The 223,934-nt window shown below is 34.3% G+C and overlaps 22 protein-coding genes and 2 long non-coding RNA genes across 44 annotated transcripts; 11 read left to right on the forward strand and 13 right to left on the reverse strand.

Moving 5' to 3' along the window:
- Positions 1-16,434: 16,434 nt before the first annotated feature.
- On the forward strand, positions 16,435-23,709 carry LOC133696098 (vacuolar protein-sorting-associated protein 33 homolog). The gene is made up of 22 exons (XM_062118141.1): positions 16,435-16,601; positions 16,710-16,749; positions 16,957-17,037; positions 17,151-17,345; positions 17,451-17,561; positions 17,658-17,723; positions 17,831-17,938; positions 18,057-18,101; positions 18,706-18,762; positions 19,106-19,200; positions 19,501-19,552; positions 19,685-19,741; positions 20,118-20,180; positions 20,276-20,382; positions 20,774-20,896; positions 21,034-21,115; positions 21,234-21,304; positions 21,821-21,901; positions 22,177-22,234; positions 22,391-22,452; positions 22,823-22,916; positions 23,304-23,709. Exons 1-22 carry the CDS (start codon positions 16,549-16,551, stop codon positions 23,391-23,393), a joined length of 1,791 nt encoding a protein of 596 aa, XP_061974125.1. The 5' UTR covers positions 16,435-16,548; the 3' UTR covers positions 23,394-23,709.
- Positions 23,710-24,420: 711 nt separating this feature from the next.
- On the reverse strand, positions 24,421-28,141 carry LOC133696097 (U-box domain-containing protein 14-like). Its single transcript, XM_062118140.1, has 4 exons — positions 27,398-28,141; positions 26,456-26,572; positions 25,854-26,267; positions 24,421-25,768 (listed from the first exon to the last, which is right to left on the reverse strand). The coding sequence occupies exons 1-4, from the start codon at positions 27,674-27,676 to the stop codon at positions 24,692-24,694; spliced, it is 1,887 nt and encodes a 628-aa protein (XP_061974124.1). The 5' UTR covers positions 27,677-28,141; the 3' UTR covers positions 24,421-24,691.
- A 7,802-nt stretch (positions 28,142-35,943) lies between these two features.
- LOC133696265 (ras-related protein RABF1) lies at positions 35,944-39,759 on the forward strand. Of its 4 annotated transcripts, none has more exons than XR_009842646.1 (8): positions 35,944-36,121; positions 36,546-36,625; positions 37,829-37,912; positions 38,134-38,228; positions 38,424-38,529; positions 39,058-39,151; positions 39,230-39,316; positions 39,458-39,759. XR_009842646.1 is itself a non-coding variant. In XM_062118405.1 (8 exons), the coding sequence occupies exons 1-8, from the start codon at positions 36,097-36,099 to the stop codon at positions 39,494-39,496; spliced, it is 606 nt and encodes a 201-aa protein (XP_061974389.1). In that variant the 5' UTR covers positions 35,945-36,096; the 3' UTR covers positions 39,497-39,759. The 4 variants fall into 4 exon arrangements, 3 of the variants coding, with proteins under 3 accessions (XP_061974389.1, XP_061974390.1, XP_061974391.1); XM_062118405.1 differs by having other exon boundaries at positions 35,945-36,121; positions 39,058-39,147; XM_062118406.1 differs by having other exon boundaries at positions 35,945-36,121; positions 39,058-39,135.
- A 26,445-nt stretch (positions 39,760-66,204) lies between these two features.
- Positions 66,205-68,980, forward strand: LOC133696942 (uncharacterized). Its single transcript, XR_009842771.1, has 2 exons — positions 66,205-66,698; positions 66,914-68,980. It is a non-coding gene; the product is annotated as an uncharacterized LOC133696942 (long non-coding RNA).
- Positions 68,981-71,585: 2,605 nt separating this feature from the next.
- LOC133696303 (probable protein S-acyltransferase 15) lies at positions 71,586-75,022 on the forward strand. 4 transcript variants are annotated; one of them, XM_062118457.1, is made up of 8 exons: positions 71,586-71,951; positions 72,770-72,862; positions 72,978-73,079; positions 73,165-73,236; positions 74,122-74,220; positions 74,303-74,398; positions 74,527-74,632; positions 74,733-75,022. In XM_062118457.1, exons 1-7 carry the CDS (start codon positions 71,676-71,678, stop codon positions 74,617-74,619), a joined length of 831 nt encoding a protein of 276 aa, XP_061974441.1. In that variant the 5' UTR covers positions 71,586-71,675; the 3' UTR covers positions 74,620-74,632; positions 74,733-75,022. The 4 variants fall into 4 exon arrangements, with proteins under 4 accessions (XP_061974441.1, XP_061974442.1, XP_061974440.1 ...); XM_062118458.1 differs by having other exon boundaries at positions 74,737-75,022; XM_062118456.1 differs by having other exon boundaries at positions 74,527-75,022.
- A 5,743-nt stretch (positions 75,023-80,765) lies between these two features.
- Positions 80,766-86,639, forward strand: LOC133697599 (amino acid transporter AVT1C-like). 3 transcript variants are annotated; one of them, XM_062120259.1, is made up of 13 exons: positions 80,766-81,082; positions 81,520-81,629; positions 81,724-81,957; positions 82,384-82,709; positions 83,495-83,709; positions 83,869-83,892; positions 84,589-84,769; positions 85,019-85,238; positions 85,386-85,521; positions 85,661-85,826; positions 85,967-86,010; positions 86,142-86,204; positions 86,365-86,639. In XM_062120259.1, exons 3-13 carry the CDS (start codon positions 81,764-81,766, stop codon positions 86,461-86,463), a joined length of 1,668 nt encoding a protein of 555 aa, XP_061976243.1. In that variant the 5' UTR covers positions 80,766-81,082; positions 81,520-81,629; positions 81,724-81,763; the 3' UTR covers positions 86,464-86,639. The 3 variants fall into 3 exon arrangements, with proteins under 3 accessions (XP_061976243.1, XP_061976242.1, XP_061976244.1); XM_062120258.1 differs by having other exon boundaries at positions 80,766-81,078; XM_062120260.1 differs by having other exon boundaries at positions 80,766-81,078; positions 81,529-81,629.
- Positions 86,640-91,731: 5,092 nt separating this feature from the next.
- Positions 91,732-95,445, forward strand: LOC133696950 (thioredoxin-like 3-2, chloroplastic). 6 transcript variants are annotated; one of them, XR_009842778.1, is made up of 3 exons: positions 91,737-92,221; positions 92,581-92,655; positions 95,147-95,445. XR_009842778.1 is itself a non-coding variant. In XM_062119248.1 (3 exons), exons 1-3 carry the CDS (start codon positions 91,852-91,854, stop codon positions 95,274-95,276), a joined length of 534 nt encoding a protein of 177 aa, XP_061975232.1. In that variant the 5' UTR covers positions 91,737-91,851; the 3' UTR covers positions 95,277-95,418. The 6 variants fall into 6 exon arrangements, 3 of the variants coding, with proteins under 3 accessions (XP_061975232.1, XP_061975234.1, XP_061975233.1); XR_009842779.1 differs by lacking the exon at positions 95,147-95,445 and adding an exon at positions 93,334-93,676; XM_062119248.1 differs by having other exon boundaries at positions 91,737-92,180; positions 95,147-95,418.
- A 1,194-nt stretch (positions 95,446-96,639) lies between these two features.
- Positions 96,640-99,152, forward strand: LOC133696917 (thioredoxin-like 3-2, chloroplastic). The gene is made up of 5 exons (XM_062119214.1): positions 96,640-97,036; positions 97,437-97,511; positions 98,190-98,256; positions 98,757-98,774; positions 98,861-99,152. The coding sequence occupies exons 1-5, from the start codon at positions 96,708-96,710 to the stop codon at positions 98,963-98,965; spliced, it is 594 nt and encodes a 197-aa protein (XP_061975198.1). The 5' UTR covers positions 96,640-96,707; the 3' UTR covers positions 98,966-99,152.
- A 1,977-nt stretch (positions 99,153-101,129) lies between these two features.
- LOC133696684 (pumilio homolog 4-like) lies at positions 101,130-108,086 on the forward strand. 3 transcript variants are annotated; one of them, XM_062118935.1, is made up of 12 exons: positions 101,130-101,282; positions 101,395-101,434; positions 102,048-102,722; positions 103,420-104,278; positions 104,383-104,935; positions 105,020-105,161; positions 105,267-105,374; positions 105,770-105,982; positions 106,067-106,177; positions 106,810-107,004; positions 107,397-107,571; positions 107,673-108,086. In XM_062118935.1, the coding sequence occupies exons 3-12, from the start codon at positions 102,060-102,062 to the stop codon at positions 107,708-107,710; spliced, it is 3,057 nt and encodes a 1,018-aa protein (XP_061974919.1). In that variant the 5' UTR covers positions 101,130-101,282; positions 101,395-101,434; positions 102,048-102,059; the 3' UTR covers positions 107,711-108,086. The 3 variants fall into 3 exon arrangements, with proteins under 3 accessions (XP_061974919.1, XP_061974922.1, XP_061974921.1); XM_062118938.1 differs by lacking the exon at positions 106,067-106,177; XM_062118937.1 differs by lacking the exon at positions 101,130-101,282 and having other exon boundaries at positions 101,293-101,434.
- A 1,329-nt stretch (positions 108,087-109,415) lies between these two features.
- LOC133696685 (OVARIAN TUMOR DOMAIN-containing deubiquitinating enzyme 9-like) lies at positions 109,416-113,513 on the reverse strand. Of its 2 annotated transcripts, none has more exons than XM_062118940.1 (11): positions 113,296-113,513; positions 112,424-112,828; positions 112,086-112,330; positions 111,878-111,951; positions 111,725-111,779; positions 111,487-111,561; positions 111,295-111,368; positions 111,155-111,203; positions 110,473-110,557; positions 110,086-110,142; positions 109,416-109,824 (listed from the first exon to the last, which is right to left on the reverse strand). In XM_062118940.1, exons 2-11 carry the CDS (start codon positions 112,743-112,745, stop codon positions 109,778-109,780), a joined length of 1,083 nt encoding a protein of 360 aa, XP_061974924.1. In that variant the 5' UTR covers positions 112,746-112,828; positions 113,296-113,513; the 3' UTR covers positions 109,416-109,777. The 2 variants fall into 2 exon arrangements, with proteins under 2 accessions (XP_061974924.1, XP_061974923.1); XM_062118939.1 differs by having other exon boundaries at positions 113,250-113,513.
- Positions 113,514-115,141: 1,628 nt separating this feature from the next.
- On the reverse strand, positions 115,142-118,392 carry LOC133696224 (serine/threonine-protein kinase PCRK1-like). Of its 4 annotated transcripts, none has more exons than XM_062118344.1 (5): positions 117,633-118,392; positions 116,971-117,402; positions 116,459-116,719; positions 116,094-116,216; positions 115,142-115,820 (listed from the first exon to the last, which is right to left on the reverse strand). In XM_062118344.1, exons 2-5 carry the CDS (start codon positions 117,376-117,378, stop codon positions 115,296-115,298), a joined length of 1,317 nt encoding a protein of 438 aa, XP_061974328.1. In that variant the 5' UTR covers positions 117,379-117,402; positions 117,633-118,392; the 3' UTR covers positions 115,142-115,295. The 4 variants fall into 4 exon arrangements, with proteins under 4 accessions (XP_061974328.1, XP_061974325.1, XP_061974327.1 ...); XM_062118341.1 differs by having other exon boundaries at positions 117,892-118,391; XM_062118343.1 differs by having other exon boundaries at positions 117,615-117,863.
- Positions 118,393-121,879: 3,487 nt separating this feature from the next.
- On the forward strand, positions 121,880-129,789 carry LOC133695964 (ABC transporter G family member 24-like). The gene is made up of 14 exons (XM_062117952.1): positions 121,880-122,462; positions 122,895-122,971; positions 123,212-123,484; positions 123,885-123,948; positions 124,044-124,190; positions 124,377-124,411; positions 124,612-124,685; positions 124,889-125,814; positions 126,755-127,051; positions 127,496-127,990; positions 128,527-128,675; positions 128,913-129,202; positions 129,276-129,409; positions 129,521-129,789. Exons 1-14 carry the CDS (start codon positions 122,221-122,223, stop codon positions 129,675-129,677), a joined length of 3,360 nt encoding a protein of 1,119 aa, XP_061973936.1. The 5' UTR covers positions 121,880-122,220; the 3' UTR covers positions 129,678-129,789.
- Positions 129,790-130,008: 219 nt separating this feature from the next.
- Positions 130,009-133,981, reverse strand: LOC133695965 (ATPase GET3B-like). Of its 2 annotated transcripts, XM_062117954.1 has the most exons (11): positions 133,737-133,981; positions 133,010-133,221; positions 132,846-132,908; positions 132,560-132,670; positions 132,162-132,236; positions 131,998-132,066; positions 131,861-131,926; positions 131,443-131,520; positions 131,229-131,327; positions 130,708-130,842; positions 130,009-130,538 (listed from the first exon to the last, which is right to left on the reverse strand). In XM_062117954.1, exons 1-11 carry the CDS (start codon positions 133,912-133,914, stop codon positions 130,401-130,403), a joined length of 1,224 nt encoding a protein of 407 aa, XP_061973938.1. In that variant the 5' UTR covers positions 133,915-133,981; the 3' UTR covers positions 130,009-130,400. The 2 variants fall into 2 exon arrangements, with proteins under 2 accessions (XP_061973938.1, XP_061973939.1); XM_062117955.1 differs by lacking the exon at positions 131,998-132,066.
- An 880-nt stretch (positions 133,982-134,861) lies between these two features.
- Positions 134,862-136,505, reverse strand: LOC133696480 (probable serine/threonine-protein kinase WNK11). Its single transcript, XM_062118670.1, has one exon. It carries the CDS (start codon positions 136,503-136,505, stop codon positions 134,862-134,864), a length of 1,644 nt encoding a protein of 547 aa, XP_061974654.1.
- Positions 136,506-140,098: 3,593 nt separating this feature from the next.
- LOC133697812 (lysM domain receptor-like kinase 3) lies at positions 140,099-141,697 on the reverse strand. The gene has a single exon (XM_062120606.1). It carries the CDS (start codon positions 141,527-141,529, stop codon positions 140,294-140,296), a length of 1,236 nt encoding a protein of 411 aa, XP_061976590.1. The 5' UTR covers positions 141,530-141,697; the 3' UTR covers positions 140,099-140,293.
- Positions 141,698-148,088: 6,391 nt separating this feature from the next.
- LOC133697730 (GCN5-related N-acetyltransferase 8-like) lies at positions 148,089-149,196 on the reverse strand. Its single transcript, XM_062120477.1, has one exon. The coding sequence runs from the start codon at positions 149,044-149,046 to the stop codon at positions 148,336-148,338; it is 711 nt and encodes a 236-aa protein (XP_061976461.1). The 5' UTR covers positions 149,047-149,196; the 3' UTR covers positions 148,089-148,335.
- Positions 149,197-149,671: 475 nt separating this feature from the next.
- LOC133697729 (lysine-specific demethylase ELF6-like) lies at positions 149,672-157,121 on the reverse strand. The gene is made up of 7 exons (XM_062120476.1): positions 155,579-157,121; positions 154,652-154,730; positions 154,485-154,552; positions 154,249-154,399; positions 153,137-153,717; positions 152,699-152,878; positions 149,672-152,544 (listed from the first exon to the last, which is right to left on the reverse strand). The coding sequence occupies exons 1-7, from the start codon at positions 156,717-156,719 to the stop codon at positions 149,858-149,860; spliced, it is 4,887 nt and encodes a 1,628-aa protein (XP_061976460.1). The 5' UTR covers positions 156,720-157,121; the 3' UTR covers positions 149,672-149,857.
- Positions 157,122-160,496: 3,375 nt separating this feature from the next.
- On the reverse strand, positions 160,497-164,399 carry LOC133695617 (transketolase, chloroplastic-like). The gene is made up of 7 exons (XM_062117523.1): positions 163,581-164,399; positions 163,021-163,111; positions 162,776-162,881; positions 162,406-162,688; positions 162,048-162,196; positions 161,797-161,950; positions 160,497-161,623 (listed from the first exon to the last, which is right to left on the reverse strand). The coding sequence occupies exons 1-7, from the start codon at positions 164,118-164,120 to the stop codon at positions 160,652-160,654; spliced, it is 2,295 nt and encodes a 764-aa protein (XP_061973507.1). The 5' UTR covers positions 164,121-164,399; the 3' UTR covers positions 160,497-160,651.
- Positions 164,400-166,877: 2,478 nt separating this feature from the next.
- Positions 166,878-168,171, reverse strand: LOC133696133 (F-box protein At5g49610-like). The gene has a single exon (XM_062118193.1). The coding sequence runs from the start codon at positions 168,144-168,146 to the stop codon at positions 166,890-166,892; it is 1,257 nt and encodes a 418-aa protein (XP_061974177.1). The 5' UTR covers positions 168,147-168,171; the 3' UTR covers positions 166,878-166,889.
- A 6,537-nt stretch (positions 168,172-174,708) lies between these two features.
- On the reverse strand, positions 174,709-179,099 carry LOC133697583 (adenosine kinase 2). Its single transcript, XM_062120231.1, has 12 exons — positions 178,907-179,099; positions 178,340-178,393; positions 178,192-178,238; positions 178,037-178,068; positions 177,836-177,937; positions 177,688-177,755; positions 176,367-176,443; positions 176,154-176,251; positions 176,003-176,073; positions 175,863-175,929; positions 175,588-175,771; positions 174,709-175,191 (listed from the first exon to the last, which is right to left on the reverse strand). The coding sequence occupies exons 1-12, from the start codon at positions 178,987-178,989 to the stop codon at positions 175,049-175,051; spliced, it is 1,026 nt and encodes a 341-aa protein (XP_061976215.1). The 5' UTR covers positions 178,990-179,099; the 3' UTR covers positions 174,709-175,048.
- Positions 179,100-180,689: 1,590 nt separating this feature from the next.
- Positions 180,690-189,441, reverse strand: LOC133695951 (phenylalanine ammonia-lyase G1-like). The gene is made up of 2 exons (XM_062117936.1): positions 188,886-189,441; positions 180,690-182,585 (listed from the first exon to the last, which is right to left on the reverse strand). Exons 1-2 carry the CDS (start codon positions 189,182-189,184, stop codon positions 180,836-180,838), a joined length of 2,049 nt encoding a protein of 682 aa, XP_061973920.1. The 5' UTR covers positions 189,185-189,441; the 3' UTR covers positions 180,690-180,835.
- A 7,169-nt stretch (positions 189,442-196,610) lies between these two features.
- Positions 196,611-200,383, reverse strand: LOC133695775 (phenylalanine ammonia-lyase G2B). The gene is made up of 2 exons (XM_062117719.1): positions 199,760-200,383; positions 196,611-198,549 (listed from the first exon to the last, which is right to left on the reverse strand). Exons 1-2 carry the CDS (start codon positions 200,143-200,145, stop codon positions 196,800-196,802), a joined length of 2,136 nt encoding a protein of 711 aa, XP_061973703.1. The 5' UTR covers positions 200,146-200,383; the 3' UTR covers positions 196,611-196,799.
- Positions 200,384-204,856: 4,473 nt separating this feature from the next.
- On the forward strand, positions 204,857-205,849 carry LOC133695646 (uncharacterized). Its single transcript, XR_009842508.1, has 2 exons — positions 204,857-204,956; positions 205,196-205,849. It is a non-coding gene; the product is annotated as an uncharacterized LOC133695646 (long non-coding RNA).
- A 6,375-nt stretch (positions 205,850-212,224) lies between these two features.
- LOC133696299 (synaptotagmin-3-like) lies at positions 212,225-217,137 on the forward strand. Its single transcript, XM_062118451.1, has 12 exons — positions 212,225-212,707; positions 213,708-213,806; positions 213,938-213,988; positions 214,062-214,185; positions 214,518-214,636; positions 214,750-214,851; positions 214,947-215,021; positions 215,162-215,238; positions 215,601-215,850; positions 216,061-216,435; positions 216,537-216,665; positions 216,755-217,137. Exons 1-12 carry the CDS (start codon positions 212,597-212,599, stop codon positions 216,881-216,883), a joined length of 1,641 nt encoding a protein of 546 aa, XP_061974435.1. The 5' UTR covers positions 212,225-212,596; the 3' UTR covers positions 216,884-217,137.
- Positions 217,138-223,934: the final 6,797 nt, after the last annotated feature.

Genomic DNA, 223,934 nt, shown 5'->3' on the forward strand with positions numbered 1-223,934 from the left:
CTTAGTTTAGAAACACATCTAAAAAAGATTTTTGAACCAAGATGGATGCACTTGATAACCCCTAAAGCAAATGAATATAAGCTTTAGATATTAAAATGGATACATAAGATTAAAAAATAAGGAAAAAACACTACAAACTGAGGTGAGAAATAAAATGTAAAATGGACAAAAATATTTTTTTGAACTCTTCTTCCACCTCCTTTTTATGCTTTATCTCTGTCATCACCCAATTTTGGGTGATTCCCCAAAATTCTCTTTTTTCCAAAAAAATCAAAAAATCAAAATAAAAAAATAAAATAAAGGCTGCAAAAATAGGCGAAAATCAAGCTGCAATTTTCGGAAGAATTTCAAGGCCCAATTGTACGCTGTTATGCCCAAAAATAGAAAAATGCAAATTCAAAGGTCAAATTAAATGAGTATTGGACGAATTTGCATAAAAATTAAGTCCAATGACATAATTAAATTTTTAATGGGCCAATTTGATTTAATCATGGGCCAAATTGAATTTTAATTATGTTTAAGAATTAATTTAGGTCCAATTGAAGGATTTAATTAAGTGCAAGGACTTAATTATACTTTAAGCGGGTCAAAATTAATTGGAGGGCTTAATTGGTGAAAATTAAGTTTGGGAGCTTAATTTGGACTTAATTGAAAAGATCGGAATTTTAAGAGACCCAATTTAATTTTTACCAAGTGAATCAATTGAAATCAAGGGCCAAACACAAAACTTGAGGGACCAATTTTGAAGCCCGAAAAACTATTTTGCCTATAAATAGCCTTCATTTTCAGCTAAACTGGGGGGGCATTTTTGACAAAAAAAAAAAGAAAAAGGGAAGAACAAACCCTAAAAAACCTAACCCTACAAAACTTATTCTTCTCCTTCTTCATCTGAGCCGCCGCCCCCCACCCGGTGAAAATTTTCTTCCTCTTTCGGCCGGTTCTCCTAAGCGACCAACACACCACTTTCCCTCTTCTGGCCGGGCCTCCCCCCTTTTGTTTGATGTTCGGTTGCTGCCTCCTCTCCTTGCTCAGCCGTCCCCCTCACACCTGCTCCATTTTCCTTCACACAGCCGCTGTCCCATTCCAGCCGGCGCTCCTTTCCCTTCTCCCACAGCCTTCTCTCCTTCAACCGAACGGTCTCCAGCAGCTTCTCCTTCCCTCATCTTCCCTTCCCCAGCGTCTTCAACCTTCAACACCGAAGCCTTCCCCTCAGCGGCGAGCCGACGCTCCATCTCCTACACCAAGAGCAGCGGCAGCAGCACTCAGCAACAAGGCCAACCACCGCTGCCAACAACAGGAGCAAACACCACCGACGCGCCACCAGCCTCGACAGCTTCTCCTCCAACAGCTGCAACCCACAGGGCAGCCGACCCAGCTCACTGCCTCCAGCAGCCTTCATCTTCTCCTTCGGCGCCGTCTCCGACATTTTCTTCAGGCCAGCGGCGACGCCCCTCCTCGACCGTTCCTCCTAGAAGGCGGCAGCCACCTGAAACAGAGGAGGTTAGGAAAGGAAAAGAAACGAACAGATCTGCTCAAAACAGAGAGAAAGAACAGCACAAAAAAATAAAAAAAACCGTTTGCTTTGTGTGCATTTTTCTTGTTGTTGCAGGTGACGGCGACTCTCACCGCCGGTGGAGGAAGACAGGAAAGAAGAAGAGGCTCCAGATCCACTGATTTCTGGTCTTCATCGGCGGCTGCGCGTGGACGCACGCGCCGCCAGTGACGGCGGCGCGTTGGAACACGCGCCGCCAGATTTCTTGCGGATGAAATCCTGCAGTTCCAGTGGTTTCTTTGTAATTTCGGACTGTTTGGGGACTATTTTTGTAAAATTGTAAATTATGTGATGTAATTTTTATTAATTTTTGAATTTTATAATTTGTATTGTGGATGAAAAAAAAGAAGAGAAAAAGAGAAAAAAAAAAGAAAAAGAAAAAAGAAAAAAAGAAAAGAAGAAAAAATATAATAAAAAAATGTGTGTTGTGTTTGTATTTTTTATTATGTCATTGAATTATAAAAACAAAAAAAAATAAAAAATGCATGTTTGTATTTATTTCAGGAATCTTTTTACAATGAGACGGCAAAAGAATAAAGAAGGATTTAATATTTTGATTGGATCACGGTGTAGAAGTACAAACTTGTACGGAAGTTGTATTTCTAAAATCCGATGAAAAGACAAAATTTTTAAAACTTCTTAACACATCAAAGCCACGAAGCAGCTTACCTCAGGTAGGGTGCGTTAGGGGTGCTAATACCTTCCCTAACCACAATCAGTCCCTTACCCGCGAATCTCTGACAAGACCAGTCAACCCGGGTTTCCTAGTAACCCTCAATTAAATACTAGGTGGCGACTCCAAACAAAATCAATTCCAAATAACAGAGAGAGCGAGAAGACCGCCATCGCCAGGACGGGACGGCGTCGCGCGCGCGGGGTGTTTTCCGACGTGCGACAGAATGGCGACTCCACTGGGGAGGTACTGTTTCTAACAACATCGGACTAAGCTTTGTGTATTTGATGTGTTTAAATTTTGCCATTTATGTCCTTTTTATTTTATCCATGCATTTTTAGAATCTTTCATGCATCACCTGTATTTATTTTGAAAGCACACACCAACCTCTAAGTTAGGTGGGGAGTAGCAGTCTGCCTCATGACTTTCAGTCGGGGTTCAGATTTGTGAAATATCCAACTATGAGCCGAGTGTTTACTCGGTAATGGCGGTCACAGGGTGCCCTGACCATTCCTTGTAAACCCCTATACTGCCTTCACATGAGGTGGTCACTGGGCGGTTCATAGACCCTTTTGAGACCAGGTAGAAAACCTACCCATGTTCACATAATCAATAGAACCTGTCCTTAGGTTGTATGTGCTATCATTTATCTGCATTGGGGCGAACCCTTCTTGAAACATCTTGAATTCAAGACTCGTGGGTGACAGAATGATCGTCACTCTGAAAATTTTCATTGTAGAGTTTGGGCAAGAATCAATATTCTTGTTTCATCATACAAAAGTGACGATCGTATGTCACCCCTCGAAGGGCAAGTTCATCATATAGATTGCATGTTCATACATTTTCTCATGCATGCACCAGAATAAAAAGTGGGTCCCCTACAAGTCTACAACACCTAATTTTGAGCGAAAAAAAAACATTGGAGATACAGAGTGTGCTCGCCGCAGCACTCATTTTCAAAAAGAGTTGAAGTCTCTGAACAAAAGCTTGACTCGCCTCTGGCTTACTCGAGCAAATACTGAGAAATGATCATAGGGAAGTTCCTTCCAACTGACCTATCATCTTTGTTCAAACCCCAACAACAACTCAGCCCAAAGAAACTGGGGGGCAAACATGATCAAGAGCCTAAACACAATTCGAAGGGGAATTGCACCTCCGTGGCAGAATGGAGTCTGTTCTTGTTCTGCCCAAAAAAATTTGATCAAAAGCCTTGACACAATCTGAAGGGGAATTGCACCACTATTGCAGAATGGAGCATGTTCTTGTTCTGCCAAAAACTACCCCTGCTTGATCATGCCTGCAAAAAAAAAAAAAAAAAAAAAAAATTCTTGATTTTTTTTTCCCTCTTTTTCAACCTATCCCAGTTTTTGTCGGTAATTTGGCTCAAAATTCCACAAGATTTTCCTTGTCCAATGAGCCTTTCCGGTGAATAAAATCATGTGTTCTCTCTTTGTGTGTTCATGCAAACAACATACTGAGCACACCTTTGTACTTACAAAACCACTGCACCAAGAATTCTTTGGTGTTTTTCCCTTTTTCCCAAAACACCATGCATGACCCCATGTTTTCACAAGGATTTTTGGGAAATCAAAGTTTAGTACAAAAACAAAAATCATGTTGGTGTTTGTTCAAACAAACAAGTTTTGAAAATTCGGGTGATTCCTTAGAGAGGTAACTATACACCTAGAAAACCCAAAAAAAAAAAAACACCATGAAGTGACTCCAAAAGCTGGGTTTTGGTTGCATGAATAATGAGAAATCACTTTGCATACTCGCATGAAAGCAAGGCTTACCGATCCTAAGTGCATGCATTTGAGATGAAGAAAGGCCATCTTTGATAATCCTTTCACAAGGCTGAAAAATATCCTTTGCAGTCCCCTTTTGAGCCTAATAAATTTTTCTTGAAATAACCTTGGCTAGGATCACACCCTACACTAGGGGGCAAGTGCCATGAAAAACCTCAATGATTGAAAGTGCCTAAACAATACTGGGGGGCATAAAAGAAAATTCTCAATCATCGAAGGTGCCCATACAAAGCTTGGGGGGCATAAAGAAAAATCCAAAGGATCCAAAATTCTGAGCATAAAAAAGTCAAGCCAATGCAATGATGCTCAAAATCAAATGAAAAGAGAAAGAGCTCAAGTGCAACACTGGGGGGCACCGTGGACCATTTTACAAATCAAATTCCAAGGTCCAGAAATGTATGAAAAAAAGAGTTTGGGATATAAGCACAAGTGATCCTTAGTCTTAAAGTCCCTTAAACACCTTTTGAGCCTACAAATATCCTTTTCTTCATAGCCAATAGCCCAAGCCTACGTTACGTGCCTAATCAAGCCCTTTCTAATCAAAGGCAAGCAATTTGGATCGGTAGGCAGTGCTTTCTCATGCGAAGCAAAATCATTATTCATGCAAATAAAATGAATGCTTTAAAGACGGTTCTCAATAACCCTTAAATTGAAATTTCAACCTTTTGTGACCAACGAGATGTCACCTTGTGTTTTTCACATTTTCGTCGAAACACGGTTCTCAATAATCCTCAAATTGAAAATTAAACCTTTTGTGACCCACCAGATGTCACTTTGTGTTTTTCACATTTTCGTCGAAAAACGGTTCTCAATAACCCCCAAATTGAAATTTAAACCTTTTGTGACCAACTAGATGTCACTTCATGTTTTCACCAAAAGCAAAACAAAAAGTTTTCATCACATCTGAAAACCTCTCAATAGGAATCACTTGATTTTCTTCAGAATGAGTTTGCTTTGAACAAACATCAAAATGATTTCTGTGTCTGGAATAGCTTTGAAATTCCAAAAATTCTACATGAAAACAACTCCTTGTAAATAACCAAACTTTCCCTCACATAGCCTCATCCCCAAACCTGATTTGAATACTTGGGGGCATGATCACGCTGGAGGGCAATCAAAAACATCTAGTAGAGCTAGCTCCATGATTCCCTTTCTAGGAAAAATATCGGGCAAAATTAGCAACCCTTGAGATAAAGGGGCGGAGGACAAAGAAGTATGATGATATCAAATCTTTCCCAGGGGTCAATATCACAAGAGATGACTCGAGTAAGCAAGAGCGAAAAGAGCCATTGAAGCTTACTATCAGAGACTCAAACTTTTGAGAAAATGAGAACTCCATGAAGGAAAACTCCATGAAGAAAAGGGGACCTACATTTCTCAAGTAAGTATACATGCATATTGATCATGATGCATAACCTTCATCTTGACAGATCAGTGTCTTACAATCATCCTTTTTAGTGGGCTTTCGAGCCCTCACACCTTAGGTAGTGTGTTTTCCAACCATACCTCCTTTTTAGTGCGCCTTAGAGCCATTAACCACCTTAGGTAGTGTGTTTTCCAACCATGCCTCCTTTTAGCGCTCCTTCGAGCCATTAACCATCTTAGGTAGTGTGTTTTCTAACCATACCTCCTTTTAGTGTGCCTTCGAGCCACCAACCACCTTAGGTAGCGTGTTTTCCAACCCTGCCTCCTTTTGGAGTGCGCCTTAGAGCCATCAACCACCTTAGGTAGCGTGTTTTCCAACCATACCTCCTTTTTAATGTGCCTTCGAGCCATCACACCTCTGAGGTAGTGAGTTTTCTAACCCTGCCTTTCTTTTTAGTGTGCCTTAGAGCCCTTACCTCTTAGGTAGTGTGTTTTCCAACCATACCTCCTTTTTAATGTGCCTTCGAGCTATCACACCTTAGGTAATGTGTTTTCCAACCATACCTCCTTTTAGTGCGCCTTAAAGCCATTAACCACCTTAGGTAGTGTGTTTCCCAACCATACCTCCTTTTTAGTGCGCCTTAGAGCCATTAACCAGCTTAGGTAGTGTGTTTCCCAACCATACCTCCTTTTAGTGTGCCTTAGAGCCCTTACCTCTTAGGTAGCGTGTTTCCTAACCATACCTCCTTTAGTGTGCCTCCGAGCCATCACACCTTAGGTAGTGTGTTTTCCAACCCTGCCTCTTTTTAGTGTGCCTCCGAGCCACCAACCATCTTAGGTAGTGAGTTTTCTAACCATACCTCCTCTTTTAAGTGCGCCTTAGAGCCAACAATCACCTTAGGTAGTGTGTTTTCCGACCATACCTCCTTTTTAGTGTGCCTTCAAGCCATTAACCATCTTAGGTAGCGTGTTTTCCAACCATACCTCCTTTTAGTGTGCCTTCGAGCCACCAACCACCTTAGGTAGTGTGTTTTCCAACCATACCTCCTTTTTAATGTGCCTTCGAGCCATCACACCTTAGGTAGCGTGTTTTCCAACCCTGCCTCCTTTCTTAGTGTGCCTTCGAGCCATCACACCTTAGGTAGCGTGTTTTCCAACCATACCTCCTTTTAGTGTGCCTTCGAGCCACCAACCATCTTAGGTAGTGTGTTTTCTAACCATACCTCCTTTTAGTGTGCCTTCAAGCCATTAACCATCTTAGGTAGCGTGTTTTCCAACCATACCTCCTCTTAGTGTGCCTTCGAGCCACCAACCACCTTAGGTAGCATGTTTTCCAACCATACCTCTTTTAAGTGCGCCTTAGAGCCAACAATCACCTTAGGTAGTGTGTTTTCCGACCATACCTCCTTTTTAATGTGCCTTCGAGCCATCACATCTTAGGTAGTGAGTTTTCTAACCATACCTCCTCTTTTTAAGTGCGCCTTAGAGCCAACAATCATCTTAGGTAGTGTGTTTTCCAACCCTGCCTCTTTTTAGTGTGCCTCCGAGCCACCAACCATCTTAGGTAGTGAGTTTTCTAACCATACCTCCTCTTTTAAGTGCGCCTTAGAGCCAACAATCACCTTAGGTAGTGTGTTTTCCGACCATACCTCCTTTTTAGTGTGCCTTCAAGCCATTAACCATCTTAGGTAGAGTGTTTTCCAACCATACCTCCTTTTAGTGTGCCTTCGAGCCACCAACCATCTTAGGTAGTGTGTTTTCCAACCATACCTCCTTTTTAATGTGCCTTCGAGCCATCACACCTTAGGTAGCGTGTTTTCCAACCCTGCCTCCTTTCTTAGTGTGCCTTCGAGCCATCACACCTTAGGTAGCGTGTTTTCCAACCATACCTCCTTTTAGTGTGCCTTCGAGCCACCAACCATCTTAGGTAGTGTGTTTTCTAACCATACCTCTTTTTAGTGTGCCTTCAAGCCATTAACCATCTTAGGTAGCGTGTTTTCCAACCATACCTCCTCTTAGAGTGCCTTCGAGCCACCAACCACCTTAGGTAGCGTGTTTTCCAACCATACCTCTTTTAAGTGCGCCTTAGAGCCAACAATCACCTTAGGTAGTGTGTTTTCCAACCATACCTCCTTTTTAGTGCGCCTTAGAGCCATTAACCACCTTAGGTAGTGTGTTTTCCAACCATGCCTCCTTTTAGCGCTCCTTCGAGCCATTAACCATCTTAGGTAGTGTGTTTTCTAACCATACCTCCTTTTAGTGTGCCTTCGAGCCACCAACCACCTTAGGTAGCGTGTTTTCCAACCCTGCCTCCTTTTGGAGTGCGCCTTAGAGCCATCAACCACCTTAGGTAGCGTGTTTTCCAACCATACCTCCTTTTTAATGTGCCTTCGAGCCATCACACCTTAGGTAGTGAGTTTTCTAACTCTGCCTTCCTTTTTAATGTGCCTTTGAGCCCTCAACCACCTTAGGTAGTGTGTTTTCCAACCCTGCCTCTTTTTAAGAGCTCCTTCGAGTCCTAACCTTTTAGGTAGTGTGTTTTTCTAACCCTACTTCCTTTCGAGTGCGCTTTCTAACCCTCAAGAGGATTCTTCATTCCTCAACGAGATGAGTCAATCATATCTCATCCTTTTTTCTTCTTTACAACGCTTACTATCTAAAGTCTCTTACAAGACTTTCTACCGTAAGCATTGTAAAGAGGGGGGCAACTGTCATCACCCAATTTTGGGTGATTCCCCAAAATTCTCTTTTTTCCAAAAAAATCAAAAAAAAATCAAAAAATCAAAATAAAAAAATAAAATAAAGGCTGCAAAAATAGGCGAAAATCAAGCTGCAATTTTCGGAAGAATTTCAAGGCCCAATTGTACGCTGTTATGCCCAAAAATAGAAAAATGCAAATTCAAAGGTCAAATTAAATGAGTATTGGACGAATTTGCATAAAAATTAAGTCCAATGACATAATTAAATTTTTAATGGGCCAATTTGATTTAATCATGGGCCAAATTGAATTTTAATTATGTTTAAGAATTAATTTAGGTCCAATTGAAGGATTTAATTAAGTGCAAGGACTTAATTATACTTTAAGCGGGTCAAAATTAATTGGAGGGCTTAATTGGTGAAAATTAAGTTTGGGAGCTTAATTTGGACTTAATTGAAAAGATCGGAATTTTAAGAGACCCAATTTAATTTTTACCAAGTGAATCAATTGAAATCAAGGGCCAAACACAAAACTTGAGGGACCAATTTTGAAGCCCGAAAAACTATTTTGCCTATAAATAGCCTTCATTTTCAGCTAAACTGGGGGGGCATTTTTGACAAAAAAAAAAAAGAAAAAGGGAAGAACAAACCCTAAAAAACCTAACCCTACAAAACTTATTCTTCTCCTTCTTCATCTGAGCCGCCGCCCCCCACCCGGTGAAAATTTTCTTCCTCTTTCGGCCGGTTCTCCTAAGCGACCAACACACCACTTTCCCTCTTCTGGCCGGGCCTCCCCCCTTTTGTTTGATGTTCGGTTGCTGCCTCCTCTCCTTGCTCAGCCGTCCCCCTCACACCTGCTCCATTTTCCTTCACACAGCCGCTGTCCCATTCCAGCCGGCGCTCCTTTCCCTTCTCCCACAGCCTTCTCTCCTTCAACCGAACGGTCTCCAGCAGCTTCTCCTTCCCTCATCTTCCCTTCCCCAGCGTCTTCAACCTTCAACACCGAAGCCTTCCCCTCAGCGGCGAGCCGACGCTCCATCTCCTACACCAAGAGCAGCGGCAGCAGCACTCAGCAACAAGGCCAACCACCGCTGCCAACAACAGGAGCAAACACCACCGACGCGCCACCAGCCTCGACAGCTTCTCCTCCAACAGCTGCAACCCACAGGGCAGCCGACCCAGCTCACTGCCTCCAGCAGCCTTCATCTTCTCCTTCGGCGCCGTCTCCGACATTTTCTTCAGGCCAGCGGCGACGCCCCTCCTCGACCGTTCCTCCTAGAAGGCGGCAGCCACCTGAAACAGAGGAGGTTAGGAAAGGAAAAGAAACGAACAGATCTGCTCAAAACAGAGAGAAAGAACAGCACAAAAAAATAAAAAAAACCGTTTGCTTTGTGTGCATTTTTCTTGTTGTTGCAGGTGACGGCGACTCTCACCGCCGGTGGAGGAAGACAGGAAAGAAGAAGAGGCTCCAGATCCACTGATTTCTGGTCTTCATCGGCGGCTGCGCGTGGACGCACGTGCCGCCAGTGACGGCGGCGCGTTGGAACACGCGCCGCCAGATTTCTTGCGGATGAAATCCTGCAGTTCCAGTGGTTTCTTTGTAATTTCGGACTGTTTGGGGACTATTTTTGTAAAATTGTAAATTATGTGATGTAATTTTTATTAATTTTTGAATTTTATAATTTGTATTGTGGATGAAAAAAAAGAAGAGAAAAAGAGAAAAAAAAAAGAAAAAGAAAAAAGAAAAAAAGAAAAGAAGAAAAAATATAATAAAAAAATGTGTGTTGTGTTTGTATTTTTTATTATGTCATTGAATTATAAAAACAAAAAAAAATAAAAAATGCATGTTTGTATTTATTTCAGGAATCTTTTTACAATGAGACGGCAAAAGAATAAAGAAGGATTTAATATTTTGATTGGATCACGGTGTAGAAGTACAAACTTGTACGGAAGTTGTATTTCTAAAATCCGATGAAAAGACAAAATTTTTAAAACTTCTTAACACATCAAAGCCACGAAGCAGCTTACCTCAGGTAGGGTGCGTTAGGGGTGCTAATACCTTCCCTAACCACAATCAGTCCCTTACCCGCGAATCTCTGACAAGACCAGTCAACCCGGGTTTCCTAGTAACCCTCAATTAAATACTAGGTGGCGACTCCAAACAAAATCAATTCCAAATAACAGAGAGAGCGAGAAGACCGCCATCGCCAGGACGGGACGGCGTCGCGCGCGCGGGGTGTTTTCCGACGTGCGACAATCTCAAAAGTTAAAAAATTCAAGAATTAATCGTGGTATTAACTAGAATTAGTTTCACATTATCAACTTTTGGTTGACCACCATAAATCCATGGTAAAACTCAAACATTATGATCACAAAACAAATATCTTTTGAGTTGAAAAAACCTATCAAAGTTACGTTGAAAACATACTAGAAAAACTAATCAAATTCTTCATTTCATTGGTTGGATGAAATAGTGGTGTGGATTAGAAAAAAATAATTCTTCATGAATCAAATCCAAACCCAAATCTAAGTTGACAAAAAATTCCTTTAAGGATCAAAAAATTATTTTACAATGAACTCATACCCAAAACCATGCTCATGCTTGAGATAGGCTGGCGCGCACGTGAGTTTAAGCTTAAAACTCATTTTACATGGGTCATCTCCCGTTTAAAAACTTGGGTTTTTTTGGGTCCAATCTCAACTCTTAAACTATTTATTATATGAATAACATGTAATTTTTTTTTTATTTCAATGTGTGATAGAGTTCTTTAAAGGGTTTTGGTTTTCACCAAAAGCTATTAGTCCAAGGTTATTTGAAATCATTTATTTAAAGTATGTTAATGTTTTATGTTAAATAGCACATGTTGAAGATTAGGTCCCATCTCCCAACAAAGTTTTGAACCTAGAAATGAGTGGATCTCACTTTTAACGTGGCTTTAAGTGTGTTTATTAACCATGTTCTTTGAACAAATTTTCAATACCCCAATCAACAATAGTTACACCACAATAGCAAACCATGACAATACCACTTAAGTTCCATTTAAAAACGAGGTTGCGTTATCCGGTGTAACCTATGTTTCCTAGTAAAAATCATTATTTTAATGCTTTTCATTAGAAAAACAAGATTGCATTGCATGTGCAACTTCAATACCAAACAAATATTTTATATGTGTTTTGTATTGTAATAGTTTTTATGATTATAATTTAAAAATATTATTTTTTTTAACAAACTATTAATTATATTTTTTTCATCAAGAATTTTAAAAGAGAGTTTTAAGTACTAAAATGCAAAACTCTCATGTATATTAATTAACTAAATACTTTTAAATTTGTGCCAAAAACTAAACACAAAACGCACCGTAAAACCAAATGAAGCCTTATCTTTCCACTAGAAAAACCAGTGTATATATAGACCCATAAAAAAAAAAGTTTGAATTCTCTCGATGAGCTTATCCAGCGAGTTGCATGACACGGTGATAAGACGGATAATAATTGTGGCGGTGCAATGGCAGTAATGTCTTGAAGATCGAGGTTGAGGTGATGAGTGGAGGTTTGAGGCACGTGGCATGGTTATCAAACTAGGCCCCAATGCCGAGGATGGAGGTTTATCAATTAATCTCAAAACAAATAATGATATTTTTTCTGAAAAATAACTAAAAAAGAGTTTTTAAAATTAATCAATGTGAAGTCTCACGTGGGTTTAATGGTATCAAATGAATTGAATTTTTTAGGTTGGATGGGTGTTTAATTGGAACTCTAATAAATTACTTGTAAAAATAATGGCACCGTAGTCATTTAAGCAAGGAAATAATAGTAAGAGTGTGCAAATAACCATTTCCTAATGCAGGTGAATTACGAGTTTAGCCTTGTTTTTCATTTTTTTTTAATCTATTTCTATTCTTTTTATTTAATTTCCCAATTAATGCATGTGTTTTCGGTTACTCCTTGCATTGTCATTTTGAATGTTATCAGCAGTCTGGAATTCTTGAAATTGCCAATTCACGTCTGTGAGTGTGGATGGCTCGGTTATAATTAAAGAAAAAACAATTTTTTTTTAGTTTAACGTGGATATCTGGGTCAGCTCACGCACACTTTAATTAATTCTACGGGCCCTGAAGTTAACGACCATATAAGTTTCCAGTGACCATCATATGAGTAACCACAGGTTCGAACCTGAGATCATAGAAAAAACAAATTTTCTCGTCCCAAGCTCTTATTATTAGACCACTACTTAGATAGTTAAAAAAAAAAACATCTCTTGATACATCTTAAAATTGATTTAGAGTAGCCGTAATTGTAAAACCTTAATGGAAGGCAACGATACTATGATATGTTTGTTGGTTGTCTAGCAACTACAAATCTCAATACCTGTCATCTACATGTCTACATTGCTCGTTAAATAGTGGAATGATCAATTATATTTTCTCTTGCTTTTTTAAATCATGGTATTTTGACACTGATTGTAAAACCAGGTTCCTACTAACCAAGATATAAACTGTTACGGGTCTAGTTTGATAAAAAAAAAATAAAAAAAAACTTGATTAATCTTGTTAAAAGCTTGAGTTGACTTGTTAAGTTGTTTGACTCGAGATTACCGGATTAAAACTTAACTTTTAAATTTATATTTTTTTTAAAAAAATATTAATATTAAAATTCAATTAAAAACATAAATTAATCTTTTAAACTGATCGTTTATGAACTGGCTGTCAAAACTATTATCACAATACCATGATATCCAAATCAGGTTTTGTAATCATGTACTAGAATTACAAAGCTTTCGTTTGGGTGACATAGAAATAAAAAAACACTATAGATGTAAATGTATTAGGACTACACAGGAGTTAAAAACTTGTCACTCGAGAAGATCAACTCCGCGAAAGGAGAGTCTAACAGAAACTTGTTGCAGTATTATCTTAATAAAATAATGACATGAAGGTCCTAGTTTTGAGTCTAACAGGAACTTGTTGCAGGAAGGAGCGGATCAAAAGAGCGAAGAGAGCTATCATAAGCTCGTGACTCGCCACTCACAGTTGAATGAGAGAACGCACCTGTTCACGCCTCGTGGCAGCGTTATCCCGTGATGCTGGCAACCTTTTTCCTACGTGCTGTGCCTGTGCTGGTCCCTGGTTTCTTGGAAAAAAGTGATCGGGTCAAAAGGGAACTTTTCGCGGCAACCGTGGTCATGAAGGAGATAAGGAACTGTTTGGCAGAAGGATCGTGCAACAATCCCAGTCAACTAATCAAACCTCAAGTAAAACAATAAACAAAGATGGCTTATCTGATTGACATTGATGATGAGCACATCCAGTGATATTTTAATCACGGTGCACGTGTTTAATGGATTATATAATCATGTTTTAAACATTTTGTGTGCATCCTTGACGTGTCACTAGAAAATGTATCCATGTAAAAACTTTTAGATTAAATCGTATAAATTAAACGCCCTTTGAATTTTTTTTCCTTTTTCGAATTCTTGTTTTAATCGACAACCCCTTCTATTATATTTGATCTAATTTAATTGTTAAATGTCTCATGCGAATTACATGTTTTCTTTAAAAAAATATAAAAAAGTCATAAAAAACATAAAGAGTTAATTTCGTGATAGTAATAATTCTATCATGTTGTGAATAGCATTTTTTTTAATCGCGGTATCAATGGAGTTATTTTTTAAAAATTTTTTAATTTTTTTTATGGTAGTTTGATATTATAATAAAACATGTAATACTCGTATATTATTTAACAGGACAAGAGATGAAATGTGATAGGAAATATGTCAATAAAAAATCATATAATTTAGGGATTGAAATAAATAAATAAAAATTAAAATAACCCATGTTTCAAGGATTGTTTGTAACAGATTGACCTTCCATGCACATAAACAGTTTTAATCAAGAATACACTCTCAGCGAAGTTTAGGGCAATCAGATCCAGAAATTTATTCTCCATGATATTTATAAAAGAAAAAAAAATATTAAGTTTATGCTACCAATCAATGATAGGAATATATTTTTTCCTGATATCCATTTCTGCAAAGTGTAAACCACTTGATTGATGCTTCCTTTTTGCCACCATCAAACCACGTACCATTAAATGACTTCCTCGGAGACAATTAACCACGTACCGTTTACACCACTAGCTGGGGATTACGTTTAAAATTGTATTTTTATATATTTTAAAAATATATTTTATTTAAAAAATATTAAATTAATATATATTTTTAATGATTTTTAGTGATTTTAATATTTTGATGTCATAAAAAAATAATATAAAAAAATATTTTAATATATTTTTCAAAAAAAAAAAACTCTTAAAAAGAATTATTCAGCACAACACTAAATAAGTGTGTATTAGATGTTATAGTAGCTTTTACTGTTACGGTTTTTAAAAAATCATGTTTTTTAAAAATATTTTTAGTTTAGGTTTTAAAAGAATATATTTATAAAAATATATGTTTGGTTAAAAATATTATTAGATGGAGTTTGACAATTAAAATAAATGAAAAGTATATTATACAAAAGTTTATTTAGGAGTGTGTTTCATTTTATTTTTAAATTGATTTTTGCTAATAAATATATCAAAATACTATATTTTTTTTCATTTTTAAAATTTATTTTTAATATTAATACACTAAAATAATAAAAAATACTAAAAAAAAATAGATTCAACCTGAATTTCAAGCAAAGAATAAACTCAAGACATGAACTGTAACTATATACAAAATAGTTAACCAAATAAATTTTTCTGCATTTTTAGACAGAAAAAGAAAAAGAAAAACCTTCTCTAAGTACATGTGATGTTAATGCAGTGCATGACGTTAACAAGCGGAGCATGAGGTATCTTACCTCCTCTCGAATCTCTCTTTACAAACGAAAACTAGCACAGACATTGTATCTAAAACATAAAAATGGATGTTTTCTTGTCTGGACAGCGGACACTGATAAGTGACGAGTGAGAATAATTTGTTTGCTGAAAATAGTTTTGTTTTAAATGTAAATTTAAAAAAAAATAAATTATTTTTTTGATATTTGATGGTGTAATAGAAAATAAGTTGGAAAATATTTTATAGTATTTGGTTATGTCGTGGAAAATAAACTGAAAAATAACTTATTAATATTTTATTTTTCTCAAATTTATTAAAATAACGAGGAACAAATCTTAAAAATTAAAAAGTTGAATGAGAATGAAATTGAAAAAAAAATATAATTTCATAAATTATCTCAAATAAAATAAATAATAATTAAAATAATAGAGATCGAATTTAAAAATAAAAAAATAAAAGATGAAGAAATTAAAATAATAATAATTAACATTTCATAAATTATTTCAAATAAAATAAGTAACAATCAAAAGAATGAGGTTTAAATTTGATAGATAAAAAAATAATAAGAAAAAAACAAATAAAAATTGTAAAAAAAATGATAAGGAAAAAATAAATAACAATTGTAAAATTAATGACCAAAGTTAATAAAAAAATTAAATTTTAAGAGATGAAATTGAAAAATAAATATTCAAAATAAAATACATATAGCAATCAAAAGTTTGAAGACCAAATTTAATATAATCAGCAAATCATATGACATTTCTAAATTTTTTATAATTTTCAAAAAGTGTTTTCCGTCTAAATTTTTCAGGAAAATACTTTTCTGGAAACCAAGTTATATTTTTCTTTGACTAAAAAGTATTTTTCGTTAACCAACTTTTCTAACTATAAACAAACATATAAAAATTTAAAAAGTAATTTCTTGAAAACAAACATAGCCTCAGTTATAATATTTTAAAGATTTTATTGTCTAATAGGTTCGATGTTTTTACAAAGACTTTATTGTTTTGGTGTGATTAAAATAGAATGCAACCTCTAATCAAGATACAAACTCCTAGTACAACTACAGCTACAGCACATGCATATTATACCCTTATAAATAAAAAAGAATTAAATAGATCGGTTTAATTTGATTTTATTTTTGTTAAAATTGAATAAGCTTGATTTAAATTATTTTTTTATTACAGACTTTGACTTAATGAGCCTTTTTTGTTTTATAATCAGCAAGTGGTTTTTAAATTTATTTTAACTAAAATTTTCCAATAAATTTGAAAACCCGCTCGATTCAATTATTTTTAAATTAATTTTTATAAATAATTTAATTATTTTACTAACATAAGGAATATTACGCTAAAAAATCACCATAAGGCTTCAGTGTTACCCAAGTCCATGGATGTCTAATCTCTCTGAATCGAAACAGGCCACAGTACAGTTACCCAAGTCCATTTCACTAGTAGAGCCCAGAAATAGAGTCCAAGATCTTTTAGCTTTAGAGTCAAGAAACCGATCCAGTCCAAGAATAAAAACGTTACGCCCACAATCACATCCTCTCCTCTTCTCACCCCCGTTTTCCAGTCGGAGATACAGAAGCCGAAGAGATATTTTATTCTCGGCGTACTCAATTATATATAAAAAAATGTCTCAAATTCCTAACTTAGACAACTCTCCTCTCAATTTAAAATTCCTCAGGTTAGCAGTGATCATCGTTTAGCTAATTAATCTTAATTATTATAATTGATCCTTTATTCTGTTTTTTTTTAATCTAGAAATCATGATTTCCAATTCATTTTTTTTCAGGGAACAATCTCAGAGAGAGCTCGTTAACATCCTCAATAACGTAAGTTCTCTGTTTTTTTCCCGAGAAAACAAGAGAAAATGCAAATTCTCAAGCTCCTTGTAGATCAGTTGCTTCAGTTTAACGGAGTTTTGGAATTCTTTGTACAATGTGGATCAGTGCTATTCAGATTCGAGCTAGGGTTTTGAATTTTGAGAAATTTGATGTTTAATTGAATTCTAATTGTGATTTTGATTGTGAGTTTAATAGATTCGAGGAAAGAAGTGTTTGGTGATTGATCCAAAGCTTAGCGGATCACTGTCGTTGATCATCAAATCAACAATTCTCAAGGTAAAAAAATTAATCCTTAGTGAGTTTTGTTAGCTCGATGGATTTTAATTGTGTATCTTAATTGCTGATTTTAGAAATTCTGTTGTTGTTGATTGGTAATGGGGAACACACAGGAAAATGGGGCTGATTTGCGGCATCTTTCAGCGGAACCAGTTGACATTGATTGTACTAAAGTGGTTTACCTTGTTCGTTCAGAGTTTAGTTTGATGAGATTCATATGTTCACATATTCATAATGATACGTCTAAAGGACTTCAGAGGGAGTACTACGTTTATTTTGTACCTAGGCGTGAGGTTGTTTGTGAGAAGGTATGGTTTCAGTGGTAGTTCATATGCTGGCACCATTTGCATTATGAATTGTTATCTCATGTACGTTCCTGTTCAGGGTTGTAAAGAGTGTATTTGGTTACCCAGGTACTCGAGGAGGAGAAGGTTCATAACCTGGTGACCATTGGGGAGTACCCATTATACATGGTTCCATTGGACGAGGATGTACTATCATTTGAACTTGACTTAGCTAACAAAGTACAGTCATTGTTTTTTGTTCTCTCCAAAAATTTTTTTGGATATTCTTTTTGTTTATCCTTATCCTTATTATCTTTATTTTATCAAGCATGGCAGGAATGCCTAGTTGACGGCAATACAAGTTCACTTTGGCATATTGCAAAGGCCATTCACAAGCTCGAGGTTTAGATGGTTTGATGGATCCAAAACGTCATTTTTTAATTATAGCATTAAGAATGTTTGCAGATAACTTCCTATGATTTGATATTTATGGAAAGTTGTGCCTGCAGTCTTCTTTTGGAGTGATACCATATGTAAGGGCAAAAGGTAAAGCATCAGTACGTGTTGCTGACATTCTCAATCGCATGCAAGCAGAAGAACCAGTTAACACATCCGATGTAACTGAGGCTACTCTGAGCACGCTTCTAAGTTTTAACCAATGTGCAAGTTAGACACTTCTCCGTCTATTTACAACTGATTTGTAGCTTGCGACATTTTACTTGCTTGTTATTTCAGATGGTTATGCCAGGGATAAATACACTCATCCTTATAGACAGGGAGGTAAATTATCTCTCTTCTGTTGCTTCTTGGCTTAAATAATTGAATCTTACTTTTGCAAGATGATGACAAGTTACTCGTTTTTGTGCGCACTGGCATGAATAAATCTTCATCACTATCCTCAGAACATCATTGCACATTTGAATAACATGAGCATTTGAAAATTTTCAGAAAGCTGAAAATTGAAAAACAATTGCACATCTCAAAAAGTGACTCTGGATATTAAGTGTAAGGATTGCTCATAATCCTAGATAATGAGATGGAAGTTTCTTTATGTCTACTGCTTTATTGCAAACTTTATAAAAGTTATATTCATGGACAATCTCAGTTTGTGTTGTGAGATGGTTATCTCTTGGACTTTGCATATTATGATCTCAATGTTTTGATAAATATTCTTGCTATATAAAAATTTATGCATTCCTCGCTCGTAATCCTAGGTAATGAGATGGAAGTTTCTTTATGTTTATTGCTAACTTTGTAAAATTCGCATTTATGGGCAATCTTGGTTTTTGTTTTGAGATAGTTCTCTCTTGGACTTCGCATATTATGATCTCGATGTTTAAATAAATATTTTTGCTATATAAAAGTTTACCATTCCTTGCTGCAGGTGGACATGGTTACTCCTATGTGCTCGCAGTTAACATATGAAGGACTTCTGGATGAGGTAATTTGACCCTCAAGTGAAACCAAGATACTCTAGCCATTTTACCTGCTTTATGGAAGATATATATGCTAATTTTGTTACCAAATTTGATTAGCCTTAGAAAAATGTGTTTCTGCATGTGTGTAATGTTACCATTTCTGCTCGTATAATTAAGTATAACCACAACTTGCAAAAGTATTTGACCTCTTCTAGCATGAGCATCTTAAAATTTTAGTTTCTATTAATTGGAAGCTGAAATTTTAAGGCACATGTATCCCCATATGTTTCTGAATGGACAAAATGATGATACTTATTTACTGTCAATAGGATATGCTATTAGCCATCTCTAATAGATTTAGTGCAGTTTTTGCATATCAACAATGGTGCCGTGGAGCTTGATCCATCTATCATGGGTGCTCAACAAGAAGGAAAAAAGATCAAGGTTCCTCTTAATTCAAGGTATGCAATGTTATATAAGAGTATTTTTCCCTCACTTATCTGTTCTATAACAAGAGGGTAAAAGAGATGAAACTTGATCTCTACATGCTGTCAAAGTTGGGTTTAGATGGATACGACTGCCAGGCTGTTATCCTTCAATGAATCCTTACTCGTATAAATGCATGTTGCATAGCTGCAATTGAGTTAAGATTTATAATTTATGATTACTTGAACTGTCAGGACCTTCTCTCTTGCTCTAGACCCCTGCCTTTTCTTATGTATTGGCAATTAACTCACTGCACATTGTTGAAACTTTTTTAGTGACAAGCTGTTCAAGGAAATTCGAGATCTCAACTTTGAAGTTGTTGCCCAGGTTGCTTCATTTTTCTGGAAGTTTATTCTATTTCCCATATTAATTTTACATTCTCTTTTGCAAACTGTTATCAGTTCTTTGTATGCCTTTCAATTTCCATTTCCTTAGTTGCTATCTGCAGTGTAATTACAGGTCCTACGTCAAAAGGCAACATCTATGAAGCAGGACTACACAGAAATGACAACTACTGTACGTGAATTGTCATCACCTGAACTCTCATGTTTTTTTCTTTCATAATTAATGAACAATTATTGCTAACTCACAATCTACTAGTGTAGTTGACCTGGTATTTCTTTGTTCCTCTTTCTGCTATATGAGAGAGCTTCCTAAGTCAAGATTTGCAGCTTTAGTTTATACCAATAATTCAGACTCCTGTTGTATGCTAAAGCTTAATAGAGAATTAGAGAATCGTGTGCCATTACTGTTGATTCCCTATCAAATTTTAAGGCTAATAGTGCACATTCATTCATGTGAAATTGCAGAGTTAATTTCTTGAATGCCTAGCTTTTGGATTACTTGAATGGTTATGTGCAATTTCTAATCAGGTGTCATTTGATTCATACAGAATCAGACAGTTTCTGAGTTAAAGGATTTTGTTAAAAAGCTGAATTCATTGCCAGAGATGACTGTAAGTCATTCTCTCTCTCTTTTTACTTGTCATGCCCTCTGTCAATGTTGTTCCAATGATGCTAGATTTTGACTTGCTGCTTCTGATGGCTTCAGAGGCACATAAATCTCGCTCAGCATCTATCAACATTCACATCAAAGCAGTCATTTCTTTCACGACTTGACATGGAGCAAACACTCATCGAGGCTCAGAGTTATGACATGTAAGTTGATTTGAAGACATACACCCTTGCTTTGAGAGCTTTACGTACTCTGTTTTTCCTCCATATTTTTTTATTGTGTGCATACAAATAGGGTGTTTTTGGTGAGCCGATGGGATTGGTTTAGAGAGACTACACAGGGACAACCTTGTCCCATAGGGGAAATAGGACAGAAATTGGGTATGGGGCAAGATAAAAACCAACTTTTGTCCAGTCTCACTTGTGCGACAAACAACAATATAAGAGAAGTTGTCCTGTCCAGTCCTATGCATCGAACACTTCCTTATTAATTGTTCATATGCTTTGATAGCAATTTCCTGCACATCGAATGTTTCCTTGATGTTGGAAATGCTTTCTCAAGTCAAAATGTAATTGATGAAGATTGTATTTGCAGATGCTTTGATTACATTGAAGAATCGATCCATAAGCAGGAGCCTCTTGTTAGTGTCTTGCGTCTTCTGATCTTATTTTCTATCACAAATTCAGGGCTTCCAAAAAGGAATTTTGACCATTTGAGGTGAGTATAGCATGATTCTCATTTTTGTACTTTATTCCCTTGGTTCTTGACTTCTACAGCTGTTTTATCTATTGTACGAAGTAATTATTCTAATTATGCACTTGTGCTGCATTATGGTTGTTGCACTTCTTGTTTAGGAGGGAGCTGCTCCATAGCTATGGATTTGAGCACATAGCAATGTTGAATAATTTAGAAAAGGCTGGATTGCTTAAAAAGCAGGTTTAGTATGATTTTCCTTGAGGAGTCATTTTATTTTCTTCACATCATAATCTGATAGTTCAGGTAAATGGATTCTATCGAATTACTAAATTCAGTGTACAACATTCTAATCTTGCAGGAAAATAAAAGCAACTGGCTGACTATCAAACGTACTCTCCAACTTGTAGTTGAGGATACTGACACTGCCAAGTAATCAACCTCTTGATCATGGAATCTGTTTCTGATATAGAATTGTTTATAGAATGTTTAAGATGGTCATTTGGTTCTGCTATACCTACGAGCAGTGGCCGTAGTCTTATGCTGCAAACCTGAGGATGCTATGTGACACAATGATCTGGACTGCATGATGGGGCCTTTTTACTGTGCTTCAGTAGTTTTTTATGTTTCTGGAGTTGAAAATTCCAGGGAGTGCTAAAACATGTTTTGGATTGTTTTCTTGAACCATGTCCTTAAATTCTTACAATCGGTTACATCTACTTCATCACTCAAAAGTTGGCATCATCTTAATTGGAAATCTTCCAAATCTATTGCTGTTTCCTGAAAAATTTTCTTCTGAAAATGAAATGGAATGCCATGGAAAAAAAAAGAATCAGAGTCTTCAGCATTTATAAATTGATGCTGTTTTGATTTATTTCGTAAGTTTACCTTTTCTAATAATCCTGTTATTTACTTTCCTAACTTGTAAAACTATTTCTTATGCAACAGCCCCAATGACATTGCCTATGTCTTTTCTGGATATGCACCACTTAGCATTCGCCTTGTTCAGCAAGCTGTTAGATCCGGATGGTGAGGTCAATTTTGAATTCTGTTTTTAGCTTTTGTATTTCAGCAGTGGATCATGCATGTTTACTGGTTATCTACATGCATGTTTATGATTAACTTGTGAACTTTCTAAAAAGATTAAAAGTATCTGTGCTTATTCTGGTCTTAATTTCTTAAAGATAAAACCCTTAAACATTAGAGGTTGAATTAAAGCAAGTTTAATGCCTTTGAGTCCCACAAAAAATGTGAACTTTACCAGTGACCTTGTCTTAGTCAAATGTGATGGCTTGACCTTTCAGGCGTCCCATGGAAGAAATTTTGAAGCTGTTGCCAGGACCTCATTCAGAAACAAAGAGAGTCAGTACACTTCTCTCTCTCTCTCTGCCTTTTAGTTTTGCTGTTGCATCTATTTTTTTTTGTTTTACTGATAGAATGTTTTAGTCTTAAATGTATATGCATATCATAAAAAATTTTGATATCTTTGCCACAATATCTTTTATACTACTTGTGCAGGGTGGATTCTCAAGCAGTCCCTCGTTCGACACACTGCATGGGGCTTCAGCAGCTTTAGACAGGTAGATGCAAACTCATTCTACTTTCTTGTCTGCTGCTTAAGCTGTTGTTTCTGGTCATTTGATATTTTCAATGCTTTGATGGGTGTCATGTGATCATTGATGTCTGTGAGGTTATCGAGATTTTTCTAATTTAACCTAAATTTTCTGATTGGTAAAAAGCATTGCCTGTGATCAAGGATCATGAATTTTTTTATGAGCATCTCTTTGTATCACTTTTGCAAATACTCGGTATAAAAACATTTTTTGTGACTGAATTATTAATAAACTAGTTGGATTAATTCTGTATTCCAAGTGTATAGAGTAATTTTCAAGTTGTATCATGCAATGTTTTGATCTTCAGTCAATTGTAACGCTAATTAACATATTTCAGAGTTGCTGATGGAAGACGCTCCTTGGTACTTGTTGTGTTCATTGGAGGGGTAACATTTGCAGAAATTTCTGCACTCCGATTTCTTAGTGCTCAGGTTTGTGAGATACTTCTGCGTATATGAATCTTTAGCAGGCAATTCTAATATGCGAATCTGTATCAGGCAGTCAATTATCATAGTTGTGGGTGAGACCTTGGTTTTTCTCCCACATTAATGGAAGCATTTAGACTAATATTTCAAAATGAATGAAGGATAGCTCATCCCTTTGGATGATTTTACTCGATTTTTTTTCAGTTTGGTTTCTCTCTCTTTGATACTTGAAAGATTCTATAATATAACTTGAAAAAAATAAAATCTATCTGCATTGTTGACTCTAATAAGATCATTAATTTAAATGGTTATACTGCGGTTAATTTTCTCATTTTTTGTTAGTTTATTTCCCTCTTGTTTTTTTTTTTCATATCATAATCTTCTACTCTTCAGGAAACGATGGCATATGATTTGATTATTGGGACAACAAAAATCGTCAGTGGCAATACCTTGACTGAGACATACATGGAAAAGTTGGGTTAACTTTTTTTGCCTGCAAAAAGGAGACTTTTCAAAGCATAAGCGAGACTTGAGAAAATGCCAAAGTGATACTATTCTGTGCGGAGTTACAATGGTCTCTTTCGTGTCTTCTCCCGATGGAATTACTAGTGCAAGCATGGTGAGTTGATGTTTGGTTGGAATTCTTTGTAATTTTTTTATTCGGGGTTGAATGGAAGAATTTTTTATTTTTTTTCCGGTAAACAAATGTGACCGTCAATCTACGCATTCATGTCTTTAGTCATCAGATGAAAATGGCAAACGATTTTGAGTTATTTGATGATTTCTTAGCTTGGTAACATCTTGCTTAGTCTTCAGAGATCTTTTGGTTCAAATTTACAGCCCATTGCAATGAAAATTTTGCATCACGTCATCTTAGGCTAACTACAGTTTCACCTTCGAATTAACAATCATGGCAGAAAAAAGACCAGTCGACACCTGAAAATGATTTTAAAATATAGCCTTCATAGCTCAACTTCTAACCTCAATAACATGGCATTGCAGAACTTTTGGTGAGGGAATGTGGTTGCTCAAAGCACTTCTAAAAGTTCAATGAAGGATGGTTTCCCTAAAAAATAGTTTACATCACCTTAACAAGAGTGTTTTTGTGATTGAATCTATTTTTTGAAGTATTTTTAAAATTAACAAAAAACATTAAATTAATTTTTTAAAAATGTTTTTTGATATTTTTAATGAATTGATGTAAAAAAAGTCAAAAAATATTATTTAAATATATCTTTAATTAAAAAATACTATTAAAAAAAATATCATACATAGTATTTCCAAAACACACGTTTCCACGGTAATTAAAGGCTGATGAACTCCATATTGAGATCACATCATGAGATCTTCTCTAATATGATCGGAGACCTTGGAGCATGTTTGTCATTGAAATAATTGTTCTTCAAAGTATATTTTTTATTTAAAAATATATTAAAATTGTATATTTTTATTTTTTAAAATTTATTTTTTATAGTATGATATCAAAATATCTAAAAACACAAAAAAAAAATTAAAGATAAAAAAAGTCCCTCCAGAGCTGGAACAGTATTAAATTCAGAACCACTGACCTTTCCTCCGTGTTCGGTGGTGAGGCACACCATTAGTTTATACCTATATCTTAATCGGTGGGTACGCACTAGTCTTGTATGCCTAAGCCGCCAATATGCACACTTCCATGTATAACCTTTTGTACAAAAACGCCTATTCAAAATCGAAGGACCATTCAAACAGGCATGATTTTGGTTTTGCGATTTTCTGAAACGTTTCTGCATGATTCAGAGTCAGCTTTGAGTAACAATCGCATCAACTCCCTGAAGGAGCTCTAATATGCTTCCAGCTTTTCTCTTTGCCCTGTCAGTACCGCTTTCCGATAGTTCTTTCAGTGCCTCTTCAGCACCGAACTGCCTAGCTAACTTCAACTGCTGTGAATCGACAGTGCAAAGTGAACACAAGATGGCTGCAGCATTCTCTCGGTTGCGTGGATATCCAGTGCTGATGACCTCCATCAGAACAGGAATTGGGTCAGCCTGACCAATTGCCACCTTCCCTTCTTGATGACTTGCAAGAATGGCAAGAATTGCCAATGCTTCATCCACCATTCCTCCCCCGGCATCCTTCAGCAACCTCATCAGGGGTGGGACAATACCAGCCTTCACAGCCCTTGCCTTGTTCCCTTGATAGATTGAAAGATTAAAGATAGCAGTGGCAGCATCCTTCTTTCCTCTTGGAGTCCCATCACAAAGCAACTTTATAAGAGCTGGGATAGCCCCAGCTGCTCCTATTGCCACCTTATTCTCATCTACAACAGATAAACTGAAAAGGGTTGCAGCGGCATTTTCTCTTGCCTCCATGCTTCCATTTTTCAAAACATCTACTATATCAGGAATGGCCCCTGCATTAACAATGGTTCCCTTGTTAATATCATTTATGGAAAGGTTGAGAAGCGCTGTAACAGCATGCTCTTGGGTCCGAGGATCTGTTGAGGATAATAGCTCCACGAGGAGTGGAATTGCTCCTGCTTCAGCAATACAGACTCTGTTATCTACATTCCTCTTAGCTAATAAACGAAGCTCTCCAGCAGCTGATCTTTGTTGTTCCAGATTACCATTTGCCAATTTGTCTAATAAGGTAGCTATCGCAGCTCGGTCACAATATGAAATGCTACTTCTTACATTTTTGCTTCTACAAGCCCCTGGCTGTTTAGGAAGCTCTACACCATTGCTCTCACACCACAAAGCAATCAAACTCTTCAAAACATAGTTAGGTGTAAGTGCAGTATGCAAGAGCGTCTGCTGTGTTTTTGGACAGGTCTTGTGACCTGCATCTAGCCATTTTTGGATGCAAGATCTTTCATAAGTCTGGAGAAGGAGAGGAAACAATTAATGAATAATGGCTACCAACGAAGATGCAAAGTTATAAACTATGAGACAACTTTTACTTTACCTGTCCGGTAGAGATAATAACAGGATCTTTCATTAGTTCAAGAGATATTGGGCACCGGAAATCATCTGGAATAACTGGAGATCTGTGTTTCATCATGACCTTTTCAGCCTCAGAACAATCAGCTTCAGGGTTTGCCATCTGAACGTGGTCTTTTAACTTCTTAAAGAGGGATGCCATCTTCTTGAACCAATCTCCTGGATCTCCACCACTTGCTATAACCAGTTCATGGAACGCAAGGGATTCTTTCTTTAGATCATCAATAGTCTGGAGATGCAGCCTTTCTGAAAGTCTTTTTAGTATTGCAGGGTCAGGCTCCTTCTCTCTCTGTGCTATGGCTAAATCAACTTCCAGTTGATGATCTGGGAGTTCTGGACTTCCCTTTGCTCTTCTGAATTGAGCGTGCACAAGTTCAATCTAGGAAAAAGTGATAGATATCACATCAGTTGTCAGCACTAAAATTAATCAATCCATTTATTAATCAGAGTCATTATTTTGTGCCAAAACCATACTTGATCAGAATATCTTACGGTGTGCAGAACTAAAATGGTGAAGTGGGTTCTTGTAAATGTGCTAAAAATAAATCAATTCGGTCATAAGAGTACCTGTTCTTGAACCTCCTCTGATAAATTGAGTTTTTCATAAGGAATCTCACTCAATGCTGCTTCAATTTTTTCTGTAATCTGGTTGAACTTATCTGCTATGTGGTCTCTTTGCAAGGTCTGTGCATTCCAAGCATGGCTTGATTCAGATTTGGAGACTTAAATCTAAACAGTTATGTTTGCAAATGAAAAAAAAAAAACCTGCTAACTTTAATACCAACACCTCAATATACAGACTTACTAATCTCAAATCATTCGACCTAAAAAGCTGAATCAATGTTTTCTAAAACTATCAAGGGAAGAAACTAAAGGTATTTGTTGCGGAACGCTAGAAGTATAGATGGCAAGATGATGGCTATAAACAGAGTTCCAAGATATCATGCAATCCCGCCATGAATTGAAGAAGCTGATAAAAATATCCTAATCTAAGGACAGAAAACACAAAATAATATACGAACTTCAGTCAAAAGATTCACCAACAGACATTTCAGTAATTACATGACTCGACCTTTATTAAGACAACTTTGTAATTTCAGGTCTGTCCCTTCAATTCACGGAAAAATTAAAGATTGTTTTTTAATTTTTTCAGGTATAAACAGTAATCTATTTAGTTTCTGATAAAACTAATAATCCAGAAGTTCAGAATCAAAGTCCTTAGCTTTCGTTCTATTCTAAATCAATAATATATTCATTCTTCAAATACAGAGAGAAAAAAAAACCCACAACTTCCATTTTCTCAGGAACCAGACAGAATTGAGACAAGTAAACGAAATCCTCCTCGTAAAAATACCCAATAGACGATAGCATAACTCAACCAATCCAACCAGAGAAGAAACACAAATAAATTCCGACTCGTTGATAACAAAGAAGCACAAAACACAAAGCTTGAAGCTTTCATTTTTCTTTACTTCCTTGCAACCAAACAGAGAGGACAAAAATCAGTACCTGATACACCTTGCTTCCTTCAACAACCAATTTGAGAAGCTCCTTAGCAGAATCTAAAGCGGTTCTCAATAATTCAAAACCCTTAGTCTCTTCTTCACTTAGCTCTTCATTGTTGTCCTTCAATTCCTCAAACAAAGGGCTCAACAGCTTGATTCTACGTACCAAATTGCCATGCATCTTCTTGCAAACATTTCTACATTCCGGTGACATAGAAATCTCTTTCACTGAGTCAACGAGTCCACTCATCAACTCAGAATTCGGATCCTCCGTTAATACCATGTTTATTAAAAACCCAAAAACGATTGAATTATGCAAATATACCCTCAAAGTGAGGATTTTGAGAGAAATAAGAGAGACCCAGATGAGAAAATTGGGTGAATTGAGCTGGGTTTTAATGAGTTGATGAGAAGGGCAGGTGAATGGACAACGGTTTACACTTAAAAAGGAACCTTTATCATCAAAGAGGAGCGTTAAACACCGAGGAAGTGGAGAGGTTTTTGTGTGAAAGCAAGAGACACTTGATTTTTGGACAAGAAAGATACAGATGCAGAGTTTGGAGCTTAAAGTAATTTTTTTTGCTTCGATTAAGAAAAGTGGGATCCAATTTTTGGTCCTCTGAAAAAATAATTAAGCAAAGAAAAAACAGAAGTGGGGTACTAGCATTTGAGGTTTAATTCTTCGGTTGAGACTTGGAAAAGGTTTGATGAAAATAAGAATAACGAGTCCATAAAAAGAAAAGGAAAAAAAACAGAGAGAGGATAATGAGATCATTACCGACCAAATTTATGGTTGTCTTTGTGACGAAATTGTCCTTGAGGATGTAACGAATGAGATTACACTGTTATTTTGTTTTCATGTTATATTTATGTGGAATGGCCTGTTACTGGTCAAAATTATTTGCCTGTCTTTTCACCATAATTTTTAGATTCGATCCAACTTAAAATTTAGATTACATATTTTAACCAGATCACTAAATTTTTATTGGATCACTAAGCTACTGATCAATTTTTAAAAAAAAAAATTAAAAGGATATTATTTTAATAAAAAAACAAAAATCACTATATATATATTTAAATTCTTTGTGTATTATAATAATGGATTGATAATTTTGTCATTAACAAAAAAAAATAGCATCAGGGGGTGTAAATTAGTCTTTTTATAGGATTTATTTTATTATTTTATATTTGTTAAGGGATGACTTAGATTCTTATCATATTTGTTGCATAATAAAATTACATGAATACCTTTAAAAGTTAAAAAAAATACTTGCACGTGACCTGGGGGCCTTATTTTATCTTTTACTTTTTTAAAACATAATTTAACGACTCAATTGTTTTTAAAATTAAAATTCTCAAGGCATGCTTCAAGGGGTTTTGCATCATTCCATGAAGGTTTTTCTATGGTAATTATTTGGTGCTAGGGATAACGTGGTAACTTGATAGATAATTTTTTTAAAAAAAAAACTGACTTTGAAGGTTAAAAACTGTTGTTCCTTGTGTCATTGCAATCCCCGCGGTGTCCTTTACCTCGGGCGACGACGCGTGTATGTTGTTTTTTGGCAGGTTGTCACAAGCAACCTTTCTCTTTCTGGCAGGAAACCAGTTGAGCGGCCCAACAGCCTGTCAATGGGTGCATCGTCATCGCTGCTGTTTTCTCTTCCTGCGCACAAATTGTCAATGGACGGTCAGACCTGACCCCTAACCTTCCCCATGGGCTCGGCTTCGCCAGGCTTGACTTTTGAGCCTCAAACCCAGAAATTCAAGGAGAAAACAGCAATTTCTGGCCTGGACAATGCATAAATTACAAATATCAAACGCAGCCATAAACGTGGTCTCCTGAGCCTTTCTGAAATAACGGTCTGGGGCCAGAGTTAATTTTCAATGCAGGCAGTTTCAATAAATCGGCCACATTGAGAATTTAAGATAGGTTTTAAGAAAATGATACACACAATAATCATGAATTTAGAAAAGTCATTTCTAGGGTTTGAAAAAGGAATGCTATAGACGATAGCGTAGTGTTTGAAAATCCATTCTCACAGCTAAAATTCAAATCCAAATTATTACTAAAAATAGCTACTTAATGCTGAATTGTTGATTATGTTAGGCAACATGATAGCACGTAAATGGTTAGAAAATGATAGACGTCACATTCAAAATCCATGTTAGAAATGGTTTGTAAATAAATAAGAGAAAAACCTCATAATTGGCCAAAAAAAATGACAAATTCAAAGGAAGCATGGAAAGGGTTACTATCATTGTCTCTATAACGACGCCATTTTTTGAATATTTTATAAATAAAGAAAGTTTCAGAGTAATTTTCTTAAAAAAATCCGTAAAAACCATAATTATTTTAAAATGTGTGGGAAAGTACTATAACTTTTTTATATATTTTTTTTGTTTTTGTTTTTTTATTTTTTTCCATTCCTTGCATTTTTTTTTCTTTTTTTTCCATTCGCCGCATGTTTTTTCCTTTTCTTTTTTGTTTTTTCATTTTTCTTTTTCAAAAATTATCTTCTTTTTTTTTCATTTTTTTTCAAAATTATCTTATAAAGTTTTTTTTTTTCATAACAACTTTATTTTAAATAATTTATTTCTAAATTCAAATTGGTTTTTTACCGCTCAAACCAGATCAACTCTAAATTATTGTTTTTTGTTTCAATACTCAATCTAAACCAAGGGCTAAATCAACTAGATATCAGGTCATTCAAGTCTCAAGTCAGCTTATAAAGTTGAATTTAATACTTGTCATTGTTAGTTGATATTCAATTTATAAACATTTATATACCTTCCTTGAACCAAATTTTTTTATATCTAAATATACTGGTTGCCTTCTTAATTTGAGAAATTTGATGATGTTTAATAAGTAATTAATTACATTCCTTTATTTATTGAAGTTCATTTCAAAGAATTAGATGAATACAAGTAGGAGAGGGTTTCTAAATAAATATATTTTTATTATTTTTTTATGTGTCATTAATTTTGTTTTTTTCTATTTATTTATTTTTTTAAAATAAATACCAAATAATAATTACTAAGATACCACTCATTATTGCACGTCAACCATAAAACCTACCCCTTTTAACGCAAGAGTTCTTATTATTTCTTCCACGGCATATTGCAAGATCTTGTAATTATTTTGTATTAGGGCAATTGGGGGCCCACATGGGCTAGCTTGCAATGATGCCACCAAGCAGACGACGTGTCAAGATAAGTCGATCAATACCAGCAAGAGACAGCCGCGTGGATTCAATTGCCGGCAGCTCCAGGCAAGGCAAGACAACGTCTCGTTATCATGCTCACGTGGACTGATAGAAACCAATCACATAGCTTGACGTGGAGTGCACGTGAGCTCAGGGGGCCCATCTTAAAATCTATAATCAAAGTACCTATCAATTAGATGGCCCATATTTTAATCATGTGTTCATACTTTATAAAATTATGAAAGTCGGCAGAGGATCATCATCATTAAAACAGTGAATAATCACTGGGTCCACACTGCTAATCCTTCGATTAAGACCTTAAACAACTTTCTTTTTTCTTCTTAATTTATTAGAATGTAAACAAATTTACTTGCCCCTTCTCTACCCAAACCACACCAAATCTTGTTCTTTAATGATGTTTCTTCTGGGCACATTTGGTAATGGTCAAGGCCAAATTATTAGTAAGAGATTATATCTCTTGCTTGCTATTATCGCTAATCGAAGCTTCTTCTCTCTCTCTCTCTCTCTCTCTCTCTCTCATGTTCATGTTTTACTGACTTTTTTTTTTTCTAATTATTACTTCACTTTCTAAAAACTAAACAAATAAATGGTTAAAAAATCATTATAAAATCTCAAAATATAATTTATATTATTTTTTAATATACTTTCTCAAGTGAAAACCTTTTAAATTTAAAACTTGTACAGACTAATATTACCTTATACTTAATTTTTATCAAATAAATAGAATGGTGAAATTCTAACTCGTGACCGCTTGGTCATTAAGACTCTAATATCATGTTAAATAACAATTCAACCCAATGTCTTAAGTTATTAGATGAGATTTTAGGATATGATTTATATTATTCTTTGACATGAACAAAACATTACAATGTAAAAAATGATTATTTCATTCATGAGATTTTCTTCTTCTTCTCATGACATGTTATTGTTGTTAAATTTGAATTAGAAAGAACACGTTTTAGTTTCAAAGGTAGGACAACACATTTGCCATTTGTTTATAAGGTTAGATTTGACCTTGAAAGATTAATCAATGTATTGTAATTCATTTGGGTAGGGAAGTTAGGTGTAGACTGTAGATGAAGTGGGTTTTTTTTTTTTTTCCGAGTCAACAAGCGAAAAGATGGAACAGAGGTTGGTAGGAATTGGAAATCGGCAGTTGAAACTTTCATGACTGGGTACTATATTATTTTATTGGATGGCAGCAAATAAATTACTATGATTAAGAGGACTTAACTGCATTTCTGGTAAAACTTCAATGCCTGACATGTTAATTGCCCACATATACGGTGAATTTTCAAGCCCTTTCAGCAAGGAATACATGAATCATATCTTTAATGACTCAAAACTAACGAATCACTCCATATTTCTCGACGGAGAAGGAGACTAATATTAACTTAGTTATTAACCCTACAATGTCATCACTCATCACCTTCTTTTATTAATTAATAATTAATAACCACGTTTTATTACGTTCTCCCTTCGTTAGTTTTTTCACTTATCAAGGTTAATCATCCTGGCAGTCTATCTAGTTGAATAGGTGTCACCATAAACACATTCACAATTTTTTTTTTTAGTTTAATGTGGGTATTCGGATAAGCTTGCACGTATCTCGATTAATTTTACGGGTCCTAAAATTAACGACCATATAAGTTTCTAGTGGCCATCATATAAGTAATTACAATACTCGAACCTGAGACCACAAAGAGAGCAAACCTCCTGATTCCAATCTTTTACCACTGAGCCATCAACTAAATGGTTCGTTCGCAATTATTATTGAGTGAAGTATGTCGTGGATATATATAATTGATAATTTCATGTTTTTTTGTATAATTATTTCATCGTAGACATATTTGTACTATATATATTAAATACAATACAATATATACATACTCCAATATTAGCATAATATACACATATATTACTATTTTATTTATATTAAATAATAAATAGTACCACAATAACACATATTCATCAATGTATTGAAACCTAGTAAAAATATAAAATAAATATTTAAAGCCATTAAACAATAGATAGGATATCAACATATTTAAAACCCAACTTAGGAATATTTATTGTCATCAAACCAATGGAGAGCATGGCTTGCTTTAGGCCATCAGGAGTTAGGTCTGCCAAGCATGACCTGGGCCTGCTTGGAACTAGTTATTGGTGGGAAACCATAGGCTATATTATATGCCATGGATCCGGTCTAGGATTTGACAAGTTTCGCGTCCCTTTCATGACAACTGACAAGGCAAATTAACTAGGTGGTCACAGCTGTGGGAGGCTTAAACATCTCGAAGAGTGAACTATTGTTTCATTATTATTAATTACTAACAACAACTACGGGGTGTGGAATTTTTTTTTCTTCCACACTAATTGTATTAAGAATTGTTTTATTTTTTTTTCTTTCTATATGTATATCATTTTCTCAAATAAGTATTTATTTTAAGATTAATGTTTAATTTTACGAGCATATATTTTTATCATATAATTAAATAAAAATAGTTTATAAAAAAATTATCATACCAATAAAGTCCATGACTTGAGTTGTGGAGAGGTCGGAATCAATTTAATATATCACTGTCTAAATATTTTTTTTTATAAACAAATTGTCATCTTGAAGATCTTTTAAAAGTCAAGTCATGATTTTATTAGTCATTAAAGTTGCATTTGAAGCTATGAAATCAATCAATTTAAGTTGGGCTAGCTCTGTAGCAATGTAATTGAAAACTCGAGTTAAGTAAAGAGTTGATCCAAGAGATTTCAACATTAACTCATTTAGTCAAATTTAATAATGTTGTCAAAAAATTTTTTTATGCTTTTGATATATTTTTATATTCTAAAAAAATTTATTTTATCCCACCCGAGTGAAAGATAAGATACTAGTTAATTACTACAACCATACACACTTCAATTTAAAATACTAAATTAGCATGGGATTCAGAATTGTTTTTTTGGACAATTTCATGATCAAGTCACATCTTTTCCTATACATAGACCAAAGTCTAACGTTGCTCAATTTAAGCGTTTTGCACTAATAATTAAATTATATTACATGTCTTCATGCAAGAAATATTTGAGTTCAATATCTAAACTTAGAGATTCTGTACGTATATTGTGTTCTTGTGGGATGTTGATACTGAAAAATAGGAAGGGGAAAAAAAATCAATACCATGTCAACACTAGTTAATTCAACCATAAAGCAGAAACAGCATCAATTTCCGATCAAGGCATCATTAAACATCATGATTTTTACGTACAGATAATAAAATCAAGAGCATAGAGAAAAGAACAGGGAAAAATTATCATCATCTTTAGAAAGATACACATATATGGCCTTCATCAATTGTCGCTGGCTAATAACTTTTCAACTTCTCTCCACTTGCAAGGAATGCTAAGTGCACCTTCATGACCAAAACCAAACTCTTCTGCTGCTTCCTCGATCCAACAGCACCAAGAACCTTGGATGGTTTAAGTAGCTCAAAGGCACAACAAATCGCTTAGGATTACCATTTTCGATTGCAATCACAGCAAAGTGCCCTACCTTCACATCCTTTGGTAATGGAGAGCATTTCCCATGATATTCATGAATTTTTCTGTACTTGGAGGCTTCTTAATTTCCAGCCCAGTGAAAGACTCTTCTGTAGTTTCTCTGCCACAACCCTCAACTTTAGAATGCCAATATTTTTCTTACCAGTAGCTCTAAGTATGCCCATGGCTCCTAATGGCTAGCTAGTTAGCTTGGTGACTTTGAAGGCATATGATCTTTGTTTATTTTATACATGAAGTGCATGGCAGCTAAGTGCATGATCAATAAAACAAATTAATTAGGTTTCAAGACCTTTAAGCGTACTAGCTAGTCGAAACACATGCATGTGAAAGAAACACGAAAGACCTTATATACTGATTTGTTCTCATGTGATCATTCTGTCACGTCTTTTTTGTCTAGTCAAAATCTGTCCCAATTAATTTTGTTTGCAAGGAAACTCACGTTTTTGGTCCTTTTTTATGCCCAGTACCTCTTGCATGTATTGGTCTAGCTAAGTTTATTTCAAATTTTATATATTTAGGGAATTAAACTCACAAATCATGACTAATTAAACTTGCATGTCACTTAAAAGGGTGTAGGTTCATATGCACTAACATGATTTTGGTAAAGTTTAGGCAAATGATTTTGGAATGCCAAAATCATTGATTTGGTAATTAGAGTTTAGGCTAAAAGTTTTTGACAAGCACTCCTCACTTCCTTGGCAACATTAACTCCGACTTTTCTCTGCCGGCCAGCAAAATTTATCTCAACATAAATTTTAGATAAACAATTTCCTCTTGGAAATTTCTACGGGAGGAGAATCAAGAAAATGCATCCCAATGAAACCCTAATTAGTTGAAGCTAGCCAAATTTCCCAGTCATGAATGAGGAGTTCTCAAAACAAATCATCTTTATTCAAAGAATTTGAAGCACCCCGAGTAGCTTCGCCGATGATTTCCGAGTTCATCTCAGGTTCCACCTGTTTATAGCCATAATCCCAGGTGAAATGTAAACCCAAAACAGCAGCTCGTAGCTCAGCTTTAATTTGATATAAAATTTGATATTTTAGTTAGATATGAACCATATGGTTGCAATTTGTGGTGCTTAAATTAGCAATTTGTGTCCAAGATCTTATTAATTATTCTTTCAAATAAATTTGACAATAATATTAAGAATAAAATAAATTTTATTATTTCTTGTACATCGTTGACCAAATAAAATATAAAAATAATATTTCACTCTTTTCTTCATTAATGTCTCATATGATATAGTCTATTATTATAAGAACTAAAAACCTGTGAAGAATATGGTTAACCGTGTAATTCTCGTATTCATAAACAAAATATAAACGTGTTTAATATTATAGTAACTTTAATTTTTATAACTTCTTACAAAATATTCTTAGTTGTGATTTAACAAAAAATAGATTTAGTTAAAATTGTTGTAAAATAAATTCTAAAATGTAAAATAAATAAAAATTAAAATCTTTATAAATAAAAATGATTTAATTTTTTATAAAATAAAAATTTAAAATATATTATAAATAGATTCCAATATAAAGAATAAAAACTATTTAACTAATTAAATAATTATTTCTCAAATAACGATAACTGTCACAATATCAAACAATGAAACCATGTCCGTATCTGAGGCACCGCATTTACATTTTACACCCGAATTATTATTTACATGTCCGTAAAATTTCCTTTCCTTTCCGGGTAAAGCGTTCAATACCTGTACTGGATAGAAACGTTAAACACGTGGCTCAATACGCCAACAATACAAGTCAAATAAGACAACAAAATTAAATGGAAGAGCAACAGCCATTAACGACCTAGCAATTAGCTAAAACAGAGGACAAAAAGAAAAAGAAAACCGATCTTGATAAACCCCATACACTTTCTATACGTACAGTGTTAATTACATTAAAAGTATTTCAACAAGAAGGTCATGGGTTGCTCCTCTTCTCTTCCAGGTAATCCCTAGTTTGTCTTTTAATTTCTATGAAAGCCTTAATTTTTAACTTTCTTGGATTATGGTTTTATTTGGCACTATTGTGAATTAAGTGGATCAAAATGCGATTATGATGCTAATGTTGTTGGTTGACTGATTTAGTTTAGTTAGTTTAATGAGGTGTAAGTGAATTGTGAGATTAGTGTGATCGGGGAAATGAGTTTTTGGTAATTAGGGTTTGAGAAGTGTTGCTTGTTGATAAAATGATTTGATTTAGTGACCTTTTGAGGATTTTTGCTAAATCTGCTTTAAAGGTTGAAATTTTGGTTTTCTAGCTGTGGTGGCTGGTTATTTGTGTTTTGGTTGCTTATGGAGTGGTTCTATTAATTGATTTAATTCGATAATTTTGCCTATTTGGGGTTTTCTTTTGGGGAAAATGTTTGCAGATAGGAGTACTGGGAGATTGGGTGGACTTAACAATTCAGAGAGTGGTGGAGTGGCTGATGCCAAAAACCTACGCGTAAAGGTAAGTATATGGACCTTGCACTATAGACTGTCTTTTTTTTTTTGTGAGATTTGATTGGACATTGAGAAAACTTATGTGGGTAAGGGAGCAAGTGTTGAAACGGGATCAGGTTAGCAGTTGATATTGTTTGGATTTTCCATATTCTATGGGGCTTAGTTGATCTGCATTTCTCTAATGCCATGCTGTTTTGAGATTTTTTGGCAGCAATGCTGTTGATGAAAATGTCCATTTTTTTTTTCAAAGTGAGGCATTGTGTTTGAGTGTTTCAAGCTGTGATTAATTGGCCTTCTGATGCAAAAAGGGAAATAGTGTTGCTGCTGTTTTAGCATGTTGGGCGTTCTTTTTTTGTTTGGTCAGGGTTGGAGAAGTTGGTGGTGGTGGGCTGGTGGTTTCTAGGACCACTTTGTTTTATATTTTGGTGTGGTGTAGTGCTATGTGCTCTGTTTGAATTCTTGAAACAAGTTTGTACTTTTGGGAGAGTTTTTCCTTGCCTTCATGTAGACAATCACAAGCAAGCGATTACAGGTGGAATACTCTTTCAATTTAAACAATGATTTTTAAGCTGTTTTATGTGCAAATTTGGTTCCTGGACTGTTTCACACTCTGTTGTCTGATTTTATGTCAAAGTTTGCATGTTATCTTCTTTTTCCAGAAGCTATCCAGGTTATTCTAGCGGTTATTTTTGCTATTATCTGCTGGTGCCAACATGCATCTTATTAGACAATGGCACCACTTTGCTTGTTTTGAGGTTGGTTGAAGGATGACATAGGATATTTTAACTTTCAGATTCCTCAAAGTTCTCAATTTGAATCCTTGAATTCATTCTGTTAGCTTCTGTGTTCATATATTGACTAGCATTGGTACAGTTTGCTGATGAAATTATAGACTGCAGTTTGCTTTAAATTTAAGTCTGTCTTTAATCAAATCTGATTCAGAAAGATTTTTAAAAGGTCAAATAATGTCTGCATGTCATGCATCTATAAATTTTATATGAACTTATCGTGTACCATCAAAATACTCCACATGATTCAATACACAATGGATGAGCATTTGAGTCAACTCTTTGTTTGAATTTGTGTATAAAATCAAATACAAATTTCTTCCGCATGTTTTGAAACAACAACAATAAAGCATATTGGTGCTTTCTTGCTCGCATTTTTCAGAGTGAATGCAGCTGACCTTTCATTCCAATGTTGCGAACAGCTGGTTTTATTAGGTGATTCTGGTGTTGGTAAAAGCTGTATTGTTCTTCGCTTTGTTCGTGGCCAGTTTGATCCAACATCCAAGGTAAGGAATCTATCATTCCTTGCCATTCACATGCATTCACCTTGTTTGTTATTTAAGCCTCCACCTCCACCTCCACCTCCACCTCCACCTCCACCTCCACCTCCACCTCCCTCCATCTCTCTTTCTCTCCCACACCCGCACCCACACCTGCACCCACTGGCCCTAGAAGGCTGGAACTACTCTTGATACATCTACTTAGATTTGTTACTTTGGATTTTCAGGTAACTATTGGAGCTTCATTTTTGTCACAAACAATAGCTTTACAGGATTCTACAACAATTAAGTTTGAGATATGGGATACTGCTGGACAAGAAAGGTACTCTTGGCAAAGTGTATATTGTGTTGGTCACACACACATGCAGATACAAGCAAACAAGTCCATATTGAAAATTTACTGGAAAAGTTAATCTGATAGTATATTTTTCTTCTGGCATGTTCTTCCTTCCCCATCGCGTTTTCCTTCATAAACACCAAAGCTCTTATTGGTTATTGATTTTTGTTTCTTATTCAGGTATGCCGCACTAGCACCGCTATATTACAGAGGTGCTGCAGTTGCAGTTATTGTGTATGATATAACAAGCCCAGAGACATTCAACAAAGCACAGTATTGGGTTAAGGTAGTCTGCTGGAATCACAATTGCATCTTCTCTCGCCCTGTCACACATGCAGACACATGTTTATGTGGGTGATGAATTTGCCCTCACATTTTGATGTGAAAAGAATTTGGCTTATTGCTATATTGTTCTTAAACACTTTAATAAAGAAGGTTTATGCTCTACGTTTTCACAGAAAATTGAGAAAGAATTAACAGTTTTGATTCAGCATAGCACTAAGTTTCTGTTTTGAAAATATAAACTTAAGGCCGCTAAAATCTGTTACAAGATTATGAGTGTTTTAATATCGTAGCTGATGCAACCTAAGCTGTTTTCACTATTCATTTAGCATTGTGACGGCTCTGTATTTAAAAATCTCTTTTCTATCTTCGATCAGAATATAAATACCTCTCTTCTCTCTTTCTCTGAATTTAGCCAGAGATGTTTCATAGACTTGTTAAGTACATTTAAGCTTTACCATTTGCTCAATGATTTATCCTCTCTGCTTATGTGAAAGTTTATATTCTTGGCTTATATCCTATTGTGTAACAGGAGCTACAAAAACATGGGAGCCCTGATATAGTCATGGCTTTAGTAGGTAACAAGGCTGATCTTCATGAGAAGCGAGAAGTACCCACTCAAGCAAGTATAGTTATTTATTGGGAATAGATCATTCCTAATTGCTGAATATATTTTAATGTGTTTTGCTTTTTAATAATTGAAGGATGGCATTGAATATGCGGAGAAGAATGGGATGTTCTTTATTGAGACATCTGCAAAAACTGCAGATAATATAAATCAGCTGTTTGAGGTACCACTGACACTTATGTGCTTTATTTCTATACCATGGTTCTACTAGAAGAGAAATTACTTTGATGCAATTGAGTCTCTGGTTAATTATACTTAAAGGTTCCACTTTTAATTGTAATCTGACAACCTCTTGAATTTGCAGGAAATTGCTAAGCGACTCCCGCACCCTTCCTCAACATGACTGCGGACCCTTGAAACTGAATTAACTAGATTGCCTCAAATGTTACAAGAAAACCACTTGCCTGTATCAACTTTGTGTATATCTTGGTAGTTGCTCCTGTGATTTGACTGTCACTTAAGTTGAAAATCTACATTCCCTGTTATTATCATGAATAACACATGCAGCGTGTTGACTTGCAGTCCACAAGTTTATGGTGGACAACCATGTGAAAGGACTGCATAAAATTGTTGCTAAGTGTTTCAAATGTTATAGTTTTCGGGTAACCCTACCTGCCTCAGAGTATAAAAAATCATTTGAAAATACTACTAGTATATCAGGACAGCACCGGAGATTAAAGTAGCGTCCTGTGGATGCATTGCTTCTAGGAATATGAGTTCGCACAATTCTGAATGCTAAAATTTGAGTTTTGTGACAAACTGAGACTTTCAAATTGATTCTCAAACTGATGGCCAGTAGCTCAGTAGAAACGCTTGTACTTTTCAGCCTCAGTAACCATAAACCATGTTGGATGGATCATCAGGGTTGGGGATGAGTCCGCATCAAAACTGTGAGGGAACGGAACAATAATAGAGATGAAGCAACTTACCTGCTGGCTGTCATCTAGCTTGGTATTGCCAGGTAAAAGGTATGGATCGTGGAAGATCATTTTGTTGCCCCCCTTTCAATCATACAGGTAAAATAGATTATAGCTGCATACACTTTAAGGAGTACTGAAGGTAAAATAATTTGATCTTTGATCTAAGGTAATGGAATAGACCCCTGGAAACAATTGAAGCTATTACAGGCTTGGAAGATAAGCTGAGAAGTTGTAACTCTGTTGAAAGGGTTAAACATGTAGTTTGCATTCGTTTATACAATTCAACAGTATGTAGTTCCTAGATCACCGTTCATAGTACATGAACAGCAGAATCTATTTTGCTGTATGTCTGGACCTCCACACAAGATAAGATAATGTCAAGCCCTTTTCATGCCCCGTTTGTCACACCACCCAGTTGTGAAAGTCTACGTATTGTCATTTTCTTGCTGCACCCTGAGCGCCCATTTCCTTTTAATATCTGTGGGTCTTTGTGGCCAAAACTAGTAGTTTTTCATAACTCGGGACTGGCCACATCAAGTCACCGTCCCTTGGATCGATCTTCTTAGGAGTAGGATTGGAATTAAGCAGCACGTAACATGAAGTTTCTCTTTCAAGCTAGTGAAACCACTAGCAGAAAATGAAGTTTGTTCTGGGACCTTAAATGCTGACAAAACCCGACAATGAACTACAGTTTCTTAATCCCTACAATATCCCCCATGTTTCCATGATAAGCGCAATCAGGAATAAAAACCAGCAGTGAAGAGGGAAAACAAGATACAATGGGTGACTTATAGACTGATTATTGGATATGACACTGTTTTAGCTAAGGTAAACACAGTACCACAAGAAGATAACTTTTGAAGGACATGTTGGAGATTTTGCGAGTGCAACGAAACTGTCATGGATTGGTGGAAACTAAGATGTAGGCATGGTTTAGATACGTCCAACGGTATTGCTCTTAGCTGCTGGACAACATATGTGCGTGTGAGGGCCGCTGTAGAGTTCTGAAGTGGCTTTGGATTGTGATTTATGATAATTCACGAAGCTCACTATATATCTATCAGGGACAGGGGAAGGGGACAGGGACCAAATGACTGTTTCAGTCGGTGTTCGTCCTCTCTACTGTGCTCAATCCATCAAATGCGTGATCCCAGAAATAAAACAAAACACTTAATGCTACCATTCAGTGTATTTTGTGATCTATCAAATGCATGTGAGAAACTAAGTTCCTTTAGAGAGAAGAAAAGGAAAAAAAAGACTGTCCTACAAAGGCAAACGAATCTTTTGTCACTGATGCCAGACGGCGTATACCATTCATATCTATCGTGTAATAGGGTGTGATACCCAAATGCTGTGAAGACTTACTCAAGAAGTGAAAGGTATACAAAATGTTATTGTGATTTTATGTTACTTTATATTATACTTTCTAGACTTGCTTTATAAATAATCATACGAGTATATTTTATGGTAAAAGTGGTGTCTTTTAGTCGGATACCAAATATAATCGAATCGGAGAGGACGCTTAATTATTATTTTAGAATAAAAAAAAATAGAGACAATAAATACAGAAATATATTTAATTGAAAAGATAAATATAAACATAAAATAAATCTATCTATAGTTTTAGGATGTATTTTTGTACTTTTAAAATAAAAAGCACATGAAAATATGTATGATCTATTCTTGGTATTTTTGCTTTAATTTTCTGTTACAAGATAGTAGTTATATTATTACATAAATATCATGTACAATATTAAAGATAGTCAGTAAAAAATACCTATAAATTAGTCCATACCCAGTAAATCTAATCAAGTTTTATTGATTAGACTAGTGTGTGGGATTTTTGAAATTGACTAATATGATTGGCGAGAGTTTAACTTGAGAAAATTATTAATATGGTATTTTAAATCGTATAAATATAATTTTTTTATATGTATTCCAATTAAAAATACTATTTAAAAAATCCAAATTTTAACTCATCTCTTTATCATACTCAAGTTCCAATCTTTATCCTTTCTTTATAATAAATCAATGGCTAGATTTCCTCCCTTTAATTATAGCTTTTTTGAAAGATACTTGGGAATAATAGAAGGGATTTTGCTTACTGTTTTGGCTATCCCATTAGGGCAGGGATGATGAGCCAAATTAAACTCTTTTTTTTTTTTTTTTTAACTTTTGGCTTCAGCGTTGAAGATGCCCTTACTCTGCAATTGACAAACTAAAGCTAAATCTAGATGAATATCAATGCTCTATTTTTCAATGAACATCAATCTTGTCCTTGCTTAAAGCATTCAATCAGATAAAGATTAGGCTATGCCTGAATCTCAATTTCTCACAGTCACATATTTAAGATTGCATGTGATCATGTGGGCTCCGGTTCAGGAATATATTCTGATTATGAATTATTCTAACCATTAAAATAAAACACAAACGGCTAAGTGGTTTATATGATCTTGAAAGGCTCCTTATTGCTGATAATATTGCACATGGCATCCTTAACTTGATCCGATGAAAGTAGGATATAGCAGGGTAGTAGTACTCCTTATTTTGAATTCAAAAATATTTTTATAAATTACCAAATACTCAGTATACTAGTGTGGAATTCTCTCACCTCGCTATCGAAAGAAGAGAGAAGGAGAAAGGAAGGACATGGGGTCTTGCATTTTTAACATGTTTGGGCAATATTTGGAGCTCTTGAATGGACTACCCAACCTCTCAGCAGACAAACCCACATGAAGTTTAGAGATAAAATGGGGTCCCTTACTGGGAATAGCACTTGATCCTAAAAAACAATTTGGACTTGTTGCTTTAATTATAAGTCCCTCCTTCAAGCTTTGATGGAACCTCAATCTTGTCAAAACCCGATCTTCAGACTGTAGCTGGTGTGATCCCCACCAAGGCACCAACTTTTAGACGGGACAAATTATGCTCTGCGAATCTCGAGTTAGACTCGTAATTGACATTGACTCACAGTTTGGGATGGTGCAGTAAGAGATAAATAAAATCATGGAAATAAAAGTCTTCACATTTGAAAGTAAAGTCTTTATAGTTAATTTGGGAGAAATGGAATCATTCAGTTTCAAATTTTAATAACAATTATGTGAAATGGGAACAGAATACATGGTGGATATATGGATTCACAGAAATCAAGATGCAGAAAATCATTGAACCATCAAAGAAATTTGGAAATCATCAAGTTAATCAGAGCTTTATGAGTGATTCACATGGTGAAAGTATACATTATGAGATTCCCTCGAACACAAAAAATATCCTGCTTGTGTTCCTTCGGCATCACCACACACAAGATCTGCCTTTGCTTTTGAACCAATTGGCAATTTTTGTCCAGGGTTGATGATTCCTTGCAAGATCTTTGAAACAAAGGCATGACTAGATCATGACAAACTTCAATTTGCATCAATATATAGCTCGTGTTTGATTTTTGAATTCCCATTTAACCTAACTTTTGTGGGGCAGACTTCTTCGAGCAATAACACACGATTGAGCTACCATAATGGTGGGAAGTGGGAACCCCTACTTATCCTGTATAAGGGTAGATATCCATCTTGTCTGTAGGCAAATCCATGGCATCTTTCATGTATTTTGACCATTTATTATTTCTCACAGTTTATGCTTGCTGAAAACTGGTGGACCACTTCCCAATTTTGTTAAGCAACGTACCATATTATTGAATTGAATTTATAACAAGCGACAATTCATTCCAGCATTCTGATTATTGTACCATCTAAACTTTTTATAAATTGTATTTGTAATTGGGTGCCAGCTATTTATGTGTGTGTTACATGTGATCATGCAGTAAATTTCATTCTCGTTCATTCAAGAATGGATGAAGATTGATATAAATAAAACGGATAAAAAAAACTCTCCTAACATAAATCTAAAAATTCTCTTTAAAAGAGGTAAAAAAAAAACACATATTAGGCTTGGACTTCATAACATGAGTTTAACATACAATAAAGAGCCTAAAAAAAATGGGCTCGGATATGACAGTCTAAGCCCAGCATCCAAGGAACTTGGACTCAAGCAGTACTCTTTAAAGGGTATGAGCTTAAGCTTTCATGTCCAAACCTATGCAGGGCATACACCTAATTGGGGGTGTACACCCCAACTTTCTCGTGGGCTCAGGCTTCTATACCCGAGCCCCACGTGCTCGGGCTTAAGAGCGCACCCTGAGCCTAGCATGCTCGGGTTCAGACAGCGTATTTAGACCTATTTTTTTTTATCATCTATTACTACTAGAATTATCAGTCACCTAACTTACCAGACACTACATGCTAGCTACCGGTCACCTAATTTACCAGGAACCACATGCTACTAACACAATTATTGGTTACCTTGACTTACAAGGAACCACCTGTTACCACCACAACTATCAGTCACTTTAACTTAATAAGCATGCATTGCATGCTACTACTATAATTACCAGTCACCTAACTTATCAGATATCACCTACTACCACCTATCATTCCTCTAAACTTTTCATATCAAGTCACTGAATACCTTAACTATACAAAATGAACAAATTGCTTTAACTAAAAAATTAATTAATTATTCAATATATCAATTTTATTTTTATATATCTTAAATTTTGGGACTCGATATAATCTATTAAAGAAAAAAGAATGATAAAGATGTGTTCCAAGGTATAGGAAAAAATGAGTTTCACTAACATAAGAAATTGAAAAAATAAATAAAAAGAGAACAATGTCCCTAAACTCTCATTCTGTGATCAAGTCATTTAACCCTTACCGTTGAATAAAAAATGATATTTATTAAAAGGTAAATAAAATCATCTATTCTTATATGTTACAACAATTTACTTACATGTCTTTGAACTTTAAGATCGATCAAATGAACCCTTGTGTATTCACATATATTCCAACTGGTTCTATGCATCTTTTATGATGAAAATGCCACTCAAATCACCAAAAGAAATTTTATTTTAAAAAAAACTAATTTAGATTTTTTTAAAAAAATAGAAAACTTGGAAAACCAAAAAAAAAAAAGTACAAAACTTGTAAAACTCAAAAATATTTGGAAAAAGAACTTGCTCATGGTGCATACAGTGGCCACCGACCAAAACATGTTTCCATGTCAGCGATACATATGTTATACATAAAAGCAGTTTTTTTTTATATAATTTCCTGGGTATGTTTTTTTTTTCAAATTTTTATTATCTTAAATATTTTCTTGGGATTTTTTCAAAATTTTCCAGGTTTTTAAAAATTTATTTGTTATCTTGTTTTTTCCTGTCAAATATGATATGCTTGCTTTCCTTATTTATACATAATAATTGAATTGGTTTTTTAATTTATTCCATTTTTTTAGATTCAATTGCTTTTTACTCTGGAAACAAATTATAAACAAGTTAATTTAGTTTTAAAAGTTAAATGAGCAATATATTTTATAATATTTGTTTTAGGTCAATAGGTTCACTTTTCAAATAAGTTCACAGTTTGTTATATTTCTTATAATATCCAAACAATATATGTGATAGTTTGATATTTATGCTTTTTAAATTAAAATTCTCATTAATTTTTTTCTTTTAAAAAATAAGATTTAAAAATATTAAGAATCATATTTTTATCACTTTCATAACTATAATTATATTTTAAAATTTTACAACAATGGTGATATAAGAAAAAATAATTTTAACAATAAAATATTTTACAAGCGAGAAAAAATAAATAATTAAAAATTGATATAATTTTTTTAAACAAGCTAAAAAATAAAGAGAAAATCAAAACCTATTTAATATGTGGGTGTATAGAGGGCAATATTGATATTATAATAAAATATGAGTTTTTTTATATATAAATAAATTATAAAAACGAATTCATTGATCTTGATAAAGTATCATAATTAAACTATAATAATAATTTATTTTTAAAAATAAATTTATTGGTACTTATTATGTTGATACGTATAATTAAAAACGATTGATAATTAACAAAGTTACATAGTTTAACTTGAAGCCAATGCGTGGTGTTCCAACTTCTACGGCAAGTAATACAATTCAAGTTCATTGTTTTAAAAAAATTATATGTGTGTCATCCAAAATTCTTTCGCCACTGGCCTCCTTTTCCCTCTTGGTGTTCTTAAATGAATCCATAAGCTTAGGAAAAAAAAAGAAAATATAATTGAAGCTAGTAATATGATTATTATTTTTTTCAAATCAACCAAGTCTTGTAATTTTGGCTGAATGTTTAAAATAATTGCAATAAAGATATTCTAACATCACTACTGAAAATAGCAAAATTTTATTTAAATAATTTTGAAGGGTGTAACTTAATTGATTAGATTCTGAATTTGCTTTTTAAAAATTACTAGTTTGAGTTTCATAAATTTCAGAGCAATTAAAAATTTATATGATCATTAATTTCAGGACCCGTGTGATTAGTTGAGGTATCTAAACACCCTTGTTAAAAAGAGAAAAAACCTCCATTGAAGCTTCAGAAGAAAATTAAAAACCTGACCCTTTTTTTTCTCCCTTGCAGAAGAAACACAATTTCCCTCCATAAAGATTGCTCGACACCATCCCCACGGCCCCCCAATAATATAACCTATAGTTTAAGAAAATTAAAAGGTTTATTTTCTAAGATTAGAGTTCTCCCCGACTGTCTGTTAAGTTTGAAAAGACAACTCAAAATTAATGACAAATCAAAAGGTGTTTCTTCTCCATTAACTGTCACTGATTGAACTTATGTCCTTGAGCGGAAAGGATTCAATCTCCCACAAGAACTTCACGTGTACAAGCAGGTTCGAAAGGCTGAAGCCACAGTCTGTTGGTCCCAGTTTTAGAAAGACACCATTTGAATTTTCTGCAATGAGGATTGGATTTGTCATCCTTCAGATTTTGGGTATCCAAATTTAGACTAAAGATTCAATAATTTGATATGCCACGTGGGTGGTCGGTGGATGTTATTAACCAGCACAATCAGAGATTAATCTCTCAATCTTCACTCAAGTCTCTTTTCATGTCACCTCCAAACTGTCTCGTCAGAAGAAAAAAAAGCATGAAAATAAAATGAAAATCCACCCCCACCGGTAAAAGCCATCCCGGCCAGAGGTAAAACTTGAAAACCCTGAATGTAAGGGTACATATACTCTTAAAAATATTAATTTTTCCTTACGAGCTACCCCTCCGCGGCCAATGAAAATTTAAAAACTTTTTATTGAAGCCTGTAATCTATAAGGAATGGAAAATGATTATTTTGATTTCCTATAATTAATTTGCATGCATTGTTTGTTATGGTAAGCAAAATAGCATATATATATATATATATATATATATATAAAAGAAGCAGCAGTCACTAGATTAATACAATTTTGAATTAAATGAAAAAATCAAAAAGGAAAATATAGTTAATGCCACCATAATTTTAAAAGCTTTTCTGCAAAATAATTGTAATATTAATTAATAAACCATGCATAGTCAACAAAATACCCATCAATTCGTTAAGACTAGTTTTGAAAATCACAAACACAAACCACGACAGAAAAATAAAAGGTTACTAGAGTAGCTTTGATATTTGATGCGACATCACGTCCAGATAACTCTCTCTCATTGCACGTGTCAAGCATTAAAACTGGTCCCACATTCACGGAATTTCCTGTCATTTCCTTTTTAATGTTGCTGTTGAGACTATACTACAGTGCTGATTGAAAGGATCATACATAAGATGGCAATATTACAATGTGTATCCCAATTCCCATCCCATGAACAAGAAAGCAGAAATATAGAGCAATGATTTCCACTTTTTAATTCACTTTCCTCACTCGTACGTTCAAATCAATCATTCATATATATATATATATATATATATATATATATATATATATATATATATATATATATATATATTAAAGGGTAAAATCCTCCAAATAAAAATTTATTTGGATGAGTGCAGAGAATTTCATAGAAGCTAGAAATTTCTTGATGAAAGTTCGAAAATTATCCCTACAAAAGTTATGACGGAACAAATTTCCATGGATAGATCTTAAATTGCATCTTGATTTATAACCCTTTAGTAATTGTTCGGACTTTCTTTGAAAAGTTTCCACCTTTGTGCACTCGTGTTGTTCATCGTTGGCAAAACACCACTCGAGCTACCAAACCCACCTCGTGGTGGCTGAAGGGTGAAGATTCCGGCCTTGAGGGTCGTTGAACATTTTCAAAAAAATCATTTCGATTCTATATATATTTCTTAAAAGCGCGTTTGTGTTATTTATTGATCAGCTAATTCTGGTATTAGTCAACCAAATTGGAAACACATAAAATAAGTCCACCATCTGTCAACAAATTACATACATAGTGGGGGAAAGGCCATAAATTTCGTCAAGAGTTTGTAAAGGAAATTAAGAAATTAGACCCACTTAAGTCCGGAAAATTTGGGTGGAACCCAGTTTAGAAAATTTGAAAGGTGACAAGAGAGAGGGTCACACGAGGGGGGAGGATCAGAGGAGGATTTGAAGTTACACAAGAAGCTAAGCTTTTAAGGTACATATATGTCTGTTGCTCTAAGGATTCTTGCTGTCGCCTTGAATCAGTCCCTCCCTCCTCCCACTCTCTTTCCAGTAAATTAATTATAGGGTGAACCATTGAAATTAATTTGTTGAGGTTACATCTAACTCTTTAATTTTTTTGTTTCTAAAATCTTAATTATTGGTCACTCTTAAATCTGAGCAGTAATTAACTAATCAGTTTGATAGCAACAATTTTTAAGAATTTAGGAATTGGGTATCTTTTATTAATCCTTTTGGTAAATGCTTTTTAATTAAAAATATATTAAAATGATATTTTTTTTCAGTTTTTTTTTTAAAATTTTTTGATATAAGTATATCAAAACTATTTAAAGATTAATTTAATGATTTTTTTAATATGAAAAAACTTTTTTAAAAAATCATTAAACTTGTAAAAAATAAAAAAAGAGTTAATTAACTAAATTTAATTAACTAAATGACCCACCTCCCCGGCCACTAACCACCCCCTGCAGAACAAATTTTCAATGTGGTTTACCCCACTATTAATGAACCATTTCCTTTGCAAGCAAACCATTCAACAGACCCATTATTCCCACACTTTCAAGTACGAATATTCCCATAATTGTGTTTAATTAAGCATCCATTAAAATTAACTCTATAAGTACTAAGCTTAACCCACCTTAAGTCCAAGAGCACAAGCCACCATCATCGACAGTACTGTTGATCCACTTCAAATTCTAAATCATGTTCTTCGTCGACAATATAGACATGAATAAATCAAATGAAAAGGAAACCTAACTTCTCTGTTTTTTCTTTAGGGAAAACTCAAGTTTATTTACTTTTCATTAGAAAATGTCATATCATGCCACAAGGAAAAACCCGTAACCAACCATATCCTATCTCTAATGGAGATCAGATTGATTAAAGTGTATTATATATTCTAAACATCCGAAGATTATCACAAACAAGACGAGTTAACTAAAAATATTCAAGGATAACAAAGATTAACAAAACCTCCCTTTAAATTCTTAAGTAAATCTTTGTCATGGGAAATTGTACCCCAAAAAAAACTTATATAGGCCTTTAAATCAATCAATTTAGTGTACATTGAATATCAAGTGCTTTTGGTGAAGATCTACATTAATATTATTTTTTCATTGTACCCTAATCAACAGCTCTCTTTTAATTTTTCTTTTTCTTTCTCTCACTTGGCTTAAAAAGAAAGATAAAGAAAGTTCACAAAGAAGAACTTGAGATGCATGTAATCAAACAAAATTATCAGTTAATTAATATTAATATAGAGATGTAGGCAAGATGAAGCACTGTAAAAAATGAACTCTGATTTCAGCTTAAGGTAAGATACAAATTCTATCAACAACAACGAAGAAAAAGCTTCGATATTCTTCTCTTGTAAAAGAAAAATCAGAATCCAGAACTTCCCTTTTGTATACTAGTATATAGTATATACATACACTACATGACCTCCATGAAATAGATTTCGATGAACAAAAATTATTAGGATCGGTGGCTGATCCTAATTAATATATTAGGGTTCACCATACTCATGCCAGCAAACTAACATAGTAACACATCGCCGGAGAATGTAGAACCTTGCCCTTTGCTCCTTCACTAAGCTACTGCATCTCCGGCCAAAAGATCTGCAGGGCTCTCGAACATGCTTGCTACAGAAGCCTGTGTTCTCTTGCTTCATGATGATGATGCTTAATTTTCTTGCTAGAAAGCAATACTATGCTTCTTCTTGTTCTTGTAGAGGAGATTAATAGATTATGTACTTGAAATATTATTGTGATACTTAGAGCGGTAAGAGAGACTGAAGAGGAGAGATTCTTGTAATTAATCTGCTGGTATAGAAAGAAGGGGTTTGGCCTTTATATGAGTTTGATTTTGATCAAGTGATTTGTATAATGGAATGCATTTTCAAGCGTAAAAGACAATAATACCCATGTTAAGCCATTGTCTTGGGACTGCATAATTCAAGTGGCATATGGTAATTTTAATGTACATGATGGCCTGGCATCAACTAAACCAGGGTATAATTTTTGTGTTATTTATGTAGTACTAGTAGTATTTAGTATTTTCCTTTTTGGTGTCCTTTTTTATTTTAAAAAATAAATTTGTGGTGGCAGTTTAGACAATAACGAGGTTGGAATTAAATATTAAATTATTGATGATTATTGACAATTTTTTAGATTTTGCCAAGGTTTTTGTAGATCTTCTGGCTGGGTACATTTGTTGACCGGAGACCTACATGGGTCATTGCCCAATGAGCTGAAGCGTGTGCACGAGCGAAGCACGTGTCCAAAGCAGGCTGGCTTTAATTTCCAAGGAGCATCAAGTAAGAGAAAGAAAGAAAAATTATTAATGGCAGAGAAGGGTCTGAAGGAAAAGGACCTAAATAAAAGAATAATATAAAACTAACAAGCTTAATCTTAAGATTATGCTCACAAGTTCCCAGAATGTGTTTGACCAATGACCACCAACCTCACATATCAGCGTGCTAGACCCATTTTTTGAACCCTAGTTTAAGGGTTATTAGTAAAAATTAAGTTATTTTCCCTCTCTATTTGTTTAAAGTAAAAATTGCATGATATTAGCATCTAACGAAGTCGTTGAAAGGTTGAAAATTCAAACAAAAACATCAGCTAATTTTGGGAGCCCGATTGTTAGCCAGGCTTGTCTCTGTCACTAAATTCACAGGTCTTCCAGAGAGCTACAGCTTTGTCCCACTTCTAACCCATAATATTTTTTTTTTTTTTTTTTTTTGATTCACGTGGGGTGTCCGGGCCAGCTTGCGCGCACCACGACTATTCCCCACGGCCCACTGGACATCCTGCAAGCCCAGGGGCAGGTTAGGCACCGCGGGGGTGACAGGCGTGCACATAGAGGGTCGAACCCGGGACGGGGGCGGAACAAGTCACACGGTTGACCACAGCAGCTAGACCCTCAAGTGCTCTAACCCATAATATTAATTGGGCTCGTCGAGGTTTGAACACCAACTACTTGAAATGCTGATAAAAGATGCAAGGCATTAAGCAAGCCGTGAAAAAAGCTTAGGTTTTGTCCCACATCGGAGCCACACACTTTTTGTTCATTTTTTTTTTAATAAAAAAAAAAGCATGGAACCGGCCACTCTCGTGTTGATTAAGAGAATACTTTTATTTTAATAAAAAAAACTTAGTTACGTGAACTTGAGAAGCCAAACTATGTATATTTATATTTTAAATCGACAAATAATTAACAATTAATATACTCGGTTGAAGCTATCCAATTAAGTGGATCTTCTAACCCCATTTCTTAGTTTTCTTTTCCCATTTTACAGCATAAATTAAGTAGATAATTATATGACAGAGGATTTTGAGAATTCTTATAACATGTAAGTGACATAAGGGGAGATAAAAAAGAGAGGGTTACAAGTTTTTTTATTATAGTAAATATTGAGTATATGAAGTTCATATTAATTTATCTACGTACGGCATGGTAGACTTGCATCACACCATTCCTCCCTTCCCTTATCCCTATTATAACCATATACAAGCCATAACAATCCTATGCAATTACGTACATACATTGCATAATTCGATTTTTCATGGTGCATCAGCATGTCTGCGTGTGGCACACATTGTTGAACCAAGAGGATGATAATTTATATATCGGCTAGGGGCAGAATTATGGTGGAATCCTTTTGGCAAGCAATTCTCCACCTCTCCACCATGGAACTGATCTTGCTGCCCGTGTTTTGTTTTCGGCTTCAAGGTCTCGTAATTTGGAGACTTCGTTTCCAATGGCCGTGTAGCTGCCACAACTCCAGCCATGGAATTCGTGCCCATCAACATTTCTGGTGAAGATAGGAGGAGGACAAGGTAGAAGAAAGCCATGAAGAAAAGAGTAGTGCCAGACATCTTGGGCTAGCTTTATGTGTTGTTTCGAGTCCAGAGGAGTTTATATAGGGTTTTATCTGTAAGGTTCAAGATCAGGAACGGTGAGGATGCTTTAAATTTGCTAGCTCGTGAAGGAGATGAAGATATAGATATGACCAACTCATAGCTAGCTAGCAAAGCAAATAATGCTGGTCCTAATAGGACTCCTACTGATCGGTGTAGTGAGTTGGGTAATTGAAGCACTTTCTGACCATGCAACGGAGGATGCCCGTGCTCTTCATTACTCTGCCTTCCTTTCTCTTCAAAGTCAAATTCTTTTGCATTTCTACTCCTTAAATTATCAACAATTCAAGATTAATTATACAACCCCCTATACATATACACAAGATCAAATTAATGTATCCGTACGTAAATTCAACTGGATTCTGTAAATTTGTACTTGCATTACTTAAATATAATTAATTAAAATGCTGCCAAGGAAATTAATTTTATTTGTAGAAAGAAATTTATCGTGGATACACTAATTTAAATATAATAATCGATTAAAAAATCACTTAATTGATCTTGGTGTTCGAAAGTTAATCTAAGAATATCTCAACTAGTAAATGATTGAATCATTGATTTCTCTTTAGAATATCTAATTAAACATCTCAAGGGATTAATATATTAATAAATCATCACTATTTTAGGAAATTTGTCATATTTTGAATAATTTAACATTTTTAAATATATTTTTTTGCCCTCTGTCTCAAAATCCAACAGAAAGATTGAAGTTTATAATGAGAGAATGATTTAAGATTATTTTGTTTCAGAAATAGAAACTTGGTACGCACCACCCGCTCAAGATTACAGCACTATGAGGATTGTGAATCTGTGATGCTGTGAGAAATCTTGCAGCAACCGACAACTAACCACACAACTATATATTAACAGCAGTATTGGGGTCTTCAAGTCAATGCCAAGTGTCTTCTAATATCACACATGGAAGCATTCCATTGGGACACGTGGGTGTAGTTGCTAACCTGCTTCGACACCTTCTCTTTACACGTTGTCTCTTGACCTGTCTAACTTGAGTAGTCGCCAGGTACACCATTTCAACAAGCAAATCTATCAATAAAAACACTTTTAAGATTTACATATCTCAATGACACCCTCAAGTGTTTGCTAATGGGCGTGTACAATATTTTTTTAATTAAAAAATATTAAAATGAACGCATTAAAATCATAAAACAAATTAAAAAAACATCACTTAAAATTTTTTTTTTGTCTTAAAAAATAATTTAAAAAGCAAGTTGAAATCTTAAATTTGTCTAGCAAGATCAATAAACCACACATGTCAATATCTCATAAATCCAAACAAATAAAGCCAGTTGAAATTGATTTGTTGAAGTTATATAATTAATTAGTTTATAGAATAAACGATCCCAATGGATTGATTTATGTTAAAAAAAGATTTAATTTTTTCCTTGATTATTTAAGGCCTGGAGTTAACCTATTCATAGATTAGCCTTGATACATAAATTGACTCAAAAACATTCTTTATTATCGAAAAAAAGAGTCTTGAGGATAAAACATTAACATATGATATGTAGTGCAAACTCCTTGTCTCTCGTAACAGCAACACAAGAAGTATTGAGGAAGCATTTGGTAATTAAATTAAATCTGCTAGAATTATTAATAAATTACATTGCAATTCCGAGGAAAGTAACCTTAAATTCTATTGCCAATTCGTTTTTTGTTTTTTCCCCCTGTAAGAAAAGAAATTTATATATCTTAGAATTCGGGAGACAGATTACACTAGTGACCCAATTCAGCCAATGTTATAGGCCCAAAGACCAGTTAGATTGCTGTTGCTAGCCCATGAAAATCTAATGAGATGATGAAGGCCCAATTAAGAAAAATGGACTTATTTTAAAAAAGATGTTCAATACGGAGCCCAAATGGGGCCCACTACACACAAACCTAAGAGCCTGAGTGAGGTCATATGAGAGAAGTCTGGTCCAGCCCAAAAAGAAATTACAGAAAACAGAGGAGGAACAATAAGAGCAAGAAAATGAAGGGAGATGTCGTCCTCTTGTGTGTGTGTGTGTGTTTTATATTCCAGTTTTCTCGAGGTAATAATATAATAAAAATGGGTTTCTGAAACCATTAATCTTTCTATACTCCCAAATCATTATTGTATACTGTGATTATTTTTTCTTTCAATTTTTTTCTGTGTTTATTTTTCGTCAAATTTGGGCGATTTTAAGTGGAAAAAATTTCCTCAATTTTCTCCTTAAATCAGACAAAGAAGGTGAAATAGAAAAATTGAAATCTTTCTTTTTCAATTTTAAAAAAATTGAGAATTTCGAACTTGAGATCTCTTGTAAAAAAAGGATATGCCTGGTCCAAAAAAATGAGAATTTCAGTATTTTTTACTGTGAAAAGTCAAATACATATGTGGTGGTGAAGAAGCAACACGGTGGAGAAAATGTGACCTTATCCTAAGGAAAGGGGAAAAGTAATGGTCTTCCAAGGATCCGATTAACAAACAAATGGTACTTTGACAGTGTTTGGTATTACAATTGGAAATTATTTTTTAAAAAAATTATTAAAAAACAAGTTGAAATCTTATAATCATTATTACATTCCCAAATACACACTAAACCAAATTATTCACAAAGAAAATTGAGGAAAAAAAAAAAGTTCACCCATTTCAAGAATATATATCACTCGTTAGTCTTTACAGCAACAAGGCAATTTTTCACAAAACTTGACTGAATTCTCCAGCGCTGTGCCTCGTGTTTATAAGTATTAATTAATCATCAAACTTTCCTCTAGCTACCAATAAAAAATGCTGTTCTCTCTCTTTCCAAGGTGCCTGGGTGGGACAGGCAGATTTAGGGAATGCATCCAAAGATTCAGATGATGACAAATTTAGCGAGTAATAATTAAGTGTTAAATTTGCCCACTGTATTGAGGTTATAAACCACTAGTAGCCACCTTAACAAGGCATTCCTCAGTTTAGACAAGGGCTCAGGTTAATTAACCAAGTGATTAACTAAGGTGATTACTTTACAATTAAGATGTCTCGATCAACTTTTCCTTTCTTAATGCCGAGTTAATCAATACCTAATATAATTAATTACATCTAATTATCAATTACCTGTACCTATTCATTCAGGCAATAACCGACAAAATAAAGAATCATCATCGTCAAGTCATGTTATAATAAACAAAAAATTGATCATGTGAATTAATCAAAATTATTCACATGAGCCATGTGCGTTGATGATTAAACTTAATATATAATTGATTTAGTTGTCGGTATACGATCAATTAAATATGTACGTATATTTTTTAAAAAAATCTATGGGAAAATAAATAGAATAAACAAAGATTTATATACAAAAAATCAAATTTCTTGACAATTTGTGATTAGTAAGTTTCATTGGAAACTCCTAGATTTTCAAATTCTCGAGAGAGATTTGGGAAGATGGAAAATTCTAGTAATCCTCCTATGCTTCTACCTATGGCAATTAATGGAGTTTAGTTTCCATCAATCATTTGCTCGTGTTCCCATTGAACAATATCTTAATACAAAATTTGTTAAAACATTCTTGATAATTTGCTTAAAAATTACAGTGTCTTAATAAATAAAAATAATAATTACCCCGAGGCTGGAAGAGATTAAGCGATAAGCAATGCACCTTCCCTCTTGTCAAATTCAGAAATTCTAGTAAAGCATTGGTTCTACAGTACTGGGTTCTAGCTGCTAATGATCAAGCCACCTTCCTCTTGGATTTGTGCATTAGCAAAAATCTTCTTTCCTCGGAAGAAACCAAATAACTATAATCCAAAAGAACTTTAAATGACACGTAACTGATTGAAATGTCAGCCACCTATAAAACCGTTAATCAAAAGAAAAGGTGCGGGTATCTAAAGAAAGTGAAAAAAAAGAAAGAAAGAAAATAAAATAAAATAAAAAAGAAAAAGAAAAAGGAAGAGTAAAGGAAAGGAAGTGATTGGTCATGGAGGCTAAAGGAGTACTAGGTTGTTGGCCATGAATAAGGCATACATAGCCGAGTTAAAGACATCATAGGTAACTACTAACTAGTTGGTCACGCGGTATTCATAATCATAGCCATTGAACGAGGCATTGTAAGTGAACATGTGGCACCCATTTATCGGTTTGGTTCGAACAACGAGGTTGCTCAATTCAAAAAAAAAAAAAAAAACAATGTTGTCGCTAAGTGATACTGTATCATAATATGTCCAAATTAGCTATGACATGTGTCTTGATTATCACATGGATTTGTTCTCTAATACATGGGTAATCCAAGACTAATCGAGAAGAGACTTGACTCTTTGTAAAGAACCAATAAAAAAATCCATGTTTTCATTGAGTGATACTATATCATAGCATATCCAAATTAGCTATGTCATTTGTGTTTTAATTATAGAATACTACATGGTTAAACCAAGACTAATCAATAATAGACTTAGTATATGTTTAATAATATAGCGCATGATATTTTTCAGTTGAAAACACTTTAAAATGATAATTTTTATTTGAAATATCAATATAATAAAAATATTAAAAAACACTTCAAAAGCTTGATTTTGATGATATTTTAGACAAAAAAACACTTTTAAAAACATGTTGAACAGCAAAAATAGACATATTTTTTAAAATTATTTTTGATATTAATACATTAAAACGATCCAAAACACATACAAAAATAATTAAAAGTAACAAAATTCAAATTTTTTTTGAAAACCCGGTAAAAAAAAAGAGTACAACCACAGTTTGTCTAGGGATGAAAACGAGTACTGGTGGTTGGTTTAATGAAATTGTTTGTCAATTGGCAGGGGAGAGTGACTACTCATTGATGGTTAATCATCATTATTTTGTCATGGGATGAAAGCGAGTCAGTTGAGAAAGTGTAAGTTTGCCAAACCTATCTGTTTGTCTACAAGGTAAAGTAGTTGTATAAGGGTTAATATAACCCTTTTGCAGTAGTTACCTTACCCAACAATATTTGTCTTGGACAAGATGATTCAAATGTATACAAGCTCCACTTCACTTCATAGTTCATCCCGCAGAACATCGAAAGGTCAAAGCTTTTTTTTTTTTCTTGACTTCAAAAATAATTTTCTTTTTTTCATTAATGTTGTTCAAGGAAAACAAAAGGTTCTCAACATCTCATCGCAGAAATTATCAATTTAATTAGTTGTTGAAAGACAAGAAAAGATTTAGAGAAAACAACAATCTTTTGTTGCTTCTGGCTTTGGTGCATATAAACCCATATAGAACTAGAAGTTAAAAGGGTTTTCTTATACTTGTCCTCCATCATTATAAAACCAGATTCGGTACATCAAATCCTGTATTTTCAATTGATCTAGAGAGAGAATTCACGGTGTTCTAATTGAGTTCAGAAGGGCGATCCAGCAGAATATTAATTTGTCGAGAGTGGAACTACGTACCGACAATCTTACTTGTATTCCTCCCTAGTCTCCCACAAATCAAGACTATTTTTAATTAGATGCTAATGGGACGGAGAAGTTTGGAACAACTTCTGCTGGAATATTAATCTGATTATTGAAATCCAAATAATTAACAAAAATAATAATGTCATCACACATATAATTAACACGCAAGACAATGACAGGTTGACGACGTAATCAAAATAATTAAGCATTCAATGATCAACCACGTTTTGATCAGTTATATAAATATATATTTTGATGCTACATTACATAATAAAAACCAAGAACCACATTTTTCTTGCAAGTTTCACATGGCTTTGTATTTTTGGTTGGTGGGAATATTGTAATTGGTGCTTGAAATAAGGAATCTGCACCTCACATTTGCATGTTTCTCTCAAAATTTCGGTGGTAATTGATTGCGGAGCTTGTCCTGCATATTGCAATCTGTGCATGGTAAGAGGAGACAAGAGAGAGAAAACAAAAGATGATGCCTGATCTCCCAAACGTTAGTGACAAACTAGTTCATAATTTGTACACGCTGTTCCGCGGGTGAGAGCAGATTTTTTTTTTAAGCAGAAAAACAAAAAATATTCTGGTATTGATGAATTGTCTTCCAGAAAAAAAAAAATTTAATCATAAATTTTTTACCTAATATTGAGATGAGAAAACATTTGATCTATCTCGTTTAATCGGTTGACAAACCAAATTTATGGGGATAATCTTGAAATTTTTTTTTGAAAAGCTCAATACTGAATTTAATCAATGTTGAAGGACAAAATCAATAAAAAAATAACATTTAATTTAAGAAAAAACCTAAATGAACTCAAGTCAACCAAATAAACTCGTGACGCAATTCATGCACGTCATTGGATTCAATCATTTTTTTATCCCAAATATTATTTTCATTTAACTATAAAAAAATAAAGTGCATGGTTTTTTTTTGTATGAAATAACATTTTTTTTAAAAAGTAAAAAAATTATGATAGTCACATGAAGTTGAGATAACAAAGATAGATCATTGGCAACAAATGATGAAATTGCATTCTTTAAGGTTTGAGTTAAATAAAAAAAATAAATCATCGATAATAAAAGATGAAATTGTATTTTTTTTTTAATTAAGGGACATAAAAGCATTAAACAAAAAAGAAAGAAAATAAAATAATAACCCAAATATTATGGATTAATTTGTTAAACATGTTTCTCGGATAATAAACTCAATTTGATTTGTTTTATCAATTTTTTAAAACCAAACATAAAATAGCTAAAAAAAAAGCCTAGGTGTGTGAGCCTAGGTAGCAAAATAAAATAGCCGAAGCACTTGGGGATTTCAGCACAGCCCGCGCATCTAGGACTATCTTATTTTTTTAAAAAAAGCAAGAATGACATGTTGTTCACCCCATTTCTTTTATTTTTTTATGCGGATTCTAGTGATCAGGGTCACTATAAAATCAAGGTTTTGTTTTTTCTCAATTAAAAAACCATTTTGCTACCCAATATATTGACGAAAACACCTTGACAAACCTACCCGGCCATAAAAGAAACCATAAACAACTCAAAAAATTAACCAAAATCAACTGAAATTCAAAATTATTCTCACGGTCAAATCTACCTTATCAAGTAAGGTGAAGGAAAAAAACACTTAGGTTAAACTCCTCTTGTGAAATAAAATCCATTAACACAAAAATCCATCATTTTTGTGGATAGAATCGTTGGCAACGATAAATTTTTTTTTTCTACATTGGAATTTGGTGAGCCTCTTTCTTCTCTAATAAAAAAAAAATTGAAAAATAAGAAAAACAAAGTCTAGTACTAAAATTGAAATTTGAAAAACTAAAGATTTCGGTTATATAATAGCTAAAAAGAGACTAAAATGATTTTTTCAAATGAATTTCAAAATTGCTAACTTTTTTATTTATTTTTTGTACTATGATGCTTTATCTTTCAACCCAACTTTTTCTTCCAAAAAAATAAAATAATATATAATTGAGTGCTAATTTGAATTCAAAATCACTCAATTAATTAATTATATATATATATATATATATATATATATATAATCTTGTGCTAATTTGGACTAAAAAGACAAAATCATTATGAAATATTGAAGACAGCCTAGCTATTAATTAATGTGTCTGGAATATAATGAGATTAACGAGGCATATGGGATGCAGACGTGGTAACGGCACCTAATCAATGCTGTAACATTTGTTTTTTACATGGTTATTATACAGGTGGTAATCTCATATTAGTTAGGTTCTCATATTAGTTAGGTTTTGCTCAATAGAATTAAACCTACTTTGATGATTCTATTAGAAGCAACTCATTAAATCTTGCCCATATGGAATCTGTACATGAAAATCTAATGCTGGAAAGTATAGTTATTAAATCTGATTTGGTTTATGAATTGATATGATAATTCATTGATTCAGAGTTTAAATTCAGTTTGGTTTGATAAATTAATATGATAATTCATTGATTAGGAGTTTAAATTAAGTCGGGTTACTTTTAAGAATTATTTTGAAAGTTGATGGGATCAAACTCAGTAACTCGACAAGTTAAATCGTAGCTCATATAAACTCAAGTGAGACTTAATGAAATCAATTTCAGTAATATTTTTTTAAAAGTTTTTTCTAAAACAATGTCATTTATTTTTAAATTATTCAAAACAACATTATTTAATTAATTTATTTTAAATTTTAAAAAATATCATTTTAGAATAAATACAAGTTAATTTAACTATACATGGATTAATTAGGATTGATAACTATGATGAAAAGTATATTTCGCTACAAGGTCCGCAGGCATATCAAATTAATTTTAGGGATCACAAGATTTGTCTTTTTAGTATGGTCCTAGTTAAAGGAATTAAAGTCCATATCATAATTATGAGTTGCATGGTAAGCATTACGAAGATTAGATGTCATAACGTGATCAATACTGGATCGTTTTCAACAGTATGATAGCAAGTACAATGATGGTAATCATGACAAGAGGGATGATGAGAAAATCATATATTATAAATTTTAGTTATGAGAATAATCATAATGGTTATAATTAAAAACATTATTAGTGTTGTCATTGCGGCGGAGTGAGGGGCCGGACAATGATAATTAAGGAGGGTAATGTGTGGTTGATCTATTGCTTAAATGCTAATCTTATCGCTAATTGCTAGTCTCTACATGGTATTGTCAAAGCCATTCAAATGAGAAAACAGTACAGAATCGTCGACAGATATTTTTCTTACAATGAAAAGATGTTTTTGTTTGATTTCACCGTACTATATATTGAATTCACTTATTATTAGTGAAATAATTACCTCATTAATTAAATCGATCTTAGATGGCAAGTTAAATTCCTCGATCGTATTAATTATCGTTTTGTTGTTGTAATCTCAAAGAATTAGTCTAATAATTAAGGGAGTTTACCCACTAATCTGATTTTAAAAAAAACTTTAAATGTATTAGTGAGAGGTGTTTTTTTTTTTTAAATCATATGATTGACTAAAAAAGGAATTATTTACAGTAAAGTTTAGTGTTAATATCTGCTCCTTAATTAGAAATGGCTTTTCAAAAAGTTAAAGCCGTCGATGTATTTTAATTAGCACTTGTAGCTATAGCATAAAGACAGGATAAACTATCATTTAAGTGCTAAATTATTTGATGCTTTGCTTTATTAACTCTGAGTGCTACTGATGAAGCTTGCCGTAAATGAAAATCCAACCACCGTGATTTGTTCTTGCTTTGTGCTGATTTGACTACAAATCATTTCTATTGTTCACGAAAAGAAAAATCAAGAACAATATCGGAAATTGATGAGCGGATAATATTATAAATCGTAGCTTTATACTATTGATTAAGATCAAACTTTAAATAACAAGTTTAATTGCTAATTAATGTGCCAAGCTTACTAATTAATTAAATATATATGTTCCTGGGGACAAATTTGTCTGGTTGCTCAGCTAAAAGATGAATGCTTCAAGTATTAACCAGTAAGTAGAGACTATATCCTTTTTAAAGAAGCTATCTCCATTATCATAGTTTAAATCAATGTTATTAAGACAAATTTGTCTGGTTGCTCAGCTAAAAGATGAATGCTTCAAGTATTAACCAGTAAGTAGAGACTATATCCTTTTTAAAGAAGCTATCTCCATTATCATAGTTTAAATCAATGTTATTAAAATCCAACCTGCACGAGACTTGATCATGGTTGGTTTCAAAACAGCCGAGGAGGAGTTGACTAGTAAAATCTCGATCAAAATTTGATTTGATTGTTTAATTTATTAAAAAAAATAATATTATTTTGATTGATCACGCCACCACATGTGATCATAACTAATTTCCATACCAGTTCACGATAAAGTAAAACTTGTTTTGTGGTTCCATGATTCCATCCCTTTCATTACAAAAAGTGTATTTTTTAGGGTATATATTATAGCAATTCTATTTATCATGTGTATAGGTTAATTGTATGTTATAATGTCTACACTAACTATTTTACACTGCCATACATTTATAAATAGAAAATAATGACTAATTAATTGGTGAAGTTTCTATTTTACACTTCTTTTCTCTACTATAAACAATGCATCTTCTTCTCCTAGTATTGATACTGATACTGTTTTAGACTCTTCATTTACAACAATTCTTCCTCTCTCTAACAATCAGCATGTTATCTCCATGAAGCTCATTAACACCAATTATCTTTATTGACAAATATAGATGAAGTCGTATATGATTGGATAAGGTGTTTTTCAATTTGTTAATGTTTTTTTGTCGTGTCCCTCTTTCCACCTAATTGTTACCGTTGACTCTTTTCTTTAGGCTAATCCTGTTTTTCTTCACTGAAAACAATAGGATCTACTTATTCTGAATGCACTCTTTTTTCTTCTTTCCATGAATATGCTGCATCTTATTATCGATTGCCAAACCTCACACTGTGTTTGGCATACTCTTGAGCAAACACTTGCTTCTCCGTCCAACTCTCATATTATACAACTTCATGGTTCCTTTCAAAATCTTCATCAGGGTGATGATTCCATCACCATATATTTACAAAAAACAAAGGCTTTATTTGATGAATTATTAGCAGTTCACCGACCTTTTTCACTGCTAGATTTCAAATTGTATGTGTTATATGGATTTCGAGGTGAGTTCAAAGACTTGATGGCTAGTCTCTTCACAAAGGCTGAACCATTTTCATTTGTAGATCTTCATAATCATCTTCTTACTCATGAGTTTCTTCATAAGAGTTCCCTCCAATCCATGATTGCTATTGTTACTGCTCTTCTACTGTCGATGCTAGCCCAACCTCCATCAGCCTTTGTTACACAATGCCAATACTCTGATTCATCTCACAACAAGTTCAACTCTCACTTTAGCAGGGGGAGATTTCATGGTGGTTGGCAGAATAACAATAACAACCAAAACATCAACAACACAAGTTCTGGTTATTGTGGTTTTAATAGGTATAATAATGGCAATTGGAAGCAAGGTAATTGGCATCAGGGCAGTCATTTTAACAACCTTTAGGTTCAGATCTCCATGCTACTCCTTCAGTTATTCGTCATCATCCTATGGTTCTTCATTCAAGGCTGCCTAAAACAGCATATGTAAAAACTTTTTTGGCATCCTCTAACAGCTCTTCTTCTCGGGCAATCACTCCTCATGCACATGAATCTATTTTTTTTCCTGATATTGATAAGTATAAGACTTGGCATAATGTTATGAAGCCTGAACTTCAGGCTTTAAGTTCTAATGACACTTGGTCTTTGGTTCCCTTTCATCATTCGATGAATGTTATTGGTAATCGTTGAGTGTACAAGATAAGGCATTGTGTAAATGGTAGCTTTGAGCGCTATAAGACTCGGTTGATTACTAGAGGTTTTACTCAGCATGAAGGTATTTATTATTCTGAAACTTTTAGTTTTATGGTAAAACATGTTATTGTTTGGTTAGTTCTCACCATTGTGGTTTCCAATGGTTGGAACATTAATCAACTTAATATACATAATGTCTTTCTTAATGAGACACTTCACAAAGAGGTACGCATGCAACAACCTCTAGGTTTTGTTGATCTTACTCTTTATTCTCATGTGTGTTCACTACATAAATCTTTGTATGGGTTGAAACAAGCTCCTCGGGCATGGTGCACTTGGCTAAATGATTATCTTTTATCTATTGGATTTCATGCTTCAAAGGTTAATACCTCTTTATTCATCTTGTCTATAGATTCTGATATATTTTATCTCTTTGTTTACGTTGATGATATTTTGCTTACTAGAAGCAATTCAATCTTGCTTCACCATTTAATCCAGTTGCTGAACTTAAAATTCAAGCTTTGGTATTTAGGAGCTGCCTATTATTATTATTATTATTATTTTGGATTTAGCTTCACCCTACTAGTATGGGTATTATAGTATGGCATTATAAGTATATTCATGACATACTCCATCGAGCAAGTATGTCTTCCTGCAAACCAATCGATACTCATATTTCTGCTTTCAAACTTGCTATGGTGTCTAATTGCATGTTTTGTGATCCTATATGGTTTCGTTAAATTATTGATGCTCTTAAATATCTCATATTTACAAGACCAAATATTTGTTTTGATGTGAACAAAATATGTCAGTTTATGCATACACTCCTACAGATGTGCTTCGGGCTACTGTTGAACACATTTTGCGTTATTTGAAAGGTATTTTTTTTCTTGCTTATATATATATCATCTGCAATTCTTCATTTACTTTACATGGTTTTACAAATGTTAATTGGGCTAATAATGTTGACTATCGTAAGTCAACAAGTGGTTATCTTGTCTATTTTAATTGTACAACGATTTCTTGAAAATCAAGCAAACAACATATAGTTGCTCGATCTTCGACTAAGTCTAAGTATAAGGCTTTAGTTGACTGGACTTCTAAGATCCTATAGCTTTAATATTTATTGACAAATCTATAGATTGCTCCTACTTCTTTACCTATGCTTTGGTGTGATAACTTGGGTTCCACTTATTTGTCTGTCAATTTTATTTTTCATGTTTGTACTAAACATATGGAGGTTGATTATTATTTTGTACGCGATAGGGTTGCCAAGAAAGATATTTAGATTTGCTTCATTTCTTTTAAGGATCAACTTATATAAAAAAAAAATCTTAAATCATCTCCTTACAACGTACAGATCTCTTCTTTGAAGAAAAAAATATTTGTAGATAATTTATTTAAAATAGCCAATCAACTATTAAATATATATATATTATGTGTTTGCTTACATATAATCGATTTTCATTATTAATGACATGAAATAAAGATAGATTACTTAATTACATAATGGATTTTATGTATATTATTATGATCTTTTAACTTTCAAGCTAGGCTCATATGTGATCGAACTCAAGCTTGCTTGCTACATCGTCGTGCTTAGAATAATCGAGCTCATCCCATTTGCTACGTGAGTGCTCAGATTGAGGGGAAAATAATTGACATTTGATTAAAATATGAAGAAAGAATTAATAGATATATGATTTTCTGGGTTTTAATCGTGATCTCTCATGTGTTGAAAGCCATTTAAGAACGAGAATTCAAAGAGATTCTCCCTGCTTAAACTTCTGTTGAAGATCATCCCTTGCTCCTCATCTCCTGGTACTTGACTTGTCTATAGGCACAACTCCCAACCTTGGCTGCGCTGGCTACACCATGAAATGTAGGGTTTAAATTCCATAATGACACACTCACACACACACACACCCCTCATCTCTTGGATATATTATATCGTTTCGATAAAAAATTAAAATCCATATAAAACTCGTTTCAATTTGTTTAGGAGTAATTAACTCATCTCAAAATTAAATGCCAGTTCCAGAAATTGTAAAATTCCAAGTTTTAATTACTCCATATCTCTCTATTTGTCCTCGGTTACATTTAATCTTTTTTAACAATAATATCAGAAAATGATCATAAGTTCATATCGTATATGATCAATGAATTATATATATATAGGAAGTATTTATTTTACTAGAAAAATAAATTTTATTTGCTACTATAGAAAGAATATCAATTTATTTCAACTTTTATTATTTTCTTTTTTATTTTTATTTATTATTGTTTAACAAACAAACCCAAGAAAATAAAGGGCAAAAAATTACACAAGTTCCATACACCCACGAGTCACGGTAGAACTCATTGAATAAGAATCCAATCGTGGAGTGTATAAGAACCCAAACCCCTTCTTCTCAGTCCTTAACTACTCCTCTCCCTCCCTCTCCCTCCCTCCCTCCGTCCCTTCTTCTTCCCTTCGTTTTCTCCGTTTGATTTAAATCAGGGCTAGATCTTGACCTCTCTATCTGTTTCTCTCCCTACTTCTGTTACTTTGTTTTATGATCACTTCTTCAACTTCATTTTGAGTCATATTTTTTCCTTTTCCTTTTCACCTTTTTTTTGCTCCAGTGTTCTTGTTGATTTCCAAGTTTTTTGTTGTTTATTTTTTATTTTATTTCCAATTTTTTTCTGGTTCTTTATTCGTTATTTTCCACTTCTTTTTTTTAAAAAGAAATTACTCTAGAAAACCTCCTTTTTTTTTCCTGTTTCTCAATTTGTTGTTCTTTAATTTTTTTCCCCACTTGTAACTACATCTATATAACCAAAAAAAAATCAAGAAACCTCAAAACCATGAATTACCAACAAAAAAAGAGTAGCAGAGGTGTTGGTTTCGTGTGATTTTTTTTCGCTCATAAATTTCTGGGTCTTACTGGTTTCTTAGAGGTATATATACTCTCTGAGGGCTCTTTTGTGTTGGGAACCTTGTAAACCATTTGTTAATTGCCACGTATACTTACAAGACAGCTAGATCTCTCTGAGCTCTGTTGGTCTCTTCGTCTCTCTTTGTTTTCAATTTTTCTCTAGCTTTTACTTTAGTTCTCTTACACAATCCAATATGCATGGAACATGGATCGACATTCAAAAGTCATTGTTTGCAGGTGCAGCATCATCAAGATTCACATTCAAACAGATGTACGGCAGCTAGCTAGCTAGATAGATAGACAGCAATGTATTTCTTTGAAGGTGAGAATCTTGATGATGCTGCATCAGCCATAAATGACTGCATATACAAACCTGAAATAGTTGGATCTAAGATTTTCTGCTTCTAAACAAGGTAAAGCTGCTCAAATCCTTAATTACCATATTTGTTTGGCTTTTATTACTTGTACCTAGCTAATAACTTGGGGGGTTCATATTAGTACGATGGCCTTAAAGGAGTAGCACTACCGTATGCATAAAATAATTGATCCATCTTGGCTTGTACAGGAGTCTATTTGGAATTCCCATTTGTTGTTAACACGCTGTGAGACGTACAGGAACTATCATCTATATAGATGTAAGAACGCTGAAATTAGTCCTTCATGTCATATATATTGGTTATGATCATAGTACTGCTCTCAAAAACACCCTTTTGTGCTTGTGTTTATGTATTAGCTAGGTTATTTCTGAAGACGAACTTGGTTCTTGTAGTTTAGGGTTTTGTTAATTAATTTGGTTAGGCATAAAGGAAGTTAGAGCTTGATGGAGAGTATATGAAATAGTGGTGTGTATGCTTGTTTGATTAATGAATTCTTAGTAGTTGTGTTCTTGTGTCCCTCAACTAATTAATTCATGATTACCCTAATTAAGAGCTTAGAATTTCCAATTTCAGTTTCCATACATACATACATATCCAAGCTTGATGAAGCAACTTGGCTACAAGTCATGGTGGAGCTTCTTTAGCATCTCCATATCACTGTTACAATCAACAAACTATTCATTGCTCCATGTGTGTGTGCTTCCTTGATACATATGAATATTAATTGCTCTTTGATTTCCTCCATGATTCTAGAGTACTTTCCTTTACCACTATTCCTTGTGGATCAGTCAAAGGGAAAAACAAATACAATGCATTTATATGACCTTAAATTTTGCTTTTGAAATATTCTCTTAATTATAATATACTTGCTTTATTCACCATGAACATGCATGTCCAAGCAGCCTGCAGTACGTACAGAAATCTCTTTTGGATATCGCATAAATATCCTCTTGTTGTTTCCTCTATTTTTGTCCGAATCTGAACTATTTCATAAATACTTTTTGATTTGGGTATCTTGCAGTCATTTCCTATAGAATTCAACCTTCTCATCTATGGAGTCCTTCCAAAGGGAATCTGTAAGGAAATATATATTGAGTTTCAATGTGCATGAAGAATTTGGAAGAGCACATTATTATTCAATTCACACACTAGCCGTTAAGGACATGTTTACAGTCAGACTTAAGCTGGATGAATGTCCCACAAGCAAAACAGACAATAAAACAAGAGAGAGCCTTAGCTAGCTGTAACTCAGCAAGATAAAAGATCATTATTATGCTTCTGCTATGTGACTTGCATTATTTTTTCAACCTATACACGTGAGTAAACATGGGCTCATGGCAATACGAATTGATTACAACTTGGCTCAATTAGTCTGTTAATTAGGTAGGAGATATTCAGATTTTTCCTTAAACATTTTATGATCATCTGTATTATGATATGCATACAAGTATTTCATTATATTGCAGAAGGACTGCTACAAAGAGAATCGCCTTAATTCTTGGAGTTGCATAATGTTTTGAACTTGCGCTTGACATTTTTTCCTCAATGGGACCAGCTATAAATTAAGGCAAGCAAACTACTTAGCTACTGTAATTTTGTTTTCTGGTACCAGCAGGTGTAATTCCAGTTGGATATGACTTAGAGAGACCTAAAAGGGCATTAAGGTGTCTGTGATCATCTACACACAGGTACCAGTCCCTGGATCTGAAGAAGAATCTTAAGCCAAGTCATGTGGGGGCAATTAGAGACAAAAGCTGTTGTGTCAATTGACAAGTGAAGGAAAGAGTAGGAAATCATTCTTTCTTGTTAAGGTCCACAAGTACACAGAGTAGGGAAAGAAACAACAGTATGGTGACCTATGCGATCATAGCAAATCAACTTGGTAAAAATGCACTTGAACATAATGCAATTTTGGATGTGCATGTCAGTCTTTCAGTGCTTACACTTTTCCATATATAGCTATGGGAGGGCTTAATATATATATATATATATATATATATATATATATATATATATATATCAATGTTTCTCGTGAAAATTTAAGTCACATTTTTGCCTTTAATTTGCCATATATGGCATTGATTCACCTTTTCTTTGAATATACATATAAATTCATTTGAAATATCCTCGGCAGCAGTTAATACATTGATTCTTAAAGTACGCATTGGTAATTAAAGTGATCTTTGATATGGAATTATACGAGGATTGAAGGAGCCTAATTATTGAAAATTGGTATATAATCATAGACAGCCATGTTTATGCCTATACACATGCATGCATGCGAAATAGATGAAAAGAGAGATCATGGATTTTTTGGAAATAAAATCTTGTTTAATGCTACACACACCCCGAAATCATTCTCCAAAACAATATTTCAGCCATGCATTGGCAGAATTATAAAGGATCCGCTGCTGGGATCCAATTATTCAATGCAAGAGATTGATCGACGAATGATTTTAGAAAGAATATTCGATAAGAAAAACTTTCATGGGAAGTCTAAATTATTAAGTACTGAAACCTTTAAGTACAATTATAGTTTCTCATTTTCTCTTCAACGAGGGGAGTGATCAGAAAAAGGGAAAATCATTCTACTTCCATCCAAATTAATTAATACATTTGAGAAGACTTATTAGGTCATGCTTGCTGCTTGAAATCCCCCCTTTAAAATATGGGGGCCGGGAACAGAAGAAAGAAAATTGGAAAACAGCGAAAGGCTGATAATTTCTTAGGTCATGTTTGGGATTTGCCTCTAAAATATGTTAGGAAAAGAGAGGAGAAGAGAAAATGGGGAAACTAGCGATCGAAAGGCAGGTTATACACGAGAGATTTGCAGAAGGACCACAAAAGAACTAGCCAAGCCAGCAATTAATTCAAGACTCAAATCAATATAACCTTATAATAATATTAATTCCATGTTTAATTATAACAAATTAAATTGTAGTAAAGAAAATTTGAAAATCAATGTTGGCCTGCCACGTAGCTGTCTAATATCCTCCCATAGCTCCCTCCATTGTGAGTTCAGGGCATGGCAAAATTAATATGGTTGGCATATTTGTACGACGCATGTAGTTATTGACGGTACCATGACTAGTCCAATTCGACGGGGACCGATCTTGTAAATGCTCGCTAAACCCTGCTTTCTTCGATCCCTTTTTCATGCCTTTTATACCAACATTAAGAAATGCCACAGTTCGCTGCCCTTTGTACCTTTTAGCCCTCCCTTGCTGTTATTACCACGAATTAATTCCTAACATATTCATTAATTCACATCATTTTCACATAAAGAAACAATTAAATCTTATAGCTAGCTAGGAGGGAAGGAGCGATATTGGACTTTATATATATACTGGGTCCATATATAAGCATCAAGAAAATCAACGGTCCCCACGGCGGCAGAGCATGATGATGATATCTCTGTTTCGACGTGGGGTTTGATCATGGAGGAGTCCCTACCCAAGATATATAATGGCAAATGCAAAATGATACCGAAATTGAATGATCGTAACAATCAGCTTTGTACGTGTGATTTGAGGCCACAAGAAGGATGGCAGTATAAGAGGTTGAACTTTGATAATTGTGTTGATTTGTTACGTAGCCTCAAGCCCCAGCAGAATGGTCTCCACGTCCTGTTCCTTTTAGGTGTCAATTTTTTGAGAAAATAATAATAATAATAATAATAATAATAATTTCCCTTTTAACTGATGTTACACTAGATGTTGCCTGGCCAGTACTGGAAGACAAACCTCCGATGCCGGCCATTTAAAGAGCCGTGTTGCATGGAATGGATCGCAAATAAAACCCTAGCTAGTAAAGCTGCTGTATATGCAAAAGTCGTTGTGATCTTCGAGAGTGATAAATTATTGAATTCTCTTTACTGCACTAATGTACTATTTACCCTCAAGGTAACAGTACTATTAACCTTTGGTGAACCAAGGTCAATAGCGCGCACACACATATATATATACACTCAAAATCCTAATGCACTAATTAATTAATATAATTTTTTAAAAAAATATTTATATATATACAAAAATTTATAGTTTTAATTAATTATAAGTTTTTTAAATCACAATTATAAAAATTATTATAATACCAAACATATACTAACTTATTGATATTTATCTTAATTTTGATTTTCACCTTAGCTACCGAGATACTGGCCCGGACAGGTTTTTCACTCCCACCTCAACTCATTCTATATCCAACTTCAAATGATTAATAATAATAATATTTTTTTATTTTTTTTATTAGGATGTAAATTTTTTCGTTAGAAAATTAAAAAATCCTAACGCAACCAAGCCTAATTTCAAGAGGTGGCGAAAATCCGACCAGATCCGACCTTGTTCCACTCCCTAATTTCAAGAGGCCCAACCCCATAAAACTGTAGTGAGAATAAGCCTAGACCACTTTCCTGAGTCAGAATAGAACTAGAGCCCACTATATTTATTGGGCTTAGTGGCCATGTGAAGCCCAGAATTAGTATTCCTTTAAAGCCCACTTTAAATAACCAACTTGACTTCCTCTCTAGCAACAAACGTACAGAAAAAACCGAATTGACTTCAAAAATCAGACAAGAAAACCTCTGCTTCTGAACCAAAAAAAAAAGATCCCAGAAATTCTCAATGGAGTGGAAGAGATTCTTGTCGATCCCAGTTTGTAGTGTGTTTCTGTTGATGGGTTTTGTTTATTACATAACAGTTTTCATATTCATTGAAGATTGGGTTGGGTTACAGAGCTCAGCTGGGACTTTGAATGCTATGATCTTCACTTTTATGGCTTCTTTATGTCTTTTCTCTTTTCTCGTATGTGTTTTAAAAGAACCTGGTTATGTCCCTTCCCCTTATGTTCCTGATGTTGAAGGAGCTGCTGCCCCTCCACATCAAGAACCACTCAATAATGTAAGTAATATACAGGCAAGCATTTAAGTTTCTTCTCTTTTTTATTGTAAATGTCTGAATAGTGATGTGTTATGTGTCTTTTTATTGGATTTTGGATTGATTGATGAGAAAATTGAGGAAAAAAGAAGAAAGGTGAAATCTTGAGTGTCATTGTTCGTGGTTGTGATTTAGTTTATAAAGTTATATTATTTGGTTTTGAATTGGCCGTTGAGAAATCAAGGGAGGATATGCTTATATATTTAGGTGTGAAGTTCTGTTATTTGTGTCCTTTTGTTGCTAGAATTCGGAGGAAGTAAACCCATGCCTACAGTGCAAAGATTGAACTTTGGGCTTTCTGGGCTGTGCTAGTGTTTAATGATTTAATTGTAATCGGTTATTGTGAATTATTTAGGAACATGGTGGTTTTAGTGAATGATTTATCTTTTGTTGGCTCAACTTTATCTTCCTGTTGGTTTCCTTGATAATGGATGAAAAGAAGAATGAGGATTTGGTTCTTATTTAATTTTCTATGGAAGGATGATTCAACTTTAGGAACTAGTTATTTTGGGTTCAATTCAGTGAAATTGTTTGATTTTTGCATCGTCAGATGCTAACAACATCTTGCCTCAATTTGTTTTGTTTTCTGCAGTTTCTTTAAACTCTAATAGATAATGTCTCATATTGATTGTGCTCTTAGATCTGTTCCTTGTTTTGAAATCTAAGTATAGCGTATACATGTGATAATAAGGTCCATAACCTTTTTTTTAATGCAATTTTCTATAAATGAATTTCTTACTTTGTGGTTAACTTTGGACTGATTGATAATTAATCCTTGATAGAGTTCACAACTGAGGCGATGTGACAAGTGTGTTACATACAAGCCTCCCAGGGCTCATCATTGTAGGGTCTGCAGAAGGTGTGTTTTGAGGATGGTATGTTCAGCAAAAATCTTTTTTTTTTTTTTTTGCAATAACTGTTTGGTTCATGAGTTTTTAACTTGATTATCGATAGAGTTATGGATTATGTTTACTTTAAAATTGATGGCAGGATCATCATTGTCTATGGATAAATAACTGTGTTGGTTATTGGAACTACAAGGCCTTTTTTATATTAGTTTTATATGCAACCATAGCAAGCATCTATTCTTCGGTAGGTTTATTCTGGTTTTTATTCGCACTTGATCTTATATAACTTGATTGACTGAGATTACAATAGATGATTTTGGCATGCTCAGGTCATGATAATCAGCTGTGCTTCTCAAAAGAACTGGAATTTCAGTGGAAGAATTCCTATGAAGATTTTTTTTGTGAGTGGTTATTTAATCTTTGATGCAAGTCTTTTGAATGTTTAGTTCGGTTAACTATTTAAGACTAACTTCTAAGTGGGAATAACCAAAGTACACAAGCTGTATGCAAGAGAAGCTGGAAAAAAAAAAAGAATAAGAGAATAAAACCCCCAAAAAACAAGATCTAAAAGTTCATATAATTTGTTATCCATGCTCTTTTGTCCTTTTCCACTTGAATTCTATGAACATGTTTGGGAACGCGGTGCAAACCGTGTTCCCAAAAAATTTTAATTTTTTTTTTTGCTAAAATTTAATATGATTTGTACGTTTTGGATCGTTTTGATGTGCTGATGTAAAAAATGATTTTTAAAAAATAAAAAAACATCATTGGCGTGCATTTCAGCACAAAAGGTTATTTAAAAAGCAATCGCTACCACACTGCCAAGCACCCCCTATATATGCAAGACTGTATCATATGAAGGATAGCAACTTACAAGGTCGAACATGGCAATTACCCACCATAGAATGAGGTTGTAAAGGCAGTTTTGGGCGATAGTCAGGGCTACAATGGTTCTGAATAGCATTTAAAAATGTATAAACTTTTCCAAGGTCATTCTGTCGCTTAAGATTCTTTTCTTAAAAATGTTTCCCAAGATTGCTTGAAAAATAAAGTGAAGCCATGACCCTTTTGGTCTCTTATTCAGCCAATAAATCAGTTTAAAACAGAAGTAGAGGATCTTGAATAAGCCCTGTCTAAATGGTTCTTACGGACTAGTAAAAGTACTTGCATTCAGTAGTTGCTGGCTTATCCTTTCTCTTAATTCCTGTTCATTCCTGAGTATTCATGCAAATAGATTGTTTTGAGTTTTCAGGGCTTATTAAGAAATCTGACATGGTGCATTTTAGGTTGTTTCTGGAGCAATGATGTTTGGCTTGAGCATAACATTTGGAACTCTTTTGGGTTGGCATATTTACCTCATGTCTTGCAATATGACAACCATTGAAGTGAGTATTCAATTCCAAAGTAGATATGCAACATGCTTAATTTTTGTGGTTATTGATAATAACTGGAATGGGTCTTTTCCAGAATTATGAAGGAATACGTGCAGCATGGTTGGCCAGGAAATCTGGACACAGTTATCGACATCCATTCAACCTTAGTGTTTACAAAAATATCACCTCGGTCTCTCTCTCTCTCTCTCTCTCTCTCTCTCTCTCTCTCTCTCTCTCTCTCTCTCTCTCTCTCTGTATCCATTTGTTCTCTTTGCCCTTTTAATCCCATAAGTTGCTAAGTAATCTGCTTTTGATCAGGTATTGGGTCCAAACATACTGAAATGGTTATGCCCCATAGCAGTAAGCCATCTAAAAGATGGAATGAGCTACCCGACTGCACATGATAGTTGATATATATTTCTGGGTTCGTGATCACCTGTTAAGACATTAGTGGATTTTATGCAATTTTTATCATCATGAAGGATCTACTGTTTGTTCATCATTGATGCGATTATCTGATGTAGGTAGAGGCTAGACAGCTGACTGGAAGCAACAAGAGTGCTCTCTGGATAAGCTTATCACGTGTTTAACTTAAAGAAGATGATCGATCATACTTTTTGACATACAACAAAAGTAGGAATTTTTAGTGAGATAAGCCACTGTTTATTTATAACCGCTAGAGTCCAAGCCATGGTGTTGCCATACGAAAGATTTATAAGTTGTACGTTAAATTTTGTCATGTAATGTACATACCAGATTGTTTTCAGTTCATGAAACCAAATAACCTAGAACATCCCTCCAAAGTTTCTTGTCATGTGGGCTATTCTGCTATTTGTTGATAGAGTTTTCAATCTTACTATATCAGTCGGTCAATAGATAAAATATTTACAATCTACAACATAAAAACCGTTTTGAGTTACTGTTGGAGCTGGAGACTTGATCGCATATATTCACAGCTATTGTAGCAGGAAAGAATTTATGAGTCTTGGATTTGGTACGATACATGGCATGGTAACGGAAATTTGCAGGTGACCCTCGATCACAGACCGAAGAATGGTTAGCTTTGTTCTCATGATGAAAGTTGTCTGTCAAAAACGTGGACGGACAGAACCATTCACTCGTTGAGAACGTCGTGATGGAGATAAAACATCAATTGACGAGGACGGAAGACAGCGTTATGAGATCTTGGAGATTGAGTACATTTATGCTTTGGCATACAGACGTGTACGTATGTCTTTAAGATCCAAGTATAAATACGCCACTCATGCTGCCTATTTACGTCTTCTAGTTCAGTATACAGTTCGTTCTCTTTCTTCAATGATTTTTCGATTCGCACTTGAATGCAACAACAAAACTTTTTCATTCATCTAAATTGAACTTCCTCAATAATTGAGAGAAGCTTGGAAGCTGAGTAGAGAAAAGCATGCCAATCTTCTTTCCATGCATGATCTCATTGCCTACACTATAGTTAGTGCTTTGACTGTTACCTTTGATGTCTATCGTTGCTTTTATGGTTGTAATTATGGATTTAGGGCAACTATGCAAACTGTGTAGTTTGGACAGGTGAAACAAAGTTTTCTTAGAAAACTTTTCTCGTGATTGACACGCGGAATGCATTATGTACAAATGGCATGATTTGGACAAGAATTAAAGACGTAGTTTATCAACGAAGATTCATCTCGAATAGACTGGAAACGTCACAAGATTCTAAACAGGAGAATTCGCGAGGCATATCCACTTTGCATGATTCCCTCGCACTTGCCTTTTTACCTTTCTGCTATTTTATTTCTGGAATGGTTTAAGAGAATTGTATAATATGTGATTCAGTCACTTGGAATATTGCTTAGTGTTTGGTGCACTTTTGTAGATTAATCTGGTGGGCCTTTTTAATAATCAAAAGTATAGTGACAAATGGCATGAGTCTCCCTCTAGTCTCCCACAAGTGTTCATCCTTTTGGTTTATGGATGCTTTTCTCATGTAGTTGTTGGTGTACAGAGCTAATGTTCAATACGGTTCTTCCTCGAGTCCTGGATAATGCAGATGACATCAGGCAGCATAAAGAACTTGACGTTAGACACCCTAAGCATGATTTGAATCCAATGGTTCAGATTTAACATATATGACAGGGTCGTGAAACATGACAGGAATCACAGGATCAAAATCTTAGAAATTAGACTGTTTACAGCCAAGGATGAGTCTTTGTGCACTTCAATTCAATAATTTTAGACTTAACGAACATGATGAAAGAGAACATGAAGGCATCTCAATCCTATTCATAGATCTCATCATGCGTGAGGTGATCACATACTTGGGCAAAAGCATAGGTCTATCTTACCAGTTATCAACAGTTTCCTTGAGCCAAAACTTGTGGATAGCTTCACTGATCCAAGAACACCTTGTAAATGAAGGCACAAGTTGATGCTTTGATTCCTCATAAAACGTGTTTCTTACATCCACTCCCGTTCTTGTCTCTCTGTGCCTTCATCAACCAACTTGCAATTATTTTAGAAGACTTCAAAAGACTTGTAGTCTGTAGTCTACCTTAAGCAAAGTGAAATTAAAATGATGTAGCCTCTAATCAAGGATCTCATCAAATCTCAAGATACATTTTTTGCTATATATATATATATATCACGTTTCGATCATGGTCAAAGCAATAGCTGAAACAGACTCAACCCTCCAACAATAATTGCAAATAAAAAATGACAAGGTGGATAAACCACCAGCTCAAGGCTCAAGCAACAACAAGCATAAACCCATCCCTCAAAGATGAAAAAAACAAAAAACACCAGCGAGATGTAACCGAACCGCATGATCCCTTCATTGGATCTTTCTGATATAGCTTCCATGTATGTGGACCGAACATCGTGCGTTGTCTGAGCTAGCGAGGTGAGGCTATAAATGTTAACATCACGCAATGTGTCGTGGTCCTCGTGGAGATAAGCACGAGATGTTTATATAAGCTTGAATGCTGTGAGTCTCTTGGTAGATAATGTGACAACATCAATAATATCATACTGGTTTTCATCAAATCAAATGATGATGCTTCTGACTCATGCAGAAAACGAAGTGTGAGGAAAGGCAATTTGAAGGGCACGTTATTGATTATTGCTGATTGCCAGCCAAACTTGTAGTATTCAAATGGGAAAGGTGAGATATGGACATCACCTTGATGCCGATTTGATTCCAAATGCCATAGTGCTGTAAAATGCTATGCTCAATATTCCCAAGAAAGTAATCACTCGATAGAATTTAGGGCATACCCATTTCTGTTCTCCATCTACATGGATTCATGCTCTCTGAGTTGGTATGTTGAACCCTGTTTTTCTTACAATCTCTTGGCACACACCAAAATCAATGACATTAACCAAGTTTTTTTGGATCCGCCCGTAGAATTGTGAAGATGAATACAAAACCCTTTTCTTTTTCAAATAAAATAACAGCTTGGGCTCGTTTAAATTTATTTTTTAACTTAACTTCAACAAATCTTTTTGAGCTTTTTCTTCGAATTGAACCCTCGATTCAAGATGAGTTTTACCACGCTTTAAATCACAAAAGAAATTGAAATGCATTATCAAAGACAGACGAATCATCCCATCATGGGCCCTTTGCTAATTACTTCAGTCAACTTCCATTCGTCTATATAATTGAAGTAATCATGCACTATGAGAAACGAAGAAATTATTGATCTATCCGAAATGAAATCACATGGACAGGCATCTTATCCACAATGCTGAGAATCCCCTGCGAGTAAAAGGCACAGCATGTGCATAAAATCAATCTGTGATGCTGCATAATGAAGCCGTTTGATGTGATCGGTCTTTGTCCTCTGTCGGAAAATTGATTGGTTGCTCGTTTTTGTAGTCTGTACTTGTACTCCTCCTGGAGAAATTGAAAGGTCAAATAAATGACGGTCCTCACATATGTTTACTGAATTCGGGAGAACCTCTTCCTCTCAAAATAACTTGATGAAAACTGTTTGTACCAAAGACAGGAAGGTCATTAATTGAAAAGGGATGATCTGGGTTTTATTAATTACAAATTTACAATGGAATACCATGAATAACTTTTTGTTGCTTGGAATTGACTGCTGGATTATACTAGTTGTTACCCTATCAAAGATCAAGTTTCAAGTCTCGAAAATTTAATTCCAGCTTGTTTTTATATTTTTTAAAAATTAATTTTTTAGTATTTTTTTTATGTTTTTATATGGTTTTAACTTGTTGATATCAAAAATAAATTTTTTAAAAATAAAAAAATTATTATTATGATGTACTTCCAAACGAAAAACACCTTAAAAAATAACCGCTATCACAATTTTAAATAAACGCTAAATCTAGTTGTCATGCCAGGTTTTAGTGTCTGATCCAAAAAAAAACTCGAATTAGAGTCAATTCACATATTATTAGATTAATTCAGGTTAGTTATCTTTTATTGGACAATGTTATTTTATACTTTAAAAAAATATATATTTTTATTGATCAAGTCATGTTCAAATTGATCTGACTAAATCAATCAAGTTTAATCAAATTAATATTTTTTTAACACAAATTAAAATTTGATTAAATTCATATTCTGAACCACAAGTTTCTTGATTGCCTAATAAATTAATTCAGGTTTAATAATAACATGATAGATTTAAAAAATCCTTTGGTATGCATGAACGATGAGGTTGGAATTCAAACCTAAATGGATCCTCATCATTCAACTTATTATTAATATATACAGTTCTCTTTATAGTATAAAATAAAATAGGTAAATATAGATCAGAAATAAGACATTTTATCACACATGTACAATGGGATTCTTATTTTATATTGATGTAATTGTTTTCATATGCTCATATGGGTATTGTTAATTCAGAAAAATACACGAATTTTAATCAATCTTGAACAGCATTTTCTATATATTAATAGCCTATTGACGCTTTACAGCATTGCAATTGTTCTGCTGCAAACTCCACGCAATTTATTTTGCTGGAATTGTCTTATGGCGGCTGCATGATTGTCCACTAGTAGTCTAAGCACACATTTAATAGAGATCAAGTTGTAATAATATGTTCCAATGAGCTGTAATATAATGCTGCCTGTTCCTTCTTCCTTGGAAACTAAGAAAAAACTTTTCTACAATTTTTCAATTTACCTATTCATCGATACTATTTCTTAATTTTCTATCCCCTATCCCTAGCGTGAGCAAGATTTGAATTCGGTTTCAAGTTACTTGGTAAGATGTCAAGCGATTTTGTCAATTAAATTAACACTCCTCGCATCAAGAAATTTTCTCAAGAAATTTGCTTGAGATTAAAAGATTTATTTTTTTTATAATTTTAAGTTTGAGTTTTATAATTGCTAATATGATGGTCATTGAAAACTTATATTATTATTAATTTCTAAGCCCGTGGTATTAGTCGAGGTGCGCATAAGCTAATCCGGACATCCATATTAATAATAAAAAAAACACTCCTGATATCAATTATAATATTTAAAAAATATTAATTTTGAGTATTAAAGTATAAATTAGCTGGAGAATATTTTTTATGAAAAAAATTTATATAAAGTAAAAAAGCAATGTAAAACTAAAATACAAGACACTCCTCTGGGATCCGAGAGTTCTCTATCAATTTCCCTTTTAAGATACAACTTTGTTAAATATTCTATAAGATTTCAATTGTATCCTTTCTTGATTTGTGCCCGTGTCATAATATAATTTGATGAGAATTTTAGAATAATCAATTGATTTTTGCATAATTAATTAATTTGTTAAGTATTAATTTGATTTCTATTCTATTTATTAAAATAATATTTTTAAAAAAATAAAACCGGTCCAGGTTTTATAAGAGGATGAATTCTTAATAATATGCTAGACAGCCTAGACATGATGATAATCCCGCAAATTAATAAAGTGTATAAAGGGGCTGCTAGTTTTATTTATTTATGGAAGATACTCGACAGTTCTGTTGCCACGTAGAGCTGCCTTTCCTGGCAAAGTGACAAACATCATAGCAAAAACATTAATAACACCTTCGGTTATTTTTGTATTTTAAAAATATTTTTTAAAAAAATAAATATTTTATTTTAAATTAATAATTTTTAAATAAAAAATATTTTAAAAAATAATCACTATTATATTTTCAAATTGTTAATTTTTTGGTTTTAAAAACAAGGTTTTCGGAGGAGTTTTCACGTTTGGATAATAGAAGATAGGAAGTAGACTCTTCGGTCTTAACTCTTAACCATTAGGTGATCTTGAGAGTCGGGGTTGGCTTTTGTACATACTGATTAAGTTTTTCACACAATTAGTTAATTACTAGATAGTGATCAAGTTTTTCACATAATTAATATATTTTAAAATGATTTAATTGAAACGGTTTAGATAATATCAAGGATTTTTAAAAAAATAATAAAAACAATATTATTTTAACAGAAATAATTCACTTAAACTGATCCAATAAACCATAAATTAATCCAATAACTTTTAGTTACCTGACCTCTCTTTTTTTTCAGGCAAGTCCCGAGACCAGATCTGTTAACTATATTTACAACCCGAGCGAAGCATAGACAACAGCTATAATTTTATAAGCAAGCGATACAGGGTGAAAACCATTACAGTACCAAAAGACGAACAGAAGAAAACATCGGTTCGGTCTGTGTTTTCCGTTGATGTTTCTCTCTCTCGAGGCTCAAAAAACCAGGCCTTTCTCTAGTCTTTCACGAGTTTATTCAGATCCTAGATTCGAGAAAACTCTCTCTTTCTCTCGACTCTTTAACTATATTAACGACTCACCTTTTTCTCCCCTTATAAGCTCTTTGTGGGATCTCGAAACAACGAGGAGAAAAAATAAAGAAGCAGCAAAAACTTTCTTTCTCTACGTACGTAAGACTTTTTACTCTAAGAACCCTCCTTGTTTGGTTCCTTAGAAAGTCGAGGAATCTTGATAGCGTCTTTTTCTTCGCAGTTTGCGAATCATCCTTCGTGTTCGTTCTCTTTTTTTCACTGTAAAGTATGTTAAACGTTTTGTTGCCTAGACAGGAAAATAGAACCTCTTACATAGAAAGGAAACTCCATTACTTTTGCCTTTCGTTTTCTGTATTTCCTTTACAACGAAAGATGACTAGAAGGCGGAGTAGACTCCCTTTTGAATATTTCAAACGCATATTGCCTTGAAAATTATATTAATTTCCGAACTTGCTTACATTCCCAAATTTAGATTTTCTTTCGGATGATCATTCTGCGTTTGCTTTTTCATGCGTTTATTTCTGATTTATGTTTCCAAGATTTTGTTAACCTTAACAGTTTTTATTTCCTTTTAGGTTCTTCAGGTAAAAAAAAAAACTTGTCAGAAAAAGCTGCGAAGTGCAGATGCTAGAAAACTAAAGCTGCCAAATCCTATAGGATAAGAAGTGATCAATTTCAATTTGAGGTTCGTAGCATCTCTCTTTTTAACTTTATTTTTTTAGCATTTAAATTTTTTTTTTCGTAGCCAATAATTATTTGTTTTGTTGTGTGAATTTTAGCTGGGATTTTTGAAGCTGAGAGAAATAGGAGGGGGCAAAAATGAAGAATTCAGTATCAGAACAGAATTTTTACATAGAAAGTGAAGAAGAAGAAGATGAAGAGAAGGAACTTAACAGAGATGGAGAAGGTGAAGCAGATGTTAATGGAACAGATTCTGATGAATCTTTGGCCGATGATAATCGGCAGCAGAGTAAAACCGGTTCTTACAACACCTCTTGGCCTCAAAGTTACAGGTTTCTCTCATTCACTCTGCTCTGTTTTGCTCTGTTAATTTCATGTCATGTTCAGTCTTGGACTTTCTTGATGCTTCAATTCATCAAAGAAAACATGTTTTCAGGGAAATCAGATCATGGGATAACTTTAATTCATAAAGGGAAAGTGATCATTTTAGGGCCATTGGCTCACTGATTTCATAATGATTAGGAACCAAAAGGCTTAGTGGTTCAGTGAATGATTTTCCTCGTCACCTAAATAAATATCCTATCCTCTACAGTACCTTTTCTTGTCTATTGAGTAGTGATCTGATGTTAATGAAATCAATCTGTGAACTATAAGTCTATAACTAGCAAATCCATTAGTCCTAATGTATTTCATTAATATGCACTTGCTGCTATTTCTAGTTCCAGATACTTATCTACGGCTGTTAACTGATGTTTCAGGCAATCCATCGATTTATACAGTAGTGTACCATCTCCAAATCTTACTTTTTTGGGGACTCCTACACTATCAAGATTAAGCAGCTCGTATCTTTCCTCTTCACTTACAAGAAGACACACACCAGAATCGTTACCTACTGTTGTAAAGCCTCTTCTAGACAAACCAGAAGACGAGCAACTTCCACCACAAAGGCGTAGTTCTCGTTCTCTACTGCCTCCAACTCTATTAAGAAGGTCATCATCCATTAGAAAGGATGAGAAACTATCCCGGGTTTCGCATGAGCTTCCCATGTCTCGTCAAAGCTCATTTGGACAAGCTATGCTTAATGGTAAGTTGAAACTAAAACAATGGACAATGGCCGGCACGCTCTTGGCCAAATCCAGACCATCCATTGTAGCATGGCCCTCACACAATCGACGGCTTGGATTTGGCCACGACTATCTAAACCATCCTCTTACACAGTATTGTTATTTGTTAGCAATCATCCTACCTGTCCCCATGGAGCCACTTGCCATATTAGGATTAGTATGGCCATCAAACGTGACACTAACTAGACCCTACAATTGCCGGGACCTCATCAACCAATGATGTTACAGATTATGTTTTATTACTTTGTTGTCATCACTTGCTTACATGGCCCTAGGTTTAGCTTCGTGACATCTTGTTTTTTAGTGTCTCCATGGGTCAGCTAATATGGCTAGCGTGTCTGAGACTATATTTAGGAATAGAATATTGCCTGTAGCAATAAATATCTTCAAACAACCAAAACTACCTTTGAAATATGATGGAATGATTTGTTGTTTATGACCTTTAATATAGGATTTGTAGGCGTGGACCCTTTGTTCGCTTCTCATTATTATCTCCCTTTACGAGCATCAAAACAACCATGTTTCTGTTTCATGTTTTCGTGGCTTAGTTTGCACATGTTGCACATGCATCTGCCTCGTTGTTCTTGAGCCTTTTGGCCTCTTGCTGTATGTTAATGTAAATTATTTACTCACAATTGACTGTAAATCTGCAAGCCTTGGCGTCAAGTTGAATACCTGTAAGCTGAATTGAAAAGGATTGTTTAATTTAGTGGTTACTGTGTACTTGTCGTGGTTCATAATGCAGGCTTGAATGTTCTGTGTGGAGTAGGTATTTTATCTACTCCTTATGCTGCTAAAGAAGGAGGATGGCTAGGGCTATCCATATTGCTCATATTTGCAGTTCTTTCTTTTTACACTGGGATGCTCTTGCGTTACTGTTTGGATAGTGAACCAGGACTTGGAACTTACCCAGACATTGGCCAAGCAGCCTTCGGTACCGCCGGTCGCGTTGTTATCTCAGTAAGTCTAGTTATTATCTTCCATTTCCTGCAGAAATTGCAGTTAAAATATTGGATTGATATGCAAAACTTCTCCTCTTGAACTTATATCAAGCACTGGTTTACAAATTTGACTATAGACTGATACTGTCGTTTTTGCCTTTGTTTTTTCTTGTTGCAGATAATATTGTATGTGGAATTATATGTAAGTACAGCTGGCTTTTCCTGGATTATTAACTCTCTGTGTTTTAATCAATTCAGCATGATTGCCTCTAGGAGAGAATAAGATGGTAACCTATATTCCTGCTGGGGCCAATTAAATTCTTTGGTCCCAAGTTTTGGATCTTATTTGACAGCATTATTTTCTCTACCACTTGCTTGCACCGTAGGCGGCTGCATCGAATGTTGCATCCGATTTACGGAAAATTGATAGCCTATAAAATTGAAAAAGTTTTGGCTTTCTTGAATGGGAGGGCCTAAATTATAATGTGAACACAGATTCATATGATTTTGCTTTCAGCCTCTACAACAACCAAGATCCAATCATACGGACCCCATAATGATATTTGTCTTTCAAAATCGTCTTTTTTTGGCTATTAGTCACTCAATGGTGAATAGATCGTCTGTTTAATTTGTCATAAACAACCATGGAAATTATGAACTACAAATAATAACTCAAGGCAACAACTTTTTTGCTGCTATAAATATGCAATTCTGTCACCATTGGCCTAGGTGATAATTTTGGTTCTTTGATATAGGCTAAAGTGGATTAATGTCCTTAGCATCTTCATGCATTTCTCTTTTGTTTCATTCCTGTAAATGTCATTCATAGTGAAGTATGCAGACGCTTTATAATTTGATAGACTAATGTTACCTGTCCAAATTTTTTGATATGCCGCAGGCTTGTTGCGTTGAATATATAATTTTGGAGAGTGATAATTTATCCTCGTTATTTCCAAATGCAAATATAAGTTTGGGTGGATTTGAGTTGGATTCCCACCATTTTTTTGCATTGATGACCACCCTTGCCGTTCTTCCTACTGTTTGGCTTAGAGACCTCAGTGTCCTTAGTTACATTTCCGGTAGGTGTTCTGAAATTAAGTTATTTTGAATTTTAAACATTTTTCAATGGACGTCAAAATGATTTGATTCGCATTTTTCTTCTTGATTAACCCATATTATCTATCCATGAAACAATTTTCTTAAAAATGGAATAAGTTGAAAACAAAAAAATCTTGGTATGCAATAGGCTGCAACGCTCAAAATCTGCTCATCAGATTAAGCAGCAAACTTGTTTTGAGAAATTCTAAATTTCAGCCCGTTTCTTCCAGCTGGTGGAGTTATTGCATCAGTTTTGGTGGTCCTGTGCTTGTTTTGGATTGGTTTGATTGATAATGTGGGCATTCACAGCGAAGGGACGGTACTCAATCTTGGAACTCTTCCTGTTGCCATTGGTCTCTACGGTTATTGTTACTCGGGACATGCTGTTTTTCCGAATATCTACACTTCCATGGCACAGCCTAACAGATTTCCTGCAGTTCTCTTAGCATGGTAACTTAAGTTTCTCTACCTCCTTACTTCATCGTAGGAAACTTGTTTTAGTTTTACTCAAGGACCCTGCTTATTATTTTCAAAATAGCTGCCTGTGATTTCAAGTATTCCTTACTTCATGTTCCCTTGGTTCTGTTATCCATGCAGCTTCGGTATTTGTACTTTGATGTATGCTGGAGTTGCTTACATGGGGTACACGATGTTCGGAGAAAAAACAGAATCTCAATTCACTCTTAACTTGCCTCAAGATCTAGTTGCCTCGAAGGTTGCTGTGTGGACTACGGTATGCTCATCGGTTCTTACAGTTCTTTGGAAAATATATTTTAACCTGTTCTGTTTGTTCTTTTCCTTTGTTTTCCTATAAGAATTAGGATTCAATTTTTTTCTTACAGGTTATTAATTTATTGTCTGTTCTCTTGCAGGTGGTTAACCCCTTTACCAAATATGCATTAACCATGTCTCCAGTGGCACTGAGTCTGGAGGAGTTAATACCATCAAACCACATGAAGTCTCACATGTATGCGATTTGCATTAGGACAGCACTGGTGATCTCTACCTTATTGGTCGCTCTCTCCATCCCTTTTTTCGGTTAGTCTCCCTTACACCTTATGTATTATTTTACACCATGTCTCTTGCAAAACCAGTTGATTTTCATTAAACTTGCAGTTTTATATTCCATACCTTGTTTGGTTACAACTTTATATCATCGACATTTCCTTTCATTGCAGGTTTGGTCATGTCACTGATTGGATCTTTACTCACAATGCTTGTGGTAAGTTTTCTACAGCCATTAATTTAGCTTCCTCATCTGAGTCATGTTATGCCATTTGACCTCTCCTATACTCTTCAAAAGTTTGAAAACGCGGTTTGGTTGAATTAAACTAACAAGTGAATCTATAACAGACCTTGATACTTCCTTGTGCTTGCTTTCTGAGCATCTTGAGGGGTAAAGCAACAAGATTTCAGGTATGCCACTGTTATCAATGCCTCCATTCACAAATTTAGAACAGCTTTTAACATCTTCCTTCTACTTCCCTTTCTGGTATTAAATATTGTCAGCACTTTCTGAAGCATAATTGATAGGCTTGACAGTGCTTTCGTTCCCTTTTTACTGTTGTTTCTGTAGATTGCAGTTTGTATCATAATCATTGCAGTGGGAGTTGTATCATCAGTCTTTGGAACCCGCTCATCCCTATCCCGAATCGTTGAGAATTTGAGCACGTGAGATTTTGGGTTACTTCTCCAACAACAATAGAAACAAGATTTCCCTTTCAAGTAGTTTACCTCCTTATTCTCCTTTCCAATTTTGAGACAGTTTTGATGTTTGAATCCCCTGTTCCCTTCAGTGCCCTCGTAACTTGAAATTTTGCATTCATGAAGACAAGATTTTATTAGAAACAATGATGAAGGTCTGTCGTTTTTTCCTCTCATTAAAACAAGCTCGACTGATTGAGGATTTTTGGAAATTTCAGAAAACCCAGCAATTGTTGTCATTCATGAAGTCTCACATCAAGTTTGCATGACAAAATTTGAGAAAATAAATTAAATTCAAGAAGACCAGAAGGACTTTAAGCTACTATGCATCAATTTTTCAACAAAGCACAGTATGCGGATCCACGTATCTAAAATTATAACAAAACAGCTAAAAAACATGGGGTGGGTTTCACGGTTAATATGAACAATAAACGAATTGACTTATTTTTTTTACTTTTTTTTTCTTTAAATTTAATCCTTTTATATCCTAATTAAATGAAATTAAATTTTAAATTATCATAAAAATATAAAATTAAAAGAAAAATAATCAAAAAGTAAAACACGAAAAAAAAAAAACATCACACACATTTAAGACAATCATTTTAATTTAAAAGTTTATTTTTAATTTAAAAATTTATTTTTCAGTCTCTAACTTCGAGAAAAGATAGAAAAAATTGTTTGGAAAAAAAATAAAAAAAGATAAAATAGCTGGTTATGCCACTTTTTAACAATGAAGTTTGTTATTTTGTATGTTAATAAGTTTTGTTTGATAAAAAAAGTTTAATGATAGTAGTTATTTTTTAAAAATATTTATATAAAAAAAAAGATCAAGTTTGGTTTAAATATTTTTTATTTAGTTAATTTTTGTTTTTTCAATAATTTTGAGTTGGTTTCGAGATGTGTTTATGGTGTTGTGTAGATATTTTTAATTGAAAGCAGTTTAAAAAATATAATTTTCAACCCTCAAAACCCCTCCCTTGTATTTTCGACCTTCATATTGGTGATTGTAATATAAAATGCAATCTAGCAGACAATGTGTCGTTATTGCTTTAAAAAAAACAAACAGGAGATAGACGACATTCACCACCTAAAAATAAAAAAAAATTACTTGTACAAATGTGGGGCCTGCCTCTAGCCCACATGCCTCGACATTTTTTAAAGTCCTAGGTGAATTGAGCCACTCAAGCCTATGCATCTAGAATTTTTTTTTATTGGTTTTTTTAAAAAAAAATAAAAAATAAAAATTAATATTTTTATATTTTAATTTTTTATTTATTCTTTAACGTTTAATTCATTATGATTATATAATATAAAAAATAATTGAGCTCATTAAAACTCATGATCTAAATTATAGGTTTGATAGGTTAATTAGAATTAATCTGAATTGGTTTTTTTTCCTTTTAATTTATTTTATTTTTAAAAATATTAAGTTGATAAAGTAAGATAATTTTTATATAATTTAATTTAAAACTTGTGTTAAAAAAAATAACAAGGTTAATAATAATAAAAAAAATTTCTATAACCTAAATATTATTTTTTACGTTAAAAATCTCCTTGATCCAAGCTGCGGTGGTGCGAGAGGTAAATTAGTTACCTCCTATCTCTTATATTTTAGTCACATCGTACATTCATTGTTAGATTAAAGTTAGATTAGTTGAATCTCTTTATTTCTTAGTTTGGGAACATATTGAATTTATAATTAAATTTCAATGTCTAAAATAATGTTAACAATAATTTATTAACTCACTAGATATTCAACACTTGTCTATGTACTCAATTTAACATTGTTTTGATTTTTTAAAGCAAGAAATGGCTTGAAAAAAATAAATTTTTATTTTTAAAAATTTCAAAAATTAAGAAAAAGGATCGAATAGAGAATACTTTACTTCTTTGGGTATCGAATTAACATTTTTCTTGGATGACAACCTCGCTTGATCCTGAAGTTAAATACACTTATAAATATATTCCTCATTTCCAAATTCATTAATTAACCTTCAAAAGAAGTTCTTCACATGGAAATTAAATTCACTAATTACTCTGCGTGCATATATGTAGCATGGGTTTTAGTTGGAATTATGTACGTTAACATTTTAACACAGCATCGTAAAAATGCAATGCGCATAAACTAATTTATCACTAATTCGTTGTATTATTATAAATAAAAAGAGATACAAGATCACCCCTCTATTATTGCATCAGGAATTTATTCTGATGATCAGCTCAATATATATGAATATCATAGCGATGTATGTATTATATATGATGATCACCCAAGACAGGGATTTAGGCCGCAATAGCACTCGTAATCACCTTCTGCTACGTACTGACAATGAGCATCTGTGCAGCCTGATGGGCAGCGGGAGGGACAATCAGAGTCACTTGAACAATATCCAAGGGCTTCAGCTCCTTCTGGAAAACCTGCAGCAAAATATTATTATTATTATTTTCATGTTTATATATGTGTTGATTTGTTAATAATTAAAAAGAAAATGTATTTAAGAATAATGAAGACTTAGAATGAAATCTTTCAAGACTGTGATCCTTAAGAATTGAGCAGAGGACGAAGTAGCTAGTAAATTTGGAGAGGGAAAAAATATGAGAGAGACTTACAGGTCGTGGAAAATACCAAAACAAACACGAACAGCAACTTCAAAGAAGCTTTCTCCATTTTTATTTGTTTTTTTTTCTCTTGTAGTGTTGTGTTTGTTGAGAAAAATTGTTGTGTAAAGAAATTCTAGGTAAAGGGTATTTATAGAGAAGAAATCTTGAAATTCATGTAGCACGATAAGGATATTTCCATATATATATATATATATATATATATATATATATATATATATATATATATATATAAAAGTTTTGAAATTATTTCAAATATATATGTTCTTTTAGGGCACCATTAATTAGATTTATATAATTTAAATATTTCATTTATATGATTAAATGATTTACTTCTATAATTGAATAAATCATAATCCATAGCCCTTGTGTTGATTTAATATTTTTCTGTGCATGTTCAAATGATAGATGCAGAGAACTTCTAGGTACGTTGTATGTATAGAGAAGAAATAGTAATATTCTTGTGGGATAACAAGTTTATTTCTATATATATATTCCGACGTTTATTTTTTAACCTGACAACTCTAAAAAATAAATTTCTTTGTTTGGCAGATATTGTCATATTTAGATTTTCATATAACTCAATTAAGAACATTATCAATTGATATATCAACAAAAGATTATTATTATTATATAGCTGCATGTAAAAATCAATTACTTAACATATCTTTACTCTCTTTTTTATAATTAGATATTTTACAAGTTTATCCAAACTCGATAATAACATTATTAATATCATTAAAATAATTTTAACAAAACAAATCAAACGATATTAAAAAAAAATTAGTTGTGTGACCAGTGGCGGAGCCATGGTAGTGCAAAAGAGGGCAACTGCCCCTTTTTTTAAAAAAAGATATTTTTTACATTAGAATATTAATATAATAATTTGTGGAGGATTTGATACACGGAAAGTGGAAAGTTGCCGTTTGCTTATATTTTAATATAATATATAATATACTGTGACAAGTGGCAGAGCCACGTGAGTGCAAAAGGGGGCAACTGCCCCCTTCATTTTTTTTTAAGTATTTTTATATTAGGATATTAATATAATAATTTGGGGAGGATTTGATACACGGAAAGTGGAAAGTTTCTGTTTGCTTATATTTTAATATAATATATAATATATATTTTTAGTTTATTTACTTAAACTTTTTCCTTTTTTTTCGTTTTTTTCACTAATTAATAGAGAGTCATTTTTCCTTTTGAGTTGTTGTCTTCCTCTCTCTTATGCAAATTTCTTTTCAAGTTCAGATAACTAAATAATTTCTTTTGCTTTATACTTTAGATATATTTTTTTTATCTTTTCTATTTATTTTATTATCTAATTTTAGTTTTATTTTTTTATAATTAGTTATTAAAAATATTAAGGTTTATGATAATTTAGGGGTTTTAATATGAATGTGTTCAAAATAAATGTTTGAATTTACTAATTTAATCAATTAAATACTTTTTTTTCTTATTATAAATGAATAAATTAATGTTCATACAAAACCACTATTATTGACATATCTTGTATTGACATAGTAGATTATTGAAATTATTTAAATAAGGTCTCTTAGTTTTATAATTATGGATTAATTATTTAATTGAGGTCTTTTAATTTACAATGTACATATATTGATTGTCATTTTATATCACAAATTTATTTGTAATTAATTGTTAACGAAATGCTTGGAGTTAGGAGAGGGCATGGGTTTAAATCATATAAGTTACACTTTTTCTCTCTCGGTATTTTCTCTTATTTAAAAGTATAGTATAGTATTAAAACTTGTTTCACATATTAGACTTAGTGAGTTCACACAAATTTTTTGTGTGTGTCTATAAATAATTTAAATGTCTAAAAATGATTAAGTATAATTTAATCAACATACTTATTATATACATATAGATATGAATTGAAATGAGTTTTGATGAATTGGTGTATATTTTGCTATGAATATCATATGGAAGATTTAGAATTATTGTGTAATTCAACTGACTTTATTATTATGTAATTGTGTTAATTATTATGTAGACACTAATGATAATAAAAAAAATCAGCAGGTTCATTGATTAAATTAACACGTCACTATACAAGTATTTCAAACGTAAATCCCTTGAGAATAAATTGTTATTCAAAACTTCAAATCATGTAACTCAATCAAGTTAAAAAAAAATCATATTGAAAAGTCACAGTATTTATTAATAATTTGCCCCTTCATCAAAAAAATTATGGCTCCATCACTGGCTGTGATCGAAAAGTGCCATATAAGCCGTTCGAAGACAAATGAGTCTCGACACATTTAGATAGCTCTTTTAACTCATCCAAATCATTATTTTTTATCTTATTTGATATCGTTTGATTCATTTCTTTGATTTTTTTTAATGGTATCGTTATTAAAATTTTGATGTATCTATAATGTTTTTTTTTAATTGTAATGTATATCAGTTTACTTTTAATTTTAGAAAGAACAATAAATGACACTTTGTGACTTTCGACTTTCTAGGCTATATTATTTTTTAAAATATTTTCTGTTTTTTTTCCAATTTTTAAGTGCTAAAAACAAAAACTCTTGAAATTTTCTTATGGACAAAACTAATATCCTGTGGAGCCCACATCACAGCGAGAAAAAAATAATCTAGCTTTTCTTGGGCTTCTTGCAGGGCATGAATGGCAGGACAGCATACATATCGCTTGTCTCTTTATATTGATTTCTAGAGTATCCTCTGTAAACTTTTACTTGTGTTTCCCTCTTCAAACATGTCTAACATCTTACAGAACCCACCATCTCTCAGACTGTTGTCCTCAAATTCGATCCCACGTGACTTGTCAATATTAAGCATTCCTTGTCAAAACCCCTCAATTTTGATCTCTAAGAAACTTTCTCGTGGAAAATTCATTCTTCCCGGGAAAATTCATGGGTTTGAAGGGGGAAATGGAATCTTTCATGCTTGGAGCCAAGAGGGGTCTCTGCAAGAGGTGGATGATTCTCCTGTATCGTTTGAGTTGGAGCCCATTTACAGTGAGAGCCAGTTTGATCGTGTGATAGCAGAGGCACAGCAGCTTGTGGAATTTGTTATCATTGTTTGGTGTGTGGTGGTAGTTTGTTTTTTGGGTTTTGTTTGAAGTGGTGAGATTTTTCTTTAGTCAGTCCCGTTTCTGCATCTGGGTCAATCTTATATTAGTGAAGAAGTTTGAGAAAAGGACCAAGTTTAGATTTTTTTTAGTCTTCTAGATTGTCATTAAGGTGTCTTAATTCTTAATGCTTTTGTTCCAACTGGTAAGATTTTGGTTTCATTTGGTAGATTTCAGAATCAAGTTGATTTGGTTAAAGAGAAACTTTGGCGAATGGGAATGCATGCTTTAGATCTTTGAGGGTTTTGTGGTGTTTTTAGTTGAAATTTAAGAAACAATCCTTGCTCATCTAGGATAATTTACTGCATGACAATGGGTTTATATGGTCTTATTAAAGGTTATTTGTACTTGTAGGATGGCAAGCTGGTGCAGAAAATGTATATATTTGAAACCAAAATTGGAAAAGTTGGCAGCTGATTACAATAGAAGGTTTGCTCTATTTTACTTTATGATCGTCCATGGCTTAATTACAAGGGAATCGCCCATTGGAAACATTGAAAATTTGTTCTAGAGGCTTATTTACCATGCATTTACTGTTCGATTTCTCATTTGACATGCATGCCAAATTAATGGAAAATAGTTTAAAAGATTTGAAATCCGCAGTTGATTTTAGTTTCTACCGATTATAAATGCAGCTCTTCCTTAACTAAAATCAGATGCCTAGTTTTAATCCCTCTATTTCCAACAACCAATTCCGTTTTAATAGTCTGGAGGCATCAAATGAATTAATGTAATAGCATTATTTAGGGGTACTCACTGAAGTTGCTCAACAAAAGAGGAAATGCATTCTTTAAGAAAATTATACCCACCCTTCATTTCCCAGGGCATTTTTTGAAGCGGAATTGGGGGGTGAGAAAAGCATTTAGCACTGGTAATTTGGAAGGTTGCATCCTTACATGTAATGTTTCGCAGCTTTCCTGGATGCCTCTTGATTTGTGTTTGTTGGGATCTTTGAGGATTGAACTCCATTTCATTCCCGAATCCAGAATCCATTCAATGCCTAAATGAATGTCCACTGTGTTTTTTTAATAAATCCAAGCATGATTTGACAATTGATCCTTTTGGCTTGCCAATATAATTATTGAGAACTGTCCTTCACCAATGCAGATTGCGGTTTTACTGTGTCAATGTTAATAATATCCCACGCAAACTTGTTGCTCGTTCAGGAGTTACTGAAAGCCTCATAGTTACATATGGTCTATATTTTCTGTAATTTTCCTTGTTTCTAATTTTATATTGAACAGTCAGGACAATTAAAATTATGTTGCAGCTAAACAGTTACATGTTTTTCTTTCCTAGATAGAATGAGATAGAAAATCAATTAGGGAAAGGGGGTAGATGTTGAGTTGGAGGAAGTATGAAAATTTAGTTTAAGTTTACTTTGAGGGGTTGGAATTGTTCCTTCTCTAGATTTAAATTTTTTTTATTTAGTTGATTTTTGTTTTTTTAATGATTTTGAGTTGGTTTCTAGATGTGTTTATGGTATTACGTAGATATTTTTTTTTTATTGAAAGCAGTTTAAAAAATATAATTTTCAACCCTCAAAACCCTTCCCTTGTATTTTCAAACTTCATATTGGTGATTGTAATATAAAATGCAATCTAGCAGACAATATGGACATTCACCACCTAGAAAGAAAAAAAATTACTTTTCCAAATGTGGGCCTGCCTCTAGCCCACATGCCTCGACATTTTTTAAAGACCTTGGTGAATTGAGCCACTCAAGCCTATGCATCTAGAATTATATTTTTTATTAGCCTTTCTTTTTTTAAAAAATGAAAATTGATATTTTTATTTTTTTATTTTTTATTTATTCTTTAACGTTTAATTCATTATGCTTGTATAATATAAAAAATAATTGAGTCCACTAAAGCTCATAATCTAGATTAGAGGTTTGATAGGTTGATTAGGATTAACCTGGATTGATTATTTTTTCCTTTTAATTTATTTTATTTTTAAAAATGTTAAGTCGATAAATAGAGATAATTTTTATATAATTTAATTTAAAACTTGTGTTAAAAAAAATAACAAGGTTAATAATTATAAAAAAAAATTTTGTAACCTAGATACTATTTTTTACGTTAAAAATCTTCTTGATCCAAGCCGCGGTGGTGCGAGAGGTAAATTAGTTACCTGCTATCTCTTATACTTTTGCCGAGTTAAGCTAGTCACATCGTACATTCATTGTTAGATTAAAGTTAGATTAGTTGTTAGATTAAAGTTAGATTAGTTGAATCTCTTTATTTCTTAGTTTTGGAACATATTTAATTTATAATTAAATTTCAATGTCTAAAATAATGTTAACAATAATTTATTAACTCACTAGATATTCAACACTTGTCTATGTACTCAATTTAACATTGTTTTGATTTTTTAAAGCAAGAAATGGCTTGAAAAAAATAAATTTTTATTTTTAAAAATTTCAAAAATTGAGAAAAAGGATCGAATAGAGAATACTTTACTTCTTTGGGTATCGAATTAACATTTTTCTTGGATGACAACCTCGCTTGATCCTGAAGTTAAATACACTTATAAATATATTCCTCATTTCCAAATTCATTAATTAACCTTCAAAAGAAGTTCTTCACATGGAAATTAAATTCACTAATTACTCTGCGTGCATATATGTAGCATGGGTTTTAGTTGGAATTATGTACGTTAACATTTTAACACAGCATCGTAAAAATGCAATGCGCATAAACTAATTTATCACTAATTCGTTGTATTATTATAAATAAAAAGAGATACAAGATCACCCCTCTGTTATTGCATCAGGAATTTATTCTGATGATCAGCTCAATATATATGAATATCATAGCGATGCATGTATTATATATGATGATCACCCAAGACAGGGATTTAGGCCGCAATAGCACTCGTAATCACCTTCTGCTACGTACTGACAATGAGCATCTGTGCAGCCTGATGGGCAGCGGGAGGGACAATCAGAGTCACTTGAACAATATCCAAGGGCTTCAGCTCCTTCTGGAAAACCTGCAGCAAAATATTATTATTATTTTTTTCATGTTTATATATGTGTTGATTTGTTAATAATTAAAAAGAAAATGTATTTAAGAATAATGAAGACTTAGAATGAAATCTTTCAAGACTGTGATCCTTAAGAATTGAGCAGAGGACGAAGTAGCTAGTAAATTTGGAGAGGGAAAAAATATGAGAGAGACTTACAGGTCGTGGAAAATACCAAAACAAACACGAACAGCAACTTCAAAGAAGCTTTCTCCATTTTTATTTGTTTTTTTTTCTCTTGTAGTGTTGTGTTTGTTGAGAAAAATTGTTGTGTAAAGAAATTCTAGGTAAAGGGTATTTATAGAGAAGAAATCTTGAAATTCATGTAGCACGATAAGGATATTTCCATATATATATATATATATATATATATATATATATAAAAGTTTTGAAATTATTTCAAATATATATGTTCTTTTAGGGCACCATTAATTAGATTTATATAATTTAAATATTTCATTTATATGATTAAATGATTTACTTCTATAATTGAATAAATCATAATCCATAGCCCTTGTGTTGATTTAATATTTTTCTGTGCATGTTCAAATGATAGATGCAGAGAACTTCTAGGTACGTTGTATGTATAGAGAAGAAATAGTAATATTCTTGTGGGATAACAAGTTTATTTCTATATATATATTCCGACGTTTATTTTTTAACCTGACAACTCTAAAAAATAAATTTCTTTGTTTGGCAGATATTGTCATATTTAGATTTTCATATAACTCAATTAAGAACATTATCAATTGATATATCAACAAAAGATTATTATTATTATCTAGCTGTATGTAAAAATCAATTACTTAATATATCTTCACTCTCTTTCTTATAATTAAAGATTTTACAAGTTTATGCAAACTCCGATAATAATATTATCAATATCATAAAAAAAATCTTGACAAAACAAATCAAACGATATTAAAAAAAATAACCAATTGTTATTGTAATGTGCCATACAAGTCGTCTGAAGATAAATGAGTCTCGACACATCTAGATAGTTCTTTTGACTCATACGAGTCATTATTTTTTATCTTATTTGATATGGTTTGATTTATTTTTTTGATATCTTTTTAATAGTATTGTTATTAATGTTTTGATGTATCTATAATGTTTTTTTTAATTATAATCTATATCAGTTTATTTTTAATTTTAGAAAGAATAATAAATGACACTTTGTGACTTTCTACTTTCTAGGCTATATTATTTTTTAAAATATTTTCTGTTTTTTTTTCAATTTTTAAGTGCTAAAAACAAAAACTCTTGAAATTTTCTCACGGACAAAACTAATATCCTGTGGAGCCACATCACAGCGAGAAAAAAATAATCTAGCTTTTCTTGGGCTTCTTGCACTTGCAGGGCATGAATGACAGGACAGCATCATATCGCTTGTCTCTTTATATTGATTTCTAGAGTATCTTCTGTAAACTTTTACTTGTGTTTCCCTCTTCAAACATGTCTAACATCTTACAGAACCCACCATCTCTCAGACTGTTGTCCTCAAATTCGATCCCACGTGACTTGTCAATATTAAGCATTCCTTGTCAAAACCCCTCAATTTTGATCTCTAAGAAACTTTCTCGTGGAAAATTCATTCTTCCCGGGAAAATTCATGGGTTTGAAGGGGGAAATGGAATCTTTCATGCTTGGAGCCAAGAGGGGTCTCTGCAAGAGGTGGATGATTCTCCTGTATCATTTGAGTTGGAGCCCATTTACAGTGAGAGCCAGTTTGATCGTGTGATAGCAGAGGCACAGCAGCTTGTGGAATCTTTTATCATTGTTTGGTGTGTGGTGCTAGTTTGTTTTTTGGGTTTTGTTTGAATTGGTGAGATTTTTCTTTAGTCAGTCCCGTTTCTGCATCTGGGTCAATCTTATATTAGTGAAGAAGTTTGAGAAAAGGACCAAGTTTAGATTTTTTTTAGTCTTCTAGATTGTCATTAAGGTGTCTTAATTCTTAATGCTTTTGTTCCAACTGGTAAGATTTTGTTTCATTTGGTAGATTTCAGAATCAAGTTGATTTGGTTAAAGAGAAACTTTGGCGAATGGGAATGCATGCTTTAGATCTTTGAGGGTTTTGTGGTGTTTTTAGTTGAAATTTAAGAAACAATCCTTGCCTCATCTAGGATAATTTACTGCATGACAATGGGTTTATATGGTCTTATTAAAGGTTATTTGTACTTGTAGGATGGCAAGCTGGTGCAGAAAATGTATATATTTGAAACCAAAATTGGAAAAGTTGGCAGCTGATTACAATAGAAGGTTTGCTCTATTTTACTTTATGATCGTCCATGGCTTAATTACAAGGGAATGGCCCATTTGAAACATTGAAAATTTGTTCTAGAGGCTTATTTACCATGCATTTACTGTTCGATTTCTCATTTGACATGCATGCCAAATTAATGGAAAATAGTTTAAAAGATTTGAAATCCGCAGTTGATTTTAGTTTCTACCGATTATAAATGCAGCTCTTCCTTAACTAAAATCAGATGCCTAGTTTTAATCCCTCTATTTCCAACAACCAATTCCGTTTTAATAGTCTGGAGGCATCAAATGAATTAATGTAATAGCATTATTTAGGGGTACTCACTGAAGTTGCTCAACAAAAGAGGAAATGCATTCTTTAAGAAAATTATACCCACCCTTCATTTCCCAGGGCATTTTTTGAAGCGGAATTGGGGGATGAGAAAAGCATTTAGCACTGGTAATTTGGAAGGTTGCATCCTTACATGTAATGTTTCGCAGCTTTCCTGGATGCCTCTTGATTTGTGTTTGTTGGGATCTTTGAAGATTGAACTCCATGTCATTCCCGAATCCAGAATCCATTCAATGCCTAAATGAATGTCCACTGTGTTTTTTTAATAAATCCAAGCATGATTTGACAATTGATCCTTTTGGCTTGCCAATATAATTATTGAGAACTTTCCTTCACCAATGCAGAGTGCGGTTTTACTGTGTCAATGTTAATAATATCCCACGCAAACTTGTTGCTCGTGCAGGAGTTACTGTAAGTCTCATAGTTACATATGGTCTATATTTTCTGTAATTTTCCTTGTTTCTAATTTTATATTGAACAGTCAGGACAATTAAAATTATGTTGCAGCTAAACAGTTAGATGTTTTTCTTTCCTAGATAGAATGAGGTACAAAATCAATTAGGGAAAGGGGGTAGATGTTGAGTTGGAGGAAGTATGAAAATTTAGTTTAAGTTTACTTTGAGGGGTTGGAATTGTTCCTTCTCTAGGTTCTGCCAAACCACATTAAACATTAACTAGTTGGTGAATAATTGAATGGTTGGGATCACGCTCTTCTGGTTATTTGTAGTCATAAATTCCACTCCTAGGCTTATTCCATTCACAGACTCTTAACATGCACAGGCATATAGAAGCTTCTTAATCCCACACTTTCTGCTTGCTTCAGCAAAACATATATCCGTGCACTTGTGATTAACACTTAATTGTTCTATTTTTCATGTATTTGTGTGTTGTGGACTGCAAAATCTGTGCAGAAAATGCCAACTATTCAGGTAAATTATTTTGATTGTATGTTTTCTAGATTCAATGTTTTCCATCTTCACTTCCCTTCCTAAAGCTGTTTCTCTTTGTTATACAGTTATGGAAGGATAGCAAGAAACAGGCAGAAGTGATTGGTGGTCACAAAGCATATTTGGTCATAAATGAAGTTCGTGAAATGATTGAAAATGAGGGTACCTTGTGAATTATGGTATCATTATCTTTTTGGTCATCATTTTTTTATTTTAAAAAAACATTGCATGGAGAAAAGAAGATTGGCCCAAATTTTTGCTGATTTCAGCTATGTATAAATAACCTCATATACGGCAAAAAGAAAGATAAATTCTGAGGAATATACGATAATAAAAACAAAAAACAAAATTTTTGATGAACTCGTTACACTGCCGACTCCAGGTATTGCTGTTCTCCTCTATCTGGTGATGAATTGCTCAGAGGGGCGTTTTGTTTCAAAGCCACTACAGTTAATTTTGTGATGCTTTTGTGAGTTTGAAGGAAATACAAGGTTAATTTTGTGTTGGAGTTCCTAGCATCGGTAGTTTTGACGCATCTTCACTGCAAACCAACCATTGTTAAGATTTCACCTTGTTGGCATGCACGAGCTGTTTGCAACAATGGGATAATGCACAAGTTTGAGTTTAGTCAGAGCGCATGGCTTTGATTCATATTACAGAAAGCCCGGGTTAAGGGCCAAGGAGCATTGACAAAAATTATAAATGAGATTTTATAAAAAAAAATTATAATTTTTTTTTAATGTATGTTTAAAACAGTTTTAAATAATTTATATTTTGTATTTGAGGTTTTTTTTTAAGTGAAGTTAATTTTTAATTTATGAAGTATAATTAGTAAATATATTTTATTTATTCTTGATTTTTTTTTTTAAGTGGAGGTCTTGGATCATAGTTAAAGTTACCTATATATTTTGGTTTTTGGTTTTTTATTAAGTGATGCTGCATAGGTTAAAGTAAGTATTTAACGGTGGAGATAGAGATGAATTTATTTTTATCTTATATTTACTATAAAAATTAAAAATTTACTAAAAAATTATCAAACAAACATATTTATTTTAAATTTAAAACTAAATATATGTTTTACTTGTATGCTTTATTTTTTCCTTATTATCCAGATTTGAATGCAACCTAAGTATTGTCAGGGACAAGTACTCCGAGGTCTCGTAAAAAAAACAAAAAATAAGGTGGGTCCTTATCAATTCAATCAATGATGTGACCTAACACAAAATATTCATAAAAAGGACTAGTTGGCGTGAGACTTTGTAGTTTTCTCACGGGTGATTTAAAAACTAATTAAATTGAAAAAATTAAAAAAAATAATAAAAAAATTGAATTGTAAAAAAGAATAATTAGAATTTTTAAAAATTTGATTAATTTGGTTTGGTTTTGATTTTATAAGTCTGAAATCAAAAAAATTAAACCGAACTCAAACAAAAAAAAATCAGAAAAAAAAATAAAGTTATATTGAAAAAAACCTAAAACAAATCAGAAAAAATCGAGTCAAATCAGTTTTTTTTTCAAAATAACCAAATAAAATCGATCAATTTAAATCAATTTTGATTTTTTTAAAAAAACTAATTTAATTATTTTTTTAATAAAATTAAACTGCAAATAACCACCTTTATGACTTTGTGCTAATAAATTATAATGAATTTAATAATATTTTTTATTAAAAATTATTTTTCACTTACAATGAAGAATAAATTTAAAAAAACAAAAAATTCAAAATATTTTAAAAAATACTACTGAATCGATAAATTAGAAATCAAAATAAAACATATCAATTGAAAAAAAATATTGAATAAGATTCTTGTTTTTTTTATGGTAATACTGTGGTTTTTTAATTTTTTCTATTCTTATCAAAAGTTTGTCAAATTCTTCGGAGCATAAAAAAATAGAAATCGAGGATAGCAAAAAAGACTTGGCCGGCGAAGCTAAAGCGGTGGACTGACGTTTGAGTATATTTAATTGAATGAAGTTTTTTTAAATATTTTTTATTTGAAAATATATTAAAATAATATTTTTTTATTTTTAAAAAATTAATTTTAATATTAGTATATTAAAATATTAAAAAATATTAAAAAAATATTAATTTAAAGAAAAAAAATAAAAAAAATTTCAAAACTTTTCAATTGCAAAAATAAACAGGGCTTAACAGATGTCGAGACTCGATGTATGTGGTATATTTATGCTGGCAAGTTTGTCGACATGGTAGCATGTCCATTATCACAGCTCAACACGTCCATTATCGATCAACGGTCCTCACAATCCCCTCTCTTTTTCGCTCTCTATAATAATAATAAAAAAAATAGAAATAAAAATAAAAAATAAAAAATTGAAACAAAAAAAGTGGCCGTTTCGAAAGAATCTCCTCTCTCCATGCTCTCGCTCCCTCTGTAAACCCCCTCCTATTTTCTTTCGTGTCACATTTTTTAATTACCTCTCGTTGATCACGAAGCTTTTATCAATTCTTGATACGACATCGTTTGGCGCGTAACCTCTTTTCCCTCCCAAGTTTCGTTTTTTTATTCATGTCTGTTATAGATTCTTTTTAAAAAAGTTACACGCGTGTATTTTATCGTTGATTTTTATTTATTTTTTCTAGGTTCCAGTTTTTTCCATTGATGTGGAGATTCATTGTGAAGGTATTTAATCATGATGCAATTTATGATTTTGTTGTTTGATTTTAATTTTTCAAAGCTCTTTTTGGTTGCTGAGAAAGAACGCTAAAGAAAAGGAATAAATTTTATGAGCTTCTTCTGTCTTGATTTTAAATACGTAAATGCTTTGATTAAAGTTCTGTTTTTTTTTAATTAATGCTTTGATTTTTTTTCTTATGTGATAAAGGTAATGGGCCTTGATTTTAGTTTTTTCTTTTTACGTGGGTATTATTTTCTTACATGTCTGGTCATGTTCCTGCAATAAAGTACTATTTTATTGTTAATTTTACTTTGTTTGAAAAATACTACACATACTCTGTTTATTTTTTTCGTAAAATCTTAAGTTTCAGAAATTCTGATTTTGCTAAATGTGACATTTTATTGACCCCTTTTTGCTTAAAATGAATTTCGTTAATTTTCTCAGCGACCAAACTGAGAATTAGTGTTAAAGTTTGGATTTTTAATTTCACCAGGCTTGACCCCTCTTTGTTTAAATGAATTTTGTAAAAAAATAAGGCAATTAAACATAGAATTTGTGTGGAAGTTTGGATTTATTTATTATTTATTTGGTTATTTATTGTATTCTGCTGATTTTCAGTTTCTTTGAGAGATGGTCACTGGGGGCGGCAATATAAACAAGCCACATACAGTAGATGATTATCCACAAGGGGGGCTCGCTTCTAACTCAGAGGGTAATTTTCAAAGCGAACTGGGATTGATTCTACAATCAAAGCGATGTAATCAACGCATAGAAAGGGATCTTGATATATATAGGAGTGGTAGTGCTCCACCCACTGTTGAAGGATCATTAAGTGCCGTGGGAAGCCTTTTTAGGAACTCTAACTTGAGTGACGTCAACAGTGTTAGTAACAATGTGGTTTTGGCTGAAGATGAGATTCGCTCGCACCCATCTTATCTTTTGTATTACAATTCTCATGACAACATTAATCCAAAATTGCCCCCACCCTTGTTGTCAAAGGAGGATTGGCGTGTTGCACAAAGGTTTCAGTCTTCTGGATCTTCATTTGGAGGTATTGGGGACTTGAGGAATAACAAGGTGGTTGATGATAGTGATCGTTCTTCGCTGTTTTCAATGCAGCCGGGACTTTCAGTGCATAAGGTTGACAATGATTTGACAGAATTGAGGAATTCAAATAGAACTTGTCTCACTAGGAATGCTTCGGCCGAGTGGCTTGATAGAATTTCAGATAGTCATAAATTGCAGGGCTCCAGGCTTGGTCCGAGGAGGAAAAGTTTTGCTGACATTCTTCAGGTAGTGGATTTGGTAATTTGAAAATTTGAGCTTATACAAGAATTAGCTTGCCAACTGTTTAATAATACTATAAGAATTGGTAGCTGAACATTTGCGATTTCATATTTGGTTCAGCCATTTGTCCAAGAAATCATGCTGAAGGGGTTTTTTCTTTTTATTATGGAAACTATTGAAGTCTGTTTTGGCTATCAAGGACAACATCTTTGTGCTAGTTGCAACTTTTAAAGTTGAAGACTATGAATGAAGCAAATTTAATCTAGTAACAACTTTTATTATCATTAATTAAGCAACCATTGGTACTTCAGAGAAGTGTCAAATCTGACTGTTGATCGATTTTAAAGTTTAGCATTGATTAAGCAACAATTTTTTTGATTAAGAGGAGGGACTTGATGGACAATGACTTTTCATGCCATATTTTGTTTTTCTCTATTTTTAAAGACACAATGCCGAGATGACATTCTAAAACAAAAGATTTGAAGTTCTTTTCATAGAAACCATCTTCATTTTTATGTTCCCTATACTTGAAAAGCAGTTTTAGTGTTGCCCATTGTTATTCAACCAATTTAGTTGGATTCAACTGACATGTACACCAGCAAACGCTAGGTGATACATTCTGTTATCTCTTTTCTATGATAGGTGTTGCATTTCATTTCGCTCGTTTTCTACAGTTGACAAATGGCATTCTTACATTTTTCAGGAAGGACTTGATCAGTCCACTTCCATACCAGGTCACCTACCATCCCCAGCAAGTCATAATGCTTTTGGTGATCTTCTGGATGCAACTGGTGTGTGTGATCCTCATCAAGCTGGGTTACTCTATGGAATGGAATCCCTTGAAGGCCTGCATTCAGGAGCAGCTACCACTAGCTTTACAGGAAATCAAAGCCGCATTGATACCTTGTCTCACTCTTTGGTATCTGCTGTGGGTTCATCATTGTCTAGGAGTACAACACCTGAACAGCAGCTGGGTGGGATGTCTGCTATTTCAAATCTACGTCATGTTGGCAGCAGAGTTGGTCCTATTGAGAAGAAGAATGTTGTTGGCATGAGTTTCCAAAATGATCATTCCTCTGGCGTTACTGAGCTTGGTGAAATTGCCAACTCGTTGTCTGGGTTAAGCCTTTTGCACACTAGACTCACAGATCAAGAGAGTCATGTACGACATCAAGTGCAAATGGATCTGGAAAATGAGCCAGATTTTCCTTTTAATGTGCCCAGTAGTGGTGACCAGACTCTGCAGCAGCAAGTCAGAGAAAAATCCAATGTAGTAAATCTCTCATTTTCGACCAGCTATACCGATATGCCAACAAACAATGGGATCATACCAAACCGTAATACTTCTAAGATAACTTCTAATGGGGAAGTTAGTATTTCCAGAAGAAATTCTTCTACCAATCTTCACTCAAAAATGAATTCCTCGGGCCTTGGATGTTTGGAAAGATCACATGTTCATATTCAAAATGCAAATGTTCCAATTGTGGATTTCACTGGCCGTGTACCTGATGATTATTCAACTCAAAAATTGAATTCGGTGATCAAGAATCATCTCGATACAGGTTATCTTTGTTTCTTTCGAAGCTTTCATGGAATTTATATGTACAATATACACATGGATAGTAGATACATTTCTTGCTGGTTTGAAATTTTATTTTTGGTTTAGGTGGTCATGGAATTGGGCATGGTTTTAATAGACTGGGAAATCAAGCGGGGTCTCTGGACCCATGCTATCCTCAGTACTTGCAAAGAATTTCTGATTATGCAACGTGTCCTGTAGCTACTTCTAGTGATCTTTCAGTTAGAAACTATTTTGGCGCTTCAGATGGAGACTTGGACAGGATTCAGAAAGCTTACCTTGAGACATTGCTTGTTCAACAGAAGCAACAATATGAGTTGCCACTTCTAACCGAATCTGGTGGTTTGAATCAGGGATACCATAGGAATTCATCATATGGTCTTAACATGCCATATCCAGAGAACTCAGTGGCGAAATCTACGCTTCCTTCTGTTGGATCTGGAAGTTTTCAGAGCGAGCGAGCTGCACACTTAGCTTCTATGATGAGGAATTCGATAGGAGGATCCATTGGGTCATGGCAGTCTGATATTGGCTGCATTGCGGAAAGAAGACCCTCATCATCCTCAATAGAAGGATTTAAGAACAACAAGACTGGTTCTTTTGAACTTTCAGACATTGCTGGTCAGGTTGTTGAATTCAGGTATATATTGAATTATTGTTTTGGTGTTTGTTTCATTCATGTAGTGTTGGGAGTACCGAGTTTAACATCTCTTATGCAATGCAGCACGGATCAATATGGAAGTCGGTTTATTCAGCAGAAACTAGAAACTGCTTCAGTTGAAGAGAAGAACAAGATATTCCCTGAGATTATTCCTCATGCTCGTACCTTGATGACTGATGTGTTTGGAAATTATGTCATACAAAAGGTACATATTGTTTTTATTTGAAATTCTAACTGCTGATATCTCCTTTATAATTCTATGTTCTATGCATGATTTGTTAATATTGCATTGTTATTCTTGAATGCACAGTTTCTTGATCATGGTACAGAAAGTCAAAGATTGGAGTTAGTCAGTCGACTTACTGGTCATGTTTTACCTCTCAGTCTTCAAATGTATGGATGCAGAGTAATCCAGAAGGTGCTTTTCTATGCCTTTGCTGCCATACATACATCATGTGCACACACTCTTGCATGTTTGTTCTCAGCACGTGCCTTTGAGATTTTTACTTGACATCCCATATCTGCTTGAAGCATCCATACTTTCTATGTGAATATTGTTGTTGGTGATGCTTACTTTGCTGAGCACTATCCAGTTCCTCGACCTTTTGATTTATCACTGTGATGTGGCTTGGTGTAATGCCAGGGAACTCTTTAAATGCATGAATCAAAAATTATGATTTAGTACTCTTGAATGCATCCACCACAAGGAAAGAAGAAGAATTGAATTGTAGCTATTACCTTATGAGCAAGATCATTGCCCTTTTTGTTTATTCTGGCTATTCAAATTACTTAGTGTGCTAAATCTGACCACAGGCTTTGGAGATGATTGATGTGGATCGACAGACTCAAATGGTGGTAGAGCTTGATGGCTCTGTCATTAAATGCATTCGTGATCAGAATGGCAATCATGTTATTCAGAAGTGTATAGAGTGTGTCCCGGAAGATCGAATTCAATTCATCATCTCAGCTTTCTATGGGCAAGTTTTGGCCCTATCCACCCATCCTTATGGTTGCCGTGTCATTCAGGTTAGGAATTACTCTTTATGCACTTTCTTGATGTAAATATATGATCATTATTGACTTGTCAATTTTTTGATCTGGCACCAATAGAGGGTCCTGGAGCATTGTAAGGACATGAATACACAACAAATTATTATGGATGAAATTATGCAGTCTGTGTACACTTTGGCACAAGATCAATATGGAAATTATGTCATTCAGGTATCGAAAATTTTCCAGTTGATCCAACATGCATGTATTGACTGGCAAGTGAAGTTCTTTGCACCTAAGATATGAGTTTGTCCAGTTAAGGTTACACTACATGCTAATCCTAAAATTTTTATTTATATTTGTCAAAGTCCATTGAATATGATAGATAAGCAAGGCAGAAGTAATCTATAATTTACAGGAATTTATTTTTCTTTGTGGTTAAGATATTATCATATCACCTTAGTTTCCTGCTATAACAATATCTAAAAATATAAAGACGTGTAGGAGACCATATATTGCAAGAATATTAATGAGCATCAAGGACTTGGTCCCGCATCCTGGACTGGGTAGTGAAGTCCTTGATATGTAAGTGGGAGTATTGAGTGCCTTGTTTTGAACGTTATAATTATTAATATCCCTGACACTTCCACTTTCAAGGATTTCAAAGTTTTTGTCAGCCTGTTAGATCTAGTGCTCTGCATCCATATTGACTTCTCTATGTGGACTAAAGATGTGGGTTTGATCTTGCTTTTGGATTATGTTGCATCATTGGCATGAAATGGGTTGCTTTGTTCTGTATTTAACTGATCTGCTTCTCTACTGCTTCATTAATTTCCTGATGTTCATACTTCTGTTTTGTATAGCATGTTCTTGAGCATGGTAAGCCACAAGAACGATCTGCTATTATTAGCAAGCTTGCAGGACATATTGTTTTGATGAGTCAGCAGAAATTTGCTTCAAATGTTGTGGAGAAGTGCTTGACATTTGGTGGCCCTGAGGAGCGCCAACTTTTGGTGAATGAGATACTTGGTTCCACTGTTGAAAATGAGCCCTTGCAGGTCAGTGCACAAGTGCCTTAATTAGCATTATCTGGTCCTGATGAAAATACCCTCGCATCAGAAATCTGAGCCCAACCTGATTTATTATAAAAAAATATTGAAAGAAAAAGAAGAACTGTCATGTGGTATTAAAATTCGATTTTTTTCTGTCATTTAATCTCTATACTTCTATTCTGTGTATTTTTTTTATATTTTGTATTCTAAATATCCAGTACTCTGCGGTATCAACTTTTTTATTGATGAATGATCATCCAATCTCAACATGCTCTTCATGTAAATGATCATTGAGATTACTGCAGCCTATGTTTGTTTCGAGGCTTCCAATTTCGATTCGTTATTTACTTTCACTGATTAGTGCCTGGATGATCTGTGTTTGGAATGTAAAACTGCAGGCTATGATGAAAGATCCATTTGGAAATTACGTTGTACAGAAGGTTCTTGAGACCTGCAATGATCGAAGTTTGGAGTTAATTCTTTCTCGTATTAGGGTTCATTTGAGTGCCCTGAAGAGGTACACTTACGGTAAACATATTGTTTCGCGTGTTGAGAAGCTCATCACAACTGGAGGTGAGGAATCTTTGTAGTAACTTACTGGAAAATGTGTTGCTCTCGTTTGCCTGGTTTACGTATTACCAGTGGACATACATGATTCTTTCTCTCATTTACAGAAAGGCGCTTAGGATTGTCATCCTCAGTCTTCTCCTAACGTGATTTAATCTGGAAACATGGAGGGTGCTTTTTCTTTGCCGCCGTAAAACAGCAAAAAAAGCATGCATTTTGTACAGCTAACTTGGAAGGTGATTTTTGCAAGTTTCTCTTAGCTGCGGTCTCTAAAGAGAAGAAGAATAGAAGTAAATAAACAGGTCTTCGGAATAAGATGTTTTCGTTTTTTGTTAATAACTAATTGTAAATTCAGCTCACAGAATAAAAGTTAAGTTCTCAGTCAAGAGAAGATCAGAGAGGGTAATTTATAGTTGATTAGTCTCTCTTGGAGTACAGGCACAAATGTAGTCTGTAAAAAAGGAATGAAATGTAAATGTTACTAGCAGAGGTAAAATATGATATTTGATCTTTTCGATTCAGAGGGCAAGTGTTTTGGATTGTTGCACTTTGACTTACGACCTCCCTTCTCTTGAGAGGGCAATTACCTTCTTACCTGTTTGGAATTGGATTTTGTCTTACCAATATTCTATTCGAACAATTAGTAATAACCCTCTGGATTACAAAAAGAATGCTACGCAATGATAGAAAGTTTGCACGTCAATCCGTGGCTGGCGTTCACTTGACACATGGCAGTGACAACAGAAGTTAAATGGACCCAAGTAGGAGCCACTTGGAGACGGTAACCAGAACCAGTGAATGACATGAACACAACTTTCAGATCTAATTTACTTCATCTTTACACCCTACCTATTTCTACACTGTTTTCATCAGCATTATCCAAATCGAAATCCAATTTTGGACGTTCGACTTGGGGATTGGTCACTCTTCTCCTCTTCAAAATCACCTCTGATTCTTTAACCAAGCTAATGTACTTGTTCTTGATTCTCATCAAGGGATGCCTCTCAAAGGCCATTTTATCACAATAAGCCTCCTTGAGAATAGCAGTGCAAGTTTTATTCCTCAAAGATAAATAAAACATGAAGGGATGCCTTTAAAATGCTTTGTGAACCTTCTGTGGCAACCCAAAATACTTCTTAACACACAAAATTCTCCTCCTCTCTGAAGAATGCTCAACAAACAAGCAAAGCAACTCATGAAGAAACCCAACATCCCTTTTCTCAGCAATATCAGTATTGGGATTCAAATGTAAATAAATAATCCTCATATGGGGATACACACGGAACCTTTTAAAACTCTTTTTGCCAATCCTCGATCTTCCTCCTTAACCTAACACCCTTTGATGGAAATAGTGGAAACTTAATTCCCTCCATAGGTTCATCAGAATACACTCTCTTTTTCATCTATTTTCTTTGCAAAACAGGCAAAACCCTTTCATTACTCTCAACAGCTAATCCCTTTTTTATCAATTTTTTTAAAACTTTTTTTTTATCGATCACTCCTTGATGTTTTATCTGTTTACCAATAAGGTCCTTCAATCTATCTCATTAAAAAAATTAACAAAAAATAACTTTATATTTTCTAAATTTCAATTTCTCTATGGATAGCTTTTCAATTAACTAAAGGTAAATTAAAATCTTGCCGTAATGGTAATTTATTTTCTGTTGTCATGTTTATTCCATGGCCTCTACAAAGGAAGGGGAAGGAGATATTTTCTTTTCTTGTTTTCTTCAGTCACTACACGTTTTGTTCCATTCTGGGTTTGGACAAAATGTCAGGATACAGGCACAAGCTGAAGAAGAGCACAAACCTTCCTAGTTTTCGGCAAAAAGGAAACAGGATGCAAGAAATACAGCAACTACGATTTATTTTAATAATATACGTTCTAGGAGTAGAATAGTGTCTCCGGGTTCTGCTATGAAGGGGAAAAAACCCTTAGTTGCCCTGCCTAATATGTACAGTCAGAACAGCCGGAAACAAGAACGAAAAATAATGAAGAGATCAGGACACAATACAAAGGATGGAACTATGGCGGTCAAATCTAAATGGAAGTAATATGCACAACGGTAGCTAAAAGTGACGAAGTGGTAGCAGTATGGCATTTGCATTCTGCACTTCCTTTGTCGAGGCCATTGTATGAAAATGAAATGAAAAGGCTTTCATGTAGAGCAGAAGCATCTTCTTATGAGGTTTGCCGTTGAAGTTCCCAGCTTCAAATCTTCCACCAGTCCTTTTTCTTCGATTCCAACTGCGGTAGCTCTATATTAGAGGTAGAGAGAATTAGAGCAGGTGACCAGAAAGAGAATAACAACAGTTAAAACTGTGGAACAACTATATCAAGCATTCTTTTACTCCCCCGAACAGGACTTCACACATGAAGTTTTCATAACTTGTGCATAATTGCTTTTATAAAAGCCAAAGACCACATCAGATGTAACTTGGAAGCCAGGGAAAGATAGACCTTCAGATAAGTATCATAGAACAATTTTCATTGCTATGGAAACGGGATTAAATGTTTACCTCCTTCTGAGTATATTGAATTGTAGTGCACCTCCGCCCAAAAGCTCAAGAAAATAACTGCACAAAACACAAGTTGCAAGGGCAGTGGATTTCAGATCTGTTCGCCCTATATTTTCACAGTTCTTTCTCCTCTTTCTTCTTTTTTTTTCTTTAAAAAAATAATTGGTTTGAACAGGATAAGAATTTTCTTGGCGCTGATTATATGAGTATGTTCAATGTAATGCATTTCAGGGCATATTACATTTCCTAATTGCATAATCAATAAATTTTATTCTACAGCAAAAACCAATCTTACAATAAAATTTCCAAATATTAGAAAGATGGTGAAGCATTCTCCAGCTTAGATTTCTATTAATCAGCACACAAGTTCGAAAAGTCTAATCTTACCCCGATCGGACTTTTGAGCCTGTGGAAGGATCTCGAGGTAACATGTATCCTTGAATGAAGTAATCACAAATATCTTGACACCATACTGCAATTACATGGCAACATGCAAATACATCAGTTAAATAAGCTTTAAACCTCTAAAATAAAATTACAGACAGAAAACAAGTAGCATACATGAGCTCTTAAAAAAGTAAAAAGTATTAAGGTAATATAGCAAAGCCGGCTTACAAGAATATTTCCTGTTAGTAGATACACTACTTGGAACGTAGTGTTGTTATATTATGCATCAAGAAAAAGTTATCGTGAGACAAGAAAAGCAATTTCACAATTTTTATTCTTGCAAGAATCACTCAAAAACACAAAAGCAATTCATTTAATTAAAGTTAAGAGAATTGATAAATTATATCTCGTCATCTCATGAAGAATTTGGTCTCACAAAAGCAGAGTGAAGGAAAAAGAATTATGTACTCAATTCAACTAGTTGGAGAATACGGGTATAGGTGAATTTAGTGCATAAATAACTAGCTGATATTTTCAATAATCCATCATTCTCAGCGATTCTCTTCAAATTCACAACTTATAGATATATTCCACAAAGGGTTAATGAATAACATCAAGATCGACAGAAAGACAAGCGGACAAAACATGAGGGAATGTACAAAAGTAAGATAGCTGCCCATACCGAATCTGCAGCAGCCTGCAATGTGATGTGATCACCCCATTCACCACCCCTAATTTTAGGCGCATAAATATACATATGAGCATGAATATATTTCAAGAAAGTTTTAGGAGATTAAAAGAAAACGAAGAGAAGTAACAAACTTGCTCATTTTCTTCAGATAGTCATCATAAGCCATAGGAACATAGCCCTCGTACATTTGCGGCTGAGACTTGAGCTGATGAAATCATCATTGTTAGGAATAAGATTACAGTTTACGCTTGTATGTATAAGAATGGATCAATAAGACTCGAATACATGTACACAGAAGTACACTTAGTTAAACGTCAACCAACCTGATCAATAACTTGTTCTCTCACCAATTTGTGGTGCTCAGGAGAACGGTAGAGTTGATCTGACAGAGAACGAAACTGCAAAAAAGACAAAACATTATTCTAATTAAATCTATCAGAGTTGATCTGACAGAGAACGGTAGAGTTGAGACATAACTTGAGCTAATAACACTAGGTAACAGAGCTTCAGAAGTAAGCTTTTTGCACAACCGTTTATCTTTAAAACAAAGAAGGTACCAACCTGACAGTTACCATCTCCTAGAACCTTATTCTCAACAAGATCATATACCTTTAACCTAAAACAGACAAAACATTAAATTAAAAATATTGTCTGAGTCAAGATATTACAGACTTGAACTAAAAGGCACGATCCCCAACAGAATATATACAAGACCTGTCTAGCAGCCTTTGATGATCTGATGTCTCTGCATCTTCTGATGGTATTTCTCCATTAGTTTTAGGAACAAGCTACAGAAAACAGATGAGAAATTTAGGATGCTCAATTCTTTATTTTTGAAAGGATATCATTTACTCAAGGCTGGAAGGAATTTTATCTTAATCTTCAGTGCAATGTGGTATAGCTTGGCAGAAGTTATACTTACTGGAATAGGAACCATATCGCTTATCCTCTTGCCCACTTCACCATCAAGAGCGTATTCATTTGCTAAGTTTGAATTAATTGCCAACTCTTCCATATTAAGGGAATCTTCTTCACTTTTAGAAGATGAAGTAGGGATCGCTGTTTCATCCTTCTTGCTAGAGTCATCTGCTACATTTTTGCTGTGATTGTCAGCACCCGTATTGTTTTCACAGTGATCATTTGTGACTTCCTGACTGTTCTTGTGCTCTACACGTGGCACATAAAATCAAATGAATTATGTGAAATAAAGGATCACAAATAACCAAGGAATTAAATAGCAGCAGCAGAATTTCCTAGTACCAGAACCATGGTATCTTTCATGAGAACAAGGCCATTGCTGCATAATAATTGATTCTTGTTCAGCGTTATTTAACCCAGATGATTCCGCATCAGCAATCCGTGAAAGTTCTTCTTGAAGAGCACATGCAATAACAGCATCGTTCTCCACATTATTTGCATATTCTGGATCATTATAATATTCTCTAATATACCCAGCATTAAATGTATCCCTGTCATGACGAGTAACAGCATAACACGAACCAGAATTCGGAAGTGTAAAATCATGTATTAGATTATGGAGACCCCATCGAACAACATCAGGATCCTGCTCAAATACAATCATCTTGGCTATCAAAATTAATGAAATCTCTTAAGAAGCACAACCACCTTGCGCTATGTACTTGCACAAATCTTTCTGAAGGCAAGCTGCAAAATTAGCCATAGTCAAATGCAATATCTAATCAAATTCACTATACAAATAACTTCCAAATTTCACTAATCAAAAATCAAAACTTTCTATGTACTTTACAAAAGGCTACAAGTTTGTTGCCAACCCACTTTCGTGCTCTCAGTAATCAAAATCAAAACCTACTATTTTCAACACTTAAGGCTACAAATTTGCTGCTGGCCCTTTAAAGACAACATCATTAAACAACAATATCATCAAATCCAATTTAAAAACATTCAAATTAACACACCAACAAAATAGCTAAAAGAACATAACTTTACTAAAAAGAAAACCAAATCCATTTCCCTCAAACCCTTAATAACATTCAATCCAATAAAAAACACCAAATGAAAAAGAAACTCATCACCAACTAAAACAAACACAACATAAAGTTCAAACCTTTTTTCAAATCCCATGAAAAATCTGAATACGGCAACCTAAGTACCTGTTCAGGTTTTTAACTCCTGATAGGTAAAAAAAACAACCTTTCCTTTCTGGAACTAAATAGATAAAGGATTTTGCTAAAAATATCTTAATTGGAAAATCTTAACGAATAGAAATTCTGGGTTTGGTGAAAGTTGCTGTTTGTTTAGGCATCCTTTGTTGAAATTTATATATTACTGATGATGCCAAAGTGCTATCTGAGAATCCTGAAACCGCCACCATTTCTTTTCAATTACCAGAAAGTCCCGGTTTCTTGAGCCACGTGTAATTTATAAGGATTTATTTTTTTTTTATTAGTGTTTTCGTGCTTGTTAAGAATTTTAAGAGTTAGGTTTTTTTTTGGATTTGTTGACATTTTGACATGTATCGGCATTAGTTTGGGGTCCACCATAGATGTTTTAACTTAGTATCTCATTCGGGGAGTGCAGTAATTGTTTTTTATTTTTTACAATTATTTTTATTTTAAAAAATATAAATTAATATTTTTTAGAATTTTGTAATAATTTAATATGCTAATATTAAAAATAAAAATTATTTTAATATATATATAAATAAATAAATACATTTAAAAATCACCTTGCCCCACAATAATAATCACATTTTATAATCTTTTAATTATTTTTTTTAATTTCTGATTTGCAGTATGAATGGGATCAAATCCCAAATTGTTTGGCACACTAGCAATTGATTTTTCTAATTAAATTGGAAGCACTAGCAAATCTTTGGAGATTATGTTTCTTTTACTCGCTAGTGATTTTGCCTTTTAAATCGATAATATTGAGTTATGTATTAATTTGTTTTGCACGTTAAAACATGTATATTCATGATAAAGGATGTTGTATCTGATCTTTTGGTGGAAATATTTTTATTATTAAAAATAAAAAAAAAATGATATGCAAATGTTTTAATAAATAATCTCCACGTGCTATTAATTATTAATAATCAACAGTAAACAATTTTCTCCTGTGCAAAATTCCCTTGTTGTTTATAAAAAATGAAAATTATTGTGTTAATTAAAGCACAACGGATTGGGAAAGGACCTAGCTGCTAGCACGTTTAACTTGTAAATTCCTGCATGGTTGGATATATTACAATCATGACTTTTAATGTAGGATTCTATTACATTTTTGCTTTCTTATTCAAGGATGAACCCTAACACTTGTAAAACATACAAACGTTTCATTAACAGTTTATTTCTATTGAAAAAAAATTGAACTCGAAATATATTGAATGAAGAAAAGATATTGGTACCAGTCGCTAGTTATCCAATATATATATATATATATATATATATATATATATATATATATAAAAGAAATGTGTTTAAATATGAAGAGGTTAAAATTAATAGGTTGCATATCACTTTTCTTAAAGTGTTGATCTAACGATTAAGATATTGTTATATTTCTATAAAAATAAAATTATAAGCCCTGAATGAATTAAACTCATTTTTTAAAAGGACGTGAAAATACCCAGATATATATATATATATATCACCTTTCCTGTATAAATTTGCATCATCTCTGTTCGTGTGCTTGTATTGTATTCATTTTCATAGAGGCCATAAGGCATCAATCAATGAATTTAAGAACCAGATTCAATGTTTGTGGATTAAGCAAGTTTACCCTGCAAGTTAGTGAAATAATCTAAGTTATGATTTTTAAAATAAATAAATAAATAAAATAATAATATTTTTTTAAAAAAATCGATTCACGTGAAACTTGACCTGGGTTAAACTTAACCTGAGTTAAAATCTAGACCGGTGAGACACCAAGTTTATTGACTAGTTTTATAACTGTCTTATTTATCTAGTGCATTCCATTCTAAAATTTGTAACAGCAACGAAATCCTGTGGCAAACTCATTTACTTTATTCAACATTTACAATTGTATGTCGGGGTACACAGGTAGAACAAAGTAATTTACTTACACGTAACAAAAATGGACTTCATCGAAGCAAGACTGATTTGCCTAGTTCTCCATTTTTTTATTTTTTTTGCTTTCAGCGTGTCCTCACCAGCTTAGTTCTCCATGTTCTCCAAGCTGACCAGCATCCCTTCTGATCTCCAATTATTGAATCCAAAAATCTCCTTTTCATACGTTCTCTTCCAGGTCCTTCAGGAGCATCTTTCGGGGCCAAACTCTTCGTGCAGAGCAAGGGGCTTCCATTGTCTGTTGTATCAACAATCTTGTTGATCATATCCAGGATATCGCTCATTTTCGGGCGTGATTTAGCCTGTCTTACCAAGCACCGGTTAGCTACAGAAGCAAGCTTTTGGGCAGCCTTGATGTTATATTTTCCCTCGAGCCTTGGGTCCATGATCAACCTGAACTTTCTTACATCAGAGAGGTGTGACCTGACCCATTCCAAGAGGTTTTGCTCATTCTTTGGCCGGTTCCGATCCAAAGGACGTCTGCCTGTTATCAGTTCATAAAGAAAAACCCCAAAGCTCCACACATCACTTTTAGACGTGAGACGCCCGGTTTGAATATACTCAGGAGCTGCATATCCTATAGTTCCAACCACCTGTTTCCAAATCAGATAAATTGGTTTCTCAGTTTCTTTAGGTCTGCAAACTGATCATACTAGCAAGTTATCAAGATGCATTGATAGAGTCTCCAAGACCATGATGACTGTGATAAATAGCCTTATCAATTCAGTATAAAAAAGTTTACAAAAATGTAGTTTATGTGCAAATGGAAGTTAGTTATAGTATGGCTTCTCGTGCTACTGATTGGTGACAGAACAGTTTGTTTGACATGGTTTGAGGATCATTTCAAGTAACCATGAACAACATACCGCAGTTGAAACATGGCTCAACCCATCTGAAGGCCCCAATCTAGCCAACCCAAAGTCTGATAGCTTTGCATTCCATTGGTCATCCAGTAGTATGTTTGAAGACTTAAAATCTCTGAAAATAATCTGCAGCAACAATGAAAGAAAAATGGTAAATGCAGTGGAGTGAAGTGAGGCAGCTACATACTAAATTAGACGGTGCCAAACAAACTCGAAATGAAGAGCAGAAAAAAAAGGTAAATATGATGATCAAAACCCCCAGTCTCCATCCCTGAGGAGGGAGGGGAGGGAGGGGCAGAGGGTTCACAAAAGATGAGTAGTAGCAGGTCCTATTACAACAATATCCTAGAGAGTTAAGTTAAAAATACCTGAAAATCCATTCCTTCATGGAGGTATGCTAAGCCTCGGGCAGCATCCTGGGCAATTTTTACTCTTGTGGCCCAAGGAAGAGCTTTCTGAAATTTACTGGACAAGTGATCCTGCACACTTCTGTTGGGCATAAATTCATATACCAGAAGGCGCTGGATTCCCCGTTCATCGTCCTCAGCACAGTAGCCCACTAATTTGACAAGATTTGGATGTTCAACAATTCCTAGAACATTTACTTCAGTCACCCATTCCTTGTGCCCCTGCGAACAAGATGAATTTAACCTCAGCAAAATGAAGTAAGAGTCTGACGGCAATAACTTTCTCTCTTCTTAATTACAATCTTCTTAGTTCAATTCTCAGAATGTATTAGATTTTTTTAAGTGCTAAGATTTTTCCAAGGCAAAATTTAAAGCGACAATAATCTAAAGGAAATAATCCCAAGACAAGATGAAATTTTGATTTAAGAATGATATGTAGTAAACAAGGCATGGAGAAAAGTGGGGAAGCTTGCCTGGAGCCCTCTTCTGCTCAGTTGTTTGACAGCGATATCGATTTTCTTACTTGAATCTTCCATGCTCCGTATTACTCCCCTATACACACCGCCAAATCCACCCTCCCCAATCATTACAGAGCGGCTGAAATTCTTGGTGGCCGTCTTCAGTTCTGAGAATGTGAAGGCTTTAAGATTGCTCTGTCTTTGACACAAAGAAGCGAATGAGTTCGCAAATGAGTTCTTTGTGGACGATTCTGTGCTAAAATCTGATACATTCTGAGAATTGAGCTCAGACCCGGATTTCCTCAGGTCACGATCAGTTGACATCGACATTGATGTAGATGAAGTGGATTGGACAGAAACAGATTTTGTTACAGTCTTTGGTTCTTCATTTTTCTCCCTGCTGGAGAAGTGAAAACACTTCATAGCTCCTGAAAGACAATTGCCTAGCTGCATATCCACAATTGTATCAGCATTACAACAATGCCACCAGAATTAAGGTCACAGTTAAAACAAAAGTGCAAAAACCAGACATGTTTATAACTTGAAACACATCCAAATTCTCATAAAATTAGCAATGGTATTCATAGATGCAGAACCTTAACCTGTGAAGTAAGGTAATCTATTCACTTGCAAAACTGACTAATGTATTCAAGACGTACATATAAATCAAATCATACATGCCGAAACGAAGCCAGTTTTCTTCACGACACACAAAGCACCAGAGCCAATAAGATAATTAACCTAAACATCAACCCTAAAGTTATTTTCTAAAGGCAATAAGCTCCTTATTCTTCTTTAAAGAAACCCTTTTTCTAGATAAATAAGCCCATCAGCGAAACAAAGCAAACAAAGACGATAAACAGAGTCTACTAAAGAACCAAAATTTAATACCCATTTTGCTACATAAAGAAGAAAAGGAGGCAACAAACAACTCACTTTTCTTGTAAAATAGAAGGAGACAAACAGAACACAGCTCTTGTTATCCTTCACAGGTATGAGGGAGATATCTTAAAGAAGGACCCAGAATCCAAAAAAGGGTGGAAAGAGGGCAATCATAGACAAAACAACGAGCACTCCATGATCCAAGGCGAGTCAATACAAGGCAGCTGGATTGTAGCTCACCAACCAAAGCCATCATTTTAAATGAAAGAGACAAATTATGGTAGCGTTTGAGCCAGTAAACACCCAAAAAAAAAAAGAAATATTTTTTTATTCATCAAAGAAAGAAATCCGAAAACAAGTGAAGATGTGAAAAGGGTTTTCTTCGCTTTACGTGAAAGGAAAGACCGAATGAAAGGTATTGGAAGGTGTGCTGTGGCCCTTGTGGGTGCGGTTGTTTCTTTAAAACATGGGATTCTTTCATCTGGTGAAACCCACAGGGACTCGGTCCTCTCTACAGTTTTCGTGGGCATCTTCTATTCTATCGCATTTCTAATAATACGTGTCCCTTGCTGTTTTTGAATGTTGGTTGGAAGTTGGAAACCATTAAAGCCCCAGATGTCCTCTCTCCTTTCTTTTTTTTTTTTTTTAATAAAAGTTTGCTTTTTATTTTTTTAAATTAATTTTAGTATTTTTCATGCATCATGCACTTGAGAGAGGTGTGTTTTTAATATACCTTAAGATAAGATTTGGTTTCTATTTATATTGAAACTGATTTGAAAATATTATTTTTCTTGCAAGTTAAAAAAAAGGCTCCTAAATTTTTTTTATATATTTAAATTTGAAACAATAAGATAAAAGGCAAGCATGGATAGAACTTTTGAAGATTACGGGGATTTGTTTTTGAGAATGTTTTTAAAAAATATTTTATTTTATTTTTAATTAATATTTTTTGATTTTTTAGATGATTTTAATACATTGATATCAAAAATAATTTTTAAAAAATAAAAAATGTATTGTACAGCTGTTAAAAAAAGAATTATTAAATTAAAAAAATTATATAAAGTCAAAGATTGATAGAGGGAAATCAGATATTACATTGATTATGAAAGAGAATGTTGATCATTTGTTATTTTATTTGATGATGAGACATATGAGAATTTGATTACCAAATTTGTAATGGTTGCTTTGTCATGTGTTACTGTCTTATTACTCGGAAGAAGCCGTGTGGACGGTTTCAGCTCCTACATCTTTTTTATTCATATTACCGGTTCCGAGGTCCCTTGGTGCCGTTCAATCTTGTTTTTTTAATTTTTCTAGTTTTAAATTATTATTTTTTTATTTTTAGATTGTTTTAATATTTTTATATAAAAATAAAAATAAAAAAATATTTTAATATATTTTCAAGTAAGTTTTTTTTTAAAAATAATATTTACCAGACTCTCAAATAAACTCTAAAATAACAAATAATGTAGACTTTACATCTCAAGCATGAAATAGGATCGACTCTCACCTTGTTAGAGATGTTGGTTGGGTTTCTTTGTATATTACACATATGCAAGTGTATTATGCTAATATTAGCCAGATTTTCTAGTTGGTTTTTACAATATCTATATCTTATTTATTGCCAATCAGATAACATAACTATATAAAAAAAAACAATATCTATTTAAGTATAGTCGAATCAATATTCATCGAGATTGGATTAAATAATTCTCATATGTGCACCTCATGCAATGTGCAAGGTTAGCCCTCTCTTGACTTTGTTAGCCTTTGCATTTTAAAAGTATTTTTGAAAAAATTTAAGTTTTTTTTTATTTTTTCTTTGTTTCAAATTGATATTTTTTTTATGTTTTTAAATCATTTTGACGCACTGATATCAAAAATAATTTTTAAAAATTAATAATAAAATATTATTTTGATATATTTATAAGTGGAAAAACAATCATAATCACACTTCTAAAGACACAATCTTCAAGGCAGGGATAAGATTAGATGTTTTATCTGTTTTTAGCAACATGGGAAGTCACTACATTACATGATACTATAAATATGTTATTGCAACAAATCATTTCCCCCCTTTTTTCCAAATCAAATAATGTAGATGGGATTTTGGATTTAAAGATGAAAGGTCTCTCCTTTCTTGCTTGTTTATTAATGTTATATTTCAACAACTCTCTTGATGAGGTGGAGATATTGATGCCAGCACATTAAAGATTAATGTTATTTCAACAACTCCTGGAACCACTTGCAGCGAATAAATGCTCTGATGTGATCGGACGGTCAATATAACATTTACGTCCCATCCTCGTCAAATCACTTTTAATTTGACCTTGAGCTAACTAGAGAAGAACTGGTTAATAATGCTACATTCTACATTCCAAAAGTCAGTGAATCTTTCAGTCTCTAACCACACTAACTGAAAATCAGTCATTTTCATGTACTTTCTTTTATTTTCAATATCACTAATAAGTGTCTGTTTAGCATCTGGACAACTTTTTGTTGTGATTTGAATATATATATATATATATATATATATATATATATATATATATATATATAAATGAAAGTTTCTTTTTTAATTAAGATTTCAAAAAAAAAAAAAACTTATAGTGAGGTCCATTTAAAATCATATCGTTTTTGAATTAATTAATTAATTTTAAAATTGTGATGGACATAATAACATAATTTTAATTATACTTTATTGCGATACCACATCAGCCCTAAGCTTGGAATATTAAAGAGGTGTATTAGATTGTGTTAATAATTTAAAATATTTTTTGTTTAAAAATATATTAAAATATTTTTTTTATTTTTAAAAAAATTATTCTTAATATCAGTACATTAAAATAATATAAAAATATTTAAAATAATTTTAAATAAAAATAAATTTAAATTTTTACGAAACGTGGTTTCAGCTGTGTTCCCAAACACTATCTAAAGTGTTGTTTGGAACGCAGTTTCAAGTGGAGTTTCATAAAAATTTAATTTTTTTTAATTTTTAGATTATTTTAATGTGTTGATGTTAAAAATAATTTTAATATATTTATAAATAAAAAAATATTTGAAGGATAACAAAACTAACTGTTGAATTGAATTGTTAACCAGATGACTATATTATGATATAAATGGGCTTGAACTAGAGTACTGTAGGCTTGTTTGAGCCCACATGAATATTGGGCCATGTACTCGAGTTCCAGTGAATTAATCAGGCCTTCTTTCTTTCTTTCTTTCTTACTTTAAAACTGCGGGCTAGTTTAGACTTTAGAGATAGATAGTTCACAGTTTAGCTGTGACAAATTAGCTAGAGGAATTGCATGAGATTTTCCTGAAAGCTTATGAATTTATTGTCATTGGTACGGCGTTGCCTTGCCGGAGTCCAGCAAAAGACATAAGGGGGGCGTTGTTTGTAATTTGGCTAGGGCATTCCCGTTTGTTATTGTGTTCTAAATGGCAGTAAGGTAAAATTTAAGTTTTCTTTACTTAAAATTATTATTATTTAGATTACTTTAACATGCTAATATTAAAAAAAGACTTTTAAAAACAGTTGTTATTACTGTATAAAACATTTAAAGATTATAGCTATTTGGGTTATTTCAGAATCAATTTCTTTTGGATCCATGCCTAGGTGGCAAGGTCGCCAGCGGCTTCTAACTTTCTGTTGGTTATAGCTGGTCGTTTTCCTTCCTGCCATGTAAAAAAAGAAGGAAAACCGTGTCCTGCAGATCAGCAAGTCCTCATCCAAGGCAAAATCTATTCATTTGGGAGGCTTTGGCCCCTTTAATGTATACGGGAAGCGCAAATTTATATTGAAAACAACATTAAAAAAACATTTTCATGAGCCAATGTTTTTATGTCCTTCTGCCAAATGTTCTGGCTTCGAGGGAATGTCCAACGAAGGAAACCTCTTTTGATCTTCTTCAACATAACAAAAGAGACAGCTATCCATGATTTTTCTGATTTTTTTTTTCATGGGAACCAAATTAACATTAATGAACGTAAAAATGTCTACGGAGCCGTCCAAATAGGCAAAGTTGCCAAGACATGTTCTGCATCTCTTACATATTGGTCCCACCTTCCCCGACTCTGTTCTCTTTCATCAAAAACACAGTTGACCTTGAACCCCCACATGCTTCCTTCATTCCTCTCAAGGCTACAAACACAGCCGCCTTTCCAAGAACAAATTTTCCCATGGAAACCACTCATTTCTTGACAACTTGTAATATAAAACAAAGACCACCCTCTTTTTATCAGCTCAATCTTTGCCGTTCTCCACTCTAATTGTCAGAAGATGAACTTGAACATAGCCAAACATCTTGCACTACCATAAATTTTCAAGCTTTATCAACCTTTTCATGTCTTTTCAATTCACATAGCTTCACTTCAATGCCAAAAATGGGCTTAAAGAAGCTCAAAATCTGCACTTCTTGGTCAATGCTAATCTGGGTCGTTGTAGTTTTGAGTTTACAGAATTTAGTCAGGTGTCAAGATGTGGGGGACTACAATGAAATTGACAATCCTGCAGTTCTTCCACTCATTACACAGCTTGTTTATAGCAGGATGTCAAATCTGACAGCAGTTATTAGCAGGGATATCAGCAACCGATCTACTTTCTGTATCAAAGACCCGTAAGTTACTACCTTTACTGATATATTTTTGTTCAAGAGAAAAATTTACAGCGACCCTTCTTTTCTTGTGTTGTTTTGGATTCTGGGTTGTCAGTGAATCATGTTAGCAATGTTAAATGCTTTGAATTGTACTTGATCTAGCGTTTCCTTTTGTTTTCTTGGGTTACTAATGTTGGAAATTTGAGAACTTGTAGCCTTTTCTTTTTAATTTATTTTCTGAGATTTCTCAGTCTTGAATGATAATGCTGGTATGACTTCTGGAGGCATCACAAAAGTGAAACGGGGAACTAGCTATTGCTAAATCGTGTGCTGCTTTCTGTTTTCTCGGGTTATTGGTCTCAAGCTAGATTTGTTTTATGCCTGATCTCCTCCATTTGATGTGTCTGTCCATTTTGTACCGTGGAGTTATGTTGAAAGCTTAATTTGTTTCAGGGAAGATGATTGGAACCAGGCATTCAATTTTTCTTCCAATTTGGATTTCTTGACGAAATGCATTCAAAAGACTGGAGGTATACAAGTACTTGGATTAGAAATAGAAGGCCTAAAGTACTTTGCTTACCAATTAGTCCTTTATTTTCATGAGCTGCAATTCTTTCTTGCTGAAAAAATGGAGAAAAAAATAAAGAGAAGAATTTCTTGTCTGTGTATTGTTTTCCTTTTTCGTTATACCATGTTACTCCTAGTTTAAAGCATTTTAATTGGTAATGTACATGTTCTGGACCTTATGGTGTATTTAATTTGTTCAACAGGAGATATCACACGGCGGATATGCACAGCAGCAGAAATGAAATTCTACTTCAACAATTTCTTTCAGCCTTCAAGCATTGACAATTATTTGAAACCTAACAAGAACTGCAATTTAACCTCGTGGGTTTCTGGTTGTGAGCCAGGATGGGCTTGCAGTATTGGTCCAAATCAGCCAGTCGACCTTGAAAATTCAAAGGAAATCCCTGCAAGAACTCGCAGCTGTCAGGCTTGCTGTGAAGGTTTCTTCTGTCCCCATGGTCTTACCTGCATGATACGTAAGTATTAGAGAATCGTGTTAATTATTTCTTGCGAGCAACTTTCAGATGAGAACCCTCAAAGTTCTAATTCTAATTGACTCTATTAGGAAACTCCATGAGTTATCAATTGCTTTTCTTATTTCATACTTACTATCCGTTCCCCTGGAAACAAAAACTTGAAGTGTGATGTTTTTTCACTTTTTTTTACTTTCTTGTATCACTTGAAGAAATGGAAGAAGAACTGTTATAGTATTCAGTTCTCTCCTTCAAAATGTACCACGTTGGTTTAATTTCTTGGTGTAACTTTACTTCTCTTGAGAATCAAGTGTTACTTCATTAATCTTTATCTAAAATTATACTCTCTGGTTTATCCCTGACATTTTTCGTTTGTTCCGAATTGGGATCTTGTGCTTTGAAGCTTGCCCGCTAGGTTCTCACTGTCCACTTTCAAGACTCAATAGGGCAACTGGAGTATGTGAACCGTAAGTTTGGATTCCAGCTCGATATTGTTACTCTACTCTTTGGATCTGAATTGCTTATAGGGTATAATGCATATACACTATGTATGGTTTTGCAGGTACAGTTATCAACTACCTCCAGGACAGCCAAACCATACCTGTGGAGGAGCAAACATATGGGCTGATGTTGGCAGTAGTAGTGAAATATTCTGTTCAGCTGGGTCATACTGTCCAACTACGGTCCAGAAAAATTCTTGCAGTAGTGGGTATTACTTTTTGACCAAAACTTGCTTAACAACCTATTGTTTCTTGCTGCAAACTATCTCATAATGTGTTAACAATCAAGTTGTAATATTTCAATTGACATATAGTTTTTATGATAATTTAAACTCTTGGAGGTCACCTTTCTGTTCTTTTTTTCTGATGGGATGCATGTTTTCATCATTTTTCAGACATTACTGCAGGATGGGATCTACATCTGAGACACGTAAGGATTTTCTTTATTATTGTCAGTCTTTAATCATTCTTGTTGTTGTGAATTTGTTTACTGTGACATCTATGTTAACTGAATTTATATATTCAGGATTTGTATTCTTGCTATTATAGACTATTCTGTTTCTATGACTCCAATATTGCTTTTCACCTCTCCTTTATTGATGGTCTTGACCTTTGCCAACTGACTTGCAGCCTGCTTCAAGTTGACTTCATGTAATGCAAACTCCCCAAGTCAAAATATTCATGCCTATGGGATTATGTTAATAGTAAGTTATCTCACTTTACATTAAAATCTATCTCATACTTGTTCCTTATGTTCCAAATGTTAATCTAATTAATAACTCATGACCTGTTTATGCTTCCTGAACATCTTACAATATTCTTCGTTTTGTTCATGAATTCTAACGATGCATTCCTCTCAGGAAAAGTAGCTAGCTAATAGAGATGAAACCTTTATTTGCTTATGCAGGCTGCTTTGACTACTCTGCTACTTATTATTTACAACTGTTCTGATCAAGTTCTCACCACTCGAGAGAGAAGATTAGCCAAATCCAGGGAAGCAGCGGCAAGAAGTGCAAGAGAAACAGCACGAGCACATCAAAGGTGGAAAGCTGCTAAAGATGCTGCTAAGAAGCATGCAAGTGGATTGCAAGCTCATTTCTCACGAACATTTTCTCGTAAGAAATATGTCACGCATCCTGAGCGACTTAAGATTTTGGATCAAGCTAAATCTGAAATAGATGAAGATTTGTATCCTACAAACTCAAATGCTTCGATTACATCTCTGGCTTCACCTGCACCATCAAAAGGAAAGAAAAAGGAACCCAATGACCTTATGCAGATTATGCATGAAATTGAAGATGACCCTGGTAGCTATGAGGGGATCAGTCTTGAATTTGAAGATCCAAATACTAAGAGACATTTGCCAAAGGGGAAAGAAATGAATACGCATAGCCAAATTTTCAAGTATGCATATGCTCAGATTGAGAAAGAGAAAGCTATGCAGCAACAAAACAAGGATCTCACATTCTCGGGAGTAGTTTCATTGGCCACCAATACCGAAATCAAGAAAAGGCCTCTAATTGAGATTTCATTCAAAGACCTAACCCTTACTTTGAAAGCCAAAAACAAGCATCTATTAAGGTGTGTAACAGGCAAAATCAAGCCTGGCCGTATTACAGCTGTAATGGGTCCATCAGGAGCTGGGAAGACAACCTTTCTTTCTGCTCTTGCAGGAAAAGCAATTGGATGCAGGATGACTGGTTTGATTCTTATCAATGGGAAAAATGAATCCATCCACTCATATAAGAAAATTATTGGTTTTGTTCCACAAGATGATATTGTGCATGGAAACTTGACAGTTGAAGAGAACCTCTGGTTCAGTGCACATTGCAGGTATTCCACATTTTGACTCTTACACATTTCAACGTTAGTTTTTATCTCAATTTTTCATATGAATTTTTTGTCATGTATTATTTAGCAAGTTTCTGTAGATAATAAATTAATTTCAAACAATAATTAAAAAGTTCATCACCAATAAGTAACAGTGTATTGGACACAAGACAGGTGCAATTGAGTTTATGACCAGGTGTCCGAATAAGAAAATGCTACATTTTGATAGAGGAATTAAGACAAATAATCCAATAGGAATAAGTATGTAAAGCATAATTACTTCTGGTCAATAGGAAAGGTAAATATCCAGCAAATGAATAAGGCTCCTATTGCTCCACATCTAAGTGAAACCACACTGACCAAGTGTTCCCTACATGTAAAGGCTTTAACCTCCTTGCTTTATTGGGCATTGTTTACTTCATGCAGTTAAGTCTACCATATGCTTGGTTTTGAATTATGTCTTCCGATGCTCAAGTATGGCTCTTGGAGAATTCGAGTATTGCCAATAAATGGGGTCAGTTTCTTAGTGAATTTGAAGTGAAAGGCCAGAAGCTTTTTTTTTAATAAAAAGGATAACGTGCTTGCATGCCTGCATATTTGTATTGCCAATACATATGCATGCCAGCATGCATGTTTGTTTTGCTCTTTCCTCCATTTCTTTCAATATCATGCTCTTCAAATTTGTTCCTCAATGTTCCAGATAAGATTTTTGTATGGGTATGCATAAAAAAGAAACAATAAAAATGTGTGTGTGTGTGTGTGTGTGTGTGTGTAGGGTTGTTATACTATGAATCATGACTTGGAGCTAATGCTCTTTCTTCTGTGGAACTTTTCTGCCTTACCTTTTATTCGTGCATTCCTCATGATGGTTTCTCTGCAATCCTCCCTAACCAACCTTTTTTTTTTTTTTTTTTTTTGTGCAATCCACTCCTGGTTACTGAAGACTATCTGCTTTCATGCCAAAACCAGATAAAGTTCTGATTGTTGAAAGAGTTATTGAGTCTTTAGGTCTACAATCAGTACGGGACTCTATGGTAGGAACAGTGGAGAAGCGAGGAATTTCTGGAGGCCAGAGGAAGCGAGTAAATGTTGGACTGGAAATGGTCATGGAACCTTCACTTTTGATCTTAGATGAGCCCACATCTGGTCTGGACAGTGCATCCTCTCAGCTTCTTCTTAGAGCACTTCGGCGTGAAGCTCTTGAAGGGGTAAACATCTGCATGGTTGTTCACCAACCAAGGTAACTATTATGATAACTTGTCTGTATTTTTGAAGATCTTTAATCTTTAAGTTGTAGTTTAAATTTGCTATGCATTCCTATGGCTACACAGTACCGTATTAATGAGGAAAACCAGGTGCAAGGACATTAATAAACATCTCATGCAGTATACTTGTGGTTTTTAAGGTGATCTAATTTTTATCCAAGCAAAATAACTTGTCACACTGTTAAATAGGAAGCCAACTCTAAAAAACTAAAATTTGATGAGATATGCAATGGAAGTAATGCAACAGGCAAATAAGAAGACAATCATTTACAAGAAAAAATTGAGAGAGAATTCTATCAACCAAGAAAAATTTTAGACTCTATTTCTTCCAATGCAAATCCATACTTTGATCTAATCTGAATGTGGGGGCTTCAAAATTTTAGTATTTTCTTAACTAATGGGTAGAACTTCTGCTTCAGCTATGCCTTGTTCAAAATGTTCGATGACTTGGTTCTTCTTGCAAAAGGTGGCCTTATTGTCTATCATGGTCCAGTGAAGAAGGTTGAAGAATACTTTGCAGGCCTTGGGATTCATGTCCCAGAGCGTGTTAATCCTCCTGACCACTATATTGACATTTTGGAGGGTATAGTGACATCAAATGCGATCTCAGGTGTGAATTATAAGGAACTTCCTCTTAGATGGATGCATCATAATGGATACCCCATGCCTCCAGATATGCAAAAGTATGCTGCTGGACTTGTTATGTCACCTGTGGAAGCAAATCCAGATCTGAGATCAAATCCTACTGACACTGGAATGGGGGGACAGTCTTTTGCTGGGGAATTATGGCAAGATGTTAAGAGTAATGTGGAGTTGCATCGGGATAAGATACGACACAATTTTTTGAAGTCCAGTGATTTATCATATCGGAGAACTCCAGGAGTATTCCAGCAATACAGATACTTCCTTGGCAGGTAAGTTCCAAGTGATTTGTGACTTTTTCAGGTGTTTCTGAATATATAATATTCACAGAAAGCTTCATATTAGCTGAAATAAGCATGTTAAATGCATCCTACACATTTTCAATTACTATTTCTTTTTGGGGTAGAGGTGTATCAGTGCATTTGAATTATTTATTATGTGAAAGATGTCAGTTCTTGTGTACAACCCTGATAATGAAGTCACTGGCATGATTTTCTTTTGAAAGATTTGCTTAATGTTTTAGCTCATCCTGTTGGATTATTTCTAGGAGAAATGGTAGGCTCTGATCTGGAAACTCCCAAGAAGAATATTTATAGAATATGTTTCAATCCATAATGACTTACTATTTTCACTTCCAAAATGCTAACTGCAGCCTACATTATATTTAAGCATTTATCCAGTGAATAATTAAACTCCAGTGGTTTTGCCCCTGGAAAGGGAAAATATGATTTAACCTTCACTGATGAAATGTGAGTAACCATTTCTGCATTCTGCTTCTATTCTTACTCTTGATCTTCACAATCAACAGGATTTCTAAACAGAGACTAAGGGAAGCTAAAATCCAAGCAGCAGATTATCTGATCTTATTTCTTGCCGGAGCCTGCTTAGGATCAATTACAAAACCTAGCGATCAAACTTTCGGGGCTACTGGTTATGCACATTCCATTATTGCAGTTTGTGAGTAGGAAAAATTGTTACTCTAGCTGTGAGGTTTATTTTTTTAATTTAATTTTATTCTTGGTTTATAAGGGCAGGAGTTTAAATTTCTTGAAAGAACTTTGACTTGGTTTTGCCTCTAGCTAACTCTCAGTTGACTCTAGTATGGTTACTTGTAGGACATAAAACAAACAGCAGTAATCGATATATCATTTTCATGCACATTTTCCTAACCATTACTCTTCTTGCTGATTTCAGCTCTCCTTTGCAAGATAGCGGCTTTAAGAACATTTTCTCTTGAGAAGTTACAGTACTGGAGAGAGAGTGCCTCTGGCATGAGTAGTGTAGCTTACTTTCTTGCCAAGGATACATTTGACCATTTTAATACAGTGGTCAAGCCAGTGGTTTACCTCTCTATGTTCTATTTCTTCACCAACCCAAGATCTTCCTTCACCGATAATTACATTGTCATGCTTTGTCTTGTCTACTGTGTAACTGGAATAGCCTATGTACTGGCCATCTTTTTTGAACCAGGTCCAGCCCAGCTGGTGAGTGAAGGTGCTTTAGCTAATTTCCACTTCACAGGTCATCTGTTTTTACTGACAAGTTTCTTTCTTGCAGTGGTCAGTTCTTCTTCCGGTTGTTTTGACTCTCATTGCATCACAACCAAACAAAAGTGAAGTTTTGAAGTTTGTAGCCAAGCTGTGCTATCCTAATTGGGCTTTGGAAGCGTTTGTGATTGCAAATGCTGAAAGGTATGACAATCGCCTTTGCTAAAGTAATTTGCAAATGCATGTTGTGTACTTTTTTATCTTTACTGATGACTTGATGAGACAAACCCTAACCCTGTTCCTTTTCCTACTCAGGTACTATGGAGTGTGGCTGATTACTCGTTGTGGTTCTCTAATGAAAACCGGTTATAATCTTCATTATTGGGGTCTATGTATATTCATCCTCATTCTCATAGGTCTAGTTAGTCGAGTTGTGGCATTCTTTGGGATGATAACCTTCCAAAAGAAGTGAATTCATAGTCCAAGCACCATTCTTTTTCCATTCTATCATACTTGCAAATATGCCCACAAACCCAAATATTCTGGCCTCCAATCAATTTTATCGCATTTTGGAGTTTATTCTAGATTTGCACATTGGAATCTTGGAAGTGGATTGTTATTGATTTAGTCAACTCCTGCAAGAAATGAAATTCTTTTCGACAAAGAAGAGGTGTTAGTAGCTAAAAACATTCGATTTGTTTCCATTCCATGGGTTACAACTGATTGGCACCTTGTGCTCATTGGGAGCCACATGGATAGCATTGTTATTGCTGTCAAAATTTAAGTTGGATGACGAACCTAGAGGTTAAAATGATAAATTTAGCTCTTCAGTTGCATGCAAAGATGCATGCGCCTTTACCCAATTGAAATGGCTAGTTTTTTGTATATGAAAATCATGGTGACAAGGAGAAACGGAAAGCAGAAAGGAAAACAAAAAAAGTACAAAGTACTTGGAACTTTTCACCCTTCACAATGTTCAGAACATGGGCCTCCACTACCTATCCTGCTCTACGTGGATTCGGAAGTATAGAGGAGACTTCAGCTGCTTCTGTATCAAGTAATTGCTGCCGGCAACGAAATGAGCATTTAAGTTATTAAGAAAGAACCTAAACCTCCGGTTCCCGTAGCTCTTCATTTGGAATGAAATAGACATGCCCAAGCAATTGCTCGGATCATTCTAAGTTTCCACAGATATTCATTTCCATATGATATCCCCCAGAAATTTAAGGGCTGGAACACCTCTGATCTCTACATCAACTAAAGGTCCCTGTATCAATGTCAAGTTCGAGAGTTCTCGATCATTCTGTATCATGTCAAGAGCACGCAATTGATCCTGAAATTTCCAAAAAAATTGATTAACAATTTGTTTTTGGTTAAACCTCAGCTCAAAATGTTACTCATCGTAATGAAAAATATTATTTTTCCTATGCTGCAAGTGCAAGGGATATGAGTGGGGTGGTTATATTGATTTTCAAAGCTGCAAACAGTAACTGAATTAATACCTTTCTTTTCATTGCACAAAACTTGCAGTCAGTAGCAGATGGAGGGAGAATTTGATTGACAACAAGCCTCTTAACAGGAACATTCTCCTTCTTCAAGGATGCACGCAACCTAGATGACTCATTGATTGCCATTACCTTGGAAAAACAAACGAAATGGTAATTATTCCTTTTGAAGCAAAACACTCCTAATAAGCTAATATACTTTAGCTATCCTTTTCCGCTCCTCTTATGCAAATGAGCTACTCTAAAAATTACACAATTATACTCTGTCCATTCATGGGTATATTGTGCATTGGACATGCTTCCCCGACTGTTAAGCAAAGCACGGAAAAGTGTGCATTGCTCCATTTATTTTGTTTTACTTTATTTTTCTTTTAAGGGAAGAAAAAAGTTCTCCCATCAAAGCTTAGACTTAAAGAGGATTACATTAAGCCAGCAAACAAGCCCTTCAATCGACAAGGCAGATGCTCATTAAAAAAATAAGCATAATGAGTATTTAAGAAGATTTTTTGACATATTACCGCGGGAATCGTTACTATGACAAACTCTGTGGAATCTGTGTCACGGAAAAGCTCACGCACTTTTATCATCCTTTCCCTCAATTGCTCCAATTTGTCAGCCTGCAAAAAGAAAGAATTAAAAAATAAAAGAGTTGGGGGGGGTGGGGGGGTGCTAGGGGGCTTGTGAATTAAAAATGTGGAGCACAAAGCCATCTCCCAGTGAATTCGGGCTTACAGCATCCTGTTGGGTGGTTTGCTCCTGGCCAAAGACGGATTTGATAGCTGAGGTTGCTGAAGTTATTTTTTGTCTAAGCTGCAGTACAGTGAAAACAGTTTGAGTAATGCAAGGTAACCAAATAGAAAACTGTTTCAAAGGAGATAAAACAAGTTATCATCATTAACAACACAATCCATACACCCTAGTTATTCCTTTGATATACAACATGGCGTACAACTCTTTAAAAGACACCAAATTCATGTAAAAATTAAATGGTGTGCAGTTCATTCATTATAAGTAATGTTCAAGGAAATACCTTCGACTTACACTGTATAACACTTTTTCTAGACAAGCAATTCAAGATTAAATTTTCCAGGTTTTTCAGAAGTGTCAAGAACACATTTATGTTTTCATTGTTTCATGTTGGTGTTTCTACCTTCAATATCTTGCCAATGGATGCATCCAGGAAGTCTGGTAAGGACAAAAGTCGCAATGTATGGCCCTGTAAAGAACAATCATGAACCTCCATTGATTCATTGTAAACATTCACATAATTCTGGTGCTTATGCTCACCGTGGGTGCAGTATCAAAAACTATTCGAGTAAACATACTATATTCCTGTGATTCAAGAAACTGCATCACCTGCCATAGTCTTTATTTTCAGCAAGGAAACCAAAAAATACAGACAGTCCACTCACAATACAAAAAGAACAATGAAAAACGAAGATAAAACATACTTTGGCAATTGCCATAGCTTCATCCAAACCAGGAGGAGGTGTGTCCAGTAGCTCTCCCAATTTCAACTCTCCTAACTTTGTCAATAAAAAGATGAAAAACAGGTCAAGAGAAGTAGGGTATCAAGCATAATCCATAATATAAAGATAATTCCAATTTTTGTTTTGATGGAGGGGGCAGAGAGATCAAAAGTTCTAGGTGAAGGTTCTTAAAATCATAAGTGCTACTTGTCTAACTTTGAATGACAAACAGAAATGGAAAAAGGAAAATCAGAGAGATTTGCATTGACTATCAAGTTATAACAGCATTGAAACCATGAATAATGAACTGGAATGCAAATTCAATTGGTGTAAGATACTATCTTAAGTTGCAATGCCAACAACTATAGACTAGGAATTACCTGTTCAACGAGCATTCCAAGTCCCATGCCCTCCATGAAGTCTTTGACCCCGGTTCCACCACTTTTCTGAGTTGCGCTACGAAATTCTTCCCGAGCCTTGTCAGGATTTATCTGTTGCAAAACTAAAAATCTGGCTTACTGAGTACATAAATGATAAAACAGCAAAACCACCATAAAAACACCAACATATATTTTTTTTATTTTTAGAATAATGATTATCTCAAGGTGCACATGAAAAAAAAGAACCACCATCGAAGAAAATCACGGGAAGATTTATCCCACATACCTCAAGTGCAAACAGTGGACATTCAGGTCCTTCAACAGGTACTAGTGTACCTCCAGTCAAATCCTGAATAAAAACACAGCACTCATGTTAAGCTCTACTAAAATGCAAAGCAGATATTAGTAAACAAAAGTACAAAACAAGAAAGGTATTTTATAGTCTCCAACCTGAGCAAAAGAATCACTCAAGGAGTGTGCTGGATCAGTTGAAACCACTAAAGTGGGGTGTCCACTGTTTGCAAATTTCACAGCAAGTGAAGCAGCACAGCTCGTCTTTCCTACACCTCCCTTCCCACCAAGCATGTAATACTTCCGCTGTGTCCCAGCAACCATATCATCAAATCCGGCAACATCTTCCACTGGAGCGGCCACTGATCTAACTGCCAAAGAGAACAGACAAAACAAAACAAACCCACTTCAACACAGTCAAATTCTCTAAGAAGCTGCTGAAACAGAAACTCTTTAAAGAACATTACTTTTCTAAATTGGAAACCACCATTAAACATAATATATTAAGAAAATCGTTCCCTCCTCCATGACATATAAATATTTCATCAATGAATTCATCAATTAACAACTTTGTATTAACACTAAACTACACAATTCATCAATCAAAATCCAATTAAGCAAAGCTGGCCAATGAAACAAAGACAAAGTAATGACTCTCAATTCATATTTCAATCACAAAATATTTTTTTTAAAAAAAACCCATCAAATTCTACTTAAGCCAAATCCCAGTTAAATAATCCAACTTTTACAAATCTTGAGAAACCATGATAAATACGTTAAACAAGAAAACAGGTAAAGCCCCAAAAAGTTTCTATCTTTATTGATAAAATAAAGACCCAACAACAAAGAATCAGGAATTGAACATAAATGGGTTTGAAAAACTCACCTCTAAATGAACTTTCATGATAAGCCCTTTGCTTGATAGAGAGAAGGACAAAGCTTGAAGTTTTTGGTGCAAAAGAGAGCAAACCCACTGTAGCCATGGAGTTTCTTGAAGTAAATAACTTGCATAGAGGAGATGAAACTAAAGAAGATGCGGGAGGAATTAGAGAACAAGAAGCCATTTTTAATGCTTTGGCTTACTGGTTGCTGCTTCTGGCAAGAAACAGAAGAGACTGTTTTTGTTTAGGATTTTGTTTGTGTGTGTTTATATACTTTCTTCTTGGACAAACCTCATAACAGTCCCCAACTTATAAGAAGATCTCCATTAGGTCACCCAATCTATTTTTTTCTTCTCAATTAGGTTTCCAATGCACCAATTAATTCTCAATCATATCCTTATCTTAGTTTAAACTAATAGATTTATTAATAATTTATGTCAAAAAATCGAGTGAATTCTTCTTTCCCACAAGGAAAAAAATCATGCAAAATTGACCTTGCCAATTGATTAGGAGACAATACAGATACAAGTTTTCTTAAACCATTCTGTTGCCACCAGCAGTTCATAAATGGCGCGGTCTAGCTACCCATTGTATCTGATCAGAGTAGACGCGTAGAGGACAGTGATCTGATAGCCTTCTCTGCAGACCTGTCAGATTTATAGAGCAACAAGGGATTGACAGAACTTTTGTGATTACTGCAAAAATTCTAAAAGAATGCAAGAGAAACATCACCACAATTAGGATGATTTGAACCTAACTGATGCATTTTGTACAGTTAGAAGTATAACAGGAAGATTGGAAAGTTTGATTTTTATCCTTTATATGGTATTTTTTTACAACTGAGCCTGTTTTGATTTAAAAGATTTTCAGAAGAGAGAGATGGCAAGAGATTGACAAAAAAACTTTTACTCAATCAATTGCTTTGGAATTCAGAAGCTTGCAGGAAAAGAAAACAGATCAGATAGAGAGATTAGATTCAATGCAAGAGTCTGTGTGTACCACATCACTATTACTCACAAATTGGGCTAGCAAATAAGTGAAATAATCCTCATGAGTTTGATTTTTAATCCTTTAGATGGTATCTTCTTTGTGAAATTTTCTACTGCTTCCTCCATTGTCCTCGTGTAGCTTTAGCTCGTCCATTTCTTCTGCTTGGTATGGATAGTAGATGCAGGACAAGCTCTCTTGTTTTTCCTACCAAAGCAGGAACCAATCCAGGAGCTCACAAAATTTCTTGCAGATTTCTTGTGTTCTGGTAGACATCCATCATCAAGCATCATAAAGTCTGAACCCAAATTGTGAGTATTCAATTGAAGATCGCAATGGAAAGATCCCAAAGGCTTGTTAGTTCTGGCATAAGAGGAAATTTTCATATCTTGTTCGGCAGAAATTTCTGAATTAAATGATTGTAAAGCCTCTTGTTCTCTGACAGATTGTAAGCAATCAGGATGCCTCTGATCAGGTGCACTCGCGATGCTTCCACATGAAGTTTTCAAGCTAGGAGCCAGCTTCATTACCAAGGCATCAATCAACTTAGCACTACAAGCTGCATCTTCAGGTGACAATTCAAGTTGTTCAACCATCTCCTCAGCTACCGAAACTGCAGTATCTGAATCAAGATAAAAAGAAAACTCCACTTCCCTTGATTGACAACATGAAGTTTCCGTAATGTTCAAAGTCAATGAGATCGTATTATTGTCGATTTTCTCCCCTCTTAATCTGAATTCATTTTTCTCGTTGACCTTGCAAATTTCTGGAGTTGAAAACTGGAGCTGCTCATTGATACTTTCTTTACAAGATCCTACCAGAAGCTTCTTGTTGTTGCAGTTCATCGAATGGGATTCTGCAAGTGGCAAGCTGATCACATGCTTGGGCATGAGATTATTGGGTAACTTCATAGAACTAGAGACAGTATCTTTTGAATTTTCAGTTGCTAGGAATGGATCTTTCAAAAGCTCTATCGCCGACAATCTCAAAGAGGCTGGAACTAGGCACTTCTCTATGAACTGTTTAACTTGGGGATCATTCACCTTATCAAGGGAAGCCGGCTTCACGCCTGAGATAACCTTCTTATATATCTGCCCTGGATTTTTGCATTCACAACATGGATATTCACGAGTAACCATCTCTAACATGCACATGCCGAAGGAATAAACATCGACAAGCTCATTGTATTCCTCTTCACAAAGCTGATCAGGAGCCATATGTGCTGGAGTACCTAAATCACATAAACCAGTAGGGCGTTGCATAACAATGGCTAATCCTAGATCTCCAATCTTAACCTCTCCATTGTTTCCATTAACAAATATGTTATCGCATCTCAAATCGCCATGAATGATAGGAGGTTCATGAGTATGTAAATAGTGCAAACCTCGAAGAATCTGCCTTGCCCAGTTCTTAATAGCCTTCGCATTAACACCCTTGTGTTTCTTGCAATACTGACTCAAACTCCCAGAAACGAATATCTCAGTAATCATGTTAAGAGTTTTCTTCTCATCATCGACCCAAAAATCATAAATCTTGATGATGTTCTTATCTTTCAACGACTTCAATAAGCGAGCCTCAGTGGTCAATCTCTCTAGTTGTTTTGGTGATACATGCTGGACGTTTACTTGTTTCCATGCAACTTCAACTCCATCAACTTCATCGAAAGCCCTATATGCAGTCTTGACCACTCCTCCTCCCAAGATTTCATCAGACCTAACGAACCGACCTGTAGGATCTTTCTCCAGGAACTGATGATCATCGCTGTTTTCACATGAACCTAAATCCATGTCTTCTAATAAAAAATAAAAAAACAACTGGTAGCGCTCCAAAAACAAACTACGAGACAGTAGAAGCAATTAAAAAAACACAGTGTCTGCTTTTGTTCTCTATATATCGCTGTTTGTTAGTGTACTTCCCTAAGGAAAACGAATCCGCATTCAATACATTTAAAAGAACTAGGGTTTTCAATATTTATATGAAACATGTATTTCTTTTCAATCCAGTAATCGAAATTTTTTAATTCCAATTTCATCCCTCAAATTGTATTAGCATGGTTTTATATATTAAAATTTTTTTTATTTGTATTTTCTTACATATACAGTGTCAAAAGATATTCCAATGATGAATTAAATATCAATTTTGTGAAATAAAACTTTATTTATAGTTAAAGATATAAATTTAAAAAAGACTAAATTTAACAAAGCAAAAATAAAATAAAATCATATCAGGATATTAGAATTAAAAAACTTAAATTTGCTTCTTATAGTTTTAATTTATCTACTTTTTGGCCCTTGTTAATTTAGCATTTTACATTTCAATCTTAAACTTAATATTTTGTTTGCTAAAAATGAGAAAGGAGATTAATTGCTGAAAAATATGAAGGAGAGAAAATTAAAGTGTTTGGATATAAATTTATTTTTACCAAAAAAATTTGATCTTGACATTAATAAATTTACTTTTTTTAGAAGAGTTCAGTAAATGTGGTGTTTGTTTTAACCATGCTTGGAAAAAAAGATCGAGGTTGTTAATTTTTTTGGATTTATTTATTTATTGTTTTTTTATAATGATTATAAATTATTTTTGGGATTGAAAATGGATTTATATATAAATATTTTTTTAAAAAAAATTAGGATTCTAAAACTCTACCCTTGATTTTTCAAATAAAAAACTAAAGTAGAGAAATGTCCATTAAAAAAAAATGTAAAAGACATGGTACGCTTAGTTTTAAAAAAAGAAGCAAGTGCGTAGATATAGCTTTTTTAAAAAATCAATATCCTATCACTAATTTTGTTTACTTTAATTACATTAGTTTTTTTTATTGAGATTTTATTTAATACTCTCTCTTATTTTATTTAATTGATACCACATTAAGAGCCTGTTTATTTTTGTATTTTCAAAGTATTTTTGAAAAAAATTGAATTTTATTTTTATTTCTTGCTTAAAATTAATTTTTTGATTTTTTTTATTGTTTTAATTTGCTAGTATGAAAATAATTTTTTTAAAATAAAAATATATTATTTTAATGTATTTTCAAGCAAAAAAAAATTTAAAAAATAAATTACTATCATATTTTTAAATACCCTAAATCAAGAAAATAAGATGATTGTTGCTTTTTTAGCATTGCATCTTTTGAACATACAATTTTTTCAATCATCCATTTTATTTTATAAAATCAAACAACAGTATCACTGCTCAGCATTAGGAAATGATGGTATTATTTAATAAACATTTTACTTTACAATATATTTGAGATATTGGAGGATTTTAAAATGATATTAATTACAATACCAAAGATTTATTACAAGAAAGATGAACTTATTGTTTTAACTTTTAATTAGTGTTAACAATTTTTTTTAATATCGAGTATAGATATTGTCTTTCAATTTTTAAATAAGAAAAAAATAATGATATAAAAACATGCAAATGTAACATCAATGTCTTCTTAATTATTCTATGTTAAAAAATAAATTGATCCTACACGGATCTACTTGCTAGTTTTTCGAGAGTGAAATTAAATAAATAACCTGACCAAAAGCCCCTGAATAGTAACGAATCTTGCAAAATTGAATTAAGGCCCAAATCTCGAAAGAATCACGTAGGGCCAGGGCCCATATCAGTTTAATCCATTGCAAGAAAATAAAAATACATATTATTTTTATTTATGTGTGAAAAAGACCAGGACTTTGACGTTGCTGAGTATTTTGGAGTGAAATTTGCTGATGGGTAGCTGACGATGATAAAGACGGTTTGACGAAAGATGAAGTTGAAGATAATGGTTATCTTTTTAAGTATTTTTTATTTAAAAATATATTAAAATGATATATTTTTTATTTTTAAAATTAATTTTTAATAGCAGCATGTTAAAACGATTGAAAAATATAAAAAATTATAATTTAAAATATAAAATATTTAATTTAATCAAAATATTTTTTAAATACAAAATAAACAAGTTTGAAATCGGTAATAAATTTGTTGTTGATGATGGTGATGATATTAAGAATTTAAAAGTATTGAATCTTGAGGTTAAAGAGTTGACTGTGTTTTTTTGAGGTTTCTACTTGTCCAATGTCCATGTCACGTTCTTCAAATTTTTAAAGAACAAAAATCATGTGTGGATCTTCAATTTTGCATATATTATAGTCAAGTCAAATCCTGTAATTCAAACTGGGTAAAAAAAAAACTCCTCTATTTTCAACTGGAGATCCTTCTTACAATTATTTCATTACATGTGGAAATTATCTAGCCAATTAATTAGAAAATGAGATGTTAAATCATTAAGCATAAGATTTTGTGCATTTCATATGATAGAAGTATGCATGGCTCCTCTACTTTATATATATATATGTATATAAATATATGGCAATGCTTCAAGTTAGATTAAATCAATACATTTACTTTCAATGATGGTGATTTTAGACCCTTTTATCCAATTTGAATTAATGGCCAGATGAATGCTACCTTTAATTGACCCTTTGTCTCTATTGATTTCCAATGACCTGTGTTAGTTTTGGAGCGAACTATTTCATCTACCAACCAGGAACGGCACGACTAATTTATTGATGCCAAGATCATCATTGGTAGTGATTCATGTAAGGCAATTTAAAAAACAAAAATAAAAGATTTTCCCCGATTCTTGCTACATAAAATAGTCAAAACGCAGCCATGATCAATTATTTTCATTGATTTCCACCATGAATAGTGGTCAAAATGGTTATCTTTTCTGAATTGGTCACTGATGCAAAGGTGATACAGATCAGTTACAGTGATAGGAATAGATTGAATTTACAAATGTCTAGATGACAAACAATACGAATGTGTAAAACATGATCTCTGGCAGCTACCATCTACTCGAAATGAAACAGAATACCTTGTGAAGGCTGCAGTTTTTGGTCTCCATGGAGGGAGCATTTAATTAGTTATTCTCTACATCACCACATGAATACCATGATGCCGCTCTGCTCAGTTCAAATGAATTGTATCTTGATGAAATTAACCGAGCCAAAGCCTAACTGTGTAGCCAAGAAAAGCTCAACCAATATTGATCCTCTATGTTCCTCCTGATCACTGCTGCTTTGACCTTTTTCATTCCAAGGTTATTGTGCAAAAATAGGCAAATATTACCCACCTCTAGACTCAAAGCAATCGTTTTACTCCTTAAAATTACCAGAATCCACTAATGTAACAAACATGGTCTAAGGCTTAAGCTGAAAACAAAGTTGATTTTCCAGTAGCATTGAAGTTGGTTGCAAGAATATCTACTGACAGCCAACAAACTAACATGTTTCTTGGACTCGAGATGGCATTTTTAGCCTGCTCCCCTCAGTGAAGGAAGCATTCACTACAGATCTTGTAATGACAGAAAAAGAACCAACAAAGCATATCAATGCAGAAATGTCGCTTGTTTATATTATCAACAAGGATACAAAAATCAACAAATCTCATCAGTTTCTCCGGAAAGAATACTGTATAAAACCTAGACTTCAAAGAAAAACTGAAAATCAAATCCTAAATACACGAGCACATTCGGCAACAAACTTTAATCACCAATTGATCCATTATTTCTCATTAATCATCGTCATCGAGGTGCCATTGAGACTGAGAAATCAGTAGGCAAACCAATCTTTTCAGCCCAATTCTTTGACTCCAAATACAATTTAGACACTCTAACATCAACCTGCCCCATATCGGGCCTGTTCTCAGGATCATCATCCACACACTCCAATCCCAACAACACTATCTTCTCTGCGACTTCAACTGGATACGAATCCTTCACCCTCTTATCAACCCACTTTCTCAACTCACCCCCACCAACAGCCACCACCTCCCTTGCCCTCTCAATTACACTGATTCTCTTATACCCTCCACCCCCCTCGTCCAACACATACCTCAATGCCTCCTCCCCAGATACCAACTCTAAAATCACCACCCCAAATGCATAAACATCACCTTTCTGTGTCTTACCTCCAATTGATTGAGACTCAGGCGCCATATACCCTCTTGTTCCCTCGATTTTCATTACCCTACTATCCAACCTTCCAAAACTTTTGGCCGAAGACCTTTCATTCCCCACTATCTCTCCACACAATTCAGCAGTCCCAAAATGACAAATCTTGGCATTTAAAGAATCTTCAGTAACTAAAATACTATAACTTTTTATATGATTATGCACATATTCTGAATTCAGACCTAAACAATGATGAATATAATCAAGACCATGAGCTAAATCAGTAGCGACCTTCATACGTGATAACCAAGATGACAAAACTGTGTAACTGGGATTCTGTGGATTTCTAAGACAAGTAGCTAAATTTGCACCGTGAACATATTCATAAACGAGATAAATATAATTCCCTGAAGTGGATGCACCAAGAAGCTTTACCAAACTACTGTGATGACTCCTGCAAATGGTCAGCAACCTCTCTTGAAGCTCAGGTAATCCAATCTGATGGCGAGATTTCCGTTGAAAAAGAATCACTTCTTTTCCACGAATTGAACATCTCCAAGAGGTTGATGAAGAGGAAGAAGAAAAGGGTTTCTGTAAGAAGTTATTTGTAGCTTTGCATATTTCAGAGAAGTCATAAATGTGAGGGTTTTCTGGTAATGAATCTCTAAGGCTAGAAAGAGAAGTTTTGTTTGAAAAAGACCAGGACTTCGATGTTGTTGAGTAGTTTGGAGTGTAATTTGTTGATGGGTAGTTGTGAGATGATGATGTGTTTACAAAAGATGAAGTCGATGATTTTAAGGATTTGGAAGCCATGGATTTTGGGGTTGTAGAATCGATGATGCTGGTGCTCTTTTTTGATTTGCACATGAGGAAAGAATGGGAAGGACATAAAATAACTATAACAGGCTGATACAACCATAAAGTCTTGGTTTTTTATTGTGGGGCAGCAAGATAAAGTTTTCAAATTTGAAGAAATCCAGGGTCGATCGTTGTTTTGGAGGTTTCCAGTTAGGTCCTTGTCTAAGCTGTCAACTTATAACTTGGAAGATAGATTGAGAAACAGAGAAAATTGCCCATGTTATGGATCGGGTAGGAAGAATAGGAAAATAGCATAGTGTTAGGCTCTAGGGATTTGTTAGTGTCAGATATTTTTTAAAATATTATTTATTAGATGAATTTATTAAATCTGAGATCCGTATTTTAAAAATTTAATAATTAAATAAAAAAATTTAATATTAATAAACTAAATTAAATAAAAAAAATTATTAAAAGAAAAAAATTGACAAGTTAACCCAAAATTAATTGGGTTAACCCGTAAAACCTGGAATATGTGTCATGAAAGTCTAATAACTGAAAAAAATTTAACATTAACAAACTAAAATAAACGAAAAAAATTAATTAAAAAGAAAAGAAAAACAAAAAAAATTTCAGATTAACTCGTCAAACCGTGTTAACCTATTAAACTCGGAATCCGTGTCATGAAAGTCTGATAATTAACTAAAATTTTTTTGATGTTGTTGAATAGTGTGGAGTATAATATGGGTATGACTTCAATAATTCTAAGTTAAAATTTATATTGCTATAATTAATCCCTTAGATTATCTATAAGTTAATGCATCATGTTTGCTTATCTAATCTGCCTTAAATTGTAATCATTTACTTTATCCTTGATTTAAGATAAATGAAATATATAGTAGAATTTTCTAAATTATTATACTGATTAAATTCACCTTCAAGACCATGTCAAATGATCTTGGAACATCTTTCGTAGGTAGGAAAATAAGGTATGCTACCCCATTGAAGCATGCATTTGATGCAGAGTCCAACTCAAATAGCTATATTATATTACCTTATACTTTCAGAAGAATGACCTCTCGTTAACTATTTTCATGGCGACGAGCAACAAATCCTTTTTTATACAAGTTAATTAGCAATGTATCGAAAGTTCTAAAATTAAGATTACTAATAAATGGACACAGTACGTAGAGAAGAAGTTGATTTGAAGCAAATTTAAATATGCAACGGAAAGAAACAGTACACACGTGATATATTCTAGCTGGAATACATATATTATTGGGCAGATGGCGTCCATAGTTGTTCGTTCAAGGATTTGAATGCGGGGAGTAGCTTTAAATTAAGGAGATGCAGTGGACAGAGACATCTATATTACCTGCATTCAACTTCGACATGGCTTAATATAAAGCTCGTCTTCAAGCACTAAGTACGAGCTAGGTCATCGCCAGGCTGGAATGCCAAGAATACAAACTATCAAGATTAATTCAAGAGTGATGGCTACAATTGCTTCAATCGTGACCAGATTTATATATGATCAGTCCTGGAAGTCATAGAAGTAGAAGAAACCTTCTATATATATATACATGGAGAATCCTTGTGACAGAGCGCTGTTTCTTTAATGTTTAGTTAATGTGGTTTTTTTGAGAAGTGGAAGAAAAAGGGAGGTATCGTTTTCATAGCATAGATACCACCTTTGAAAGACGTGCAAAAGCATGGAAATGACTTATAAGTTGATAAATTGAAATTTCAAGGAAGGAAGGCATGCAGGCTGCAGATAGCATTACAAATGATGAACACATTTTATTTTTTTATCAGAGGGGAACCGAAGAAATAAGGAAAAGTTAAAAGGACTTGTTCCTCCGCGTATAAAACACCCGCCATGCTTTCCTATACAGCATGTCCTCGTTTTCTTTAGCCGCCTCTACTTCTATAAAAACCCCTTTCCCAAAAACCAAAACTAAATCAGCCATACTGCCATAGCAACACCACACCAACCACCCCCACCCCCAGCCACACCACCACCCCACTTGATCACAACCGTTCGCTGAGTTCACCCAGCGACAAGAAAAACTCATGTATCAAATGGTTGTCTTTTATAATTGCACTCATCTCTTCATGCCCACCGTCACCGAGTCCTTCTTGTCAAATAACTATATAAACTCAATAGTTTAAATTATAAGGTGAAATTATAATATATAATTTACATTTTTTTTTAATATAATTTTTTGAAGAAAAAATTTTTAAATTTGAAATTTGTATAATTTTATATTATTTTATATTTAATTTTTATAGAATAAAATTATAGTGAAGAGATTCGAATTTATAATTACTTAGTCGATAAAATTTTAATATTATATTAAAAAACTATTTAAATTTAACAATTCAAGTTATTAAAATATAATTTATATTATTATACGTGACTTCAATTCCTTTAGCATCTTCCTGCATGAGGTCTCCCCTAATTAAGCCCTTCACAAGCATCAACTCCCCTAATTAAGCCCTTCACAAGCATCAACTCTCCAGCTTTTGTTCCCATTGAACGTGCTCTCCTTGCTGATCATCTAGCTACAGACCGCGAAGCAGAAACATTCAAGATCGTATTGGTAATAATGAAAATGGCATTAATTAATGTTTTGGTGGGAGGGTCTGCGCCAAGCCACCCTATGTTTGAAGCAGCTGGGTTTCATGCGGAGCATTTGCTGGTCAGGGAGTGCTATAGAGGGAAAGGATTTGGAGGATATTGTTGTTATCAGCAGTGGCAGAACAGGCGGTTAAAATGGGGTTTAAGGAATTAGTGTGGTCAGTGATGGAGTGTATTATTTTGTTTTATGAGAAGATGACTGCTGATGCTCTCCATTAAGCTTTGTAGGTCAAATTGAGATATTTAATTAAATAAATAATAATAGAGTATTTATATTCTAAATGTGTGCACTAAGGCCATACCTTAACAAGCTATTGCAATTGATTTTTCGTGGTGTTAAAAGCGCTTTCTATTCCACAAATAATAAGAACATAAATTTGATCTTTGAAAAATATACTTGTTGAAAGAGCTTTCATCTTCGTACTCCTGGTCTAAAAAGGAATTAGTAGATTAAGAGCGTGTTTGGCAGTGTGGTTGCGGGTGCTTTTCAAATAACTTTTCGTGCCAAAATGCATGCCAACGATGTTTTTTTATTTTTTAAAAATCATTTTTGACATCAGCACATCAAAACGATCCAAAACGTACAAACCATATTAAATTTTAGCAAAAAAAAAAAAACAAAAATTTTCAAATTTTTTGGAAACGCGGCCGCAGCCGCGTTCCCAAACGATGCCTAAGAATTAGTTTGGGTTAATAGCTTGTTTGTTTTTATATTTTATTTTTTTTATTTTGTTTATTTCAGATTAATATTATTTGGTATTTTCATATCGTTTCAATGTAATAAAGTGAAGAATAAATTTTTAAAAATTAAAAATATTATCTCAAAATATTTTTAAATAAAAAATAATCACTATCATAATACCAAATAAACTCTAAATAGATTTTAAAAATAATCTTGGCTAAACCAAATTATGTGTAGAAGAGTTGAAGTATGTGAATTGATCTCTAGGGTTGAAAACTTGAAATATGGGAACTGGTCCAAGTTTTTTTTTTTTTTTGGTTTTACGTGTGTGATAATAAATATCTTTAAATTATTTAGAATATAGATAGAGTTCATGTTTATTTTTTCCTTGAACAATTCTAAGAACATATTTTTTATATAACTTATTGAAAACACGACCGCTAGATCAAAATTAAGATTTTTTAAGATTTAAGGTTATGGTCTTTAATTGTAAAAAAGAATAGAAAAAACTCTGATATTTTTTAAAAAAATTTAAAATTCAATAATACAATGAAAAGATAGCACACCAACAGTTTATACTAAAGTTTAATACCTTATTAAAATAATTCAAAATTACGTAGGAAAGGCGAATAAAACTCATAATTAACTAGAAAAATAATTAAAACAAATTAAATAATATTTGTTTTTAGTCTAATTTTAACATGTTTTTATAAGATTTCGGATCGAAGCTTCTTTGCAAGTTTGGATCTAAATCCCATACCTACCACGTCAGCATAAATTTTAGGACCCAAAATATCTTGAAGTCAGTCCTTATCTGGAGAGTTGAAATATGGGAAGACGAATTTATGTGTAAGGGTTTTGAAGCCTATATTCACATTTAGCCCAACATTATTCACCCAAGAATTTATGATAATTTTAAAATAAATTTTTAGAAAAATATACGTACGGTTTTTTTTATTAAACAAGTTTAAATTAAATTGAGGAATAATTTTGACTTGCTTATGCTCAAGAATGAAAGGTTAAATACTTTTGTGTCAAATACGCAATCTTTGCATTTCCCTTTTGATTCAATTATAAGATTTATTCCTTAGAATTGGAAGTTATGATTTTTACAATTCAGTCCTTATGTTTGGAGTAATATTCAATGCAGTCACTGTGATTGTAATAGAAAATAAATATTGAACATGTTCTCTATTTATTTATTTTTAATTTATAAAAACAAATAAGTATATGTTTCTTGGTTTTCGATTGGAAATTCAAAACTGATAATGAAGAAAAAGATTGAAGTTTGAAAAATATTTTCAAGAACAACTTATTAAAAAAAATTGAATGTCTTTTTCTTTTTTTGGTCAAGTCTGAAAAGGCCACCACAAATATCCACTCAAGCCCTAACAGACTGGTCAAAACCTATCTTTCCAGAAGGCACAACTTGGTGAAAACAAAGAAATGTTTTGGTGTTCTTTTCCCCTCATATTCTCTTATGATGTATCAAAATGAGGCTGATTCATCTTGCTCAGCCGCTTGCAAGTACATGGGGTGCCTCCAGGTCCACCAAACATGAACCGGTACTGCCATCGTGGATCTGCAGAAGAGTTGTCTCCAGATTTGTAAGAAGAAGATCGTCTAACTTTGATGGATGAATCTTCAGGAGGTGTATGCTCATCTCCTCTGCGGAAACAAACTTGCTGAATCCTTTCATTGGATGAATCTTCAGGAGGTGTATGCTTATTGTTTTAAGAAAATTGTTCTTGAAAATTTCCTGTCTAAAAAATGTATAGTAATTGACGGAGTTCACGTGTCCGTCCATTCTTGTAACCCTGGGCGTCGAGCCCAGCATTAATGAAAGAGTCCTTTTGCTGTTTAGATTACTTAGAGCTCGGATCTCAAGAAAGGGACACAAAGCAAGCCACGCGGCATATCCTAACATCTCTTGAGAAAAGTGTTTGAAAACGTGGTGCCATTTACTTTTTAAAACGATAAAAAACAAATACTAAAAAAATAATTTTAAAACAAAGAAAAATAAAAAGGCTAAAACTCGATGATAAACACAAACAGGATGAGTCATGACCCTTTTGCGCTACGTAACTAGGAGCCACTCGCCACTCGCCACTCGCCACATGACAACAGACAACAGAAGTCAGAGACTGTGGGTGGGGTAAAGCAAAAAAACAAAACAATTGACACCTTTCAGTTTCTCACAAATTCCTAGTCATGCCGTGTCGTCAGATTATACTGATGATTATTTTTTATTCAGTTTTTATTAAAAATAATAATTAAGTTAAAAAAAAATTTAAAGTTTAAATTAACTCGGCTTTTTTTTCAGTTTAAATTTAATTTAATTTTAAACTTATAAAATCATTTTTTTATTTTCTTGATTTTTTTACTCACTCGTACCTATGGATTAAATTTCTGACCTTGTATTTTTTAAAATTATTTTTTGTTTAATAATAATTAAAAAATACCCATAAAATAAAAAAAAGTGACCTAATATCAAAATGTTAATTAAATTATAAACACTATTTCTTAAACAAAAATGCATTATGGTCCTAAAAACAATTGAAATAGAACATTTCATAATATTTTGTATATAATTAAAGAAAAATATTAAAAAATACACTAAAATTATATTAAAAATATTAAAAAAACATAAATTCTATGTTAATTAAATATTCATGATTTTGCTTTTAATATTAGACACATATTAATTGGAAAAAAAACAAGACAGGCTTCATAAAAACAAAACTCAAACACTTGGATATTCAAGTTTCTCTTTCCTCTCCATGCCTCATCATTGGACTACGAATACAAATTTTTTGATAAAATTAAAATTTGTTTTACGTCTCCTATCTCTAAATTTGCCTATTTTCTTTTAATTAGGCCATGGAAGAGTTTGATTGAAAAAGAAAAACAGCCGTTTAACGTCATATGAACAGTGACCTTTTTTCAAGAAGTTATGATATAAAATCCTCGTTACCTACTCTTTGACTTATTTTTAACTGCACAAGGAAATTCACAACCACCATAGATCTCAAACAAATTGCAAGCAAGAACCTCAACCATCAAAATGTTGCTAGGAAAGGGTGTCACCAGGTCGGATCAAAATTCAACTCAAGCTTCATCTTTAAATTCAATGCTAGATTCATCTTGCACTGTTTCAACGTTGAAAAGAAACAAACATACAAAACTCAAAGTTCTTACAAACCCTATCACGATTTCCTTCTCTGGATTCCAATGTGTATAAAGATCAGTAACCGAACAATCATCAAACATACCAGAAGACAAACGACAATTGACAGAACAAAAGGAAATTGGAGATCAACAAAGTCACAATTTTTATCCAATGTCAAGTTCAATAAACATTAAGATTTGCATATAAAGTTAACAAGAGTAAGACTGAAATTCCTCCTTCTTTTTTTGGATAAACAGACTAGAGATTACTTGCAGTAAATAGAAACATGAAAAGCATAAAGTCATGATATGATCTCTTGACGCATAATCACACAACAGAACATCCAACATGCCCTAACTCCTCGAGAAAACACAAGGAAACTCACTTCAAATAGCATCACGATAAGCCTCAAGAGCAGGGCCAGTAATCCTGCAAATCCTCCATTCAGGCAAAACATTAGCACCCATTTCCTCATAAAACTTGATGGCATTAACATTCCAGTCAAGAACCACCCATTCCACCCTCCCATACCCCATGTTCACAGCCTGTGAAGCCACAGCAGAAAGCAACATCTTCCCTAGTCCCTTTCTCCTATAGCACTCTCTCACGAACAAATCCTCCACATAAAACCCTGGTTTCCCCAAAAAAGTTGAGTAGTTTGGAAAAAACAAAACAAACCCAGCAACCACAGCATCTCCATTGATCCCATTTCTGAATGTTTCAGCTTCTGGGTCAATTAAAGAATGATCAAGATTGATGATTCTTTCAATGGGAGTGAAGTTTTGAGAGTGCAAGTTCGAGTCTTTTTCAAAAGGGCGTGAGGAGACTTCAAGAAGGAAGATGGTGAAAGAGTGGAAAGGTGGAGACTTGAATAGGGTAGAGGCAAGGTCGGATTCTGTGGCAGTGAAAAGGTGGGTTAGCTTTTCAAAGATGGCCATTTGGTGGATGAGTTTTTGGATGTTAGGTACGTCCAGTGGTGTTGCTAAGCGGATCCGGGAGAAGAGAGGGTGGCCTACTGGTGTTGAGTCAGAGTCTGGGAGGCCTGTAGGGGCGGAAGGCGCAGGGGTTGGTGGCGGCGGCGGTGCTGCTGCTGCCATTTTGGTGGAAATGGAAATTGGGAGTTTCTAGAGAAGCGTGGAGATTTTGTGAGTGATGGAAGCAATGGGAAGGATGGGGAGTGGAGTGGGTACGTGGGGGTCTTATATTTGAGGTTTTTACTTTTCAGTGTGTTTTGGAAGGATAGGTTTGTCAATATAATTTTTGTGGGATTTTTCCTGGAAAGTTGCTATGCTCATGGGAAAATGGATGATCATGTGTAAATTGCATATGATCCAGAAAATCGGTTAAAAAAACACTAGCATTTGGGTAGTGTACAGGATGATCCTGGAAATGAGTCGACAACCTAATTGCATCTGGTGTGTACTTAGCCAATTCCAAAGTCGATATTGACGAAATGAACAAGTAAACATATCCATTCATGAACAGAGTATCAGGAAATTTCAAAGGAGAATAGGAGCTTGATATCTTCCATGACAATAAATAATGTAGTTTCATGATAACCCAGCTTCAAGGAAACCTACCTTGACCCACCAGAGAGGCCTCAAGATGTTATGTAGTGTAACACCTCTAAAAGAGCTTCCTCTAAAGCAATTATTCCTGCCATCGCGACCACCAGTCCTATTCAAAAGGTATAGGTATCGAAAGATCCAGACGAATCGAAAATGGAAAAAGGGTTTTCAACTACCACTGCATTCAAATAATTGTGAATGTCCCACTACAAAAGGATCGATCTAACCCTAACCTACAATATTCAAGTTTTTACAATTGACTTTGCAAGCCTATTTGGCCTCAAAATTCAATTTCTCATTTCCATATGATACAGATCCAGCCTGATTACAAAATAAATCTTCATGCAGGTGTGTTTGAATAGTGTCCTGTTTTCCTCCTGTGCCGACTGAAGTCTGATACAAACCTGAAAGAAAGGCCACAGCCTTCAACCTTGCAAAGGTATGGCTTCTCACCAGTGTGCACCCGAATATGCTCAATCCTGGCCCATGCCCACTTGAACGACATGGAGCAACCCTTCCATGGACACTTGAGGGGTCTATCATCTTCATGAACACGTTGATGAACTATTGCATATTTGTGGGAACGAAACTTCTTACCACATCCATCATATGTGCATCGGTTGCGCTTGTGCAACTGTAACTCTGTCTTTGTCTCAAAACTCATGCGGCAACCTTCTAGACTACACTTGTGAGATCTCTTTGTGATTTCTTTCCTTTTTGGGCGAGGAACTGAAGCATCAGACGGTTTCCTTGACCTCTTTGTTACTGGATTCTCCTCAGCTGATTTTCCAACATCAACCTCACTCTTACATGTTGCATCTTTCCCTGCCCTTGGTCTCAATCCTTCGCATGGACTCCTGATGAAGCCATTGCTATTGAGCTTGTTTTCTGTTGGCTGCTCCACTTCACTCTTTCTTTTTCTGCCCTTTCCAGCATTTGATCTAAAGTCTACCACAGTGGACTCAATGCTCTCAATCTCCTGAGATGAACAAACTTCATTGCATTTTACCACACTTTCTCCACCACATGATTTGTATTCAATGCCACAACATTTTTTAACTGGGGAAGGAGTAGGCTGATTTACCAGAATAACACAAGCAGACACAGGTCTGTCTTCATTAATAGAACTTGAACTCTCGTGCATTTTCTGTGCTACACTGTCTCCAATCACCCCATCATTGGACTGAATTTCCTGCTCTACTTCAGGTTCTAAATCCATACAAGAATACAAGTCTTGAATAACACAGATCTCTCTTGAAGCTTCTGCAAGTACTTGGTTTTTGGTTGCAGAATTAGGGGCAAATTCCTCCACAGTGCTTATGTATGTAGTTGGAATTTCTAGTGGTACAACAGTGCCTAAAGTAGAACCACTGCACAAGTCATTTTCAGCAGAGTCCTGCCTATTTAGTTTAGAGAATTCTGGTGACGCAGTAGATGGATTTATTTCCATTTGTGTACCAGAACATGAAGTAAGTTCCTTGTTAGAATCATTTGTAGTCAGAAAAACCAGTTGCTCCCCACTTTCAAAAGCCACACCATTGCACAAGTTGACTGCAGCATGCGGCTCTCTATGTAATTCAGAACTTTCATCCATAGGAACAATATTAGGCCCGCTAATAACATCACTTAGAACCAGTTCCTCATTACTCCCATTTGTGATTTCAGTTTCTTGCTGCATCTTATTTTCTGCTGCAAAGGTCTCTTGCTCATGATCACATCTTTCATCCGGTGTGGTAGGAGGCTGATTCATCAGTGTGTCATCACTTGAAGAGCATTGGTCACCATTGGTTCTGCTTTTAGTCTTGATCTCTCTATGCACTTCATTATCCAAAGTCACAGGAGGAGAAACCTCATTGTTAATGGATGAATTCTCCACAACTACATTCGCCATTTGTGCGACAGGGAGGTGAGAAACATGTAAACTTGCTGAGTTAGCAAGATCAGAAACCTCATGCATTGAAGCATCATCATCATCATCATCCAGGATCCTTTGTTGTCCTTCTGAAACCAAATCACAAGTCTCACTCATAATGTTGACATTTCCCATAATTTGATCATCTATCTGCATTTCAAATCTTTCATTAGCTGCAGTGTCAAATGGACTGCAGCATTTTGTGGTGCAAAAATCCTGTCTTTCACTGGTTCCTCCTGAGGCATTTATCTCATGCTCTATCTCACAACTACCACTGGCTTTTACATTACAAATGTTCCTCTCGGTGTTTGATTCCTCCAGCAATTGATCCTCAATCTGCCCCGCAACACTTTCGACAGCCATGGTAGCAGTGAGAATTGAACCTGCAATTTGTGAAGGAGCAGAATTCAAGGTCAAACCACTAGCTGCTTCCAGCACCTGGACCTCATGCAGCATTTCAGAATCTTCAATGGGAGAAAAACCAAATGCTGCAGAACCACTTCCGGTAATCCCAATGTTGCAAGGGTAAATCACAGTAGTTTGTTCAGCATGCTTATCAGGATCATCACCACTAGCTCCTGAAACTTCTTCTGCCAAGCACCTTCTAGAGCATCTTCGAAGCCCATTTGTGGAATAATCTATTTTTACCTTGTACTTCCTTCTTGTGTAATGAATAAGTTTTTTTTCTTTTTTGTCAGTGAGACCATCTGACTTATTCCCCAACAATTCATCTTTGTTTGTTTCCATAATCTTGCATGGTTTACAATTGACAGGCTGATTTAACTTGATTCTTGACCGAGATCTTCTAGATTGCCATTTGATGTTTAAGAAATCTGAACTGAGACTTCTGTCAGAGAATAATCCTCCCAATGCTAATGCATGTTGAACTTTCTTAGATGGAGAGTTCTTTCTGATCTTTACACAATACCGTAAGTTGATACCCAGTTTCGATGTCCAATCTTCTCCACATTCATGATGATCTTCATCATCGATTGCAAGATTTATCAAGTTCAGATTTTCTTGGGATGCAGCTTCCAAAGGAACCTCGTTATAATTGAAAGGATTCTCAATTTCCTCCGCGATGGCAAAAGCATGAGCTTTTATCTTTTGATAGTCTACATATAAAATTTGCAAAATAATCATTGACCAAATCGACAAACAGATAGCAAATACCAAAGAGAATGAATAGGACAGCACATCATGCATGTGCGTACTGTTAAATCTCATTTTACCACGTGACTCCACAGAAAAAATGTAAGCCCATCTCACCTGAATGGCAAATTATAAGCATGTTTGCTCCACCTTTAGACTGTAACAGCTCCTCAATTTGGACACCATGCTCCAGGCAGAAAATACGAGGTCTCAAAAACTTACGAGAAGTGTTCCACCCTTTTGGCGCTGGAAGATCCTTCAGGGACACAGAAAGATCACTCACAGGAGCATGATCATCTGCAGAACCAGAAAAATGGTCAAACTGATTAACTTTAGCACCCAGAGAGGCTCAGCTGTACATAAGAGTATGTTTGCTCTGATAAGATTTTATGTTTTACATAGAAGTTATTACTAGAACTCTATTCCAAATCAAGTGAGAAGTCATTATCAAATGCATGAAAATGAAAGTGTGTAAAGGAAAAATAAAGAGAGATGGGAAGTGGCAGAAAAGAATACACAAGTATCAAGTAAGATAAAAGTACAAAAACTCAATACCTGGAATGGAGCCTTTAACAGAGGTATCAGGGTTTGAAGAGGGCTGAACATTATCACTTCTTGTAACTCCTGGCTCTTCTTGAGCCAAAAGATAATCCCCAGGCGTAAGTTCTATAAATGCTCTCTCCGAAGGTTGTACAACGGACATAAATGGAAAACCAAGGATTCCACATGCCACACATGCTAATGTCCCCGAATCAACTTGAAAATCACACGATAAATCATCTTCCATGTATAAATCATTGAGAGTTTCCATATACAAGCTCATCTCCTTAAACAGATCATTCTCATTACTATTACTATTTAATTCAGAATGAACATGGGAAGCATTTTCATTTGATGTAGTAGTGATAGTAGAAGTTATGCTGAGTAATTGAGACTCTTTACTTGCACAAGGAAGCAAATCAGGGTTCCATATCACCACATGACAAGTGGAATTTTTCTCAAGAAAAGCAGATAAAACATCATTTTCCTTTAACATGTCTTCTAGAAAAGCCTTCTTTACTGACAACTCTCTTTCTTCTCTCTGACGATCTCTAAGACGAGAACTCCGAGCGCCTGGTAGTAAGGATCTTGGCACTCTGGCATCAAAAGAAATCCAACAACAATAATCAATAAAGCATGCAAATGATAACTTTATAAAAATATGAAAGGAGGGGTCATCACAGAAACTGTTCAAATATAACAACAGATATATCTAAATCTTACAAAAGTAATTCAAGTGTCTGCAAAAAATCATGTTGAAGGATTGATAAAAAGGCTAGTTAATACCCTGAACATCTAGTGAAAAAACAATTGATTTCAAATTGAAATCAAAACGTATATACAAAACTTGTTGAAATGGACTGAAAAAAATGAGATACAATATGGGACACATTAATTAAAACAGGCCTCGTGAATCTCAAAGTTTTCTATTGATCACCCTAATAAGACATGCCATGAAAGCAATTAGAAAAACTAAAACGATCATTATCAATTTTAACCTAGTAAGCGTTTTATCTATGCTCCATCAGGCCAAAGCTTCCATTTCAACCGAAAGAGCAAACATTCTTCATAGAGAAAGTTTCATAAACTACAACACACAAGAAAGCTACAGTCGATAATCCACTGACCTGGAAACAAAAGACATGGTCAGCAGGTATAGAAGCTGCTGATGAGAAAGCATGGGAAGATAGTTCATGGCAGCTCTACGGACTGCAGCTTCCTTAGCTACCTTAAGCCATTGTGGAGTTCCAAAGTTGGCAGCTTCCCCACAGTTAAAACCTATCAAAATCCACACAAAAAATAATTTAAATAAAAGAAAAGTGATCTCAAGGAAGAGAGGATAAAACAAGGCAATAAAGCATACCATGGCTGAATCCTACATGGTAGGCCCTTGGAAAAGTCACAACAAATTCACCAGGATTCTGTACTAACCTACAGCGAAAACAATTACAGTAAGTAGAACCAGCAAATCCCAAGATCAAGACCACCTCTAAATCTAAGTTTTCATGAAAAATCAACGGAATGACCCACCTACAACAAGGAATGCCTGAGGAAATAATTGCTTCAGGAGACAGAAGGGTTGTCTTCTCACCCAATAGACTCAGGGCAGCTAGAAAAAGAAACCAGAATTTTAAGTTACAAAAAAACATATAGGAGTTAATGCCTAACAATTCCAGATTCAAACAAACCATTTCATTGTAACAGAGTTGATACAAGTTGCCATACTAACAAATATGCCTTTCACCAAAGTTACTAGAACTTGCCAAATCTGAGAAAATACAAATGAACCAGCTTTTGGTTTGTTTTAACTGTAAAACTAGAAGAAAAAAGAATGCAGCTGCAAGATACAAATTAGTTAATCACAAAAATTCTTTGCAACCTGATTCAGGCCTCGTTTATCATCAATTCTGGTACACATTTAGACAGTTGGTCTTAACAGGTCTGGCAGGTCCAATTTGGCATAAACAGCTAATCGTTCTTACATCTCATACCTCTTTGTGGGTTAGATTTATTTCCATTGTTTAGAAGTCCACAACCATGAACTTAAGAGTCACGATTAGTATACCGTTAAAAAGGAAACCAGGCAGCATAACACCAATTGGAGAAGCTACATTGGACCTGGATAACAATAGGTGGAAATTTGAGAGAATGATGGACTAACAGATTGGAGAAGTTTCTAACAGTGAAATATCTCTGGTTGCAAATAAATATGCAAAATGGCATCAAATAGCAGGACATAATCATTGAAGAGATACATCTCCATCGCAACTACTTTTCCGAAAGTCCATTTATTTGCTATGATTTTGGCAATAAAATGGCCCGGCAGAAAGAGAGAACAAGTGAATAAAATGCACAAGGAAGAGGACTTCTTCATAAGAAAATGCATAATCTCAAGGAAGTTGTGACAAAGGATTTGTATCAGTCATAATAAATAACATGTCAGAAATCAATACATACCTAGTCGATCAATACTGCCACCATAAGCCTTAGTGCGTATAACTTCCTCAAAAGCAAATACATAATCTCCAGGGACTGCATACCAAGTCTTTGGAGAACCAATATGTAGAAAATTCATGCTGTGAAGCTCATGATCCTCAACATGCCAGGCAAACCAACTAAACAACATACCAATATAGACCATAGGAGAAGTAACACCTGGGATATCATCTGGCATAAAACGAGTAAGTGAGCCAGGTGAGCGAGCAATCACTTGCAGATTCCAAGGGCTATTTGAAAGCTTCCAGCCTGCAGTACCTTCCATATCATTAGATGCAGCTACACTCTTTTGCTTAGAAGACTTCAAACTATCCTCTGCAGAAGGAGTTGCGGATGCCATAGACGACCTCGGTGTCATCTTCAAACACATGCTTGGCTCATTCTTAACAGTAACATCATCATTATGGGAATTCTTTACACCATCCATATCATTTTCCCGGCAAACAGGGATTTCTCTACTCCGGCGATAAGACTGATACGATGCCCTCTTCCTCCTCCGTCTTTGAAAATATCGAAAGTGACCTTCGGGTTCCCCAAATCCTGAACCAGGCACATCATTTGCATATTCCACATAGATAGGCTTCTCGGAAGCTGCCTTCCAAAACAATGCCTCCACAGCCAATGGATTAACCTCCTTAATCATACCCAACAAACTCCTCGCAAAAGCCTTGGACTTGGACTCAAACTGTTCCAACGTATAAACCTCGCCACTTTGCCAAACTTGCTGATGAACACCCGATTGGGGATTCTCCTTATCCACCCCTTTTGCTTTCTTCGCACTTTGCCCTAACTCCTGCTGCCTAGTAGTAAACACCGCCCTATTCTCCCCATCATTACCACCATCCCTTAAAACACCATTCGACAAGTCCACATCATCACCCAATTCCGGACACTTAGACAGCGCCTTATTCAAGTTGCTGAAAACATATCTTTTCGAAGGTTTAGGCAATGGAGGTATGATCTTACAAATCCCAAAAGCACTAGCTTCCTTCTCAATTTTCGATATGTAAGCAATTGGGTCTGCAAATTCAGTATCAGTTGGCCTAAACTCAGGTGCTAAAGGCAACCCTTTTAACCATTCGGGTATTTCCACGTTACCCATTTCAACAAATTATTCACATTAACACCAATAACAAAAGCACAACAAAATCACCATTGCTACACCATATCATGCTCAAGTATGTAAGTCTTCACTGCCATTCAAGCTAAAAAACCCATATTTTGAAAACCCCAGTTCAAAGATTCTAGCTTTGTGAAGTTGTTTCATGGGTTCAGTGTTTCATTGTGATTAAGCTACATTAACTGGAAAAAATAAGCAAAAGTAACATAAATGTAAGCCAAACAAAAACAGAACCTGGTAAAAAGCAAGAGACTTTCTTTTGATTTTGCCCTAATCAAAACCACCAGGCTAGAGAGCGAGAGAGAGAGTGGCAGAGGGGGAGAGAGAGGAAGGGAGAGATTGGGGGGTCTGAGCAGGTTAAGAGGGGCATTTTCTAATCCGGCGCAAGGTAGCGTTTTAAAGCGTGGGTTTGTCAACGTGTCAAAGGGAAATAATGCGCACGGGTGGAGCTCCTGTCTGTTCACTGTACGATTTCAGTTGAGGGCCCATTTTTTAGCGCGAAATATGGGGTGTGTTGTGTACCTAAAAGCGCAATTTAGCAGTAGGCGGTGATAAAAATATAGAAAGGGACATCTAAGGTGTATAGAGATGATACCATTGTAATGTTTATATGGTGATCTAGAACATAAAAATTTTAAAATTAATAGCACCATGAAAATTTATTTATTAATTGATATGTTATTTAATAGATAAATTAAAAAAATTATTAATTTATACATTAATTAATAAAAACCAATTTATTATAATATTAAAAAAATATGAGCTTAATACATATAGTATATATTGTAATTGTATGGATATTATTTAATTCTTAAATTAAAAATTATCATTATTCTGTATGTTTTTCTTATAAAAAAACTGAAATTGTTGAGAATTTTTTAACTACCTATTAGAAAATAAGATAACTTAAAAATTGTTAAGTGGCGAGAAAATTACTAAAAATATCTTGAAAAAAAAAGTTATATAGTTATATATTGAAGCTTGTCCATAGCAACTATACATTTAAAACAATAATCACATTATATATTTTTCAAAACTAAAAAGATATCAATTTAAAAATAAAACATTTAATATTAGAGTCATATTTTATAAAAACTTTTTAATTTAATTGAGTTACATGTATATATAATTTTAATATACAAAGAAATTATTAATTACATGTCTAGTGGAAACTATGTGTGTGTCTTGTTTAAATATATTATATTATAAATTTAATGAATTATCAATTTACCACATAGATACCAAATCTAAATCTACCAAAAAAAACTAATTAAAATTAATAATTATTTGAATATTTATATATCAAAGTAAAGATGTGGACTTTGTTTTTTAAAAAGAAAAAAAATAAACTTAATTTTGAACCATAAAATTTAAAAAAAATCATGTTTTTCTAATACTTGCATGATGGTATTTTGGTTCCACAACACCATAAAATCATAAAATTAAAGAACATTTATTCTAAAATAAATTTTTTTCTTGCTAAATTGGAGATTTAAAGAGTTGAGATTAAATAATAGGAGTAGCTCTTATCATTCCTCTCTATCTTGCCAGGATTTAAGCTTGAAACCTTCTAATGAAAATTCAAAATTTTAAGTTGTGAGTTTTTTTTTAAGATCAAAATTTAAATGCTGAGTAAATTTGACATGATACAACTAATCTTATCAAATTGATTTAGGTGATTCTATGAAATTATTTATATAAAAAAAAAACAGAGAAAAGGGCATATATGATCATTAGGCTCATCATTTCGAGTATGTTTGGGAGTGTGGTTGTGATTGTTTTTCAAAGTGTTTTTCACTTAGAAATGCATCAAAATAATTTTTTTTATTTTTTAAAAATTATTTTTGATATTAGCGTATTAAAATAATCTAAAAACACTAAAAAAATATTAAATTATAGTAAAAAAAAATATAAAATAAAAATTTAATTTTTTTAAAAATACTTTTAAAATATAAAAACAAACAACACCTCTTCACGGAAAATGAAATAACCCAACCCCCGGGCTGATTCATGTTCACTGTCAAGAATTATTTACTTAATTTCTAATTTAAGAAAATATTAAAATTGGTTGATAATGTACAATAATTGATGATTAATTTGGTGGTTGAGATGACAGTAATGACAATTAATCATAATACTTTATGATTTTATTCCTTAATTTATTAAGCAACCGGAAATAGTCAACAGCTTGCTTGTCCATGCTACGTGTCTCTCAATTTCCGAGGCCTAAACTTCTTATCAAGTCAACCTGTCACTTGCTCCCTGCTGTTATTACAACAATATAATATTTACAATATTAAGGTATTTTAAGGATAACTTCTAACCATTGAACTCTTATGTGTTTTCAAGGGATAATATTACACAGCACGGATCAAAATTAATTAATTTTACATGAATGGATGTAATGACAAGAGCTGTAATATTATACAGTTTTTAATTATTTATTTTATCTATCTATTCTTTTAAAATTCATTAAAATCAAGTTTAATCAAGTAATTTTAATGACCTCATAATTTATCTATTTATATCGTCAATCAACTCTAAAAAACATATTTTTTCAACAAGGCCACTTGAAGCTGATGAAAAAATGTGGATAGATATTAATCAGCACAGCTGGTCAAATCAACAACGCATTTGATGCTCCGCTCTTCACTAATTACCACTGTCATAAAATCCCGAGGCTTTTCTCGCAAACTTTTCATCAAGAAAACCAAAAACAAAAAAAGAAACATTGAAGATCCAAGCCAACAATTAACCATGTCAATCGCATTACAAGAACCTGCTGTAGCAGCTGGTAATCATTCCAGGCCCGTTGCACCAACGAATCAGAAGAATTTGGTTGACATAAATTCACATCGTCTTTCTATAATATTTTTTCAACAATTAACAATGAGATTAATAATGGTGTGCTAAAGAAGCTGGCTACACAAAAAGATTTCCTTGCATGTGTGTGTGTGTGTGTGTGTAGCCCAGATGAAGGCTCGCTAAATGTTCTATCACCAACATGAAAGGAAAAGAAATGATGATAATAATCCAAATACTCTAGTGAGCTGCATCGAACTAGATTTTGCAACCTTACAAGACATAAACAGCAATTAAACCTGAAAAAAAAAAAAAACAGGTTTGAATGTACAGCACTAGCAGACTTATCTACCTGTTCTGATTCTTGCGAAATGCTTTCGGGTAGTCCACAGTAACAGAGTCTCAATGAGCTGTGCAAAATTCCAGGCAGGCTGCCTCACATTTAGGCCGTAATGAACTTGGTGCAGTTTCAATGCATTGTGGAAGACAGCTATTGACACATGTTGTCAATGGGTCATCGACTGCACATACCATGACAAGAAATGTCAACATGAGGAAGGCGGCGACGATTTTCTTGATGGCCATTTTCTTTTGAGACTCAGCAAATTTTGAATGGACTATTAGGTTAATAAATAGGTGATGTTATTGCCTATAGTAGGGCAAAGAGCTGCGGTTATCTGGGAAAAGAGATGGTCTTCACAGGTTGCTATTAGTGGTTTGGAGTAAAACAAGGGAAAGCCTGAGGCATGCATGACCCTTGAAGCCTGAAGGCTACAATTTTCTGAAGAATTGAAGGTCCCTTGACCATTTGGAGAGCTGAAAATGTGGGATAACAGTGACATTCTCAGATATTTTTACTTTTTTTGGTGTCATTTCTTATCATTTGGACAAGGCCACAAGTAATTTTGGAATATCACGTACCCACCCTTCTTGAGAAAACTGCAGTTAACCTGATAATAACAGCTAAATGATCTAAAGGCAGGATTTTTTTCACTTTAACATGTAACATTCTTATTTCCTCACGAACTCCTCATTTAATTCAAAGAGAAATATCAGATCTTTCTTGGTGTTTCTAAGAAGAACTGAAGTTGTATACCTTCTGTTCTATGGTACTAATACTGAGAAAGCAATGACTTGGCAACCCTAGTTACATTCTCTTCAGTGAAACCGAACTTCTTAAATGTGTCCAAATATGCTCCACTAGCCCCAAACTCTTCCACGCCCATAACTATACCTTCTCTACCTACATACTCACTCCAACCCATTGAGGATCCAGCCTCGACGCTAATGCGCTTCGAAACACTCGATGGCAATACATGCTCCTTATACTCCTTTGGCTGCCTGTTGAAAAGTTGCCAGCAAACAAGAGAAACAACCCTCACTTTCCTCCCTTCTTTCCTTAGCATCTTAGCACTCTCTTCACAAAGACATAGTTCAGAACCGGTACTGATTAATATGATATCTGGCAAGCTTTTACCAGAATTGTCACTTATAATGTATCCTCCTTTTTCAACTTCGTTTGCTGATGTTCCTTCTAAGTTTGCTGCCACCTCTTGCCTTGATAATGCAATGACACTAGGTGCGTCTCTATTTGTTATAGCCTCTCTGTACGCACCAGCAGTTTCATTTCCATCTGCTGGTCTGAAAACTAGAAGCCGTGGTACCGCTCTAAGTCCAGCAAGCTGTTCGATTGGCTGGTGAGTTGGGCCATCTTCCCCGAGACCAATAGAGTCATGAGTCATGATATATATTACTCCTGCATGGCTCAAGGCAGAAAGGCGGATTGAGTTTTTCATGTAGTCTGAGAACATAAGGAAAGTAGCTGCAAAAGGGATTAGACCACTTTTATGCAATGCAATTCCATTTGAAATTCCTGCCATTGCATGCTCTCGTACTCCATAGCGAATGTTGCGACCATAGAAGGAGCTATGCTGAAAGTCTTGGGACCCCTGGAGATAGACTTTGTTAGAAGAAGCAAGATCAGCACTCCCACCAATCAGTCCTGGAAGCACCTTGACAAGTTGATTCAAGCACTTTTCGGAGTACCCGCGAGTAGCATCCACTGGGTCTGTTACAGACCACTCCTGTTGGGATAAGAACAATATCTTGTTAGTGAAATTGGTTTAGATCACGCTACGTTGTCATTTCTGAACTTAATAAACTCCTTTATAGGTACAAAAGAACTGGAAACAAAGTAAACTAAACCTTCTAATGTTTCCAAGTATGTATATAGAGTATCTTGTAATCTGCATATTACCGGTAAGCAGCTTTCCCAGTTAGGAGGCAGACCACCACTAAGAAGAACTTCAAATTCTGCAGCCTCCTCAGGATAATTGGTTTTGAAATAGTCGAATTTAGAGAACCACTCTTTCTCCAATTTTTCTCCGTGATCTGTCTGAACTTGCATTTCCCTGCAGTATATTGCATCACAATTATTCTTCTGACGAATTCTTAGGTGTGGCTGTAGAAATGAAGTTGCTAAACCAGAAATGATTCAGTAAACCAGACTTATAGACCATAGGAATGACATGGAATGGCTCCCGACTATCCCATTTAACTTTCTGCCTCATTTGCTTCACATCATCTTCTTCAAAGGTTCCATGGTGAGCTTTCGATGTCCCTTCCTTTCTAGACAATCTCCCTATCAAAGTTTTCACCTGTGTATTTAGAAGATTACAAGTGCAATTAGACATATAACTGGAAGTATTTATTAAATTGTATACAGGGGTAGCTATGGCCTAGTCAATTTGCAGTTTTTTCATTTCACAATTGCTTCCCATGACATGAACTACTAGAGGGAATCTCAGAAAAATAACAAAAACTGAAATTGGTTTTTCAGTGAGCAACTTTTGATGAAGTCACGAACTCTTATGAAAGTTGGTTTTTCAGTGTCACCAAAAGCAGAGAGAAGAGCATCGTTGAATGAATCCATATCATCATGTGTGTTATCCACTGTGATTGTATTCCAACCAAGAGCCTTGAATCGAGCGGATATATCTTCAGAAAATGCCAGGCTAATCGGTCCATCAATGGTATTATGATTGTCATCGTAAATCATTGTGAGCTTGTGGAGCTTCCAATGCGCAGCCAAAGATACAGCTTCATGCGTTATTCCCTCCATGGCACACCCATCTCCCATGATGCAGTATCTACATCAAGAATCAGTATCACAACTATGGCAACCTGCACATCTTGATGTTATTTTTGCAAATGAACTAGCTAGAATATATACTAACGTCCGATGGTCAACAATATCGCAATCAGGCTTATTGAATCTAGTAGCCAAGTGAGCTTCCGCTAGGGCAAGACCAACCGCGTTAGCGACTCCCTGACCAAGAGGGCCTATTGGAAAATCATATATAAAGTAAATCAATATAAATTTCCATGAGTAAGTAAGCATATTCACACTGCTCCCATATAGCCTATCCATCATATCAATACACGCTGCAGATTATCTTTTTTTTAAAAAAAAAATTCATACCTGTTGTGACTTCGATCCCATCTGTTACTGTATTCTCCGGGTGACCTGGGGTGCGACTCCCAAGTTTACACAAGCGCTTCAGGTCTTCTAGCTGAATGAAGCATGACGTTGAAATTTGTAAATTTAAAAGCCTCAAATGTGCATAGATATATCTATGCTAGATATGGGAACTACCGGAAGTAAAGCAAACTAAAGTTCAAAAGATGCATGAATAGCCTAGAACAATCAAAATTAGGACTTCTGGTCTTTTACTCAAGACCTCAACTGGCTACTCTGTCTTTGCAGGAGGCTGCTAGACATTAAAACAATAACCTCTTGTTGATCACACATTAATTATTCCTGTAATGATATATTAAGTATCGGTGTAGGTTGGCATAAGCAATCTGATATAAATGTTAATTTCTTAATCAAGAACTAGATTTTCCCTGTTCAGGCAGGAGAAGCTAATCTCAAAACCATTGAATATTTAATAGAGACAATATTTTCTGCAATGTAAATAGACACTTCAATTAGAAGCTTAAACTGACATAAAAAGTTCTGAGACTGAAAAAACCCAATACCTGAACAGATTCGAACCCAGCAAGATGAAGGCAAACATACTGAAGTAAACATCCATGACCAGCACTCAAAACAAACCTATCCCTGTTAAACCACTTGGGGTCTCTTGGATTATACCTCATAACATGTCTGTATAAATAATATCCAATATCAGCCATCCCAAGTGCCATTCCAGGGTGACCTGCTTGTGCATTTTGAACAGCATCTACTATTAGCATTCTTACATTGTCTACACATCTCTTGTCAACCAATTTTTGAAAGGACTCGTCATCAATATCATCAATGTTGCAATCGATGCTATCATTGTTTGTTTGTAAGTTCTGGCTTTTTGGTTGTTGAAATGCTAGTTTGAGTTCTTGCTGCCACGACAGTTTGTGGGTTTTGGATAGAGTGGCTGGTTTGGTTACGCGAGATTGTTTAGTTTTGAGAGAACTGTAAAGAGTGAATGAAGTTGGTGAAATTTTGTTGTTTTTGTTGTCGGGAGAGGGTTTGGCGGAAAGGAGAGAAATGCAAGGTTTGGAGAGAAGGGAAGAGAGAGCCATGGTGAAAGACAGAGATGGCGGTGCCTGCTGGTTGTGGCGCAAAGTGAGGCTATTTTGGCTGGGGAAGCTGAGCTGAGAGAGTTGAAAGGAGTCAGGACCCAGGTGTCAGACTGAAGTGAGAAGTCCTAGACTCCTAGTGATGTAGATTGTGTAAAAACTTGACATTTGGATGTGGAATGAGTGAGGAGTGAAAGAGGTGAGATCATGGAGTTTCATCAGGTACAAGTGGCAAGCATGCAGAGACAAACTTTCTTGTTAGTTTTCTCCACACAAAATTGCCATTTCCTTGACCATCTGATTAAGTTTTACCATAGTGTAAAGAGAAATGCTATATGCCAGCATTTTACACAGTTTATTGGATTGCTGGGTCAACATTGGTTAAATCTTGGATGGGCCAGACAAAGTTGGAGAAAAGAATTCTTGATCCATACGTGCATGCCACCCTTGCATCAAGTACAGTACTAATTGATTGAAAACTCCTGCATCATGTGAATATAAATTATCCAGGGAACCAAATTTTCAATATCCATACCAGTCAGCAAAGAGGGCACCAGTAGGAGAATGGAAGGGTAAAAATTGTACTACAAGCTAGGGTGGCTATCATCAAATAGGAAACCAAGGAGCCATTTCCATGGCACCCAAGATTGAGAGCAGCAGGGGTTCCAGTCCCATTACATAACCACACAGAAACATGAACCATATGCTTTGAAGGTGTAGTGTGTTGCTAAAAATATCAGTAAAATTTAATTCTCTTCACTTTAGATCTTTTAGAGAAACTCTAAGAATATCAATATGTCCCTAATGTTCAAAAGATAATACAAAATAATTGAGCCATGAACTAGAAAATAGTGTCCTAAACTACCAGATCTTTTGGCATCATGTGAGAAAAACTTCCAACCTCCGACCATGCCATATCTCTCCCTCTCCCCTTACAAATTGGGTAGGGAGAGGATGGAATCATTGAGATCATTCTAACCCATGTTTTCAAATTCTGTTGGCTATCTGTTTAATTTGTTTGAATGGTGTGTCCTTACAGAACATCTCTTCATACAGTAGTACCTAACAAAACTATGTCCTTTAAGCCAAATCCGTGTGCTAACTTGAGGTTCTCTCCTCTGGAAAATCAGCATGTGAAATCAATATCTAATATTTGGTGTCTTGGGAAGATAACAGACCGCACATGAGTTTCTTATGAAAACTAAAAACTATGCCAACTTGTTTCGAAGAACACTTGATTGAAGAAAAATGTGTGTTGATAGCTAATCATCAACATTCAGAGGAATAAGAACTCCTAGCCTAAGGTGATTGGCAGAAAAAAAATATTTTAAAGGTTTACCAAATCCTGCAAAGGATCAAGAACTACCATTAGCAGATACTTAAAAGGAAACTTGAACTCCATTTGAAAGAGAGTGCTACAGTATTTGCTGCACTTTTTTAAGTTTTTTAGACCCGAGTCCTTAAATTTAGCGCATGATTTTTGTCCCTGTGAGCTTAGCTCCATTATGATATATTTTTATACACTTTCATGATTAGTGCACAGTCATGGCACTGATATTATTCTCAAGTAGATACTTCATCAGGATTTGGAGCACACTTGTCTCTCTGACCTAGAAGAGTGAAGTGATTTTTAAAAATATCCAAGAGAACCATCAACCATGACAGACACAAATTGCAATATTTTTTACATATTTCATGTCAGAACTTTCCCAACCAGATCTATCCCATTTTTCTTATTATTATCTTTAAGAACATGATCAAACTAGCTATTTGCTCCTTTTCTAATAAGCTAGAGAACGTCTGTCATACAAAAGGTGCGTAAAAAAAAGATGGGCAAAATATGCCACTTTGTCAATTTCAACACTGTTAGACAAGTATAAAAACCACACATCCGGTTCCATATTTTCGCATTCCCTCTCCCTCTTTATATCCCTCTCTCTTTCTCATAGGATCATGGTACCAAAGATGGTAAAGAAGGGCAGGTTTCTCAAACATTGTCTCTGCAAGTACCTCAGTATCGGTATGAACTGGTTTCTGAAACATGCAACTTGCAACCATTTTCAAAGTCGGAAAAGCTGGTCTCTTTTGTTTAAGGATGAGTACTTCATACCAAAAGATGTTCCAAAAGGTCATCTAGCAGTTTATGTAGGTGAAGACTGCAAAAGATATGTGATCAAGGTTACCATACTGCAGCATCCTCTCTTCAAGGCATTGCTTGATCGCACCGAGGAGGTTTTTGGATTCACCACAGGGCCAAAACTTTGCATTCCATGCAATGAGAACATGTTCAATAGCATTCTACACTGTGTAAACTCTCAACAGGATCATAAGTTTTTGTTATGTTTCTGAGATGCACTGTTTTTTATCTAGTTTAGCAATTTTAGTTGAGAGAAGAAAGAGCAAGAGAAGGGCAGCTTAATTGTACATTATTGAGCAGAAACTGTAATTGCAAATGTGTAATTCTGTTGTTCGTTAATATGTAATTTTCATGGCTTCAGCGCAACATACAAGGCAAGCTTGGTATCAGTAAATTCCTGCAAACAAATTTAGCTTAGCAAGTCTAACTGTTTTAGAGTCAGAGCTAGCCCCACTAATTTTCTTTGCTAAGTACTTCAATCTTTGTAGAAATTTGTTGATCCTCTTATTTCAAGAGTAGAAATCATCAAGCATAAACAAATGCAAGGAATTAACCAGGTACTTAAACAAGATTGAATAGAAAAACAATACTAATCCACTGCCAATATCAATCTTCGACCACAATAATATGACTAACTAGAAATCTAAAACATAACAGAAAAAACTGAAGGCTAACAGCAGAATGAGAAACGATTTTGAAGTGGTTAAAGCAAAGAATTGTGTGAAACCTAATTGACCAATACTATATTTTGTAAGAGACTTCCTTCTCTTTGATTTACTTCTTCCTCGTTTACCTTGCGGATGTTTCATTGCAAATCCACCCGTCAAATCACTCGGCTCAAAATCCGATTGAAATCGGAAACATCCACGATTTACGTTGTTCTCTAAAGACAGCCGATCAAAACTTCCATTCTTGAAGTTGAAGAACGTCACGCGATGATCATATTCTTTCATTAGCACAATATCAGCATTGTAGAAGGCAGCAGGCCTGGTGTCGGGTTCCTTTCTTCTTAAAGCTTCAATGTTTATCTTATACCTCTTGTTCCATTCTGTTTTCCCATAATTCTCCATGACCCACAATTCCATGGAACTCTCATCTTTACCAATGCAGGTTACGGCAAGTTTTCCCATATATTCGACGAGTTCAATGTCCTGGCCCTTGTTATCCTCAGAAACTGATAGAGGTAGTGAAAACATGCTATAGCTTTCTGTGCTTACATGAAATGCAAATATGTTGTTTTCTACCGATGTAAGCCAGTGAAGTGAGCCGGATACAGATACAGCAGGCTTGCGAGAAAGTGACTCATGTTTTTGTAACTTTACTTCATCCAATTGCTTCCACGTCCAAGTCTTTGAATCAAACAACTCACATCTAACCCAATAATATTGAAAGAATTCTTTATCATGACACCGAGCTTTGGGCTGCGAGAACCTGACAATCTTGTAATGCAAAGGGTTCGATCTTATCACAATCATGCCAGTAGCTAAAGTATGATATCGGGTCTTCGGATTCGGGATTCTTTGCCATTGTTTGGTGGTAGGCTTGCACACATAATATCGTGGATGATGTGTTCGACAAAGCAAAATACCTTGGTTTGTTGATCCCTGAATCTCCACTCTGTCAGGTAAGAAATTGACGGACAGTTTAGGATAGGACCTCCAAGTAGTACTGTCAATGGACACAAAGGAGGAATAAAATCTGTTGCTCATCATGCTTTGCATGAAATAACCGGATATAATGTTTGTTCTTTTGCTATGAAGATTGGTGAAAATAGAGTCATAGGTGATAGTGTTGCATTCCTTGGAAAGAAGTCTGCATCTTCCTACAGTTTCCATGGATGAACGAGTTAGAATCTCATAGATGATATCTGAGCTAAAATCATGAGACTCCATGGCAAAGAAGAAATTAAGCGCTTGGGCGCTCTTGTTTCCAAGGGAAAAAAAATTGGTTTTGAAGTTGTAGGGGAAAGAGCAAGCAGGGCTAAAATAGGAGAAAGCAAAGCTGTCGTCAAAGAAAAACAGGATGTTTATGCGCTAATGTCAGTTTCCGAGTAGGATCAGGACAGTTCCTCCTAAAGTTAGAAAGAAACTTGGGGGGAAAGGAATTAATTTAGATCCCAAAACATTAATGGAAAAAGAAAAAAAAAAAACACGTAGGGGTCTCCGTCTCCATCAAGGAAGAAGAAAATAACACCCAATTAGAGTCGCAAGTGCTTTAAAGAAGAGATGACAGAAAGGCTTGGCACCATCTTAATCATTCTGAATAAATTAAAGTTCACAATTAATTACATGGCAATCATAGATTATATTATCGTAGGGTTTGCATTACTTATTTAACCCAATTTGGCCATGGATAACATAATTTGATGTGATCAATTTCATCTGAGATTTGGGCCGATTGGCTTCCTGCATGTATAAATCTTTAAAATACTTTGATAATACAAGATAGATTCCTACTTTAGCTGTGTAAAAGTTTGTTGGATAATACATGGATACAAAACAAATGCTGCTGCTGCTGCTGCTGCTGCTAGTATTGTAAAAATTCACACCCCAACTTTACGGACAGTGAGATTGCTTCTAGTTTTGTCTTCTCTTCAAAGTTTTCTTGCGGAGCTCAGCGATCAACAGTTTGCTATTTAGCACTGGACTCAAAATTTGAAATTAAAAAATTTAATACACAGTGTTGGAGTTTTTGTTATTATTATCATTATTAATGGCATATCAGTTTAAATTTAGGGCATGGTTGTTTTTTGAAAAGTAATTTTCAAACTTTTTTATATTTGTTTGCTATTAAAAAAGTTGGTTAATAAAAAACACTTTTCAGTCAAAGAAAAATTTGGCTTGATTTTCAGGAAGGTATTTTCTTTTTTGGCTATGTTTGTTTTCCAGAAAGTGATTCCTGGAAAATTACTTTCCAAATTTTTCTATGTTTATTTGTTGTTAGTAAAGTTGGTCAATGGAAAATACTTTATAGTCAAAGAAAAATTTGGCTTAGTTTTCAAGAAAATGTTTTCCTAGAAAATTTAGGCGGAAAACACTTTCTGGAAGTTGTGAAAAATTTAGAAATATCATTATTTTCTAATTATATCAAATTTGATCCTTAAACTTCTTATTGTTATATATATTTTGTTTTGAATATTTATTTTTCAATTTCATCTCTTAAAATTTAATTTTTATATTAACTTTAGTCCTTATTTTTATAATTGTTATTTGCTTTTTCCTTATTATTTTTTTATTGAAATTTTTTATCTATCAAATTTGGTTCTCATTCTTTTGATTGTTACTTATTTTATTTGAAATAATTTATGAAATGTTGATTATTATTATTTTAATTTCTTCATCTTTCATTTTTTTTAATTTTTTAGATTTGATCTCTATTATTTTAATTATTATTTATTTTATTTGAGATAATTTATGAAATTATTTTTTTTTTTCAATTTCATTCTCATTCAACTATTTAATTTGTAAGATTTGTTCCTTATTATTTTAATAAACTTGAGAAAAATAAAATATTAATAAGTTATTTTTCAGCTCATTTTCCATAACATAACCAAACACTGAAAACTGTTTTCCAATTTATTTTTCATTACACTACCAAACATCAAAAAGTAATTTATTTTCCCGGAATTCACTTTCCAAAAAGAAACTACTTTCCAGCAAACAAACGAAGCATAAAAAATCTCAATTTGACTTATTGTTTAATTCATATTTTAAATTAAATTGTGACAACTTTTTTTTTTAGAATAAGTTCAAAGAAATAATATATATGTCAAGTTCACCCTAATTAACCTGCAAAACTCATAGCTTGAATTATGAATTCCACCTGGTTGAATTTATTTCTTTTATTTTATTAAATAATAAAAAAATATAAAAATAAATCCACAATATCAAATGATAAAATTCAATAAAAATAATAAAATCAAAAGATAAAAAAGGTAAAAAAAATCAGAATCAAATGGTCAATTAAAAAAATTCATGGGCAAGTCATTAAACTTGGTGTTTTTAAACCAAAAATTCATGCAAGTGTTCTGGCACAATTGTTTTTCCTTGGTTTTATTTGTTAAGGACAATTTTGGCTGGCTTCACACACTACTAGTTTCGGTTGGAGCTGGCTCATTCTTGGAAGATTCCGTTTGTTATTATAATAATAGTTTTTTTAAAAATAATTTTTCACTTTTGCAATATATTGAGATGACATTTTAAAAATATATATTTTTAATATCAGAAGAATTGATGTAAACAAAAATAAAAGTATTAATTTAAAATAAAAAAATTAATAAAATATTTTTTAAAACATAAAAACAATCAGTTTTGAAACATATTTTTTAACATAAAAAATATTCAAAGTATAAATTAAAAATCATATACAAGTATCTCATTAAATAAGCTAATAAACATTTATGTAAATAAACTAGAAAACAAATCGTTAACAATAACCAAAAAAAAATTAATAAAATTAAGAAATGAATGTAAATCAAGATATTCAACTACACAAAATAAGATATTCATCTAATTGTGTTTATTGTATTTATTTATTAAAATCAATAAAAGATAAATTCATAATCTAAAAAACTTGTGACTTTAAAGATAAACACAAATAAAATTGACTAAATAAACTTATACCCAGAAAAATACCTCTATGTTCTAGTCTTATAATTTTTCACCGAGATGAACAAAGATAAATTCACTATAACAATCCACAGTAAAACCGTGTCTATTACTACAATGAATTCACCATATGATTTATAGTTTTGTTTAACTAGTTTGTTACCACTCCAACTAATTTTTTTATAAAAATGTAAAAAGATTATATATATATTGGAAATGTTTTAGTATTATCATTTTAAAAAACTAAAATGGCCAATTAAAAAAAATCATGGCAAGTCATTAAACTTGGTGTTTTTTAACCAAAAATTCATGCAAGTGTTCTGGCACAATTTTTTTCCCTTGGTTTTATTTGTTAAGGATAATTTTGGCTGGTTTCACACACTACTTGTTTAGTAGTTTTGGTTGGAGCTGGCTCATTCTTGGAAGATTCCGTTTATTACTGTAATAATAGTTTTTTTTTTTTTTTGAAATATTTTTCACTTTTGCAATATATTGAGATGATATTTTTTAAAAAATATATTTTTAATATCAGAATAATCGATATAAAAATAAATTTTAAATAAAAAAATATTTTTTTAATAAAATAGTTTTTAAAATATATATATAAAAAACAATTTCAAAATATTAACATACATAGAGAGCACGCTCTTAAGTTTTTTTAATGATGGGCCTCTTTTCTTGAAGCCCATCCCATGCTCCTACAAAACAACAATGCGTGTGGGCACAGGGGAGGCTTGCATGCCTGTACCAGTATTTTTTTTCCCTTCTATACGGGGCTTTCGTTTTTTGACAACGCGTAAAATATTAGTGTCCTTATCATGCTATCTCGACTTTGAACCGCGTGCTAGCCACTCGAGATACAATTTGAATTCTTTAATCAGATAATTATAAAAATATATATTAATCTTCTTAGTTATTGGAATGAACAGTTAAACTGGTCCGGTTTTTGTTAATGGTAATCAGAGCTTAAACCGGAAGAAAAGGAGGATAACAGTGAGTAATTTTGTAATGTTCTTTCAGCTCCCGGCATGATCTTTAAAGTTCTACCATGAAAATTATTAATTTCAAGACCCATGAAATTAGTCGAGATACACAGAAATTAGCCCAGACACCTACATTAATAAATTAAAAAAATAATCAGTGTTCAGTAATTTTAAAGAATATGACTCAACTAGTTAATTTCTAAATTTATTTTCTAAAAATTATTAATTCAAGCACGAATACTCATGTGAAAAAAAAAATTCGGTGCCCGGCAGCAGATAGAGATATACAGTAGCAAAATTCATTGAAAAAGAAATTTTGCCATCTTCCTTTTATAGTTTTCAGGCCTCGTTGGAGATCTTGCCCGAAAAAAGCCCGGTTCATTAGATTTGGGCCGATTGGCTTCCTGCATGTATAAATCCTTAAAATGCTTTGATAATACGAGATTGAAGACTCCTACTTTAGCTGTGTAAGGATTTGTTGGATACAAAACAAATGTTACTACTGGCGCTAGTATTGTCCCCAACTTTACGGACAGTGAAGGTCGCTTCTAGCTTCGGCTTCTCTTCCAAGTTTTCTTGCCTTCGCCTTCTCTTCAAAGTTTTCTTGCGGAGCCCAGTAGTCAACGATCTGCTATTTAGCGATTACTAAACGTGATTCTCCGCCGATCATATTTTTAAAAAAAGATTATTGATTATATAAATAGTTTCAATGTGTTTTTTAATATAAAAAAATTTAAAATATAAATTGAAAATTTCATGTAAGTATCTCATTAAATAAATTAAAAGCTATTTATATAAATAAACAGGAAAAAAATTGTTAACAATAATCAAAAGAAAAATTAATAAAATTAAAAGATAAATATAAATCAAGATATTCAATTATATAAAATAAGACATTCATTTAACTGTATTTATTGAATTTATTTATTGAAATCAATAATAAATAGATACACAACATAAAAAACTCATAACTTAAAATATAAAATATTGAAAATTTTTTAGTGTTGTCATTTAACTCTTGATATAATGGTTTAAATCTAAAAAATCTCAACTCTCGACTTTTTATTTAGTTTAGATTTTAAATTAATTTGTGTTTTGATTGGATAAATCCTAAGAAATAAAAAAAATAAATATATTAGGTTTGCTCTAGTCAACTCGCAAAACTCTTAATCTAATCTAGGTTATGGATTTTACTAATTGAGATTTATTTTTTTTATTTTATTATATGATAAAAAATACAAAAATATATTTGTAAATAATTTAATATTAAATAATAAAATTCTATAAAAACTTTATATTAAATAATGAAATTACAAAAATTACAAAAGATCAAGAAAAATAAGTGTTAAAAAAAACAAAGGGAAGGTCGTGGGCATGTAATTCAACTTGATATAACGGTTTTTTAACCAAAGATTCATGAAGTTTTTTCGCACAATTTATTTATTTTCCTTGGTTTTATTTGTTGAGGGTATTTTTTGCTGGTTTCACACGATAATAGTTTTGGTTGTAGCTGGATCATAATTGGAAGCGTTGTTAAGTATAGGACCAGGCTCGAATCTCTCAAGGATGAGCCTCCTTTCTTGAAGCCCATCCCGTGCTTCAACAATACAGCGCGCGTGGGTTTAGGAGTGCTCATTTATAATATTTTTATTATTTAACTTGCCTTTACTTGATTTATTAAAATTAAATAATACAGAAATGATAGATAATAGCAAATTAAAAAAATACTAATAAATGAATTCTATGAGTTGGACGCGAGTTGAGATTTTTAAAATCCGTTCAACCTTCTAATATAAGTAACATGTTTTCTTAATATAAATATTTTAAAGATTTTATCTAGTTTCAACCTAATATTTTTTAAAATTAATCAAAAAATATAAAAATTAATATATCTAACTCACCGATATTTATAATATTCACAAAGATTTGTCCATGAACACTTATATATAATTACGAGATATATAATTATGAGGGTGTTCTACATGCCTTTTTCTTTTCTTTTCACGCGGGGACTTCTTTTAAAAAAAGATGTCACAACGCATAGCTAAAACTTCTACCTCGATTTCAACCCGTGCACCAACCACTCGAGATACATTTTGAATCTGTTAACCTAACGATTAAATATTTATTAAATTTCTTAATTGTTTATATAAATAGTTAAATTTACCTCACATTATTTAGTTGTTTTGTTGATGTTAATATTAATTACTATTTAAATTGAAAGAAAAGGAGGACAACAGCAATTCTGTAATGTTCTTCCAGCTCCTAGCATTGCAAGCAATCAATCCCGAGCGGATAGAGACATTCCCTAGCAAAATTTGTTGAAAACGAGTTTTTATCATCTCCCTTTTCAGATTCAAGAGAAACTGTACAGTTTTCAGATCGTATTCAAGTTTTGATCAGGAAAAACCTAGATCATTAGATCTCCAATTCAACCTCGAGTCATTTTTTTAATTAAAACAACAGAAAAAAACCACATCATCCACTAGATGAACTAGATTTCAGTATATTAATATTTTTTTTATTAAAATTAAAATTGAAAACTAAATTTTCCAAGTCAACCCATGAGTCCAGATTTAATAACTATAATTATAAGAATTTTATTTTAAAAAAAAACTGATCTTCCGTTTTCTTAGGGTTTGACCAGAAACAGACAATCCAAATCTACAAGGATCATCAAGTATATACCTGTTTCTCTATTAATCTTCCATTGTATGCTCTTGGGTGCCTCAGCACGTAAATCCACCTTTATTCTGTGTATACAGAGAATAAAGAATTATATTGTATAATGGCCGGCTTTTATTTTCTTTGATAATTTCCTATCGTATACGGTTCGGAATTATCAAGAGGATAGCAGGATGAAATACGATAACCAGTGATAAGCTAGGTTTATATAAATAGCACAAATGACCGAATCTTACTTCATAGACAACAGACTCATCGGAACCAAACCTGGTTCACCATTTTTCATTATGAGAGAGAAAAATTGCTTGGTGGATTAAGCCAAGGATAGCACGCCAGCTCTGTGGACTACTACCCCAAGCAATGCAACACTGGTGACTTGGAAAAAACACAAAAACTCCTCTACCAAAATCCATGGGTTCAGGAGAACGCACAGAAAAATTATGTTTAGGAGAACGCACAGAAAAATCAACTCCGGTACAGTCCAGTACAGAGTAAGAGGCTCGGATGGGAGATATGAGCCTACTTGAAATCGGGCTTCTCTGGATATGTGCAGCCTGACCTTTGGATAATGACATTTGCTGCATAGCAACCAGCTCTCACACAGTCTTCAATGGGCTTCTCTTGCACCAGCTGTGACAAAAATCCACCAACGAACGCATCACCTGCCACGGAAGAAAAGCTATTAGGATTTGCTGGGAGAAGTCAAGATTGCGAAGATACTAACACCAGGTATGAATCCTGCAGGAATACTAAAACTAATAGCAGCTTAAAGCACTAAATTTCAAGATCTAACAGAAGTTATCTTTTTTGAATTTCTCATAACCAAAGTAGATGATCTAGCTTTCTAGCGAGCTGCTGTTTAGACAGAGGGAACTAGAGATGGATGGAATAATCCGACATACTCCAATCAATAAGATATTGAGCTCAGTTGCGTGGAAGAAAGTGCAGCAGAGACTAACTTTAAACACCTTGAAATTCAAATCAATGGATATATCTTAAGGATCTCTAGGCAGTTCCAAACATCGGACAGACTAAAAAGATGGAAGAGAAGAGCGTACCTGCTCCGTTTGTATCAACCAGCTTCTCCTTGGGTAACAATATCACAGGGAATAATTTCACCTTCCCATCCTCAGCAACTACAACAGGATCTGCACCTTGAGTAATAACAGCAATCCTCTTGTGTGCCCCTGATGCCTTAGGCCATTGAGAAATCTTAAGAGCAATCTCCTCAACATTCTCAGTCTGATAAACAAAAAAAATCCAGTAAGGTAAATTGCATGGTGTAGCTGAATTTGGTCCTCTGATTGACTACAATGCACGAAGAAACAATTACCTCCCATCCATGAACCTTTGCAAAGGTTCTGGCTTCGGTCTCGTTCCCAAAGACATAGTCCATATAACTGTAGACAAAAGGTGAATAAGTTTTGAACCATTGACAGACATCATGAACAAAACAGAGGATGACAAACTTACGGTAGAGCTTTCTCCTGCACATCCTTGAAGAACTCACAGATAAATGGAGCAGAAAGGTTCATCATGAAGACCTGCACATGCATGCCTCAGATTACTGAACTGAGAAAAGCAAGAATTGCAAAGGAGAAAGATCTGACTGGACATGTTTTACCTTGTTGTTTGCAGCTGCGTGTTCAGCAACAAGCATAATGGATTCAGGAGACACGGTAAGGAAAAACCCAGCAATGTAGAAATATTTTGCCTTTTCAACTGTTTCAAAAAAAGAAAGAACGGATTAAGTTGCAAAGGGGAGACCAGCATGACATATGGCCAACAACTAAACAAAGTGTTGAATGTGGAAGCAGAGAAAGATAAATGGTAGTACCAAGTTTCCAATTTTCTGGCCTCTTCAAGTGCTCAGATTTGTAACAATTTGCAGCAGACAAATTTGCAATGAGAGACCTGAACAAACACTTAACTTTTAACCCAGAAAACATTGACAAATGTATAGTTTTGATTGCAAAGTTCACACCAACATGCAGTCTACTTTTGTTACAACATTTTATGTTGTAACAAGATTAGGGCTGATTTTTATTCTCCATGATAAAATATTTGGCCCAGGGGTGAATGACAGTCCACCTTGGCGTGCCATCAATACTTCATGGATTACTAATAGCCCCTCCCATGGCACAGATGCTACTACCTCCAACAGGCATACAACACGTATGGTCAGCATGTAGAATGAAACTGGAAAAAATGTTGACCTTGGACACAGTGCTAGAAAATATGGTACCCATGATAAATGGAAAGTCAATAAGCAGAAAATCACAACTAGTGCCTAACTAACAGCACAGGATCTCTATAAAAATTGGAGTGACGAATTATTTCTATTGCAAATAAATATTTAATAAAAAAACCCATCCAGGGATTTAAAAAAAGAATCCCATCAATACACCAATTGCAAAGAATATTTAATAAAAAACCCCTAATTTTTCGGCGACAACTTGCAGTCAGATCACTCCATTTTTCACCTAATCTCAAAATCATCTCAAAAACGCCTAAACACATTTTCAACCTCAAAATTCATTTTAATCAACCAAAATAACCCGATTATTTTTGTGCCTACAACCACTATAAATAAACTCCTCGCTCCAAGGCAAACAGTAGAAACCGATGTCGGAGGTTTTTGTGGCCAAAATGAGGCTGAACAAAAATTTCTCTCTCCTACCTCTCTCCTGCCATTTCTCTCCTCTCTCCCATCTAGGGACCAAAGTTGAAGACAAATGAAATTCAAGGACCAGTCGTACAAACCTTGAAAACCAAGCACTAAAGTGAATATATATTTCCAAAAAATCACTTAAATTTGTTGACAAAACAACATTGTTTAGCACCTAAAACACCCTACATGATGTTACTTTATCTATGATGGACAATATAACACAGTGTCCAGTCCACATTACTATCGTAAACCACCATGCTCTTTTAGTTTCTTTTGTTAATTGTTAATGTTATAATTTTTCAATAATACAATGCAGCATATCCATAAAAGACAATACCAGTTAAAAACAGTACAATTCTGAAATTTTTGAAACAAGAGCAAGATTCATGTCAGTTTGCAGCAATGTATTTAGCAAGGACAAAATAACCAACAGATGCACAGAATTTTAACTCAAACGACAAATACACGGCAATCAGGTAAAACTGACCTCTCACCACCAACAACACAAACAGCACATGTTCCAGTTGGAGCAGCCTCATCCTCATAATAATGTACCTGATTTCACATCCTCATTAAATCTCCTTGACAGTACAATCAACCTAAACGTTGGAAACATAAGATGCAGGGTAATTTACATTAACACCAGCTTCAGTTGAGTTTTTCTTCATCTCCTCTCCAAACTTGTCCTTCCCAATGGAGCCCATATAGCTGGTTGCGCCAGGAATTTGGAGCATCCACTGCAATAAACAAAAGTCAAGAGGAGTAAGAACAAATTAGTCACATACAATAGAAGCATAACTACAAAAATGTATGCAGTCATATCTATCACAACAAACCTGTGCAACTCTGATTGAATTTTGAGTAGCACCTAAACATAACAGAAAAAACGATACTCGTTAATTTACAGGCATCGATAAAATAATATTATTCATTAACTGAAAATATTAAAATTTAAACATGACATCATTAAATTCAGAAATCCTGATATTACCTCCAGCAATGTATTCTACATTGTCCTTGCTAGCCATTTCATCGTACCTTCAAATATCCATGAAAAACAAGAAGCATCAATACAATGTTTCAAATGCTTGAAAAAGGTAACACATACAGGAAAATGCATAAATATAAAAAGAACTCACATAGGCAAGTGCTTGTCTTCGGCGAGGATAGCATTATTCAGCTTGATGTCGTATCTATCAAAATAGTCCAATTAACGAAAATCAACAACAGAAGAAAGGTATTTAAATTCCCAAACTAAATCACATAATACTTAAATTTGAAACGAATAGAATATGATCTAAACTATAGAAAACAATGATTTACAAAAAAATAGAGCTCAATTCTCACATTTAAGAAATTCGTTCAACGCGTCAAACATTAAGATTTTCTCAGTAACCAAACAATCACGATGAAATTTTCATAAAGAGAGAAAAACAGAGAGAATCAATCATGCAATGAAAGAATAAAATCAGATCTGTCATTGCAAACCAAAACACACGTTGAAAGCAGCTCAGATCTACCTCTTATTTCCAATCAGACAACAATAACTAATTAATATCTAACAAGCACGGATCAAGCAGTATCGAATAATAAAGATTGAAGCATTAAAAGAACAACATCAAATAAAGCAAAGTTCAGGTTTTGGTTTCTGCAACAATGATAGCAATAAAGATAGTAAAAGAGGTATTAAAAGAGACACAACTTACTTCTGCAAGAAATCATCGTCTACAACAGCAGAAATGTCGAGGAGTGGGTTTCCCATGCCTAACAAGATCCCCTCGCACGCCATTTTCGTGTTTCTTTTGTTATAGAGATAGAGAGACAGAAATCGAGAGAGAGAAATGGAGGAGCTTATGTGTGTAGAAGGAAGCGGGGTCGGAGGGAAAAACGGGGAAGCAGTGCTAGGTATTATAGTAGGCACCCGTTTGGAATTGAGATTAATTTAAAAACAAAAAATGATTTTTTTTTATTCTTAAATTATAAAATAATGTGTAATATAAAAAAATTAAAAAAAAGATTATTTTAATATACTTTTAAATAAAAATAACTCTAAAAATCAACATTTACTTCACTTTTAAACATCATATTTAAATGTGTTGTTGTTGAGTTAATGATGTATTTAGTCCTTTTTGTATTAATTTTAATTTATTTTGATCCTTATTCTAAAATAAGATAAAACATTGAATTTTATCTCACTTTCAAGTAAATATAATCTAGCATCATCGTTAATCATTGGGAGTATTTTATGATAATTCAAGGGAAATAATTTTTTTAGTAAATGAAATGAAAGTATATATAAATTGATTATACATTCATCCATAGAAATTTCAAATGCTCGGTGATAAAACTCAAAATCAAGTCAATAAATCAGCCAAAATGATATTTTTTTCTTGCCTTTTGAATCAACCTTTGAGATGGGAAAAGGACCTTTCTCGTATTAAATGCCGAATATAGACCAAAAGGATGGTATTGAGAGAAAAAAGTAATGAGTGGCTAGAAGATAGATTAATAACAAAAAGAGGGACAAGATGAACCATATAACCTAATTGTTGGTGAGGTGTCGGTGGAGTCACCAACCTCCGCCACTGACGGGTTTTCAAAGCTATTGATTGGGTTGATTAATTAGTTTAATTAAAATATAATTGTTTTTGTTTGATCTCAATCTCACGTTTTATTTGTTTGGTAGTAAAGTAGTTTAAGAAAAATCTTTGTTTAAATATTTATTTACTAATTTTCATTTAATTATTTATCTACAGAAATAAAAAAAATAAAAAGAAAAACCTTTAACCTACAGTGGAAAAAAACATGAGATATTCGTACCATGGAGTATCCAGAATTAAGTTTTGAAATTATTAGAACGTGTGACGTCGTTTTTGAAGAATTTGGTTTTATGTTTTAAAAATATTTTTGAAAAAAAATAGATTTTTAAAAAGATTATATTTATTTATAATAATTAATTTGCCATACATGTATAAATGAAATACATAACAGAGTCTATTTTGACAGCAGATCCATAACGAATTGTATCCTCAAATTTCAAATTCAATTCTTGAGTTTGTACCTGATCGATATTTCTCCACTCTTTCAGGTAAATAAGGTTTTTTTTTTTTTTCTGCAGTGGTTACCAAAAAAAAAGAGAGTAAAATTTGGTAATGTAGGATCATGACTTTGGTCGCAGTTCCAAATAGGTTTTATTGTGGCCTCACTGTTAAGATGCATTGTAAAGAAATCATGAACATGACATGACAGCCCTTTATGAACAAGAATATTAACTATTCTAAAAAATAAAAAATCCATGAGGATTATATCTTTGTAAAACCAAAAAGGTGTTCTTGCTTGCAAGTTTATTAGATTTAAATGCAATTAAAGAGCTTAAGATATTAGACTAAATCATTTGAAATCTGTACTGGTAGGCATTTGAGGAGTGGTAGTGTAGAGAAATTTGACAGCAAAAAAAACCTATCTTTTTTATTTAGGATGGTGCATTTGTTGTTGTACAAGGAAAGATTCTTTGATGATTTGAAAGTAAATAGACAACATAGGCATACACTTTGCTTGTTACGTACAAATTGAAATGGAGAGTAAGCTTAGTAAGAAAAAAGAAAAAAGAAAGATGATTACAGGACATCTATAGCTTAGCAAATAGGAAGAGGAGCACCATTCCATTCCTTCAAGCATTCCAGCAAGGGATCAATCAACTTCCCTGCACAGATAGCTGTGAAAACCTTGTCGAAATCCTCGCCGGGCGATTTGACCTTCTCACCTGTTAGCAAACTAGTTCCCAATTCTTCCCTCACAAACTTGTACAGGGGGTATGACCTGCATTCCTTGATCCTGTTTGGAATAGTTGGATTTCCATTCTCAACTTCAAGTCTAGCACTCTCCACTTCTTTAGGCAAAAGGGTCTTCAGTTCTTCCTCAAAAGATCCGATCTTTTGCAAAATCAAAGCGGTTGAATTCTTTTCCCTTTCGCCATTCACCAAGGCATGCTCGACTAGTACCTGCCTTAGCTTTTGCATTAATGGATAGGTTGCACTGCAAGGATCGTCAATGTAGGAAAACACATGCTCTCTGTTAACAACCTTGAGCAAGTCTTTTTCGCAGAATCCTGAAGGGTGAAGCTCGCCATTGAAGCCCATTGTCAAGACTCTCTTGGCAACTTGGCTGACAGTGTTCTTGACTGTGCTCTTCAGGTTCTCCTCTATGTGCCTCAGGTCAACGGCTTGGCATAGACCAACCAAGAAAGTGGTAGACATGAGCTTCAATATGTCAACAGCTTCAGCAGTTTTTCTTGAAGAAATCAAGCCCAGGGAGTTGACATCTTGGTTGTGTTGCTCGGCACTCTGGACATGATTGGTGACAGCATTGGCAAGGAATTGGAGCTCCGAGCAGTAAGATGCCATGGCAATTTCGGCACCTTTGAACCCGTAATCCAAGCTTGGATTGCGGCCACCAGTGAGGTTTGAAGGCAATCCATTGTTGTAAAAGTCGTTAACAAGTTCAGAGAACTGTGCAAACATGAGTTTGCCAATTGAGGCAATGGCCAAACGAGTGTTGTCCATTGAAACACCAATAGGGGTCCCCTGGAAATTCCCTCCATGTAGAGCCTTATTCCTCGACACGTCAATCAAAGGATTGTCATTGACAGAGTTGATTTCTCGTTCGATCATTTTCGTTGATGTTCTAATCACTTCGATCAAAGGGCCTAGCCATTGTGGAGATGTTTGAAGAGCATATCGGTCTTTTTTAGGTTTTTGTAGAGGATCGATCTCATTTAACTTCTGAGCTTCTTTAACGTAGGAGCTGCCATCTAAAATATGTTCCATGATGGCAGCAGCTTCAATTTGGCCAGGATGATGCTTCAATCTATGTGTCAGGTGATCAGTAAACTCAGGTTTTCCTTGCATACCTTCAGCAAAGATTGCTGACAAAACTTCTGATAGGATTGCCAACACATTTGCCTCAAAAAGCACCATTGAAGCGAGACCAGAACCCACTGCAGTACCATTTACTAGTGCTAGACCCTCCTTCGGCTGCAACTCAAAAAAACCGCCATCAATCCCAGCTTGTGTAAAGGCTTCAGCAGGGCTCAGGGGCTCTCCATTGGGTCCAACTGCCTTTGAATTAGGCCTGCCTGTCAAGAGCCCAGCAATGTAGGACAATGGGACAAGGTCACCGGAGGCAGTGATTGTTCCTCTGAGTGGCAAACATGGGGTGATGTTGTGGTTGAGCAACTTGGTGATAGCTTCCAGCATCTCAAATCTTATGCCTGAATAACCTTGAAGCAGGGTGTTGGTTCTGACCAACATAGCTGCCCTGGTTGCTGAGCAAGGCAATGTGTGGCTAGACTCCGTGTCATTGCCAAAGATACCGGCATTCAAGAACCTAGTGAAATAAAATCCCATAAACCACATTAGCAACAACCTTAACGGGAAAAAAAATAAAACATTTAGATGACAAGTTTATTTGGTAATAGGATTTTTAATCAGTTATTCTTGCAAGAACCTCAGCGAAGTGTTGGTGACAATGTGTAAGCAAAAAATGTTACTAGCAGCTAGGATAGTTTCTTGCACTCTTTCTTAATATTGGCAAACCATAATTAACGAAGTAAATTACAAGTAATTAATGATGTTTACCGTCCGGGATGCTAGACTTTTCTCTTTGAATATTTTTTATTTGATGGTTAAATAACTCAATACGAGTCAAGTCAAGTTGGAAATTAATATTCAACCCTTTATAATAGTTTATTTCACTGCTTTAATCTGATTACCCGCCTACCACCTAAAGTTAACAAGACAGCTGATGAAACGTGTGCGTGCTAATTTCAGGCATTTTCCAGGAGAGTGAAGGAGCACCTCACAGGCACCTGTGGTATCTTCCTGTTAGGATACTAGTATGCAAACCCGACAAGATAAAAGGCAAGAGATAGGATAAAATGAGAAATGAGACACACAAGAATTTACGTGGTTCACCCAATTTGGCTACGTCCACGGGCAAGTATAGAAGGATTTTACTAAGTAATGTGGGAATTACAACCTCTCTCAAATAATAGGAGAACAACTAAGAATCTCTCTATTACTAGGAGAAAACACCTCACTTACTCTCTCACAAATACCTCACAACTTTGTGGGATTACTCTCTCTTCACTCTCCTCTTCTTCTTCTCTAACTTGGTGTGCCAAATAAGCTTGAAGGCATTGCCTATTTATAGGCAAGAGTGAAGGGACAAATGCCATAAATCATGGCACCAATTATGCCACAAATTAGGCCATAAATCATGGCACCTAATTATGCCAACAACTCCACTAATATTTGTCTTCCACCAATTAATTAAGTGGTGGCTTCACATTCTCCCACTTGAAGACTTTGATGATTTAATCAAGTCTTCACACTTGATCATCTGTGATTCTTCTATCCTTTCTATACTTGCCATCTTCATGCTGCTTACGTTTCTGCTAGGCCAGAAGAGGATCTACACCATATATACTTATCAGTGTTGACTGGTTTGGTCAAAGCATCTGCTGGGTTTTCCTTTGTGTGAATCTTTTGAAAGTCCACACTTCCATCTTCCACCACTTCGCGAACAAAGTGATACTGAACATCTATGTGTTTTGTTCTTGAATGAAACGCTGGATTCCTTGCAATATGCAAGGCACTCTGACTATCACAATACAAAGGAATCTTCTCTTGTTTGTGCCCGAGCTCCTCCATAAGTTTCTTCATCCATATTGCTTCTTTACAAGCTTGTGTAGCTGCCATGTACTCAGCTTCTGTTGTGGACAATGCTACAACAGTCTGAAGTTTAGAGATCCAGCTCACAGCTCCTCCTGCAATTATGAACACATAGCCTGTAGTGGATTTTCTTTTCTCAAGGTCACCAGCAAAATCTGAGTCAACATAACCTCTGACAGTAAATTCTGATCCGCCATAACATAATGCAATATCTGAGGTACCCTTGATGTATCTCAAGATCCTCTTAATAGTATTCCAATGCTCTCTACCAGGATTTGCCATGTATCGACTAGCTGCTCCCACTGCTTGTGCAATGTCTGGTCTTGTACATATCATGGCAAACATTAAACTTCCCACTGCTGATGCATACGGTACTCGAGACATCTCCATCCTCTCTGCTTCATTGCTAGGAGACATACTTGAGGATAATTTGAAGTTAATAGGAAGTGGGGTGGAAATTGGCTTACAATCTTGCATGTTGAAGCGACGCAAGATCTTCTTCAAATAATTCTTCTGAGAAAGCCAAATCTTCCTCTTACTTCTGTCTCGGTGAATTTGCATCCCTAGAATCTTGTTTGCTGGTCCCAAGTCCTTCATATCAAACTCCCTAGCCAACTGTGCCTTCAATTCTTGGACTCGATCTTTGTTGGGGCCTATCACCAACATGTCATCCACGTATAACAACAGAATGATGAAAACATCATCTTCTTCAAACCTCTTGTAATACGTACAATGGTCTGAACTGAGTCTGTTGTACCCAAGGCTAATTATGAAGGAATCAAATCTCTTGTACCAACACCTCGGCGCCTGTTTGAGACCGTATAGAGATTTGTTCAACCTGCAAACCAAGTTCTCCTTGCCTGTTTCAGCAAAACCCTCTGGTTGGAGCATATAAATTTCTTCTTCAAGTTCTCCATGAAGAAATGCAGTTTTCACATCTAACTGCTCTAGGTGAAGATCAAATATAGCACACATTGCCAAGACTACTCTGATTGTAGTAAGTCGTACCACCGGAGAAAATATCTCATTGAAGTCTATTTCTTCTTTCTGAGCATATCCTTTCACCACCAATCTTGCACGATACCGCTCCACTTGATCATTGCCATCACGTTTTATCTTGTAAATCCATTTGTTGCCAATGGCCTTTCTTCCTTGTGGTAGCGGAACAAGATCCCAAGTGTTATTCTTGTGCAGAGCTTCAATCTCCTCTTGCATTGCTGTCATCCACATAGATACATCTGTGCTTTTGATAGCCTCATGGAAAGTTGATGGCTCTTCATCCTCTGTTAGAAGACAATATGCAATATTGCTCTCAGTACTATATTCTGAGTGCCAAGCCGGTGGTCTTCTTTCACGAGTCGACCGCCGAACTTCAGGAGTTTCAGACTCTATTTGTTCTTGCTCTTCATGCTCTGGTGCATCTTCAGAAGAAGTATGATTCTGAGTATTTTCAATCTGGACTGCTGTAGTCTCCTTTAGAATGCTATTATGTTCTTCCATTTGCATTTTACCTTCTGCAAATATGACATCTCTGCTGATGACTACTTTGTGGGCAGTGGGATCCCATAAGCGATACCCCTTCACTCCATCAGCATATCCCAAGAATACACATTTTCTGGATTTTGAATCCAGCTTGCTAACTTCTTGTGTATTGTACATCACGTACACAGGACTTCCAAATATATGCAATCGAGAATAATCAACTGGCTTCCCAGTCCACATCTCCATCGGTGTCTTCAGCTCAATTGCAATTGATGGAGATCGATTTATCACATAACAGGCGGTATTGACTGTTTCTGCCCAGAATGACTTTCCTAGACCTGCAGCCTTCAACATTGCTCTTGTTCTTTCTAATAGAGTTCTGTTCATCCGCTCTGCCACTCCATTTTGTTGTGGAGTGTATGCCGTTGTGAACTGCCTTTTGATACCTTCATGTTGACAGAAGTTATCAAATTCATCACTGGTATATTCTCCTCCATTGTCAGTCCTCAAACACTTGATCTTCTTTTCAGATTCAAGTTCCACCCGCGCTTTGAAAGTTTTAAAGATTGCGAACACATCTGCCTTCCTTCTAATTGGATACACCCAACATCTCCTGGAGAAGTCATCTATGAATGATACAAAGTATCTTGCTCCTCCCAAGGATACAACCGGTGCTTGCCAAACATCAGAGTGAATCAGGTCTAAGATGCATTTGCTCTTAGTTGTTGATGTGCCAAACTTCAACCTGTGCTGTTTGCTTGTAACACAATGCTCACAAAAGGGTAAAGTAACCTTTGTAAGCCCAGGGAGTAATTTCTGATCAGAGAGAACTTTCAAACCTTTCTCTGACATGTGGCCTAGTTTTTGATGCCACATCATCGTCTTCTCTTCTGCAGGACTGGCTGATGCGATTGACGCTTCTGCCCCATGATGTGTTTCTCCCATTAATACAAACATGTTTGCAACTGTTTTTCTTGCCTTTAAAACCACCAGCGCTCCTTTGACAATTTTCATTATTCCATTGTCTGTTCGGATCTTACAGCCAAGACTATCAAATTGTCCTACGGACAAAAGATTCTTCTTCAAGTCTTTCACATGCCGCACTCCTGAAATAGTGCGAATCAAGCCATCATACATCTTCAATTTGATGGTGCCAATGCCATCAATCTCTACAGCATGATTATCACCCATGAACACTTTGCCTCCAGAGATGGGTTCATATGTATGGAACCAATCTCGATTAGGAGTCATATGCCATGTTGCTCCTGAATCCATTAGCCAGACATCAGTAAGCTCTTCTTTATCTGTAGAGATTGTCGCTGCTTCACTATATAAAACCTCCCCATCTTCTGAGGTGCTCGCAACACATCCTTGAGGTTTTGATGACTCTGCAGTGTTCTCTATACCCTTTTTAAACCAACAATCCCTTTTGAAGTGCCCTTTTCTGCCACAGTTGTAGCATTTCACAGTCTTCTTGCTTCTTGATTTGGACCTCCCTTGCCTTTGACTCCCACTGGAGCCACGCTCCGTTGATCTCCCTCTTGACACCAATAATGCCTCTGCTTGGTTTGAACTATTTCTGTCTCCTTTATTTTTGCGCCTATTTTCTTCTTCCAAGATGGCGGCTGCAACATCATCAAAGACTAAATAGTCTGTGAGGATATTATTGGTCAAGTTGATAATGAGCTGATCATACGAATCTGGAAGACTTTGAAGTAGAAGCTCTGCACGTTCACTTTCCTCTATTTGTTGACCCAACGTAGTGAGTTGTGAAAATAGAGTCCTTATTGTGTTGATGTGGCCAGTCACCGCCGTGGTTTCTGCCATTCGAAGGGTATAAAGTCTCCGCTTTAAGAAAATCTTATTGTGCAAAGACTTGGACTCATATAGCTTTGTTAGAGTCTCCCATATCTCCTTAGCTGTTTTCTTCTCCGCCACACTTGATAATACTTCATCAGCTAATGCTAAATGTATGTTAGCAATAGCATTGCCATCCATCTCATTCCATTTTGCATTATCAGTGATCTCCGCGGGTCGATCCTCAATTGCTGCCAAGCAATTGTCTTTCCTTAAGATTGCCTTGATTCTCATTTTCCACAATGAAAAATTGCTCCCCTTGAACCTCTCAATCTCGTACTTTGCTGCCATTTTATTCACCGTGATCTATTCAGTTATCACCGTTTCACCGATCTGTAACGTATATAGAACTAGTATCGTGTAAATAATACTTCACTAAGTAAGTTCCCAGGAAAGATTGGAGGGGTCACAAATGGTCCCGCTTAAAACCCAATCTCCTTAGACAGAACTTCCTAGCCTGTATTTATTTACCGCACTGATTTTCTATAGCGCCAACAGTATCGTATGTAAACAGTATCGTATGGATGAATAGTGCCGTATAGGTGAATAGTGTCGTAGACGTGAATAGTAACCGTATACACGAATGACTTTTGTGTATTAACAACACCAACCAAGAAGGCTCTGATACCACTGTTAGGATACTAGTATGCAAACCCGACAAGATAAAAGGCAAGAGATAGGATAAAATGAGAAATGAGACACACAAGAATTTACGTGGTTCACCCAATTTGGCTACGTCCACGGGCAAGTATAGAAGGATTTTACTAAGTAATGTGGGAATTACAACCTCTCTCAAATAATAGGAGAACAACTAAGAATCTCTCTATTACTAGGAGAAAACACCTCACTTACTCTCTCACAAATACCTCACAACTTTGTGGGATTACTCTCTCTTCACTCTCCTCTTCTTCTTCTCTAACTTGGTGTGCCAAATAAGCTTGAAGGCATTGCCTATTTATAGGCAAGAGTGAGGGGACAAATGTCATAAATCATGGCACCAATTATGCCACAAATTAGGCCATAAATCATGGCACCTAATTATGCCAACAACTCCACTAATATTTGTCTTCCACCAATTAATTAAGTGGTGGCTTCACACTTCCTCCCTGACAAAAACTGAAAGAACCCTTTGCTAGATGTCTTAACAATCGATCATTATTGCTATATGTCTTGGGATTTTTGCCAGTAATGATCCAAAATTCCAATAATTAACTGAAAAAACCATTTTCTTCCATTGTTTTGAAAGGACCAAAAGAAGACAATATTAATCATTGTTAATACGTACGTTTGTTACATGATTAGATCAATTTGTCTATGTGATTAATGATTCAACTGCTAACGCAAACATATGTTGTCGAACGTGCATGGAAGCAACTAAAACAGGAACGAATCGTGTCCACAACAAGACCTTTTTTGTCTCTAACAAGACATTAGTTGTTTTTTCCTGGGAAATATCAATACTAACAAGCCAGCAATCCCCTTTTTAAAGCAACAAATTAAAAATATCATGAAAAAAAAAAAACCTACGTGATATATACAATAATAAAAAAGTTACCTTGGTAGCAGTTAAGATACGAGTAAAATAAATTTTGGGACTTGTCATGAGTTTGATTACCTTATAAGCTCCTTTTGAAGCTCTCCGCCTTGCTTGGTTCTTCTATGTGAGGTTGCACCAAAACCAGCAGTAACAGCATGGCTGTTCGTGCTGTCCATGACCCAGTCACTGCTGGCTTTGACACCAGCTCGAGCCTCCTCTGACAACTCCACCATGACACTGACGTCACGGCTAGCAACTGCAGTTACCTGGCCTATGGTCAGGGTCTCACCTCCTAACTTGACCACAGGCTTCCTGTACTCCTCGATCATGCGCTTGACCTCATCTAGGTGGCTTCCTTTTAGTGACTCTGCCGCCATGCCTCAGTTCAAAGGGTCATTAGTGTTGAATCCTAGTGAACCATTGCCATTGCGTGAATCTTGACAAAATTCCATTTTTTCCTGTAAAGCGATGATCCTCTATGCCAAAATGGGGGAGAGACAAAAAAAGAGTGATGGATCGATTGGCATGATCAAAGAGAAAATGAGAGAGAAGAACGGATGTGTGAGCACAAAGAATTTTCTGGCGTAAAGAATTATGAGTGTTGTATAGTAAAAAAAACTGAAGTTGCGAGGCTCTAAATGCATGCAGGAATTTTCAGGTTACCCAAAAATCCTGAGTTTGTTCACCAAAATTTAGGTGCTTTAAATAGAGAAGGATGGAGTGGGTTGGCGATGTGCTGGTTGAAAAGTGTATGTGGCCGTTGGATCATCATGGGATTCAATGGGTGGGATTGTGACACTTGGGATGTTGTGGTAAATAGCATGCACTTAAGTGGTGACTTTTCATCGTGACTGCATGGTAAGTCCAAGAATCATGGCGGCTGGATCAATGCCAGGCAAAAATATTATAGAAGAAAATTCAAGTAAAATTTAATTATTAATTGTAATCATGTGCTTGTTTTGGCTAGTCCTACTGAGATTTACTTAATTGGGTGTTAAAACGGCCTGAACAGTGGGCTTCATGGCTAATTTTTTTTAAAAAAAACTGTTATTAAAACATTATTTGGTATCACGGTTCAACTATTTAAAAATATTTATATCGAACGTACGTAGGGTTTGAACAAGTGAAAGCCAGGGCCAAGTCACTGGCTGATATATAGGATATAGCCATAATGAAGAGAAAAATCAACGAATCCAAAAAAGCCTACGAAGACAACAAAGAAAAGGATAAATTTCTCATCCTGAAAGTTTACCCATATCCTTCTCTCTTTCGAGAAGAAAAGCAGAGCATACAGAGCCACCTTTATTAAACCCTGCCTGCCCGATAGTTTGAACCTGCTCTGAGTAGAGTTGTAAAAAACTAGGTGGGAATTAATCAATTAAATTCTAAGTTACCTGTCAAGTTAATTTATGATCCAAACCCTATTTTTTTCTCTTCAAAGCAACTAGTTTAAGGTTCGCTGTTTGAGGAGGAAACATCTTAAATGTTTCCCATGATCAATTCAGCATTAATTACACTTGTTATGATCATTAACCTCTTGAGAAAAACCGAATGCCTTTTCTTTTATGGTGTTAATGGACGATTGCTCATAATAAGGTCTTTATTATGAGCATTCGTAATAAAAAAGATAGGAAGAAACATATTTATTTACAAAAATAAAATAAACATGTCTCTATGGTAACAGTTTTTAAGATAAATTTATATATTTTTAAAACAAGAAATATATGAGATTATGTATATCATATCTCTATTATTTTTATCTTTTACTAGCTCCCAGTATCGTGAGGTTCCTGGTAGATAATATCCAGCAGCCTGCATCAATTGAAAAGGATACATGATCAGTGGAGAACACCACAGTGCACATATTCTTCAAGATAAATGTAATTAAAAAAAAAAGAGGAAAATAGTAGCCAGGAGTTGTTGTGGTTAGACCGGGTCTTGTTCACCACCAGCCACAGTCGTGGTTCTCATCCAGGGAGGGTAGGTGAAGACAATGAGAAATCATAGAGAGATCAAGCTTACAGGCTTTAATTAATTTGTCAAACTCTTGGATAAGCTACATGTGTGGTGGTTGAGAGCCTCACCGGCTCACTCCATGCACATAATATGGTCATAGTGAAATTAGTCAAGCTTATTTTTCTCCTCTGATTTTTTCTCCAAATTCAGAATAGAATAATGATTAAGATAAACGTGACTGGGCTGCTAGCTGCATGCAGTGGAGAGAGAAAAGATCGAAAGTGAAGGTTCTTGGCGTGGTGGATGAAAAATACTTTATGTTTTATTATTTTATATGAAAAGATTAAAAAATAATTGATGTGGATATAAGATATTAATATTATAATTAATTAAGTTTAAAAGATTTTTTAAAAATATTTTTTATTTTACATTAAAAAAATATATTTTATGCTTCTAAATTAAAGTATTTAAACTAAAAAGATATTCTATCTCATATTAAAAAAAAAACATAACCTTTTTTTATGAACAAATAGTATATATATTAAGGGGTTTCAAATCCTAAATTGAAAAAATAAAATATTCTTCTAGTATTTATATTGTGAATGTTGAAATGAATTAATAACCAACTGAACAATATGAAAAAAAAAAATCTCTTGTAAACGAAAAAACACATTTAGAAAAAAAAAATATCTACTGTGTTTTTGTCAGCTCATCCGAGATTCGAGTTGACCTTGCAAGTTGACCGGTTTCTTCCAGCCATGCAGGGCCGGATTTCGAATGAAACAGGTCTGGCCAACGCTGTTGGGTTCTGTTGAAATAGGGTCCCTCATTACTGGTACTGTTGCAACAGAACCCAACAATTTTGGTCTCACACCGCAATCAGACTCAAGTTTATTAGGTTTAGTTTTATTGCAAGATCCAATGATAGTGGGTCATGCTGCCCAGCAAGACCCAACAGCTTTGGGTTCTGCTTCCCAGCAGGACCTCCTCTTCTTATAATATTACCCAAAATAATATTATATTATAATATTTATGAATTGTTTTTTAAAGGATTTTATTGTTAAAAAATTATTTTATATAATACAAATATATAAAGTATATAATGTTTGTCATAACCCAATTTTTTATCATTTTATTATAATTTTATTTACTAAAAAGGATAAAAAAATTGATGAAAAAAAATAATAATGATGGAAAAACAAGTAAAATAAAATAAATGAAGAATGAATTAAAATTTGGGTTAAGGGCAACATGATTGGAAGTTTTGGGGTTTAATTGAACTTTGAAATTAATATAATTAAGCTTAGAATTAATTTAATTAATCCAATTAAGGGTTTAATTGGAGAATTGATAAGTTTTGAGACTTAATTGAACTTGAAATTAATTTAATTAATCCAATTAAGAGTTTAATTGGAGAATCGATAAGTTTTGAAACTTAATTGGACTTGGATTTAATTAAATTAATTAATTCAGGGACTTAATTGAAGAAATAGCAAAGTTTGGGGTTAAGTGGGGGCATGATTGCAACAAATTAAAATCCAAGGACTACATTGAAAACGTCACGCAAATGCAGGAGCCAATTACAGTTTGAACTAGGGGCTTAATTACAAAACGTTTAAAACTTCAAGGGCCAAAACGCAAATAATCATTAAACTTCAAAACGGCGCCGTCTGTAGATATGCTGTTCATCTTCTTCAACGGACGCCCGCCGCTGCCATTACACCTGCAATCAATAGTTGGAAGAAACGGATTGTTCTCTGGCTATAAAAGCCAGCGAACGAAAGGTCACAAGGGGCGGAGAGAGGAGAAAGGGGCAGAACCGAATGGGGGGTGAAGAAAAAGCCATGAACGGCATGGGGAAGAAAAAGCCATGAACGGCAGGGGGAAGAAAAACTGGGGGGCAAAACTGGGGGAATTGGACTGAAAAGGAGAAGGAAAAAAAAACTGGGAGAAGAAAGCCATGAACGGCAGGGGGTGAAGAAAAAGCCACGAACGGGAGAAAGGAAAAAAAGAGGGGACAAAGAGAGACAGAACCGGGGGGAAATTTTGGTCCCTCAACCAGCAGCAAATCCTCGTGCTTTTATCACGATTGTCTTCGTCTTGAACGGAGAAGAATGGGCAGAGACACAAACAAGGAAGGAGAACTGGAGAAGACAGAAACAGAGAGACGGAGAGACTGGGAACGAAAAAACTGGGAGAGAGAGTGAACCGACAGAAGAAAGAAACACGAAAAAGAAATAGAGAACAGAGAGAAGAACATAGAAGACCATAAACACAAGGGGAAGCTGGAAAAACAGAGTAGAAAAACACAAACACAGGGACAACGAACAAAGAAGAAACCCAGGCAAGGAGGAAGAAAAAAAACAACAAACACAGACAAAAAAGGAAATAAAGAAAGCAAGAACCAGAGGAGTAGACGAAAAGTAGAAACAGAGAAGAGATAACACTGGCCAGTCATCGTCTTCGCCTCCAGCAACGCCTGCAGATCAGGTAAGTTTTTCGTTCCCTCCTCTTTAATTTTCATTACAAAGTCACTGTGCAGCTTGAATTTAATTACTCCTTCACTGTGCACACAGACGTTACGTGTGCCTTCTGCTGGCCAGCCGGGTCTCTGGCTGGCTTGGACCAGTGACCCGGGCTGGCGGGGTCCAGCCCAGTCCCCATGGGGCTGAGCTGGGCCCAGCCCAAAAAAATAAAAAAAATAATAAAAACAGAAAAAGTAGAAAAAAAATGTTTATGTATAAATAAAAAGAATATAAATTTATTGGTTTATTCACTAATGTCAGAATCAAGAATAAAAATACTAGTTTAAATTTATATTATTTTTATTCATTGTATTTTATTTTATTTAGCTAGAAAATAAAATAAAATATGTGCAAGCGTAAAAAAATAAAAAAATTTTATGTGAATTTTCACTGGCGCCAGAGTTAAGAATATTATAAACAAATTATTATAGCATAAACTAATAAACATTTAGTAATTTAAGACAAAATCAGCAATGCAGTCTGCCTCAAACAGAACGTTTAAGAGGTGATAATATCTTTCCTTTTACGTAACCAATCCCGAGCCATAGAATCTTTGATGACCAGTTAGGGTTCCTAGTGACTGTAATATTAGGTGACGACTTCTTAAACAAGATGCCAGAAATGTGTTCTTTTTCTATAAATCAAGATTATTTTTAGGGCCGCCGCGATATCGGGTGCGACAGAAAGGCGACTCCATTGGGGACCTTAGGATTAAGCTTTGTCTTTTGTTTTATTATTGCTATTTTGTTTGTTATGTTTATTTGTTTATTTTTACTGCATTTACTGCTTTAGCATGCATCATTGTTTATGTTGTCATGCATCACTTTGAGAGCACACACTTTACAACCTAGGATAAGTGGGGGAGTAACAGTACCCCAATGGCTTTAGCCTGGGTAAGACTCGTGAAACCATTCAATTCTCGCTTAATTGTTTATTTGAAAATGGTTGATATGCCAAACTGATATTACTCAGAGCCTCTATTTTCACATTACTTGTAGGCCTCATATCGACATATTGACCTTTCATGGACGATCACTGAACATGCGAAAGACCTTTTGAAACTAGATAATAACCAACCCTTTCAAGTAAATAAGGTTTTTTTTTTACATGTATACAAATGAAATACTCAACAAAGTCTATTTTGACATCTAATCCTATCATATTGTATCCTCAAATTTTAAATTCAATCCTTGAATTTGTATCTGATCGATGTTTCTCCACCCTTTCAAGTAAATAAGGTTTTTTTTTTTTTTTGCAGTGGTTACCAAAAACAGAAAAGAGTAAAATTTGGTAAGCGTAGGATCATGAATCTAATGGCAGTTCCAAGTAGGTTTTTATTGTGGCCTCATTGTTAACATGTATTCTCGCACCTGACATTGTGGCGATCCTCCTAAATATTTTAATCTTGATGGAAAAAGAGCAGACATCTGACATCTTATTCTTTTGAAAAAATATCTTATTTTAAAGAGTCGTCATCTAGTATTATGATCACTAGGAACCCTAACTGGTTAACAAAGATTCTTTGGTTTGGGATTGGTTGTGGCTAGAGAAGATATTAGCAGCCCTAACGCACCCTACCTGAGATAAGCTGCATTGCTGGTTTTGTCTTAAATTGCTAAAAATTTATTGATTTATGCTATGATGGTTTACTTGAAATATTCCTGACTCTGGCGCCATTGAATATTCAACTACGAATACTTCCAACTTTGACGTTGATAAATATCACTAGTTATAAATTTAACTCAGTATTTTTATTCCTAACTTTAACATCAATAAATAAATAAATAAAATAAATTTATTTTTATGCATAAACATATTTTTTTATTTTTTATTTTTTATTTTTTTGAGGGGTGGGCTGGACCCAGCCAGCCCAGCCTGGTCACTGGCCCAAACCAGTGACCCGGCTGGGCCACATGAAGCACGCGTGAACCAAATCACGCGTGTATGAGCAGGTAAATTCAAAGCAAACGGCAACAATGAATTAAAACAAAAAGCGAGGAAAAAGAGCAAAAGACTTACCTGGTTCTTCTGCAGAAAATTTGCGAGAGATTGCTGAGGGCAACGCTCCTGCTTGTCTCTCACGTTCTATTTCCTTCCTGTTTCTCTATTTCTGCTTGTATTTTTTTGTTTCTTTGCTCTGTTTTTTAGACCCTCTCTACTCTCTCTCGACTTGTTTCCCCTTTCGTTTTTCTTAGGTCAGTATTGGTGAGGGAAAGCTTATTTTTTGTATGGGAGTTCTGGAAATAAACCTGAGAGTTCCTCTGGTTTCTTTTCTTTCTGGTTTTTTTTGTCTCTCTCTCACCTGCCGGTTCCCCCTCTCTATTTTCTTCTTCCTTCGTTTGTGTCTGTTCTTTGTGTCTCTTGGGTTTCCTGCCCTTTTTTTTCCCTCCCCGTTTCTGTTTTCTGTTCGTGGTCTTCCCTGTTTCCCCTGTCCAGTGCCTCCCCTGTTTTCTTCTCTTTCTGTTTTCTTCTTCCTCTCCTCGGTTCTGCTCTTTTTTCTCAAATTCTCTCTCCTGTGACCTTTCGTTCTCTGGCTTTTATAGCCAGAGAACAATGCCGTTTCTTCCAACCATTGATTGCAGGTGTAATGGTGGCGGTGGGCGTTCGTTGAAGAAGATGAACAGCGCATCCCCGCAGACGGCGCCGTTTTGATGTTAATGATTATTTGTGTTTTGGCCCTTGAAGTTTTAAAAGTTTTGTAATTAAGCCCTTTAGTTAAATTGTAATTGGACCCCTGCATTTCGAAGACTTTTACAAGTTAGTCCTTGGACTTTAATCTGTTGCAATTATGCCCCCGATTAACCCCAAACTCTGGTATTTCTTCAATTATGTCCATGATTTCATTAATTAAATTAATTCCAAACTCAATTAAGTCACAAAACTTATCAATTCTATAATTAAGCCCTTGATTTGATTTAATAAACTAGTGAAGAGTTTAATTAAATTTTTAAATTTCCAATCATGTTGCCTTTAACCTAAATTTTAATTCATTCTTTATTTATTTTATTTTTACTTGTTTTTTATAATTTTTTTAATCATTTTCAGTAACTAAAATAATAATAATAATTAAAATAAAAAGATCAAAAATTAGGTTATGACATGCATTGTCAAGAAATCATGAACATGACATTATAGCCTTTTATGAACAATAACATTAACTATTCTAAAAAAAAATCTTGAATATTATATCTTTGTAAAACAAAAAAGGTGGTCTTGCTTGCAAGTTTATTAGATTTAAATGCAATTAAAGAGCTTAAGATATTGGCCTAAATAATTTGAAATCTGCACTGCTATGCATTTGAGGAGTGGTAGTGTAGAGAAATTTAACAGCAAAAAATACTTATCTTTTTTCATTTAGGATGGTTTATTTATTGTTGTACAAAGAAAGATTCTTTAATGATTTGAAAGTAAAAAGACAACATAGGCATACAGTTTGCTTGTTACGAACAAAGTGACATGGCAAGTAAGCTTAGTAAGAAGAAAAAAAAGATGATTACAGGACATCCATAGCTTAGCAAATAGGAAGAGGAGCACCATTCCATTCCTTCAAGCATTCCAGCAAGGGATCGATCAACTTCCCTGCACAGATAGCTGTGAAAACCTTGTCGAACTCCTCGCCGGGCGATTTGACCTTCTCACCTGTTAGCAAACTAGTTCCCAATTCTTCCCTCACAAACTTGTACAGGGGGTATGACCTGCATTCCTTGATCCTGTTTGGAATAGCTGGATTTCCATTCTCAACTTCAAGTCTAGCACTGTCCACTTCTTTAGGCAAAAGGGTCTTCAGTTCTTCCTCAAAAGTTCCGATCTTTTGGAAAATCGAAGTGGTTGAATTCCTTTCCCTTTCGCCATTCACCAAGGCATGCTCGACTAGTACTTGCCTTAGCTTTTGCATTAAGGGATAGGTTGCACTGCAAGGATCGTCAATGTAGGAAAAGACATGTTCTCTGTCAACAACCTTGAGCAAGTCTTTTTCGCAGAATCGTGAAGGGTGAAGCTCCCCATTGAAGCCCATTGTCAAGACTCTCTTGGCAACTTGGCTGACAGTGTTCTTGACTGTGCTCTTCAGGTTCTCCTCTATGTGCCTCAGGTCAACGGCTTGGCATAGACCAACCAAGAAAGTGGTAGACATGAGCTTCAATATGTCAACAGCTTCAGCAGTTTTTCTTGAAGAAATCAAGCCCAGGGAGTTGACATCTTGGTTGTGTTGCTCGGCACTCTGGACATGATTGGTGACAGGATTGGCAAGGAATTGGAGCTCCGAACAGTAAGATGCCATGGCAATTTCGGCACCTTTGAACCCGTAATCCAAGCTTGGATTGCGGCCACCAGTGAGGTTTGAAGGCAATCCATTGTTGTAAAAGTCGTTAACAAGTTCAGAGAACTGTGCAAACATGAGTTTGCCAATTGAGGCAATGGCCAAACGCGTGTTGTCCATTGAAACACCAATAGGGGTCCCCTGGAAATTCCCTCCATGTAGAGCCTTATTCCTCGACACGTCAATCAAAGGATTGTCATTGACAGAGTTGATTTCTCGTTCGATCATTTTTGTTGATGTTCTAATCACTTCGATCAGGGGGCCTAGCCATTGTGGAGATGTTCGAAGAGCATATCGGTCTTGTTTAGGTTTCTGTAGAGGATCGATCTCATGTAACTTCTGAGCTTCTTTAACATAGGCGCTGCCATCTAAAATATGTTCCATGATGGCGGCAGCTTCAATTTGGCCAGGATGATGCTTCAATTTATGTGTGAGGTGATCAGTAAACTCAGGTTTTCCTTGCATAACTTCAGCAAAGATTGCTGACAAAACTTCTGATAGGATTGCCAACACATTAGCCTCAAAAAGCACCATTGAAGCTAGGCCGGAACCCACTGCAGTACCATTCACTAATGCGAGACCCTCCTTCGGCTGCAACTCAAAAAAACCGCCATCAATCCCAGCTTGTGTAAAGGCTTCAGCAGGGCTCAGGGGCTCTCCATTGGGTCCAACTGCCTTTGAATTAGGCCTGCCTGTCAAGAGCCCAGCAATGTAGGACAATGGGACAAGGTCACCGGAGGCAGTGATTGTTCCTCTGAGTGGCAAACATGGGGTGATGTTGTGGTTGAGCAGCTTGGTGATAGCTTCCAGCATCTCAAATCTTATGCCTGAATAACCTTGAAGCAGGGTATTGATTCTGACCAGCATAGCTGCCCTGGTTGCTGAGCGAGGCAATGTATGGCTAGACTCCGTGCCATTCCCAAAGATACCGGCATTCAAGAACCTAGTGAAATAAAATCCCATAAACCACATTAGCAACAACCTTAATTAGCAAAATAAAAATAAATTAGGTGACAAGTTTATTTGGTAATAGCATTTTTAATTAGTTATTCTTGCAAGAACCTCAGCGTAGTGTAGGTGACAATTTGTGACCAAAAAATGTTGCTAGCAGCTAGGATAGTTTCTTGCACTCTTTCTTAACATTGGCAAACCATAATTAACGAAGTAAATTACAAGTAATTAATGATGTTTACCGTCCGGGACGCTAGACTTTTTCTCTTTGAATATTTTTTTATTTGATGGTTAGATAACACAAACGAGTCAAGTCAACTTGGAAATACACACAAAGTAAAACATTTTATTTGAAATTCAGGCACCTAAATGATCTTTGATACGTAATTTAAATATAATTAGGCCGGTTGGAAATATTCAACCCTTTATAATAGTTCAATTATTTCACTGCTTTAATCTGATCACCTACCTACCACATCATCTCTCTCTCTATTTTTTTGTCCTTGCTGGACTTCCACGTACAACTTACCAACCTAACAATAACAAGTTAACAAGACTGCTGATGAAACGTGTGCGTGCTAATTTCAGGCATTTTCCAGGATAGTGAAGGAGCACCTCATAAATTAAGGCTCACATGCACTTGTAGTATCTTCCTCCCTAACAAAAACTCCTTAGATTTTAATTTTTAATTTTTTTTTAATCTTTATGACACAATACATCATCTCCCATCTTAACAATCGATCATTAATTATTGCTACATGTCTTGGGATTTTTGCCAGCAATGATCCAAAATTCTAATTAACTGAAAGAACCCTTTGCTTCCATTGTTTTGAAAGGGCCAAAAAAAGGCATTAATAATTGTTAATATGTTTGTTACATGAATAGATCAATTTGTCTATGTGATTAATGATTCAACTGCTAACGCAGACATATGTTGTCGAACGTGGAAGCAACTAAAACAGGAACGAATCGTGTCCACAACAAGACCTTTTTTTTTTTTTGTCTCTAACAAGACATTAGTTGTTTTTTCCTGGGAAATATCAATACTAAAAAGCCAACAATCCCCTATTTAAAGCAACAAATTAACAATATCATGGCAAAAAAAAAAACTGCGTGATATATACAGTAATTAAAAAAGCTACCTTGATAGCAGTTAAGATACAAGTAAAGTAAATTTTGGGATTTGTCATGAGTTTGATTACCTTATAAGCTCCTTTTGAAGCTCTCCACCTTGCTTGGTTCTTCTATGTGAGGTTGCACCAAAACCAGTAGTAACACCATAACTGTCTGTGCCCTTGCTCATGCTGTCCATGACCCAGTCACTGCTGGCTTTGACACCAGCTCGAGCCTCCTCTGACAACTCCACCATGACACCAACGTCACGGCTAGCAATTGCAGTTACCTGGCCTATGGTCAGGGTCTCACCTCCTAGCTTGACCACAGGCTTCCTGTACTCCTCGATCATGCGCTTGACCTCATCTAGGTGGCTTCCTTTTAGTGACTCTGCCGCCATGCCCCAGTTCAAAGGGTCATTAGTGCTGAATCCTAGTGAACCATTGCCATTGCATGAATCTTGACAAAATTCCATTTTTTCCTGTAAAGCGATGATCCTCTATGCCAAAATGGGGGAGAGACAAAAAACGAGTGTTGGATCGATTGGTATGACCAAAGAGAAAATGAGAGAGAAGAACGGATGTGTGAGCACAAAGAATTTTCTGGCGTAAAAAATTATATGAGGGTTGTATAGTAAGAAAAAATTGAAGTTGCGTGGCTCTAAATGTATGTAGGAATTTTCAGGTTACCCAAAAATCCTGAGTTTGTTCACCAAAATTGAGGTGCTTTAAATAGAGAAGGAAGGAGGGGCAGGCAGGTAGAGGGTGGGGTAGGTTGGCCGCTGTGTTAGTTGAGAAGTGTACGTGGCCGTTGGATCATCATGGGATTCAATGGGTGGGATTGTGACACTTGGGATGTTGTGGTAAGTAGCATGCACTTAAGCTGGGTCCCATAATTGGGAGGATTTCCTGTTCTTGTCGAAAAGATAGAAGGTTGGGGAGAAATGGGGGTTGTTGAGAAGTGGCACATCAGCACTACGTCATGGCTCTAATTCTTATTATTTAATCAATGATTTTTCTGCCATGAAATTTAAATCACCATATCTACCAAAGTTTTTCTTCCGTAAATAGCAGAGGGAATTACAACGATCGACGGTGTCTGGATATCATGAACACATCCATGCATATATTTACTTGAAAATAGTAAAAAATCCATTTTTTTTCTTTATTTATCTAACGCGGAAATGCCATGTAACTCGATTGATTTTGTTAGTTATTTTCCTTTTAAAAAATAAATAATGATAATTATATATCATGAGATATTTCCGGATTGTTTTGAATTTCTGCAGTTTCTCTTTTATTTCTTATAAAATTTCCCGTCATCCTAGCTTTCAAGTTGATGCATGCAAGCTATTGGACTTGGGCATAGTTTCTAACTCGGCCTTGGTGTTAGGTATTTCTTTTTTTATATTAATTAATTATATCAAGTTGTGAGTTTTCATTGCGAGTGCATGGTAAATCCAAGAATCATGTCGGCTGGATCAATGCCAGGCAGAAATATTATAGAAGAAAACTCGAGTAAAATTTATTAATTGTAATCATGATGTGCTTCTTCTTTTTGCTAGTCCTAATGAGATTTACTTAATCGGGTGTTAAAACGGCCTGAACAGTGTGCTTCATGGCTAAATTTAGAACTATCTCAGAGCGGGTGCAAAAAAACCAGGCTGGAGATAATCTAGTCAAATACAAATAACACTGTGAATTATTTCATAACTCAATTGAAACTAAATTTAATTTTTAAAAAATAAAATTAAAATAATATCACTTTTGATCAACTCAAGTTAACCATTAACTGGGAGTATTCAACTCATGGCCGGCCGCTCTTCATTTGTAATGTGGAGCTCTCTTTAGCCATTTCTTCTTCCCAGACTCCATTGATTACTTGACAATTTGAAAGCCATTTTGGTTTTTTTTGTGCATACCTTTACATCTGTAGTCTATATCTTGGACGTTTCATGAATTTTTTTTTTTTTTTTGCAGCGATCCCTTTGCCCCCATGGTCTGCACTGCACACCACTGTTTCTTATAGAATGCAAATCACAAGTACAGTTTGTTTTTATTAAATGTATGGTATTTCTCTTATATATATATATAATAATATTTTGAAACCTCGCATCAGAATCCTACAGAGTCCAGCAATTGCAAACAAAAAAATAATAATGCAGAGAGAAGAAAACACTCTAGCCAATAAGCATCCATGGATTCACATTCGTGTAGCCATCGTCATTATTTCATAGGTCGCCATCAAGCTTGCTTGCTTGGTAGCAAAATATATTAAATAGATTTTTCGGGTATTTGCAAGAGACACTCCTAATCTTTTTTATTATCTCCTCTGCTAAAAGAACCGGGATACGAAGAACAATAAAGGTGTTGCTCCCTTTTTTTTCTTTTTCTTGGAATCCATCTTCCATTTTTTTATTATTGATTTTTTTTTAATTCTTTAATATTTGAAATTATTCTCATAATTTATTTCTATTTTTATTAATATTTAATTTTAAAAGTATCATTAAATATAAAGTTCTTGAATTCAATTTAATTTATAATTTGAATTGCAGGTTTAGCGGATTACTCTATAAAATTTAAGTAGATTCAACATGTTGTCATTTTAATTTTTAAAAAATATTATTTTAAATTTATTTTTTAAAAATCTAACTATATTTTTTATTTATTATTCAAGTTATTTTGAGATGATTAACTCATATTAAAATAATATTTAGTTAGGTTAATTTGACACACGAGCCAGTCAAATAATTGGATTAAAAGATTTATTGGTTAACGTTTACTTTTTCGGGTTGTGATAGGATGGGTTCTTACATTTCTTGTACTTGCAAATTCCTCTTGTTCTCACCAACTTGCCTGGTTGCAGTGGAAAAGCCTGCTTACCACCCCCGTTTTATTTTTATTTTATTGTGGTTGGTAGGGTGCTGCCATTGAAGTCTTCTTTGCCCCCACCTCCTCCTCCTCCTCATCCACTATAAATTCCCTAAATATCTCCACTGGTCGAAGTTTATTTAATTATCTCAAACAATATAAATCGTTCACTAATTAATTTGACTTTAATGTTGATTTTATGACGCTAGCTGATTATTTATGCCATGTATGGTGTGTTGTCGCAATCCTAATGCCAGTAATTACAGTGCCATCTGTCCGATGTTATCTAAATTGGAGGGAGCTGCAGCAACCACAAGGATGATATAAAATATTCAGGATCAAATAAAACAAAATAGTTAGTGGCCCTAGGGCCAGGGACTTGTCTTTTTCTTTTTCTTTTTAAAATTTTCTTCTTCAACCTTTTTTTCCCAATTTCCTAAAACCCAAAAGTAGTTGAATTGATGGGGTGCTCGTTAATTATGATTTGGTCGTGTTATTTTTCACAACCTCGTCACCGATCGATCGTGGGACATATCATTTAAAATTATTAACAACTATGAAATCTCTACTTACAAATAGCCATTAAAAAACAATTAATTTGTGTGTTTTATGCTGGACTATTCGCTCGATCCAAAAAAACAAATATATGGAGTCATATATATATATATATAAAAGGAAAAACGTTGGATTCAAACATGAAAACTTAGCAACTTAGCTAGATCCTTTTCTATTGATACTATTTTAGAATGGTCTTGCTTAATTGATCTTCCAAAGAATCACGCGTACAAACCAATTCAAAGCAAATAGTTTAAGGTTTGTTGTTTCAGAAAGAAATATCTTACATGTTTTCATGTTAAGAAACCATCTCAACCTAATAATTTAAATTGTTAGGTAAGGTTCTAAGATATGATTTATATTATTCTCTAACACATCCCCTCAAGTGAAAGTCCTTTGAACTAGAAACTTGCACATGCTCATATTACTTTGTGCTTATTTTTTTTATCAAATAAATGAGAATTGTGAAATTCGAACTCGTGACCGCTTGATCATCAAGACTCTGATTCCATGTCAAGGAACCATCTCAATCCAATAGTATAAGCTATTAGGTGAGGTCCTGTGATATGATTTATATTATTCTTTAACATCTCATGATCAATTCAGCATTACACGTGTTATCATTAGCCTCTTGAAAAAAATCGATTGCCTTTTCTTTTATGGTGTTAATTAATTAATGGATGATTGCTCATAATAAAGTAGTCTTTAATATAAGCAATAGTAATAAAAAAGATAGAAAAAAAACATATTTATTCGAAGATAAATTTACACAAATAAAATAAATATGTTTATATGGTAACAGTTTTTAAAATAAATTTATATATTTTCAAAACAAAATAAGTATATATATATATATATCATATCTCTATTATTTTTATCTTTTTCTCCGAGTGTGAGTGTGTCGTAACAAAACACTACCAAGAGTTCAAGTTGTGGGTATGGTATCATACAAAATCGGCTATAGTTGCTGGCACAATTCTTCTAACAATGCATGAGCGTACTCATGATCACAAGCAAAGTACTTAAGTGTAGTGTTTAATTTTTCCACATTAATTTCCTGTTGTTTTTCTTATTGTTTCTTCTCATCACCGTTGATCGTAAACTGAGATTTGCAGTCAGCCATTGACAAGGTTGAGTGCTTCAAACACGCGCTGTTCTCGATGAATATTGTTGACAATGTTGACCAATTAAGCAAGTCCAAGATTGACAAAAGCTGACAGTGAAGGTTTCGTTTTTATTTCTTAGACGTGAGGTCCTGGTAGATATCCAGCAGCCTGCGTCAATTAAAAAAGATACATCAGAGTGGAGAACACCACAGTGCATATATTCTTTAAGAAAATGGGAAAAAAAAAGGGGAAAATAGTAGTCAGGAGTTGTTGTGGTTATACCGGGTCTTGTTCACCACCAACCACAGTCGTGGTTCTCATCCAGGGAGGGTAGGTGAAGGCCATTAGAAAATCATAGAGAGATCAAGCTTACAGGCTTTAATTAATTTGTCAAACTCTTGGATAAGCTACATGTGTGGTTGGTGAGAGCCTCCCTCCATACACATAATAGGGTCAAAGTGAACTTAGTCAAGCTTATTCTTGGACAAATTATTGAAAAAAATTGTTTTAGTTAAAAATATATTAAAATATGTTTTTTTAATTTTTAATATCCTTATATTAAAAATACTGAGTAATACTAAAAAGATAATAATTTAATATTTTTTTAAATAAAAAAAGCTTTTAAAACATATAAAAAAAACAGAAACTACGGGAACTCACTAAAGCCTCTGATCAGAATGTGAACGGATCTTTTCAAGTGTTATAGGAAAAGCTCAGGAATTTGATTAACCTAAGCAAGCCCCCTTTTGCTGCTGGTAAAGTTTGTCTTCTCTTTTTTGTTTACAACCAAAATCCTTTTCTCCTCTGAATTTTTCTCAAAATTCAAAATAGAGTAATGATTACTTAATACATCCCTTGTTGGTGAAGGTTGTTGGTGTGGATGGATGAAAAGTACGCGGTGGTGCCGTTGAAATTAAAATCAACCCACAACCCTCAATTTGAAATTGAAAACCCTAATCTTACTTGATACATCCCTTGTTGAAATTGCAAACAGGAAGAGGAGCATACGGCGAAACCAAGAAAGCAGGGGACTCTCCAGCACAGCTTGGAAACAGAGGTGCAACTCTCATATTACAGTGTAGGACTTGTGGCAAGACAGGTGGACAGCCATGTGCCTCTTAGAGGACACTCGAGAAAGTGACTTGAATGATCTCTACCGACCATTTGGACCAACAACTCGAGTGTTCGCTGTCACTGGTTTGAACAAAGGTTTTGGTTGTGTTCATCTTGTTAACAAGGAAGATGCTCGGGGAGAGCCATCGACAATCTCATGGATATGGCTATGATAATCTCGTCCTCAAAGTTGAGTGGTCTGCACCTCGCTAGATCAAAGTAGATGAATTTCCTCCATCAGAAAGTTTTAGCTCTAGTGCTTTAATTATGTTCGTCCTGGCATCATGTTCGTTCTTTTTTCCAGCATGCTTTTGCGAAGAGGTAGGTGTTGCCCTCATCAACCGCTCCTCGTTTCTTCGTCAATAAAGACACGAGAAAGAAAGGAAAAAGATGGTGATAAATATTTTACCAGACGGGTTTCAACAAAAATAGAAAGATAATTGACTCCATGTAATCTTGTTAGACAAAAAAAGCCGGATCGAGTATTTTTTTTTTAATAAATAAAAAAGAAAATTTACCTGGATTAGCCTGTAAACTCAAGTTTAAAAACAATTTTAATATATTTTTTATTTTGTGGTTAATTAAATTCACAAACTTTCCGAAGCACAGAAGAAAATTAGAAAATGCTTTGCATGTTTTTTCCATTTTTACATGTCTGCATTGACAAAGCACGGCGCGAGAGGCTTGCCAACCAAATGATAGGCACTGGGCAGCACAGCAGGCAACTACCCAATTCAACTAGATGCTCCATAAATTTGCATCAGCTTGTTACGTGGATCTAGTGAAACTCTACAGCTTTTCCTTCTTGTTTCTGGACCACAATATACTGGGCAAGGACATCTAAGCAGCTGTCACTAGTTAATGTCATAATTAAAAAAAAAAAACAGCTGATTAAAGTGACACGAATGGCACAAGCTAATAGCTACTTGAAAAATGATTCAATATCTATGTTTAATAAAAAAAATATTTGTTAATTATAATTTATAAAACAAAGATTCTCTTACTTAACAAACAAGAAACTCCGAGTATGAAATAAAATTTTTCCAAAACTTCAATTTTCAGACTTACATAAAAAATAAAAATTAAAAAATTATTAAGCCTAGATCATAAAAAAGAAATATTAATAGAAGAACATGCTTGCATTTATTAAAATAAAAGAAATGTAACAATTTAATTGAAAATATATAATATGTATTTTTTTTTTTTACTGGGAGACATTTAAGTGATTGAGTCTTACAATCCAATAACTCTATTTTTTTAATAATTACCTAACTTGGAGATGTCTCTTCAAACAAAAAGAAAAAACTATGAAATATCCTTTTCAGACTAGCAGAGGAGGACCGACAGCACTGACAAGACCCTCAAGGCTTCAGCTACTTCTGGCCTCTTGGTAATAACCATAGATTGCTAGCAGTCCGTCCACTAATACTTTTTCTGAGTTTTTGTATAACCTATGAAAGAGATCGGGCTAGTTCTGTCTTTCCAAACAAAGGGGAAAATTACAAAATTACTCTGATGATGATGATAATGTAGTTTTTTTTTTCCTTCACTTTACAATTAATTTTTCAACGATTATATTTTACACCTTTAATTTTAAAAAGTGTGGAAAATACTTTTTACAATGGAGGGTTGATGCCAGAACCAAAAAAAATCAATAAAAAATATTTATTAATTTACAAAAATATCATTATACTTTAAATAATAACTAAGAAAACTTTTGAAATCTAAAAATAACAAAAATACCATTGCGTTGCTTTCCCCTTCTCACTATATTTTTTAAAATATTTTTAGATTGATATGGTATATTAAAAATATATTTTCATATATATATTTTTAAATAAAAAACAATAATTACAAAAAGCACTCAACGTTACACCGCAATCCCAGGATTCAAAGATCTTCTATCTCACAAAAACCCATCGCTTTTCTCAAAATGCCTGAACACATGTACCAAATAGAACAGAAGATGCCAGGACTCTATATATTGATTACTTTTTTCGGAAAAGTCGCTTTGTGGTTTTAATTTTTTTTGTCGTGTACAGATTTGCTGGTAGAAACATGGTGATGGTGCCCGTTTGATCATGGCCCTTGGAATTTCTCGCCCAGCAAATGCCATCTTCAGTCCAATATCTGAGGTGATTTTAAATACCATTTTAGAAAAATAAATATACCTATGAAATCATTGACATGTTCATTGATTTTTGTTTGGGATCATATTATTTTTTAAATAATTTTTCATACTAAAATATATATAATAATTTTTTTATATTTTAAAAATTATTTTTGGTATCAGCACATCAAAACAATCCAAAATATATAAATTATATTAAATTTAAAATAAAAACAAAAAAAACTTGAATTTTTTAAAAGCACAGTGAAACAATTTGTAAAATCAAACCAATTTTACCTGAGATAAAAAAAAAAAATGTTGACAGACCACGACACTAGAGGCTTTCCAGACCAAGTGATGGGCAGCAGACAACTACCCAATTCAATTAGAGGATCCTTAAATTTGCAGCCCCGATTCAATTAAATGTCGACATAAAAAGAATATTAATAGAGGAACATGGCTATATTTATTATAATACAAGAAATGTAGCAATCCAATTAAAAATATTTAACAGATAATTTCTTTAATGGATTGAGTTTTAAAATTTAATACCTCTGGATTTTAAAGCTAAGATCAATGTGGAATTTTACTTGAATAGCGTAATGTTATGTTACCTCATTTAAGATCATTTTGATGTGCTAATATCAAGAATATTTTTAAAAAATTAAAAAAATATTATTTTAATGTATTTTTAAACAATAAATATTTAAAAAAACAACTGTTACTAAACTCTCAAAGATCTTTTTTTTAATCTTACTGTCTTTATTTATTAAATAAAAACGTCATGATACATCCAAGATTCATAAATCATGTTTTGAATTAATTATTTATTTATTTTACCTTCGAGAAGCAAGATGGAAGGGAGAATATCATTCCTAATGATATTAAACTTTTAATTCTCAAGATAATCTTAATTTTAATGGTAATCGATTTTTATTTTTTTCAGAAAATTTTATTCGTAAAAGCCGCTGGGTGCTTCGAACTTTAGAAGGAGAAGGGAGAGAGAAAATCGGCATGGGCTTGGTAGTTAAGAATATTAGTGGGATTCATTTGGGTGTATTGGGCCTGGGGTCTTATGATTCACAGACTGGCGGGCCCGTTGACTTGTTGGTAGCTCAATTTCTCTCGTTCCCGTCATCCGGTGGTCCTTGCCCATTTTTAGACTTCGATAATGGTGGCTTCTACAGTCTCCTTTCATCCCCTGAAATGCAGACCCACAACTAAACGAGTACTAAAAAACAAAAGTGTGCCAAAAACACAAATTATTGTAATAGTATAATTATTATATTGTCCTTTGGCTATTAAGTCTTTAAAATTGATATAATTGTTTTTTTTAAGCAAATTATACAGGGTTAATTTGGTAATTTTCCCATGTGCATTAAAATTACTCATTTAACACTGGAACTAAATAATCTAATGTTTACCTCTCCACATTTTTGTATTTTTAATTTTTTAAAATTAATATAACTGTTTAAATGTTTTTAAAGATAAAATTGACCGAGCTCTGATTCTTTACATTGCTTTTATTATAATTTTCAAGAGTATTCGAGGGTATTATTATAAATTATATTTATTAAATATAATTAAAAAAAGAAACCGGTAGTCCATTGAAACTATTTTTTGTTAGTTATTTATTATTATTTTTATATTATTTAAATAACCTTCTAAACAAATTAATTTTTTTTTTGGAAAACAACTTTTTTTTTTATGTTAAAAAAATTTGCTCAGTCTTTAACCAATCCTTTCCTTAATCAGGTCAGCATTCTAGAAGAGTATGAGAGAAAAAAAGGAGCCGTAATTAACACGAATATTAAAATCAAGACAAAACTCTGCAACGAATAATGATAATAATAATATTTCAAAGGATAATCTATCAAATCCATTTTATTTCATTTAATTAAATTACGACCGAAAGAGAGAGAATCAAGTCATTGCTTATGCCATTTTGAAAAACTAGGTGCCAAGTGAAAACGAGAGACCATTTCAATTTTCTATGTTTCCTGGTCAGCTAGGGCTGAGAAATCTTATAAATATTTATATTTATTATTATTATTATTTGAACTTTCAAAACAAAATTTTTATCTTTGAACTTCAAAGATATATGGGTCTAGATGGTGTTTTTTTTTTTTTCAACCCGGGGTGTCCGGACTAGCTTATACGCACTACAACTAATCCCCGGATCCAATGAACACCCTGCAAGCTTAGTAGACAGGTAAGATACCGGGGGGGTTACAGGCGTGCACATTAAGGCTCGAACCCAGATAACAGAGGCAAGAAAACCTTGCCTATGCCACTAGGCTACAAGAGCCTCGATGCGTCTAGATGGTATCTTTGATCAGTAACACAGTGAGCTAAATGTTTTAAATAAATATTTATTGATAAGATGGCATATTCTTTTTTTAATTAAATAGTTTCGTTTCTAGAAGTATTTTAAATTCTAATGTCAATTCTCAATAATGTAAATGTAACGTGTAGAGGTATAAATTATGTTCCCAGTTGACCATGCATCCACATTTAAATTAATATATATTCACAAAAAATATATATATTAATTAAAGAAATAAAGATTTAAAAAGCAATAAAAAATCAAAGATGTTTGATTAATTAATCAGGTGAAATATATAATTTAACGTGCATGGCTATTAATTATATTCTTGGTAGCAGGGAAGGCAAAGACATATGATAAATTAGTTTACAAGATCGAAGCACTTACAATTTAATATAAGTATGATACGCTTTTTCATAAATATATTTTATAAAGCAACCAGAGTCTTCTTAAAGTTAGTTTTATGTGTAAATCGTGCATTTTTTCCCTTGAAAAAAATTGCTTTTTTCTTCTTACAAGAAAATGAAAAAAATAATATAATGTTTTAAGTTGTAATTGCCAATATTTAAAATATAAGATATAAAAATAAAAGAAAAAACCAGGAGCGCGCTTCTAGAGATAGAGAAGAAGGACTGACATATCAAATTGAAAAATTGGAGATAAAGTTGAAAAATTATAGTACAGCTAACAGCTCGCCTAAATCTGTGAGTTTGCTTCAGAGGCGGAGCTTGAGAATCCATAAAAAAAAACTAAAAAAAAAAAAGAAAAATTAGTTCTTATTATAAATTTTGTGTATAATTAAATTATAACCAACCACAGTCTTAATCATAAAAACTAAAATAAATATTTATGTTTCATGAAATTTTAACCACAAAAACTAAAACAAATACTTACATTTTGTGGAACCTCAAACAAGCGCTATAATTATATAGAAATTTTTAATTGCTAGATTGAAAGTAGCGTAATAATTATTTTTTAAAGTATTTATTTATATTAAAATAATATGTTTAACATTAGAAATTGATTTAAAAATATAAAAAATAATAATAATTTTTTTTAAAAAATAATTTTTTATAAAACAATACAATTCCAAATAACGAGCCAGTCCATTACTCCAAGACAAGTTGGCCAACAACTGCAAAACGATCTCAACGTGCCAGTTACGAACTTTCGTTGGGAGAACATCACAACAACAAATGATAAAGACAACTTTAAGGATTTTGCTTTTTTTTTTTCTTGTCTGTCAGATAAGATAATTACGCAACAATCGAATGAATCGTGTTTAAGAATAAAGTTTCCAGCTAGAAAACATTGCTGATTTGTCTTGGTCTTTACATGCAGTCCTGGCTGGGTCGATGTTTCCTAACTCCCGAATCAACCTTGCTTTCTCTTCTTAGTTCTTCCTCTCCTTCTTGCCTCCATGAAAGAATCAAAAACACAGGAAAAGGAAAATTATACTGTGAATTATCAGAAATAGGCCAGGCTTTGTCTTCTTCACAACCCATTTTGATGAAAATGCGAATATTCCATCAAGGTTTGGTCATCACGCCATGCGCGCAAGAGGGTTTAATACATAATATAATCTTAATTATAAATTAATAAACTCGATTAAATAATATTGTTATAATAATATCTTGATCAATCAATACATTTTTATAATCTTAAAGTTATCGATTTATAGAGATTTAACCATAGATATGACAATCAAAACGGTATTCAAGGCCTGATGACTTCAAACTATGCATAAATTCAAGTGCTCGTTATTCCTAAAGTTTATTCAATTAAAATTAAAATTAGATGTAATATTGCTAAATTCATGTAAATATTCTTGCTTCTTCTTTTTTTTTTTCTTTTTAAATATGTATAGGATTTCATGGAAGACTCGCCAGCCATTTCTAGTCCCTGCATTTCAAGTATTTTTTATACCAATCTCTTAAGAATTGTTACTATGCCCCCAAAAGTTTCAAAATATCTTTACAATATACTCTCAACTTCACAATATTTCAGGCATGCCCCCCAACAATTTATTCCATGCTCCACCGCTATGGTAAGATTTAAAAGTCCGTTTGGTATATATATATTATGGCAGCAGTTAAAATAATATTTTTTTTGTTTCTTAAAATTTATTTATGATATCTTTCTTTTTTTTTGGATTTGAGAAAATCTTATTTTTTAAAAATTGTATTTTATGAGTCCAGATGAATGAGTAAAATCTCGACTGTCTCAGGCTCCTACAACATATGTATAATTTAAAGTGAAGAAAAAAAATAAAAAATAAAAAGAAAAAAGAAAAAAGAAAAAAGAAGAAGGATGGAAAAGTAATCAAAAGGAAACTCAGGAAAGTTTTTTTTTTTCTGAAATAGCTATTTTTTTATTGGTAGAAAATACAATGTACGTAGAAAATACAAACTTTGGAAAGCTTTTATATATTTTTTTCCAACCAGGTGTTTGACGAAAAGAAAAAAGAAGAAGGATAGAAAAGTAATCAAAAGGAAACTCAGGAAATTGTTGAATAAACAATGCTTAGACACTGATTCACAAGAGGAGAGAAGGACACGCAGAGTTTAGTTTAGTGTTTGTCTGTCTTAGATTTTGAATTTTGAAAGCAAATCAGAATAACAAATAGTTGGCGACAACGTGTCTTTCTTTTGTTGTTTAATATCGAATTGCTTGGCGCTTTTCATTTACTCCATTGTTGGCTCTCTCTCGCTTTCTCTTCATGCATCCGTTACCTTTCCCAGTAAACACTATTTCCCTTTGATTTTCTCGCCCAAGTGATCATTCCTTGATAAGTATTTAATGTTGTCTATTTTGTTGGTTTTTGTCGAGAGAGAGATAGAGAGATCATGGGATTCTTGAATGCGTTCTTGGAATTTCTTGGTTTTGGAATTGGACTTCCTTTTGGTCTCTTGATTGGTTTCTTTCTATTCGTTTATTCCAAGCCTAAAGATGTTAAGGTAATTGATCATCATTATCTATCTATCTATCTATCTATCTATCTATCTATATGTTAGTTTACTGTTTTCTATCTATCTATCTATCCATCTATGTTCTTAAGGAAATGTTCTTTGTTTGATCATTGTTTTACTCTGATTGATTATGTTTACGTTGTCATCTGAAAGTCTTTCTTTTTTGGTTACGATTAATGTGGAGGAGTTGCATTTCTTTACGTTAAGAAGATTCTTAATGTTCTGTGGTTGTACTTTTTTATGAATTCCAGTTCTTGAATGCGATGCTGTGTTCTTTAGCACAAAGTGACATTGGATGCTCAATTATTTGTAGATTGAATTGTGTTTTGTTTTGGTGGGGCTCTTATATGAAAGAAGAAATAATATTTTTTGCTTATGTTTTTTTCCTAACTCTTCCGGAATAGTTGAGAATATGGTGCACTGACACGAATTAATTCTTATTTCCTCTTTGTTATTCACATATTATACTTATGATTGCTTTGCAATTTGTTGTTGTTTAGGTCTAAATTTAAGTTGAATATGACTGCTTGTACTTGTATTGCGGGTCTGCTTTGATTAACTCATCTGTTATTATTTATTTTTTGAGATTGGCTTTCTGTTCTTTTTCCAGTGTAAATTTGGCATCGATCTCAAGTGTTTGACAAATTAGACCATCTTATTAGTTATTACTGCTTTTTTAGTTGATGTTTCCTCTCAAAACACTCAAGCGGAGTTGAAATTATGTTACATTTCATGAAATTAAATAAATTAAAAAACTAGGATACTTTGAAGTAACCAATTTTAAAGTACCCTGCAAGTTAATGGTGATCGGTTCACTTGCAAGCAATGCACTAAGGTTTCCTTTGATTGCATTTGTTTCTGATGATTTGAGGGCAACACAAGTCCTTTTAGTGTATGCTCAAAAGGAAGCTGGTTGAAGGTGGAGAGATGTGCTTGGTAATCTTTGCTTAACATGCGTGCCATTTTAATGTTGGGCTATCTAATGCAGGATCCAGTGGTCAGGCCACTTCATGAGTTAGACACAGATGCTTTGCTAGATATTCTACCAGATATCCCGTTATGGGTTAAATGCCCTGATTATGAACGAGTAAGTACTGTACATTAGCAAGGCCAATTCATGAGTTAAAACACTATTTTTCGTGTATTTATTATTGTTTGTGAGTTAAATATTATCTCAAATGTGTCAATGTCTTGATTGTATTTATGCGATTATCACAGGTAGATTGGTTGAACAGGTTTCTCTTGGATATGTGGCCTTACCTTGATAAGGTGATTTGGTAGTTAAACTTGCCTTCATCTTGTTTAAGCATTTTCAGAATTTTGAGTTCACTGTTACATGCAGGCAATTTGTGCAATGATAAGAAGTACAACAAAACCTATGTTTGCGGAGTATATTGGGAAGTATAAGATAGAAGCAATTGAGTTTGAGCATCTAACTCTCGGAACTCTTCCTCCTATAATTCAAGGTAGGTTCTTGTGATGTTGATGACTGAGAAATTTGAAGATCGAAAGCCAGTTGAATAGCTCTTACTACAGACACATTTAAACAACGTAGGAACATTCAGAATGTTTTTCCTCGTTTCATTTTTACTTTGTATGTGATCGATCATATTCATTAATTGGAGTGCCTCCATGTTGCTTGGCTTTCTTATTCCAAAAGTGAAGAATCTTGTGTGTGAACTTCAGCGAAGCAATGAAATGAACGTTCAGTTAAGTGGGAGAAAATTGCATCAGAACTTTTGATCCTTCTAAGTTCCCTAACTTCTCTTACTTTTGGTGGTGGTCTATAATTTTTCAGGTCTTAAAGTCTACGAAACTATGGAGAAGGATTTAGTCATGGAACCAGCAATTAGGTGGGCTGGAAATCCCAACATCGTTTTGGTGCTACAATTACTGTCTGTAAGACTTAGATTTCAGGTCAGAACAGCCTTAAGACAATCTTGTTTTTCAGAATTATAGTATTGCTAGTAGACTTCATGCTTATAAAGAAGATGCATGCTTCCTAGTAGACTGACAGTGCTTCTTTGCAGTTAGTTGATCTGCAAATATTTGCAGCGCCACGAGTAGCTTTGAAACATCTCGTGCCTACCTTTCCATGTTTTGCAAATATTGTGGTGTCCTTGATGGAGAGGGTGAGAAGTGTATTTTGGTACAGTTAAGTTTTAACTTGATTAAAGGCTGATGACTAAATATCTCTTATGATCATTCTCTACTGATTTATCTGCAGCCTCATGTAGACTTTGGACTGAAAATCCTGGGAGGAGATGTTATGTCCATACCTGGCCTTTATCGATTAGTTCAGGTGCTGCACTTGTAATTCTTGTATATGTGGAGTTAAGCAATAATACGAGTGTCTACAAAATGGATCGTTAAGATTCCTAGTATTAAATAAAACAGTTAGATGGGGAGTTTGAATCGACTAATTGTTCTAGTTGCTTGCAGGATATGATCAAAAAACAAGTAGCGAGCCTCTACCTGTGGCCCCAAACTCTCGATATATCTGTCCTTGATGCCTCAACGTAAGTTTATATTAGATGGTAAACCTGATGTGATTTTTTAAGCTATCCATTCTTCCAATGAATTTAAGTTCCATATATATAATATCATTTGCTTCACCTGTGCTATCTACTCCAAAGAGTCATATTGCTGGTCTACTCTGCATCTAAAGATCAGATAGCCGAAGTTGGTCACACAAATAGGGCTTCAAACAACAGTTTAGATTCTCACCAATGTGATTATACATAATTCATGTTTGAAATATTAGAATTAGCTCTTAGACTAGGAGAAGGCCTGCAGAACTTGATTCAGAACTTTTTTCCTGAATTCATACACAATTTTCTATGAAAATCGATATTATTTTCTGATTATATTTTTTCTTTAGAGTGGTTATAAAGAAGCCTGTGGGGATACTTCATGTGAAAGTTGTGCGCGCAAAGAAACTTTTGAAGGCTGATATCCTGGGAACTTCTGATCCATATGTGAAACTTAGCCTGACTGGAGAAAAGCTCCCGGCAAAGAAAACAACAATCAAGAAGAAGAATCTGAATCCTGAATGGAATGAGAACTTCAAGCTTGTTGTCAAGGATCCTGAAAATCAAGTTCTTCAATTACAAGTGTTTGACTGGGACAAGGTTTTCCCTTAGAAATCTAAACGTTGGTTCTTTATATTCTCGTTTCTCTGGCATTTTTTCATCATCTAAAGAATCCTTCGAAGAACTGATAGATAGTGGTTTTCTGGTTCCTTTGAGAACAGCATTCAAAAGAACTTGTGTGGTTGAGTTTAAACTTGCATTTCATTTTGCAGCAGGAATTCAAAACTTCTTGTTAATTTTATTTTGTAGGTAGGTGGTCATGACAGATTAGGAATGCAGTTTGTTCCCCTGAAAGTGCTTACCTCCCGTGAAACCAAGGAATTCACTCTTGATTTGCTTAAGCACACAAATATTTCGGACTCTCAGGACAAGAAACAACGAGGGCAAATTGTGCTGGAGCTGACCTATGTGCCTTTTAGAGAAGACAGTATCGAGTTTAGTGGACCTTTGGATGGAAATGATGGAAGGGGAAGTGCAAGTGGTAGGTATTCTTCAGATGAAGAATCATTGAGTGGAGCAGGTTTGCTCTCAGTCATTGTTCAAGGAGCTGAGGATGTAGAAGGGAAGCATCACATTAATCCCTATGCTTTAGTCCTTTTCAGAGGAGAAAGGAAGAGAACTAAGGTGAACTTTCTTCATTATAATAAATATTAAGTCCACTCCTGAATCTGCATACATAGTCTAGTCTTTACATTGTGTTTACATCTGCGACTTCGTTTCTGCAGATGATTAAAAAGACTCGCGATCCACGCTGGAACGAAGAATTCCAGTTTACTCTCGATCAACCTCCCTTGCACGAGTTGATTCGTATCGAGGTCATGAGCAAGCGGACAAGCTTTAGTTTCCGATCAAAGGTACAAAAAACATTAATCTTTTCATCAGCGTCGTAGTTTTTTCGTTGTTGTTTCTTATATTGTTTGTGATTTTTTTTTGTACCATGAAGGAATCATTGGGGCATGTGGAAATCAATCTTGATGATGTTGTGCACAATGGACGCATCAACCAGAAATACCATCTAATTGATTCGAAGAACGGAGTGATACATGTTGAAATTCGATGGAGTACAGTTTGAGAGATTGAAGAGTGTAAGGTGGATGTGACATTTGTTTTTGGAGAATACACAATTGAGTCAAAATTACTGGACAGAGGAGAGAAGTGAAATATTTGTATACAAAATTACTTACGCTGTAACACAAAATACATAATACATTTGTTCTGTTTTGAGGGTTCCGAGGGAGGAAAGGCCCAGGAAAAAAAGGCCTTCACTTGTACATAGATACTGTGTTGTTTCAATATTCTGAAGTGATATGCAAATTTTGATAGCAATACTTACAAGTCATTATTGAAACACCAAAATTTACAAAATTTTGATATGCCCCCACGGTGGTCTGATAAGAGATGGCATGGGAACCTGGGCTAGAGGTTTCACTTGCTTGTTCTGTGGAATATTCAGAGCCTTTGGTGGAATCGGATTCTTTGGAAGCCATTCATTTATCCTCCAAGGACTGCAGTGGTCGTTACCCTCTTTGGCATGTTATTAGTGATAATAGAGTGCTGCTCAATTCATGGCCAAATCAGGATATCATCAACAGGTGACGAAGTTGGCCTGGAAGAATCCTTCTCCAGGGTTGAGATAGTTGCTGTTTGCTAATAGTTCTGAAGTGTTCATTGTCAGGCCCTGGGTCTGCTTTACTCTTCCTTAGCACAAAAACAAATTAAATTAAATTAAAATAAAATAGAGAGGCACTAGGGCACACCTTGATTGCTTCCCTGGTAAAGAAGATGGTTGATGATTGCCACAGCAAAAGGGCAGTGTAGCTGTGCTGTAAACTCCTTTTAGTGCTTAGGCTGTGGTGGATGAACAGTAGAAAACCTATATATAGGCATAGGCTTGTTACCTGTTACAAGCCCCAGGGGACAGGGAGCTTGCAAAGGCCTGCCAATTCCAAGGGTTTGTCCAACACAAAGAGTTGTGTAGAATTGATTGTTCATGCTGTTCAGTGGGCTAGGCAGGCTTTGCAGTCTAGTTTCAACTATTAACAATTTTACTCTACAACATTGACAAACTGAAAGCAATCGTTTAAAAAAGCATAGAAAAAGGCTATTTTCATAAAAGATTCTTCTTATTGAACCGGAAGCATTGTTCATAGATGAGAAATCTATACGAACAGCAACACACATTCAAGTTTGAAGCTGATTGAATAGATAAATTTGATCAATCAATGTTAAAAATTCAAGCATTAAACTCAATTAAAAAATAAAAAATCGCCAAAGGACTTATTTTCAACAACTTGGTTTAGTTTTAAAACTGATCCGGAAGTTAACATGAGCAAGATCAGATTGAGGTCTGGAATTCATCTAAGTTAACTTTATTTTTTTAAAAATAATTAAAATAACTTTGTTTTGATATTTTTTTTAAAAAAATCAATAATTTTAAATAAATTTTACTCGGATAGAAAATTAATCTAAATTTTTAAATCAATCAAATAAATAAATCAATTATTTTATTTTATTTTTAAACCCAAACTCATTTAAACCCAATTCAAATCATTAATGAAAAGCTAGAGGAGGAAACCACAGCTCACAGGTTAATAAGGTACTAAAATTTTAAACTGGTGATGATGGGCCAGGCCAGAAAGTAGGGTTTTTTTTTTCTTTTTTTTTTCTATATTTTCGACGCCCCTCCTTTTTTCCCATAGCAGCCAGTTAGTGACAAAGTGTTCACACTTAAACGAACTGCAATGTTTTTTTTTTGGAAATGTTAATAAATGATATCTTGTGATTTAATGATATGAAAATCAAGTTATACTCTTAATATAATATTGATAAATATGTCCACAAATATACTTTAAATCACTGCTATTAAACTCGAACATTTTCGTTAGATTGATACAGTATGTGAATCGATCTGAGTTCATTAAAAATTAGAAGAAATTAACCCATTAAAAATCATTTAAATTTTTTTAAAAATTTATAATGATATTATTTTGATCTTTTTAAATAAAATTAGATTAATTCACTTATTCGTGATTTGAATATTATCTTGGATTAACTTTCAGATCAAGTATAATAATTATGATTATGATTATTAGCTTGTTGTACAGTTAATTAATCCGTTAACTGAAGAAAGAAAAGGTGATTCTATAACATAATTAATTCTTGAAAGCTTCTAATTAATTCACTCCCATTGACATGGGAGAAATATTGGTGCCGAAATGCTTTACACGTGGAACGATAAAGAGGCCAGGCCAAACTTACATGATTACATAAGACATCACTACAAAGCTATCCCTACAGTACTGTGAGAGCACTGAGAGTTCTTTGATGAACCCTGTTCTCTGGCTAGAATTCGGAAAACCCAATGCCACCATGCAGTTGACATGATCACTTGAAAAAGTTAATTGCTATGATCATTAGATCACAAAAGAAATTCATGCGACTCCCTCTTTAGCTAGTTGTGTGATAATTATAATCATCACTTGAAAGCTCTTCGTTTATATCTCTACCAATTAATTAATTGATCTCACAGTGGGAAAATCCCTTTAGAAGATCCATACAAAACTCAAGAAGCCCTGATTGAAGGAGTCGTTTGGGCAAACTTTTTATCTATAAATTAAAATTATGGTCATGATTAAGCAAGATATATACAAGTGCACGCTAGCTAGTGTCAAATGATAGTGAAAGATTGAATTCACAGAGAGAGTTCTGGATCGACATGATCTTAGCCATCTGGGCCCTTGAGAATGCATGGATTAGGTTTGACTTGCTGATGACAAACAGCGGAAAGATTTCATGTGATATCATGATTTAAGGAAAGCCCCCCACTCTGGATAGTTGTTCCCCTGTATTGGATATGCATGCATGGCTAGCTGGAGCCTTAATTATATATATTATTGTTTCAAGTAGTGATGATGCTTAGGAATAAATTTGACTTCCGATAATGTTCTTAATTACTGCTGTGTTGATAATAACGATATATTTTTCTTTAAGATGATGTTCTTACATATATATATATATATATATATATATTCACTAGCATATATCCCAAGAATAAATATTCCCGTAAACACTAGTGAAGTTTTGATATAATCAACTACTTGTGTTTCGCACATACGCCGCCCTGCGCAAGACGAGAATATCAACGCAGGGTGAGCAAACCTAGCTAGCTAGCTTCGTCATATGATATTGTGTTTAGGGTTCCAAAACACTTGAAGATTCTTCAGTAAATTAATTATATATATCCTATTATAAATTAATGGGACGATCGAAGACAAGATATTAAGTGATGGGGCACTACTACTACTGTGATTAATTTCTAAGTGCAAGACATCCCATTGCTCTTAAATCACCTCCTAAGTGGGAGGCACCATAAGAGGGAGAGGTTCCCTTTGTATAATAATAGAAATAAAGGCTACAGCTTTCTCGTTGACTTGACCCAGAAAGTCTGGCAAATTTAGAGGCAGTAAAGGGAATCCTATCCCGGCACCCGCAAATGTTTTTATGAGGATTCTTTGTTAATGGATCTCCACTCATTGCATGGAACTCTTCATTACCCCCCCCCCCCCTCTCTCTCTTCCATCTCTAACAAGTTGTGTGTGTATGTGTGGCATGTGTGCTCTTAAAAGCAAGGGTGAAATGAAAAGGAGTCACCGTCTTGGTTCCTTGCTGGTGTTCTTTTGTGGGGGGATTGGAATAACTTTTGCCATTGTAAAAAGATAGAACATTTTCCTTTTAAAAGGTTGTCTTTTAAGAGTGGTAAAAGTATGTGGGAACAGGGAACTCCACTCAAAACTAGTCTCTTAGGTTAGCTCTCGAGTCTAAAGTCTTGCAGTTGTCTTTTCTCTCATGCGGTGTTTTTGGCTACGCTGATAAAGCTTGGTTAGTGCACTCTCAGCTACTGTATATCACCATTTGTTTCGTGCCCCAGTACCAAATTACCTTTGAAATTCATCAGAAAACACCAACTCCCAATTGGAATTGGAGAGAGATAGTGACGGAAGATCAGTACCGTATTTAATTTCCAAGGAGAGAACAAAGTTGCCTGTACTATTCCAGAAATAATGGGGGCATGCACACGTTGGACTCAACTCAAATTGACTTCTATTGGTGTCCTTAGAATGATTTATAATGGTCCATTGAGGGAACATATGCTCAAGAATCCTCCCTAACACATGGTGACTACTTCTAGATGTGTTAGCCTCGGAATTATAATTTATAATGGTCCATCAGGGAACCTTTATATATATGCTCTAGAATATATCCTCCTTTCTTTCTGGTTTAGCTCCTCCTCGACACCATTCTATATTCCCAAGATAAAAAAAAAAAAACACCACTCCCTGTTCCTTTCAAGCAATCCTCTATATATTTCCATCATGGTATGTAAATCTGGTTTTAACTAAAGGATAAAATCATATCACAACACAGTACTGTTCCGTCCCTTGTCACCGATTAATACCTTAAATCAAGTAAGAAATCAGACTGAGATCAATCAGAGCAAGCGGGAATTGATCATTAGAGTCAACAAGACCGGCCATGCACGGTTCTGGTCTCCAAGAACAGTATGCACAGACCATTGAATCCCAAGTTTTGAGATTTATCGATCAAACTAAGCCAGCGAATATAAAATTCAAAATACATGGCTATATTGAAAACTCCCGAGAGATCAGTTTTTGACCATCGAATCCCAATTTGTGAGACCGTCTTGGTTCATCGACCAAGGCTTTTGTACATATTAAACACACGTCCCAAGCTTGGCATACTACAGTTAATAACGTATATAATATTCAACTATCACCACCAAAATTAGGGTTAGTCTATTGAGGACAACGATAATAACGTATATAGACTCTATTGAGGACAAAATTAGAGTTGAACACAATATCGTTATCTAGAAAGTTCAACATTTTTTACCGCCATTTTACATGTATTTGTTATCCATAATAAGTTAACGTCCAGCTATACTACCTTTTCTCTCAGGCAACGGTCAATTTAATTTCTTCTTACTTAACTTTTGTGCTAAATCTTTGAATTAAATTAAGCAATCTTGTATATACATATTCCAATTCAATACGCTGGCTGACTTGGATTCCCAACGAACCCAAAACGTATACAAGATCAGCTTGGAAATGAACTTCTAGATTTTCAAGACCTTTTCCGTAGTATTTTAACCGGTCCATATTGAAGAACTCAAATGAATTGAATTCTTAATTTCAGGCCGCGTCGATCATTTGAATGGATTCAAATACATTATCTAGCCATCTAACTCAAAGCACCGAATTTGAATGCCAAAGTTTTATTCAAATACATTATTCTTGATAATTATTCAAAAAAAAAAAAAAAACTAACAAGAAAAAATCACCATTTCAAAGTTTTAAAATTCAAATCGCCTGATGAGTGAGTCTTAGTTTGGACTGGTTTGAATTAAAAAAATAGATAAAATATTAAAGCAACTAAATTTAATTAAAAACCTAGATTCACTCGTAATCAGTCAAAAACCCATTAATTAATTTTTATAATTTTTTTTATTAAAATAATATTATTTTGATTTAAAAAAAAAATGAATGAGCTTTCTGTGTGATATATGACACGAGCCTTATCTTAGATTAACTTGGGATTAAGCCTTAAGACTATAATTTTCAATATACATGTTCCCATTAAATATTAAAAAAAGGGAAATTAATTAGAGGAAATTGAAAGCATTGGGATTAAAGTAATTTTATATCATAAAAAACAACATGGAATGCAAATAAATTAAAGTCAAATTTGATGCGTCTCCACGAAATGCATGAGAATTTTCAATTTTATTTTATTCTTTATAATTTGATCAGAAAGATAAACGAGATTAGAAGATGAGAATGCTTGGTAGAAAGAAATCAAGGGTAAGAAAGGGTAGCATCCCTTCAAACTCGTGTGAAAGAAGATGCAGCAATGTCAACCCCCTCCCTGGTGACATGGGAACCACAAAACGACTAAACTGTGATGATGTGCACGTGTGGAATACTTATCATTTCATGTGGGAAAAATAAAAAATAAAAATAAAAACAAAAATTAACATCATTATAAAAAAATCCCCACCATTTGACTCACGCCCAACAATGATTCTTCATAATGGTGGCTTGGCCAGAGCCAGGTCAGGCCATAGAAATGGAGTCATGAATGAATGTAGTGATGGAGGAGGCAGGAGGGTCTCTTGGAAGAGGATTATGGCAGTGATCCACTAAGGGAAAAAATTGATTATTTCAAGACTTCTCTCTTGACTCGGAAAATTGTCTTGGTGAACAGGGAGAGACTGCGAGATTTGACAACCAACCAAGCACTAGCATTACCACATAAACGCCCATTTAATTTATGTTTACTGCTTTCACACACACACACATATATATAAGTTTTTTTTTATAATTCTAATATTATAATTTATTTTAAATCTTTTGAATTAAAAAAATACCCTTAAACATACCCTCCCCATCAATACAAAAAAAAATAAAAAAATACACAGTTGGCCTTCACAGGGTGCTGACCAATTTTAAAAGTAGAGTTTACTTTATTTTGTGTGGTTTTAACATGGGGGGGAAGGAATAGTCCAAAAACATTTGTCCTCGAAAAGAGATTTGTCAGTAAGTAATTGCAAGTTTCCCAAGGGTTAAAAATGCATAGTCAAATGTATGGGCATCGCAAACTTAAAAGATGCACTAGCATAATACGAACCAAATGATTAAAAAAAGAAAAACCATTGCTCCAATCAACCTTTTTATATGTAAAAACAATATAATCAATTAAAATACATTTTTCTAATTTTATCTAGGTTGATAATAATCAAGAAAATTAAACTTTAAGCCTATAGAATGTAGTTTAATTGGTCAAATTTTAAGTTTGCTCTCTAAAGATCACCGGTTCAAGTCTCACAAACCTCAGTATTATTATAGGCTTATATAGTCGTTAACTTTAAAACCCGTGAAATTAGTTAATATATACAAATATTAACTCGAATATCTATATTAAAAAAATAAAAAAAATTTGTAGATTAAAAACATTTTCAAGTCTTACAAACCTCATATTTATTATAGATTTACACAGTCATTAACTTCAGAGCCAATAAAATTAATTAAAATACATATAAGTTGATA

Source organism: Populus nigra, chromosome 6, assembly GCF_951802175.1.
Source record: "Populus nigra chromosome 6, ddPopNigr1.1, whole genome shotgun sequence".
In the NCBI taxonomy this organism is placed as follows: domain Eukaryota; kingdom Viridiplantae; phylum Streptophyta; class Magnoliopsida; order Malpighiales; family Salicaceae; genus Populus; species Populus nigra.

What these genes read in the sequence shown, in the direction of transcription:
- LOC133696098 (XM_062118141.1), top strand. Translation starts at nt 16,549, where the DNA reads ATGTCTCAAATTCCTAACTTAGACAACTCTCCTCTCAATTTAAAATTC. An exon ending in CTCAATTTAAAATTCCTCAG is followed by an intron (nt 16,602 to 16,709) that starts GTTAGCAGTGAT and finishes ATTTTTTTTCAG; the next exon opens with GGAACAATCTCAGAGAGAGC. An exon ending in ACTTTGAAGTTGTTGCCCAG is followed by an intron (nt 19,553 to 19,684) that starts GTTGCTTCATTT and finishes GTGTAATTACAG; the next exon opens with GTCCTACGTCAAAAGGCAAC.
- LOC133696097 (XM_062118140.1), bottom strand. Translation starts at nt 27,676, where the DNA reads ATGGTATTAACGGAGGATCCGAATTCTGAGTTGATGAGTGGACTCGTT. An exon ending in AAGGAAGCAAGGTGTATCAG is followed by an intron (nt 26,573 to 27,397) that starts GTACTGATTTTT and finishes TGGAATGCACAG; the next exon opens with ACCTTGCAAAGAGACCACAT. An exon ending in CAGAGGAGGTTCAAGAACAG is followed by an intron (nt 26,268 to 26,455) that starts GTACTCTTATGA and finishes ACTTTTTCCTAG; the next exon opens with ATTGAACTTGTGCACGCTCA.
- LOC133696265 (XM_062118405.1), top strand. Translation starts at nt 36,097, where the DNA reads ATGGGTTGCTCCTCTTCTCTTCCAG. An exon ending in AGTTTGATCCAACATCCAAG is followed by an intron (nt 37,913 to 38,133) that starts GTAAGGAATCTA and finishes TTGGATTTTCAG; the next exon opens with GTAACTATTGGAGCTTCATT. An exon ending in ATATAAATCAGCTGTTTGAG is followed by an intron (nt 39,317 to 39,457) that starts GTACCACTGACA and finishes TTGAATTTGCAG; the next exon opens with GAAATTGCTAAGCGACTCCC.
- LOC133696303 (XM_062118456.1), top strand. Translation starts at nt 71,676, where the DNA reads ATGGAGTGGAAGAGATTCTTGTCGATCCCAGTTTGTAGTGTGTTTCTG. An exon ending in GAAGGTGTGTTTTGAGGATG is followed by an intron (nt 72,863 to 72,977) that starts GTATGTTCAGCA and finishes AATTGATGGCAG; the next exon opens with GATCATCATTGTCTATGGAT. An exon ending in TTCCTATGAAGATTTTTTTT is followed by an intron (nt 73,237 to 74,121) that starts GTGAGTGGTTAT and finishes GGTGCATTTTAG; the next exon opens with GTTGTTTCTGGAGCAATGAT.
- LOC133697599 (XM_062120259.1), top strand. Translation starts at nt 81,764, where the DNA reads ATGAAGAATTCAGTATCAGAACAGAATTTTTACATAGAAAGTGAAGAA. An exon ending in TGGACAAGCTATGCTTAATG is followed by an intron (nt 82,710 to 83,494) that starts GTAAGTTGAAAC and finishes TTCATAATGCAG; the next exon opens with GCTTGAATGTTCTGTGTGGA. An exon ending in TATTGTATGTGGAATTATAT is followed by an intron (nt 83,893 to 84,588) that starts GTAAGTACAGCT and finishes GATATGCCGCAG; the next exon opens with GCTTGTTGCGTTGAATATAT.
- LOC133696950 (XM_062119248.1), top strand. Translation starts at nt 91,852, where the DNA reads ATGTCTAACATCTTACAGAACCCACCATCTCTCAGACTGTTGTCCTCA. An exon ending in GAATTTGTTATCATTGTTTG is followed by an intron (nt 92,181 to 92,580) that starts GTGTGTGGTGGT and finishes TTGTACTTGTAG; the next exon opens with GATGGCAAGCTGGTGCAGAA. An exon ending in GCAGCTGATTACAATAGAAG is followed by an intron (nt 92,656 to 95,146) that starts GTTTGCTCTATT and finishes GCATCTGTGCAG; the next exon opens with CCTGATGGGCAGCGGGAGGG.
- LOC133696917 (XM_062119214.1), top strand. Translation starts at nt 96,708, where the DNA reads ATGTCTAACATCTTACAGAACCCACCATCTCTCAGACTGTTGTCCTCA. An exon ending in GAATCTTTTATCATTGTTTG is followed by an intron (nt 97,037 to 97,436) that starts GTGTGTGGTGCT and finishes TTGTACTTGTAG; the next exon opens with GATGGCAAGCTGGTGCAGAA. An exon ending in GCAGCTGATTACAATAGAAG is followed by an intron (nt 97,512 to 98,189) that starts GTTTGCTCTATT and finishes TCACCAATGCAG; the next exon opens with AGTGCGGTTTTACTGTGTCA.
- LOC133696684 (XM_062118935.1), top strand. Translation starts at nt 102,060, where the DNA reads ATGGTCACTGGGGGCGGCAATATAAACAAGCCACATACAGTAGATGAT. An exon ending in GAAATTATGTCATACAAAAG is followed by an intron (nt 105,162 to 105,266) that starts GTACATATTGTT and finishes TTGAATGCACAG; the next exon opens with TTTCTTGATCATGGTACAGA. An exon ending in GATGCAGAGTAATCCAGAAG is followed by an intron (nt 105,375 to 105,769) that starts GTGCTTTTCTAT and finishes ATCTGACCACAG; the next exon opens with GCTTTGGAGATGATTGATGT.
- LOC133696685 (XM_062118940.1), bottom strand. Translation starts at nt 112,745, where the DNA reads ATGATTGTATTTGAGCAGGATCCTGATGTTGTTCGATGGGGTCTCCAT. An exon ending in GCGATATGGTTCCTATTCCA is followed by an intron (nt 111,952 to 112,085) that starts GTAAGTATAACT and finishes TGTTTTCTGTAG; the next exon opens with CTTGTTCCTAAAACTAATGG. An exon ending in TTCAATATACTCAGAAGGAG is followed by an intron (nt 109,825 to 110,085) that starts GTAAACATTTAA and finishes CCTCTAATATAG; the next exon opens with AGCTACCGCAGTTGGAATCG.
- LOC133696224 (XM_062118344.1), bottom strand. Translation starts at nt 117,378, where the DNA reads ATGAAGTGTTTTCACTTCTCCAGCAGGGAGAAAAATGAAGAACCAAAG. An exon ending in ATGAAGGAATGGATTTTCAG is followed by an intron (nt 116,217 to 116,458) that starts GTATTTTTAACT and finishes TTGTTGCTGCAG; the next exon opens with ATTATTTTCAGAGATTTTAA. An exon ending in TGAGCCATGTTTCAACTGCG is followed by an intron (nt 115,821 to 116,093) that starts GTATGTTGTTCA and finishes ATTTGGAAACAG; the next exon opens with GTGGTTGGAACTATAGGATA.
- LOC133695964 (XM_062117952.1), top strand. Translation starts at nt 122,221, where the DNA reads ATGCCAAAAATGGGCTTAAAGAAGCTCAAAATCTGCACTTCTTGGTCA. An exon ending in ATGCATTCAAAAGACTGGAG is followed by an intron (nt 122,972 to 123,211) that starts GTATACAAGTAC and finishes TTTGTTCAACAG; the next exon opens with GAGATATCACACGGCGGATA. An exon ending in CCTATGGGATTATGTTAATA is followed by an intron (nt 124,686 to 124,888) that starts GTAAGTTATCTC and finishes TTGCTTATGCAG; the next exon opens with GCTGCTTTGACTACTCTGCT.
- LOC133695965 (XM_062117954.1), bottom strand. Translation starts at nt 133,914, where the DNA reads ATGGCTTCTTGTTCTCTAATTCCTCCCGCATCTTCTTTAGTTTCATCT. An exon ending in AAGCTATGGCAATTGCCAAA is followed by an intron (nt 132,067 to 132,161) that starts GTATGTTTTATC and finishes AGACTATGGCAG; the next exon opens with GTGATGCAGTTTCTTGAATC. An exon ending in TTTTTGATACTGCACCCACG is followed by an intron (nt 131,927 to 131,997) that starts GTGAGCATAAGC and finishes TGTTCTTTACAG; the next exon opens with GGCCATACATTGCGACTTTT.
- LOC133696480 (XM_062118670.1), bottom strand. Translation starts at nt 136,505, where the DNA reads ATGGATTTAGGTTCATGTGAAAACAGCGATGATCATCAGTTCCTGGAG.
- LOC133697812 (XM_062120606.1), bottom strand. Translation starts at nt 141,529, where the DNA reads ATGTGCAAATCAAAAAAGAGCACCAGCATCATCGATTCTACAACCCCA.
- LOC133697730 (XM_062120477.1), bottom strand. Translation starts at nt 149,046, where the DNA reads ATGGCAGCAGCAGCACCGCCGCCGCCACCAACCCCTGCGCCTTCCGCC.
- LOC133697729 (XM_062120476.1), bottom strand. Translation starts at nt 156,719, where the DNA reads ATGGGTAACGTGGAAATACCCGAATGGTTAAAAGGGTTGCCTTTAGCA. An exon ending in TCAGGCATTCCTTGTTGTAG is followed by an intron (nt 154,553 to 154,651) that starts GTGGGTCATTCC and finishes TTTTCGCTGTAG; the next exon opens with GTTAGTACAGAATCCTGGTG. An exon ending in TGTTAAAGGCTCCATTCCAG is followed by an intron (nt 152,879 to 153,136) that starts GTATTGAGTTTT and finishes CTGGTTCTGCAG; the next exon opens with ATGATCATGCTCCTGTGAGT.
- LOC133695617 (XM_062117523.1), bottom strand. Translation starts at nt 164,120, where the DNA reads ATGGCTCTCTCTTCCCTTCTCTCCAAACCTTGCATTTCTCTCCTTTCC. An exon ending in CTGGGTTCGAATCTGTTCAG is followed by an intron (nt 163,112 to 163,580) that starts GTATTGGGTTTT and finishes TGCTTCATTCAG; the next exon opens with CTAGAAGACCTGAAGCGCTT. An exon ending in TGGGATCGAAGTCACAACAG is followed by an intron (nt 162,882 to 163,020) that starts GTATGAATTTTT and finishes ATTTTCCAATAG; the next exon opens with GCCCTCTTGGTCAGGGAGTC.
- LOC133696133 (XM_062118193.1), bottom strand. Translation starts at nt 168,146, where the DNA reads ATGGAGTCTCATGATTTTAGCTCAGATATCATCTATGAGATTCTAACT.
- LOC133697583 (XM_062120231.1), bottom strand. Translation starts at nt 178,989, where the DNA reads ATGGCGTGCGAGGGGATCTTGTTAGGCATGGGAAACCCACTCCTCGAC. An exon ending in GCCAGAAAATTGGAAACTTG is followed by an intron (nt 176,252 to 176,366) that starts GTACTACCATTT and finishes TTTTTGAAACAG; the next exon opens with TTGAAAAGGCAAAATATTTC. An exon ending in GGTTGATACAAACGGAGCAG is followed by an intron (nt 175,192 to 175,587) that starts GTACGCTCTTCT and finishes CTTCCGTGGCAG; the next exon opens with GTGATGCGTTCGTTGGTGGA.
- LOC133695951 (XM_062117936.1), bottom strand. Translation starts at nt 189,184, where the DNA reads ATGGCGGCAGAGTCACTAAAAGGAAGCCACCTAGATGAGGTCAAGCGC. An exon ending in CTTCAAAAGGAGCTTATAAG is followed by an intron (nt 182,586 to 188,885) that starts GTAATCAAACTC and finishes TTATTTCACTAG; the next exon opens with GTTCTTGAATGCCGGTATCT.
- LOC133695775 (XM_062117719.1), bottom strand. Translation starts at nt 200,145, where the DNA reads ATGGAATTTTGTCAAGATTCATGCAATGGCAATGGTTCACTAGGATTC. An exon ending in CTTCAAAAGGAGCTTATAAG is followed by an intron (nt 198,550 to 199,759) that starts GTAATCAAACTC and finishes TTATTTCACTAG; the next exon opens with GTTCTTGAATGCCGGTATCT.
- LOC133696299 (XM_062118451.1), top strand. Translation starts at nt 212,597, where the DNA reads ATGGGATTCTTGAATGCGTTCTTGGAATTTCTTGGTTTTGGAATTGGA. An exon ending in CTGTAAGACTTAGATTTCAG is followed by an intron (nt 214,637 to 214,749) that starts GTCAGAACAGCC and finishes GCTTCTTTGCAG; the next exon opens with TTAGTTGATCTGCAAATATT. An exon ending in TCTGTCCTTGATGCCTCAAC is followed by an intron (nt 215,239 to 215,600) that starts GTAAGTTTATAT and finishes TTTTTTCTTTAG; the next exon opens with AGTGGTTATAAAGAAGCCTG.